Source organism: Akebia trifoliata, chromosome 5, assembly GCF_017979445.1.
Source record: "Akebia trifoliata isolate Shusen 1 chromosome 5, ASM1797944v1, whole genome shotgun sequence".
Lineage (NCBI taxonomy): Eukaryota > Viridiplantae > Streptophyta > Magnoliopsida > Ranunculales > Lardizabalaceae > Akebia > Akebia trifoliata.
Window position 1 is genome coordinate 22,068,165 of NC_141379.1, and position 260,107 is coordinate 22,328,271.

The 260,107-nt window shown below is 35.3% G+C and overlaps 5 protein-coding genes across 14 annotated transcripts; 1 reads left to right on the forward strand and 4 right to left on the reverse strand.

Moving 5' to 3' along the window:
• Positions 1-39,593: 39,593 nt before the first annotated feature.
• Positions 39,594-86,526, forward strand: LOC147401653 (uncharacterized). 10 transcript variants are annotated; one of them, XM_086443015.1, is made up of 13 exons: positions 40,365-40,447; positions 49,709-49,807; positions 50,828-50,944; positions 51,033-51,225; positions 51,564-51,718; positions 51,862-52,036; positions 72,142-72,203; positions 81,654-81,735; positions 83,591-83,648; positions 83,729-83,901; positions 84,815-84,907; positions 85,023-85,093; positions 86,047-86,526. In XM_086443015.1, exons 3-13 carry the CDS (start codon positions 50,862-50,864, stop codon positions 86,174-86,176), a joined length of 1,275 nt encoding a protein of 424 aa, XP_086299141.1. In that variant the 5' UTR covers positions 40,365-40,447; positions 49,709-49,807; positions 50,828-50,861; the 3' UTR covers positions 86,177-86,526. The 10 variants fall into 10 exon arrangements, with proteins under 10 accessions (XP_086299131.1, XP_086299135.1, XP_086299137.1 ...); XM_086443005.1 differs by lacking the exon at positions 49,709-49,807 and having other exon boundaries at positions 39,594-40,447; positions 83,744-83,901; XM_086443009.1 differs by lacking the exon at positions 49,709-49,807 and having other exon boundaries at positions 39,594-40,447; positions 51,862-52,009.
• A 2,169-nt stretch (positions 86,527-88,695) lies between these two features.
• On the reverse strand, positions 88,696-111,867 carry CLP2 (CLP protease proteolytic subunit 2). Its single transcript, XM_086443016.1, has 8 exons — positions 111,633-111,867; positions 111,486-111,558; positions 103,127-103,244; positions 100,740-100,877; positions 100,545-100,661; positions 100,016-100,084; positions 90,559-90,654; positions 88,696-89,049 (listed from the first exon to the last, which is right to left on the reverse strand). Exons 1-8 carry the CDS (start codon positions 111,754-111,756, stop codon positions 88,912-88,914), a joined length of 873 nt encoding a protein of 290 aa, XP_086299142.1. The 5' UTR covers positions 111,757-111,867; the 3' UTR covers positions 88,696-88,911.
• An 8,328-nt stretch (positions 111,868-120,195) lies between these two features.
• LOC147401655 (small ribosomal subunit protein eS24z) lies at positions 120,196-126,216 on the reverse strand. The gene is made up of 5 exons (XM_086443017.1): positions 126,017-126,216; positions 125,885-125,926; positions 125,598-125,768; positions 120,641-120,727; positions 120,196-120,532 (listed from the first exon to the last, which is right to left on the reverse strand). The coding sequence occupies exons 1-5, from the start codon at positions 126,089-126,091 to the stop codon at positions 120,491-120,493; spliced, it is 417 nt and encodes a 138-aa protein (XP_086299143.1). The 5' UTR covers positions 126,092-126,216; the 3' UTR covers positions 120,196-120,490.
• A 10,255-nt stretch (positions 126,217-136,471) lies between these two features.
• On the reverse strand, positions 136,472-183,889 carry THO1 (nuclear matrix protein-like protein). Its single transcript, XM_086443019.1, has 21 exons — positions 183,731-183,889; positions 183,434-183,517; positions 174,385-174,459; positions 171,329-171,422; positions 170,595-170,740; positions 170,404-170,475; positions 168,598-168,670; positions 168,431-168,496; positions 168,247-168,293; positions 164,064-164,135; positions 163,796-163,924; positions 163,618-163,683; positions 155,922-155,963; positions 150,112-150,228; positions 149,918-150,000; positions 147,333-147,399; positions 139,705-139,776; positions 139,521-139,571; positions 138,922-138,981; positions 138,681-138,833; positions 136,472-137,297 (listed from the first exon to the last, which is right to left on the reverse strand). Exons 1-21 carry the CDS (start codon positions 183,830-183,832, stop codon positions 137,034-137,036), a joined length of 1,935 nt encoding a protein of 644 aa, XP_086299145.1. The 5' UTR covers positions 183,833-183,889; the 3' UTR covers positions 136,472-137,033.
• A 60,024-nt stretch (positions 183,890-243,913) lies between these two features.
• LOC147401657 (uncharacterized) lies at positions 243,914-244,321 on the reverse strand. Its single transcript, XM_086444428.1, has one exon. The coding sequence runs from the start codon at positions 244,319-244,321 to the stop codon at positions 243,914-243,916; it is 408 nt and encodes a 135-aa protein (XP_086300554.1).
• Positions 244,322-260,107: the final 15,786 nt, after the last annotated feature.

Here is a 260,107-nt window from a genome sequence, read left to right on the forward strand (position 1 = left end):
AGAGTTTGAGTTGGAAAAGAGTCAAAATGAAGTAAATTTAAACTGAGCGTAAACTGAGCATAAATCCAAGAAAACCCTTGGCGGCAACTGAGCAAAATCCAAGATAACCCTTAGCGGAAACTGAGCAAAGTCCAAGATAACCCTTGGCGGCATCTGAGCAAAATCCAAGATAACCCTTGGCGGAGACTAAGCAAAATCCAAGATAACCCTTGGCGGCATCTGAGCAAAATCCAAGATAACCCTTGGCGGAAACTGAGCAAAATCCAAGATAACCCTTGGCGGCATCTGAGCAAAATCCAAGATAACCCTTGGCGGAGACTGAGCAAAATCCAAGATAACCCTTGGCGGAAACTGAGCAAAATCCAAGATAACCCTTGGCGGCATCTGAGCAAAATCCAAGATAACCCTTGGCGGAGACTGAGCAAAATCCAAGATAACCCTTGGCGGCAACTGAGCAAAATCCAAGATAACCCTTGGCGGCAACTGAGCAAAATCCAAGATAACCCTTGGCGGAGATTGAGCAAAATCCAAGATAACCCTTGGCGGAGACTGAGCAAAATCCAAGATAACCCTTGGCGGCAACTGAGTAAAATCCAAGATAACCCTTGGCGGAAACTGAGCAAAATCCAAGATAACCCTTGGCGGCAACTGAGCAAAATCCAAGATAACCCTTGGCGGCAACTGAGCAAAATCCAAGATAACCCTTGGTAGAGACTGACTGAGTAAAACTGAGAACAAAGAAATAAATTTGGGAGAGAAACGATCGAAAATGAGTCTGGAGAAAAGTGGTTGAATCTGGGCATGAATAGATTTGGGACAGAATGGATGTCCTATCTCCTATGTGAGATTCAGAATGCATTTGTTTGAACCTCAAGGTTTTATCAAAAAAGTTTTGTAAATTTAAAACCTGAGTTTGAACCTTAAGAATTTTTTGAAAAACTGCTATCAAGAGGGTAACCTTAGGTTTGGAGTTCTCATTTTAGGATTAACATTACTCAAAAACAAAATGTCCCTAGTTTGACAATAAACATGGCATTGAAAATAATTGAACACATCATTAAAAAATGTCCCTAGTATAAAGGGGGAAAATTACATATCTAGAGGAGAAAGAAAAAAATGCCCCTTGTATGAAGGTTTGAAATATTTGATTACCACAAGCGCAATAAAGATCCATCTTTTAATTTTATTAAAGATTTTGAGTCAACCTCAGGAGAACAAAATATTTCCTTTTGAGACTCATCATAGAATTCACCATTCTCTCCATTGGTTCACTTGGGGAAGTAAGAATTTTCAGATCGATCGTAGACAAGATACTTGTGGCTTCTGAATCTATGTCTGGTTTAAGCTGAGTATTGAACTTGATTATTCGGATTTCTGATGTTTCAGCTCGAACTGCTCTCAGCTTGGGGATTTTTTTTTTTTTTTTTTTTATTGCTCTAACTTTTGCCTAGATCGCCTTTCCAGGTTTTCAATCTATCGAGCTTGCTCTAACTTTTGCCTAGATTACCTTTTCAGGTTTTCAATCTAGCGAGCTTTTTCTTTTTTTTCTTGGCTCTGATTGTTGCCAAAGTTGTCCTTTCAGATTTTCAACTTTGCAAGCTTGCCTTAATTTTTGCCTAAGTCGCCCTTTTCGGGTTTTCAACTTAGCAGGCTTCATCATCATTTTTTTTTTATCTTTTTTTCTTTTCCTCTGACCTTCTAGAATTACTGTCTGATCATGTTCTACTACCCTCCTTAACCTTTTCACACGGTACTTAGGAGGACTTTTATAGGTAGGCTTGGGACTAGGCGTAAAATGAAGGGATTTTGAGGCTCAAAAACCCAAATGCCCCTTGTGTGGCATTTCATTTAAACTTTTTCTTGAATTTTCTTCCCCATTCTTTTTTCTTTTTAGATTTTTTCTTCATCGGGGAATCTATTTTTTATTTTGGTGTGGTCGGGCCTGAAGTAACTTCTCAGGTTGCCTACGTACCCCAAATTTTTGGGATCAGACCAAAACGTAGTTCGGATTTTTCCCTCCCCTAGGTTAGGTGATCAGGCTAAGAAATAAAAGGCACAATTTTTCTCTTTTTGAACAGGCTGCAAAGGGGTTGAGAAATGAGATAAAGAATTAGGTAATAGGAAAATTGATTCGGTCAAAAATGGCCTCCTTAAATGTAGTACCGTTTGATTTGGTCAAGGTTGGTTGGTTCTGGTAACTCGATTCCATCATGATCTTGAAGCCTGACAGCTTTTCCTGGTAGTATCTCCTTGATGATGTACGGACCTCTCCAATTTGGTTTGAACTTCCCTCTAGGGTCAAAGATAGGTGCCCGATTCTCTTTGAGTACTAAATCCCTGACCTGTAAGTGACGAACCTTGATCTTTTTATCAAATGCACGGGCAACTCTTCTTTGATAAGCTTGCACGTGATACAAAGCTCTCAGTCGTTTTTCTTCAATCAAATTCAATTCTTCATACAGCTGGCGAACCCAATCTGTTTCTGACAACTGAGTTTCCAACAAGACCCTCAGAGATGGAATTTCCATTTCAACTGGCAAGACTGCTTCCATGCCATACACTAAGGAGTAGGGAGTAGCTCCAGTAGAGGATCGAATTGAAGTTCGATATGCCCATAGTGCAAATGGTAGTTTTTCAGACCAATCTCGATGTGATTGACACATTTTCCTAATGATAGTCTTAAGATTCTTATTAGCTGCTTCGACTGCTCCATTAGTCTGAGGGCGGTAAGGAGATGATTTGTGGTGTGAGATTTTGAACTTTGAACACAAAGTAATAACCTCAGCTTTGAAATGTGACCCGTTATCAAAAATCAGTTCCGAAGGTACCCTGTATCGGCTGATGATGTTCGTTTGGATAAATTTTGCAACTCGAGACGCAGTGAGAACAGCATAAGAGGCAGCTTCGACCCACTTAGTAAAATAATCGATAGCAACCAAAATGTATTCATGCCCATTTGATGCTTTAGGCGATATTTTACCAATAATGTCAATTCCCCAAACTGAGAATGGCCATGGTGAAGTTAGACCAACTAATCGAGAAGGTGGTACATGTATGAGATTTGCATGTATTTGGCATTTGTGGCAGGTCTTGACCATGTGATGACAATCTGTTTCCATCGTAGGCCAGTAGTACCCTTGTCTCATAATTTTCTTAGCTAACATTTTCCCACTCATGTGAGGGCCGCATTCTCCTGAATGTAGTTCAACCATTATCTGTTCAGCTTGATCTTCATCGACGCACGACAAATGAATCCCATCATAAGACCTTTTGTACAAACTTCCAGCGCACAGGATGAATTGAGATGCTAATCTTAGAAGGGTTTGCCGCTCCTTTCTCGATGCTTCTTCTGAAAATTCTTGTTTTTCCAACACCTTTGTAATATCTGTGTACCACGGCTTTCCATCGGGTAGTCGAGTAGCAATATCGATCTGACAGCAATATGCAGGTTTGTCTTTGACTTCAACAGTGATCGGCCTCAATTCCATGCCAGGGGGCAAATGGATCATTGAAGATAGAGTGGCTAACGAGTCAGCAAATCTATTATCTTCCCTTGACACGTGTTGAAACAGAATAGCTTCAAACTTACTCACTAAGTTTAACAAATATTCATGATAAGGCTTCAGCTTTTCGTCCCTAGTCTTCCATTCTTCCAATGACTGGTGTATGACCAAGGCTGAATCCCCAAAAACTTCGATCTCTGTAATGCCCAGATTCAAAGCAGCTTCAAGTCCAGCGATGCATGCCTCATATTCGGCTGTGTTATTGGTATTAGAGAAGGCTAACTTAATAGCGATCGGAATGTGGCATCCTTCCGGAGAAAACAGGACTGCCCCTATTCCATACCCATTCTGATTGGCAGCTCCATCGAAATACAACTGCCATGCTTGGTTCTGAGGCTCTTCTTCAACATGTAAGATGTTCTCATCTGGGAACTGATCAATAGGCCTTAATCCTTCTGCTATTGGGTGATCTGCCAAGTATTCTGCTACAACTCTCCCCTTGATAGATTTCTGCGTAACGTGCGTGATGTCAAACTCTGATAATAACAATAACCATCGTGCAGTTCTCCCTGTTAGTGCCGGTTTCTCGAAAAAATACTTGAGAGGATTCATCCGAGATAACAAGATAATTGAATGAGATAGCATATAGTGTCGAAGTCTCTGAGTAGACCATACTAGTGCCAAGCAAGTTTTTTCCAGGGCTGAATACTTTCGTTCATACTCTAACATCTTCTTACTGATGTAGTAGATAGCCCTTTCTTTGCGAGTATCTTTGTCATACTGTGCCAGCATGCATCCCATAGCTTCTTCTGTGACTGACAGATAAACAAGAAGTGGTTCACCCGGTGTGGGTGGAACCAAAATAGGTGGGTTCAAGAGATACTCCTTGACTTGGTCGAAGGCCTTTTGACATTGCTCATTCCAAACTGTTGGTTCATTCTTCTTGAGAAGCTTGAAAATAGGTTCGCAGACGTTGGTGAGTTGAGCAATAAATCTGCTGACATACTGGATTCTGCCTAAAAAACCTCGAATTTGCTTTTCGGTTTCTGGCGGTGGCATCTCTTGGATAGCTTTAATCTTCACAGGGTCTACTTCGATCCCTCTTTGACTGACCACAAATCCCAACAATTTTCCAGAAGTTACTCCAAACACACATTTTTGCGGGTTGAGACGGAGTTTATACTTTTGAATCCTTGTGAGAAATTTTTCTAAAGCAGCAACATGCCCCATTCGTTCTTTGGACTTGACTATCATATCGTCTACATAGACTTCAACTTCCTTGTGTATCATGTCATGTAGTAGAGTGGTGGCTGCTCTTTGATAAGTGGCTCCAGCATTTTTCAGACCAAAAGGCATAACCTTGTAGCAAAAGGTTCCCCACTGTGTGATAAACGACGTCTTTTGCATATCCCGAGGATCCATTTTTATCTGATTGTACCCCGAAAAACCATCCATGAAGGACAATAAAGCGTGTCCTGCCGTACTATCTACTAGAACGTCTATGTGTGGTAAAGGAAAACTATCCTTTGGGCTTGCTTTGTTTAGATCTCTAAAGTCCACACACATCCTGACTTTTCCATCCTTCTTCGGCACCGGGACGACATTGGCAATCCACTCAGGGTATTCTACTACTTCCAAGAATCCAGCGTTAATCTGCTTCGTAACTTCTTCTTTTATTTTCAGAGTCCATTCCGGCTTCATACGTCGAAGTTTCTGTTTAATGGGTCGAGCATCTGGATATAACGGAATCCGATGTTGAACAATGTCTGTGCTTATTCCCGGCATATCCTCATAAGACCACGCGAACACGTCTTTGAACTTTCTGAGCAACTCTACTATCCCTTTGCGTTCATCAGGGGATAATGTGATCCCAATCCGAATCTCTTGAGGATTTTCTTTTGTTCCAAGATTGATAACCTCTACTTCCTCCATTGGAGGTTGAGCCCGACGTTCATTTTCTTGTTCAAGTAATTTGATTATTTCAGGGGGAGGTTCTTCATCAGAAGATTCTCCCTCCGAAGTCAGATTATTAGTTAAATTATTATTGCGCTCGGGGTAATCAAGAATTTCTTTCATTTCATTAAAAGAAGATGGGGTAACAGGACTCATTGCCAACTTGACAGACTCACTTAACTTAGCAGCGATAGTGGACTTACTTGACTCATCAGAAACAAATGACTCATCTGGCATGTCAGACTGAACAGGACTAAGGGGACTGACAGACCCAGTCTTGACATGCAATACAAGGACTAATTACATGATAGCTAGAGAGATACCCTACAGCAGGTTTGATTGTAGACTGAGGATTTGGGATCCCCTTCTCAGTTGACAACACCAAGACACTGTGATCTTCAATGAATAACTGGTCGATGTTGAGGGAATCGATGTTGAACTGCCAGTCTTCAATTTCCTTCTCTTCAGCTTCTGTGCTTGCTTCATCTTCAGGCCAATCCATACCAAAGAAGATCTCAAATCCCGGCAAACGAGTACCTGTGATATGGTCGATGAATGGCTCGGGGAACCCACAGTAACGGAAATCTTCTCCTTCCTTCACAAAATAGCCATTAAGGGTCCTACGATAAGGCTTCATTTTGATAAGATCCGTGGTGCGTCTTTGTCTTTTCGCAATTGCCTTGTCTCGCTTTGTCTTCCAGTACTGGGCCCAATCTTCATTAGTAGGCTTATATCCTAGCCCAAATGTGCCAATGACCTCTTTAATCACTGGTGCCTCTTTTATACCTTGATGCTTGCGGCTTAAGCCCATACCAGGGAAAAATCTCATTTTCTTGAATATATTGGCCATGTTGCAGTTAGAAGTATTTTCCATTGGAAAATATTCTTTCATGGCTTGATCCCATTGGACTGAGCATATTTTCTCGAACTCGAACCCACTGAGCTCTACTCCCTGTTGTTCTGGCTGAATCTCAAGCAGCGGCTCATCCTTAGCTTCAGTACTATTTATGATCCCTACAATTTCAGCATCTCCATGGAGAGTGATCACTAGCCCATCCTTGATAAATTTGACCTTCTGGTGCAGCGTGGAAGGTATAGCTTTGATTTGGTGTAGCCACGGTCTTCCTAATAACAGATTAAAAGAGGACTGGATGTCTATGACTTGAAATTCTACCAGAAATTCAGCTATGCCCGTGGACAATCGAAGGTGCAGAATTCCCAGTACGTCCCTTTTAGTGTTATCATAGGCCCGAACCCCTTGATTAGTGGGCTTGAGATCTTCAGTTTTAAACCCAAGGCAAGTGGCGGTCTTCAAAGGGCAAACATTCAATGCACTCCCATTATCGATCAATACCAGAGGTACTCTCATCCCGTTACAGTCAACTGTGATGTGCAATGGCTTAGTGTGGTTTGCTCCTTCCTTTGGGAGATCGGAGTCCGAAAATGACAAGATATTTTCCACATAGGTCACCCCTACTATGTTGGCTAGCTGATCTGGAGAAGTGTCAAGGGAGACTTGGGCTGTACTTAATGCTTTGAGAACAGCCTCCCTATGGGCAGTGGAAGCCATAAGTAATCCCCAAATCGAGATATCGGCTCCTGATTTCTTCAATTGCTTAATCACGGAGTTATCTTCTTCAATGTTTTCTTTGATAGGATCTTCTCTTTCTTTTCTTGCCAAGGTTGCCGGATTATCAACACAAAGTTCTTGTGGCTTAAAAACTCTTCCCCCTCGAGTCATATGTCTAACTTCATCACAGGAGAGAGGATAAGGTTCATCTTCTTCAAATAGCACGTATGGATCTTCATCTGTTAAAGGTACCGGGCTTTTTAAGTTCATCTGGGCCAACAGGTAACTGGTGAATGTGGGGCTACTGTATCGAGGCGGGGACAAACAATACGTATCATCTGAGGTTAAATCGAATGGTTCGTAATTTGTAGTGAAAACCTCATCAGTGAAGGCTATCCCGGCAAGGGGGTAACTTGGTGGTTTGACTTGAATGGGATGGATGAGAGAGACAGGATCGAATGGTAATGGTGTATGAGACATCATGTTCAAAGTTGGTGGAGGTTGATAGGTAGGCAGTGGATTAGTGGTGACATTCGGTGGGCTAGGGATTGTGACCTTTTTGTTGTCGATCAGGTTTTGAATGGCATGACGTAAGGTAATACATCGATCCGTGTGATGGCCAGGATTTTGATGAAATTCACAGAATAAGTTGGGATTGTGTCCGACTGGCAAGGGATTTGGTAAAGGCCGGGGTTGAATCGGGGTAAGCAACCCTTTTTTCAATAGTTTTTGCAAAGCTACAGTAAGGGTCATCCCTAAATTGGTAAATTGACGTGGAGTTCGAGGTTGACTTGGGTGAGCTTGGTTATTAGTTCGGACTGGGGGTTGAGCTGGGGTAGCTGATGTGTTGGCTATGTAGACATGGTTGGTGCTAGGTTTAGAAACATAGGGTTTCTTAAGCTTGTTATCTGAAGAGTTAGAAAGAATCCCTGAGGCAAATGCATCTTCGAGTTGGCTTCCAGCTTGTAACAATGACTCGAAAGTAGGGAGATATTGGGCCACTAAGTGTTGAGCATATCCTTGCGAGAGGTTCTTTAGGATAATCGCTACTTGTTCCTTCTCTGACGGTCTATCCCACATTTGGGCAGCCTTGGCCCTCCAACGACCAATGAAATCAGTAAATGTCTCTCCATTTCTCGCTTAGTCGCCTCCAAATCTCTTCTTGAAGTCTCAATCTCGGTACTGTACTTATATTGATGCCAGAAAGCCTTTGACATATTCTCCCATGTGCCCACAGTAACTGGATCTTGAGACATTAGCCAGCGTAGTGCTGACCCTGATAAAGTCCTCTGAAACAACAACGTCATATGTTCGTCACTGAGCCCCATAGTGCGCATGTTAGTAACATATACCTTAAGATGTGTATTTTTGCGCACCCTATACCACTAAACTTGTCCATTTCTGGCATCACGAACTTCTCGGGCAGATGGATTCTAGGGATGCGGTTCAGAGCCTCAATACCTGCTGCAATTTCATCGATGCCTTTTATACTTTTCATAGCCGACTCTAACTGAGACATTCTGTTAGCTAACATCGGATTTTCATTGACATATTCTTCATCTCCATCGAGTTCGAAGACTTCATGTGGACGTCTCTCTTCTACTTTCTTTCCTTTTGGATCATTTAAAGGATTGCCTGTTGATTCCGAGGTCTGTTCTAGCACTTCTACTTTACCCTTTATACTGGTGATATCATTGGCAAAGGCTGCCAAGATCTTACGGATCTCTGTCAGTTCAGATTTGAAGCCATCTCTGCTTGTTGACTTGGTACTGTAGCTCGTTCTAACCGACTGGACTTACGACTCCAACTAGGAGGTGGACGCTTGAGTTTGGGCGCAATGATAATCCTATATGACCCCATCAAAGGTAAATTTAGTCAATTTCAGTATTACCCTCTTGATAACATTTTAAAGAATCATTTCATTGAGGTTTGTGCACCAATCCATTAATTAATCCATTCACATAATGAACATTCAAAGAAGAAATCAATATTCATTTGAAAGAAAAAGAGCTTTATTGAAAATAATTGACAAATAAATGTTCTCATTAAAAACATATTTCAACAAATTTGACTTGAACTATTTTTACATGGACGCTTGGCTTTGTCTTGACGGTCATCAGGATTGCTGTCAGGCTTGACCCTCTTGGCTCTAACAACTGGCTCTTTGAATTCTGCTGATCCATCTGGATACCCTAAGGTGCGCTTGTTCCAAGCTTTCTCAATGAGGTGTACTAACTTTTCAGTCAGAGGCTCGGGGGGAAAGAAAGCTTTGTGCTGAGGTAAGGATAATTCTATAGGTACATCGTACTGCTCTGGGATTAGATTAGGATGGTAAAAAGATGTTTCTTCTAAACCAATCAGACGGACATAGTATGATCCTTTGGTTCCTAGAACAGGGGGATCAGTCATCCACCAAGGGCACCTAAAACCAATATGACGGGCAAGGCGAGAGTCTAACCATTTGCTCCAAGCTTTGACTGAGTTGTGACGCACTAATAGGTTTCTCTTGGAAAAGTGTTCTGGCCCATATTCGAGGTTCGAGGGAACCTCTACGATTTTAAGACGGTCACAAAGCCACATATAGAGTAAGTAGGGGCTTCCTTCGAAGCTTTCCCGCTCACCATTTTTTATGGCATCTAAACCTGAGAAAGTTTCAGCTAGGATGAGAGGTACTGGGTTGGCTTTCCTTAAGAGTTGTGAGGCTATATCTATGAAGGACTCAGGGATAGTTTGGCCATCACTATTGGAAATCAGCATGTATTGGGCTAGGATTCCTAGGCACAATCGATAATCTCTAGTAGCTCGCCAGGCTTCGGGTTTTACATTGATAGGGTGACTGCGAGAGCGATACGGGCCCAGTAGGGGTACTAAATTCAATCTCCCGTCATTGACTAAGACTTTGGCTTCTTCCTTGGAAATGTTTAGTCCTGTGGCGAGTTCACCAGAATATCCGGTCTTCAATGAGGGCCTGACTAAAGGTCCTGAAGTGGATATCCTCATGATGCCGCAATAATCCTCGTGAGTGGGGCACAAATGCATATACCCCATATGGAATATATGAAGGTGGGGATTCCATCGCTTAGCCATATCATGTAGGAGATTCCAGTCTATTTCAAACTCATGGAAGTAAAGAGCACTCCTCAACATAAATTTCCCAAAATTGATCTTCTCTACAGGGTGCATCCCTACAACGGTCGTTTTGACTAACTGTTCGATTGGATTGTCGCCTGCGACTAGCATCCTGGTTTGACACAAAAGGGTATTTTAGTACTTTTTCAAAGTCCATGTAAAAATATCAATTTTTTATTTTCTTTTGGAAATCTTATTCTTATGGAAAAATTTTTCTGGAAAATTTTTTTTTTCTGAAAAACATTTCTGGAAAAAAAAAATTTCTGGAAAAACTTCTTCTAAAGAACACTTCTTTTTGGAAAATAATTTTTTCTGGAAAACATTTCTTCTAAAGAACACTTCTTTTGGAAAATAATCTTTTTTGGAAAAGATTTTCTTTCTATAAATTATTTGAAAATTTGATTTCCATTTTCAATTTAAATGACTCGGCCCACCATGATTGTTAGATCGGGATGGACTGAGTCATTATTGTAAAAGAATGGATTCTTTATTGGGTCGGTGCACCCATTTTAATTTTCAAAAACATTATTTGATGCTTGAGGACAATCATACACTCTGATCTACACCATTCACATATATTCATCAATCAACAAGTTCCAATCAACAAACAACCCGGGAACACCCACAATAAGTTCGAGTCGTGACCTATTGGGAAGGTTTCTAGACTCTAAGCTTACTACGTGCAATGCATTTTTATCTGGCCACCCTTGCCCAAGCACACCTATATACCTTTCGATACGTGGTGACTTGGTTTGATATACCATATAGGTGATAATCTAAAACCTCAATTCACTTCTCTGAAGCCAAAAACAGCCCGTTTGATCTCCAGTTGAGAGGTGGCGCACAATGCTGAGCAAGGGCCCACTTAAATACCTCTCGTCTAGAATAGACGTAGTCTATCCCCCTCGTACAGTAGGGTACAGCGGGGCAAGATCTGCTTAGGCACCGGTTTTGACCAAGAAGTGCAATTGATATACTTAGATTACTTTTTATACCCACGGGTACGAGTCAAGAGTTGTAGCTTTCATAAATGGTTTGGCATCCCACGAGGGGACCGACCACGTACTAGTACTACGTTGGCAATCGGGACATGTGACTGTGTGGCTTACAATAGGTCAAAGGCTCAGGTCGCTCCAGCCTGGGTGCATCAACATACTTCTCAGAATCACCTGATCAGATGGTATTGATGCCCCCAGTTTGATATACCCTAAGGTACGTGACTGGAGTTGTGGGTTTCATGAATGACGTCGCGTCTCCGAAGAGACCGGGCCACGCACTAGTGCCACGTTGGCTAAATGGGACGTGTAAGTGAGTAAAGCGGTAAACGTGCATGTGGTGTGTGCAAAACAGGGTGGGGTGTGCCCGGGGCTTTTTCAAACAAATGGGCCCATGGATCCTATCAAACCAATCATTACAAAATGGATCGCAATAAAACACTATCCCAATCACATGAATATTTATTCGAGATCAACACTATTCGAATCACATGATTGATCCCAATCACATGAATATTTAATCGAGATCAACACTATTCGAATCACATGATTGAAAATACACATATCAAGCATATATCCATGTTAAAAGCAAACATTTAATCCGAAATATTTATTCATGTATTTCAATCAAGGGTCATTTTGGATGGTCCAAGATAATTCCGAATTTTAAGGCACATTGGATCGAAGATAAATGGATGATCGCTAGCATGGAGATCTAAAATCAAATAACCCCCTGCCCTTTTTTTTTTTTTTTTTTAAATCCTGAAGTTTAACCCACAAGTGGATTGTTATTGACACATCATCTTTTGCTAGTATCACCCAAATTTCCATGTAAATCAGTAAATAATTACTATGATCAAAGTAACATTAAAAGGAATTGGTGTGTCAATAACAACTCACATAGAAATCAGAATCTTTCTCTTTTAAACCATAGAGCGGATTGCTAATTAATCATCTTATTTTTGCTACATTTGCCAGACATCCATGATCTTGTGGGTAAATCATATAAAACAAATGTGCGAGATTTCATCTACCCATAACACGTGAGATCACATTTCTGTTTTGTTTTTTTTTTTTTTTTTTTTTAAATGGAAACGAATAGAAAACGAAGTGGCCGGTCCACTCAAACAATTATCAATCTTATCAAGATTGATTTAAACCAACTAGCTCAAAATTCAACTCCAAGTAAGATTGCTTTTGGAACGTGAACCAAACAACTAAATCGGGACTCACAAAACTGATTTCAGAAATTTGATTCCATTAAAATCTGTAATTTTCTCTCAATCTTCAATATTGTAAGATCTGAAATTTCGAAAAAACTGATCAGATAAACGCATTAAAACTTAAACTTTCTGAATCAAACAACCATGAAAACCGAAAATCATTTTTCAAAACATGCTCCAATCGAACCAAAAATCGGAAGTGTGGCGATGAAACTCGGTTGCAAAGAAAAACTCAACCGCTGGAAGATGGAAAAGTAGAGGGAACTCAATTGCATTCCCCTTATGAATCCTCCTCTCGTGATTTCCAAAATCGGATTTAAAAAAAAAAAAAAAAAATTACACTGCTGCCATTAACGTCTCATTACAGCTCAAGATTGCAGTGGAAACTCTCCACAAACTCTAATGGCCACGGTTTCATTACCTTTGTTCGTTGAATACAACTTCTTGCTTCCATTTTGAATACCCAAGAACAGAGGAAGAATCCATGAGTTTTCTGTAAAAAAATTGTCTTTTTTTCGATGGTCCAAGCGATAGATCAATTAGTTCTATGATCTAAACCGATCTGGTAGAGTTGTTTCTTCAACAAAATGAGACAAGATACAGATTTTTTAAAAAAATCTCTTCGTTGGGGACGATAAAATAAGATGTAAAAAAAAATCTGCGAAAGAAACTCACCTTTGAGGACGCTGAAATCGTGTTTAAATCACTTGGGAAGATGATGTGTGAATAGAAACAAAAACAGTTTCGTTATTACACACCATTCCACACACACAAACGCTGTTATTGAGTTTGGTGTGTAAACCGAAAGTTAATGTCATTGTTCATGACACACCAACCCAATTTTGTTGACAGAACCTCAAACCGAAGCATTTTCCTCTCTTTTTTTTTTTTAATTTTTATTTACAAAATTCCTCCTTTGCTGTCAATGCACAGCGCCACTTTCCCAAACTCCAAAAAAATTATTTTATTTTAAAAAAAACTAATAACACATGTTTTTTTTTTTTTAAATTTTTAAAACACAAAACTGTCCAATGATTAATGGCACTCACCCTTAAATCAAAATAAAAAATAAAAAAAATAAAAAATAACAGAAAAAATAAAACTACACACGTAAAATTAAATGCCAATGGTCCACCAATCATCATATTATTTTCCATACAACCAACCATTCTGAAATCCTTCATTATTTAGGACCACGTTCGATAACCCTTGATTGACTCACAATAATAGTATGTCGAGGCCGGATATTTAAAATCAAAACACATGCTCAATAATCGGGAAAAAAAAACAAATACGCAAATAATGAATAAACAAATATACAAAGAACAAATAAATAAAAAGAAACTAGGTTATTTTAGCGATACTCTCATACTTGGGGTTTTTCAAGTTTGATCCTCAATGTCCCCAGAGGAGTCGCCACTGAAAGCGCCCTCGATCCGCAGGGTGCGCAGATCCGCTTTTGACCCTTGAGGTTTGGGAGTCGCCACCTAGTTTAAGTCTAGGAACCATAAATGACTCTACAATGGATAAAAAAGAACTAATCTACATAGAAATCTGAATCCGGGGATCATGTTACGGGGTTGGAAGGTGTTAGGCACCAACCCCGCCCGGCCAATGCCGGTCTCTACTTATCCCAAATAGATCTACATCGCTAATGATAAACTAGATTTAAAAATAATAAAAATTTACGTTTGATCTGCAAAGGTGCTATTCCCTCAGATCTGAAAATAAACAGTTCCTTGTACCGTACTCCTTGCTTCGTTTTGTCTCCGGATCTGATTCCTGATCTCCGAGGCAAGGTGTCTCTTACTTGGATCTGGATGCTTTGAATTTGTGGTGGATTTTTGGGATATTTTTGAGAGGTTTTTGGGTGTTTTTTAAGCTAAAATCGGAGTAGGGGTCTTAGGGAAGGAGTTGGGGCTCCAAAATTAGGGTTTTGGGGAGGTTATGGAGGCTTCTTCACCTACTTTTCCTAGGGTTTTTTCTTTGATACGAAAATAGGGTGTGGAGGCTCCTATTTATAAAGTTTTTAGAAGCATTAGGGTTTGATTAGGGTTTCTTTTAGGGTTTCAATTAGGGTTTTGACTTAGTCTTTAGGGTTTTAGGGTTTTGACTTTAGTCTTATGAGATTGACTTGATTAGTTTTAGATTAGGGTTTGGATTTAGGGTTTTGACCTTAGTCTTATGAGATTGACTTGATTAGTTTAGATTAGGGTTTTAATTTAGGGTTTTGACTTTAGTCTTATGAGATTGATTTTAATTTTGACTTCAGTCTTGCTTGATTGACTTTAATTTTGACTTCAATCTCACTTGATTGACCTTGACTTCAGTCTTGCTTGATTTACTTTTATTTTGACTTTGGTCTTATTTGATTGACTTTAATATCTTAACTTTAGTCTTGCTTGATTGATTTTAAATTTTTGGAGAACCCCTTTCTATTATATCTTTAATTCTTTGGACCCCCAAATGGAGGGGTCCTTAAAGAAATATCCCACGAACCCTCAACAATTTTGCCTGAGAGTCCAATTAATCGATTTTTTAGGTTCAACTTTTTAAATTAATTTCATTAATGTTTCACTTTAATTATTTAATGTTTTATTTATTAATTTCGAAATTTTTAATTATGAAAATTGTGAAATTACCGTTTTGCCCTCGGAGAGGATTTTTTACGTTTTAAGTCATTTTTCAATGTTCCAAGATGTTTTGGAATCAGTTTTTCGTAAGGAATTCAATGGGAATGTTGGTTTTTATCATTTATGAAGTTTTTTGTATGAAATGATCGTGAACTTTATGAGGGGTATTTTCGTAATTTTGTCAAAATTTGTAAAAATTAGCGAAGTGGTTTACTTGGTTTCGATTTATTGTTTTATGTGTTTGAGTGGGTTTTCCTAAGCGTAATGCAAGCTCTAGAGTTGTTTTGATGTTAGGGGTATTTTTGTAATTTAGTGATTTTTATCGTGAAGCTTCTTTTTTATTTGCAAGATGATGATTTCTATGTTTCTGGGGTCATATTTTCCTAGCGTAGCGTGGTTTCTAAGCTTTTGTCAGTTCGAGATACCTCATCCGGATTTCTGAAACATATCTGGTAACAAAATAAAGCATTGGAATAGACATCCATCATTGGGAACCTTTGCGATTGGGTTGACGACTTGATTAATCAGGCGGATGCAAAAATGGGGTGTCTACAAGAAGTAGGTCTAGAAGCTCCCCTAGCCCCCCATAAACCCTAGTTTTGGAGCCCCAACTCCTTACCTAACATCCCCCCTTCAATTTTAGTCTAGTAAACGCCTAAAAGCCCTCCAAAAACACCCCCAAATCCGTAACAAACTTGAAGAGTTCAGATTCAGAAACAAGGAGATACCTTGATCTAGGAGATCCGAAGTCAAATCCGGAGACAGAACGAAGTAAGGGAGCACGGTACAAGGAGCTCTTTTGTCAGATCTGAGGGAACCAAGTCCTTGCCATCAGAAAGGTGAATTTTTATTCTTATTTATTTTTATCTAGGTTTTAGCAATGTGATATTTGGGAAGTTAGTAGATACCGACTTTGGCCGGGCGGGGTTGGTGCCTAACACCTTCCAACCCCGTAACTTGATCCCCGAATTCAAATTTTTTATGGTAGATTAGTTCTTTTTATCCATGTTAGAGTCAGTTTGGTTCCTAGACCATAATAACTAGGTGGCGACTCCCAAACCTCAAGGGTCAAAAGTGGATCCGCGCACCCCGCGGATCGAGGGCGCTTTCAGCGAGACACTATTTACTTTTTCGTTCTATTATTTAGTTTAGGTTGGATGGCTAAAATTGCATGGTAGAAAACTGGTTATCCATTATCAACCTTGTATTCTTAATTTCTCTTTTGTTTCAAATGAAAATAATATATATATATATATATATAAAAGTTTGCGAATGTTTGAAGGGATAGTGCGTCATATCATCCAGAGTGATGTACTATCCTGGGATGTACGGTAGGGACCACAAAACTCATACGTGATATGGGACGCGTATGAGAGTGGACTATCTTTATTAGTTAACTTGTAATGTAAAGGTGGTTGTATACAAATGGTTTGTATATTTGAGAATCACATGCATGCCTAATAGGTATAGACGAAGATGATTAGTCAATGATCACTAACAATTTATAGTAGTCGAACATTTTGACATATTGTAAAGAAATCCATTGCTTACTGTCACATCAAACGGTCAGCTTGAGTTGGATAAATGGTCCCGCAAATGTGATAAACAACGACAAGCCACAAAATCAAGAACTAATACTTTATTATAAAACATCATGTCCCAACTGAGAGCAATCCAGTTGTGAATTCCAACTCTCTAATTCCACTACTCCACCATTGTGTATTATGTATCTGTTGCCTTATTTTGATATATAAAATGAAATGCATGTTTAATATTTTCATTTGATCAATTAGATTTGTATAAAAAGAGAATGTTATAGTGAGTACTGCTGATCGATGTAATGTGAGTTTTAAAACATTTAATTGCTCATCCCTTACTATATGTACCAGTTAATCGTAGTTTTCTTATGTAAATTTTGCATGTGTATGTTTATTCGTTAATGTTAGGAGAGGTTATTGACAGAAATTGTTTGCTTCCCTACTGGGTAACCATTGTTACTTATCCTTTCCTTATCAATTTTTTAGTTTCAGATTCAGAGCTTGGCGAGGCAAATATAGAACACGAGTGAGGATCATCTAATGAGTCAGATAGACAACCAGAGTCTATTACTTGGTTAGTATTGGGGCTGTACCCCCTAGTGGTATCAATTCATCAAAGTAGTCTAATTGCCTTTGTCTTGAGTGTTAGGACTTCTGTTAGAGTGAGAAGTTTTATATAATTTTGTATTTTGTTTATCCTTCCGCACTCTGATCTATCGTACGTTATTAGATGTATATAGGTGAAAGTGCCCTCGATCCGCGGGGTGCGCGGATCCGCTTCTGACCCTTAAGGTTTGGGAGTCGCCACCTAGTTATTGTGGTCTAGGAACCAAACTGACTCTAACATGAATAAAAAGAACTAATCTACCATAAAAAATCCGAATTCGGGGATCAAGTTTCGGGGTTGGAAGGTGTTAGGCACCAACCCCGCCCGGCCAAAGCCGGTCTCTACTAACTTCCCAAGTAAATTACATTGCTAAAACCTAGATAAAAATAAATAAAAATAAAAATTTACCTTTCCGAAAGCAAGGACTTTGTTCCCTCAGATCTGACAAAAAGAGCTCCTTGTACCGTGCTCCCTTGCTTCGTTCTATCTCTGGATTTGACTTCGGATCTCCTAGATCAAGGTATCTCCTTGTTTCTGAATCTGAACTCTTCAAGTTTGTTGTGAATTTAGGAGTGTTTTTGGAGGGATTTTATGTGTTTTCTAGACTAAAATTGAAGGGGGGATGTTAGGTAAGGAGTTGGGACTCCAAAACTAGGGTTTATGGGGGGCTAGGGGAGCTTCTAGACTTACTTCTCTTAGGGTTTATGATTTTATACGAAAATAGGGTGTGAGCACCTCTATTTATAGATGTTTTTAGGGGTTGATTTGGATAGAGTTAGTGTTTAATTAGAGATCTTTTAATTAGAGTTGTGTTTTAATTTGACTTGTTTTAGGTAGAATTGTGTTTTAATTAGAATTGTTTTAGGTAGAATTATTTTTAATAGATAGAGTTATTAATCAATTATAATTCTATTATGACTTTTGGTCTTATTTGATTGACTTTTAATGTTTTGACTTTAGTCTTAATTGATTGACTTTTAATATTTTGACTTCAGTCTTGCTTAATTGACTTTAATTTTGACTTCAGTGTCACTTGATTGACTTTAATACCTTGACTTCAGTCTTGCTTGATTTACTTTTAATTTTGGAGAACCCCCTTCCATTATTTCTTTAATTCTTTGGATCCCCAAATGGAGGGGTCCTTAAAGAAATATCCCACGAACCCTCAACAATTTTACCCGAAAGTCCGATTGATCGATTTTTTAGGTTCAAATTTTAAATTAATTTCATCAATGTTTCACTTTAATTATTTAATATTTTATTTATTAATTTCGAATTTTTTAATTATAAAAATTGTGAAATTACCGTTTTGCCCCCAGAGAGGACTTTTCACGTTTTAAGTCGGTTTTTAATGTTCTAGGATGTTTTAGAATCGATTTTTCGTAAGGAATTCAATGGAAATATTATTTTGTGTCATTTATGAAGTTTTTTGTGTGAAATGATTGTGAACTTTATGAGGGGCATTTTCGTAATTTTGTCGAATTCTTTTAAAATTGGTGAAATAATTTATTTGGTTTCGATTTATTATTTTATGTGTTCGAGAGAGTTTTCCTAAGCGTAATGTAGGCTCTAGGGTTGTTTTGAGGTTAGGGATATTTTGGTAATTTGGTAATTTTTAGTGGTTTTTATCGTGAAGTTTCTTTTTGGTTTGCAAGATGATGATTTTTATGTTTCTGGGGTTGTGTTTTCCTAGCGTAGCGTGGTTTCTAAGGTTTTGTCAGTTCGAGATACCTCATCCGGATTTCTGAAACATATCTGGTAACAAAATAAAGCATTGGAATACACATCCATCATTGGGAATCATTGCAATCGGGTTGACGAGTTGATCAATCAGGCGGATGCAAAAATGGGGTGTCTACAATAGGCTTCCGCTAGTATTATATTTTATATGTATATATGCATGTTAATATATGTCGTTTATCAGGTGCATGTTGAACGCCTTGGAATACTAACATAAACAGAGGAAATCATGCCGAAATTTCAAGACGTCACCTTGTGCCTCGAGATTTGACATGGGGCTTTGTGTTAACGTTTGGCGTTGTGCCACAAAATGTATGCAATAATACAATGATATAGTGAAATAATGAATTGTATTATTTTACATATTCAGGATGAAAGAGTAGTAGACTAAGAAAAGGTGGTCCCACCTTACCTACTCAAGGCAAGAAAAGTGATGGACTAAAAAAGAGTTACATTAGCACAAGGTTGGCATTAGTACAAAGTTAAGAATGTATTTGAAAGAAGATTTTGTAAAATGGTTCATTAGCATAGAATTAGCATCAGCACGAAGTTGAAAAAAATTTGAAAAAGGGATTACTTCAACAACATATAGTTGGAGGTTCATCGGTATGAAGCAGGTAGAAAATAAGATACAAAAAGGTCGTAGGACAGGACATACCTATGATAGTAGAAGAAGATGGTTTGTTTAAGATCGATGATCTATCTTAATTTCAATCATTTGATAAACTTGATTTCAAAATATATGGACTTATTAATACAATCAATTTTTATGAGGTTGAGATTGTTCGTTTAGACAACTTAAACACCACGGAACTTTGGTGACATAACGAAGACTTCTGCGACTAAGGTGAAATGAACTTTACCTTGAAAATTCTCTTAGTATGAGGCAAAACTTTGATTAACTTAAAATGATAGATAACTACATTTGACTCAAGAGATGACATCCTTTGAAATTTTGAAACTCTCAAGAGCATCATATGTACAACTTCGATTAGAAAAAAAATATATTTTCTTTTCAAAAAACTCAAGATAGTTTTAAATTTTGATAAACATTAGAATTTTGAATTTTTCTTTCGAGGTTCAAAATTAATCCGTCTTTTTTTTCTCTTGGATCATTAGGTCAAATGGACCTTCCTTCGAAAGTCGGAGACGATTTTGATGTATTATGAGTTTTTGCTAGCTTAGGCTCCAATACCGTCTTCTGTCTTGATTTTTCTACTTTGGTATGAACATTAAAGAAAGTTGTTTAGATTTTCCTTTTAAATTTTCTTTTGGTGGTGTTTTGATTTTTGCCTAGACTGTTCTTTCGGGCTTTTAATCCAACAAAATTTTATTTTCTTAATGCTCTTCCTTTTGTTTAGATTATTCCTTCGAGTTTTCAGCATAACGAACTTTGAATTTTTTTTGCTTGACTTGAATTTTTCCTAGGCCTTCCTTCTCAATTTTCAACCTAACAAGCCTTAATTTTTTTTGCTTATTTTGACTTTTGCCTAGGTTGTCCTTTTAGATTTTTAACCTAGCAGACCTTTAATTTTTTTTGGAAACTCTCCTTGGCGATAGCGTGAACTTTTCTTGATCATTTTGTGTGATACCTAAGAGGACTTTTTAGGTGGGCTTAAGAAGAGATTTAGAAGAAAAAAAAAAAGGATATAAGGTTCAAGATCCCAAAAAATGCCCTTAGTCTGGTATGCTTTCCATTTCTTATTAATTCTTCTGATTCTCCAATTTCTTTTCAAAATGACCATAGTTTGGCATTTTGTTTTTATTTCTCATACCTTTTGGATTAGAGTTTTTTTTTTTTTTTTTTGCTTTCCTCTTGGAGAATGTAATGATCCTTTTTTATTTTTTTTAGAAGGTTTTTCTTTATTTGTTTGTGAGACCATGTCTAAAGTTATTTCTCAGGTTGCCTACATACCCTACTTAAGTTTGGGATCAAGTTTAAACAAAGTTTAAATACCCTCCCCTAGGTTGGTTGGAGTGGTTTATAAAAAAAAAACTCTTTCTATGTAGGATACGAGGGGCTAACAAAGGATAAATTTTGAAAAGAATAAGATTGAGAAAATAAATCGATCAAATCAAGACCCCCTTAAATGAGATATTGCATAATCTAATCTAAGTTGATTGATTGCTTTGCCTTGTAAAATCTCTTTGATTATGAATGATCTTACCATGTTGGGCTCGAATTTATCCTAGTGACACTTGACTGGATTTCAATGTATAAAAACATGATTTTACCTTCACCATCAGGTGCTTGAGCTGATTTTCGCTTACAACATTGATCTCAATTCTTATTCTCAGAGAAAATATTCTTTTTAAAATTTTGTGTTTTGTCGTGTCTTAACAATTTTCCTTTGATATCCATCGTATAACAGTTCTTTTCTTGATGTATATGATAACAGATTCTAGACATTGTGCCTTACGTCTAAGGTAAGATGATAAATTCTATGTCTCAAAGCGCATGATCTGATTTGATGGCTTTGCTCTAGGTGCTTAAACTCATTAGTGATGCTTAATTCTTTTTAGTGCAATTGACACGTTCTAGTTTTTCTATCTTTTGTCCATGGTCCACTCAAAGTTATTTTTCATAAGATGTCATTTTGAATTGACAGGGGAACCTTTGATTCTAGGGATTTTTGTTGTACCCAAATGTGAAATTCCTTTCTTAACTAATCAATCATTTAAATGACAGAATTCAATGTCAGAAAGTATTGACACTTACACTTAGATATCCTCATAAGATCATGCGAAAACATCTATGAACTTCTTGAATAAGTTCACTATTTTCTTATGTTCCTCTGGAGATTAGGCAGTTCTGATTCGCACCATTCAAGAATTATCCTTAATTTCAATGTTAGTCAAATTTTCTTTTAGATTTGAGAGTTTGAAAGAAAATTTGTTACGCACATGATAATCAAAAGACTCATTCATTTCATTAGAAAAAAATAAAGAAAAAAAAACTCAATTTATAAACTAGAACAAATACTTTTGCAAACAAAACTACTCTTGAAACTTAACACAACCTAGAGACTGACTTGATTCAGACTAGATGGACCAAACGTGACAAGATAAGAAATAACAAAAAGAAACATCGACAAATGAACTGGTTTTCTACTTTCTTTCCTAGAAAACTCAATATTTTATTTGAACATTATCTTCCTCTTATCAATGAGGTTCTGAATGACGTGGCAAAGAGATATACATTTGTCGGTGTGATGACCTATAATCTACTAAACCTTGCAGAATTGGTTCTCTATGTGATTGTTTCGAATGGGATTGATTATGAATATAGGCTGTAACGGTGAAATTAGCCATTTATCTGTTAATATCTTCAGAACACTACTTAAAGTCATCCCGAGATGGTCAAACTTCTTTTTAAGCTTGGGTAGAGCAACAACATGAGCTTCCCAAGTGTAAAGGCGAGACTGTATCAAAGATATAATCCATTTAAGAGTCGATCCTTTAAGGGTGGTACAAAATAGTTGTGTTATTTGTTCAACTCCAAACATCAAAAATACATGTTTTCGACGTATTCGCATAGGTGAATACTTGGGCAAGAAGTTTCATCGTATTTGGGTATGCTTAATGATCTATTTTTCTTCTGAGAATCAATCCTTATAACTAAATCCCATCAATATCTAACTCTACTATCTTGATTAGTCATAACCAGATGATATTAGTAATCGGGGTTCATCTAGTTCGTGAAACCTTGCATGAGTTCATGTAGATTAGCCATGTCAAAAATTGGTGATCTGAAGACATAAATGGGAGATTATGATAATAAAAAAATAAGTAGAGGATTTGACTGAATAACCACAACAGAGGACTATGTTAGACGACCAGTTGGATGACTTAAGAAAGTAACTGGGTAGAGGTTTATTAAATAGACTCGACGTATAGGAAATAAGGGGATGATTCAAAATGCTTTAGAGAAATTTTGACCAACTTGAATAAGATATTTTCCTCATTACTGAGTTCAGAGGCATCCACATGTTTAACAAAAGAATATATTAATAGAATGACCAAAGTGCATTGGTTGGTTCAATTCATCTAATCAGACTGGCCTGAATGAAATATCAAGAATCTATTGACTTGATTAGTTCCATAAATGAATCCATGCACCCAATCAAGTTACTGGTTCAATTCAGGTTGGCCTGATCTAATGGAATAAACTAGTCATCTCTTTGTTCGTAATCAATCAGTCTATTTGGGTTTACAAGTATATCAAAATATTTGTCCAATATGGGCCAACTAATTAGCTATGGACTATTAAATTGAGCTAGACAGTATGAAGTGATTGGGATTACATACCTAATTAAGTTGAGTTTGGGTCGGTTTAACCTAATGGATCAAAATAATTCACTTGGATCAATCCTTCTACTACAACTTAAGCCAATTGGTCCAACTAGTTTATGTGTTGATCTATGAGATTCATATACCAATTGGGCCAACAAGTTCAAATAGTATTGTTTATAATGTCTCGTCAATTAAGTCTATTGGGTCGGACTGGTATTATGGGTTTAATTTGAATGATGTGGATCGGTTCACCCACTTACCTTTTGGTTAGGTTGAAGAAGCAATCCAAAAACACATATAGTCGATTCGAGTCGTATCTTAATAGGACCGCACCTAGATATAGGTCTTTAAGTTCACTATATGATTGAGGCTAGTTAGGACAAAGCTTTACTTACTTTAGCCTGAAATACCGATATACCTCCCAATTTCACCTGGTTAAACAATACGTGGTGTTCCAGTTTAATACACGTGAAGGTACTGGATAGAAATTGTAATGTTTGCATTCGTTACTTGTATCCCAAGGGACCAGGTTGCTATGACTACGAAGCTATCAAAGGACAAAGAATGATACAAACTCAAATATGCATGCTTGTGAGTGTGTGCAAAGAACATGGTGCACCCAGGGCATTTTCGTGAATCATAATTATACAATCATAGTTATCACAAAAAGAAACAATTAAAGAAAGAAAAAATAAATAAAGGTTAGTCTAGACTAAGGTATTTTTGGGTTGACCCAAGGAAAAGTCAACCACAAAGAAGTCTCGGATCGGGTTAAGCTTGACCCTAATTTTCCTAGTGGAGTCGCCATTAATCTGCATGCGGATTCGTCTTGGGAGTTTCCACCTAGTTTAGGTATAGGAATCATAAATTTGACTTTGAATGAAATTCAGTTTGGTCTATGATAAAGACAATGGGTAAATGATCAGATTACGGGTATTGAAAAGTGTTAGGTACTGAACTCGCCCGATCGAGATAATCGATCTCTACTATGATCCAAGACTATCTTACGATCAACGGGAAGAAACTAAAGTCCAATTCAAATCTAAAGTAAACTAGGAGGAACTACGGTCAAAGTCAAGGTCAAATTAAGAAAATCTAAGTCAAAACTAAGGTAAAAATCATAAGTCAGTTATCATTAAAATTATGCCGAGTTAAAAAAACAAATTAATGAATAAGAGAGAAAAATTAATTTTTTATTTTATTGTGGGGCCTAAAGTGACTTCTCAGCTTTCCTACATACCCCAGATATCTTTTGGGATTCAATTGAGCGTAGTTCAAAAAATGAGCGTTAAATCTTGAAAAACTTGCCAAAATCAACGAGTTGACTCAGTGATTTAAAATCTGGCGAAAATCAATTTAGCCTATTAAAATAATTTTTTTAAAACCTAAAAACATGGATTTTCGAAAAAGTGAGTTGACTCATTGAATAAAAGAAAAACATTTTTATGTTTCGAGTTGACTTAACGAAAACTATAAATAAATTAAAAAAATTAGACTAACTTCAAGGAAGTGATGATTCGATTGTTGGGATCCCTTTAAAAAAATCATGATAGATTTGAGCATGAGACCGAGAGCTAGATGGGTATGTTATGAGTGTAAAATTGTGAACTTGAGTTGCCAATGACTAATGTTAAGGGGTGTTAATAATGGTCGGTAGACGGATAAGTATTGTGAATGGGCCTGTGATGCGAGAAAAGTGATGGAGATCAGGTATTTGAAATCGTGAAAGTGGGGAGACATTGAATAAGAGATAGAGAGGAAAAAAAGATATGGAAAGAAGAACCGAATGAGATTGTGATGGAGGGAGTTTAAGAGGGAATGAAAGAGAAAAAGAAAGAGGTTGGGTTGGTCTATGGATTAGTTCAGGGTGTAAAACTGAAATGAGTGGGGGATGTTAATAAAGAAGAAAGAAAAAGGAGAAACGAAAAAGGGGAAGGCTATTTTTGATGGAAGAGGAATCGAGAGAGGAAGAAGGCTGTTGTTGGTTCGATTGAAGAAGAAAAAAAAAAGGCTACTACTATAGGCTTGCTGTTTAGACGTGATAGTTAAATCCTTGACCTGTAAATGATGAGCTTTGACCTTTTTGTCAAATGCACGGGTGACTCTTCTTAGATAAGCTTGCACATGGTACAGGGCTTTAACTCGTTTTCTTCGATCATGTTTAATTCTTCATACTGCTGACGAACCCAATCTGTTTCTAGCAAATGATTTTCCAACAAGACCCTGAGAGACGAAATTTCCATTTCAACTAGCAAGACTGCTTCCATGCTATACACTAAGGAGTAGGAAGTAGCTCTAGTAGATGATCGAATTGAAGTTCGATATGTCCATAGCGTGAATGATAATTTTTCTAACCAATATTGATGTGATTGACACATTTTCCTGATGATAATCTTGAGACTCTTACTAACTGCTTCAACCGTTCCATTGATCTGAGGACGGTAGGGGGATGATTTGTGCTTCTAGATCTTCAACTTTAAACATAGAATAATGATTATGCTTTGAAGTACGACCCATTATCAGAGATCAATTCAAAAGGTACCCCCATATCGACTGATAATATGTGATTTGAAACTCAAAATGTAGTAAGGATAGTGCTGATACATTTTATAACTTCTTCTTTAATTCCATCGATACAGACGAGTATCTATTTCGTGTTGAACAACACCCAAGCTTGTACCTAACATACCCTCATATGATCACACGAACAAATCTTTTGAAATTTCTGAGTAAATTCATTATCCCCTCGTGTTCCTTTCGGGATAAGATGGTTTCTATTTGAATCTCTTTAGGAATTATTTTTTTGTTTCGAGGTCAAAGACCTTTCCTTTCTCGATTAAAGGTTGAGCCCGACTCTTATCTTCTTGTTCAGAAACGAAATCTATCAAATTATTAGTTAATTCGTTAATGTGCTCGAGGTATTAAAATTTTTTTTTATCCTATCAATTTTAGATGGGACAACAGACACCTCTATAGACTCGATGAACTAACTTGACTCAATAGGAAAGAGTAGACTCAATCTAAGGAAGACATGACCTTGCTGGAAAAAAGGACTCGAGCTAACCCAAATGACTCATGAAAAATCAAGACAAGTACCCACACGAGTTTGATTAGGACTGAGGACTGAGATATTGCTTATAATCGGTAGGATTGAAGCACTATGATCTTCAAAGAACAACTAGACGATGTTGAGAAATTTTGAGGTCATTTCTGACTATTGATTTGATATTGACGTTTACTTTAACTGACCGGATTTACAACCCTAGCTAGACGATGGACGATTTAGCTTAGACATAATGATAACCCTTAAACCTCTTTGAAGGTGAATTTAACCAATTTCAGTGTCACCCCCTTGATAACATTTTAAATGAACCCTGAGATTTTATTGAATTTTGTGCACCAATCCATTAAACAATTCATTAATGTAATGATTATTCAGAAAAATAATTTTATTGCACTCTTTAAAAATATTGACAAATAATGTTTTCATTGAATAACAACTTCCACAAACATATTTCAATAATTTTTCATGCAAAAATAGATTTTTTGTACATCATTTTTTTCTGAAAAATATTTTTTTTCCTTTTCTTTTTTTTAGAAAACATTTTCTTTTAGAAAAATTTTTGGGAAAGCATTTTCTTATGGAAAATCTTATTCTTTCAGAAAATATTTCACTTTTGAAAAGCATTTCTCTTCTGAAAAATATTTTTCTTCTTTTAAAATAGGTTTAAAATCCGAATCAGGAAAAAGTTTGAATTTCATTTTGATTCAAATGGCTCGGCCCATAATGATCGTTGGATCGAGATGGACTGGGTCATTATTGTAAAAGAATGGATTCTTTATTGGGTCGGTACACCCATTTTAATTTTCAAAAACAACATTTGATCCTTGAGGACAATCATACACTTTGATCTACACCATTCACATCACTCACATACATTCATCAATCAACAGGCTCCATTTAATAAACAACCCGGGAACACCCACGATAAGTTCGAGTCGTGACATACTAGGAAGGTTTCTAGACTCTAAGCTTACTACGTGCAATGCATTTTTATCTGGCCACTTTTGCCCAAGCACACCTATATACCTTTCGATACGTGGTGACTTTGGTTTGATATACCATATAGGTGATAATCTAAAATCTTAATTCACTTCTCTGAAGTCAAAAACAGCCAGTTTGATCTCCAGTTGAGAGGTGGCGCACAATGCTGAGCAAGGGCCCACTTAAATACCTCTTATCTAGAATAGACGTAGTCTATCCCCCTCGTACAGTAGGGTACAGCGAGGCAAGATCTTGCTTAGGCACCGGTTTTGACCAAGAAATGCAATTGATATACTTAGATTATGTTTTATACCTACAGGGTACAAGTCAAGAGTTGTAGCTTTCATAAATGGTTTGGCATCCCACAAGGGGACCGACCACGTACTAGTACTACGTTGGTAATCGGGACATGTGACTGTGTGGCTCACAATAGGTCAAAGGCTCAGGTCACTCCAGCTTGGGTGCATCAATACATCTCTCAGAATCACCTGATTAGATGGTATTGATGCCCCAGTTTGATATACCCTAAGGTACGTGACTGGAGTTGTGGTTTTCATGAATGACGTCGCATCTCCGAAGAGATCGGGCCACGCACTAGTGCCACGTTGGCTATATAGGACGTGTAAGTGTGCAAAACAGTAAACGTGCATGTGGTGTGTGCAAAACAGGATGGGGTATGCCCGGGGCCTTTTTCAAACACATGGGCCCATGGGCCAGATTATGTCATCACATATGGATATCAAATGAATATTGATCAAGAAAATAATACAAAACCCATCACATCGAAATTAAGATGAAAGCAAACACATCACAAATATATCTGTAGAGATCATGGCACATTATATGGGCATATAACACAAATAATAATTAATCTGATCCAACATTAAAAAAGCCCATAAATTTGTTGTCTATGGTCTAATCAAGGGTTATTTTTGGGTGATCCAAAATAAATCGAAATTCCAATAGATGTTACATTGATGATAGAATGACAATGGTTGAGATGAGCTCACTCTCAGGAACATTAATTGTGCTAACATTAGATAAATTCGAATTTTCTGTGAATTTGGAAAATATAATCCGAACTTACATCGATGATATCTAAGGCTGCCGATAACGAAATTGAGTGAACTCAAGTTTTAAATTAATCTACTCGATGAGATCTACATTTTATTAACAGGTGCCTAGACTTAATTCTCAACAGAATGTTCTGTAAAAACGTTTTAACGTTGCTGTCCCAACCTTCATTCAGAAACAATTTCAGATTTACAGATTGAACTTGCATCGATGATATCTAAGGCTTCTGATAACGAAATCGAGTGAACTCAGGTTTTAAATTAATCTACTCGATGAGATCTACGTTTTATTAAAGGTTCCCAGACTTAATTCTCACTAGAATATTCTGTGAAAACGTTTTAACATTGCTGTCCCAACCTTCATTCAGCAACAATTTCAGATTTACAGATTGAACTTGCATCGATGATATCTAAGGCTTTCGATAACGAAATTGAGTAAACTCAAGTTCTAAATTAATCTACTCGATAAGATCTACGTTTTATTAAGAGGTTCCCAGACTTAATTCTTACTAGAATATTTTGTAAAAATATTTTAACATTACTGTCCCAACCTTTATCATTCCATCATTTTCATATGTCAATTTGAATCTTTCACTATTTAGGTGTCATAAAAAAGTGATCCTTAATTGGAAAAAAAAATGCAATACCCAAAATCATCTACAATCAAAACAAAAAAAATAAATAAACAGAAAAAATAAATAAAATAAATCCAACTAAATAAAAAAAAACTAGGTCATCTTGGCAATGCTCCCATACTTGGGGTTTTTCAAGTTTGATCCTCAATAGTCCCCAGTGGAGTCGCCACTGAAAGCGTCCTCGATCCGCGGAGTGTGCGGATCCGCTTTTGACCCTTGAGGTTTGGGAGTCGCCACCTAGTTATTATGGTCTAGAAACCAAACTGACTCTAAAACGGATAATGAAATAATCTACTATAGAAAATCTAAATCCGGGGATCATGTTACGGGGTTGGAAGGTGTTAGGCACCAACCCTGCCCGGCCATTGCCGGTCTCTACTTATCCCAAATAAATCTACATCGCTAATGAAAAACCTAGATTAAAAAATAATGAAAAATCTTACCTTCGATCTGCAAAAGTGATATTCCCTCAGATCTGGTGAAAACGACTCCTTGTACCGTATTCCTCACTTCGTTCTATCTCCGGATTTGATTTCTGATCTCCGAGGTAAGGTATCTTCTTCTTGGATCTGAGTGCTTCGAATTTGTTGTGGATTTTTGAGATGTTTTTGAGAGGTTTTTGGGTGTTTTTTTAGGCTAAAATCGGTGTAGGGGTGTTAGGGAAGGAGTTGGGACTCCAAAATTAGGGTTTTGGGGAGGTTGGGGAGGCTTCTTCACCTACTTTTTTTAGGGTTTTTTCTTTGATACGAAAATAGGGTGTGGAGGCTCCTATTTATAAAGTTTTTAGAAGCATTAGGGTTTGATTTGGGTTTTGACTTAGTCTTTAGGATTTTAGGGTTTTGACTTTAGTCTTATGAGATTGACTTGATTAGTTTAGATTAGGGTTTTGATTTAGGGTTTTGACCTTAGTCTTATGAGATTTACTTGATTAGTTTAGATTAGGGTTTTGATTTAGGGTTTTGACCTTAGTCTTATGAGATTGACTTTAATACTTGACTCTAGTCTTACTTAATTGACTTTAATTTTGACTTTAGCCTTATTTGATTGACTTTAATATCTTGACTTTAGTCTTGCTTGATTGACTTTAAATTTTTGGAGAACCCCCCTCTATTATATCTTTGATTCTTTGGACCCCCAAATGGAGGGGTCCTTAAAGAAATATCTTGCGAACCATCAACAATTTTTCTTGAAAGCCTGATTGATCAATTTTTGGGTTAAATTTTATAATTAATTTTATTAATGTTTCACTTTACATTATTTAATGATTTATTTAATGTTTCACTAAGCGTAATGTAGGCTCTAGGGTTGTTTTGATGTTAGGGGTATTTTGGTAATTTGATCATTTTTAGTGATTTTTATCGTGAAGCTTCTTTTTGGTTTGCAAGATGATGATTTCTATGTTTCTGGGGTCGTATTTACCTAGCGTAGCGTGGTTTCTAAGTTTTGTCAATTCAAGATACCTCCTCCAGATTTCTGAAACATATCTGGTAACAAAATGAAGCATTGGAATAAACATCCATCATTGGGAACCTTTGCGATCGGGTTGACGAGTTGATTAATCAAGAGAGTGCAAAAATGGGGTGTCTACAATTTGTAAGCTATAGAGAGATGCAAAAAAAAGAATTTGTGGGTCAGAAACTATTGTTTGGCGTGGATGTAAATAGGAAGATGATAAAGAGGTGGTTCGAATTAGTAAGGATAGAAGAAGATGGCAAAGATCGTGAATGGTTGTAAGGTGACTTTCCCTTTCCCTTTCCCTTTCCCTTTCCCTTTCCTATTTTTTTCTTTTTCTTCTTCGAAATCCTCCCCTCTTGCTGTATTTTTCTTTGATTTTAGTTTTTTTTTTATTTCAGAATTTTCCTTCGTCAATTGTTTTTGGATTTCAGATTTTATTTATTTTTTGGCTTGGCCTACCTTTTCCTTTTATTAATTGTGAAGGGGATCTTGCCCTATTAGAGAAAAAAAGAAAAGAAGTTAGAGTCCTTTAAGGACTCTTTCTCTCTCTCTCTCTCTCTCTCTCTCTCTCTCTCTATTACTTTATCAATTTATGTGGGAGATTGAGTCCTTAAAGGACTATCTCTCTCTCTCTTGGCCGAACCACCCACAACGAATGAGAGTTCCTCTCAATGGAGAAGACATAGGTGATGATCCCACATATCTCGGTCATACCTTGCAGTGTATTCCTTATATTTTAATTAGTTAAAAATAAATGGTTTATTTGTTATGAGTTATTTAGGTATTGATTGTTCGAAAAAGATTGGTGATTTAATTATTGATTGGTTATTTGATTAAAAAAAATTGGTTGAAATTAAGTCGTTATTCAATCGAAATTTTATGATCACAGAGAATTAATTGACTATTTAATTAAGGTTTAATTTATCAAAATCAATTTAATTTTTTCAATCGGATTAATTTGACAATGAACTTGAATGGTTTGATTGACCGATTTTATTTCCAAGTTTAAATTATTTCAAAGTTTTTAATGTGTCAACTTTAAGTTAAAATATTTTGTATTTTTGAATTTTAATTTTTTTGATTTATGGCTTAATGGTTTGACATTTTAGATTGTGGATTAAATTCTATAATTTTATGTGATTGACGAGTATCATTTTATGTAAAAATTCTGTCATTTCATGTGAAGAATTCTTGTGATAAAAATTATCATTTTATATGAGATTTTTCGTTATTTCATGTAAATTTTTTCATTTTTAAGTTCAAAATTTCTACATTTTTTTTATTTACATGAATATTGGCAAAAGATTTAGTTTTAGTCACAAAGTTACATTTTTCCTAGGGATTGATGTTTCTAAATAAGAGTTGAACGTTTTAAGGCATTTTTGTTATTTTCATAATTCTTTGTAAATTTGTCCATTTTCACTAATTTTAGTCTTGTTAGACTTGAAATTTTATTCAAATAACAATGAAAGTATTTTTAAGACATTTAAGAGATGTGGAACTCATGAGGGGTATTTTCATCATTTTATCAATCTTTCTAAATTTTGGTGATAAACTTCATTAGGTCATAATATGATTATTTCTAAGTTTCAATGTTGCGAAACCTCCAAGTTATCAAAATTTGCAGCGATCCTAAGCATGTGTAAATTCTAAGTTGCGCGTACAAAAAATAGAGAATGAAAGTACTAGAAAAGAAAATAGGAAAGGGTCTTTTATAAACTTTCGACTCTTAGTATATATTATGCGCTCATCAATAGAAATCCACAGCAATCGAGTCACGGATTGTTAGATCAAGCGGATGCAAAATGATGTATCTATAAGGAGCCATCTATTTGTTATTGCTATGATCTGTTTTCCTCAACTATAAGTCTTTTGTTAGTTGTCGGGATATATTTTGTATGTAGGGAATGCTAACGTCCAATACTTCATGGAGACGTTAGTATTGTCCAACAATTTTTTTCAATAATACCCTTTTCATTTTATATTTTAGTGAAAAAGACAAGGATGTATTGGACTTTTACAAAATAAATGCTTATTTGCATAATAAATGTTATTAACATTCAGGTATTTTGAATTAAAGATTTTTGTTGTTGTAAATGCTTTGACAATCAATGCCAACATAATAAATACACTTATTAATGACATAATAAATGCATTTATTATGTAATAGACTTATATGCCATTGTCTTTTTCACTGAATGACAAAATAATGAGGATTATTTATTATGTAATCTTTTTTATTTTAATTGCTTTTTAACTTTATATTTTATTTTATTTCAAGTTATTGTTTGTTTATCAATTAAATTTATTGATTCAAAATGATTTTGAGTATTCCATTGAACACAATCTATTAAATATATTGATTCATACGCTTCCACTACGTTAAGTAGTATCAGAGCGCTTAATACGATTCACAAAAGATGGTTAGTGAAGGTAATTTTATCACAAAATCTTATCTAGCAGCTCAATTGAAAGCCAAATTCGAGAAGATTGAAGAACGAATCATCAAAAAAATTATGACTATGTTGGAGTCCCATATTCAATGCATGATTCTCAATACCATTAAGAAGGAGAAAGGTAAAAAAAAAATTTGGAGATAAAGACCCAAAGAATTCCCACCATCCCCCTACAATTTCCCTCATAATTTAGCCCCTAGAAACTCTTATAGAGAGAGGTCGAGTTCCTTCAAAAACCAGAACCTTAACTATAATTTTGGTTTTGCTCAACCCGCACAACTTCCCACACCTCATACCATCTTCCCTCAACCTTTTTATCATAATGAATGTAAAACCCTGAATTTCTGATTCGTATCTCGAGAAAAAATAAATAGTAAAATTTTGAGAAAATATTGAAAGTGAGACTTAAGGGTAAAACTTTAGGATGTTTTTAATCATTTTTAATAGAATCTGACCTCACCATTGGATTCAAAATGATCGAAAACATACTTTAACTTGTAAGCACGCTCAAATGCGAGTCCGAATATAAAAGTTACAAAATCCTCGATTATCGGGTCGAACCAGACTAAAATAGTGATTTTTTGTTAGAGTAAGAATTATTAAGATTTGATTACACCATTGGATTCGTAACAAAAAATTATTGAACATGGATTATTTATTTGTCATTTTTGGAGACCAGAAAGTCGAATTATCGTCAAAAACGAAAACGATATCAAGTTTAGGTGTCACCTCAGGCCAAAAATGTAAATTTTTGATAGAGACATAATTTGTAGAAATTGACTATACCATGAGTTCCAGAACGAAAAATTAGGCGAAATAGAGTATTCATTTGTCAGTTTTGGAGTCTGGATAACCAAGTTATCATCGATCAAAATAATAGGCGAAATACCGATTTCGTCCCAACTTTTATAAAAATAAAAAATAAAAAATAAAAAAAAATTAATTTTTTTTATATATCTCATCTTCTCCAACTCGTCAAAACACAGCCAACGAAAACTTTTAACGAAAATTTTATTTTTTCTTAAAAATTTCAACATCGAATTCGCCGCAAATGGTCAACCTTTGACTATCGCCGTAGAAGGAAAAAAGATCCGCAGCTTCGACATCTATAAAACCCACCCAAGATTCCTTCATTTCATCTTCTTTTTCACCCGATATCGTCGAAAATCAGTCGTACGTATATACGAAGATTTCGTAACTTTGACCTCAAATTTCATCCGTTTCGGGGTCAAACCGTCATCCGTCGCAGAAGGGAGAAGGGACGAGCACATTGAGATCTTCGAAACCACCAGACCGGTTTCGAAAATCAACCGCTTTGAAATTTGATCCATCTCAATTTCCGCGCACACACTTCGATCCTTTTGCCTAGATATTGTAAGGAACTCTCAATTTCTATTAGTAATCGTAAATTGTGAAAATTGCATTTAGAATTTTATCGAAAAAATTTCGATGTATTTCTAAAATATAGAATTCTTTTGTTATTTAAAAATTCACGCTAGAAATTACATGTTTGATATGTTTAATTGTATTTTTTAACAAATTTTACGTGGGTAGGGTATTTTAACGGGTTATTTCCATCAATTGGGCCTTGTGCATTGCTCGGACCCCGTTTTGATAAAAAATTTATATTTTTTCTAATATTATTGATAAAAATAAATTCTTCAGTTGGAAAATGTGATTTAATATTCAATGAACTCATATTGAGTTGTTGAATATCAGAAAATTGATATTTTATTGAAGAGATTGAAAACAGTAAAAATCGAAAAAAGGAAAAAAGGGTATGAAACTGTAAAATGTTAGAGTCACATCCGAGGGGTGATATCTGCATTTTACGTTGTTGTGTTGTGTGTAGGTTGGTGAACAGATATCCAGGGATAATATTACTGGTTGCATGTTTATTTATTTTCTGTTAGCGTGATGCGCTGTTTACGTTTTCGTTTTATTATTTATTTTAGGCCGGGTGGCCACACTTGCATGGTAGGAAACTGGATATCCATTCTCAACCTTGTATTGTTAATTTTTCTTTTGTTTTCAAATGAAAGTAATATATATATATATATATATATATATATATATATATAACTATTTTGTGATCTGTTAAAGAGTCTGTGAATGTTAGAAGGGATATTGCGTCATATCATCCGGAATGGTGTACTATCTTGGGATATATGGTAGGGACCACCAAGCTCATATGTGGTATGTGATGCGTATAAAAGCGGAGTTACAACTGGAATCCGGGATATTCCTCTCTATCTTTACCAGTGAACTTATAATGTAAAGGTGGTCGTATACGAATGATTTGTATATTTGGGAATCACATGTACGCCTGATAGGCATAGACGAAGATGATTAGTCAGTGATCACTAACAATCTATAGTAGTCGAACGTTTTGACACATCGAAAAGAGACCCATTGTTTACGGTCACGTCAAACGGCCAGCCTGAGTCAGATAAATGGTCAACCAAGCGTGGTAAACAGCGACCAGCCACAAAATCAAGAACTAAAAGTCAGAGAAGAATTGTAACATCATGTCCCGACTGGGAACGATCCAGTCGTGAATCCCAACTCTCTAATTCCAATACTCCACCATTCTGTATTATGTATCTGTTGTCTTATTTTGATATATAAAATGAAATGCATGTTTAATGTTTCCATTTGATCAATTAGATTTGTATAAAAAGAGAATGTTATAGTGAGTACTGTTGATTGATATAATGTCAGTTTTAAAATATTTAGTTGCTCATCCCTGGTTATATGTACCAGTGTAGTTTCTTTTGTAAAATTTTACAGATTTTTAAATGATTTAGTATACTTATTCGTTCTGTTAGAAAAAGTTATTGGCAGAAATTGTGTTTTTCCTTACTGGGTAACCATTGTTACTCACCCTTTCCGTCTCCATTTTTTTTAGTTTCATATCTGGAGCTTGGCGAAGCAGGTGTAGAACACGAGTGAGGACTATCTGGTAAGTCAGATAGACGACCAGAGTCCGTTACCTGGTGAGTACTAAGGCTATACTCCCCTAGTGGTGTCAGTTCATCCAGGTAGTCTTATTGATTTTGTACTGAACGTTATGACTTTTGTTACAGTGAAAAGTTTTGTATAATCTTGTATATTAATTCCTTCTTCCGCATTCTGATCTATCGTACGATATTAGATGTATATAAGCTTCCGCTAGTATTCTATTTTATGTGAATATATGCAGGATTGTATGTCGTTTATCAGGTGCAGGTTATACGTCTTGGAATGCTAACATAAACAGAGGAGACCATGCCGAAATTTCGAGGTGTCACTTAGTACCTCGAGATCTGACATGGGGATTTGTGTTAGCGTTTGACGGGGCGCCACATTGCATCACTTTTAAATCCTCAAAATAAAATCCCTTACCCTCCAACAATCATATATCCACTCTCACAAAGCATTTATCCTAATCTTATTCCTCAAAATACACTTCAAAATCCATCAAATAACTTTAATGACCATAACAATCCCATATATGGATTACATAGATGAATTAAATCTTTATACTACCCCTCATCCAACTAAACATCCCTATTTTGACCATAATAGACTTTTCTTTAACCTTCTCCATACTCAGTCACCTCCATATTATGAAACCAATGCAAGACAGGGCCATTATCCCCCATCTACAAATCAGGCCTTTCATGATTTTGAGGAGGTTGAACGAGTGTTCATGCATAACGTACCCCCACATCATCGCAACAATAAGCAACAATATCGACCTTTTGACTATAAGCTTAAGGCAGGTATTCCTACCTTCAATAAGCTTTTGCACATTGAAGACTTTCTTGATTGGATCTCCAATATTAAATGATTCCTCGAGTATATGGAAATTTGGGAGGATAAAAAGGTCAAACTTGTGGCTTTTAAGCTAATCGGGGCAACCTTCTTTTAGTGGGACTATCTCCAACAAGATTGACTACGTTAAGGTTTACGACAGGTGCAATCATGGCCAGCCATAAAATAATTACTTAAGCAACGATACTTACCACCAAATTACATCAAAACCTTGTTTACCAACTTACAAAATTGTAGGTAATGGTCTCAAAGTGTACAAGAATATGTTCATAACTTTTCTCGCATTCTCTCAAGGAACGAATTTCAAGAGAATGAAGACCAAACTATTGAGCGTTTCATCAATGGATGAATAAAAGAATTCAAGAGAAATTGGTCACGCATTAATACACAAGCTTGCACGCAGTCATAAACAATACCCTAAAGGTAAAATCATTTATGTTTGATTTTCATACTTTTTATTATCCTTCTTATACCAACAGTCAGAGGTATAATTATCCACAATCTGCCTCCCATCTCATCAACCTTATACATCCTACAACCAGTCTCCTTATGACAAAAACAACCATGCTTCCACCTCTCAAGCTCCACATTCACATCCTTAAACCCCATCAACCTAATCCATATGCACACTCAAAGCAAAATAAGTGTTTTAAGTGTGGAAAAGTGGGTCGTACCTCCGAAGTGTGCTGGAGGACTCCTATGTTGATAAGGCTGATTATGACAATGATGAAGATGACCCCTATGTTGATAATGATGCGACTGTCATCTTGAGGCTTATGAGGAGGACATAGGTAAACATCTCAGTTATATTATTTGTACCTTAATGTTAATACAACATGTTGATCCTTCAAGTCGACATAGTCTTTTTCGAACTACATGCAAGGCGCAAGACAAGTTGTGTTAATTAATTATATATTATAAAAGTTCAAAAATTATATTTTCAAGTTACATGGTTGATGCATTCAAGTTACCCATTATGCAATACTATATACCTTATTTTATAGGTTGGGTGAACGATGAATGTAAGAAGAATGTGACAAGTCAATGCTCTCATTCTTGAAGTATTGGACAATATAATGATGATGTTATTTGTGACATCGTCCCAATGAGAGCATGTCACATCCTCTTGGGAAGGCCTTGGTTTCATGATAATGATGTCACATACCGAGACAAAGCCAACATCTATTCTTTCATGCATAATGGTGTCAGAGTGATCTTATATACCCTTCCCATTCAAAACCAATGTGACCCAATCAGCCATGGAGAATGAACATATTTTGTTACTACCATCATCAATAAGGATTTAAAGAAAACAAGCCAAGTGTTCCTAATGGTAGTGCAACCTTCCAATCGAGACCCTCCTACTCCAGTTTCTTATCAAGTACAACTCCTCATTGAGGAATTTTCTCGTGTTCTTCATTCAGAATTATCGGATTCATTATCTCAAATGAAAAATATCCAACACCACATTGATTTGATATCTAGTGCGAGTCTCCCAAAATTGCACCATTATATGATGAGTCCGAAAAAGCATGACATATTGAAGGAACAAGTGAAAAAGAACCTTGAAGCTTTTAACAAAAAAAATATAAAGCAAATGCCGATAAGTAGAGAAGATTCAAGAGCCATGAAAAAGTAAACTTGGTCATAATTTATCTTAGTAAAGATCACTTTCCCGTCAGAACTTACAACAAGACTAAGTTAAAGAAAATTGAATCTCTTATTCTCTTGAAGAAGATAAACAATAATATTTATGTAAAGAATTTGTTTGATCATAAGCTATGGTCAATTATATTCTCTAATATAAGTTTAAAGAACGGATATCATTGAAAATGGTTTAGAACGAGGGATTAATGGAAAAACAAGAAAAAAAAGTCCTTCAAGAACAACTTGAGGACGAGTTTTTTTTTTATAAAGAGGGTCTGATGTAAGATATCTACAATTCTAAATAATTTTTTAAATTTATTAGGTTTTATTTCTATTTCTAATTTTAGTAGGATTTCTATTTCATAGTTAAGTTAGGAGTTTAATTCTTTGTTAGTTTCTAATTGATTTTAAATTTATTTTTAGGATTAGAAAGTTAATATTATGTCATAGATAGGTCATAAATGTTCATTTTTTATATTTTAGTATGATTACAAGTTGTTATGATTGAGTTATCTATATAAGGAGCTCAAAATCCGAAAATCAATAATCAATCAACCAATAATTAATTCAATTATCTTTTCTATTTTAATTATTTTTTAATTTTATGTTTTATTTTTTTTTAAGTTATTGTTTGTTTATCAATTGAATCTATTGATTCAAATTGGTTTTGAGTATTCTATTGAACACAATTTATCAAATCTATTGATTCACACGTTTCTGCTACATCAGTTTCTTCCTTCTGTTATATCCTATGTACTAGCTATAATATGTTATGCCACGAAACATTTTTATATGATAATATCACCTATGTTTCAGATAAAATAATGGTGTTATGAGTTGTTAACTTGTAAAATCGTTTATTCTTTTTATTATTAAGTAAATAAAATCTTTATGGATATTAAGTTCCTTGAGTTACAACAACTCTTGATCCATACATTGAGAATCACAAGAGTCCCAAAACGATATATAAATTGATATGTTTTAAGTGTTGAAAGATCTTTCCCTCGCATATTCTTTAGGTTTATGATCAAGTTTTGAGTTTAAGGACGGAGTCAAGCGTCAAGCGTCAAGCGTCCGCTAGTATAATGTTGACTCAACGTGTTATCGAATTTTGGGGCGTGACAGCCCACTAGCATGATTTATCTACGCTCTGAAAGAAAATACCAAGTTGGGTAAACTTAAATGAATTTCCATGTGCAATCTCACATACCCTTATTTTACTTACGAAGTAGTGGATTTACACTCCTGTAATAAGATAGAACATGAAGGGTATTTCGGGCAATAAAAAATGTTGAAACCTCAAATTTCTCAGGTGACAACGAATTTGTCCTCTCTCTCTCTTTGGTCTGAGCAGCTTCTCCTCTCCAGTCTCCGTTATTTCTCCAATTTTATCAAATCTAAATCCCTATAAACCCTAAGATGATCTATGCTTGCAATGGCGTCTGTTCTAAATTTCCCCTCAACAATAATTAGCAAAAATGCTCCAAATTCACCATTTTCAGTTCCAGTAGTAGAAACAGAAACCCTAAAATGACCCTTTGTTCATGTTCTTTGAATCGGGATGCAGATTTCTTCTGCCATGGCTCCCTCTCCTCTAACATCTCATCCCTCCAACTCCAACACCAACACCAACTCCAACAACAACAACAGATCCCCAACTACACCTCTCATCTCCTCACTCTCACTCGGCCTCCTCTCTCTCCCTCCTCAATCTTCTACACCAGCTTCTCATCATCGTCAGCATCACCAACGTTTGACACAATTGGTGCCTTCAGATCATCACCACACCAATCACCACGTGATTGAGTTAGAGCCAATCGCAGCCGCACATCCATCTATGGTGGATCATTCTATTCCGGTGGCTGCTCCATCTGTCGCTAGGGTGCGGCTTTCGGATATCATGCCATACGATGGAGCACCTGGCGGGACTTATGTTAGGTCAGTAGAAGCACTTTCGGGTTCTCTGAGGAGACATAATGCAGCGGTGATAGAGTTGGGGCATGAAGAAACTGCATTGATGCGATGCGCATTGGAGTCGGCGAGGTTTTATTTCAGGACAAGAGGGCAGAGCGGTGGCAGTGGTGGAGGGACTTGGGGGAAGCCGAGTAGAGGGGTTTATATGTATAGGGCAGGAAGGTACGAGCTCAATTATCTGAACATTTTTTTGGGCTAAGCAGAGTCCTTATTTATTTATTTATTTATTATAAGTGTTTTTTGGTGTTTCTTTTAATTATGTGATATTTTTTATGTCTCCAAATGATGGCATTTTATTGCAAATCATAGTTCTTGAGATGGATGAGTGGAAAGAACAATAAGGTAAAATTAGAAATTACCATATTTATGAACTAGGGAGTAGCTTTGGTATGTGATTAACTAAGGAAAATTGATTAGAATAGGAAGGAACATGCAATTTGAAGCTTCTATACAAACAAGAAGAAGCCCAATGAGGACTTGAAACGAGATAGTGAGAGCGGATATGAACGCATTGGAATTGACATAAGACATGACTTTAGACAGGATTGAAAGGATTAATTTGATGACACACAACTTAGCAAAAGATTTCTTGCTAGAATTGAATGATGGAACATAATTGTCGTTATCTTCACCAAGTTAACTAGAATTGAATGGTGGAATGGAATCTTCATCATCTTCACCAAGTTGTTGGTTAAGGCATTGTTCGTGATGTGGCGATGGTCATTAATTCCCCAGTGATTGAGCTACTCACCCTAAGTGCATAGATCTATATTCTTATACATATGACATGACCTGCTTGAGCTATTAAACGGTTGTGTCGATCTTGTTGGATACACCGTGAAAACAATGTACTATCTTGGGGACACCAATACTACACATGAAGTTGTAATCATGGTGGTACACGGTGTCTACATGCTTCTATAATAAACTTTGATGCTATACTTTACAATTACAAAACAAGGACTGTATTGTTCCTTGTAGATCGAGAGTGGAAATACATTTTTTTGGGTTTTATGCAAATATGTGTGTTCTCTCGCGTATTCAAATACATATGTCCTCGGTGTCGACTGTCAAGTATGTTTCCAGTGATTCCCATGGATGGTGCCCCTTTTTAGGTTAGTTAATCTCGACTCTTGATTTAACAAACTCAATAAATCAAACCAAATAAAAACAAGACAAAAACGAAGAACACAAAGAAGTATTGAAGGGGTTCATTGCATAATTTTGGCTACATCCTTGGGTACTACAATGATCCATTATCTTCAAAGATTACAATCTTTTTTTATTTATTACATTTGCGTAAGAGTTCTTCATTCTATGAATCAAGGAGTCCCTCATGACATGAGTTTAAGTTCTATTTATAATACATGAAGTAAGTGGTGGTTGGCATTACATCACTGATATTTATAATACATGAAGTGGGTGGTTGTAGACATTACATCACTTCAGTATGCCTTCTTATCATCTTTACAAGCAAGCAGTCAAATTGGGGAGTTGGTAGACTATTACTTCACTTTGTCACATCATGTTAGATCTTTCTTGAAATTCGCATCATACTCGAGGTCCTCTTAGCTTTCAGGATTCCTGTGAAGTAGACTCAGGAGAGGTACTATCTTCCAGAACCAATATTGTTGGACCTAAGACTTGGTTATGGATCATCTATAGTCACGGGATTGGGTATCTAATGCTTCTGATGTTGGTACCAAGTATTGAGTTGGCTACTTTTATGAATTTTAAGAATGATCGAGTTGGCTTGAGACTTTTGTTAGTGCGTTTGGATTAGATTGCGTAAATCGAGGTTCTACGTGTTTGGCTTAGATTCACTTTTTCAGGGTTGGTTAGTAGTTTCAAGGCTCTAGGGGAAGTGAACCCCCCTTTCACCTTTCTCTTCATCATCAAAGTCAGCTTTTGGGAGGATGCTGGTGAGGGCTATGGCTAACGTGGATTTATCAAGGTTTGCTATTGCATTAGGAGGTCCGGTGATGTTACCTATTTGCAAATGATACCCTCATCTTTCAGATGACTCAAGGGAACAAATGAGTTAAGTGGGCTCCTTTGTTGCTTTGAGGCTATAACGAGGATTTATATGAATCTCCAAAAGAGTAAGGTAGTTGAAAGTTTCTCCATTGTGGGGGTTGGAACTACGTCGTTGGGTTGTCAAGTGGGGTTTTCCCTGTTTTCCTTTCTAATGATAGAGCCAGTGGGAATGAAGTTTAGTCCTTGAAATATCTTGAAAGGAGGTAAAATAACCCTCTTTAAGAGTACTCTAACAAGCATTCATGTCTATTTTCTATCATTGTTCTCAATTCCAAGATGTGTAAAAGCAAAAATTGGATAAGTTTTCTCAGGATTTCCTTTGGCATGATAAGAAGGGTAAGAGGAAGTTTCACTAGGTCAAGTAGAAGTGCATTTGCTCCTCCAAGAAACATGGGGTCTTCAGTCTTGGATTCCAAAATCTGAAGTTGATAAATTTTACCCTGTTGGGCAAGTAGTTGTGGAGGTTTGGTACAAACCAGAATAGTCATTTGGTTTAGAAGAGCCTTCAATGATTGGGGGGTGGATTCTATCGTCGATATAGTGAGATACATCTCTTTTTTTTTTTTTTGATGGATAACAAAATTTATTAATAAAGTGGTCAAGAAGACCAATTGGAAGGGAACAAAGAAAATTTAAGAACAAGCAATACTACAAACCCAATCCCAACGAGCAACCAAATCCGCAAAAAACCTTTTAAACTCTCAAAAAGCCTTGGACCAAAAGAAAAGACATGAAAGAATCGACAAAATCACCTCCGATGCATCTACTTCTTTGTCTACAAGGCACCTATTGTTCCGCTCTTTCCAAATTACCCACGAGATGGCAAACGGAAGGAGCCTCCACAACACCCTCTTGCCCCCCCAGAACGAGCTACCCCACTCTTGCCATGTCACACCCCAAAAACTCAACCCGAATCCCCATGATTCCCAAGTTGAATCCCGAGGCATGATATAAAATTCATATCATGATAATCAATATATAAGGGTAAACGACAAATAAATAACTATATGTCATACCTGATCATTGCTCAACAGAATAGATACGTATCCTCAAACATTAGTACACTTGACATATATACATAAAATAGTAGTGACATAATACGGTGTTCGTAATTACATAACAAAAAAAACGACAGTTAAAGACTTAAACCTAACTCTAGTTTAAGACTCATTATTAGTAGTACCCATGCTCCACTCCTGGAAGTTTGGACTGATTATCTATAAGGCCATGGTATTGAACTTCCTTGGAAGGATCATCTAAACCAGGTGCGCCTGAAATTTGTGATGTCGTAGGGGTGAGTAATAGGGAAATTACCCAGTAGGGGAATCTTACAATTCTAAAGAACATCTTATATGTAGTTTAAACATTCTAAGAATTCATAAATCATGCATATTTGATATTCAACACATAATTGAAAATAATTGAACATCGATATCATAAAACCTAATAGGAAATTGAAATACCTAAAAATTTGGAGAAACAATTGTTCATAATATAACATCAAATAATAGAGTACTATAATAGAGAGTTGAGGGTCACGACTGATGTGAACATCTCAGTCAACATACAATTATTCCACTACTTTACCAGTGTGGAACCTCACTGTTTGTTCCTGATTCCATGGCTAGTCTCTGTTACAATTTGGGTAACTGTTTTCTAACTCAGGTTGGTCGTTAACCAAGGCCTTAAGAAACGGGCCAAATTAAGTAGATCATTCTTTCTTGACTACTCTAGACTATTAATGACCATTAACTAGTCATCTTCATCTATGCCAATCTGGCGTACATTGGATCCTCGATAATCTCTATCAATCATACAACTATTTACATCTAGTTCTCTATTAAAGATAGAAAGGAAATTCCCAGATTTCTGTTGTGATGTTGTGTTCTTATGCATCCCATAATACATAAGAACTCAAACAACGCAACTGTTATCCTAGAATAACACATCGTTCCAGAAATGTCATAACATGTTATTCTTTATAGGTTTTCACAATTTCTTTAATAAATCACTAAATACTACATATAAGTATTTATTTTATTTTTAAAACGTATTAAAAGTAAAACATACACGTGTTTTAAATACCCAGACCACTCTTAAATGTACAGTCTCATCTATTTTTTTCTTTTCTTTCGTGTCTTACACGACCAATAGTCAAAGCATTTCTCTCAATCACGTCTTACACAGTCTTTGACTGAAGCATCACCTCATCTTTTCTCTCTTTCTTGTCTTATATGGCATACGCCGAAGCATCTCACTAAGTGGGTATTTTAAAAAACACAACAATCAATGGAGAACTCGTTCTCATACTTTATTTTAATAAATTACTTTTCTTACTCAACTTTTTAATTAGAAACATTTTTTGGAAATCCATCACCAAAACGATTAAAGTAACTTGTCCGCTAGTTTAACTTATTCAAAATCATGCATGTTTATAAAATATGAATAAAATATATGAATTGTGTATAAAAACAACAACTTATATGGTTGTTGTATTTTCTTTTTTTGATAAGTACAAAATACGTATAAAGTATAAAGTAACAAATGTTTTAAGCATTCAATCTAAGTAGACATAGTAAAATATTATACAAAAACAGCAACTTTTATAGTTGCTGTATTTTATTTTTTTTAACAAGTATAAATACGTATAAAACATGTATAACGTACGTATAAAACAACAAATTTTGATCATTCTATTTAGCATATATGTTATGTCAATTTTATACAAAAACAACTTTCATAGTTGCGGTATTTTATTTTTAGCATGTATAAATATGTATAAAACATGTATAAACCAATTATAAGCATGTAATAAATTCTTTTTAAACAAAACAACTATTAGTATGCTTTAAACTCATAAAAACAATAATATAAATATATATAAAGTATATTGCATGTTGTTGAAAATAATTACAAAACAACTTTTGATTTAAAATTACTAAATTAGAAATGTTTTAAAAACAAAATAAATTCTGTTTACAACTATAAAATCAATAATATTTTTCTTAAATTTTTACTAAAAGTATCATAAAGAGTTGCAAGGGCCTACATCTTTGCTTCTATTTCTTTTCCTTTCCTTTATCTTCCTTCTTTCTTTTCTCTTCATTTTTCCTTCTTACTTTTCCCTTTCTTTTTTGTGTAGAAAGTGAAACAAACAAAAAAAATCAGCTAATACCATATTTAGATATTATCAAATAATATTTAGATATTGTTATATATATAAAAAAAAATTCTAATTCTTTTAGAATTTCCTAGAAAGTTGAACTTTAGTCAATTTGACTTAGTCAAAGTTGTTTGATTAGAATTGACTTGACTTGAGTTAATAATAGTTGACTTGACTTAAGTCAACAATGGTTGACCCAATCAACCTTAGTTGACTTGGTCATATATATATATATATATATATATATATATATATATATATATATATATATATATATATATATATTTGGACATTACATGCCAAAATTGGAAAAGGCCCATCATCGAAGAAGGAAGGGCAACCAACCTTGCCAAATCTCCCAAGGAAGGAGCTCCAAACTTGACTTGAGAAGACGCAATGCATAAGAATGTGATCAATAGACTCTTTGGTGCTAAGGTAGAGCAAACAAATGTTAGGCTCATAGACTCCTCTACTCATCAATTGATCCATTGTTAGATTCTTATGAAGCACAACACACCAAATAAAGAAACCTTGGTGGGAATATTTTTGTCACCACACCTCTTTAACTAGGAACTACAACTCCAAGGCCGGCAGGGATTCATAAAAAGAAGAAACTGAGAAGGTCCTTGACCGACTACAAACTCGACGCTGACCATCACACATCTCCGCTACTAGACTCATGCCATCAAGACCATGAAGAAGTAAAGTCACCCCTCTAACTCCCAATTGTTGATGTTCCTTCTAAAACCAAAATCCCAACCTCAAACCCCCATCCTGTTGAAAAAAAGAATTCACTGGTAACCCCTTTTTAGATGAAATCAAAGCCAATTGTGGAAACCTCGACATTACAGTAGCCTCGCCACACCAAATATCTTCCCAAAACTGCACTCTTTCCCTTGACCCAATCACAAATAAGACTCTCATACAAAATTCTGGTAGGACTTTAAGAATCCTTTTCCACATGGCACAACCAAAAGAAAGTCTCATACCCCTACTCACCCAATCAAATGCCAACACACCAAACTTTGTGGCAACCACCTTCCTCCAAAGGCTATCAATCTCCTCCCCAAACCACCACAACCATTTCCCAAGCAAGGCTTGATTCATGATCTTCAACCTTCTAATACCCAATCCCCCATGCACTTTTACCCTACAAACGTTTTTCCAACTCACCAAGTGGAATTTCCTCGTCCCTAATTTATCATGCCACAAAAAATCACGAAAAGGATTCTCCAACCTATCTTCCACATTTTTGGACATAGTAAAGAGTGAAAGAAAATAGACTGGGAAACTAGCAAGCACACTCTTGATTAGAGTTAATTTACCCCTTTCGACAAATACCTTGATTTCCACGAAAGTAACCTCCTACTCACTTTTTTTACCACCAGATCCCATAAAGCTTTACTTCTGTACTCTGCACCCAAAGGCATCCCCAAATAGGTAGATGGGAGACTACCTAATTGGCAACCCAAGCATGTTGCCAACAATTGAGGTCTAGGAACTTCCCCAACTATGAACACCTTGCTCTTGTTCAGATTAATGGCTAACCCCAAGGCCACCTCAAAACAACACAATAAACCCCATAGAAAGCCAATCTGAGTCTCTGACGTCTCCTCAAAGACTAAAAGGTTATCTGCTAAGTGAAGATGAGATATCACCGGACCACCTAAGCCCTAGGGGAACCCAACAATTTCGCCATTCTCACTCGTCTTACTAAGGATCCTACCAAGGGCTTTGCAATAATGAGAAATAGGTACGACGAAAGTAGATCCCCTTGTCTTAATCCCCTTGAGCTCCTAAAGAAGCCTTCAAGTAAACCATTCACCAAAATAGAGAATGTAGCCGATGAGATACACAACATAACCCACCAGATCCACCTATTCCCAAACCCTAAACGGCCAAGAAGGTACTTGAGGAAGCTCCAGCTAACATGATTGTATGCCTTCTCCGAGTCAATTTTACACATCAACCTCGGGACCCCTGATTTCGTCCTGGAATTGATATACTCATTAGCCACCAAAACCATCCATGGTTTGTCTTCCTTTCAAGAAAGCACTTCTGGCCGAATTAATAACTTCTGGTAACATCGTTTCTAGTCTCGAAGCCAACAACTTGGAAATAATCTTGTACACCGGCCCAACCAAACTAATATGTCTAAGGTTCGCTATATCCTCCGCACCCTCTTTCTTGGGAACAAGAGTGAGGAAAGTGCCATTAGACCCAAACTCCAACTATCCGTTAGCGTAAAAATCATTGATCACCTCCATCAAGTCCCTTTTCACCACCTCCCAACACACCTTAAAGCATGCCATTAAGAACCCGTTCGGACCCGGAGCTTTATCCCCTCGCAGCCGCCCCACACTTTTTCTTCTTCAAAGGGTCTTTCCAACCAAACCTTCTGAGCATATGAAATTTGATCAAATCCAAGGCCATCAAGCCTTAGCTGCCTATGATGCACTTCCGTGTATAGCTTCTTATAGAAGCCCACCACTGTCGTTGCCATGTCTTCAACCCCTTCCATCGAACTACCTTCACACCGAAGCTTGGAAATTTGGTTAACACGACTATGTTAGTTTGCAACCTTGTGGAAGAACTTAGTGTTGTTATCCCCTTCTTGAGCCACTTAATAGTATACTTTTGCTTCCAATTGACCTCTTCCAAAAGGGCAACGCTTTGGAAGGAGGCCTTCAAATCCACTCTGTGAGCCCTTTCTTCCATAGACAAGACTTCATTTTCTTCCTTCAAGTCAAGAACCTCCACCTCCCTAAGAATCTCTTTCTTTATCAATTTTACCCTCCCAAAGACTTCAACATTCCAAATCTTTAGTCCCTCCTTTAACTCCTTTAGTCTAAAAATTACCTTTGGCCTTCCAACATAATCCATCTCATTCCACCGAACTTGAATCATCCCCTTAAAGTTGTGATGCTGGAGCCACGTGTTCTCAAAACGGAATGGCCTTGGACCTCCCTTAAACAATCCTGCTTTCAAAACAATAGGACAATAGTCAGAAGCAAGGTTTGGAATGGAAATTTGATTAAGATCTTTGAAGATATCTTCCTAATTCTCGGAGACCAAAAATCTATCCAACCTGTTCATAACAGGCCCTCCTGATGATTAGACCAAGTATATTTAGCCCCACAAAGAGGAATATCCAACAACTCATTACGGTTGATAAAGTCTGCAAACTCCTTCATCTTTTTTTAGTTAACCTTGAGTCCCCCAACTTCTCGAAAGAGAACCTAATAACATTGAAGGCACCCCTAATGCACCACAACTTACCCCAATACTCCTAGACATCGTCCAGTTCTTCCTAGAAGATCCTCCTTTCACCTTCCACAATGGGCCCATACACCCCTATGAACACCCAATTGAAGTTCTCCAACACTCCTTTGCACAAGATTGAGATAGAGTAAGCCCCAACCAGCTCATCTTCCATCACGAGGACCCTCTTATCCCACATAACCACCACCCCCCTGATGACCTTAACGCCATCAAAGAACACCAATCGGTATGAGTGGAGTGCCACAGTTCCCCAATCAGTACATTAGAAAAAGAACATACTTTAGTCCCTTGCAGCACCACTAGGTTTGGTTTCTCAGTAGCAATTATCGCTTTCACCAAAACACGCTTCCTTCTATTGTTAAGACCTCTAAAATGCCAAGAAAAGATTTTACACGACATTAAAGTACGGTTAGTTTTGGTTTGTATCGGCTGAACAATATAGTTTTCAACTTTTCGAGATGAAACGCCTATGAAATCGAAATAATGAATGGAGCATTGATTTTTCGGTTGAAAATTTTTGATTTCTTTTATAAATCTAAGAGATCCAGAAAGAGGGTTCGAAAGATCTAAATGTGTGGGAGAGGATCACCGACGCCAGAGTTTGAGGTGAGTCACTCGGTCTCCTTTTTTCTCTTTTTTTTCTTGATCTAGATCGTGTTTTCAACTGATGACATGCCCTTGATCACAGTCTCCTCTCAAAGACTCAAGTATTTAGGTAAACCCCCTCCATAGTTAGGTAATATTTGAAAAACACCTATATTTTCAAACTGATGACATGTACCTTGAACTGGGTATCCTATGAAAGACCCATTTTTTATGTTTCGAATTTATAGTATATTTTGGTATAGTTTCCTAATATTTTAGTATTATTTCTGTTTTAGAGAAACCCGAAACATTGAGACAAAACGATATATTAAACCTTGCTTGTTATTGTGTCTTAGATAACAATGGCCTTTGGTGGAAAGAATCTTCACGTGGGATCCTCATAGATTATGTGATCTTTGCTTGCTCGAGAAGGATTCCTTTTCATCTCTTTGTTTGTATGTTTTCCTTTTTTTCTTGTAGACCCATTTGTCTTCATGTTAAGTATTATTATTTTATTTGGATATTGCAACCTCCTGATAGCCCTTGAGCAGAAGAAACTTTCTGATGTATCATTTGCCAAAGTTTGAAATTCTTCCTTCTAAGTCAATTGTTGTGGGCTAACTGATCATTAAAGTGGATTATTAAACATGGAAAGCAACTTTGAGGTCGTGGGTTCAAGTCCAGCTTAGCCCTGCCCCCTCCCCCCCCAACACACACACACCCCACCACCACCACCAAAAAAAAAAAAGTGGATTGTTAAACATAAATCCTCTAGCTTGCAGTCTTTGCAGCTTTGAATTCTCCCAACTAGACCTTGAATATCTGAAACAATCCATTTTTTCTTCTGCGAAGATCCTCGAACTTTTTTATGCTTAAGGAAACAAAAATCTCCATATAGGCCTTTTGCTGTTTGAATCAGGAGAGATGATGAAGGGAATTTTCCCCTAATTGCTCACTAATATGATCCTCGAGATCTGATATTCATTGCTTGAGTGAGTATTCCTTAAATAATCTTAATGTAAGGAAAGCATCGTTGACTGCATACGTGACATCATGAAGATGAAGTAATGTAAGTTCAATAAGGCAGAGAGGAGTGCTAAACCTTTTCTGCAAAGCAAATGCTGGAAATAAAACACTTTTTGCTAATCTTTTCTTTCATTATTTCCTTGTAAGTAATGATTAAAGAAATACAACAAAAGTAACCCTGATGTTTATATTGGAAAGACGTTGACATTTTGTGTTTAAAGAATGCAACAAAAGGCATGGCATTTTTTCTTATGTTTTAGAACTATAAATGTTATGCTTGAACACTTATTTTTTATCCTCCTGGTAATATTAGCAATGATGTAATGGATTACCTATTTCTTTTTTTTGTTTTGGTTTTTGTTGTTGTTGTTGTGATCTTCAAACACACTCTTTTCCTCTAGAATTGTAACTATTACAATTTATTTGATATTTTTATTCATCTCGTGCAGGGCTTTGGAAGATGGTGACTCGTCTCCCCCATGCATGGCTGATGTTTTTAGATGCATGGGAAAGTCTGCTCGTGCTGCTTTGTGTGCGATAGCTAGGCATCTTCGTTTACGCAGCGAGTAAGGATGTTTATGTTTGAACAATGAATGAATATGCACAACTCATTTGCACATATTTGTTTTCTGATTATTTTCTTCTATTCGGCAGTGTTTTTAACCATTTGCTTGATGATAACCCATTGCCTGCCAATGAGGCATCCTCATCGGTGCTGGTTGCATCCTATTCAAATGCATCCTTACAAAACGGGAAGGGGAGTACTGGGGGAGGGAAGCCGTCTATCAATGGTGAAGTTGAGAAGGGATTATTGACATTAGTTGCTTCAGACAGTCCCGGTCTTCAGGTATCTTGGCTTTACCTCTTGACAACTTTGATCTTTTTATGTGTGGAATTTTTCAATAAGAGATATTAGTACAGGTATCTGGTATAAAGTTTTGTATCGTCCCAGAATGTTTCAGCCAACACTGGAATGAAACATTGAATGTTCCGGATTGTCTCGAAATATTTTGGTCAAGATGATCTTTGTTTTTCTTCTGACCAATACATTGCCTTGAGACAAGATATTAAACCTTGATCAGCGGTGCTAGTAACTGCTCGTTCATCTTTTTAATTTTCAAAATAATTTGTGATATTTGGTAGTTGTGATCCTCAAATCATTCTTTTCAGTTGTTTCCTGCATAGGTTTGTGACCCCAATAATCGATGGTACCTAGCAGATTGTGGGTCGGGTCCCGGGGATCTCTTGCTTCTTACAGGAAAGGCTCTGAGTCATGCTACTGCTGGTCTTCTCCCTGCTGCCTCATACAAGGCTGCTTCTTCAGGAAACATTAGTGGAAGGTTTATTTTTATTTTTGTAATTCTCCATTTTGATGTAGCTATCTTGATACATGTGGTCTATGTATGATTGAAGGTTGTTCAGTTATAGCAATCCCATACAAGTAATAAAAACCAATCTGCTTGCATGTGACTTTGTGCTTTAGGACATCACTGGCATTCAGACTCATGCCACTGGGCAATGCTATATTAGATTGTTCTCCAATTGCGGCTGCTGGTCATGTAATTTCCCAAAGCTATGTACCAATCTCAGTGAGCCAGTTCATGGATGACCTTTCTGCTGAGGAAGATTTGGTATGCAACCGTCCTGATCAGACTTACGTAAGTTCTTATTTTCGAGACACAGACACTGAATGCAAACACAAATACATGCACACACATAAAGAAGGTTGGGCCAGGAGAAGGCATCAACTAATGTCCGTCTGAATATGTACCTGTCTTTTATACTTGTCCTCCAAATGTAGCAGAACCATTTTTGTTTTTATTTAGAGATGCCAATTCTTTTCAGTCTAGACTTGAACTGCTCTTAAAAATTTTGATTATGGAAATATCTACATTTTGAGAAACATCATGCTTATATGAATGCTGTACTGCAATTAAGATGTATCAGTAAGAAACCAAAAAACCTAGAGCAACTAGTAGAGGAGGAGAAAGAGAGGAGAAGAAGAAGATTAGCGAGAGAGAGAGAGAGAGAGAGAGCAGCAGCAGCTATATGGTACAGCCTCTCTTCTCTATATATTAAATTCAACTATAAAGTATTTGGGCACATAAGGGGGCCCCATTACATAAAATCCCACTACGACTTAAGAAAATCCCTAGGGGCTGTTGCACAATATACACGAACAGCTCTAGGGCTGTTTTGTACAAACAAAATCTTAACACTCCCTTTCAAGCTAGAGCATACATATCAAAGATGCCCAACTTGGTACATAAAAAAGAAAAAGGTACACAAGATAATGATTAGTGAGAAAATCAGCCAACTGATCACTCGAATTCACATAGGGGTTGACAATCTATTTACGCATGAGTAAATCCCAAACAAAGCGACAATCAACTTTGATATGTTTGGTGCGCTCATGAAAGACAAGGTTGCTAGCAATAAAAATGACAGCCTGGTTGTCACAAAACATCTGCATAGGTTATGGAGCATCAACACCCATGTCGTTAAGAAGAGAATGAACTTACAACATCTCAGAAGCAGTGAGGCGCATTGCACGATATTCAACCTCAACATTAGAGCAAACCGCAACGTTTTTCTTTTTATTATGCCAAGTAACAAGATTTTCACCAAGAAGTGTGCAATAACCAGAGATAAATCGACGATCAGAATGACTTCCGGTCCAGGTAACATCAAAGTATCTAAAAATAGTCAAGGAAGATGAAGGATGATAAAAGAGACCCATTCTAGATAGCGTAGAATATGGAAGATAGCTTCCCAATGAGACTATCGAAGGGCATGCATAAACTGATTGACCAGTCCCCCACATAAGCAATGTTAGGACAAGTAACTATGAGATATATGAGCGTGCCAATTGTTATTGGTATGTATAGGATGTGTGGGGGCAAACTGATCTTTTCCAGTTCCACACGTCCCACTTAGTGTAGTCCTAATTCTCATATATAACTAAAAGAGAGGAGGCTCATAGAATATGATTTTTATTCTATAGAGTCTCTCTCAATGCTTCTTCTTTAAATCTCTTTTTTTTTTTTAAACAATAACATGGTATCAGAGTAAGTTTTAGACCTTGAAGTTTGAGAACATACTCATCTCTCTTCTCTTCTTATTTTCCTTTCTTTTTTTTCTTCTTCTCCGATCTACTTGGTATTAAAATCTTGATTGGTATTTCAGAATTGCTTTAGTTGGTGCAATCTGTTTACTATGGAGTGATTTCTGATGGATATGAAGTCCAATGTTCTATCTCCTGAGTTCTTTAATCTTCAGATGACCTCGATCAAATTAAATGGAGATAATTTTATCCCTAGGTCGAAATCTATTGAGGTATTCCTTACTACCAACGGAAAGTTGAAGTATCTGAAAGATGATCCTCTTAAGATTGACGATCCTCACTACTCTAAATGGGTTCAGGAAAATGCTCAGATTATGGAGTGGTTGTGGAATTGTATGGATTCCACTATTGGTGTCAACTTGATGTTCCTATCTTTTGCCAAGGAGATCTAGATTCAGGTTGGTAAGATGTATTCTGGAGTGAATAATATTTATCAGATTTATCAGTTGACTGAAGAATTCTTTTCCGTTCAGTAAGATGATCAAAGTTTACCAGCATATTACTCTCACCTTCAAAATATACGAAACGAGTTCAGTGTATATCAACCCCTTACTACTAATTTGCTCGTACTACGTCAACAACGGGAAGAGATGGATGTTCGTTTTCTTTCTGGTTTAAAATCTGAGTATAATTTTGTTAAATCTCAGATTTTGACTAGTAAAGTTGCCTTCACTTACTAAATTTTTTTCTCATTTTCAAAGAGCTTCTGTTGGTGGTTCTGGTGCTACATCATTGGTGTTTGAATCTGACCGATCAACATCGACTGTTTCTAAAAGTTCAGATCGTGGTCGTGGGTATTGTGGTAATCGTGGTGGAGACTGTGGAAAGAGTCATGATTCTAGTGGAGGTTGTGGTGCACCCAGGAAGTGTATCAAGTGTGGATTTAATGGTCACTTTGTGGATTTTTGTCGGGATTTACATGGTCAGTTCACAAACTGGGCCAATCAGGTTATTTCTAGTGACATTAATGGTGGTAGTTTTATTGATCCTACTCATCAGGTGGCTTCCCATGCAGATATGGTTACTATATCTCGTGATGAGTATTCCAAGTTAGTTTATCCTCTTCAGCCTACTGCCTCGCCTTTCAACACTGTGACTCTAGCTCACTCAGGTATATCTTGTCTTACTTCATCTTCATCCCCTTGGGTCATTGATTCAAGGGCGCCAGATCACATAACTGGGTCATCATGTATGTTTTCATCCATTCAACATTCTTCCTCTTCGTCTTAGTTTGTCACTCTTGTTGATGGTACTACTTATAGGATTTCTGGTATTGGAACCGTCGTTCTTTGTTCTACACTTTCTTTATCTTCTGTATTATATGTTCTTAAATTTCCTTTCAGTTTAATGTCCATCAATAAGTTAAACTCAATCTCTTCATTGTTCCGTGACGTTTTACCTCTCATATTGTGTTTTTTAGAATCTAAAGACGAAGATGATGATTGGTAGGGGGTATGAATCTGGAGGTTTCTACTATTTGGATGGTTGGTGGAGGTTCGCCTGCTCTTTATGCCACAATCACTCCGCAAAAATGGCATTGTCAACTTGGTCATTCTTCACTCCGCTCTTTAAAAAAGATGGTTCCCAGTTTGAGTCATTTTTGTTTTAGATTGCGAGTCATGTCAGTTAGCTAAACATCATTGTGTTTCTTATCCATCTAGATCTGTTATTAGAGTATCGAGTCAGTTTAATCTAGTTCATTTTGATATTTGGGGTCCTTATAGGATTATTTCCCGTTATGGGTTTTATTATTTTGTTACTTTTGTAGATGATTTTTCACAAATGAGATGGTTTTATTTAATAAAAGATCGTTCTGAGTTATTTTCTATTGTTAAATTATTTCATACTGAAATTCAAACTCAGTTTGGTGTGCAAATCAATTTGTTTCATAGTGATAATGCTAAAGAATATGATTTTGGACCTTTGAATGATTATCTTTCATCCTTTGATATTATTTATCTAACTTCTTGTACACGCACCCCTCAACAAAATGGTGTTGCTGAACGTAAAAATTCGCACTTTCTTGAAGTTGCACGTTCTCTGATGTTTTAAATGCAAGTTCCTAAATTTTATTGGGGGGATGCGATTCTTGCAGTATGTTATTTGATTAATCGTATGCCTATGTCTGTTCTTGATGATCAGTCTCCTCATTATGTTCTGTTTCCTTCGAGTAATTTATTTTCTTTACCTCTATGTACTTTTGGTTGTGTCTCGTTTGTTCAACAGTCGTCTCCTGATTTTGATAAATTTGATCCCCGTTCGGTGAAGTGTGTATTTCTGGGTTACTCTCGTACCTAAAAAGGTTATCGTTACTATGATCCTTCAACCCGTCGTGTTTATGTCAGTGCAGATATTGCATTTTTTTGATTCTATGTCATATTTTATAGATCCAGTACGTTATGATGATCTTTTGTTTGCTCTTCCTCTTCTCGTGGTTAATTTATCTCCCACTATTTCATTTCCACTAAGTTATGTTCGTAGAAAGCAACTGACAACTTCAAATCCTCATCCTCTTCTAGATGCCAACACTTTACCATTGTCTTCATAATCTACAGATCAGGTATCTAGTAGTTCTTTTGATTTTGATCTTCCTATTGCACAAAGGAAAGGCACTCGTCATTGTTCTAAGCACCCCATTTCTAAGTTTGTTTCTTTATGTCATCTGTCTGCTTTGTATCGTGGTTTCGTTTCTGCTCTTTTTTCTATGTCTATTAGTAGAAGTATACAGGATGTTTTGTCTCATTCAAGTTGGAGACAGGCTATGGAGGTTGAGATGGATACTCTTCATCACAATGGTACTTGGGAGTTAGTGTCCTTACTTGCTGGTATACGCACTGTTAGTAGTTGTTGGGTGTATGTGGTGAAGTATTTGCCTGATGGGTCTGTTGAGCGATTGAAGGCCCGCCTTGTGGCCAAAGGCTATACTCAGACTTATAGTGTGGACTACTTAGAAATTTTTTCTCCTGTGGTAAAAATGACTTCTATTCGTATTGTCATCTCCCTTGCTGTCCACTTTCAGTGGCCCTTATGTCAATTGGATGTTAAGAATGCATTTTTGAATGGTGATTTGGAGGAGGACGTGTACATGGAGCAACCTCCTAGTTTTGTTGTTTAGGGGGAGTCTAACATGGTGTGTAAGTTGAAAATGGCCATTTATGGCCTAAAACAGTCTCTACGAGCTTAGTTGGGGAGATTCAGTGAGGTAGTAGTTCAATTTGGGTTGAAAAAGTGTCAGACAAATTATTCGCTTAAGTTCTTCAGGGACTATCATTCTGGTAATTTACGTTGATGATATAGTCATCATAGGTGATGACACTAATGGAATAGAGGAGCTGAAAGTTTTTCTTTAGACATAGTTTCTGACAAAAGATCTTGGCAAGTTGCGTTATTTCTTAGGGATAGAAATTGTGAGATCTAGGAAAAGTATTAACTTGACTCAAAGAAAGTATGTTCTTGATTTGCTTGATGGGGCAGGTATGTTGAGAAGTAAACCTATGAACACTCCAATGGACCCTAATTCAAAGTTGATAGTAAACAGTGGAGAGTTGTTTGATGATCTAGGGAAATACAGAAGACTAATTGGTAAACTCAATTATTTGACTATCATTTGTTCAGAAATTTCTTTTGCAGTAAGTGTAGTGAATCAATTTATGGAAAAGCCAAGGGTTCCACATTGGGAAGCTATTATTCGGATATAGATATCTGTATCATAATCCCAATAAGTATAGGGAATTTGTTGATTGGTGGGAGATTTGACATATTTGCATGTCCAGAAAGAGTCTCCCCAATCTTGGTCTACTATTATTTTTTGGATTTTGATCTTTGAATAGGCAATTTGTCCATCTTGATCAAAATTGTGAGAAATAATGGCGTTTTGAGTTTGGGAGAGAATGGCTTCGTAAAATTTTGATGAAAGATTGGGTTTGGGATTAAAAAGGTTATTTCCGAGAAATAGTTGCTTTTGAATATGTCCTCTTCATCCAAAATATCAAAGGTTCCCACTCATGGTTTATCCAATTTTGTCAAAATTTTAATAAATAAATTCCTTATTTGTTCTTTAATCAATGGTGGCAAAATTATGGCTCAATTTCAGAAATCCTCCCTTTCGAACAAGTCACTCTCCTTGAAGAATTTGTTAACGATAACAAATTCAAAATTGAAGATTTGCACTACCAAAATATGCTATTCTTCGCTCATACTAAATATCCATGGATACTTAGATGGAATCATTCAAAAGAAATTCTTGATAGCTTTCCAACCTTTTTCAAAAATGTTTATGTCAAATAGTAGGATAAATATGACCAAACCAAAGCAGCAGAATCATCTTCTCAAAAAAACTCGCCTTTGAAGATTTCACAATCAAATTTCCCAACTTTACCAAAAGCTCATACTAAATCATCTTCGAGAACTTATGCTCATGCAGCTGCTTCAACAACGGCTACTCCAACAACTTCTCCAGCAAAAGTTTCAGCTCAAGATTTCTTAATAGTAATAGAACAGATGCAAAAGATTTCAAAAGAACTCAAAAGCCTCAAAGATACTATGTCAAATTGCGGGTCTGTTCCTGCAAAATCTTCTTCCTCCAACAGTCCCTTTGAAAACGATGATGGAGATGTAGAACAATTTTTGTTCTAAATCAAAATTTGTACAAAATAATATTATACAGGTGTGCTACTATAATATGTATAATACAGGTGTGCTACAAATATAATATAGGCGTGCTACTATCAAAAGTCTTCTCAAAAGCAGTCAACAGGTCAAAAGAAGAATGAATTATTATGTACTAGCAAAAGTAATGTCGGTATGTCGGTTTGTCTGTACATGGTCAGTCTGTCGGTCAAATCAGTCTGATCCATGTGTAATCCTCACATGACTCCATTTTGTAAGATTCTATCTTATCTCCTTGTTGAGAAATTCGATCTTATCCATCTATCCACCTTTTTCCCTGATCCTAATCCAACTCTCATAGGACAAACATCAAAAGTATTAACCAAAGAACCAGAGAAATTCACAAAAATAAAAAATCCTTTTCATTTACAAGAAGGTTTAACCCCAATAGAGACTTCTGCTTCATTTATTGATGAGATAACAAAGAGAATTCAAGGAAATTTAAAAATAAACGTATTAACAGAATCAAAAGAAAACATTTCTGAAACCCTCTCAAATAATAATGATTCGTCTAAATCTGAATCACAACTATCTAGTAACAATGAAAAAACCCTTTAAATAAACAAACTAAAAAAATCAAAAAATCCTAGAACATCATACTCTAGGCCAAATTACTATAATAAACAAAGAAATTATTATAGAAGACCAACACCTGTTGATCTTCAATTTGAAGAAAAAATAAACCCAACCAAACACTACAATGGAAATGAAATATATGAATGGAATATAGATGGACAAACAGACTATCAAATAAGGAACACCATATCTCAAATGATAGTCTTCGGAAATGCTTGTCAAAAATATAATTTAGGAATAGAACATATGACTCTAGTTGTTGCAGGAGGATTTACAGGTCAATTATACGGATGGTGGAATAATATGCTAAGCCAAACAGAAAGAGATGAAATTATAAAACACGTCAAATTAAATGAAAATGGAGAACCAGAACTAGACGATAAGGGAAAAGAACAACCTGATGGGTTCTTAACCCTTATATCAACAAATTTTCTTCATTTTAATGGGAGGTTAGACGAAATGGGACAAAAGGATAGAGAAATTCTAATGAATCTAAAATGCCCAACCTTAACAGATTTCAGATGGTATAAAGATGTTTATTTATCTAAATTATACTCTCTAAGTACGGGTTGTGATGATGTGTTTTGGAAAGAGAAATTTCTATCAGGCTTACCCAAATTATTTGCAGACAAAGTAAGAAAAAGCCTAAAATATAATGATACAGATACCATAGATTATCGATATTATTCATTCGGAATGTTAATACAAAGGATTAATATGGTTGGACTAAAGCTCTGTTCAGAATTAAAACTCAAAAAACAAATAGAAAAACAAAAATCTCGAAGAGAATTAGGAGATTTCTGCTATCAATTTGGAAAAGAAATGTTTAGGGCACCTTCACAAAAAATAAGTAAAAGTCCAACAAAATCTACCAGATTTAAAAGAAATCTGACACAAAATACCCAATCATTCTATAAGAAATTTCTGAAAAGAAGTTCATAAACAAAAGAAAAAATCGAGAAAGACTCTAAACCCATTATTTGCTACAAATGTGGAAAACCTGGTCATAAAGCCAACAGGTGTCATCTAAAAACCTTTAAGAAAAAAGTAAATGAATTAAAAATATCTCTCTCCTTTGAAGAAGAAGAAATTTGCTCCTCTTCAGAAAATGAGTGTGAATGCCCATGGCATCTAGATTCTATCTCATCCAACTCCTCTTCCATAAATATGCTTCAAATTAATGTCCTAACGGAAAACGAAAAACTAATGCTAAAACTATTAGATGAGATCCCTGATAAAAACCAAAGAAATCAACATTTGATTCAAATAATGGAAAATATAAAAAATCAAGGGTCAAAAGATAAGCCAGAATTAGAGAAAAGACCAAATGTTTTTACCTCATTCCAGGCTTACTCCTTAAAAGATGTTTTCTCAAAGGTAAACAAAATAGGAACAAAAGAATCTAACTCAAACCTTACTCTCTCTAATCTACAACATCAGATTAATCAATTAAAAAAAGAAATTAACTTTTTAAGAGAACAAATATCTTTTGACATTCCACCCGAACCAGAAAAACAATCAGATACAGAAGAACAAACCAATGAATTCCTTAATACAATTACTCATTATAAATACCAAAAATGGTACACCACAATAACTATAAAAAATAAAAAAATTTCAAAAAAATTCATTGCCTTAATAGACTCTGGTGCAGATTTAAACTGCATCCAAGAAGGACTAATTCCCATATCGTATTGTGAACCTACAAACATATCCTTAATAACAGCAAATGGAAAGCAAATGACCATCAAATACAAAGTAACAGACGCTTACGTCTGTAAAAAAAAAATTTGTATACCAGTACCCTTTCTTATTGTTCCTAACCTACAACAAGAAGCAATCTTAGGAAATCCTTTTTTAAATCAAATACAATCTTTTATAATGACTCTTGAAGGAATACTCTGTAAAATCGAAGATACTGAATTACTTTTTAATTTTGTAACACCTCCTACTTATGGGCAGGTTGATCTATTAATAAACCTTATAAAATCCAAAGAAAAACAGCTTGTTTTAATAAATAAAGAAAAAGAACTTCAAAAAATAAAACAAGACATTACTAGTAACAAATTACAAACAAAAATAAAACATTTTGAACAAACTTTAATAAGAAATTGCTGCTCTGATGTACCTAATGCATTTTGGTACAGAAAATCTCATCAAGTATCACTACAATATATTCCAAATTTTAATGAAAAAGATATTCCTACAAAAGCTAGACTCATCCAAATGAATTCCAGATATTTGGAATTATGTAAAGAAGAAATCCAAGATCTCCTCAATAAAAAATTAATAAGAAAATCAAAATCACCCTGGAGCTGTGCTGCCTTTTATGTTGAAAACGCAGCAGAATTAAAAAGAGGAGCTCCTAGACTTGTAATAAACTATAAACCTCTTAACAAAGTATTACAATCAATAAGATATCCTGGTCCAAATAAACAAGACCTTATTGATCGTCTAATAGAAGCCAATATCTTTTCAAAATTTGACTTAAAATCAGGTTTTTGGCAAATACAAATAAAAAATGATGATAAGTACAAAACAACATTCACTGTTCCTTTCGGACATTACGAATGGAACGTAATGCCATTTGGATAAAAAAACGCTCCAGTGAATTTCAAAATATGATGAACGATATATTCTCAAAATTTTCAAAATTTGTCTTAGTTTATACAGATGATATATTAATATTTTCTCAAAACATAGATTCTCATTGGAAACATCTCTATATATTTAAGAAAGCAATCCTACAAAATGGACTAGTCCTTTCCCAAAGAAAAATTTAACTATTTCAAACGAAAATCCAATTTCTAGGATTCTCTTTAGAAAATAAAACTTACACCCCAGTAAATCGTGTCATTCAATTTGCTGAGAAATTTCCTGATGAAATAACAGATAGAAAACAATTGCAGAGATTTTTAGGATGTCTTAATTATGTTCTCAATTTTATACAAAATCTAAAAGCAGAACGCAAAATTCTTTTCGATTTCTTAAAAACACCAAAGAAAAATAATCCCAAAAAGGTATGGACTACCACTCATACTCAAGCAGTTTAAAAAATTAAACAAACTGTAAAAGTACTACCTTGTCTACATATTCAGAATCCTAAACTACCCAAAATAATTCAAACTGATGCATCCGAAGTAGGATATGGGGGAATATTATTACAAAAAACAGAAAAAGAAGAACAAATAGTATGACATACAACACGAATTTGGAATCCCTGCCAACAAAATTATTCTACAATAAAAAAAGAAATTCTAGCCATTGTTTTGACAATTTTAAAATTTCAAAGTGATATATTAAATCAGAAGTTTTTATTAAAAATAGACTGCAAATCAGCAAAAGATGTTTTAGAAAAGGACGTTAAAAACCTTGCCTTAAAATAGATTTTTGCTAGATGGCAAGCTTTATTTTCAATCTTTGAATTTGATATTGAGTTTATTCCTGGTTCTCAAAACAGTTTTCCTGATTTTTTAACCAGAGAATTCCTTCAAAAGCCACAATGAGCTCTTCCAAAGGTCAACAAAAGTCTAAAGGAAAAGAAAAAATCCCTATAGAAATATCTCCTTTTCATTTTTCTCCAATATCTCCCAAATCCGAATATCTTCACAAGATAAGCCAGGCTTTGTTCTTCTTATCCCAAAAACAATATGAAACTTTATCAATCTCCTACCTTCATCTCCGACCAATCTCGGACCTTCATCTCCGACCTTCACCTTTGACCAATCTCCGACCTTCTTTTCCTACATTTGTCTAGGCTTTGTTCTTCACAAGAGAAGATCAAATTTCTCAACAAGGAGATAAGATAGAATCTTAAAAAATGGAGTCATGTGAGGATTACACATGGATCAGGCTGATTCGACTGATAGACTGACCATGTACAGACAAACCGACATACCGACATTACTTTTGCTAGTACATAATAATTCATTCTTCTTTTGACCTGTTGACTGCTTTTGAGAAGGCTTTTGATAGTAGCACGCCTGTATTATATTTGTAGCACACCTGTGTTATACATATTATAGTAGCACACCTGTATTATACATATTATAGTAGCACACCTGTATAATATTATTTTGTACAGATTTTGATTTAGAACAAAAATTGTTCTGCATCTTCATCATAGTTTTCAAAGGGGCTGTTGGAGGAAGAAGATCTTGCAGTAACAAACCCGCGGCTTGACATAATATCTTTGAGGCTTTTGAGTTCTTTGGAAATCTTTTGCATCTGTTCTATTGCTATTAAGAAATCTTGAGCTGAAACTTTTGCTGGAGAAGTTGTTGGAGTAGCCGTTGTTGAAGCAGCTGCATGAGCATAAGTTCTCGAAGATGATTTAGTATGAGCTTTTGGTAAAGTTGGGAAATTTGATTGTGAAATCTTCAAAGGCGAGTTTTTTTGAGAAGATGATTCTGCTGCTTTGGTTTGGTCATATTTATCCCACTATTTGACATAAACATTTTTGAAAAAGGTTGGAAAGCTATCAAGAATTTCTTTTGAATGATTCCATCTAAGTATCCATGGATATTTAGTATGAGCGAAGAATAGCATATTTTGGTAGTGCAAATCTTCAATTTTGAATTTGTTATCGTTAACAAATTCTTCAAGGAGAGTGACTTGTTCGAAAGGGAGGATTTCTGAAATTGAGCCATAATTTTGCCACCATTGATTAAAGAACAAATAAGGAATTTATTTATTAAAATTTTGACAAAATTGGATAAACCATGGGTGGGAACGTTTGATATTTTGGATGAGGAGGACATATTCCCAAGCATTTTGATAATCCCAATAAAGTATAGGGAATTTGTTGATTGGTGGGAGATTTGACATATTTGCATATCCAGAAAGAGTCTCCCCAATCTTGGTTTGCTATTATTTTTTGGATTTTGATCTTCGAATAGGCAATTTGTCCATCTTGATCAAAATTGTGAGAAATAATGGCGCTTTGACTATCATTTGTCCAGAAATTTCTTTTGCAGTAAGTGTAGTGAATCAATTTATGGAAAAGCCAAGTGTTCCACATTGGGAAGTTGTTATTCGGATCTTTCGATTTCTTAAACGATCTCCAAGATGTGGTTTGTGGTATAAGTCCAAATATCATTTGGACTTGTAGGGTTATTGTGGTGCTGACTAGGCAGGTTCTCCATCTAATAGGAGGTCTACATCTAGGTGTTGCACTTTCTTGGGAGGAAACTTGATTTCCTGGAGAAGCAAAAAAGCAAAATGTGGTTGCAAGGTCTAGTGCAGAGGCAAAATATAAAGCAATGACTCTTATGACATGTGAACTAACATGGGTTAAGAATTTTCTCGGAGAATTGGGTGTTAAGATAGCTACTCCTATGTGATTATATTGTAATAATGTGGTTGCAAGGTACAGTGTTTCATGAGCGGACAAAGCATATTGAGATATATTGTCACTTTATCAGAGACAAGGTTTTGTGTGGGGAAATTAGTACACTGTTAGTAAAGTATGAAGATCAGTTGGCAGATATGTTCACTAAGGCACTTAACTGTAGTCGCCTCAGTCTTATTTGCTCCAAGCTAGATTTACTTGATATTTATGCTCCAGCTTGAGGGGGAGTGTTATTTTTTCTTTAGTTTCTTTTATTTTTGTAGTTTATTTAGTTTATTTTCTTCAGTTTTTTGTTCCAAGTTGGACTTTCCAACTTGAGGGGGAGTGTTATTGGTATGTATAGGATGTGTGGGAACAAATTGGTCTTTTCTAGTTCCACACGTCCCACTTAGTGTAGCCTTAATTCTCTTATATAAAATAAGAGAAGAGGCTCATAGAATATGATTTTGATTTTATTGAGTCTCTTTCAATGCTTCTCCTCTAAATCTCTCTTTCTCTTCTAGACAATAACACCAACCAACTGCTTGTACCTCCCAGTGTCCTAAAAATCTTCTCCCTGTTCAACATCAAGTTTGATAGAAGGATCCACGAGAGTATCAATTAGACGAGACCCCAAAGTGGCTGTCTAAAAAGTCCAACACATACTTGCGTTGACACAGAGTCAGTCCATCCTTGGAACTTGCAACCTTAATCCCAAGGAAATAGCGAAGAAGGCCATAGTAAATATAGTCACTACCAGTGACAATAAAGTCATCCACATATGCAATACGTACAATAGTACTTGAGGTGGAATCCCGAGTAAATATAGAATGATTAGAGGTAGAACATTGAAACCCATACCAAAGCAACGGCATGTCAAACCAAGCACGTGGAGACTATTTCAGTCCATACAATGTTTTCTTCAGTCTACTCACAAGATGTTATTTTCCTCAACTACATAACTTGGGGGTTGATCCATATACACTTCCTCTTGTAAATCTCCATGAATAAATGCATTTTTTATGCCTAGTTGGTAAAGTGGCCAGTTAGAACTTACTACGACAGATAACAAAATTCTAACAGAGTTGAGGCAAGCAACAAGTGAAAATGTTTCACAATAATCTACACCATAAGTCTGAGTATACTCTTTAGCCACCAATCGAGCCTTAAGGCGAACAATCGAGCCATCAAATTGATATTTTACCGTGTACACCAAACGACAACCAACAGTGGTCTTCTTGAAAGGAAGAGTGGTGAGGTCCCAAGTCTGATTCTGATAAAGGACATGCATCTGGTTATCCATAGCTAGTTATCATTCAAAATAAGTTAGAGCCCTACGATAAGTACTAGGAACAAAAATAGTGGACAATGAAAATGTGAAGGAGCAGAAATTAGATGAAAGGTGCTGGAAAGATAAAAAATTAGAAATATGAGGGTGTGGGTGTTGTGGGAGGGGGTGGAATGTCTTCAGGAGAGTTGGGTGATGGTTCGGTTGTGATTAGATCATAGCATACAATTGGGCGATGCTGAGAGGGTTGATAAACCTGCAAACGAGGAGGATAAGACACTAGAAGAGTAACAGTAGGCAAAACTAACTCCCCTGATGAATAAACCAGATCAAAATTGAACTGACGACCCAAGGTGTAGAAAAAATGAGGACAACTAAAAAATGGTGACATCAACACTAGTATAATACTGACGCCTTATAGGATCATAGCAACGATAGTGTTTTTGAGTCCTAAAATAACACAAGAAGATACTTAACAGAACGATGAGACAACTTATCATGGCCAATCTTAAGAATGTGGACGAATGAAACGCACCCAAAGACGCACGGAATAAGAATAAAGGGCTTGACCTTAGGATATAACAAAGAAAAGGGTGCTTGATTACCTAAAATAGGCTTATGAACTCGATTAATGAGGTAACAAGCAATAAGATTGCCATCGGTCCAATAAAGTTTAAGAACAAACATGTTAAACAATATGGTGCGAGTAACATCCAAAAGATGACGAAATTTACGTTTAATGATGCCATTCTGTTGGGAGGTATGTGGACAAGTAGTTTGATGGATAATACCATGGTCTCTGTAGAAATTAGACAAACAATTTTGGGTATATTCAAGGGTATTGTCAGAACAATTTTTTTTAACATTAACGTTCAAACTGAACAAATAACTCATTATAAAAAACTAAGAAAATTTTGGATAATTCTAAATAATCTTTCATTAAAACAAACAAAGTCATTCTAGAATAATCATCCACAAAAATGACAAAATAATAAAAATTAGAAGTACTTTTTATTCTTACCGGACCTCAAATGTCCGAATGGACTACATAAAAAGACAGACTCAATTGATGACTTTCTAGACTAAGAGGAAAATTACTACAATGATGCTTGCCTAACTGACAAGCCTTACATTCTAATTCTCAATGTGTAAACAACTTGACGCAACTTTTGCAACAACGGGTGACCCAAGTGATAATATCACTGTAGAAGAGAGGCGAAAACACTCAAAGCATGAATCGGTTCATCACAGTCCAAAAAATAGAGCCCATTCTGTTCATGCCCTGAACCAATCACTTCGTCCTGAGGTCTTAAAAAACACAAGACGTAGGAGAAAAGGTTGTATAACAATTTAGTGATTTTGTTAGCTGACTTACTTATAGAGGATTAAAAGAAAATTCTGGAACAAATAAAATAGAAGTGATTCATGGAATTAGTAGGGTAAAGATCACCAATAACAGGGTGAGGAGAATCATCAGCTAAAACAATGAGATCTTAATGAGTGATAATTAGAAAAATGGAGATACTAGACGTGTGAGTACTAGCACCAGTGTCAATAACAAGGAAGATGAATGGATCGAGTAATTACACAAGCAGAATTACCTGTACTGTGACCATAGTGGTTGTGGGAGCAGATGAAGGTGAGGGTAGACCTGACAACTTCTGAAAGATTTGGCTAAGTTGAGCAGTAAAATTGTCCTGAGACTCAGAATCAATAATCGGGGGTTTAGAAGCAGATGGTTGAGTGAAAGATGCGGAGGATGTATCAACAGATACATTGTGGGCATAGTCAAGATGTTTCCATTCATCCCAACAATAATCCTCGTTATGCCCTGTCTTACCATAATAGTTGCATTTCCAATTTAACCTATTAGTACCACAGCCAGAAACAATACCACCACCACGATTACCACTACGACCACCATTGTGAGTACTACCGCATCCATTACGAGGAGTTTCACGAGTACCATCACTGGTGATTAAGGCAAATGACTCCTTAAGAGGAGTTGAGTGCATAGGGGAGACTCTCTGAAGGCGAGAATATGCATTCGCTGCAGTGGGAAGCCGTTCAACAAAAATTTGATCCTTGAAGACATTGTACTCTTGAGTTAAGATTGTAAAACAATATGCAACTTGAAACTCTTCCCGTTGGCATTGTTGAACTTTCAAATCAGTGCTCAGAGGTTGATAGAGCAATAGTTCTTCCCACATACCTTTCAGATTGTTATAATGTCCATTCAGGGGTTTATCACCCTATTTTGTAGTGAACATGCGTTCAAACAACTCAAACGCCCTAGTCACATTACTATCTTGAGAGTACATCTTTGCAAGAGAGCTCTAGATCTTCTTTGCAATATCAAGGAATTGGACATTGGAAGCCATAGATGGTTCCATGTTTAACCAAAGTCAGGTTATAACCAATGAATTCTCAATCCATCCATCTTCATAGTTCTTTGAATCCTCAGGAGGAGGATCTTCGACAAGGTAATTTGCTTTCTTGGCTCATAAGAACACCTTTATAGCATGGGACCAAGAATGGTAGTTATTTACATTCAATCCTATCGAAGTAATTTGCTTAGTTGAAGAAGAACTGCGTTCATCCATTAGAACAACGACGAAGAGGAGCAAACGAACAACGAGGGAGGCAACAACTGGTGTAAAGGACACATAAGAGAAGGGCCAAAACAATTGACCTGGATACCACCCACCCCAATTAAACCCTCTAAAATGTATGGAAAAACAACACCACGCGGCCCCAAAACTCAGTCGCAACCAATCACAAGCACACAATCATGCCGCCCTAGATACACATCTAGGGTTTATCTTGCAACACCACAATGAACCGAAGTTCTTTTAACCACAAAACTGTAGAAATAAGGGTTTAAAACCCCAAAAAAAGGAAGAGAAAAAAAAAGCTAGTAAGAAAACAAAAAACCTAGAGAAAGTAGTAGAGGAGGAGAAAGAGAGAAGAAGAAAATTAGAGAGAGCGCCAAACATAGCAACAACTATATGGTATGACCTCTCTTCTCTATATATTATATTCAACTAATAAAAAGTATGTGGGGCCCACATACATAACGTAAGGTGGGCCCTATTACATAAATGCCCACCATGAGTTTAGAAAAGCACTAGGGGCTGTTGACAACACACACGAACAGAATTCTAATAGTATTTACATGGATCAAAATGCGAAGTCCCATCCAAGATTCTTATTTCTTAAATACATGGGACTTGTTAGAATCTAAAAATCAAGTCAGCTACTTGAGCTCTGCAAAGCTTTCATATGCTAGATCCACACATGGTGATGGTTATTGAGACATTGAACTAGTACGAAGCTTTAACATGGTTGATGTATGATCGTGCTTCTGATTCTTCACAGTGATTTATGTTTGATCACTTTAGAAAACGATGATCGTGTCTTTGATCAAACTCTTTGCGTGCCCCTTTTCAACACTCAGTTTTCAAATCCCAAAACCTTCTCTTTGTTAGCTTGAAATTTCATCATGCTGTTTACTAAGGTTCTCTTTTTCAGTTTGTTTTGATATGTAATAAATTGATATTGAAGTACAAAAGGGAAGAGGAATACAAGTTAGTGAGCAAGGCCCATTATCAACTTGAAAACCCGAATAAACTAGTGATTCCAACAAAAATCTCTTTCCACCTAAGCACATAATTTTCAAATGATGTGCCTTGATCAAGATAGGACCAGTAGTAGATCACAGATTAACTTTTATTTCATATAACTTAATCAAGGTCCTGATCTTGTCAGGAAATATTCTATTGTTCTTTTTTTTTTTCAAATGACCCAACAAGTTTTGAGAGAAGCATTCTTCAAAGATTTCGATGAGAGAGCCTCTGAAAAACCACTTTGGAAAAGGCCACTGATCCAACATTATATAGAATGCTTGGACATGTGTAAAGCGAGTGGAGAGTCCGTTCACCATCTTCTTATTCATTGTGATTTGCCTTTTGGTGTTTGGTCTCACTTCTTTTCGTTGTTTAAGGTCTTTTAGTGTCTCCCCAACTTGATTACTTCTCTTCTTTTTAGTTGGAAGTCTCCTTTTTCTGGCCGATTAAAGGTTTTGTGGAAGGTCACTCCCTTTGCAATTTGTCGGGGCTTGTGGAAAGAAAGGAATGGCGCCCTTTTGATGGCAAGGGGGAGTTTGTAATTTGTGCTTGTTTCTTTGAGGACTCCTCGTCCTCTTTTCAATAAATTTTCACTTACCAAAAACAAAAGTCAACCCGCAAAAAAAAGTTTAAGGGATTCGCCAACTCATCAATGTACTTCAAAATGAAGCAAATGTTGTTAACGATCTTCTTCCTATTTTTCGAACGACTCAGCTATTAAAATTTTATTGACCTATGTCCATACGAAAACTATGACCTTAGATGTAGCTGTGAACACAACACCCCCCCTCCTCCGATATGGAAAAGAACAATTCCCCAAGGAAGCACTCACTGAATATAAATATTTCACTTCGCATCGCGTCCAAAAGAATCCACCTTCGATTCATTATTCAATGTGTTTTTTGGACATATTAAAATCTTAGAATTTTATTTATTTGTGATGTAGGACCCTTAGAGGAAACAAGGGTTTTCTAAGGTTTGCGGTTAGGACTTCTAAGGTAAGGGTTAAAGAAATACTAAATGGCTTAAAAATTATTATAATTTCGAAAGAAATTAGAAATAGATATTTTGTTGTTTTAAACAAGTAAAAGGGGAAATAATAAAAAGGTTTTTAGGGTTTCAGGTACACAGTGAAGAATCTAGGGTTTGATAAGAGTAATAACAGTGAAGAATAAGAAGAAGAGATAGATCTACTGGTATCACATCGATATTATCCTGGGAATCACACCTAGGATTTCTAAAGCAAGTTGCATTTTTTTTTTAAATTTATCATATCTACTTAAAAAAATATGAAATAAAGCTCATATAGTGTCACATAATCCAACCCTACCCGTTGCCCTATAAGAAAATAGAAATAATTGAACCACCCATTATGCATAAAAAAAGAAAAAAATAATAGTTAGATATATTAAATATTGCAACTGCATACTATTATTTGCAATACCTAAACTACACATGTGGATCTTCCCACTTCATTATGATCCCACCAAATCAAGGTTTGGGCTTTGATTGTTCAAACTCTTCCTTCACCTCTTGTAAATTTTAAAGGGTTGTGATTGATGCCTATCATTACTTCTCAGCTTGAGAGAACTCGACCCTGAAGAGGGAAAGGAATGAAATGTTTCATAAAAGTTTGGATTGAGGCGTTGGAACTTGTCTGGTTGGATATCACTTAAGTTTCCTCTAAAAATTCTACCTCTATGAGTGGACATAGCTAAACTTGGGCTTGAATACCAAAGTTGATCTAGGACAACTTAGGTTTTATCGATTCTAGGTTTGTTCTTTAGGAAGAGTGGGGGAAGGCTAATTGGGTGAAAAATAAGAAAAAATATAGAAAGTGTATTTGAGAGAAATAGAAGAGTGGGCGTAAAAGTAGGTTTTAATTGAGGATTGGGAAGGTTGAGATCGATTTCAATCAAGGGGTTTGACTGAAATTTAATTCGGTTAGTGTGGAAGTTCAGATCTAGGGTTTGGCAGGGTTTTGAATCAGTTTTACGGTTATGAGCATGTTCAACTAGAATTAGATCAGAAAGTTGCTGATTTAAGATTCTGACAAAATGTAAAACAGATTTGTGAGGAATAGAGACCATACCTTGGATTCACACTAAGAGTTTGGTTTCAAATCACACCAAACAATGGAGAACTCAAAGAAATATGTAAATCTTGTTCAATAAAATTGAGAGAAATCAATTGCAATAGCCATATATATAGGTCCTCACATTTTAGACTCTCTAATCCTAGCAGGATTTAAACTTTGACCTTTATTACCTTAAGATACAAATCCCTTCACAAAGTGATACCCACAATATTTTGGCGATAACTCAAAACACATTGGATTCACAAAATCTTGGGACTCGTTGGAAAGATAATTGAATAACCTTTCAAATGACATACAAATCAACCTAATAAGATAAGTTTTGACCCTCTAAAAGTAAGGGCTAAATAAAAGTGAGAAATAATAAACTTATACTCAAATTGGACTCCTAAAATAATTAAAAAATTACTCAAAACTAGAATGTAATGAACTTAACTAATTTAGAACTAAACCCAACAAAAATATAAATGATAAAAAAAAAAAAATCTGGACCCAAACAAGTTAAAACCAAAATAATTACAAAATTAACATCGGAGCCTGTGACTGTTGGCTTGAATTTGCTTCCTGCATTAATTTATTTATTGTTTTAACTTTTACTTATTCACGAGTCTTACCTAATATACCAAAATGGGTTTAAGATATTGCATCCAGTAATGGGTAGCTTGGCATTAAAAGATAGCCATTGAACAAACTGTTTTTTTTTTTTTTTTCGTATATACTTATTTTTAAATACAATTTTAATGTTGAAAAAGAGACTAAGATTATCTCATGTTCAGAAATGTCAATTCCTGTTACAATTGTTTGATGTTTTTTTCCTTGAAAAGTTGTTTTTTGAACATTTCATAATGTGCTTCTTACTAAGTTGTCCCCAATGCCAAATATGCACGTGGAGCCTATTCCTTTTCATCACTGTTAAGTTTTCCTTATATGCAATTCTTTGTCGTGCATTTTGGAAGTGAGAATTTTGATTATTTATGCAGATTATCTCTAAAAACATATTTAGTATGCATGTCTCAGCTTAATTTTTGTAACAATTATTATGAATTTTCGTTCACAGGAAGCTCAAAGTAATTTGAATAGGGAACCATCATTGAGAAGTGTCCTCTCAGATCCCATATCGTAAGCTGAATTTCACCCCCTTCTGCTATTGTTTCTGTTTTTTTTTCAAAACCTTTCAGGTCGAGGTTTCAGCTTGCTATGCTCGTTGAAGACTTAAGAATGTGAATGTTGATACCACCAGCAGGGCTCAAAAACCTCCTTCACTATCTAATTACTAACTGCTAACTTGTTTGCTTAGCAAAATATATTTCATGAGTTTCTGCAAATGGATTTCATATTCGCTATTTCTTAACATGAGATACTGATGGTAATTACTTCTGAAGAATCTTGGATCTATGTCCAATTGGAGTTTTTGGGAAGGGGAAAAAGACAAGTTTTGAACTTTAGTTATCAATATTCTTTTTATACCAGGGCACAGCTTGCTGAGGAATTTACAAGTAGATTTTCATTTAGGCAGTCAGCCTACAATGTTCATGTGACCCATTTGTGTGAGGGAAAACACATGCATAGGTTAAAGATGATAGGAAGGGGAAATAAACAGGGAAAATTCATAAGTTGACACCCACAAATTCCTTTTTTCAGCATATGTTTACAAGTTCAGGAAGCTTAGAAGAAGAATACGAAATAATTTGGGAAAATTAGAGCACAAGTGGTCAAAATTGAGGTTTAAAATCTTGTTTTGAGGCAATGTTTCTGTCAGGAGAAAATTCGAGACTATTCGACCAAAGCATTCTGAGACATTTTGAGACAAACTAAAACATTCCCGAAACATTCAATCTTTTGGGGTGATTGTGTCATTCCGGTTTTCGTTGAGACATTCCAAGATGGTGCATCTTAAATCATGGTCACAACTTCCCTTAGTTGTTCCACAAACTTTTTACGAAGGAACTTCATTTACTTAAAAAAAAAAGGTGTCCATGTAGAGCACCCATGTTGAACACAAATCGGCATCCTAAAATTCATTAATAATATGCTTTAAGCTATTATTTATTTATCTATTATGTGTATAAGTTTCATATGGTATTAGCTTATCTAAAATTATTCCTATCATGTATTGTATTCTTGCGTTAACTAAACTCTTTTAAAAGATATCTCATAATAGGGAACACATGGATGTCCTGGTTCCACTATACTGTCAAGTTTCAATGATATTTTGGATGAATTATTTTTAATGGTGCTGATGCTAGACTGCTAGGTCTCACCATACAAAATGTGCTCACTCTTATCAATCTCAAGGTCTGAATTTGTAATCCTATCTAGATGAGTTGCTTGATTGAAACTTATCCTATCTGGTTGGCTGGAAATAAAAGGTAGGCTAGAAACAAATCTATTATTGGATAGTTAAACAATCTGATCAACCTGGTTTTGTTTTAAGGTCACTAAATGGTATCTGCTCGTTTACTGGTTCTGGCTTGGCATTTGTCCTTTGCTTGATATAGACTAGATACAGAAGAATTTGAGAATAATTGTGTCAAGTCTCATTGTGAGAGCTTGGCAGGAATTTATATTAATTACCGAGGTCAAATTACAGAAAAGTCCTTATAAATAAGGATTAAATAAAAGACTAGAAAATGACTATATCAACAAACTAAATTATTTCCAATACTCCCCCTCAAGCTGGGGAGAATATATCAACTAAACCCAGCTTGACAAGATGAGAATTAGTGATAGACGGACCAACAGACTTCGTAAGCATATCGGCAAGCTGATCTGAGGAAGGAACGAAGATTGTCTGAAGGTCACCAGATCGAACTTTCTCTCTGAGAAAGTGAATATCAACCTCAATGTGCTTAGTTCTTTCATGAAGAATAGAGTCAGAAGCAAGCATAATAGCAGACTTGTTGTCACATAGTAGAGTAGAAGGACCAGAAACAGGAAAATCCAACTCTGTCAGCAAAGACCGAAGCCAAGTTATTTCACATGTACCAAGGGTCATAGCACGATACTCAGCTTCAGCAAAAAAACGAGATACCACATTCTGTTTCTTACTTTTCCACGAGATAAGATTATTGGCATAAAAGGTAAAAAAACCAGAGGTAGATCTCCTATCTGTAAGAGAGTCAACATAATCAACATCTGTAAAACAAGATAAATGCGGCGAAGCAGTGAAAGAGCAGAAAAGGCCAAGACCAGGACGTGACTTCAGGTAGCGAAGAATACGATAAACTGCATCAAGGTGAGATGTACGCGAAGTATGCATGAATTGGCTGACCACACTAACCGCAAAGGACAAATCCGGTCTAGTATTAGTTAGATAAATCAGACGACCTACAAGTCTCTGATAAGAGGAGGGGTCTGATAAAAGATCACCAGAATCAGTATGAAGACGATGATTCTGATCCATAAGGGAGGAAGTTGGACGACAACCAAGCATCCCAGTGTCTTGAAGAAGATCCAATGTGTATATACGCTGAGACAATGATATACCACGACTAGAGCGAGCCACTTCTATCCCCAAGAAGTACTTGAGTGGACATAAGTCTTTAACTTCAAAAACACGACCTAATAGCGTCTTAACCTTATCGATCCACTGTGCATCATCTCTAGTCACAATGATATCATCTACATAGACCAAAACAATGGTGCAACAACCATCTACTCCTCGACGAACAAAGCAAGTATGATCTGAGTGACATTTAGAAAACTCCAGAGAAAGAATAACCTCAGAAAAACACTGAAACCAAGCTCGCGGGGACTGTTTCGGATAATACAGAGACTTAAGAAGACGGCATACCTTCCCAGAATACTCCCCGTGAAGATGAAACCCTGGAGGAGGGTCCATATAAATAACCTCAGTCAAATCACCATTCAGAAAGGCATTTTTTACATCAAGTTGGTGAAGTGGCCAAGAGTTACACGCAGCGAGGGATATAAGAAGACGAACAGTGGAGAGTTTGGCGACAGGAGCAAAAGTGGCACCAAAATCTTTCCCTGGGGTTTGTGTAAATCCCTTAGCAACAAGTCGCACCTTATACCGATCAACCGTACCATCTGCGAGATATTTCACTGTGAAGACCCATTTACAACCAACAGTCCGCGCCCCAGACAGAAGAAAAACAAGTTCCCAGGTATTATTGGTTTGCAAAGCATCCATTTCCGCAGTTATAGCTTTTGTCCACTGTAGGTCTCTTAATGCCTCTGAGACAGATCGAGGAACTCGAATAGAATCGGTTGCGGTAAGGTAGGCCTGATAAGAGGAAGAAAGATCCTGATAGGAAACAAACTGGACAATAAGATGATCAGTAACACACTGTCGCTTACCTTTGTGTAGGGCAATAGGTAAGTGAGTCAGAAATAGACGGAAGAAGAACAGGTATATGTGTGGAGGTAGAAGAAGGTATACCTGAATCCAAGGAGGAGGTTGGCAAAGGTGTAGAGGGGTGAGTGTGACTGCAACGAGTGTAGACCTGAAGCTGCGGCGAAGGCGGAGGAAAAATTGGGAAAGGTAGCACAATAGGAAAGGAATCTTGCAAAGTAGAAATAGCATGATATAATGGAACATTTTCAAAGAAGGTAACATCAAGAGTGTGGATGATACGACGAGAAACTAGATCATAACATTGATACCCCTTTGACATAGAAGAATAACCCAAAAAGATGCATCGAATGGCTTTGTCATCCAATTTTGTACGATTGGGGGTCTTGTCCTGAACAAAACACGTGCACCCAAAGACACGAGGTGTAATAGGAAAAAGAATGCTATCAGGTTGAAGGACATGAAGGGGCACCTGCCCTCCCAAGGTGCGACTTGGAACACGATTAAGCAGAAAAGCCGCAGTAAGGACTGCCATATTCCAAAATGACTTTAGAACATGCATTCCGCGAATAAGACAACGGACAATATTCATGAGGTGGCGATTCTTGCGTTCCGCCACCCCGTTCTGTTCAGGAGTATAAGGGCAAGTCAACTGGTGAAGCATACCATGCTCATGAAGATGGGAACGAATCCCATCAGATATATATTCACCCCCATTATCAGACCGAAGTGATTTAACAGTGATATTGTATTGAGTCTGAATCATTTTAAGAAAGTTAACAAAAATTGGAAGCACCTCAGAGCGTGAACGCATCAAATAAACCCATGTGCAATGAGAGTAATCATCTATAAAGGTAATATAATAGCGATGACCATTAAAAGCAGTAACAGGGGAAGGTCTCCACACATCAGAATGAACTAAATCAAATATTGCATTAGATCGATGCATACGTGGAATATAAGATGTACGTGTGTGTTTAGAAAGTTCACACACAGAACATTGAAATTTATGTCCACTACAAGCAATTTTTAAAGTAGGAAATAAAGAACACAAATGTTGAAAATTGGCATGTCCTAAGCGAGCATGCCATAAATCTAGAGTATGTGATGTAAAAATGTGACTGCCAGACGATGGAAGTACAGAAGCCGGAGCAGCACTAGGCTGAGATCCAAACACGTACAGTCCATCCCTCTCATACCCCTTGCCAAAAATCCTCTTCGAAGTCAAGTCATGAAAAATGCAATGAGTAGGAAAAAATGTTATTGAGCAATTATGAGATTTAGTAATACTGCTAACAGACAAAAGATTAAGAGATAGGTTAGGGACATGAAGTACAGAATCAAGGGAAAGCCCAGAGAATAAAGAAATGGTACCCTTACTGTGGATAGGTGTAAGAGATCCATCAGCAAGGCGAACTTCTCTATGGGTGGTGAAAAAAGTAGAAGAAGTAAAGTGGCTAGACTCACCGGTCATGTGATCAGAGGCACCAGAATCAATAACCCATGTTAGAGGAGCAAGGCTAGACTGAGTGACATTGAATGCAGAAGATGTACCTGGAGGTGTAATACCCGAGGCCGCCGTCGAAGAAGGTTTAGTGTGAGCTTGAAACTGATCCCGGACAATAGTGGCAATCTGAGTCTGTAACTGTTGCAAGTCAATCGTGCTAAGTGAAGATGGATCAGTAGATGAAGACTCCACTGTAGCAGCACGAGGAGCAGTCTGTCCCAAAGATGAAATGGAGGAAGATCGTGGTATCAGATGAGGATAGAGCTGAAAGCAACGAGCCTTCTCATGACCAGTCTTCCCACAATGACTACAAGTAAGGTCACTCCCCTTACCACGACCACGGCTACCACGGCCACAATTCCATGATCCAGGGGTACGGTGGTCAGAGAAACTCGAGTTGGCAACTAAAGCCATCTGATCTGTAGCTAGAGCAGAAAGAATGCCAGGGGTCTGAGTCTGAGGAGGAATACGGCGGCGACGTTCATCACTGTCAATGGTCACAAATATCTCAAACAAAGACGGTAAAGGAGTGGTGTTGAGGATCTGTGTGCGAAGTGCCTCAAATTCTGGACGGAGACCCATAAGAAATTGATATGTTTGATGGCGAGTAATCCGCTTGACAACATAATCAGCTGTCTCGAAAGACAATTCAGCCATAGACTCATAGTGAGAAAGTTCTTCCCAACGTGACTGAAGGTAGCCAAAGTAATCAGCTACACTCTGAGTCCCTTGGGTAGCCTGGGCAATGTCTCGATAAAGTTCATAAATCCTCAAGTCATTCCGAGAATGTGCGTATGTCCGAGTAAGCGCTAACCATAAAGATGAAACTGTTTCACGGTACATGAACATGATATAAATACGCTGCTCCATGGAATTGACCAGCTACCCAAGGATAGTGCAATTGTCGATCTCCCATGATTCAAATTTAGGATCAGTTAGGGGTGGTTTAGGAACAGTCCCAGAGAGCCAACCAGATTTTCCTCTACTTTCGAGAAAGAGTCGTACAGATCGAGACCACGATTGGAAGTTCCGATCATCAAGAAGAGCAGTAGTAATACGTTGAGCAGAAGAGGTAGATCCAAGGACTGAAGTTGTAATTCCTTGTTCCAAAGACATTATTTGGTTTGAAGGGAGATCTGAAGGAACAGTTATGTAAAAAGTTCGTAAAGGAGAGTCCAACTAGTGTAGTACTCGCGCCACGAGGTCTAACAAACCAATCAATAACTACTCCAACTACTCCAAAAGACCAATCTCAGGTAAGTCTGAAGGTATTAGGGCTGTCACAAGGTAAACCACAGTCATTGACCAACAAACGAGATCAGAAATTGTTGGTGTGAAGTCGTAGGCCAAACCGATGGCAAATCTACAGCCACTGACCCAAAAATGAAGCCAAAAAACACCTGGTTGGAAGTCGTAGCTCCAAAACAACGTCAAAGCTTTAGCCACTGACCAAAAACGAAGCCAAAAACCACCTGGTTTGAAGTCGTAAGTCCAAAACGACACCCAATCTACTTTCGCCTAACCAAAACGAAGCCAAAAACACCTGTGCTGAAATCGTAGGTCCAAAACGACACCAAATCTACTGTCGTCTGACCAAAACGACGCCAAATCTATAGCCACAGATAAAAAACGAAGCAAAACCAACTGTTCTGAAGTCGTGGGTCCAAAACGATACCAAATCAACTGTCACCTGACCAAAACGACGCCAAACCTACAACTACTAACCAAAAACTAACCCAGAAACTGCTGTTGTGAAGTCGTAGGTCCAAGACGAAGCAGCTGTGATTATCACAGAACTGAAACGAAAGTGATAGGGCTGTCGTAAGACCAAAAACTGAGGTCCTAGGACTGCTGTAGAATTATCGGGACCAAAACAAAGTCGAGTTCGGCTTGTTCCAAGTTATCGCAAGATCCAAAAAAAAATTGTATTCCTTTTACAAATAAACAAACCCTAACATAGGGTAAACTCACAGTGCATTATTGCAGCATGTGATAAAACGAAAAATAAAAAAAATGAAAGACCCCCGAAACGGAAAAGGTCGAATGAGGTTGACTCTTGGTTTAGATGAGTAAAGAAAAACTGAAGAGAAGAAAGGGAGAAAGGAGAAAATTCCTTGGCTCTGATACCAAGAAGAATTTGAGAATAATTGTGTCAAGTCTCATTGTGAGAGTTTGGCAGGAATTTATATTAATTACCAAGGTCAAATTATAGAAAAGTCCTTATAAATAAGGATTAAATAAAAAACTAGAAAATAACTATATCAACAAACTAAATTATTTCCAATAGATACAATCTCCATTATAAGGAATTAAGGTCTATCTAATGTTTCTCCCTCATATGGCATGGAATATAGTGTAACATGTAGGTGTCTCAGATTTACTGGGGCTAGTTCGTGTGATACTTTGTGCAATGTCTTACATAAACACATTGGCACAGGCCTCGTCCCGCGTGCAGATTGTTAGCCTCCTGACATCGAATTAAGCCAATTCAACCCTGTGTGAAACTAATCACTACCTCGTAAGGGCATTGAGACCATAGCATGTTACACAAAAGCGCCGCTTTCTCTGAAGTGTTGTCACATAGCTGCCCACCTAGAAGAGCCACTTGGAGTTAGGGCAGCTGGGTCAGCTAGCTCTTCAGCCAAACCAACCCTGCTCTTGCAGTTAGGCTCGTTTAGGCAGCTGGTCGTCTTTCGTCTTCTGCTTGAAGACAAGAGTAGTAGCGTCGTCGGTTAGTTAATGTTCAAAAAGACAAGTAGCTCGAGTAGCTCTAGTTGTCTAAATACCTCTTCCGTCGCAGCCTTGCCTGAGCCTTCCTAAAAGCAGTGATCAATCTGTCCCCTTCGGGACTCTACGCTACGGCAACATTGTCTTCCTGTTCTGCACTTATTGGACCAGGCTTTGGGCTTGAGCACCTAACATCCAGTGTTATTCTGTCAAACCCCTTTGTAATGTAAACTCTTTAAAGATCCTGCATCTCCAGACCCAGTTGTCCCTGCTTTAAGAAAAGGGCCAAGTTTTACTGCTCATGACTCCCAAGTTATTAGGATTTTTTAATAGAGAGCTATAAAATACAAAAATTGAACAATTACACAATTCTTTCTACTACATACTTTAATGTCTTAACATCTTTCAACCTTAGTAAGAATGTTAACATTGTAAACTAATTCCTCCAAGCTAGTGTAGATTTCAATGGTGCCATAGGTCACTCTGGTCCATGCCCAGTGATTTTAGTATGGGTTTATGTAACTGGTTTGCTAATATTATAGATAGAATAAGATTTTATTTATTTTTATGTTTTATTTTTAATTTTCTCTTGAACAAAATGATATGAAACCTCCGTTTTGTTCGTCTGTGGAAGATTTCGTTTAGGGCAATGTGATGGCTACCTAATTATTGTAGAAATTCTTCATCTATATTTTTTAGTGTCCTACACCAATCTCTTTTAAGAATCATGTACCAAACTCTTTGACACATATGTATACTAACTTATTGTTCAAAGCTTATAGGAGAATTTCGTATTTGATGGTACACAAATTTTTCTGATGGCAGACCGATAGTACATTTGGAAATATGTTCCCATGCAAAGCTATTTAACTTTCTTTTCCTTGACATTCATATTTAAGATTGCATTAGATGTCATGGGGTAGTTTTGTTGTTTTCATGACATGAAATGAGATCCATAAGGTACATAACTCAGGGTTGTTTATGGGGAGAACCTGTTTGTCCAATTCCTTGAAACCTGAAACTGTCACTGCTGAGGATGAGGCTTAGCATCTCATTTTATATGGCTTACACATGCAGAGTTCCTATAGGATAGGATGGCCTTGTTTCGGTCATTAAAGTAGTTGACTTCAAACTTGCATGTGCATGTATGATTAATACTTCAAACTTGCATGTCCATCTCCTTTTATAGAATGCCTTATATTTTAAAGGAATTGTGATTAGTAATGGATTAGGTGGTTCTTAATCCTTTAGGGAGTGATGTTCTTTTGTATCTTTGCGTTCTTATGTCTGCCCCATGTTTGTATTGTTCACTGGAGATATCCTTCATTTTGTTTGGATATTTTTCTATGCAAGACAAAGTTTTAGTTATCTATCAATAAATATGAATCCAATTTGGTAAGTTGGTCAATTCTGTGAATCTTAATACCAGTCCTGGGACCAGAACCCACTTTCACACATACATACATATACATATACATGTATATGGGTAGCGTTCGGCAGACTTAGGGGGACAATGTTGGGAGACAAAATTTGACCTATATGGCTTAAAAGTTTTGGATGGCACTGATTTTTGTGAGGAGATCATCCTCACAAAAAATCAGCCCAATCTAAAACTTCTAACCCCATCAAAAGTGGTTTACAAAGTTGAAGAATTGTGTGCCGTTGATTTTTATCGTTAATTTGTAAATCACTTTTGATGTGGTTAGAAGCTTCAGATTGGGCTGATTTTTTGTGAGGATGATCTCCTCACCATAGATCATCCTCACAAAAAATCAGCCCAATCCAAAACTTTTAAGCCATATAGGACAAATGTTTTCTCCCAATGTTGTCCCCCTAAGATTGTCTGTCGAACACCGCCCCCTCCCCCACCATATATATAGAAGAGTCCAATTTTCTTTAAATGTTTAGTTTAGTTTTGTTTTTTCCCCTATTTTGTCATATGGTAAGATAAATTGATAATACAAGCCAACAACAATTTTATGATGTTACTAATCGCCTTTTGTATTTACTGATATTCTAGTGGAGCATTTCTTGAAGATGCTATGGTTGTTTCATGTGGACATTCATTTGGTGGTCACGTGTTGAGAAAGGTCATTGAAGAGGTAAGACAAGCTATTATCCATTTTTTCTTTTAGAAAATGTCAATAGAGCTTTACCAATATAACAGTGCTATTTGACAATTGTTTAGATTTGAAGAAATCTAGGTAACTGCACTTGTATATTAACAGTTATATGTGTATGTATAATTGATGATTAAAATGTATTTGAAGGTGTCAACTTGCTAAGTAGGTTATAGTTTGTAAGTTCTAATCATCTACGCCATATCCCAAAATTTTGTGGTAAGCTGAATGATTCATGTTCCCCCATTCCATGGTCTAAAATTTTGTGTGAGTAAACAAATGCAAAATAACAATAACAAATTAAAATAATGTGTTGCTTTTGGATGTCAGAGTTTGAAGGTCAATAATGGAATAGCTAGCAATTTGAAATCGTTTGTATGATTGGGATAATGTCTTACGAGTGCCAGAAATGGGTGTGCCATACAAAATGAGATTTTGGGGAACATAGTCTTGGACAGTGTGAATGCACGAGGATATGAAAACATACTTGCGACGGGTGTTAGTCTATGATGGAAAAAATAATCTATCCACATTTTTCTAACATGGATGCATCATTTACCCATCAATACTTCTGAACAATTAATAGAAATATCCTAATTCTAAAAATTTTAAAATCAGCACCAACATATGGCATTTTCCCTATCAGCAGCTGCATATTGATGGAATCGGTTGTATGTGGTCTATACTAGTTTTTGTGTTTGATTTATAGCCTTTTGAGGGATGTCTTTTCCATCTAGGTAGTTTCTTTGTTTGGTTTGTCCCCTTGTAAAGAAACCATTTACTTACAACAAATAGTTGTTCTGCCTCGTCGGGAGAAATCCTGCCATAATGTGGGGTTGATCTCATAGATGGCTTGGGCAGAAATCTCAGAGAATGAAACTAGGGAAGAACTTTTGGAATTTAGGACCAGTTGCTTAAGAGACAATAAAGAGGGAAGAGGAAAGAAAAAAATATGGGAACTTGTAGTTTACTATTTCATAATACCACTGATGAGATTGAGAGCCGTTGAAGGGGCAAAAGGCTATGCCATACTGACACCAAAAATCCTATCATGTAATATGTAGAGAATGGGAAACATGGATTGAAAAATAACCACGAAGAAGTTGATAAGAAAATTGAAAAACATACTTTTGGGTATTACATGAACCAAAGTTGGAATTTATTGATAGAGGTTTAGTTTGGAATGTATGAGACTCATGAGTTTTGGTTGATACTGTTGTATTGGCCTTTTCTGGTGGGATCTTAAATATTTGGGACAAAGAGGTGACCACCTAACCATTACAGAGGACTGTTTGATCAATTTTTATTTATATGAATGGATCCGTGGATCTTCCTCTGATGGGAGCTAAATTCATATAGTCTAAGAATTTGGACAACTATTCGCTGTCTAAAAATTCATATAAAAGTGGCCATCTAGATGAAAGCCGCTTTCCCCTGGGGGACCTATCAAACATTGGGTCTGACTCCATCTTCCATGTGTCCTCCATCCAGTATGAAAATATCATGTGTTCGCAGATGTTTCTTTGGATTTCATCATAGTTATTTACATAAATGTTTTACATCTGACAAGTCATACTTGTTCTTTGTTATGCTAGTGATGTAAACATGTAGAGTTGAAGTAATGATATGTGTATGCCCAATAATTTACATAAATGTATTAGAAGTCCTTGGTGCCGGGTTTGTGAAAAATAGAATGTAGCCTCTTAATTGTGTTTCTTGAATCATTGCTATGGCCTTGCTAATCCATTGTACCTCCTTGATTTCTTTCGATTAGCAAATTTAGTACTTCTAAAAGAACAAAGAGAAAAATCAAAGCTTAAATTTTTTTGCGGTGCAGTCCAGATGTAACCTTTGCAATGCCGAAATTGAGAGCGGGTCTTTGATACCTAACCTTGGTACATGCCAATTATTTTTTTGCTTATAATAATACCTCCAATTATTTTCCATTCCCCACTGAAACTGATTATCTGCTCAGCTTTGAGAGCTGCAGCTGCAGCTGTGAAGCATGAGGATGACCGGAGACTCTTCCATAATGCAACTATTCGGAAGCGCAGGAAAGAAGTGGGTGAACACTTGGATACTATGAAGAAATTAAACAGGGTATCTTGCTTCAAAGTACCTGAAAAGGTTGATGGATTGTCTCACAATGTGAGAGAATCAAATATTTGTGTACATAAATAAATACATACATACATGCATCTATACATACATATATGTGCATGTTGTACTTGGTGGAAAAAATTTCCATGTAGCCGGTAGGGCTGTCAATGAGCTGGTTCTTAAAACGGGCTGGTCTAATCGGTCCTCAAAAATCCTAGCCTGAACCAGCTCGTTTAATGGTTGGGAAGGCCCCCAACGGGCCTAGCTCCCGAGCTCAAACCTGGCCCTAAACATGAACCAAGCCTAATTACACTGCCCAGACCCAGTCCATGCTAGACAGGCCTAACAGCTGGCAACCACCATATATGCATGCATGTAAATTTTATGAATTTATGCATATATGTAAGCATGTTGTATGTGGTAAGATCTTGTGGAGGTTGTTCCCAAGGTCTTAGGTTCAAACCCCTTGAACCCCTTCTTAAAATAGTGTTAACTGTTAACCACTAACCCCAAGAAGCAAAAACAAATGTAAGCATGTTGTATTACATTGCTCGTCCTAGTGAACATTGTGAACTTCACCAGACATTTTTGACAGTTTATTAAAAGTGAAAAGAAGATTAAGAGGTGTAATTTGCTAAAATTTTAGCAATAGGAGGAAATGGTGTGAGGAATCTTGCAAGATTCTTTCCCTTTTTTCTATTCTACAGTGAAGTGATTAACCTGGTAAAATTTTCCAGTTTATGGCACCATTAATAGTTCACTTGCCATTTTTCTTTTTCAAGATTCACTCCCCTGCATATTAGGATTTTTTTCTTCCATACATGGAGTAGAAAAATAGTTGAAGAACTTGAAAAAGAAAAATTGCAAGAAAACTATGAGCACAATCCCCTGTACAACGACGATACCTTGATAGCATGGAAATTTCATTTAAATTTGATGTATTATCTTGGATTCTCTTCAGGAAAATGGAGAGATTGCTGTGGATGGTGACAGCCCAATGCAACAAAGAGGGGTGCAATATCCTTTTTCGGTTAATGAAAAGGTGGTGATAAAGGTGAATTCTTTCACTAGCTTTTTTCACAACAAAAACATCTGAACAGGATTGTGTTCCCAGTTACATTGTTACATCAAACATCAAAACGGATTTAATGGAGGATTGTGCTGTGCAGGGAAACAGGAGGACTCCAGATAAATTTGTCGGAAGGGAAGCAGTCATCACATCCCAGTGCCTCAATGGCTGGTAAGTTGGCAGACCTTTTTGGTTCTCTATGCCCTTTTAAACTTAAAGATAGAGGTAAAAGGTTTAAAGGAATTATTCCAAATGGAAAATCTTGGTTTGTTTCATTCTTGGACATGCAGCCTACTTGTTCAGTCACTCCTGCATATTTTTTAGAACTTTTATTTTTCTTTATAGTTTATTTTAGAAAGCTTGTATTGGCAACTTTTTTTTTTCTTTTCTTTTTATCTTGCCCAATAATGAAATTATGTTATAAAACACCAAGTAAAGATACTAATGCACAAAAATAGGGATTGTGAAACAATTTTTTTTATAAAAAAAGAAAAAGATAGAAGGGTGGAAGAAGGGAGTTGCTGCAACTGCAATCCAACAAAACAGCCAACCTTCAATTTCTTCCTTGATCACTCCTCACCTCAACCTGTTCCTTTCGAGCTTGAAAAGTTTCATTGTCCGAAGTAGAAACCCAAATTAGAGAGCTTCGTTGGTGAGAGCTGCTATTGGCACCCCAACTTTTGCTTATTACACCCCAATTAAAAATAAAGAAAATAAGTGAGTGGTTGAGAATAAGTAAAAGTTGGGGTGCCAATATAAGCTATCATTTTTTTGCTAGATTTCTATATTTTGGGTTTTTATTTTGAAGAGCTTAATCATAATTGTAAATAGCTACTGTAATTGTTTGAATGATTGTTATAATGTTGAGATTATAATTTGAGCCAAACCTTTGTAATGTTTGAAAAGTATATTTTAATCTTTAATTGGGTCTGAAATAATATAAGAAATTGGGGCGTAATAAGTAAAAGTTGGTGTGCCAATAGCATCTCTCTGAGAAAACAGAATGGTCATCCACTCCAAACACTAAATTTAATTTTCTTTGTTGTATGTTATACAAAAGTTGGTGTGGAAAATTTTCTTATTTGATGGTAAGGTTGGATGATCACCTTCTGGTCTTTTTCTAGGTACCTCCTTAAGATCCTTGGAAGTGGAGAGAGTGTTCGCTTACAATACCGTTCTCTTCAGAAGATCTCAAGCTCTCAGGCCTCTGAAGACAGGCGATCATTGCAACCAATCATTCAGAATAGTGGTTGATTGAATTCCTTCCCTATGAACCTTACATGGTCCGTATAGATTCTCACTAACATCGGGCTCTTGTAAAAATGCATATTTGGTATCATACAAGTGATTGTACTAAAATATGTTAAAAAGCAAGAAGGAGAAATTTTGAAACCCAGAGCAGGAAACAAGGTTGTAAAAGGAACAGGAAAGGTATGATTTAAGGTTGATAATGTTGTGTATTATGTTGCTTACATCAATCGAGGAATTTGAGAAACATTGGTAGATGAGGAAATGGGAGAACTATGGTATGTTATATCAGTGTTTGTCTGAAAGAAAAAAAACAAAAAATTGCCAAATGAGGGAGAATCCACGAAATTCTGATCTGTCTTCTTTCATTTCAAGGACTATTGGTCTTTTTAGCATTCTTTATTTTTTTCAAAGAAGTCCATGGTCAAACCTACATTTTTTTTCTTCAAAGTCTTATTAAACGTTGGGTTATTTGTCTTTCCAAAATATAACCTTGGTTTTTTTTTTTTTTCCCTCTAGAAATACACTATATTGTTCTTGAGGTTTGAAGGTTAAAGAAAATAGAATCTTGATGTTGAAGAGAAAATGTTTTAGCCTAAGAGGTCGAAGATAATGGATTTTTGGGAAGAAATCCCATACATCTTCGGTATGATCTCCAAATTTCTCTGAAACTCTTTTGGAATTGTTCAAATTGATCCCTATGAAATCCAATCGTGGTTATTACCATTTGTAGGATACCTTGCCTTATGATTGGCATGTATTTGGTCTCATTATTACATTTTAGTGGACTTTGGTACCAAAACTCGTTGGAGACTTTTGAACAAAACGATTGAACTGGGATTATTTATATATATATATATATAAAGTAAATACAATTAGTAATTTTGAAATTAAAAAAAAAATAATAATAATAAATAATTGAAAATTGAATAATATTTATTTTAGAAATGTAGTCACTGGAGAGGGCTTGTGATTCGTTGAGTTGACTCTACATCTCAGATATCTTGAGTCAAGTCGAGTATTTAAAACATGGGTTTGATGCCAACAAATAACCACCCATCATCGGCCAAAGTCAAAAGTCTTCTACTAATTACAAAGCGGAGCTCCATTGCTGTTTTGCCTCTTTATCTCAGATAGATAGATAGAAGACCTGTGAAGGTGACAGGTAGTTTAGTTGGTATTATAGTCTATTATTCTACCGTCACATATTTTGAATTCAACGAATGGAACAGATTTTGATGTGATTTGTGAACCCAAAAAAGAAAGAAAAGATTTCTAGACTATATATATATAGCATATCATTCATCGGCTCGGATATCATGTTTGTCATCCAAATCATGATATGATTGTCTTGTTTAACAGTAAGTGCCTTTTGACATTACCTACAGACGGTTCAATGGACAATTTTTTTAATTTCAAGGCTGACTTTTCTCCTTTTGATGACCAAAGAAAAACAAAGAGAACATCAGATTTTGAAAAAAAATAATAATAATAATAATAAAGTGTAATGATTTTGTAACTCAGCCTAACAGGGGACTCAAAAACAAACTGACTGACGTAACTGTAGTTTTTCCTCGGGATACACAATTGCACATTAGTATTAAATATTTATCATATTTATGAAAGGATAATTATGATATAATCCTTGTAATCCAAGGTTGTAGAAATGATAACATCCAAGAAGACAAGAATTCCCAATGAGAGAGCAGCGACTCAAGTCCTCTGGCCTGGCCATTACACCCAACACTTGGTTGGTTGACATTGGAGATGACAATTTCCAAGAGAAAAATCAATGAATTTTTGGCTGAATTAGGTCATTAATGATTTTTTTTTGTAAGTCTTAATTTATTAATGAGAAAGGGAATACAAAGCAGGCAAAGACGGTCAAGATGACCGGCCATAACGCAAGCACACACTAACTAATACACACTGTGTCCCATTTAAAAACAAAATCCTCAAAGAACACACCTTTAAAATCAATCCACAGCTTACACACACACACACACACACAAAAAAGGGGTTATTTATGTTTAAGTCTCTCAGATAATACCCAAGGTAAAGGGGGGCATGCAATCAGTATAAAAACATCGGGGGAATTTCTAATATTAACCAAGAGGTGGAGGGGTTCATCTAAATCACGCTAAAATAAAAATAAAAAGATGCCTTTCAAAGTTAACATTACCAAAGTACTTGGAAGTAGAAGTTACTATTGGCATCATCATCCACATTCTTCCTTCAGTTTCAAACTAGACTCGAACTCCACTGGGATGTCCATTGAAACCCGAATGAGTCAAACAAATGTATTAATTTATGATAAAAATAGTTTAAAAATGGTTTTGATCTTTTAAGAGTTAGAATAGAATTATATTTATATCTATTTTCTGTATCCCACAAAAGTAATAAATATCACACACAACTCTGGACAAGTTTCTAAACATGGGGCTAGACGATCTTCTGCACTGTACCAAAAAAATTGAGCCTGTTGAATAATTTAGAGCCATTAAATTAAAGATACACACACTCAGTTGAACATTGGCAATTATCTCTGCAATAATAAATAACAATAACGCCAATCATTTCTGATAAAATAACTCATCCACTCTTGAATTTCACAACTATGCCCTTTTCATGCATGAACCAACAGCTACAATTCTGGGAAAAAATATATATATAAATAAGCATTTGGAACTCACAGATTTTACAACTGCTGTGGCCAGTTTAGGCACCAAGCAGTAAATCAGCTAACCATGGCCTGTTCCCACCTTCTTGGGTGGTGCATCGGCCTTAATACGTGGTGGCCTGATAATACGATCAATGAGCCCATATTCAAGAGCCTCCTGTGCATTGAAGCGCTTCATTCTACTTAGATCCTTGTTTATCTGCATTGCCCGCACATATATTCAAATATGCAAGATCAGCTATGTTGCACTATAGAGTTAACCACATCTAAAAATTTTATTTATTTATTTATTTTGGTGTGGGTAGGCATCGAGTATATTGTTTTATTTTATTTATGAACAGATTTATCTTATTTTACTTGGAAAAAAAGAGAGAAAAACATATCCAACATTGTAAAAGAGAACTTAAATTGCACTAATTAACTAAATTATATATAACACACTAAATAAAAATAAAAATAAAAAGTGGTGCAGAAACAAAGGGAAAAATAAGAGGAAGAAGGGACAAACTAGGATGGCAAACCAGACAACAGACAATCCTTAATTTCTTCCTTGATCACTCTCACTCTTGTACCCAATCCCTTCAAAGCTCAAAGAGCATTTCTCACTGATTAGAAATCCAAATTAAAGAGCCTTTTAAGAGAAGAAATAGAAATTGGGTGTGGTCGTTAAAAAAAATATAATGGTTATCTGCACCTCAGACACCATATTCAACTACATTGTTTGGTGTGGTAAAAAAAAAAGGTGTGGCAGCTTTAAGTACCCAAGTATCATAGTTCAATTCATTAGGGGTAGGAGATGTCTTACTTATCGTTATTTAGCTGTAATAGTTTATAATTATTTTATTACGGATTAGAGGAAGCAAAAATTATTAAATAAAATTGGGCATTTTAGGCTTATTACAACCTGCCACCACCAACATATTCACATAAGGTGCACAACTTTGAAATAGGAATATGTGTTTACCATAATGAACAAGTGTGGTGTACTTCATTGTCTGCAATGGATGTGTATTGGATACTGTCTTATTCAGTATTGGATATCTTCAGTGGTTGATCCACCTTTGCATTCTCCTCTAGAGGGCCGAGTTTTATGGAGGTTGTCACCATTCACAATGTTTTGGGGTCTTTAAAAGAGAGAAATAGATAAGTGTTTGATGAGGAGGAAGCTGCATAGGCTATTGTACTAAGCATTAAGGCCTCCTTGTATGTTCGGGGTAAGTCGATTAGAAGGGTAGGGGGCTTATTTTTGAAGACCTTGTATTTAGATTTTAATGTGAAAGAGGAAGGGTAACTAAAGTTATTTTTGTTTTATGCTTTTGTTATTGCTTGTTGACGTAGGTATTCTCAATCTCTCCTTAATATATTATTCGACCGTCACAGATCAAATAAGAAAAAAGAGGAAAAACATTCGACATCACACCACTATACAACAAAACCCTTATGTACCTTCATTATCTCTCGTATATGAGGAAGGTATATCCAATATTTTTGAATAGATGATTTCAGCACGTGCGATGAGCATGAAGTTTTGTTGCTCCTCGTAGTTAATTCTCTAAATTGTTTTTTTTTCCCTCACTCCAAGCTAAAAATTAAAATGAATAATAATGTGATAGTCATTGTAAGAGACTGATAACTAACCAAGAAAACAGCCATGTTGGATTCTTGCAGATGATTAATGCTACAAAAAGTTGAGATGCAAATCACATACCTTCTCAACAGGTTGACCGGTCTTCTTAGCCAACTCCTCGAAGAGGTAATCTCTGATTCTAAGAAGCTCGTTTGCTTCATTACAAATATCATCAGCCTGTCGGAACAATTTTAAATATAAATTGTGATAATCAAAAAAAAAAGAGAGGAAAAGGGAACATTTCCTAGAGATCTAATTTACAACAAAAATAACTTCGATCATTCACAAGATTTTAGACAAATTTGTGACATTTTCCAAAGTAATAAGAACACACTCATGAGGTGTTTGACACAGGTCAAAAGGTCCAAATACCAACATGCCTGTACACATGTATTATAATATATTATTTTATCTATATCAAACCCATAATTTATTTTAAGTAGAAACATGGAGATATATGACAAGCAAACGAACAAATATATTTACACCCTTACTTAACAAAAGTACATTTTCTAACATAAAAAATCATGGTTGTATTTCCTATGTGGAGTGCAACTTTACTGTGATGATCTCCTTACATAGGAAGGACCAAGGATTAGAATGTAGCACCATTCCATTGTTTCAACCTTTGCAAAACTCGAAATGAAACCAAATCGGTCTCTAATCAGTATTTTTGTGTATTTTGCGAATACTTCTCATCCTTTTTTTTTTTTTTGTGTGGAAAAATATGACCGTCTAGATAATTAAGTTAGCTTTCCATAGATATATGATACAATCGAAATGGAGTCAAATCAAGTTACCTAAGGGCAGGGGCCCGGGGGAGCAATTGCCACTCCTCAACTTTTTGTTAATTTTGTTATATACCATGTGTTTTTGTGATAATTTGAGATACTCCATGGATTTCAATTGTTTAGATGCCCCTATGACCCTATAGCCCCTCCCCCCCCCCCCCCCCCCCAACCCCGCCCTGAAATTTTTGGGTAATTAGATACCCACTACATTTGTTGAATTTTAAGATACTCGCCTTTGTTTCAAACAGATAACATACCCCCTTTGACCTTATTCCTCCCTCACCCCCCCCCCCCCCACACACACCCACCCGCCTTTGTTTCAAACAGATAACATACCCCCTTTGACCTTATTCCTCCCTCACCCCCCCCCCCCCACACACACACACCCACCCACCCACCACACCACCACCAGATTTTTGGCCGATTTAGAATTCCCTTCTATCAAATTTGGATATCGTGTGCTTTTAAACTGATGACATTCTCACCCTCATTTTAAACTAGTAACCAAAAAACCTTAAGAAGTGCCACCTAGCTAAGTGGTAAGATGTGTGAAAGTTGTTCTAGAAGAATCATAGAAAAGTGATTGTTTAGTCTCATAATGAGAGCTTGACAGATATTTATATTAACTAATGTGTGAACATAAATGCCTTTACATAGAAATAAACAGAAATAATAGAAAACTAATAATAAACTACATTATTTCTAATATTCCCCCTCAAGCTAGGACAAATATATCAACTAAGCCTAACTTGACAAGATGAGAGTTAGTGACAGAAAAACCAATAGACTTCATAAGCATGTCGGCAAGTTGATTTAAAGAAGAACAAAGACTGTCTGAAGAGCACCTGATCGAACTTTCTCCTTGAGAAAGTGAACATCAACCTCTATATGTTTGGTTCTTTCGTGAAGAACTGAATTAGAAGCAAACATGATAGCAGAATTGTGGTCACAAAACAAAGTGGAAAAACCAAAGATAGAAAATCCCATCTCTGTCAGTAAGGATCGAAGCCAAATAAACTCACATGTGCCAAGAGCCATAGCACGATATTCAGCTTTAGTAGAAGAATAGGAAATCACACTCTGTTTCTTACTTTTCTACAAGATCAAGTTACTACCATGGAAAGTACAGAAACCAAAGGTAGATCTCTTATCTTAAGAGAACCAGCATAATCGACATCAGTAAAACAGGATAAATGAGATTGGGTAGTGGACGTGTAGGAAAACCCAAGACTAGGACGTGACCTCTGGTAGCAAAGAATACGATAAACAACATCAAGATGAGAAGTGCGCAGCACATGCATGAACTGACTAACCACAAAGGTCAAATCTAGTTTAGTGTTAGTCATATAGATCAAACGACCTATGAGTCTCTCATAAGAAGGATTAGATAATAGATCACCAGATTCGGCATGAAAACGATGATTATGATCCATAGGAGAGGAAGCAAGACGACAATTAAGCATACCAATGTCCTGAAAAAAAATCCAATGCGTATTTGTGTTAAGAAAATGAAATATCACGATGAAAGAGGATCACTTCTTTCCCCAAGAAGTACTTGAGGGGACCCAGGTCCTTAACTTTAAAAGCACAACCCAATAACATTTTTACCCTGTCAATCCACTGTGCATCATCGTCAATTAGGATAATATCATCCACAGAAACCAGAATAATGGTGCAATGGTCATCCAATCCTCGATGAACAAAACAAGTATGATCTGAGTGACATTTAGAAATCCCATAGATAAAATAACCTCAGAGAAACGCTGAAACCAAGCTTGTAAAGACTACTTCAGGCCATACAGAGATTTGAGGAGGCGACATACCATCCCAGAATACTCCCCCTGAAGACGAAACCTGAGAGGGGGATCCATATAGATAACTTCTGTCAGATCACCATTTAGAAAGACGTTCTTCACATCGAGTTGGTGGTGAAGAGGCCATGAATGACAAACACCTAAAGAATTAATGAGGCAAATAGTGGAAAGTTTAGCTACAGGGACAAATATAACATCAAAATCCTTTCCTAAAATCTGCGTAAATCCCTTATCAGCTAGGCATGCCTTATATGGGTCAACAATGCCATCCGCAAGATATTGGATAGTGAAAACTCATTTACAACCAATTGTCCGCTCCCCAGAAGAAATAAAAACAAGCTCCCATGTGTGATTCTTTTGTGAAGCATCTATCTCAACAATCATGACTCCAATCCACTGAGGATCTCGCAAAACCTTTAATACAGATTGAGGAACTCGAATAGAATCAATAACGGCAAGGTGACCTTGATAAGAAGAAGAGAATCCCTGATAGAAACCAAACTGGGTAATAAAATGATCAATAACACAACTCCACTTACCTTTGCGAATTGCAATAGGCAAGTGAGAGTTAGAAATAAAAGAGATAGGAATAGGTGTAGAAAAGGATATACTTAAGTTCAAAGAGGAGGTGGACAAGGTTGGACAGGGACGAGAGCGACGAGAGTAAAACCGAAGCGACGGCAAAGATGGAGAAAAGACTGGAGATGGTAACACTATAAGAGAAAGATCCTGCAAAGAAGATGTGGCACAAAAGTAGGGAACATTTAAAAAAAAGTGACATCTAAAAAGTATGACATGATGCTAAACGGGGTCATAACATCAATTCCCCTTTGACATAGACGAGTAACCCAAGAAAACAGATTGAATGGCTTTGTCATCTAATTTAGTGCGATCTGTCCTTAACAAAACAAGTGCACCAAAAGACTCTAATTGTAATAGGGAAGACGGTGTTTTTAGGGCGAAGAACATGAAGAGGCACTTGTCCCCCTAAGGTGCGACTCCGAACCTGATTAAGCAGGAAGGCCCTAGTTAGGAGTGTCATATTCCAGTATCACTTAGGAACATGCATTCCTCGAAAAAGACAGCGAACAATGTTATCAGGTGATGATTCTTAAATTCCGCCACCCCGTTCTGCTCACGAGTGTAAAGACAAGTCAATTGGTGAAGCATACCATACTTATTAAGGTGAGAACAAATCCCATCAGAAATATATTCCCCACCATTGTCAGACCTAAGAGATTTAACAATGATGTTGTACTGAGTCCGAATCATTTTTAGAAAATTAACAAAAATATGAAATACATCAAAACGAGAACGCATCAGATAAACCCAAGTACAACGAGAATAATCATTTATAAATGTAACATAATATCGATGACCAGTAAAATCAATAACAGGTGAAGGTTCCCACACATCAGAGTGGACTAAATCAAACATTGCATTAAATCGATGCATACGAGGAATATATAAAGTAGGTGTGTGTTTAGAAAACTCACACATAGAGCACTGAAATTTGTGTCCACTACAATAATTTTCAAAACAGGAAATAAAGAACATAAATGCTAAAAATTAGCATGTCCTAAGCGAGCATGCTACAAATATAAGGTCTGAAAAGAAAAAGTATAGCTCCCAAAGAGTGAAAGCACAGAAGCCAGAGCAACAGTAGGTTGAGATCCAAACAAGTATAGTCCATCTTGCATATCCCTTGTCAAAAATCCTCATCGAAGTCAGGTCTTGAAAAATACAATGAGTAAGAAAAAAGGTAACTGAGCAATTTAGAGATTTGGTAATATTACTCATAGACAAAAAGTTAAGAAATAGGTTAGGAACACGAAGCACAAAATCAAAGAAAAAATCAAAGAATAAATGGATGGTGTCCTTGATGTAAATAGGTGTAACGGATCCGTCAGTAAGGCGAACCTCCTTGAGTAGCAGGAAAAATAGAAGTAAAATGCCTAGACTCATCGGTCATGTGATCAGAGGCACCAGAATCAATTACCCAACTCAGGGGAGTAGAGCCAGACTGAGAAACATGAAATGCAGAAGATGTACCTAGAGGCATGGTAACTGAGGCCACAGTCGAAGATGAGTGAATATGAGACTGGACCTGATCTCGTACAATAGTGGGAATCTGAGTCTGGAGTTGTTGTAGATCAATAGTGCCAAGAGAAATAGGGGGATCAGGGGGAGGAACTGATGATGACTCCACAGCCACAGCACGGGGAGCAGAATGCCCCAAAAAAGAAGTGGCAGAAGATCTCAACAGATGAGGATAAAGTTGAAAATAGCGGGCCTTCTCATGACCAATCTTCCCACAATGACTGCAAGTAAGACCACTTCATTTACCACAACACAACCACGACTCCCAAATCCCTGAGCACGAGAGTGAAAAACTCAAATTAGCTGCTAGAGCCATCTGATCTGTAGTTGGAGCAGAAAGAATACCAAGGACCCGAGAGGAAATGACACGACAACTACGATCATCACTATCAATGGTCGCAAATGTCTCAAATAAAGAAGGTAAATGAGACATGTTAAGGACATACCCATGAGAAATTATTATGTCGAGTAATCCTCGTAATCACACACCGTTGCATCTACAGATAACTGAGACTCATAATGAGAGCTCCTCCCAAAGGGACTAAAGAAACCCAAAGTAATCTACTACACTCTTAGTCCCTTGAATAGCCTGGGCAATGTCCCTATAAAACTCATAAATCTTCGAGTCATTCCTAGCATGTGCATGTCTAAGTGAGGGCAAACCACAAGGATGAGACAATCTTATGGTACATAAACATGATATAGATGAGCTGCTCCATAGAATCAAATAGTCATCGAATAATAGAGTAGTTGTCGATCTCCCATTGTTCAAATTTGGGATCAGTGAGAAGTGACTTATTATTGGTGCCCAAAAGCCATTCAGCATCTAGATTTACCTCTACTACCCAAATAAAGTCTCACAAACCGAGACCATGACTGAAAATTCCGACCATCTCGTAAGGCATTGGTAATGCGTTAGACCGAGGAATTTGCCCCAAGAATAATGTTTGAATCATTAGTCTCTTGATGTGATGACATTGCTTACTATAAACCAGAAAGTTGAAACTTTGGTTTGAAGGGAGGTCTTTTGTAATCTCAACCCAATAAACAACGAGGTGAAGAGTAGCCTTCTAGACCAGAAAATCAGAGAAGACAGCTCTGTTGCAGGTCACCAACTCCACTCTAGTTGCTGTTGAAAGAAAAAAAACACCACTCTAGATGTTGTCGTAGGGCTTCGCACAACTCTTAGGTGTTGTCGCAGGCTCCACACAGCCCTAATTGCTATCGCAAGCCACCAAGTATTACCCTAAGTGCTGTCGCAAACCATAAGCACACCCTATTTGCTGTTGCAAGTCACCAAATAACACCTAGGTTGCTGTTGCAAGCCGCAAGGACCACCCAGGTTGCTGTTGCAGGCCGTGAAAAACTCCCTAGTTGCTGTCGCAAGCCACACAGACCACCCAGGTGCTGTTGCAAGGCAGAAAGAGAGTCTCTAGTGGCTGCCATAAGCCACAGAACTCAACCTGGCTGCTGCCGCAGGTCAAACCAACCACAAAAAGCCACCTTAGTTGTTGCCGCAAGGTACAAAACAGCATTTGTTGTCGTCGCAGGGCTTCACAAAGCCAAAAAACCACCTAAGCTGCTACCGCAGGATACAAAACAGCACTTGTTGCTGTTGCAGGGCTTCACAAAGCCAAACAGATTTGTTGCACCACCTAGCAACACACTCGTACAAACCCTATTGCAGAGCAGAAACAAAACAGCCTATGAAAGGCAGAAAACCTATCGTAGGGGGAAAAAAAAAAACAAAACGCAAAACATTATTGAAGCATATGAAGAACAAATAAAATCCCTATCACAACATGCAATAAAGGGAATAAGAATCGAAAAAAACGGCCCCGAAGGGGAGACCTTCTAACGAAGCTGCTACTAGGTTATTAGGTCTAAAAATCGAGAGGTATTGAATAAGAAAGAAAGTGGAAGAGAAGTGAAGGGAAGAAACTTCAAGATCCCAAGAACCGAAGAGGGGAACCCAAGAGGGGGTCGAGGGGTCCTCTAGGACTCTGATACCAAGAAGAATTGTAGAAAAGTAATTGTCAAGTCTCATAATAAGAGCTTGGCATATATTTATATTAACTAATGTGTGAATGGACATACATGCCCTTACATAGAAATAAACAGAAATAATAGAAAGTTAATAATAAACTACATAATTTCCAATAGTTCCCACATCCTAAGGTTCAAACCCCTACTTCACCTATCAAAAAAACAGAAAAATTCAACAAAATATTAATTTTAATTTATTTAATTTTATCTTCAATCCATCCTTTCGAGCATTGTCATAATACCACGTATAATACTTTAGAACTTTCTATAAAAAATGTCATCATTTTTTAGTTCAAAAAGCTGATCTTGTTCTTTAGATTTAAAGGTGGAAGTAAATAAATTTAATGTCTCAAATTAGGGTAAAAAATTATCTAAGAGATTGACGCTGATTAATTTTGGGAAGAGATTTCAAAGGGCTTTGGGTTTCAAGTTAAAGACGAGGGTAATGAGGTCATTTTGCATTTGTCTATTGGAGAAAACCGAGGTCGAGGGGATATGTAGGCCTTTTAAAAAATTGTTGAGATATACTGCCTTTTAAACTGATGGCATTGCATCATTTGACTTTGGGTCTTCTCACAAAGACTAATAAAAATGACTTACATGTCCTTTTCTTCAACCTCTAACCAAAAGTACTTGAATTTTCTTTCCAAAATCAATGATATTGAACATCTTCAATGTTACCATTAACTATGGTTTGCCCCCCTAGAAGGAAATCCTTGCTCTGACCCTGCCTAAGGGGTCTCAAGAAAGTGAAAATCAAGTTGCCTTTAGTTAATAGTTGTCTTGACTAAGGTCAATAATGTAAAATTGGCTTTTTAGAATCCATTAAGTGATGATTCCATGTATTCTAATATAAAAAAATTCCCTTACAAAAAGTTCTCATCTCAGCCTTAAATTTGGGACTGGACTCGAACCATTAGGTTTCAGGCCCAGAATTTGGGGAGTGACAAGGGGTATGTCATTAGTTTGAAAATGAAAGGATGCCATCTAGATACCTAATCTTCAAGAAGAGACTGAGGTGAGCGAAAGTCAAATTGTCTCTAGTTACTAGTTGTCTTGAGTCTTGACTAAGGTCAGTAATGAAAGATTTGACTATTTAGAACCCATTAATTGATGGTTCCATGTACTCTAACATAAAAATGCCCCAGACAAAAATTCCCATCTCACCCTAGATTTGGAACTAGGCTCGAACCATTGGGTTTCCGGTCCGGAATTTGGGGCGTGACAAGGGGTATTGGAAGGATTATGTCTAATACCCAATCTTCGAGAGGAGACCGAGGTCAAAGGAATGTCCTTAGTTTGGAAACATGAGTATCTCTCACTATTCTAGAAAACGATGACAAGAAGAATTTGATGAAGTGAAAGAAAAAGAAGAGGAACTGACCTGAAGTGACCTTGAACTCCGACAAAGATCCGACAATCCAACCATCAAGGTACATCTCTCTTTCTCTCTCTCTAGATTTTTCACCTTGTCACCGGTAAAATTGAAACCATGAATGTTTCAATTCTTTGTTCGTATTGTACCGATACATATCGATTGATACATCATGATACACACCATATTTGGCACCATGGCTGGTATAGATGAGTGAAAAGACTAAGGGTGTGTTTGATAACTGCATGTTCTTGCAAAAGTTGCTGATTTGTAGGTGTTTGGAAGACTCAACTAGCACGAGTTGCAAACATGCGGATAGTCAACCTCTCTGTTTTTCAAGTATTTCAACATTCACCCAAACTCTCGTGAAAGACAGTAATCTCTCTCTCTCTCTCTCTCTCTGCTGTTAGGGTTATGTAGGGTTTATGTGTTCCTTCTTCTGTAATTTGGGAAAGAAGCATAGGATGTAAATTGGGGATCTGATCTTCTACCCCTTTAACCCTAATGGGTTTTTAGGATAAACCCTCATTCAAATTTGATTTTGCAATTTGGGGAAGATGTATGGGATGTAAGTTGAGGATCTGATCTTCTACCCTTTTAAACCTTTTAAACCTAATGGTTTTTAAGGATAACCCTCATTCAAATCTGATTTTGCGATTTGGGGAAGAAGTATGGGATGTAAGTTGGGGGTCTGATCTTCTAGCCTTTTAACCCTAATGGTTTTTTAGGACAAACCCTAATTCAAATCTGATTTTGCAATTTGGGGAACAAACATAGGATGTAAGTAGAACTCTTAGAACAACCAAACAATAAAGCTGTAATAAACTCTCACCCTCAACATCCGAGAGTTACTTTGAGAGTTGAACTCTTGAATGTTCAACTCTCTCAATGAACCTTCCTTTTTCCAACACACCTTAAGAAATATCAAATAAAAAAATGAAAGTACTTGCAAAAATGGAGGAGGACCCCAATAAGTGAGGAATTAAGGAAAGTCGATTGAGATTTGGTCAAGTGCAGCAAAGGCCGACCCCTAGTAAGAACAAATGCGCATCTTGAAGGTTCTAAAAGAACATTAGGAAGACCAAAAGAATGTGGATTGAGGTAGTGAGAGCAGGGGATATGGACACACGTGAACAACAAAAGGCATGACCTAGACAATTGGAATAGAGAAACAAAATTCATTCTCAATCCAAAATCTTGAGATAAGGTTTCGTTGAGGATGGATTACACCAAGACTTTTACACTTTTTTTTTTTTGAAGATCATAATAATTAAGGGACATTACACGTTAAGATGTGAATTAGGGTGCGGCATGGTATGTGCGTGTGTCGAAACATGTCAACATGGAAAAAATCCTACAATTGTTGTGTCCTTATTACAGAGATATAATGATAATATAGTCTTTAGTCATACCTGCCCACGAGCAGCGCCAGCTGGGGATTCCAGTGCGACTCTTGCAAGAGGCATTGCAACGCGGTAACCCTTAACAAGGCAGAAAACATGTAAAATGTATGAGGTACCAAAAAATAAATAATAGATAAATATTGAGGTAGAACTTTTGCTATCGTAATCAACCAGAGTGAAGTTATTCAGACTGAGAAATCTAAGGTACCATGCGTAGACCATAACGTACAAGCAATGGGATACAGATATCACAGTTGATGCTTGCACAAAAGCATAACAATTTCTATCAAACCACTCAATAATGTTGTGTCCACAGGCTTCAGGGAAAATATGAGGGAGTCCTGAAAGATGTCTATGATTGGATAATTGCGATCACCTGATTGGTCACTCTTTGGCACAAAACATCTCTTAGATGGGAAGTGGGTCCAACCATTATGTCATTGCCGTAGCTTTGCATTGAAATTTACCAGGTAGCATAGGTTTCATGATTCTGAATTCTGATGTAACAGAATACTAGAATGTTTAAAAGAATGCAGACCTTTTCTCCAGCAGCAAGAATAAAGCCTGCCAGGTTATAAGCATGACCCACACAATGAGTGGCAACAGGACTTTTCAAGCTCTGCATCGTGTCGTATATAGATAAGCTTGGAGTAAGCTGCAAGCCATGAAAGTTTTCATTAAAATAGAAAAAATAAGAAACAAGTAAAAGGCTCTAATTAAAAAAAGAACTCACATCACCGCCTTCACTATTGATGTAAAGGAAAATCCTTTTAGAAGAATCGATGCTATCAAGGTACAGCATTGTTGCCAGTAATTGGTTGCTGAACTCTTCATCTATATGTTGTCCAACAAAGATAACACGTTCCCGGTACTGCAACTCAAAAATCCTAGTCAGATTTTAGATTAAACAAATGTGAAGGCACATCTGTACAATTAATAGTTTCATTTGAGCAGAAAAAACTGGCAAAACCAAAAAAGAGGCACACATGCTCCGAGGGGTGCCACCTCAAAGATCTCCTAGGCCAAAGGTATGGATGGATGGATGTATAATCACAATTCAATAACCCATCTACTGCAATCTTTCGCAAGGTTAGAAAACAGAGACTTCATAGAAGAAGTTGGACACGTTGACTGATTAGGATGATCTAATCTGGTTAATTTCCAGCAGAGAGATCACCAAGGATGCAATCCACACAAATGTGGGTCCCACCCCCAGCATGTTTCATGTAAACTGCTATTTTGTTACTAGACATAGACATTAGCTACAACCAACCTATAGGTACTTCAGATCAGTGTTTTTTTAAGGCACCTCTAGGCTCGCCTCAGAGTAAGGCTCATTAGAAATGCCCTGAGGCATAAAGAGAAAACTTACCATAGTTGGGACTTATGCTTAAGACCAAAATGCGTCCACAACGCAAGCACATATTGGTCGAAGCGTACACTTCACATGAATTTTCTATTAATTTTCAATTTTTTAAACTATATTTAACTGTAGTTTCTATTTTCTTTCTCTCTCTTCTTTTCTTTCTTCTCTTATTCTGTTTCTTTCTTGCTGCTAGCATGCACCATGATTAGAGAAAGTTATTGAATAAATTAAAATATGAAATAGTAATATATGCTAAGTAAGTTGTTGAATTGATTCGATTCACAAATAATTTTGAAGTATTTAGTATTATATAGAGAAAGTTATTGAAAAAAAGTATTTAGTTGTATTTTTTTTTAATAAATATAAAGTAATTATTTATTGAAGAAACTTTCAATTATTTAAATATAAAATATTTTGTATTGATAAATAAAATGGAAATAGTTTATCATAAAAAAGGGCAATATTTTATACTATTATTAATGTAGGGAAGAAAAACTTAGAATTCAATTATGTGAAGTTGAAAATTGAAATTCAAAAAATATGTTATCGCTACCCTAATTTTTTTATTTTTGTATATGAGCTATTTATATATGTTATAGTATATCTTTAATTCCAAGAGATCAGCTTATGCCGGGAGGCACTGATCGGCCAAGCACTTCACCTCATGCCTCAACATTTGAAAATCAGTGTTTTAAAAACCGGACCAGACTGATGGTCCAACCGAATTCTTCAACATTATCAGTCCGGTACATTGATAACCGGAAATCAATTTGGAACCGTCGGGGTCTTATAAATTAACGATCCAACCGATAAGACCGGCGCTTTTATGGAAGCTCCGGCTCTTGAAATTGGAAGAGAAGTCTTTAGAGTAAAAGTCAAAACATGTTATTTTATATTAGGAATAAACTACAGATGTTTAAAGAGTCACTCTAGCGTGATAAGATTTAAACTCTTACTAAGGGCTGTGAGCTCACATGCTAGCATCCCAGCACATGATCCGATGCCACTGGATTATAAAGGACGAAATTCTAGGAATTTTGATAAAATAAATTTCTAAAAAAAACTATTTTTCACCATTACATTTTATTTGTATGTTTTGGGAGTTCAGTAGCCGTCCATTTTCAACACCTAGGATCAAGCTAAAAAAATATTTTTTATATATATTTTTCTTTCGAATCTGAATTTTCCATGATATCTAGAAGACTGTTGTGTTGGATTGCCAATGCGGCAATCCATCTTATTAAGTTAATAGGGAAAATGTGTTTCTTTTTCAAATCATCCCCTTTTTCTAGGATTTTTTTTTTTTTGTTGTTGTTGTTGAAATCTTAAAAGTATTTACAATGGTAGAATCCCTAAATCATTCATTTCTTAAAAGAATAACAAAAATCTTCTTAAATTAAAACTCAAAAATCATTTTCGTTAGCATAAAGTAAAGTACATTAATTTATTTTAGGAGTTTTAACTAAAGTAATGTTTTGAATGTCAAACAGAAAATTAAACATTAACTTTTCTAATGTTTAGTGGATGTTTGTTTGTTATTTATAACCAAATTATCATTTTTTATTAATTTATTATATTTTAATGTTCTGAGTTCTCTTTTATTTTGCTGTTTTTTCAGTTCGAACAAATTGGACCCCGGTTCAACCAAATAAGAAAATTTTCGGTTGGATCATCGGTTCGGTTTTTAAAACATAGTTGAAAATGTTCCTTTAAGACTTCTTTTTCATTCTATAGTAGGGTAGAAAGGAACTTACAAGAGCATTCCACAAATCAACCCACTGCCAAGTTCCTTCACCAGGTGTTCTGTAGGGAACTCTTGGTGTACCTATGGGCATCATTCCAAAACGTGCTCGTGTTGGTTTGTTACAAGTCCTGCAAGCAATAAAACCATCATGCATGTAACATCAAATGCAAGCAACTAATCAAAGAATAGTAAAGATAAAAATTTATTGACAAGGACATATTATTAATCCAGAAAGCCATGTCAGATTGATCTGAAAAAAAAGAAGTTACAATAAAGATTACTACAGCAGTACCATAGACATCTATGAGAAGTCCATCCACAAGGACTACTCAAAAATGGTTTACCAACTTATTCCAACATAATAAGTTGTTGATATCTTCAGTGTGAATCTTAGGTTAACTATAACACACACCAAGGAAACCAATCATCAGACAAAATATACCAAAAGAAAGTGTTGAAGATCGAGGTCGAAGGTCAAGCGTAGTGCACGGGGACTATTCAAACTACTCAATTCCATGATTAAGATGGTAAGTGACCTAGAGACCAATATACCTTAGTTGAGTTAGAAATGAATTTAATTAATGGAAGGTTCAAATTGAAAAATAAATTCGATTTTTTTATCAGAATTTCGATTGATCAACGGTATTGATCCGACCGAACTTAAAACCGATCGATCAAAATGAGGTAAAATCCAATCGATCAATGCATTCTTCTAATCAATCGGTGAACAATGCTTAAATTTTTTTTAAACTCCAAATTTTGACCTATAAATTAGGCTTTTCATATCTAGGGTATACAAAACTCAACAGAACAGAGAGGCACAAAATTTATTGAGTATTGAGTCTTTGAAAACCCTTACAACCTCTCTCAAACCCCAGAATTCCATTCTCTATTCCTGAGTGTTTGAGAGATTAGATCAGGCAACCATAAACTGAATATTTATTCAAGTTTGCTTTGTGGAATCGAGTGTTGTTGTAGATACATGGTTTTTTAGATTGATCGTTGGGTTGCTCGTGGAACTATGTGTTGATGTTGATCTATGGATTCGGATTGTTCGTTGTTTGCTCACGGATTTGAGTGTTGCAGTCGCGATTTGTGGATTTGAATCATGAAGTGATCGAGGCTATAGTTTCGATTCGTGGAGTTACAGAGGGCATGTTGAATCAAGAAAGTGGTAGGTCATGGATTCAAGTATGTCAGTCGTCTTGTGCGTAGTTAACTTTTGTAATCTCATTAATTGTTGTAGTGGATCGTTCTAGACAAGGTCCTATGATTTTATCTCTGAAAGGCTTTCCACGTAAAAATCTAGTGTGTTGTAGTTGCATCATTTTTTGTAATTGCCATCCATCGAGTAGGTTAGATTAACAAATTAAAAATGAATCCTAAAATCAGAGTTAGGAGAGAAATTTTTTACATGTTATCATGTCCCACTTTATGATTATGGAATCTAGAGAAGGTGATATTTTGCGACCTCCATTACTAGCTTGATCTAATTTTGCCTATTGGAAAGCTGAAAAGAGAGCCTTCCTTCAATTTCTTGATGAAAGGGTTTGGAAGACCGTAGAAGACAAAGAAATTAAAAAAAACTAAACTTCAATAGACTAGAGAAGAATTTGAGGCATGTAAATGTAATAACAAGGGTTTCAATGTCATATTTAACAGTGTTAACTCCGATGAGTTGCACCATATTTCTACATGTAAAACTGCTAAGTAGGCTTGAGACATACTTATAATGACACATGAAGGAACCTCTACTGTAAAAATTTCAAAACTTCAAGTATTGACTTCTAGGTTTGAATCAATTAGAATGGAAGACAATGAAACCTGTTTTGAATTTTATGCTAAAATGAAGGACATTTGTCAACTCTAGCTACAACTTAGAAGAAATTATTCCAGAATCCAAGGTGGTCAGGAAGGTATTGAGATCTCTACAAGAGAGATTTCTCCCTAAAATCACAACCATAGAAGAGAGCAAGAATGTTGACTCTCTCATCTTAGAAGGGCTTGTGGGTTCTCTAATGACTTTTGAACTCAACCTTCATGATCCCAACAAAACGAAAAGCGTGACTTTTTAAGAGTTTAATGAATGAGTCTAAGAAGTTTGAAGAGTCAGATGAAGATGACTTCGTTGATGACAAGGAGTTGGACTACCTTTGCAAAAAGTTCAAGAAAACAGTCATGTCAAAAAGAGGAAAATCGTACAGAAACGATCAAACCCCAAAAGAAAAGCCAAGTCCCACGTTAAGTCTAGAAAAGTGGATAAGAAAGACAAGATTTCACAATGCTGAAGAATTTTTAGAAAGGTATTGCCAAAATAATGACTGCGTATCCGTTTTACTCAGGATTAGCTTATTAAGGTCAAAAACACCAATATCTATATAATATTAGGATTAGGGTTTTGAATCTAGCTTATATATATATAAGCTTGTAATTGATTTTTAACAGCTTATGGAATAAAATAAATTTTGCAGCTCTCTTATTGAGCTTTATCCAGTGATTGGATCATGTGAGACTAATGTACCATCTATCTTCTTCTTCCTCAAATCCTATATATTTCCTATCTTTTTTATGTTTCCTTGATTTTCAAGAAATCTTGAATTCATGATTCTTGAATCCATCAAGAACCCATCAAATCATTTCTAAACCATCAACACCTCATGCCATTAACCTCTTCCCAAATCTACCCTATACTCAATTACCTAACCCCAACCAAATACCCTAAACATTCGTCAAACCCCGATTGCAAAATACCATAATTACAAAATTTTGCATTTATTCTTTCAACATATAGCCATTTGAGAAATCAGAAACCTTTAAAAAAAAAAAAAAAAAAATCTTTCAATAAACTTGATGTAGGACAAGATTTATCGGATTCTAAGGTTGTTTTGCTTGGGAAGCGTAGTGGAAAGGTTAATTAGGTGGTGATGAAGAAGAAAAAATTGAAAGAAAAGAAAAAGTTTCCAATATCTCAAATGGCTATTTGTTGAAAGAATAAATGCAATTTTTTTACACTTAGGGTTTGAAAAAGGTTTAGGGTATTTGGTTGCAGTTAGGTAATAGAGTATAAGTATATAGTAGATTTGGGGAAGAGGTTAATGGTATAGGTGTTTATGGTTTAGGAAGGATTTGATGGATTCAAGAATTCTTGAAAATCAAGAAAACTTAAAAGGACGAGAAAGATACAAGATTCAAGAAGAAGGTAAAAGAGAAGAAGATAGATGATATCTTCGTCTCACGCCAAGAATGGTTTCATACCCCAATCATTGGAGAAATCTCAATAAGAGAGTTGTAAAAAAAAAATTATTCCATAAACTGTTAAAAACTAATTACAATGCCATATATATATAAGCTAGACTCAAAATCTTAATCCTAAAATTACATAAATATTGATGTCTTGACCTTAATAAGCTAATCCCGAGTAAAATCGATACACCATCAGTATTTTGGCCATAACATGCTCAAAACATTTCAGAATCACAAAATATTTGGTCTATTGGATACGTAACTCAATAACCTTTTAAATGACACAAAAATCAACCTAATAAGATAAGTTTTGACCCCTCAAAATAATACCTAAAAAATGAAGTGAACAGTACCTAGACTTGAATCAAACTCCTAAAATAAAAAATAAATAAATTTAGTCTCAAAAAAGTGGAAACCTAAATAATTAAAAAATTCCCATTGGAACTCGTGACTTTTGGCTTGATTTGTATCCCGCATTATTCTCCTTTGATTCCTCTTATTGGAGAAAAGAAGTCCCTGGGTTTTGAAATGCTTGAGAATAGTCATAAGATGTGTCAGTGCCTATGTTAAATGGATTCTAACCATATTATATAAATGATCTATGAAATTAAATGTGCAATGGCCCAAAAGGATGTAACATTTATCACTAATTTGAGAGTTAAAATTTAAGAACATCTAGGGTGTGTTTGAAAACCGCTCGTTCATCGTAGTAGTTGCCAACTCGCACTAATTGCCAAGTTGTGCATGTTTGGAAGACCCAAGTAATGCCAATTGTCAACTCTCCAACCCATTCTAAGGTATTTCAACATTTCACCTGTTAAGGTGAATATTGAGAACACTCGTGTGTGAAACATACGTTCGCAAATACTTCTCTCCCCAACAAGCTCTCTCTCATGGCTCTCTGCAACTCTCTACTATGTTCCCATCATCACTTTTCTCACACTCTCAACGCAAGAAAATCTAAACCCTTTTGATCACCACATCTTTCTCTTTCTCCATTACCAAAATCATCTTCCTATCTCCATTTTTAGATACCCAAAATTGACTTTATTACAACCATTTAGAGAAATCAATCAAAAATTTCATATTAGAGAGAAGGGATGTGAGAGAATGAACATGAAAAAAAATATTGAGAAAAATAGTAAGAGGGCATTGAGTCATTTACAGTAGAAAATAGTCCCTTTTATAGAAATTTTGGGATTAAAGCTTTTCTTCTTCCTAAAAATTGGTGAAAAAGTTTCATGGATGATGAAAATTATGTAAATTGAAAATTTCAGATCAGAGAGAGGTTGTTTGTAACAGAGATAACATAAAAATTAAAAAATCAGAAGAAAAAAAATAGTATGAAAGCTTTAATGGCACTTAAATCAGAAAATAACAATTTTTTAGGCCTTTTGAGGTTAAATTTTTTTTTTTTCTCTATCAAAAACTGTTGAAGAACTTTCATTGTACATGATGAGAGAAACCTAGCCTATGTGTGGTTGATTTTTGTCTTTTTGGATTTTATTTTTTCCATTGCGATTTGGGGAAGAAATATAAGATATAAGTTGAACTCTCACAATAGCCAAATACCAAAGTTATAATAAAATCTCACCTTCAACTTTCAATAGTTGAACTCTTGAAATTTCAACTCTCAAGATGAATTGTCCCTCTTCAAACACACCCCTAGTAGGCACAGTTTTAAAAATCATCCAAGATCAAGACGACTCGCCCGATATCATTCGTGAATGGGCAAGATATTCAATGTGAATGACCTTCACATTGACTTGTTTGAGATCCAATGCTGGTGGAGGCAAGGGAGCGGACATCATCCAATGTAACTTATCCAATGTTTTAAAAAATTTAAATCATTAACAAATTATTTAATTTAGCAAAAATACAAAAAAGACTCCGCTGAATTTTATTGACTGAGAATCTTCTAATCCACCTTGTTATTATACACACACACCCACACACGCATGTGTGCATATATATATATAATTGTTTAAATATAAATAGTTTAAGAGAAATTCTATTGTCACCCCAACTTTTACTTATTCACCCCATATAATTAAATTATTTATCACTTCCCAACTAAAATATAGCGTACGCCATTTAAAAGAGAAATTAACATTTCCACATCAAAATTTATTCCTAATACTTGCACGAGATATTTAAAAAAAGGCACAAATTGCCAATATCGACAATAACCCGTCAAAAAGAACAAGTTAGACATCAACGACGATCTTCTACTCTAACCTTTTGATGGTGATCTTGTGTTCTTCGCTCTTCAACATCTCTCCATGGTCTAAGGCAAGGAGGCGACCCTCCCTCCCCTCTTTTGTTTGTGTCGGTTGTGGAAGTGTTGGGCCGCATTTTGAAAAGGGTAAATATTCTTGGGGAGATTCCTGGTTTTACAATGGGAGCAGATGCTTTTAATGTGTCTTTTCTACAATTTGTGGATGACGATGGTTTTTTCAGATGCGTCTAATGATCAAGTGAGGTACTTCAGGGGGATGTTTTGCTACTTTAAGGGAGTTTCGGGGTTAAGGATAAGTTTTAGGAAAAGCAAATTGTTTGGGGTTGGGGATGATGTGGGGGTGTCTAGATGGACAGCAACGTTGGGGTGTCAGAAATAAGTTATCCTAACATCGTATTACGATTGCTTGTAAGAGCAGAGTATAGGAACAAGTCAATTTGGGATTCAGTGGTCAAGCAGATGGAGAGGAAACTAAGTTCTTGGAAAGCTAGGTATTTTTCCAAAGGTGGGAGGATCACTCTAATCAAGAGTACGCTAGCTAGCATCCCGGTTTATCACCTTTCTCTGTTTACCATTCCTAGGAATGTGGAGGAGAGACTAGAAAAATTGATAAGGGCTCGAAAAAATATCATTGGGTAAGTTGGAAAGTGGTTTGCCAATTGAAAAATGATGGGGGTTTAAGTATAAGGGGTTTTAAAGTTTTCAATAGGACGTTGTTAGGAAAGTAGTTGTGGAGATTTAGAGAAGAAACATCCAGTCTTTGGAGGAAGATAGTTAAATCCAAATATGGAGAATTTTGGAATGGTTGGGAGAAAGAGGTAAAAGTGTTCAATGGGTGTAGTATGTGGAAAGGGATAATGGAAGTTGGGTCGTAGTTTAAGAAGTGTGTGAAGTTCAAAGTGGGTAAGGGTGACAGGATCAGATTTTGGGAGGATTGGTGGTGCGGCAACTCTTCTCTCCATTCTCGTTTTCCTTGTCTATACAAGATTTCTTTGAGAAAAGGATTGCTATGTGCTGCATTCTTGAGCTTTGAGGAAATCAAACCTGTGTGAGACCTTGGTTTCCAAAGGGGCTTCAATAATTGAGAGATTCAAGACCTTACAGCTCATTGGGTGGTCATGGAAGAAGATGGAAGGGAGTGGAATCATATTAAGGGCTCTAACTTCACTGTTAGTTCCTTCACCTTGGGTTTGTCTTTATCTACCACTCCTTTGTATTTTCCTTTTAAGTTCATATGGGGTTCAAAGACCTCCTCAAAAATACGCTTTTTCATTTGGCAAGCTACACGTAATAAACTCCCAACTCTTGATTATCTAATTAAGCGGGGATTCATAACTCCAATTTTTTGCCACATTTGTAAGTTGAATGAGGAGTCAATGGACCATATTTTGATTCATTTCCACTTAGTTCATCTATTTCATCTCATTTCTTTAGTCTTTTTAAAATCTTTTGGGTGAATCCTATCCCGATGCTTTCCTTATAACAAAGTTGGGATTCATCCCTGTTTTCAGGGAGAAAGAAAATCCTTTGGAGGTTTCTTTCTTTTGCTATTACTTGGGGGGACTTGGTTGGAAAGGAATAAGAGGATATTCAAAGGTGTTTTGGCTTCCTGTCGGGATGTTATTTTGAACATATTGGGTTTGAGTTTATATATATGGGGTCAGGTTCAAAGGACAACCATTTCTACACACATATAGACAACGTGTTTTGTCTTATATGGGCAAAAATGTTTGGAATGGACTGATTTTTTGTGAGGATGATCTCTGTGATGAGGGGATCATCCTGGCAAAAAATCATCCCATTCCAAAACTTGTAACCCCATCAAAATTGATTTACAAAAATTGGACGGTCTATAATTGTTCAACAAAAATTGGATGGTCTAGAAGTTTCATAATGAGCTGATTTTTGGCAAGGATGATCTCCTCATCACAGAGATCATCCTCACAAAAAATCAGCCCATTCCAAACATTTTTGCCCATATAAGACAAAACACGTTGTCTATATGTGTGTTGAAATGGTTGTCCTTTGAACCTGACCCATATATATATATATATATATCCATTAGAAAGAAGAAAATATCCAGAGTTGACCTTCTTTTCTAAAGTGAAAGAATAATACTCACCCCATTAATTATTGATTTTTTTGTTAATTTAGTCAAGGTGTAGTGAGTAAATGTTGGTGTGACAATAGAAGTTCTATATTTTAAGTGAAGTAAAATGGTTTATCTTGTCCAGTGAGGGACGAGACCATGGTTTTAAACTCACCTGAGTCATCTCGGTATCGTTCAACAACAAGACAGATATACACTATGTATCAGCCTTCACACCATTTTGCAAGATAAATGAGATGACGTGGACAATATTTTGAAATTCTTGGCCGAGTTAGTAAAACTCGGCTGAGTCAACCAGGATTTAGTAGATTTTCATTAAAATAATTTTTTTTTAAATTAAAATATTTATTATATAAATAAAACATGATTTTATGACTACACAACTTCTAATCTCCCTTATGTTATTAAAAATAATAATTATTATTTTCATTTATATATATATATAAACCAAGTTAAATAATTTATCTAGTCCAAGACGAGTTGACTCGTCCTAGACAACTCGGTCTCGTCCATGGACTATTCGAGACTCCAAACCAAGTTTTGAAACCATAGAAGAGACAAGAGATACGGGTTTTAAAACCATGCTAGTAGGTTAACAATACGTCTGAAAGACAAGGACTTAAACCCTAAATTTCATCAAAAACCCAAAATGAATAAGCTTTAAATTTCATATATGGCAAGAAACTCTCAATGATTCTAGGGTTCTAGCTAGTTAAACAAATAATTAAAAAAAACATACATACACACAAAACACAAATTAAAATTAAAGGGGTTTACCTGTAATTGAGGCTCTTGTGAACTTTATCATGGAATTCAACTGTCACATTAGGTCTTCTAGATCCAAAAGCACCTGAAACGGTAAATAAATTATATTAAAAAAAATGGAGACAAACTAAAACTAAAATTTATTGTTTAAGAGCTTACTCGTGGATTGTGGTTTCAACCCTACAAAAACCTTGGTCGAACAATTAAGGGAAGGTTGAGAAACAACAACTCCATTCTGAGATTGGAAACACGAAAAAACAGTCGATTGCAGCGCGACTGCCATTTCGAGAGATCGAGGAATAGTTTTGAAGAAATTTAATCTAACTAAATTTAGCGGTGAGACGCTAAATCTAGAGATGAAATATACATAAGATGGAACAAATAGGAACTCCAACTTAGATAACTAAAGAGGAACACGAGTTTGATGCGGACTCCTCTGCTGAGGAACCTATACGAAGCGCCTAGAGGTTGACACGTCTCATAAGTGCAAATTTGCTGTTCTCATGACTACAATATGCTTATTTTGGAAATGCTGTGATAAAAATCTTTATAAAAAAAATAAAAAATAAAAAGTGCCTGACTATCCTTACTAACCTCGTAAGACTTCAAATCTTACTAATGGTCGTTGATCTCACCTTGCGGCATCCAAAAACATGATCCCCGATTCCACTGGGTTGTAGAGGAAAACAATCTATGAACTTTGAAGGAAAAAGAATCTTAAACAAAAATATTTTTCACCGTTAGAACTTTAATTTTAAATTGAGAGTTCCATGAAAGTTTAGTAGCTGTCAATTTTCAAAACCTTAGACCATGTTCAAAAAAATTATCTAAGTTTCACAATGAAATCTTGAGGTTTATGATATTGGATTGCCAATGTGGTAATCCATTTCAGCAAAACGACCTTTAATAAGACTTAAAATCTTACTTGGTATGGAAAATGGGTTAGAAGTTTTGGAATTGGTGAATTTTTTGTGAGGATGATCTCTATGGTAAAAAGATCATCCTCACAAAAAATCAGATACAAGTTGAGGAATAATGAATAGTCCTTTTTTGTAAGGCACTTTTGATGGGGTTAGAAATTTCGTCCTCACTAAAATCAACTCATTCCAAAACTTCTAACCCATGTAGGAAAATGTAGGGCAAATAATAGGGTGTCAAACATGACCTATGAAAAATAGTTCTCAAAAAGAAAAATCATAGAGTGGTTTAAAAACTCCTTCAAGTTCGAGATGACTTTGGTGTATGGGATAAAAACGGGCAGACTTGACCTGAAATACGAGTGATTTAAAACTCAACTTTAAAGGGTTTGGATCTTACAAGTGAATCCCAATAAAAATTGGTCAAATATGATTTTAATATCCCTTGACCTAACATTATTTGACTTGACCCAACCAAAATCTACAGATTATTTTTCCGAGTCTAAGGATGTGTTCTAATATGAAACGCAAATCAATCTGACCCAAATAGTTGATTCGATGGGTTTGTATGTGCTTTTTGTTAGTATGATCTGAGTCGGATTTGAATTTGGGTGTAGATAGATCTTACTTGGATATAGAGATTATTTTACCAAATATATGGATGTGTTCTAATGTGAAACACAAATCAACCTGACCCAAATAATTGATCTAATGGGTTTGGATATGCTTTTTGTTAGTATGATCTGAGTTGGATTCGAATTTGGGTGTAGATCAAAATTTCTTATTTGGATTTGAATATGGATACATGGATCTTAATTGGATCCATCCCATTTGTGCCCTACTCATACGAATCATAACGATTACCGAAATTACAAGGCAAGAAATTTGATATAAACCATCAATCATATTGACTAGTTCGAGATGACCTCGTCTGATCTTTTGAAAGTATCGGTTGAGTTAATGAAAAATCAATCGGTCCAATTGGAGTTTATGTTTTTTTAAATTAAAAAATAATTATTTTTAATAATAAATAATCACATATATATAGTTTGACAACCAACGTTGGAGCCCAAAATTTATCCTATATTACTTAAAAGCTTTGGATTGGCTATTTTTTGTGAGGATGATCTCTATGGTGAGGAGATCATCCTCACAAAAAATCAATTTTATCTGAAACTTTTAATCCTATTAAAAGTGGTTCATCCTCACAAAATATTAGGTCATTCCAAAACTTCTAACCCATATAGGACAAAGGTGTTGGTTGTCGAATGGGACTTATGCAAATAGGTGGCCAACGTTAAGAATCAATAATAGAAGTCAAAATTTGTCTTATATGGTTTAAAAGTTTTGTATTGGGCTGATTTTTTTGTGAGGGTGATCTCCTCACCCTAAAAATCAATCTCATAGGAAATCAACCCATTCTGAGACTTTTATCCCATACAGGACAAAGGTGTTGGCTATTGAACAGTTTGAGTCATAAGACGGGATTGTTCAAATAGTATGAGCCTATGAGATGTGATATCAAATTTTAAAATCATGCTTTATAGAAGTAAAATTTAAGTAAAGAAAAATAAGTAATTCGATAATTTATTTATTTTTTGACAAGTGGAAAAAAAAATCAATAATTCAGAATCAGCTGTCTAAGTTATGATTCTAGTAAATAGATGTATTAAATCGAGTTAGGTAATTATTTATGAGTCGTGCTAGTGTAACATTGAAACGTACATCGTGGGGGACATTTCTGATGTGGATGTGTGTCAGAACCATAGATGATTTCATCGAGATACGAGCAAGAACTCGATGAAAGCATATATGGTTCTGACACACATCCACGTCAGAAATGGCTCCCACAATGTACATTTTAATCTTACTTCAGCATTATCCATTATTTATAGGTTCATGAAAATATATCCTCTACCAAAAAAAGAGTCCCGAATTCCAGAGACCCACAACTAGGCATGTACATTCGGGTAGAACCAAACCGAATTTTTGGGTTCGATTCGAGTATAGTTAAAACTGAAATCGAACAAAATTATTTCGGGTTCAGATTTTCATCAAACCCAATACCCTAAACCGAATCAAACCGAGAATTTTGGGATTAAACTCGATTCCGGGTAACCAAAAAATTCAAAATTTTAAGTTTTAAATTATTTTGGGTTTAATTTACATTCGATTTTGGTTTTGGTTCTGGGTTCGAGTAAACTTATATAAAATTATAAAATATATATTATACATATGTAACCTTATATAATTTATATAAACTATATAAATAACTTGTATAGATTAAATATTTAAACTATATAACTTATATAAATAATAAATTTATATAGTTTATATTTATACAATTTATATCAACTATATAAATAACTTGTCTAAATTACACATTTTAACCATATAACTTATATAATAAACCCTTAAAAAGACAACATAAAATGAATAAAAAACTCCAACCATATTTTTATTAATAAAATATAAAAGCAAAATAAGACTAAGTGCATTACATTGATTGCATTACATTTTTTGCAAAACTAAATTGTAAAAAGGGGAGGTACTGCATTACGATAGTATGAGCATATCCCTAAAGGTTGGCACTCACTTATCAATCTATCATATGCACAACTCAACCCAAAAAAGAAAAATAAATAAATAAATAAATAAATTTGCTCAAATGTTTCTTTTAATTGTGCTTATTCTTCTCTTCTTTGTTTTCCACTCTTGGTCTCCCACCAATATTTTAAACAAATTAGAGCCTCTGCCGTATTTGAAATTAGACAACTTATATATGGAATTAAAATTCTTCCTCCAATACTAAAAATCGATTCAGAAATAACTATAAAGACAAAAATGATTAGTAGATCACATATATCATGCGATATTGCGAATTATAGCCCTTCCACCAATCTAATACATTATATGTACTCTCATCTCAATTTTATCCAGGATTAGAGTCCACATAACATTATAATTCCAATATTATAATATTTTGAAAAAGGATTATAGGTATGTTTGCTAATAATCTTTGAAAAGTGAGTTTAAAATCATTAGTTGATGATGATGGTAAATTATTTACACCTAATTTGATTTTATAAAGTCATAAAGATTTAAATAATTATTTTTTTAATTTTAACCAATTCTATTTCAGTATCGATTTCAGGATTTAAATTCCAAATAATTTATAAAACTTAATTTTATACCTAGGATCTATAATTGAAACAAATGCCAAATTTGTAGGAATTGTCCCTAATATTTATTAAAATTTTCAATCAATTTAAATACATTTGAATTGTTAGAATTATGATTTAAAATATATTTAATTAAAATTACTTGTAAATAAAATTCGATGGATATAATGTATTTTACTTCCGAAAAAGTAACGGTGGCTCGGGCAAACAATTGAAATTTTTTTATGCATTTTCTCAATCTTCATTATTTATTTGTATTTCACTATGTAATTTAAATAATAAAGTATCTATTGAATTTTTTAAGAAATTACATTTTTTTAAAACATAATATAGGTGGCATTCCACCTAAGTGGCACATGTAATGTTAATTTAGTAATTTTTTAAATAGCTTAAGTACAAAATCCATTAAATCTTTGTTATTTAACATGTGAAAATCTAATAAGACTAATAATAACTTTCTTAATATTATCAATTATTTTATCTATATATAAAATATTAGATTGTACATTATTTTTTGCATTATCGAAAGTAATTGTAAAAAAATTATTAGAAATTTTATAATCTCTTATAATATTACTTATAAGTTTCACCAATTACAGCCCAATTATGTTTTGAAGATAATAATGCAAAAGATATTTTTCTTTTTTTAAGAATCCAATCGTGATCAATAGAATGTGCCGTAACAACTATATATGGTACATTTTGATCGAAAGACCACAATTTGAAAGTTGAATAAATTTTACCGAGCACATTTTGTAAAATACTTTTTATTTAAATATTTTTATTACATCTCTTTTGAAAGTGTTTTTTAGAAATACCTTCATGATTCAGAACATAAACTTTTTGAATGTATTCTTTAAAATAATCTTTTTCAACAATTAAAAATAGTATTTTTGCCATAATAAAAAAAATTTATCGTTTCAAATCGCTTTATATTTTCTGAATAAAACCATGTGCTTACATTACTTGCACTTAATTGACTAAGATCGGGTTGATTCCTTTTTAAACACGTTTTTTCAAAATATTTTTTCATTAAACTAGTTCCAGTTCCGATACTTGAATAAACTAAAGATTTTTTGTAATAATTATATTTAACATTCTCAAATTTAGATCTATCGAGATTTAAATTCTCTATTAACGTAAAATGGTTTAAATTCGGGTTCATTACTAGTTGTCTCTCTAATATTTGCGAAATAATCATTTGGAGTTTAGATAGGGACAATGTAATTATTTAGATTATAATCATTTAAATTGTAATTGTTGAAATTTTCCATTATCTACTAAAATGGTGGATGAAAAAATATGAAAAGGTTTAGAAGCGAATGTGACAAGTATTTAAATAGAATTAGAAAGACTACACTTCTAGAAATCCGAATTTAAAAAATGCCACGTGCTAAATTTGGTCGGTTGCCACGTGAACTTGATGATGATAATTTGATCTTGATGAACTCAATGCCTCAATCTAAAAAAATTGAGACACTAATTTGATGAACTTACTTGGGAGAAATTAAATAATGTAAGGGTAATATGAGAAATTATAACCAATTTCAGAACTAATGTGAGAATTAATTTGCAATTAAGAGAGTTGTATGATTTTGATTCATTCTTGAAAGTATTTATAAAAAAAAAATACTTACAAAAATGATATATTTAATTAAATAAGTGTTACATATAAAAAAAAAACAATTCCACCCCCCCCCCCCCAATAGTCATAAGATTGGTGGGGTGGGGGAGTGGGAGAAAATTTCGAAAAATCAGTCCAATTTCGGTTCAGTTCTTAAGGCGCACATTCGGTTCGGTTAGGACCGATTCTCAAAGGTAGAAACTGATCCCAGATTGAAACTTTTCAGACCGGACTCAGTTCAGTCCATTTCGATTGTAGTCTGATTTCGGTTCAGATTGGGTTTTGGGTAATGGGTAATTTGTACGTGCCTACCTACAACACAATATCCATGGTGACATGGTCTGACACACAACTGTAACTCAAAAATTGAGGGTGGAATACTATAATTTTAATAAAAGAAGGTTTACATACATTTGGGTTCATTAATCCAATTGCATATGGAGCAAAACAATTATTTTTGAGAACTTTTATTGCCACACCAACTTTTGCTAACGTCACCTCAAGATATGTGTTAATTTTAAGGGTGGCAATCTCAACAAGATTTGAAAACGACACGAAGTTAGTGGGTTTGGGTTAAGCATAGTTGGATTTGGGTTATAATAGTGTCAACACGTCTAACATGATTATTAAATGGGTTGGGTTTGGGTTCTGGGCATCAACCCACCTAACCTATTTAGACACATTTAGTTATCTTATCATTAACGTGTAATTTTAAATACATAAACAATTATTTAAGAAAATTTTAAACCAGTCATTTTTTCTAGAATTTCCTAGAACTTTTTCATAATATATTTTTTTATATCGAATTCTGTAAAATATAAAAGGGTGTTTTAAGATATTTTTAAATTAATAAATGGTTAAGCGTTAGATTGGGAAAAAAAAAAACACTTTTCTTAATAAGTTATTTATTTATATTTATATTTTTTTACTCCATTTTTCATTAAAATCTAGTGATATGTAATGTTTGATTATTAATATTGGCAAAATGACCCTCAATTAAGTTTTAAGATCTTACCAAATAAGACTATTAAGAATGTGATAATGAAATACACTTTGCTTATCCAATAATAATAATAATAACAATAATAATATTAAGAATTCTTAATAGATATGGGTTGAGTCAGGTATACCTATTTATAAATGGGTTGGGTTTGGATTTGGTAAATTTGTATAATACTCTTACCTCTACATCACACAAACACAACCTGACCTGACCCATTGCCACCCATAGTTAATTCTTTGGTGATTTACATATGAATTGGGGTAGAGTTAGCAAAAGTTGGTGTGGCAATAGAATCTCTTATTTTTTGGGAAGATTTAACTTATTGCCCTCTGAAAATTTGACTTACTAAATTTATAAAAACAATACAAAATTATAACTCCAGATATACTTCATAAAAATTAGTGAGTCGTGATGATCTGCAAACTAGACTTATTAAGTCTATAAAAAAAAAATACAAAATTATATTTTTAACAAAGTGATCTTTAAAAAAAATACTGGATAACAAAATTATATTTTTTGGTTGACTCTTGTATTAGGCCTTCGTCATTTTCAGACACTCCTCTTGAAATCCGTTGCTATCAAAAGTATTATCCATGATTTAAGGTAGATACTCAACCGACATGATTATTGTCTCTTTATCTTAATTTTTTAGTGACACATGTATTTGTCATTTTCTTTTAAGGATTGTATCGGTGCAATAGATGGTTCACATATTAAAGCCACGAATAATGATTTATGCTCGCGGTAAATCATACGCAATATGTACACAGCTGATGTGGCAAGGGCACAGAATCTTTTTCCTTGTGTCCCGAAGAAAAAGATATATGGGTTATATGCCCTTGCACGTCAACCACGTATAGACCGCATATGATTTACCATGTGCACTCATCACGACTCTAAAGCCATAGTGCCATCCGATCGACAACTAACATTATTCAATAGGAAAGGATTTATCACATAAATATTATGTTGTTGATGTTGAGAATCCTAGGCTTCCTCACACCATATTGAAAAAGTGCAATATCATCTACAAGATTATAGAAATGGTAGTAACCAGAGATTGGAACCTAAAACGTTATTCAATTATTCTATCTTCCCCCTTTCGGTGTATTGAAGACACGATCTCCAATACTAAAAGAGCTAGATCCTTATCCTTTTCCTACACAAAGGTATATTGTAATGGCAGTATGCACGATCCACAACTTTATTCAAGTACAAAGGTGAGAAGATGATTTGTTATTAGTCTATGAGAATGAGGTTTATGCAATAAAACAAGATGAGCAAGAGACTGATCATCTATCAACGACAAAATCAAATGAATGCCTTTAAAAATGAAATTGCAGAAGTAATATATATGTTCTGTAAGCAGCAATGGAGCATGAGCTTGGATGTTGCCCTTTAAACTTTGAAAAAGAATGAACAGGTGTTACTTGGACCATTTTGTGTTGATATCTTATTTTGAAGTAGTAAGAGTGAACTATATTGAAAAAATTCCCTCTTCCAATATAAAATGATAAGTGTACATGTAATAAGAAACAATTTTGTAAAAATATAACCAAATATAACATTTCTCATAAGCATTTTTTTTTATTGGGAATCACTTTTACTGTTTGGTGGTTTCTTTTATAATAATTTTTACCAATCATTTCTAAAAGTTGAATGGATTTTAATTAGAATGGTTACCAAACCGGGCCCTAGTAAAATAAAATGAGCAATTAATGCACTTTTATGTAACCTTGACTAGTACTATGCTAAATTGTTATCCGAGAATAATGTCTCTGACATTGGGTTACATGTAGCATGCAGGCACACACATTTGCGCAATGTAGGCATAGTCTGTTGCGTAATGGGGCCAAGGGTTGAGTCCTGATTGTGGCAACTCCAATTAATACCAACCAACAAGAGACAGCACTGTTGAACATATGCCCCATTCTCCATCTTGGAAGGGAACTAAAATTTCACAGTTATAATAAACATCATCAGATTTGTTGGGCCGCAGACATCATGCAGACTTCCATAAAAGAATTAAGTACACCATTTTACCGCATTTGCACTATCTTTCCCGTAGAAAGTTATAACGTAAGATTCCACCAAAAATAAGTTTCAACAAACTGTGCTGGCGAATGCATTCACGCCAAAATCCACCAAAGTCTTGCATCATTTGTTAAATTCAAAAATCAACAGGGCATCGGTGTTCCCTTCTCTATCCTATCCATGACAAAATAAAACTCTAAACGGAAAAAAAAATAACAAACTACTATTATAGGGCACGAGCACCTCCCCATTTCTCTTCATTTCTTCTTCCCGGCCTTGGCAGCATCTCCAGCCTTAGTCTGCATATAAGAAATGGGCGTAGTACATAAGAATGACATCACAAAATAATGCAAAACGAGTAAGAAACACAAACACAATAAAAAAAAAAGATATGCTTCTCCACCCACCTTCTTCACACCACGGATCTTCTTAGCCCTGTTCTTTCTTTCCTTCATTTGCTTCCTTGATTTCTCTACCTTGGTATCAAGTCCATTCTGCCAATACCATAATCAAACAAAAGGTGAAGATTCGATCAACTAAATAAGAATCCCATTGGGTATGTATAACCTATAACATTCTCTTCTCACATTCAAAACTCATGATGAGTACAAAGCACACGTGTATCCACGAGGTCAGTATAAAAAAATAGCACAAACACACACCCTTCTGAGGCACTTGGTACTAAACAGATGAACTATTTAAAGGAACAAGATCAATAGATGATGAATAAAGTGAAAGAAAATATCTCATTCATTAGTAACTTTAGTAATGTACACTCCTCCACCAAATACAAAACATCCAGTTGAAGATGCCAACTTAGCTGCTAAGTTGGTAAGGCACGTGGAGTGTTGATCCCATGACCTCAGTTCAAATCTGGACAACTAACCACCTTGCTTGATTAGCAAAAATAAAAAATAAAAAAACATTTCGATTCTTCCTGAACCGTTTGTTCATGGAAACCTTCATTGCATATATTAAAACGATGAAAGAAATGCATATCACACCACATTTCCACTAATAAAAATGGAATATAACTGAAGTTTACAAGCAGTTTTGGATAGTGATCTATAAATTTTCAGATAAGGCCACACTTTTACAACCAGAGGGCTGCAATCACCATTTCTTTTCCCCTTTTTTTGGTCAAATATCAAACTTTGCCTGAATATTAGTGCATAAAGTCGAAGAGGTCAAATTAACCAGATCAACATTCCCTAAACCAACCACAAACCTGCATGAGAGGCTGGAGTCTAACCCCTGATAAAAACGCAATAATGTGTTGTCTATAGATAAGTTCTACGTTACCTAAACAAATACCAAGCATAGGCATACGTGGTTTGAGGGGTAGTAAGTAGGTCTGAGACAAAAGCTCAAATCCCCACCTAAACACCATAATATATTCCCAATAATAAGTTCTACTTCACTCGATGTTTTTAGTTAATATTGATGTTCATGTGCAATATCCGTGTGCAAATTATGTCATACATAATTAATAATAGGAGTTAGAATACGCCCTGGATTGTTAAGCTTTACTGGAATCCAGGGAGTATATTTCAAGGATTTTGTTTTTAGATAGATGAGAGCTTCTGCTACATGGGGCATGGCAGGATTGGATCATTACTAGAGGCTTTCTAGGTCCCAACATGTGCTATTTTTACAAAGAAGCTGAAGAGTCCGTTAATCAGTTGCTTCTTCATTTTGCAATTGCACAAGGGGTGTTGATAAAGGTTGGACGTTGAGAAAGGTTTTGGATTTGTTCGGGTGAGTAGGCTACTTGTCAAGGTCCATCCATCTGCTATTCAGCTCGTGGAGTGGGTGAGGTTGCAGGTTTTGAGGTTCAAAGCGAATACTTTGGAGTATCTTCCCGTTGGTTGTGTTGGTGCCTTTGGAGGGACCAATGGGTGTTTTGAGGGGAAATCTGTGCCTATGGAAAAAAAAACCTTGTTTGTAGACATTTTTTCCCTAGTAATTTGTTTTTGGTGCAAGTTGTTTAAAGAGTTTAAAGGAGTCTTCTTTGAAGATTTCATAGGAAGGTGGGGTGGGTCTGCCAGCTGGATTCTTTGTAATTGTACTAGGGGTTAGTTGTTTGTTTTTTGTTGGTCAACTTGACCTCCATCTAATATAAAAAAATTGCTAGAGAAAAAACTAACAACTAACACCTAGTATAATTATTAAAAAAAGGATGGGGATGGAGGCAGAGAAAGAGAGGGGCATGGCTGATGGTAGTTGACAATTGCAATGGTGGAAGTGTTAACTTAGCTAAGTGGTAAGACGTGTAGAGTATTGTTCTCACATCCTAAGTTTAGAGCCCCTTGAACCCAACTTCATTTGCTAACCACTAACCCATTACTTATATAAAAAAAAATGGTGGCTATGGTCAACGGTCATGGAATTGGTGGGAAAAAAGGAAGAGAGGAGATTAGGGCTTTGATTTGGGGATAAAAATTGGGAGTCCCATGGGAAAATGAACTCCACTCCCAAAATCCCACCCCCAAATCAAAACCCTAATCTCCTCTCTTCTTCCCCGTCACTACCACCATCATCATCGGCCATCCTTCTCACCTTCACTTTTGTCTTTTTTTTTTCTTCTTCCTCATCCTCCCTCCACCATCATCACCATTCCTCCCCTCCCCTCCCCTTCGAATCCACTTTCCTTTCTGGTAATACGACCCAGGGCTCCCTCTGATCGAAATTTGGGCTCACTAAAACTCGCATTTCAATAGTGTGAAAAGAAAACCACATTTGAAATGACACCAATTATCCACTCCCTTCTTCTTCCTCTTCTTTTACTCCTCCCTCCACCCCTTGCTCCGTTGATGGGGATATGAACACTTGAAGAGTAGATTTTATGTTTATTTAATTTTCTATTTTTGACTTATTTTCATGTTTTATTTGCCCATGGTCTTAGTGTAATGTTTTGGGGTAGTTTGGTAACTTTAGCATGTATTTTATTTTAGTTTATAGGATTGAAATTTAAGAGAGATAAAATTACAAAATTATAGTATTATTGTAATTTATCTTTTAAGTTAAGAGTAGCTTAGGCATGTTTCTCTTTAGGATTTCATTTTAGTAGTCTATTCTCGTGAGGACTCTAGGATTAGGTTCTGTATTTGGTATTTTATATATATAGAGATATAAATTGTGTTAGGATTTTTTTATGAAGAATTTGGTGAATAAAGAACTAGTTTTTTTCAATGGAATTTCTTGATGTGACTCCATTTTCTTGATTTTTTTTATTCTAGAATTCTTGAAACACCTTTCCCTCAACTCTTAATCATTCTCTTAACCCTTAATCTAAAAACATCAACCCCTAGCCCTTTTCCTTTACCCTATAAACCTAAATCCCTAACCATAATTGTAAAATACTATAATTAAATCACCACTAAACCATTTTGAGTTTACCTTAAACTTTTAAGGTAATCCTATTGTAGCCCAAATCCTTAACTCAATCACAAACCAAATTCACCTTCTTCTCCTCAAATTCACCTTCAAATTCTTTTTCTCCTCCCTCCACCCCACCACGCTCTATTTCCCTCTTCTTCTCCTCCTCCACCTCATCCTTTTTTTTTTCCGTAAATGTTTTCTAAATACAAGCAAACAATGGAATTTGATTTTTCCACTCTACCCATTTCCCAATTCATTTTTTTTTTCATGTATTTCAAATTCGATGGAAATGACTTCCCATGCAACAAGCAAACACACCTTTAATGTTGCTATGGATCTTTGCTTACTTTTTGGGGATGAATGAGTCTTATAGTGACGAGCAAGAGGGGTATGTCATCAATTTCTGAGTGCGATTTTGGAGACCGCAAGAGACCTCACATTCCTATTGGTCCACATGTATATATTGAGATCCTCGATGTGGGTATTTTTGTAAATTACGGAGCCCTCAATACATGTGGACCAATACGAATATGAGGTTTCTTGATGTCTCCAAAATCACACTCCTCTAATATTCACCAAAGCATGGGGTAAAATGCATAAATCACCCTTCATTTAAAGAAAAACATTTTTTTTTTTTGTAACTTTAATTTATTGAAAAAGGCCAAGAAGTCCTCCAGGAAAATACAAGAAAAACACTTTCCTTACTTAGTAAGAAAGGTTTCCTAATGACATCATGTTGTCTGGCATCTAAAACATGATCCGATCCCATAGGGACTTGAGATGACAATTTTAAAAACTTAAGAAAAAAATCCAAAAAGAAGTTATTTTTCATCATTGAATTTTAATTTTACATTTGGGAGTTTTGTAGCTGTCCATTTTTTAACAAGAGTCTCAACTAGCCTTACTTAGTAAGATTTCAACTCTTACTAAGGGTCGTTGATCTAGCCTTGTGACATCCAAAAACATGAATTAGAGATGTAGAGAATAACATTTTATTAACTAAGAAAAAAATTCAAAAATGTTATTTTTCACCATTGAATTTTAATTTTAAATGTGAGATTCTGTGGAAGTTTGGTATCCATCCATTTTCAAAACCTTGGATCAAGCACAAAAATAATAGTTTTTTTAAACATTTTTTTTTTTTTGGATTCTAGTTTTTTTGTGAAATCTAGAGGGCTGTGATGTTGGATTGCCACTATCGTAATTCATTGAGCTTGAGGGCCCTTAGTAAGAGTTAAAATCTTACTAAGTTAGCAAGGAAAGTGTTTTTGTTTTAACAAATGGATCAGGCTCTAAAAACATTTTTTTTTAAATTTTGTTTTTTTTCTTGTTCTTGTTTTTATTATTATTATTTTTTAATCTAAGTTTGTTCATGAAATCTAGAAGGCTGTGGTATTAGATTGCCAATGTGGTAATCTATGTGGACCCAATGACACTTAATAAAATTTGAAATCCTACTAAGTTAGTCAAGCTAGCCTGATTGTCTTTTAAAATTTCTATTTTTAAACTTCATGTGCATAAAAAATTCAGGGGTATCTCTCACATTTACCAAAATCTTTGAGGGTATACATCAAATTTTCCCTCTCCCAATTTAATCCCGAACCTTGAATCAGTACCGATGGTGGCAAAAAGAGTATCAAAGCTTAATTTACAATATTTCACCTATAAGAATTTTCATGATGATGTAATTGCTTATTGTATATACCCAAGCCGCAACATTCAAATGCCTCTTGAACAATTATTGAAAAAGGGATCATCCCCTATAGAAGAACAGATAGTGTACAAAAATCATCATATTCAATATCAACCCAAAGGGAGATCTATTTTATAATTTATTCTAATATTAATCTTACCAAATACACAAAATATGATATTTATATTTGTTAACAAGAAGCCAACATCATAAAAACCAAACAATGTTATAATTGAAATGCCATATGAGTGCAGTAAAAACAATGGAGATCAGAAGATTAGATTAATTACCCTGATGAGCCTATACTTGGGCTCGTACTTCTTTGCATTATCAACAGAATCATAAATCAGACCAAATCCAGTTGATTTTCCGCCACCAAAGTGGGTCCGAAACTTGAACACAAATATCGAATTCGGGTCTTTCACTTCGTACATCCTCGACAGCTTCTCCTTCAGCTCCGCCTTCAAAACAAGATAATAAAAAAAATGCACAATTTGATAAATAAAATCCTCCAAAAATACAATACAGCATAGATCTGAGGCAGAAACAAACAGAAAAAGGAGAGAAAATCAAATACCTTAGAAACATTAGGTCTTCCAGGATGAAGAACATCGATGACCTAATAACACCAGATCGTACGAGAAAATTAGGGTTTTATGCTTTCTATCTCATTACTTCAGAAGATCGAACAAGAAGAAGAAGTACTTACGAATTGCTTCCTGGAAAGAAGCCTGTTTGTCATGAACTTTCTGGTTCGGATCGTTACGGCCTTACTGTCTGCCATGGCTGATTTCTCAAAACCCTAATTCCGCTGCTGCTGCTGCTTCGAAGAGGAATGTGGGAACTCAAAACCCTAATTCCGCTGCTGCTGCTACGAAGAGGAATGTGGGAACTAGCAAGAACACAAAGTAGAGAGAACCATAATTATAATAAAACCCTAATAGGCTCGTGGGCTTGAAAGGATAAATCTATTCGTAAGCCCAATTGACGGAGATTATTTTTGCTATATCCTTAGATTTTAATGTAGCCAATCTGGATTGGCCACGTGGATATATGAGATGTAATCTAGCATTTTAGTTTTACTTCCAAGTAATTTGAGAAAATTATGAAGTTTTTTTTTTCTTTTCTTGGATAAGCGGCTACCTGGTAGACAGCAGACCGGGTTGGAGACTTTGCCCAGTCCATAAACCATGGTTTGTCCAAGGACTAGTCTCGGGGCACGTGCAACAGCCGCACATCACATGCACTAGGTAAGTGGGGTGTGCTCTTGCTGGTGAGAAAATTATGAAATCTTTTTTATTTTTTTGATAACTAGGTATGTCTATAGATAATGGACTGGGTCTGGGCTTTGCCTAGTCCACATGATCTTGTCCAAGGATTAGTCTCGGGACACGTGCAACACCCGCACACACACGCACCACGTAAGTAGGTAAGTGGCGGTGTGCCCTCGTGGGTGGCCCCTGAGGAATTAATACTTATACTGGGTATCGAACTTATGACCTACGGGCATTAATCACTTAACGGTCCGAAATTGCCATTGAGTTTGTAGACACCCCAATTTGAACGGGCTCCTACTCGGAAGGGCCCAAAAATACCAATTTTTTAACAAACTTGCTAATGGGCCTCAAAGGCCCGAATTAATGAAAAATAGCATTTTGGTCGAGTCGAGGCCCCTAAGACCTCCTAATGGTCTAATGAGCCCACCTGAAAAGACTTGGTATACTCCTATCTACCCCGCTCCACTCTCAAAATCCAAAAATATCAATTTTCCAACAAATTTGTCAATGGGCTTCAAGGGCACAAAATATTGAAAAACGACATTTTGATCGAACCGAGGCCTCTAAGACCTCCTAATGGTTTAGTAGGCCCATCAAAGGGATTTAACTTACCCTACACCTTCCCAACCTTCACCGCTCCACTCTTGTATCCCGAAATACCCGATTTTCAATAAAATTCTCCAACGGGCCTAAAAAGTCCGATTTGCTAACACGTGACATTTTGATCGATCCAATAATTTCAAAAAATCTAAAAAAAAAAATGGATAAAATTAAAAAATGAGACTTGACACACCTATCCCTTCACCGCTCCATCTCCAAATCTACAAACACCCTAAACTCATTCAAAGCCCACAAGCCCTCGACTATTTCCTAAAATAATTTATCACCTTATCCTCAACCTAAAATCGATCCATATCACTTAAACCCTAAAATGAACCTAGCCTCAAAAATCCAACCAAAAAATAAACCCCATCAAAGTCAAAATAACCTACAACCCTCCTAAAACCCAAGCCCAATACACTAAAAGCCCACAAACTACTATCCATACCCCATTCATTATCCAACCAACAACCCTAACTCATTAACCACTACCCACATCAACCAATCACCCTCTCAACATCAAAAGATGATACATGTCATCATCCCCTTTCACCTCCCTCATCTAATCACTTACCCCCATCATCATTCTTTAAACAATTCATCTCATTTCCCTCCAAAATCACCTCAACCCATACCCTACCCTAACCTAACCTATCCCCATTCTCTAATATCATCAACCACCCACATCACAACTCATACCCTACACCTCCTAACCTATCATCATTCTCTAATATCATCAACCACCCACATCACAACTCATGTCTACACTCATCACTTTCCTTAAAGCACTCCAACAAAATCATCTCCACCCATACCCCTTCATCATCAACTAACCAACCCATACTCTTCTCTCTAATCAAACAATCACCATCAACCAGTCAATCAATCTCATCACCTCACCCTCTCATCATGATTGTCACATGTCTTCATCCTCTTAATCATCCCAAAAATCAATCTACCAACCTCTTACATAACCTATTCTCCTAAATCTACACACCTCACCTCTTCAACCAATCCAACATTCATTCTCAAAACAACTCCCTTACACCCCCACTCATTTCATCAACCACCACTCATCTCACCCTACCAAACACTCTACCCAAATGGATTTGGGTAGAATCTAAACCATCTAAATCAAAACTTAACCCATTTCCATTCATTACAAAATTACCCTCACTCTCATTTTAAATTTCATACCCTTCCCTTCTAAAACCAATGTCATTATCCATTCTCCTAACCTTTCACTCCATTATACCCCTAAACATTCTCCAAGTATTTATAAATACCCCTCCCCTCCTTCCAAAAATGGTTACCAAGTTTCACTAAGAAAAAATCTATCTTCTCTACTTATCTCCACTACTTTCTCATATTATCTTCTAAAAGGGAAATTTCACTCTCATAATTCATCAAGGACCTAAGAAGCATAGAAGAAGAAGAGGAAGGAAAAAAAACAAAGTGACTTTGAAGCTTCAAGGTGGGTTCATAGTACACTCCCCCTCCTTCTCTCTACCTTCTCCTCCTCCTCCCTCTTTTATTATCCCCCTCCTCTTCATTTTATTTTGGATGACTTAGGATGCATGGACCTCAGGGTTAAGGACCTATAAGGATCATCTTCATCAATGGGATGACCCTATGATCAAGCCAAAAATAAATCCCTACTTAGGGTTCAAATGCACGACACGTGGCACTTCGATTTTCATTTAAAAAAAAAAAATCAAAATGACCGAGTTCTTTGAGGTTACCGCCACGTGGTGGGGAGAAAAGGGTGTCTAACACCTTCCATTTTCTCCAACCGAGCCGCTTACCTCGAATCTCAATGTTTGGTTGACCTTTATCCATCGCGAGTCACTATGTGCCAAAAAAATGTCATTTTTTAGAAAATGTATATCGGGTGACCATTCACACTCACTTACAACATGAATGGTGGCGACTCCAAACTTTAGTAGATGTGGTCATCGTAATGATGAAATCCACGTACCTACAGAGTCAACCCCTCAAGGGTTAAAAATTATGAAGTCTTCTTGATTAGTAAGAAAGATTTGAAAGAAAAATTATATAAAATCAACATAATTAGTGATTTCTAGCTGTTAGATGTTGTATGTGATTCACTGGGATGATGTGTTGATGTGAGAGGCAAAATCATGATTATAAAACTTGAATGAATCCGAGACTTCGAGTTGACTTGGTCGAGTCACCTTGTATTCCTCCATAGAGCGAAATACTCCCATGTGAATTACACCTCTAATGACTTGTCAAATAAATTAAATCAAAGCAAGTTTTGAAAAGTTCATTTGATTGTTTGAAAACTCAAACAAGTTGACATGTTTGGATTGGATTAAGAATGGGAAGGAAGAAAGTGCCCTTAAAGATGGAATTAGAGCATGGGAAAGCACGATCAAGACCCATGTGATTAAGGGATAATATAAAAAGAAGTTCTTTTATAAGGATAACAAAAATTTCAAGCCGAGAAATTCAAAGAAAGTATAATGGAAATTCTTTGGTTTCTATGTTCTCTTTTCTTAATGTATAGACAGCTTTTAAGTTTTTAAACTCAACTAAGAGTATAGGATTTGTCGCACAAACTTGAATATGTGATCAACTACCAAAACTAGCTAGCAATAAGGAAAGAGATAATAAACATGATCAGGTCTTGTTCACCTTTAGTTGGATTAAGTGATGAAAATGTTATGAGATAATTCTAAGAAGATATGTATGAACTCATTCAAATAATTTTAGATGAAAAGAGGATATGTATTGGAGGAGACTTATATGGTCATATAGGGGGAAAAAAATTAGAAGGTATAAGAGAGTTTGTAGGGGACTTGTGTTTGGAAAAAGAAATGAGACAAGAGCTACATTACTGGAGTACATAATTATATATGGGTAGCGTTTGATTGACAAATTTAGGACAACAATGTTGGTTAAGAAAATTTGTCCTATATAGCTTAAAAGTTTCGGATTTGACTGATTTTTTGTGATGATGATCTCTATGGTGAGAAGATCATACTTACAAAAAATCAGCCTAATCTAAAACTTTTAATCCCATCAAAAGTGGTTTACAAATTTACAATAAAAATCGACAGTCCACAATTCTTCAACTTTGTAAATCACTTTTGATGGGGTTACAAGTTTTAGATTGGGCTGATTTTTTGTGAGAATGATCTACTCACCATAGAGATCATCCTTACAAAAAATCAATTCAATCCGAAAATTTTAAGTCGTTTAGGACAAATTTTCTCAATCAACATTGTCGTCCTAAGATTGTCAACCGAATGCTCCCATTATATCAGGTCGAAATACCAGTGAGATAGAAGACCATGAGAAGGAAATAGTGATGCTTTGAGTGTTAAGGACCTATAAAATGTGAGGTATAAGGTTTAAAGAAAACTTACAAACTACCCTAACAACTGGTACAATTAGACAACCAAAATTTAGTGGGTTAGGATAGTTTCTAGAGATTGGGAAAAAGTTATATTTATAATGAATTCCTTGAGTTAACCTAATTAAGTTCTATACGAAGAAGAGCCTGCAGGGACCATTGCACCCGAATCTTTCTGTGACGACTATACTGAGGATTGAAGCCGTTGAAAGACACATTCCCGTCCAATATAGAATAACATTTTAGTATCGACTGTTTATTAAATTGAATGATAGCTTATATATATATATATATATATATATATATATATATATATCTAATGATTTAAGTGAGAATAAATATAAAAAGGTTTTTCAACGATCATAAACCATAAACATAGGAACCATATTTTCATATTTGTAACATGGTTGCCTTTAATGCAATTCTCATTTTCATTATAATTGATATGATTTAAATAAATATGTTTTGAAGGTAATCAATATTCAAATTATTTGATTCATTATTTATGTTAGAAATATTTTCTTAGCAATTTTATTGAAATGGTGCTTTTAAACAACCAACCTATGATTTCTACTTAAAAACTCTATGTATAAGTTAGATTTATTTGTTAGACTTTTTCCAAAGTTCAAACCCCCTATATATTCCCTTGCAGAAAAAGTTGATTTTGGATGACAAAGTCGATGTTTGAGTTTGTTGGACAAAAGCTCTTTTTGGTGTGTAAAGTAATGTGTATAAGTTTCAGAATTTTGTGCAATGTAAGTGGAATTGGATGTAAATATAGTGTCAATTACTTTGAAGTTATAATTTTGATTGTGAATATTGAAGAATGAAACAAGTGGTGTTTACTTGTTAAAAAAAAATCAAGTACAAACATATAGAGGAAACTCTGTCGATTTTTTCTGAAATACCTCTTTAAGAAGTTATCAAAGATCACTCCTGATCTAGAAATTTAGGATAATTAGAATTCCATATATCTTGGCCGTGACGATGAGATCCTTGTTTATTTTATCTTAGCACCTTTTGTAGAATGCCATCCTAAACTCATTTGGGCCTAATGTTTTCTCCCCACACATTGAAGACATTGTAGCAAATATTTCTTCTACCTTAATTGCTCTCTCCAACCACATCTATTTCTCTAGGGAAATAACATTAAGGCAGATTTATCAAAACATGCACAACATTTAGAATATTTACCAAAACGGTATACTGTAGCAATTAATTCCGAAAACGGTTATGGATTTGAGAGATGGAGAATATGAAGTTCAGATTTTCCCCAATTTTTACCGTCTACCAACAGAGTGAATGCTAAAATTTTGTTGGATTTTGAGTTATTGTGAAGGTTATAATTGTAAATGTATACTTAAAACAAAAAAGGGTATTTTCGATATGCAAATTTACCTTTATATTGTTTTGATAAAAAAAATTAATTTCAAAAACGATAAATTTACCGTTTTCGAAATTAATTGCTACAGTATACCGTTTTGATAATTAATTTAAAAAATTGTGCTATTTTAATAAATTATTCTAACATTAAACTCCAAATTGTCAAGGCATGACCTACAAAATTATTTTTCCAAATAAACATTTTTGTAGAACTCCGCAATTCCTTCTAATTTTCTCACCCCCTTCTATGAATTCCCCATTGATTACTATCCTAGTAATGATTGATCCTCCTATGATTATTTGCCATTTTGGGAAAAAATCTTGTGTTATTGTCTCATTCTTTCAACCACTTGACCCTTGTCTTTTGCTTCCAATCGGCCTCCTCCAACTGACCTCAAATTGATCTTCAAATCACTAAGATTCCGATAAGTATATATTGGTTTATTTTAAATTATTCATCAAACTATCTACAATGTTGGCAGACTGACATGTGTTTAACTTAGGGATGTCAACGGGTCGATTCCACACATACCCAGAACCGGACCCTAAATAAAGTTTCGGTTCCGGTTCTTATAAAATTTGGTTCTCGGTGTGAGATCTTTGGAATCAAACCTGACCCCTCAGGTACCCATTAAGATAGATGATAATTTTTAATGAGAAAAAAATAAAAACGATTATAAATGTAACATTTAACTTCTAATTCCTCAATTGAAAATAAAGATTAATAACGCATTCTTCAAGAAAATCAAACTTTTGAGAATAAAATTGTAGAAAATTATGTTAAGGACCATTTATTTGTTGTTAAATTGTATAAAAAAGTAAAATGAATGGACGTTCATGTAGAAAAAATTAAAAAAGAATTCACATTCTCCTTATTTCTTAATTTAGTTCAAGTATGAATACTTCATAATATTGCTTTATTAGTATTTAATTAGATTACTAATTTTATTATAAATGTTATAAATAAAATAAATTTACTAATTGGGTACCCAAAGTTGATCCAATTCTTATCGGGTCTTTAAGATAGCTACCCAGTACCGGACCTGAAAATAATTGGGTGCATAATGGTAGACCCAAAACCCACAAATCAGTTTCAGGTACATTGGGTAATTAGGTGCCCATTGACACCTTAGTTTAAATTTGATTGTTGCCCAAGATCCAATTAGAATCCAATACATTTTGTTCAGATTACCAAAACGATACGCTCAGAATTATTTATAATCAAAATCGGTTAAAATAAGAAACAAAGACAGACCTATTTCTTGTGTTTTCTATACTAAAGAGAATTTTTTTTTGTGCTTATTTGTACAATATTTCACAATTGCAGAAGTAGGGTCAATAAAAGGAGAGTCTGATTCTCTATTCTGAAATCAGTTTTCAAAAATAGAGTAGCCAAACAAGATTCTGATGTTTTGAAATCAAATTTCATAATCTAATCCCAATAATCTAAAATTAAAATCTAACCATCCGAAACAAATACCGCCAAGGACTCATGCAATTATGGAAGGTTTAAATACCATATTACTTTGGAATGCATAGGCCGATACATACCATTTTTTTATAAGTATAAATTTATTAAGAAGAGAAGATACAAATGACGGTCGAGATGACCAACCAAAAAGCAAAAAAGAGACTAACTAACAATCATAGTATCTCATCTACAAACAAAATCCTCAAAGAAAACTCCCTTAAAGTCGGGGTGCAACTAGCAACAAAAATAGCAACCCGGGTATGATAAGCGTAATGTTTGTGAAAGACGATTCTTTCTGGATGAAAACTCTCTTATTCCTTTCCAACCATATCCCCCAAGTGATAGCAAAAGGAAGGAACTTCTATAGATTTCTCTCCCCGAAAATAAAGGAATAGCAACTTTGGAAGAGGACTAAAACCGAAAGTGGGGTAACCTATGGAATTTTTAAAGTATCCAAAAAGTAGGACCAAATGGAATGAGATAGCGCGCAATGAATCAAAATGTGGTTTGCAAACTCACCGTTCGATTTACAAAAATAACAAAAGTTTTGAGTCACGAATCCCCTTTTGATTAAAATATCAAGAGTAGTAAACAAGTTCAGAGTTGCTAGCAAAGTGAAAAAGTGCACCTTTAAGGGAGCCTTCGAACCTCAAGTGATTGTTGACGGATAATGAGAAGTAAGACTAGTGGGAGCAGACAAACCTGATGCGAACTAACGATAAAGATGGATCCTTTAGTACGAGTTCACACCCTTCCTCATCTTCCGTGGTCACCCAACGAGTGTGATTAAGCTGAGTCGTTAGATCTACGAGGTCCTGAAATTCCTAGTCATTGAAATCCCTCTTGAAACCCAAATCTCATCTAGGCTCATTTCCCTCAAGATTCAAGAAAGCAGCACAAGCAACTCTTTTTTCATGGAGAGATTGTATAGGCAAGGAAATTGAAGACAAAGGGCTGAATCACCACACCATCAATCCTCCTAGAATTTGACCTTGTCTCCCTTTCCCACTTTGAACTTCACCTACTTTCTAAACTTTGCCCTAACTTTCATTATTCCTTTCCACACACTACACCCAAATGAGGATTTCACTTCCCCACTCTCCCACTTATTTCATCTTTCCCTGTATTTTTCCGTTATTAAACCTTCTCTAAAACCTTGAATCTTCTACACCGAACCTCCACAACTACTTCCCAAGAAATACCCTATTGGACACCTTAAAACCTCTGAATTCTAAACCCCTATTCCTTTTTTAATCGCAAACCACCTTTCACTTCACTAAATGCAATTTCTCCACCACATTCTTATCGTGCACAAGAAATCCCTAACCAATTTGTTTAATCTCTCCACCATGCTTCTAAGGATATTAAACAAAGAAAGATGTTACATCAAGATACTCTCTAACATGCTCTTGATCAAAGTGAGCTTTCCTCCATTTGATAAGTATTTTGCTTTCTAGAAGTTAAATTTTTTTTTTCCATACGTTCAATCACTGAATCCCAAATCACATGACTCATATACTCTGCATCTAGAGGCAAACCTAGATACGAAGTCGAAAGAACCTCCCTTTGGCAACCAAACATCGCGGCCCATCTTGAAACCCCCGTTTCATCTCCAACCCCAAAGAACTTGCTCTTCTTGAAATTAATTCTCAACCTCGAAACTACCACAAAACAACAAAGAAATCCCTTAAGAAACCTCATTCTTATCAAACGCATCCAGGAAGACAAGGGTATCGTTTGCGAATTGAAGAAACATCAACTTTGACCATCCGAACCTACAAAAAAAATCCGAAATCTCCCCTAGACTGGACACCCTTATAAGGAAACGAACCAAAACTTCAACCACTAGAACGAACAACAAAGGCGATAAGGGGTCCCCTTGCTTTAAACCACGCGAACTTCTGAAGCATGGCTACCATTCATTAAAATCGAAAATAAGCCAAGGTCACACATTTCATTGCCCACTCATCCAATTGTCCCCAAAACCCATGTGTTTTGTCAAATACTGCAGGAAGGCCCAATTGACGTGGTCAAAAGTTTTATACATGTCAATTTTGCAAAACTGAACCTAGCTTCTTTGACCTTCTCTTAGAATCAATACACTCATTTGCCATGAGTACACGTCCAAAATTTGTCTATCTTTCACAAAAACCCCTTCCTCCAGCCCAGTTTTAAAAGTCTATCACTTCCTTTAGCATGTTAGCCAACACTTTGGCAACTATCTTCTACGTTGATCCCAAAAGACTAATAGGTCTTAAGTCCGCCAAACCTTCACTTCCTTCAATGGATGTTTTGGTCTTAGCCAATTTGTTTCTGAATATTTCGGTTGATGAATTTCAATATTTTGGTCTGCCACTTCGTCTCAGAATATTTTTGAATGTTGTTTCAGTTGACATATTTTGATATGAACAGGAAGATTATTCCCAGGGGAACAATACATTTTAATGGTTCCCCTCATTTTCAACCTGATGACTATCCCTTGATCTCGGTCCTCTCTGAAAGACTGATCAAAATGACCTAAATGTTATCATTTACAACCTTCGACAAAAAATCCTTGTTTTTCCTGCAAAACCCATCATATGCACAACCTAGGGTCATTTTCTAACTCATCTTTGACCTTGAGATTCCATCTCCAAACTTCAAATACGAATTTTGGGAGAAAATAAGATAAAAATTAGATGCATATTGACATAAAAAAGTGTGATATATTATTTGATAAAAAAAAAAAGTGGTAGTAAGAATCATTTCCCTTGCACTGTCTACAACTTCAAAAACCGCTCAAAAGTCAAATTTTGATACCTAAAAATCACAGATCAAACTGTTCATATCATGGAAGGCGAAAGTGAACTCAAACTCAAGATGGATACAAAAACCTATTTCAATTTTTTTCCTTCCAATTTCATTGGATTGTGAATGGCAATCTATGTGCCATATCATCATCCTCAAAACCTCATCCCCCATATTTAGTTCAGCTAAATGAATTATGTGCGAAGCCACTAAAACAAACTAAGTAACATTCTCTTTTTAAATGCAAGCAATTGCTTTATCCAACACTAGACCAAACAAGAATTTTTCAACTTAATTTTAAATCACTCTTTCCCATAATTTCATAACTTGGCAATCCATGTGCCAAAATAAAATCTCAAATAAGTTACCCAAATCTAAAAGATACTCAAGTTGTCCCTAACATGTAAAAATTGGGTTCTCTAACTTCTTGATTATTCAGAATGGGTGTTCTGAATGCAACTTTATCAGGAATCAGTTGCAACACTTATCCTTAACCAAGAATGGTATCTAGTATAACTCTATAAATTATGTTCAATTACTTAAATTCAAATCGTCATCAAGAAGCACCGACCAATCTCAATGTCAGCGATCAGCCAATTCTTCTGTTTCTTGACCCAACAAGACATTTACAGTCTTATAGTAATGCGAAGCAGCATTCAATATTGCAAAGTATGGAAAGCTTGTTTCTTCTTCGCCCATTCCTTCTCTGGTGCAGATGTTCACCATCGCCCGCTTTCGAGAGTAGAGGCTTCTATGCACTCTTGTTTTTCTTTCTTCTGATTCATATGTTTCTCAGTCTTCTATATGGAGAGACCCAAAATCGTGAGTCTCAGATTGTTGCATCTGGTTCCACCTCGGGATCCGTCTCTCCATCTATAATCCCTGTCTCCACTTCTGCTTCAACCTCTGCTTCCGACTGCCCTGCCTCCTGACCCAATTCTGCATTGGGAGACAGCTTCTGATTCTCATCGGGTGTTGGAGCCCCACTATGGGAGATGTTGACAGTCACCGCATCAGTGTCCATTGGAGCTGCCAAATCTTCAAGTTCAGCACTACTACCTCCACCATCAACGTCAGTTGCAGGGGTTGTGATCTTGTGCAGCCAATGAAACAAAAATAAGTAAATATGACACACAATAATAGAAACATTATTATCTTTGAATAAAACAAAAATTAGTAAATGTGACATACAATATTAAAAACATTCTAATCTTTGAAGATAAAACTTTAATATGATGAACATCCAAAACCGAATCTAAAACATACCATAACATACAATCTCCACAGAGAATACAAGAAGGAAATTGTATACTTCAAAATACTTGCCATTTAGACGTACCAACACCAGAACAAATCTTGAATTTCTTTTTCTTTTTCTTTTCTTTCATGGGAGTCAAATGGGGACATTTGTTACCAGAATAATCACCAAATTCTGTGACTTACTTGAACAATCACGAATAAATCGTGACATTTTTTTTCACGATTAATTACAAATTTTCAATAAGTTGCGAGTTTTATGAACTTTGCGATTAAATAAAAACAAAAAACAAAAAAACAACAACGAAAAATGACCTTGATGCACTAGTGAGAGGAAATAACCTTGATGAAGAGGATGGTGACCATTTTATTGATAAATGTCAGTCAGATAATGAGGATGAAATTGAATTTGATAATTTTCACCGATTGATGAAACATAACTTGAACTCATGATTTTCCCCATTTTTTTCTGATAATTTTCTGATTCTACCGAATTTTCCTTTTACCAACTTATTCCCGAACCCAACTTCGTGACTATGATTACCACCACTCCTTCGTGATAGATAAAGGTTTCTGCCATAATTTAGGTGTATTTTGAGACAATCAACTATTGTATCTATATCAAATGATAGCAATAAGTGTAGTTTCCAAATGATTCCTTTTAGGCTTGATCAAAATGGCAGAATGTTGGCCACCTTATTAGTGTTTCCCTTATTTGAAGGTCCCCTTTTCCAAGTTTAGGAATTCCTTAATAAACCTGGCGGCAACGCTAATGACAATATTCTCTTCTCTGTGCTTTTCCAAAGACTCTTTCTGTTGTTTACCCTTTATTATGTTTCGTTGAGTTTTCTGAAGATTCATAACAGGGAAGATGATCAAACTGGAGGTGAGTTTTCATAAGGGAGATCATGGAGGATGGAACATGTCAGCCACTTTTAGAGATCCCATTTTACAAACAAAGATTAACACTGCAGTGCATGTCAAGCTGTCTTGACGAGTCAACATGTATTTCCATGTTGACAAAACAAAAAACCCTAAAAGTCCAGTGTCTTTGCTACATAGGGAATCTTCCAAAGTTTAGAGACAATCCTTATTGTATATAAAATCAACTATGCCCAGTTCAAAATTCCCGCTTTATGGGGCTAACAACGCTTCTTCCACCAGAGATACGGTGGTTCAATTTTTTTACTTTGGAAAAAAAAAGAATGCTAATTTCTACCTGGTTATCTTCTGCTTGTGGTGTAGCTTCTTTCAATTCTTCTTCCTTTTTAGCTCGTTTGGATCTCTCACTAGGTTTGGAGTGATATTTGGAACGAACTTCCGCGGGCAGGAGTTCAGGGGGAACGACCCCTTCTATGCCATTGTCAGTAAACTGCATTGAGGCTCACATCAGTTTTAAGGAAAAATATAGTTTATTCTATTTCAGGCATTAAATGTCCCAGTTATACAAGATATCATACTCGAGAAAATCCTTCCAAGTCTTGTCGAGCTGAAAATCGAAGGCCTTTCCAGCAGTAGACCTGCACCTCAAAGAATATACTATATATTGGGATAAAATAAACATACAAGTTTGTGAATGAGAAATATAGTGCAAGCTATACTATACACATGGTGCACATTCGAATTTGTGAATGAGAAATACGAGTTTCTCATTATCATAGAAAAATTGAGTCCCATCCAGGAGATCTTCTAAGCCAAATATCATTGATGACCAAATGATTCAGCTAGTCTGCCAGTTTTTTTCAATATTCATGAAAATACAACTGAAGGACAGAAAGGGCCGTCAGTTCTCCTTTTTCAGCCTTAAAGATTACTCATGTGAGAGCCATCAAATGATGTATCCCAACCCCTGAACATTTGAACAGACATCTGCCTAATCAATTTCCTCATTAAACATTTTCACCATATTGTTCTGCCTGTCTGAGAACATGTAACAGATGGTCGGATAGTCAAAGTAGATAAATTTGTGGTCCCCTATTGAATGTGTGCCATGTAAAATGCAATCTAATCAAAAGACCCATCTTTTGATGTAAAGGACTTTGCTTTTCATACAACTTACACGGTTATTTTTGTGGTGATATTCAGCTTCGATTCCAGCAGATGCATCCATCTGCGATTTTGAGAGATTTCATTTAGATAGTTAGCATGATCAGGTAAAAAGTATTCTGAAAAAGGATAAGGATATCTTATTGCAATAGTAATAGGCCATACAACCACAAGAAGAGGTGATTGAGGGTGCTCACATCTTCAGCCAACGGTTTCCAGTACTCGGTGACAGAAGGGGTGCGGACACGCTGAGGATCAGTTAAAGCATTCTGGACTTGCAGTTAAAAATCAAAGTGTCATCAACAGTAGAAATATCATTCAAAGTTGACAGAAATTCTATTACAATGACATTAAATTAAATAAATAAATAAGTATATAGTTAATCAAGAAACGGAACTACAAAGAACCCACAGAATAGTTTTGAAATGTTAGTTTCTCTCCATGACAGAAGGGATGTGGACACACTGAGGATATCAAAGCGTTATGGTCTTGCAATTAAAAATCAAAGCACCGTGAACGCTATTAAAAAAGATCATTCAATATTAACTGAACCTCATTTGTTGATAATATATATGTGGATCAGGATGAAGAAAAGGAGCCAAAAGAATGCATTGAATCATCACCATTCTCATTGTCATCACCTTGTCCAAATTACTTGGATTGGCAACAATAATCCTATTTCACCATTTAATTCTATCACGAATCATAGAAAAACTTGATGTGCTTGGCCTTACCACCATGTATATAATGAAACCTAACGTACTTCGGCCCACCAAGCTCCAATCGACATGACTGAACTTCTTCATGAAGAATCCCAAGATTGATCGACAGACCAATCAATTTATAAAATTGGTGGGCAGCAAGTTGACTTTTGGAAGAAGGAATAAAACAGACCTTCCACCCGTTGAATACTCGAGGACTCTGGGATGTAAAATGCAGACTGGATGAAGTCCAAGTCTATGCGACTCTTGGAAGAATCCGAGGAATCCATGAACAGACAAGAAAATCAAGGGTAGTCCATTTCCAAGATAGTTCTGTTACCTCTGGCTTAGTATGCCACCCGAACAGGAAAGAAGGTGATGGACTTCTCCCATCGGGCGTGGAAAAAATGATGGGAAGATGAGATTTTCATTTCACCATTAGAACTATCATGAACCATATCTTCAGCCAAGACATATTTTCTTATTATCTTCATCCATGTCATTTTCATCCTTCTTCTTGCTCTTTTAGAGGCCCCACTTTCACCAAAGTGCTCATAAGTGTTGTTTTTGGTTTTCTTTGAATATGATAAAACCATCTAAAATGTCCTCTTTTTTTTTATCTCCTATTGGAGCTGTTCTTAAATTCCCCATGTATAGTTTTACAATTTTGTCTTTATTAGCCTTATACCATTTATCCATCTCAACATAACTGTATTTGCTATGCTAATTCTGTGAGCATTTTGTTTCTTGATAGCCAATGTTTGGCCCCATAAAGCATGGTTATATTATTGTTGTCTAGTGAAAATTTCCCTTCAGTTTTTTTATCAATATACATTAATCACAAAACAATCCATAAGCACTCTTTATCCACCGATAACTAGTTCTATGGGTCATATCCTCACCCATTTCCCATAGTTTTTATAATTGAACCTAAATAAGTGAAGTGGTTTGCGAGGGATTTGCAAAGAACCAATTTGAAAATTTCATGCTTCCCCTTCTCAAATAGATGAGCTCAACAAATTTGCATGCCTAGGGTGGGTGAAGAAGGAAAGACCTACTTCCAAAGCTCAAATGCAGGAAAGTTTCAGACCTCCCTCCTCATGATAAAGAATAGAAACTCTCACGCATAATTTGGATTTGGATAATAACTTTGGGTTGTGAATTTTTGAATGGTCATAATTTTTCTTTTTCTTTTCCTTCTCTTTCAGAGATTTTTCCTAGATTTTCTGTTTTACTAGAATTGTGAGTATTTATTATTTAGTAGTATATTTAATCATTTATTTGAAAAATGATTACATAATGAATATCAGGAAGGATTTTCTGGTGAGACTTACACCTTATTGCTTGAGGCTTACACCCTCAAGGATTTGGCAAGAGATTATGTCTCATCTCATGCCTTAGGGTTTAAAAACAATAACAGTGTTAGAACAATAGTCCTACATCGGTCCTGGGTGCTTGATTTGAGATGATGGCAAACCTCACCTTACAAGCCGGTTTTGTAAGGTTGAGTTAGGCCCATGGACCTTAATATAGTACAAGAGCTGGGTCACCGTTTCTGTATGCGCGGAGATGTTTCCCAGGCCTTGAACGTGGAGGTCTCACATGACGGAGGGTGTTAGAACAACAGTCCCACATCGGTCCTGGGTGCTTGATTTGTGCTGTATTTGAGGTGATGGCAACCCTCACCTTACAAACCGGTTTTGTAAGGTTGAGGTAGGCCCATGGACCTTAATAAACAGGAATGGACATAACCACGGATAAGGAATGAAATCCCAACTATAATGCATCAAAGGAGCACCAGCAGAAATACTCCACAAAAAAGGGCTTGTGTAATATCTGAGAGAAAAAGGAGAATGGTATAATCAATAATAGGCCTCATTATTTGGAAGAGTTTGATGTATCAGGCTTTAACGTTTCCATTAAACAGAACCAGAACTATCACTCTTTTATTTATAATTTTATATATATTTTTTTCAAGGTAAGAGAGTGAAGCTGGGTTCTGATCCTAGGCCTCTAGTCATTTAGACTATAAGCAATGCCATTGCATACAAATGCAAATGCAGCAGGTTGAAAGTTAGATTTCCTTACTGACTACAGAAAACAAATGAAATGAAATTTTATTTATGACATGTGAACGATTCCAATATGTCACAAGGCAAAAGACTCACTACCATAACAAGATACAGAAACAGGAGATTATTTAACTATAAGTAGGAGCACTAAAAACTCATAAGGTGGCAGTATTTAACAATGTAGAACAGCAAGAAACTTCATGCTTTGGTACTCATCAGCCAAGGAAATGCCATGAGTTTGGAAAAATCAATCACTATGAGATCAATCTCCTAAATCCAATTTGAGCTAAATCTGAAAATCCTCCTGAAAATGTATGCTTCCCCTAATTGTTCATCATAACCCTCACGGGCTGATTGGTTAAAAATCAACCGATCACATTATGACTAGAATGGTTTTGATCCTTTCATGTGCACCATTCCTGAAAACTAAATTACCTTGATGGACAATTGTTAAGTAACATACTATTGGAAATAATCTAGCTATTTTAGCTCTAGTTGTTATTTAGATATAGCTTTTATTAATTTCTGATTTGTAAAGGCACTTTTGTCTTTTTACTATTTTATTAATATAAATTCCTGCCAAGCTCTCACAAAAAGACTTAATATATTTTTATCTTTTATTTATCTCTGAGCCGAGGAATTTCGTCCCCCTCCTTGATTCCCCTCCCTCTTCTTCTTCGTCCCTTTCTTCTCCTCTTTATTCACTAAACCCAAACCTCGAGAAACTTTCTTAGACCTTCTCCCCTCCAGGGGTTTTTTATTTCTCTTTTTCTTATTCCCTTTATCGCATGTTGCGAAAGGAATTTAATCACATGATGCGATAACTTTTCTGTGTTGTGATACTACCCTACGCTAAGGTTTGCTAATTCAATTGGATAGATTTCTGTGCTGCCGACAGCCCTATTAGCCGATTTTTGCCCCACGACAACTCCTATTATCAGATTTGTGCCCCACGACAACAGCAGTTGCTGTGTTTGGTGGATTTTTGCCCCACTACAACTCCTAATAACAGATTGGTGCCCCATGACCGCAACAGTTGCTGTGTTTGGTTCGTTTGGGACTCTCGTGTGACCTGCGATAGAGTATGGCAGCTGTGTTTGGTGCTGCCGACAGTGTTTGGAGCCTTCTTGTGATCTGTGACAGAGTTTGGGGTGTGTTTGTTGCTGCTGACAGCAACTAGGTGATTTGTTGGGGTTGCCATACCCTTGCAACAGCAGCGAAGTGGCTCTTTGGTGATATACGACAACAACAGAGGTGCTGCCATTGTTTCTGCCTCTCGACAGTATTACTTCAAAAGATCTCCCTTAGATCCAAAGTTTTATTGTTTATAGTGTGCCATGACGACAACTCACGAAACCAAGGATTCCAACACAACTCTTGGGGCAAATTCCTCAGTCCAACATATAACCAACGGCCTACTAGATAGTCAGAATTTTTAGTCCTAGTCTCGATCTGTGTGACTTTATTTGGGTAATAGAGGTAAATCTAGATGGCTTTTGGGCACTGTTACTAAACCACCTCTCACTGATTCCAAATTTGAATAATGGGAGATCGATAACTGCGCTATTCTCGAATGACTATTTAATTCAATAGAGTTGCGGATCTATACAATGTTTATGTATCATGAAACTGTTTCGTCTTTGTGGTTAGCCCTCACTTAGACATATACTCACGCTAGGAATGATTCGAGGATTAATGAGCTTTACTAAAACATTGCCTAGGCTACCAAAGGAGTACAAAGTGTAGCTGATTCTTTTGGGTTTCTTCAGTCCCGTTGGGAGGAGCTCTCTCATTATGAGTCTATGGTTGAATTATTTACAGAAGCAACCGGATTTGTGGTTAAGAGGATTGCTCGATAGCAGACATATCAGTTTCGCATGGGTTTACGTCCTAAGTTTGAAGCACTTCGAACCCAGTTCCTTAATACCATTCCTTTATTTGAGATATTTGCAACCATTGACAGTGATGAGCGTCGTCGTCTTATTGTTCCATCTCAAATTCAGGCACCTGGTATTCTTTCTGCTCCCGCTACATATCAGATGGATCTAGCAGTTAACACGAGTTTCTCTGACTTTCGGATCCCAGGATCAGGGAGTCGTGCACATGGTAAAGGGAATGGCCTTGCTTGTAGTCATTGTGGAAAGACTGATCATGAGAAGGCTTGCTGCTTTCAACTTTATCCGTATCTGATACCACGATCTTCATCCATTTCAACTTTAGGATAGTTTGCTCCTCGTGCCGCTATAGTGGAGTCATCATCCATTCCTCTCATTGATCATCCTTCTTCACCTGGCACAATTGATTTGCAACAACTACAGACTCAGATTGCCACTATCATTCGGGATCAGATCCACGCTCACACTCACCCCTCCTCGACAGTGACCTCAATTACTACACTTCCAAGTATGTCCTTTACTTTCCATATGACTCAGTCTGATTCTACTTCACTGACATAAGTTATTGATTCTGGTGCCTCTGATCACATGACCGGTGAGTCTAGTCATTTTACATCTTCTATTTTTCCTACCACTCATAGGGAGGTTCGCATTGCTGATGGATCTCTTACACCTATCCACAGCAAGGGTATCATCCCCTTATCTTTTAGGATTTCACTAGACTCTGTGCTTCATGTCCCTCATTTATCTTTTAATCTTATGTTTGTAAGTAGTATTACTAGATCACTAAACTGCTTAATTACCTTTTTTCCTACTTGCTACATTTTTCAGGACCTGATTTCGAGGAGGATTTTTGGCAAAGGGTATGAGAGGGATGGACTGTACTTGTTTGGATCTCAATCTACGGCCGTTCCGACTTCTATGCTTCCTTCCTCTAGGAGTCAAACGTTTTCCTCTTAGACTCTAAATTTATGGTATGCTTGCTTAGGACATGTCAATTTTGAAAACTTCTGTAATTTATTTCCTACTTTAAGAACTACTTGTAGTGGACACAAATTTCAGTGCTCTGTGTGTAAACTTTATAAATAATATATTTCTTATATTCCTCATATGCATCGAGTTAATAAAATATTTGACTTAGTGCATTCTAATGTATGAGGGCCTTCCCCTATTACTATTTTTAATGGTCATAAATATTATGTTACATTTATTAATAATTATTCTCGTTGTACTTGGGTTTATCTGATGCATTCTCGTTCTGAGGTGCTTTCTATTTTTATGAACTTTCTTAAAATGATTAAAACTCAGTACAATATTACTATTAAATCTCTTCGATTTGATAATGGGGGGGGGGGGGGAATATATATCTGATGGGATTCACTCTCATCTTCACTTATCTTTATACTCTTGAGCAGAACGGGGTGGCTAAACGTAAGAATCGCCATCTCATGAACATTGTTTGATGTCTTCTCCGAAAAATGCATGTTCCTAAGGCATATTGGAATATGGCAGTTCTAAATGTAGCTTATTTTATTAACCGTGTCCCTAATCGCACCTTAGAAAGATAAGTGCCTGTTCATATCCTTCAACCTGATAGTATACTTTTTCCCATTATACCTCGAGACTTTGAGTGCACGTGCTTTGTTCAGGACAGGACACCCAATCGTACAAAATAGGATTACAAAGCCATTCAATGCGTTTTCTTGGATTACTCCTTTATGTCCAAGGGGTATTAGTGTTATGATCCAATTTCTCATCGTGTCATACATTCTTTTGATGTTACTTTCCTTGAAAATATGCCATACATTCATGCTACATCTACTTTGTAGGACTCGTCTCCTATAGTGCTATCATCTCCCATTTTTCCTCCATCTTCACTGACGCTTAAGGTCTACTTTCGTCGTCCTCGCCCCCCACACCCTTGCCAACCTCTTCTTTAGATTCAGGTATATCATCTCCTACCTCCACACATATACCTGTTCTTATCCTTTTTATTTCTGATTATCACTTACCTATTGCCCTTCGCAAAGGTAAGGAGTGTGTTATTGATCATCCTACTGCTATTGAGTTGTGTCTTTGAAGTTAAGGATTTGAGTCCACTTAAGTACTTGGGGATAAAAGTGGCTCACTCTCGCCGTGGTATTTCGCTATCTCAACGTAAATACACATGAATCTTCTTCAGGATACTGGGATGTTTGGTTGTCATCCTGCTTCCTCACTAATGGATCATAATCATCGTTTTAATGCTAACTCTGATGATCTTTTATTAGATCCTTCTTCTTATCATAGACTTATAGGTCGTTTGATTTATTTAACTAATACTAGACCAGACTTGCTCTTTGCGGTTAGTGTGGTCAGTTGGTTCATACATACTCCGCGTACTTCTCACCTTGATGTCGTTTATTGTATCCTTCACTACCTGAAGTCGCATCCTGGTCTTAGGCTTTTCTACTCTTTTACTACTCAGCCACATTTGTCTTGTTTTACAAATGCTGATTATGTTGGTTCTCTCACAGATGGAAGATCTACCTCTGGTTTCTATACTTTTTATTGTGATAACCTTATCTCGTGGAAAAGTAAGAAATAAAATGTGGCTTTTTGCTCTTTTACTGAAGCTGAGTATTGTGTTATGGCTCTTGGCACATGTGAACTAACTTGGCTTCGTTCTTTACTGGCAGAGTTGGGATTTCCTGTCTCTGGTTCTTCTACTTTGTTCTATGACAACAAGTTTGCTATTATGCTGACTTTTGACTCAATCCTTCACAAAAGAACTACGCATATTGAGGTTGATATTCATTTTCTCAAGGAGAAAGTTCGATCTGGAGATCTTCAGATCAGCTTGCCGAAATGCTTACGAAGTTTGTTGGTCTGTCTATCACTAATTCTTATCTTGTTAAGCTGGGTTTAGTGGATATATTTGCTCCAGCTTGAGGGGGAGTATTGAAAATAATCTAGTTATTTTAGTTCTAGTTGTTATGTAGATATAGTTTTTTTATTTAGCTTTTATTTATTTCTGATTTGTAAGGGCACGTTTGTCTTTTTACTATTTTATTAATATAAATTTCTACCAAGTTCTCACAGAGATTTGACAATAATTTTTTCAAATTCTTCTCATACCACCAATGGAGAACAAAACATGCAGTAATAAAAAACGTACTGGATTTAGATCTGCCCACTTCCACAACTGAGAGAGTTCTTTGTTTCCCAATCTCCAACGAGGCTTACTGTAGAAAAGCACAACTTGCAATTCAGAAGAATTTAAATGGAAGCAGGAATCAAATACAAGACTCTTTGATAATACTCATTGACCTTCACAACTTGGATGCAATAAACTTAGTTAAAGTTAAAGAACAAATCACAACCTATTGGAAAAGAACAATCTTTAAGCCACATAACTAATTATGAGCATTAAAATATGGAAATAGCAGATAGAAAGAAAAGGAAAAGAAAAGCTTTAGAGGATGATCTCCTTGCATCTCCCCTATACACAAGACACAGATGTAATGGTCCAGAATCCACCACTAAATGGGTCTGATTCACATCCTTGAGGCAGCTATGATAGCTGTCTAATTACCCACTAATGCAAGTAATGCTCAAGTACTAAAAGGGTGACCATAAATTCCAAATCAAATAAAGAAAGACAATGTAGAATAAGTAAATGTTGCATTCCATTAATGAAGACTTTAAATTACAGTCATAGATTTGCACTCGGGATTTTCTCAGCAAGCAAAATTTTATAAATTTGATGTTTCTTAACAGGGTTTCGAAGAAAACCTAAGGAATAAAAAAAGTTAAAATGAAATTTTTTTTTACCCCCCAACGGCTTCATTCAATAAAGTTTAAACATCAAAATCTTGTTATAATTTCACCACTAAAGAAAATCAATTTCTTTTGAGGTATCTAATTTCTTATTAAAAAAACAAGATCTCCAAAGCAGTTTTTTCTAGGAGCTTTATAATTTTCTGAAGATCTAACAAATATTATGGGATAGAACAAATGTAAGAGATATTTATTACAAAAATACAAGATCTACAGAAGTTGGTGCTGACTTGAGTTCACAAAATGCCATCATGAAGACTTTCTATTCAGATGTGACTCCTTGATTGGAGGTTTAACTTTTGTATTTTGTTTGTCTTGTTTACTATCTCAAATGAGGTCCTCACTCATTAGAGACAAGCATAGTCACCAAGTTGGAGTACACGATTAAAATAGAGGGAAAACCTTAGGGAAAAAAATAGGAAAAAAAAAAAATCTATGAAAAAGGTGAAAAATATATACGATACCAGTAGACATCTATTCTAAGTTGTTCGAGGGAAAAAAAACACTATTGAATATTTATACATGATAACATGTTTTCACTCATAATTATGCATGCTATTATGATGCAGTCCAAGTGAGTGAGTTAGTTAGTATTGTTATATTGTAAGTTTCTCTTTAGTTTTCTTTAGTTTTCATTTGTTACTTTAAGTGTTCATGTAAGGGTAATGTAGTCATTTCACTTGGGCTGTTATGTTTCTGTTTTGCCTATAAATAGGTCATTGAATGTAGTTGTAAATCAGTTTTTAGTTGAATGAAATAGATTCAAGAGTTATAGTTTTCTCTTCCAACTTAACTTCTCAACTTCTTTTGAAGTTTTCACACAAATTAGTCTAAATTCCAGATCTGATTGCATCATATTATGCCTTTAAAAAAAAATGTAACCAACCATCAACATTTCTTTCAAGCAAAATGATACACTATTGAAAAAATTAAAAACCATAACATCAAATCTCACATTAACTACATTAATGAATCACCAAATCCCGAATTAAACAACATTCATGAATTAAATCACAAACAACCATAATGCCCCAAAAGTTAACCATAGGCGAACAAAACGTCCAATTTTTTTAATGTGTTTTTTGCATGTCAAATTAAAAAAAAAAAAAAAAAAAAAAAAAAAAAGAAGAAGAAAAAACGTGCTTAAAACATAAAAAAATTATCTTCTACTTGTTTATTCACTATAAAGGGACAATACGTGTTTTAAACGAGACTTTCAAAAAGAAAATGTTGTTTTATTTTGTAACTATGCAGGCATGTTGTATCATTATTGTTTGATTTTGCCATTCTTTTAAATAAATTACCTGTTATGGATTGAAAAAAAGAAAGAATTTAGAGTTGTTTCTGAACAGTTCTAATAACTGAAAGAGGAACAAATCTATACTGTAATAACATATGTTGTCAAGCATTTATGTAGTATGTTTTCCATTGTACAACCCAGTAAAGGAGGCTCAACTGAACCGATGGGTGAACCGTCCTTTCTGTGAAATACACCCACTATAGACAAGTAACGGGGACTAAATGAACCTTTCAACAGATCCTACCAAGGAAATCTACTGTGCCAGAAAATGACTAGATTGGATGGTCCCACTGTCTAATCTATCATAAACTAGTTTGCATGGTAAAAATGTAATATTGAAAACAACCCAAAGAAAATGTCAATAGAAGGGATGATTAAGATCATTCGTTCTGGGAATCTTTTGGTCTAAAATATCTCCTTGGTATACCATCAAATATTTGGCCTTGAAGTTTGCAGGTGTGCCATTGCAATGGAATACATGTGGGAAAAGGATTCTTCCAATCCCATGATCATAACACGCACCCCTCTATTACATATTGTATGCACATACACTCTGTGTGCGGAAGCATCAAATTTCATAAGAGTAAGAGTGGCCTAAATAGAAGAATAAAACAACTGCACACCGTTTTCTCGTTCCATCCTGACTTGTTTTCCTCTCCGTAGGCTGTTTCTCAAATGGAGGGCAACCATCACGTTTCCACCAAACCTAAAAAAATACACATGTTGGGAATCATAAATTATTGAAATTCCCAATAGGTAAACCAAATCAATAACAGAAAAGGGAAAATAAAATTAGAAAATGAAAAGAATTATTCACCCAATTTTTCTCTCGTTCTAATATATGCTCAATGTTATTAAGGAATTCCTTCCCTTTAGGTGGAATCATTTCAAGAAGCTTCTTTACACGTTCTTCACAAGACTTAATTTCCTCTTTCTGGAATCACCAAAAAACAAAAAAACAAAAATCAAACAATGGATATATGGATCTAAGCTTGTGTGTGTACACATACACATAAATAGCAGTGTCTAATTGTAGGAAATGAAGTACATCAATATATATTGGTTATTTGTTCATCTCTAGATCGGTAGAAAAGAAACCATGTGTTTCACACAAGCAAACAAAACAAGCAAGAAATGCAGGGGAAGTCATAACTACTGAAATGGAGTTTTTTATTGCATAAGATCTTGAACTAGTAACTTAAGGCACTCATATTCCAGGTATAAGATGGATGCTCAAGAACACACCCAAGCTAGGCAGGAAGCAGTAGGATAGGGAGCGATGAAAGAAATAAAAGAAGAGACTAGAAGGGAGAGCGAGGTTCATCATCAATTTCTATATTTATTTATACAATTTATAACACAACACATCACATGCTAATATTCATACCATACTTATCAGTTCTCATCAATCAACTACATTCACTAAACTACTACCTGGTCAATATGTAAGCACCCAATCATCACAATTGCCATCACACAATGATTCACATTAACTCATTGCGATGGAACATCAGATCATCACCCCTTAAGTATTATCATAGGAGGAAACCAAAAGTTTCCTTGTGCAAGATCTTTTGAAGACTCCTCATTGGAAAGTGCATGTGGGCCCAAGCATAATTTTACTTTTTTTGTAAGTGCAACAGTTACCCTCAAGTGTTGTGGGCCCCACAAAGGAGTTTGGCCAACCTTATTAGGCTTGGTTGAACAACTTTTAAAATTAGATTTTTTTTAGGAATCCTTTTTGCTCTAGGCTTCTAGGTTTATGTAAAAATATGTTTCAGGTTTTTATGGAGAACATTGCTACAAACAATTAAAATTTGCAGAAATTTTTGTTTCTTTGCTTGAATGTTGGGCATTCAACTTGGTGAACAAGGTACATCAATCTCCTCCATCACTTCTTGGTTTACAGGTACAATTCACAACTAACCTTTAGAATCCCTGCACTAAGTGAAACCTACCAAATCCTCTCCCAAATCATATCATCTTTCTGCCCAGCCAAAACCAGTCCCAGAAACGTAGCTGAATCTACCTCAACCACTACTAAACTTTCCCACCTTACTATCAGGCCCAAATAATTCCTAATTGAATCCCTAATGATCCTTCGCTACATTATTCTTTCTGCCCAGCCCAAACCAGTCCCATATGGAACACTTCCAATTACATTATTCTTGCAGCCTAGTAATTTATAGCTACCCTAGTTAACCGAAGCTACTTTAAACCCATCCTAAATGCTATTCTTTACTAATCTAACCCTATTACAACCCTAAACTTAACTTTAGAAACCCTAATTTTCATATCTAAGAGTCCTAGTGTGGTGTGTAAGATCAATCTAAAGAGGGCTTATGACCATGTCAATTGAAGATTCTTAGAATATTTGCTAGGTCGGATGGGTTTTGGGAAAAATGGGTTCATTGGATTATGAAGTGCGTCTCATTGCCATCCTAATGTCAATTGAAGATTATCTACCTTAGTGAATGGCTCTCCCCATGGATTCTTTAAAAGCTCTGGGATTGAGGCAACGGGACCCACTTTCTCCCTTTTTCTTCATTGTAGTGGTTGAAGCTCTGGGTATAATGTTGGGGAAAGTAGTAGCAAATGGGGATTCTTTTCTGGTTTTAGAGCGGGTGGTGTTGGGCCAGATTAGCCAATAGTGACTCACTTGCAGGTTGCAGATGATAACCTTGCTTAGTCAGCTTCAGGTTCTTAGAGTGGTGTTATGCTATTTTCAGGTTGTTTTCGCCGTGGGATAAATTCAAAAGTGGGAGTGGCTTGTGGCACCTCTTGGGTTCAAGGTTAGCCAATTTTCTACTTCCCATTTGGATTTTCTCTTGGGTGCGTCTTACAACTCTAAGGGTAGTTTGATTGCATGGAAAAATGGTGGTGGAAAATGTGTAGGGTTGGTAAATCAATTTCCATTGTTTGATTGCATCTAGACAAAACCAAGTGGGGAAAATCTGAGGAAGAAGGAAAAAAAGAAGAAGAAAAAGAAGAGAGAGAAGAGAGATGGGGTGGAGGAAGAGGAGGAGAAGAAGAAGAAGAAGAGAGAGAGGCGGAGAACGTTGGGGCAGAGGAGGAGGAGAAGAAGAAGAAGAGATTGGAGGCGATGATAGTGACAATGGAGGTAGAGAGAGAGGATGATGGGGAGGGTGACGATCATGGGTATGGTGGCGGTGGGAAAAAAGATGGAAAATTAGGATTTTGATTTGGGACTGAATATTGGTGGGGTTTCCTTTTCCCATGGGTATAGGTGAGAAAATGAAATTCACACTTTGCTGGATTTTTTGGAGAGTAAAAAAATCATTTTCCATGCCAAAAACCAAATGCATGAAAAAAGGTATTTTCCATGAAAAATTATTTTATACCCTATTTTCCATGTTCAATGAAACATACCCTAAAGGTGTTTGGGATTCAATGATGGAAAGGGAGGGGAAGAGGATGAGTACTTGGCAAACAAGGTATTTATCAACAGGTGGGCAAATAATGCTTATAAAGAGCACGTTTTCTTTTATTCTGATTTATTTCCTATGTGTTTCATTTGCCTAGAAGAATTCAATTAATGTTGGATAAGATGTTTCGTGACTTCTTAACCCCAAAGGGGTTGGCCTAGTGGCTAGCCGAGCCTTGATAAGCTCCTCAGGAAGGGTAGGCCAAGTGTTCGAAACCCCACGAAGCAATGAATTCCTTGGGGCCACCCTCTAGGGTTCAATTGACCCTCGACTCTATTGGAAATAATCTAGTTGTTATTTTAGTCATAGTTGTTTTCTAGTAATAGTTCTTTATTTATTTCTTATATGTAAGGGCAGTTTTGTCTTTTGACTCTTTTTATTATTATAAATTCTTGCCAAGCTCTCAGATTGAGACCTGACTTTTATTCTTCTCAAATTCTTCTTGGTATCAGAGCCAAGGAATTTCACCCCCCTGGTTCCTCTCCTTTTTCTTCTCTTTATTCACTAAACCCTAACCTAGAGCAACCTCATTCGGTCTTCTCCCCTTCGAGGGTCTTTTAATTTTCTTTACTTCCTTTATCGCATGTTGCGATAGGGATTTAATCACATGCTGCGATAATCTTTCTGCGTTGTGTTTTTACCCTATGTTAGGGTTTGTTCATTCAAAGCAATTTTTTTTTCTGCGATAATCACTACGATAACAGCAGTGGCTGTTTTTGGGGTGTGCGGCTACTATTAGCAACCTTTTTGCCCTTTTCATCTTACAATAGTAGTAACGGCTGCTTAGGTGTATGCGACATCAACTAGGACTAAAATAACAACTATATTATTTCCAACAGACTCAACCAGTTGCACGTAAGACTTTCCGAGGGGGTGGTGCGTGTGACTGTGGGATTAGTCTGACCTGAAGAGTGGGGATACCCATCATAAACACATTAAAAATAAAAAGATATTTCGTGAGTTCTTGTAGCACGGAAAAGATCAAAGGAAAATCCACTTAGTGAAGTGGAGTCCGGTCTACATTCCTAAGAAACATAGGGGGCCTTGGGCTTTGAAATTTGGGTTTGATGAATGATTTATTGGGAAAGTGGATGTGGAGGTGTGAAGACTGATAGTCCGCGGAAGAAAGTTATTGTGGACATGTTGGGAACAACGCATCTTGGGTGGGAGAGCGAGTCGAATCGTGGACCATATGACTATTGGGTTTGGAAAGGAATCATCAAGGTGTTACTGCTAGTTCGAGCAAGGATCTGATATAGGGTTGAAAGAGGTAGTAGGTACATTTTTGGGAGGACTAGTGGCTCGAGTCTCAGTCTCTTAAAGAGCAGTTCTCTCTTTTTTATGACTTTTCTATGAAGAAAGGATATTGCCAGTTGCAAATTTTGTGGTCACCTCAAATATTTAGCACGGGATTACGAGTTTGGGAGATCACCTAGTGACTGGGAAGTAGAGGAGTTGAGCAGATTGATGGAGTACATGGCAGAGGCATCGATATCCCCGGACTCAGATGATGTGTGGGTGTGGGAAGGGGTAAAGGATGGATGGTTCAGTTTTTCCAGATGCGGGTATTTGGGTCCAAAAGTGCTATCAAAGGTCTATTTCTTCATTTGGACAACGACATTGGGGAGAGTGCTAAAATCGGATCAACTGATCCGTAAAGGGTTCTGTAGCCAAATATTTGCTACCTGTGTAAGGATGAGGAATCGGTAAACTATCTTCTTATACATTTTCATTTTGCAAGAGAAGTGTGGTGCTGTTTCATGAAGTTATTTGAAATTTCCACGTGTCTTTTCGAGTCAGTAGTTTGTTTGTTTGAGTCATGGAGGTTCTTGGGATATGCTTTCTCATTGTCAAAGAGAATTTGGTGGTTCTTAATTCTGTTTTCCATTTGTTGGGGACTGTGGTAAGAAAGGAATCGTAGAATCTTTTAGGGCAAGGACTTTCCATTAAGGATGTGAATTGTCTCTATTTTGGGCTTCTTATTTTTTGGTGTAAAGTGTTTAGAGAGCTTAGGGGGAGTCTTTTTTATGATTTTATGGGAAGATGGGAGTGGGTGTGCAGTTTGTTTGATGTGTAGTTTTGGGCCCTTGACTCTTGTTGTTTTCTTGGGGTCACCTTGACCACTTTTAATGTAATTGGCAGCATTACCTATAAAAAAAAAAAACCTAGGCAAATTGGCAGTTCTATCTTCCATAAGATCTCTCAATTTAATATTTTAGTTTCAGTCCAGTGGCACTAAAGTATTGCTTAGAATTATTTGTTAAGAGTTTTCTTATTTTCCCTGGTAGAATCTAGCTATTTATGATATTCATATTCCTTGGTTATTCCATCGCAATCTCAGAACCAACATCTTAGTTAGTTTCATAATCTTGCATCACATTGCTAGCTCGTCTATCTAGACTTAATTCTCAAATCCTAGAAATCTAAAACCTAGAGCCCTGATAATCAGCTTATCACACAAGTTGTTTGGGTGCCATGTGTTATGCTTGCATGCATTTAGTGTATGAGAAAAATAAAGTACCTCAGATATGGACCCCATATACCAGATTGGTTCTACCCCAGTTCAAACTACGACTCTACAAGTTGATTCAATAGATTACTTGATGACTTTTGGGTAATTTTTCAACTAATCTCATGGGGAATGCAGCAAATCATGATGTGCCTCTTTTAATAGCAAACAGACTGTGTATTAGGTAACAGGTCTAACTACACTACAGACATATCTGTTTTTTGACGAAGTCACAATTCTTAGAAATGGCAGGCTGGAAACCACAACACCAACAATACAACACATCTTCACAGTTGGGACGGGTAATAAAGCATATAGATGTCAATAGAGCTAAAAATAGCCACTTGTAACTTAGTCTTCTAAAACCCAGTTGCAATGTGATCAGTCACATGGCTTGTGCTGATGTCACAAAGGTAATACTTGTCAACAGCTTCTTTTGGGCCAATCATGTTACAGCTATGTTTCAGAGCCTTGATCACAACTCACAAATAGTACCATAATCTTTCAAATGTAGAATAATGTACATTAAAAAATTGTAATACAAATGAAACAGTTTAATAAACATTAAGGGAGGGGGAGAGAAACTTAGATTCATTTGATCATAAATACAAAGTGTAGTGTTCACAAGTGTAACCAAATTAACTCATACTGAATACTGGAAGAAGCACTGACCATGCTTTCAGAGGGTCCATCTTTATCATTTTTCCCAGGAGCCTACAAGCAAAGAAAATTGAGACTATCATCTGCCTAATTAAGATAAAAATAATGAAAGAAAGTAAGAGTAATGAGTAGACCCAATAACCCTGATAAAAATCTTCAATAAAGTATTCCATGGCATAACACACAGAATGTGAACTTCCATCTTTTAAAAAAGATACTGCATATTTCTTTTGATATGTATAAACTCCCTATAAAAGAGAAAGGAAAGAGCTACAATGGGGGAAGTCAAGAAGAGCTGCCTGCATAGGCAAAACAAACAAAATGAAAAAGAGAAAAACAATAGGAAGAAAACAATAAAACACCACACCAGCATTAAATCTCAATACGAGTCACAAGCTCTCTCCTTGAAAAACAAAGTTCTCAAAGAAGAGTCCACGAAATTCTTCGAAAAGTTAGACCAATAGAATGAGAGCCTTAATAACGAATTCAGGCATATCGAACTCCTTTTATTTTTTGGAACTGAGGTATCCGGGCCTCTTAGAGCACCCGACTAATCACTAGGGCACGTGTAGTCCCTCCCCCCACATGTTGTTAACAATAGTTAGTTTAGTTTAGTTATTTTAGTCTTTTCATGTTCATGTCATTTTTCGTCTTGTCCTATTTATTTGTGTAAGTATATAAACAATACACAAGGAGAAATAATCAATCTAATTTTTTCCAGAATTCTTTCTCTTCTCTAAAACCCTAGATCAATTTCTACATGGTATCAAAACGCTGGTTCGTGTAGGTCATAGGTTTGAATCTTTCCATCCTTCTGGGTGAGGGGGAGAGTTGAGTGTATATTTTCCTCCACTCTCAGGTGAGTCATACCCCAATTAAACCCCATGACCCTCTTATATTCATAGTTCTCCCATTTTCCAAAAGATCATTTCCATTCAAATAGCTTGCCTTCCGTCTTCCATGGATGGCTAGCTTCGCAGATTGAGCCCACTCTAGTTAATTCATGCCATCGAGTTTGATTGTGGTGATATGGAGGTTTGGATTTTCATCTCTAACTTGCAAGGATCCAAACCCAGTTATTGGTAGACTGTCTTGAAGTTACTTCTGACATGACTTTGAAGAGTCCAAAACACACTAAAAATTACTCGGAAACACTACCAAATTACTTAGAACCTAAGAGGGGCCCTATTGTCACATTCCGGATGAAAGAAGGAGCCTAGATGGCTGGAGGTAACCCTAGGAGACCTGTGGAAGCACCTAAGGTAACCCTAAGAACCTATGGTAGCCCCTAGGGTGGCTGTTGTGGGTTGCGGCAGCACCTAAGGTGTGTTCGGGGCTCTCTTCGACCTTCTTGGTCGTCATCAAAGCTCTGATACCATGTCAACCAACCAACTACTCCAAAAGACCGATCTGTTGGAGAAAGGGAAAACTATGAATATAAGAGGGTCACGAGGCTTAATTGGGGTATGACCCACCCGAGAGTGAAGGAAAATATACACTCAACACATGCACCATGTAATTTCTGGGATAAATCCCCGAGGGTGGCCCCTAAGGGGGGATTCGAACTCAAGACCTCCGCTTCTTGAGGCATAGTGTTGACTTTCAAAGTTTCTCTTACTCCTTTCCTTCATCAGCCACAACAAATCACAAAAGAAATCAATTACCAAAGGATCCTTCCCTTGGAATATGAAAACTATTAAATAAAGATAATATTGACAAATTGCATATTTTTCCGTTTGCATCTTTTGGTATCAAAACAAGTTCCTTCCTAGGGAACGTGTACCGATCAATAAATTGAAATAACCGTGACCAACACAAAGAAATGGATCTAATATGGAATGTTGTATGGAGATCCCAAATATGATGCCTATGACAATAAAGAGTTGATCAAATCATCACCCCATCAAATAACACATCATCTATTATCTTGCCAATCATCCACAAATTTCATCACACATTGATTATGAGAAACCAAGATGAATCTATAGGAAAATAACTTGGATAAATCATCCAATCTTTAGACTATTCGAGGTCGAACTTTTTTCAAGATGGGCTGGCTGATACAGTAGAAAAATGGTTTTCATGTGAATATAAAAGATAAATAGTTGTGTTCAGTCACTACCAACAAATGTTGGGAAAATTGGTATATGTTCACAAATTTCATTGTTCCTAGATGTTCAAGTGCTAATAGAAACTTTTTAATCAGATATAGGAATACGTTATACGAGTTGGAAAGCTCACTCAAAGATCTATAACATCTACTTTTAAGGAGATTATCCTGTTTTGGGCATCAAAAATATCTTAAAAGCTTGGATACATTAGAAGTGATTAAAATTAGGATATTTTAGTTATTATGAAGAAAATATTTATGTCACTTTAGATGGATGGCTAGCATTTATAATTGGGGCCTTATAGGTTTTAGAAATTTGATTCTTATAAATAAATGTTATGAGAACATGCAAAGAAACTTTGTTAGATTAATAAAATTTTGATAGTTTTTGAAGCTTTGCTTAAGTTTCTTTTTCTTTGATAAGTAAAGATAATATTACTCGGAGCTTTGCTTAAGTTTCTTAGCCTTGGTGTTCTTTAGGATTCCTTTGTGGAGGGATTTGGTGGGTTCTCTCTTATTTCAACCACATTGGAAGACTATTTCAATCTTACAACACGCTTTCTAGGATTTTTAACAAAATCAATTTATTTCTATTTTTTTTATAAGTTAAAATTTTATTGAAAGGAAAGATGGGGATGAGAAAATCAATTTATTTATCTTAACGGGCATAGCTTTCCATTTGCATTATTCCAACTGACATGTGTAGCAAAGGAACAGTTCAAGGGACAACAATGATGACAACGGTTTTTGTTTAATACGGGTTCAAAGTTTCGGAATGAGCTGGTTTTTGGTGAGGATGATCTCCTCACCGTAGAGATCATCCTCACGAAAAATCAGCCCATTAAAAAACTTCTAATCCCATCAAAAGTGGTTTACAAAAAAGTTGACGGTCCTGCAATTCTTCAATTTGTAAACTGGGGTTAGAAGTTTCAGAATGAGATGATTTTTGGTACGGATGATCTCCTCACCAAAAATCAGCCAATTCCGAAACTTCTAACCCCATCAAGAGTGATTTACAAAAAACCATTGTTGTCCCTTGAACCAGCCCGATGTAGAAAACTATGAGTCGTCGAATGAAAGATGGATTTGTTAATAGATATTGGTGTACTTGTTTAATTAGTAGACAAAATAAATGATGTTAAGTTGACATAACTAAGTTTTTATCTCACATAATTAATGAGTGTCATGTGGCATCTTACTATTGGGCAAATCAATCATCTGGGACCCACCTTGAACATCAAAATTTGATACACAAAAGAGGAGGGGGATGAATCGCATTTGGATTCATTGTGAACATATTTTCGTAGTCACGCCTGCATACATGTGTATTCAATCTAAGTAATGTACCTAGAAGTTAACCATTTTTAAGACTTGTATGCATTTAAAGATTATACATTGATCAAGGTCCATCTAAAATCTTATAAATACCTCCATTCTTTTTTTTTTTTATTGGTAAAGATGATTTATTGATAAGAAACAGGAGGTCGAGGTGACCAACCGAAAACAAGAAGACCAACCAAACTATAAAGAAAAGAAAAGCGAAACAATCAGAGCTCGACCGACGAGTTAGACTCGTTGTAATGAGCACACCCTGTCCCAATGCACAACAAAGTCTTCAAAAAAGACCCCATTGAAATCCTTAAAGAGTTTACTCCAAGAAAACATGATCTCCAAAACAGAAAGAATAACTCCTTCCATCGTGGAAACTTTCCCCTCAAAGATGCAACGATTACGAACTTTCCAGATACCCCAATAAATTGCGGATGGTGTCGAGAACCAAAGAATCCGTTTAGAAAGTGAGAATGAAGCTCCCCACGCCAACCAAGACTCCAAAACCGACTTGACTGAACGAGGAAAGCAGCTCTTTATCCCAAATAACGAAATAAAGTGCGACCAAATGTGATGAGCCACCCGTCAGTGGATGAATAAGTGATCCACCGATTACGCTTGAGACCTACACATGCAACACTGGTTTGGCGAGATGGACTCTCTTCTAATCAACTGGTCTAGAGTTGGAAATCTTCCTAAAGCCGCCAACCAAAGGAAAACCGAAATCTTCGGAGGTATCTTGCCACCCGGGCTATGCTGGCATACAAAGATTTGATCGTGAACTTGCCATCCCGAGTGCCAACCCACAATCTCTTTCATATCTATCAAGGAATTCTGCACATAGCTATCCTCCACCATGGCTATAAACCTCCCTAGCATGTCCATCTCCCAGTCATTGAAAGTTCTTCTAACCCAAAATCCCAATTTATCATGCCGTTATCCACTCTCTTGAAGATGGAAATGACTTGATTCTTCATCAAGGATAACTCAAAAAGATCCGGGAAGGTGTCCTTAAGAGGGCCATTTTCACACCACCAGTCCTCCCAGAATCTCACCTTAGTTCCACTCCCAATCTGGCATTTCACTCTACACTTAACTGCCGGAAGTCTTTTAAGGATGCCCTTCCACACTCCACACCCCATAGCACCTCTCGCTGGGCTGCTCTCCCATCCGTTCCCACTTACACCATATTTATCCACGATTATCTTCCTCCAAAGACTATCCTCCTCCTCGCCGAATCTCCAAAGCCACTTCCCCAACAGAGCCGAATTCATATATCCAAATTTGCGAATACCCAATCCCCCATTTTTCTTAGGCAAACATAACTCACTCCAACGCATCCAATAATGTCTTCTCAAACCGTCCTTACCATGCCATAGAAAATTTCGGCAGATTCTTTCTAACTGAACTTCCACAAATCTAGGCAATGAGAAAAGAGACAAAGTATAGATGGGAATGCTCGCCAAAGCATTTTTGATCAGGGTAATCTTCTCTCCTTTAGTTAGGAACTTCGTTTTCCAAATGCTAAGTCTCTTTCTTATCCTTTCTACCACCGGCTCTCAAATTTCCTTGCTAGTGTAACCCATCCCTAACGGGAGTCCTAGGTAAGTAGATGGGAGGGCTCTTGTCTGAAAACTAATCGAGGCCGCCGCTACTTCCAATCCTTCCTCCTCACCTACCGCAAACAACTTGCTTTTGTGAAGATTCACTCATCATTCCAAACCTCTTTCAAGCCATCATTTTCATGTGTTTTCTCTCTTTCAAGTTCAAGTACCACTATTGAAGGTACTGAATTTGCGAAGCTGAAGCCCATATCTCTCTCACCCAACATCTAAACTTATCAATATTATATATCAAATCGAAGATCTTTTCGAGATCTACAACTCTTTAGAAAAAACTGAGAGCTAATTCTCAACATATTTTATCCAATATTCATTGCAAGCTTACTGCCACAATTATATTTGTAGAAAAAGCTGGATTGACTTATTATCTTAAAATAGGTGTAACTTAGCTATTCAATTTCAGATTTTTATGAATCAAAACCCTTAAACCAATCTCAAGATCTATCTTCCTAAAAAAGCACCGAGACCCAAATCCCGAGATATTATTCTTAGATTTAATTACAAGTTTGCTACACCATTCTATTGTTGCATAGAGTTCAAGAAGAACAATCAATAAGGATTTAAGACAAGTATATTGACCCTGCTTTCATTGGATTAAAATAATAATTAATGTAATAGTGCAGGTGGATTTGGCAAAAATCTTCATTTAACATTTCTAGTTTACGTATGGGGCCTTGGGACACACTCTCTCTTTTTCTATTGCATTCCTTGAATTTATATTTTTATCATGTCAATTCTCTCAAAGTCTATTCTTTGGCTTGACAATAGGAGTTCATCCAAAATCCGCCTTATAGTAGTCGCCATCATGTATGGAATGGGTCCATGAAGGAAGAGATTGTCGAGAGAACAAGACATTGTTGATTCAAATAGTATGACGATAGGTCCTATGGACCAATACTTGATTCTAACCAATACATGATTGCATACTTGTGTATTGCATTTTGTTTTGTGTTAAAAAATCCCATGCTAGGTTGAATTATGTGATGAGGGCATAATACATGTGATGGACAAAAACAACGTTTTAAACATGAATACGAAGAGTAATTTCTATTTCTGAAAGATTATTTTCTTTGAAAATAAAAAAGAAGAAACATTTACCAGAACTTGTTATAAAAAAGGCAAAGTAAAATACACCATGGTTGGTGGGACTTGACATATGAATCAAATAAATTAAAAAATGTGGAAAGTAAAGATCGATTTCAAAATCTACTTGAGGGATGAACTTATTCGGGAGGGTTACTCCAAGAAGGTAGGACTGTCAACTAACACACACTCCGTGAAGAAATAAGCGTCTCCGTTGAGGGATAGGCATTCCAACAATCGGATGAGTCAAGAAAAGAATATTGGCGACACACCATGAAGAAATAAGCGTCTCCTTTGAGGTATAGACGTTCCAATAGTCGGTTAAGTCAGGGTATTCTCCGAGTTCTAAGGATAGTAGGAGGTTTTGCCTGGGTGTAAAATATATTTCAATGTTGGTTATCATTATCAGTAATGAAAATATATTTATCGCTTTCGTTTGTGAGTCAAGGATCACAATCCAACCAAATAAAAAAGTCGGATTGTGACAAATATCATAATTTCTAATAAATTCTTTGTATCCATTACTAATTGTTCTCCATATACCAAAGGATTTCAACTTACCCTAGGCTGAAAGGAAAATTTTACAATTGGAAGCAAGACTGTGTATGCATTATGGAGAAGAATGTTTGGAAATCAAGAAAAAAAAAATGCTTACAGATTATGCATAATAGAGATGGCCATGTTGAGATGGAAAAATGGAAAAAATAAGAAAGACAAAATTAGTAGTAAACATACTAGTAAAATGCAGTGGCTCAATACGTAATCAACTATGAGAGTCATGTCAAACATATTTGTCATAGATAGAAGGAAGTACACGTCTAATGTTCTAAAAGAGTGCAAGGAAGACCAAAAAGGATGTGGATCGGGGTAGTGAGAGCAAATGTGAGGAAACTTGAATTACATAGACATGACTTCAGATAAAATTGAATAGAGGAACAAGATTATTTTTAGGATATAAGGTTTTGATGACGATGAGAGAAATTCCAATACAAGATGGTAAGCCACAAATAAAGCTAAGCTCCCATAAAATCAAACATGAACTCCAAAACAGGGTAATCTTTCTTAGAAGAAATACAGAAAGAGCTAGGAAATCCTCGTTCTCCATACCTTTGCACATGGAGTTCTTCCCAAACCTTTAGGCACCTCTAATGTAGGAAGCAAATTGAGTGAACAGTCCCTGACGAGGAACTGGAACTGTGGCTCCGTATGGACCCTGAGGCCGTGCACATGCACCAAGTGAAGCCTTTTCCATCCACGAGGATGCACCAAATAAGATGGTCATTGAATCAAATTTTGGCATAAGATATCCTATTGCTGGAACCTATAGAACGGTAGGTCCCAACCCCACGGATATGCATCACAATTACGGAAAATGCAAGGAAAAACTCTTACAATCCCCCACCACAGGTAAGCATTCCTCCTTTGTATACAGCAGCATATTCTCAATGCAGATGGTAACATCTCTGATTTACTCGAGTTTGTAATATAAACACCCAGAGAAACATAATAGACATATGCAGCCTATAATTTCAAAGAAGGAACCATTATGTATGAGGATTATTACCTTAAGGTAATCAAACATTATGAGGCATTGAACAAGAATATGGCGTCGGAAACTTGGATCTTTCAGCTGCCAGTAAAAGAAAATAATTGAATAAAAAATGATAGACAAGCAAATTAAAAAAAGAAAAAGGTCTATTGCTGTAGAAGTCCATTTCATCAACCCTTTTAAGCCCGTTTACCTCTAACCCCATTAATTTACTGCTTGTCAGATATTTTATGCTGAAAGCTGCAGCCTCTTCTTCGTCAAGATTATTTGCATTACCGTCGTCATCACTCAAAGGCTGAGCCTCGAAAGTATCCAAGACGACCTAAAAATTTCATAATTAAAGAAAAGCATTCAATACGGTCAATGACAAAGCCAAACTATTATCTTACCACAAGGAAGGAATGCAGCAAAACAAAAGACTGATAAAAATAAAGAAAAATTTCAAGTGGAAATGGATATACCATTAAGTTGGATGAGAATTTCTGCCATTTGGGTGGAGCAACTGTTGTGGCGGGAGGGTTACAGAAATGCTCCTGAAAAATAAAATAATCAACATAAAGGGACAGAGATTTAGATTTTTCGAATCATGAGAGATAAGCTGTTAAAAAGAGTATCATTTGCTGAACCGTTTTGTTTTCTAAGCTTTTCCACATCAATCCATGCCATTTAACTGATGGCTCACCTCTAAGATGGATTGGAAGATCCTAACCAACTTATTAGTTACATAATTTTGGACGATCATTAAAATTTTGATTCAGGGGTCATGACCTATCCAAAGGGTGGAACACCATTTGAAAGTTCTTGATAGGTGATGCAATATTTTTTTATGAATAAAAACAGCCTTTTATTTTTATTTTTTTATAAGAGAAAGATTTTTCTTGAGAAGAGAGAAAGCAAAACAAAAAGAAGGGTGTCGAGGAGACCTGACAAGAAAGAGAAAAAATAAATCACCCATTGACCAAGAGGTCCCTTCTAAAACCGAAATCCTCCAAGAAAAACCCCCTTGCTCTCTTTTCTTTTCTTTTTTGATAAATCAAAGGTCTTTATTAATGCCATGGTCGAGAAGCCCATGAATCAAAGTACAAGGAAAGAAATGAAACCAAGAACAAGCTATCTATCTATCAATACTACACACCCAATCCACTTAGCTATGAAATCTTCAAAGAAGACCCTCTTAGATTCTACAAAGATTTTACTCCGTAAGAAGATAGACACAAATATTTTTTGGATCGAGGATTCTTTTCCCCCAAAGGCCCTTAGGTTCCTTTCCTTCCAAATTTCCCAACAAATTGCGAAGGGAGTAATGCTCCAAAGCTTTCTCTTAATGCCGCAAATCCTGATCCTATGACCAACCATTCCTCCACTAGATTTCGGAAAGAACCCAGAGCGCACCATGACACCCCTAACATCCTTAGAAAGTGATACCAAATCTCCGAGGCCATCTACAAACCCCTTGCTCTCTACAAAAAATTTAGACCACATATATAAAGCGGCAATATGGAGAATAATGTTTTGGATCCCATCTTCCTTTTGAACACACTCATGTTCCTTTTCTCCCTAACGTTTAGTATAACGGCAAACCATAACAACATGGGTGTGACAACCTATAAAGATCCCCAAAACTGACCTGTGAAGAACCCAACAAATCCAAGAAGTGGAAAAGAAAGAACACCAAATATAATAGAAAAGTTGGCAAACATGGAGTCGGAATCCACAATAGTGTGTATGAGATTAATCAAAGGTAGAGAGTTAGAATAGTGTCTGGTGAAGCAGTTCAAGAAGGCAATTATAGATGGAACTTTAGATCTCCACACAAAAGCAGTAGGAAAAATAGAAGAGGGACAACAGAGAACGAACCAAAAGAGAGATGAAAGGAAAATTAGGGGAGAGTTCCTAGTGCACAAGGTGTATGTACACTGTATTTGGCAACTGAGTCAGCTAACTTGTTCGTGCTTTTGTGTCGTATAAACAGTTGACTCAGGAGCTTTTGTTGCCAACTCTGTGACCAAAAGTTGTGAGAGTTTGAACTATGCTTATCGATCATCTCGTGACCATCATCTTGTACTTGAAAGATAAATGTAAGGTTGTGTCATTTCCACCTTACCCCAAGACCTCCTTGGAAGTTAGGAACCCCTCCTTACGTTAGAAAAGACTTGAGGAATGTGACTTTAATTTTGATTTGTTTTGTTCCTTTGGTTACCTTCTAGGTTAGCCTTGACTAGCCGAAGGCTGCCTTGGGCTCAATTTCCAAAGACAGTATTAACTTCTAAATATCCTCGGTTAGCTTGGCTACCCTAAGGATGGCTCAGTTTGATTTCCAGAAATGATATTTTTTTTTGCCTTCTGAAGCTTCAGTCAACTTCAGCTAACCGAAAATATCCTTCAAAAATCTATAAATATAAACCTTACTCCATTAAGATTTTTGCTCGAGCCATTGGAAAGTTTTGAACCCCCACTTGCACACACAAGTCACACTCACCTTCAACCCTAGGACCTTAGGAAAACCTACCCAAATCCTAAAGCCTAGACCAGAAGCTTCACCTTCATCCTTGGCACAACATTCATATTCTTCTTGGAACATCTTATGGGGTGCTAGATGGAGCTAAATAGATGCTTTGAAGACTCAAGTCATATGGTGTTACATTGCTAAATCTTCTAATCAAGATAAAGGTATTCAAACTTGGTCACTTTCTTTCTCATAGTTTCTGGTTTCTTGGTTTCCCTCTTGTAAAAATCAAGCTCTTAATTGGTAGAGAACAAATCGAGAGTGTGAGGTGGGTTTACTAGACTTTCCTAGGTAAAACCTAGGAATTTAGGGAACATCTCCCTAGTTTGGGTTCTTGGTTAGCCTTGTTTAAAACCATGGTATGAGTTGGTGTGCGTACCAACTCTTGAGTTAGGTTTAGTGATTTGCGCTACAGAAAAATCAGCTGTAAAAGGTTTGAGGTGAACCATAAACCTCTAGATAGTGGAAAGCCAAGACCCTAAGCAAGGGGCCCTTGGGAGTGGATGTAGGCATTTAGCCAAAACACTATAAATCTCGTGTGCTTTAAGTGTTTGATTAAATTCTTGTTTAAGCTTACTTTGCTTAATTGATTTTCTGTTGTATGTGCTAACGTGCTTCTTTGCTTAATTTGATCTATCAATCAATTAGCTTCCTTAATTAAAGAGACCATGTGCTGAAATTGGTTTAGGAGGCTAGAAGTAGGAGGTAGCACATCAACACAGCCCTACCTAGGACTTAGATTAATCCCTATTGCAAGAAGATTTTAAAAAGTCCTATTCACACCCCCCCCCCCCCTCTCCCCTCCCCTCTCTCTGTAGGACTAGATTGCTATTCAAAGGTGCAATTTCATAAATGTAAATAATTCTAAATGCCCTACAATGATACCAAATATGACGCAGTTACAAGACAAATGTCAAAGTGTCCCTATCTTAACCAAAGGCCTAACCTACAGGATTGGAGGAACTCACTTCCACAGCTAGTAGATCTGAGAACTCTGAGAACAAGTCATAATGCATAACGAAGCATGAGGCAACACTCCCATTTTGCTAATTGGAGTTTATAGAACAGATTGTCCCACCAAATTTTTTTAAGGATTTCTCATTAGGAAACATCGGAAAAAGAAAAAGCCAAATATAGTTACATACTGGGATTCCCAAGTGAGAAAAACTCACAAATTAATAGATCCAATCATGGCACAAGTTTCATTTTGGTTTCATTTTTTTTCACTTTTTGTTACAATTTGGTGTTGCAAATTCGGCCTTCTCTTTACTGCAGAGGTGGGGTCAAACAAGTTTTTGTGGTAGGAAAAAAATTCCGTTGAAACTCCTTCCATTCGCACTATGCTAGGAGATCTGGTTGGAGAGGAACGAGAGAGTTTTCCAAGAATGGCAAAATTCAACATGGTGTGGCAGCTGATTCTAGTCGATTGAACGGGATCCAACTCCCACAAGGCATTGCTAGCCTCGAGAGCCTTTCTAACCAATCCTCCATAAACCGCCTTGAATTCATCTACCCCTCCCTTGATCCTACATTACAACATCAGGAGCAGGAACTACATCTCTCCGACCACACTGGTAAAAGACAAGTGTGGGTTCAGAAACCCTCATCCAGAAAGAGGATGGAGAAATAGGTTTCTGATGATAGTCCCTTGAATGAACATAATCCAAGCAACGTACCATAGTAGCAAAACTAAGTGATACTTTGAACCTTAGTTCCTACCACTACAGAAATGGCATGAGTGCAAGCATATTAGCAAAAATTGGTTGCTAATAGCCAGCTACACCATTTTTAAAATGGTGTAAGACTCTCATCTGGACCATTTTTAAAATGGTGAAAATAACTAATTACAGCTTTCATGATATTTTGTTTATACGCAAGTGGGATTAGTGGTTGGTATTAGTAGGTGACAGTGGATTTTGAACACAGAGATTTAAACCAATTTAGCAAGCTGGCAACTTCTACAGCTTTCATGATTTAGTCTTCAAAAGGAGGTCAACTTTAGCATATCTGGAGAAGAACAATTTCCTGTCAATCAAACCACCAAAAAGCACTACAGAATATTTGGGGATAGATAAAAATAGAATTTTTTCCTCATACAAAGTTCCAATCTTTTTAGGAACAGAAGGAATATAATTGACCTGTAAACTCCAGAAGGTCTTGTAGAAATTGAAATCAACAGAAATGCCTGAAAAAGCAATTCAAAGGACTATCAGAAGCATTATAGATATGGAAACCAATTCTGCACTTGAAATTTCATCTTTTAAAAGTTTAAACTGGACAAGAAACAGAAGTAGATTGAAGTTATTCAAAGCTTGGATGTACCATCAGGGGCCTCCTTCTCATACTTTGTTTCATTGGAAGTGTTGAAAACTCCCTTAATATTCACAGCTGTAAGCGTTGATAGTTGACAAGAGCAACATTATTATCTACCACAAATCAATGAACAGAAAAATAAAATAAGGGTAGGACAAAAAGTGAAAGGCAATTACCTGAACGTTCTGACAGTGGGAAGAAATGAGCCAGAAACGTAAGAATACGTCCACAAAAGACCACATCATTTGCCTAGAAGATACAAGGTTTTAGACAGTTTGAGTGACAGAAGGATTCAGAAAACTATATAAAGCTGATTACAAATTATAAAAAGACACAAATATATTCTGATTAACAACTATACTCACATCTCCCAATCAAAAATTTCTCAACAAGGTACCCCAGGAATTTCTCAACAGGGTTTTAGACAGTTGAGTGACAGAATTCAGAAGACTATAATGCTGATTACAAATTATAAGATGACACGTAGATAATCTGACTAACAACCATCCTCACATCTCCCAATCAGCAATTTCTCAACAAGGTACCCCAGTAAAATTTTAAAGTGGTTTCTTCTTAGTACCTTGTAAACTCTCATGAAAGTTCAAAAGCCAAGACATTATACTGTTTGCCATTGAGATCAAGCTTTAATGGTTTTGAAAGACAAGGAAGCTTGGTCATTTTCTCTTTCCACTGACACTGAGATTATTTTTTGAGCTAGATTTCAGAACAGGCCTGCTCTGATGGAAAAAAATGGAGACCTGGTCACCATGTCAGACCCCTTGAAATTCTTAACCAGAAGGTGAGCCTAAAAAACGTTGATGAGATACATACTCAGATCCACCACCATTAACCTAAACCCCATACTTCCAAGTAACTAGAGAGTAAGCAAGGAACCCTAATTTATGTGATTGCATGCTTTTTCTTTATCAATCTTACAAACTATCCCCAATATCTGGATCTGAACTCAGAGTTGGTGCATTTGGCAGTAATAAAAATCCCATCAAGGATTTGGTCCTCTAAAAAATTCACCTTGAGAATGAGAAAACATTTGAGCCAACCTCTCTTGTAAGCAGTGTCTTGAGTATAATCTCACAAACAATTCCTACCAAACTAATGGGTTTGAAGTTGCTTCAATATTATGCCACTTGCTTCTTGGGGACAAGGGACAAAAAACTGATGTTCAAAAAATGGCCCAAATACCCTTCTTCGTATAACTCCTTTGCAACAGTCCATTAAAGATGAGTGTTTACATATTGTAATCTTCCAAATTGACTACACTTATTTGATGGTTCATATTAGTAAACAATGTGAACCATTAGTATGCGTGACAACTGCGCTATTATAATTTATAAACATAGTAATGCTAGGACCATGTCACATTTCCAATTTAGAATTTTCCCCGTGGAAAGCAACTGTTAAATACTGAGTTTCTGATATCAGTTATGGAATTTAAGCAGTTGCCAGTTGTACGCGGATGTTGCATATGTTCTTTTTTATCTAACTCTTGTAGACGTCGATGAGTTACCCAACTTTTCAGCATGCCTAGAGCCTTGCATATTTTTGTTTATTTATGTTTGGATAATTTAATTCTGTATAGCATATAAGAAACCCAGATTACTGCAATGTACTTAATATTACTGTATAGTAATATTCATGTTTTACATAAATAATGATTTCAATAACAAAAGAAGAAAACACTATCGAAATTTATAAGCAATCAACAAAAATGCAAAAGCAACTACTCTTTTTTTTTTCTTCTCTCATGGAAGATTTTAGAAAAGCATAACGGTTGTCAAATACTGAAACTCCCAAATAATTATAAAAGAATTACTTAGTCTCTGTACTTTTTAGCTTCAAATAGTTCCCTTCAATTAGTTTTTTTTTTAAGCCCCCCACCCACCCACCCCGCTACACTTGCATTCCAGCCACTGCTCATTCAACATATTTGAAGTATATTTACTTTAATTATACGATATTATCACCTTTGAAAGGCGCCGTAGAAGCTGATTGCACGTCCTCAACATCACAAGCTTCCCTCGACCAAAAAGCTCTTGCTGCAGATAAAGCAACCACATAGTTTACTTGAGTATTAGTGAAGATTTGACCATACTTTGGAAGATTTGGCACAATAACAAACGCACAGTAGCACTGCAACAATCAACAAGGTACACACCTTCCCTAAGATATCTTGTTTACTCTCTATATAACCAAAGACTTCCTTGCAGTCTCTCATAGTAGACATTTCCGTCAAATCTTCTAACAGCTGGAATATCATACCACCCTCAACATGGCCTCTCTCACAAAGATACAACACAATGTCTAGAACAGAAACAAAAAAGTCAAGATACAATAAATTGCAAATTACTCGGGATGTTCGGAAAAGAGTGTGCATAAAGGGAAAACAAAGGAAAGGATATATGAAAGCCAACATTCAAAGATCATGTGAGTCCATAAGAGTTATAATCTGAGTAATTATACTGTACTTAACTATGAAAACAAAAACTATCAGGCCATGTTGTGCACAACGATAATGCAACAACAAGTTGAAGGGTCCCACATAGGAAATTACACTAAACATCCAAGCTATATTGCTCCCAAACAGGAATCACATTCAACATCCAATCTATATTGCTCTTTTGGACAATAAAAATGATTTAGTGAGAGCTCCACAAAAGAGAACACTAATTTGGTGGTTGCAATCATCTGAACATGTTGCTTAGGCTAAGATCTTCCCTAGGTTAAATCCATTGTTTATCAAAAAAATATTCTCTCACCAAATCATTTTGAGTTAAGCATCTGGATCCACTTATAGATGCATAATTACTGTCTAGTATTCTCAGAATATAGGATTACCTTTATGCAAATGGAATAAAAGTGCCAAACTACTGAAAGATAGTATTTACTGACCAAGAAGGCGTGGTATTTGACCATGGCAACTTTCCCTAGCATCAATTGATTGCCCATACTGCATGATTTGTTCCCCGGACTGAACTGCAGATGACTGTACATCAAGTGAAGGAATGTAACTCAAAGTCATGAACATGCAGAGTAGGAAGAGACAAAATGTTTAAGTCAGAAACAGATATAGCCCAAAATGAAATAGTGAACAATAAAACAAAAAAGAGAAGAAATACAGCACATTCTTCATGCTTTTGGAGAAAAGTTTTCCATAGCCTACTTCAGTTGCAACATACTTGTTGAGATAATCAGAGAAGGGTTTCAATCATAGTATGATACCATTTCACATTGGTTCTTAAGCTTACCTTCGATGAACTATACTTTCTCAGCTTCTTTCGTTTGGGATGTGAGGGTCCCTTCTAAGGTCTCAGTCTTTGCAAGGCTAGCAGCGATGGAGAGAGTAACCACAATGGATCAGTTAATCAAGAGAGGTTTTCAAACTCCTAATTGTTGCTTGATGTGCTATAGCAATGGGGAGACAACGAATCATTTGTTCCTTCATTGTGTTACCGCCCAAGAAGTTTGGTCCCATTTCCTCGGTCTTTTTGGTGTAGCGGGCTGCCTTCCAAGCTCTATCAAAGGGTTGGTTGAGTCTTGGTGTTCGTGGGGTAACTCTTTCAAATCCTCAAAACAGATTATGTGGAATCTAGTTCTCTTCGCCATTTGTTGGGGCTTGTGGAAAGAGAGGAACAAGCGTACTTTCGAGGGCAAGGCGCTTCCGATGCATGATCTTTTGTTGTCTATTCTGGGGCTGTTATTTATTTATTTATTTTTATTATTTTTTTTCTTTTTTTTTTTATTTGGGGGGGGGGGGAAGCTTACAAAGAGTTTAAGGGGATTTTCTTTAAGGATTTTGTTGTTAGGTGGGATTTGGTTTCTAACTTAGAGGTAGCCTAAGGGGCTTTCCTCACTTCTTTTTGATAAGTTTGTACTATAGGGCCATCTTGCCCCCTTCGTTTGTTTTTTAAATAAACCTTTAACTTATCAAAAATAAATGAAAATAAAGGATGGAGACATAAAGTGAATGAGCAAGCTAGAAAGAGTACTCTTGATACACACATCCTTACCTCATTTGGAGAGATAATATTTCTATGAAGGTAATTTTCTTCCAAATCCCTGCTAGAATGTCAATATTGGAAACTGGCTCAACTACAAAAACCTTACTCTTTTGAAAGCCAGTGGCCAGATCCACCTCAAAACAATACAAAAGTCTTTAGGAAACCAGACTTGGTCAATGGACGCCTCGAGAAAGACAAGTTTATCATATGCAAATCAGAAATAAGTTATCGATAAACCAAGGCTTGAAGCTTTGAAACAAAATATATTCTCAATTGACACAGCCTTCCCCATGAATTTGCCCAAAGCTCCAACCATAATGACAAAAAGGAATGGAGTTGCGAGACTTCCATTGACTAGAATTGAAAAGGATGGCAACGTTATGCATTTCATAATCCTAATGGTCCATTTTTCCCCAAACCCGAATTGGTTAAGGATATACCTCAAGAATTCCAAGGCAAATTGGTCATATGCTTTTTTCTAATAAATCTTGCCAATAACCCCTAGCATACCCTCCTAAATTCTCAAATCAGTGCACTTGCTGGCAATCAACAAGATCAAGGATTTGGCGACCTTTGACAAAAACTCCTTGTTTCGGACACATCATTGATGGATGACTTCCTTTATATGCAAAGCTAGCATTTTAGAAACGATCTTATATTAATAACACAACCAATCTAAAGGGACAATAAAATCTGAAATGTCTTCCCCTCCTAGCATTTTTACAGCAAATACCAAAAAATTGCTATTAGAGCAAAATCGAGATAGGTTATCATCCTAGCAATATTTTAGCACTTTCATTAAGTCCTTCTCAATCATATCCTAACAAGATTTTAAGAGAAAACGCATCAGGTCAGGTGCTTTTCATCTTCCATACTACCTATAGTAGACACAATCCCCTCTTTCTCAAAAGATCTCTCCAATAAAAAATGATCCTCTATGTTGATAGTATCAACGTGGATGTTACCCAATCCTAAAAGAAAGAGGTTGTTTAGAGCCATGGAAAGCCACAATTCCTCCCTCACGTTGTCCTCTCCTTCCACGAAAGTACCTCTTTTGTTTTCTTTTGGTCTCCTCAACCTCCATTTGTATCTTTTCTTAGCTTTCTCAGTGAAAGTTATTTTTATTTATTTTTGAGGGTGAGGGGAGGGGGTGAAATTGGAGATGAAGTGCTTCAAGAAGAATATGACAACGCTGACGAACAGTTTTGGAATTCTTGCCCAAATAGCAGCATAAGTTTTAGCTTTTTGTAGGATGATCGTCTCCCAATGGAAAAAAGATTAAATACACGATGGCACTCGTGTTAAATCCCTAAACTTATTTCAGTTTGATGAGAATTTTGTTCTAAAACACAGCTCACATGGAACCACTTGACCAAAAGATTGTATCATGTTGCCCAAACATATCACTAACACAATCTCAAATAGTTATACATCGAAAAACGAAAAATAAATAAATGATGACCATGTAATTTTAGTCAAGGCATTAAATTTTGATTTCAATTTATATTCTGGTCAGCTTGGAAATGGAAATATTTTGACCTATGTGGAAATAATTGCATTTTTTCATGGAAATGATGAAATATTTCAATTTTTAATACTTTGGTATTAGCTAAAGCCTAAGATATATTGTAGGGAAAAAGTATTAGAGAACATTTACATTGATCATGCGCATTCAAAGCACAACATCTAGAATATCATATCATATTCCTCGATTTAAAAGAAAAAATTGGGGTTTAGACCCATAGTTCAGTTGGTTTTACACACTGCAAAACAAACTTTGAGGTCATGGGTTCAAGTCCAGCTTACCCATATAAAAAATGTTTCCAAAGAGATAAATCAATTTTTTCCCCTTCCTCTACCACAAAGAAAAATGTGCAAACATTTAAAGACACAAGGACAGCTAGACAAAATAATAAAAATCATTCAATCAGTACCATAGTAACTTACCACCAGCTCTTGGAGTAACGTTCGGAGAGCATTTTCCAGTGATTGATTCTCATCTTGGACTAATACCGTTTGCCTCTGTCAAGTAATTGGCCAAGCACCTAGTTGGTCAATCAATACAAAATATTTTGTATAGGTAATCTAACCTAAAATATGGACTACAGATTAAGATAAACCATCATTAAAGGATTATTATAGGCAAGAATTAAAATCTCGTCTCAAGGAAATGTTTCAGGCAGGGAAAAAACTGAGAAGATCTCGACCAAATCATTCTAAGACATTCTAAGACAATCCTAAACATCCTGAAACATTCAATGGTTCATTCCAACCGAAATTAGAATGTCCCACTGAAACATTGTGAAACTGAATGAAACTTTGAACCATGATTACAATCACAACTTATCATAATATAGAGGGACCCCATCAATATGATCAATATGTCGTGAAACTCTACATTTCTTGGACTTTAATGTAAGAACTAAATTTGATACATAATGGGACGAGGACTAGATCAATAGTGATCACAAGAATGTGATAAAGTAATATGAGTTATTTGATTATATGGCCATTAGTAGTTGATATACAATGTTTTCTATATGAATTAAATCCTCTTAGTGTATAAGATATGTGTACCTAGATATAAAGTGATATGAATGTATCTAGATGCAAAAAAGAAAGTTTCCATTGTAACCTAAGGTAGATCCAAACAAAATAATAAACGCACTGATATGCAATGATATGACATGGGGGTCACTGAAGAGAGATTAAATCATATCAATCAATTGAAATTGTTACATAAATATCACTACTCATACAAATGTGCACCAATATTCACCAATACCAATTAACATGTATGACTATGATCAAATTTTCTGTTCCAAAATGCAACCTTTATCTTATGTTAATTTTGGTTAGATAACTTCTGTTTGTATTTCATTGTAAGGGATTCCCACATAGGGTTCATGTACGCAAAATTGGTATTCCATCTCATATTTAAAGTAAGGAATCATGACTACTTCAAGTTGAAGAATTCACTCATGAAATAAAATTTCTAATTCACTCGAACTATAAGTAGAAAACGCCCAATACACCACTAGGAGAATTTGACATATTCCAACTGTGTGCAATGCAAGTGTTGAATCAGTAACCATCTTATCTTACATTGCAACTTGGCCAAAGAAGCATGTTTGTGATATTTGTTAAAGCATACCCAAGACTTGGTTCATTAGTGCATTCTCGTGTAGAGATGGAGTAGTTTGGAGGCGGGAAGGAAATGAATATAAAGGTTTACAACAATACAGAAGATGTGCTAAATATTTTCTTTAAAATTAAAGCTCTCGTATTCAGATGGCCTAGTATTCAAGGATTATTTGATGATTTTTCAATAAAAATGGGGCTCCACCATAAATGGGGAAGGACAATATCTTGTATTTTGTTTTCTAATCCTACATAGATTTTCTCAGCCACTTAGGATTGTATATTTTCTTGGGATCTTTTCCTTCCCAATGTATTCATCTTAACCTATCCAGAGGAGAGAGAAAAAGAGAGAGAAGAGGGGGCTGCAATTTAGGTGAGCCAAACCCAAACCCGTTGGGTTGAAGCCGACCATGGGTCAGGTTTGGGCTCATTTAGCTTGGGTTCAAGGTAAAAAATGATCGAATCAAATCGGGTTGGGTTCAAGCATAGGCATCTGATTGCCAGATTTGCCCGAGAACCTGAACTTATTATGGTTATAATTTAAAATTATTTTCTTATATCTTTGTTTCTTTCTCATTCATAATTCATATTTTTTTTTTATTATCTATATTCATAATTCATAATTCATATTTCAGTATGTATACTTTTGTTCATCTATATATGAAAACTAATATGTGATTATTTTCATTATAATCAATTGTTTTGTTATTAATGCATTTGTTTATGTAACTCTATACTGTCGTACAATGATTATATTGTGACTTTAAATGTTTGCCATGTTAGATATTGCAAACAACAATAAACCAAGGTGGTTACTTTAGTTAATTATCTTCTTCTTCTTTAAATTTGCTAATAATTTCAAAAATGTAAACTTTAAACCGCACTTTTAGGATAGATAATTATAAATTTTACTTTCTTTTACATACCACTTATCTTTGAGTAAGCCCTTATCATTACTAAAGTATCTAGTATCAATGAGGAATGAACCAACTTGACTTGGGTTGGGCCCAAGTTGATCATTTCACACACAAGGTCGAATTGGGAACAGGTGCAAGTGCAGGTTGGTGTACGTTAAATAATCAATCGCTTTGTTATTAACGCTTTTTTATGTAATTCTATGCCATACAATGATTATATTGCAAATTTAAATGTTTGACTTGTTAGCAACAGTAAACAGAGGTGTTTACTTTAGTTAATAATCATCATCATCTTCTTTAAATTTGCTTATAATTTCATGTATACAAACTTTGAAATGCATTTTTAGGATAAATAATTGTAAATTTTATACTCTTTTACATACCACTTTTTTATAGGCAAATAAAAGATTAATTGATAAAGAAGAACGCAGCAAGCGACCAAGCTTTTACATAACACTTATCTTTATGTAACCCTTATCCTTACTAAATTATCTAGTATTAATGAGGAATGAACCAACCCTTCTTTGGTTGGGCTTGAGTCCAGCATTTCACATCGGAGGTCGGATTGGGAGCGGGTATAGGTGCAAGTTGGTGTCTGTCAAGTTTGGGTTGGGTTCAAGTTGATCCCCCAACCCACCCAAGTTGCAGCCCTAGAGAGAGAATAATCCCGGTCACACAAAAATAAAAGATCAATTAGAAGTGTTGATAAATGGACCCTTGGCATTTCTCTTTTTTCTGTACATACATATACGTTTTGGCAGTCCAAAAGAATGCAATCTATAGAATGGACCATAGGCCTTATCAATTTGAGTTTGCGTCACTGTTGATCATATGGTGGAGAAGACAAGGAAATGGGTACCACATCTATATCAACCATTTCATTTTCAAGTGTAAATGGCAATAATAGTATTCACAGTGGATGTCAATGGGGCGAAACCTGTATCCAAATCCAACCCAGTTAGTTGAAAGGTCCAATCCAACCAAATTAGTTGAAAGGTTTACTAAGTGGAAGCAATACCAACCAAATCAGGTCAGATCTGATGAGTATTTAGTGGTTGTGCTGGGAAGTGACCAAGAAATTTGTGTAACAATATAACTATGGGTTCCAAAAAGATGGACCCAACCCCAATAATTCAGGTTTGCATATATCAATAATTGGGCACCTACTACACTCCCAAGATGCCCATGTTACACCAAGGTAAAGAAATTTATGGATCATCATCATCATTTTACCATCCTCAAAGCCTTATCCTCCTAAATCATGATACAAACACACTTAAATTAACATCAGACATGTTCTTAGGTAGAATTGAATAGAGGAACAATATTCAATCAACTCAACCCAAAAATTTTAACATTGCATTTTGTTGAATAACTCTATTTTATTAGTTTTTTATGTCTTTTGTCCTTTTTAATCTTTTCCACTTATTAGACTATGTAATCACCTTTAAAGTCTAATTAGGACTTAGTAATTAATCTAATTATTAGAATTCTTTCAATTCAACTTGGTATCAGAGCCCCCCCCCCCCCCCCCCCCCCCTCCTTCTTGTTACAAATCCCATTGTCCCCCTCCTCTCTTAAATCCGTCTTCCACACCTCGTAGCATCAGCTTCCTTGGTGGTTTCCCCTTAGGGTTTTTATTTTTTATTTATATATATATATATATATATATATATATATATATATATATTATCCTTTAGATCTGTGATGACCTAATCACAAGATGCAATTGGACTCTTTTGTGGGATAGGGCCAGGCTACGCAATATGGCCGTTGGCTGTGGTGTGTGATAGTTCTATTGTTGGCTATTGACTGCTGATTGTTGGTTGATGGCTGGTTGCTCCTGCTCTATGCGACAGAACTGCTGACTAGACTATGCGATAGGGCAGCCCATGTTCTGTGTAATAAGACTGTTGGTTGGACTATGCAACAAGACTGCCCCTACTATTTTTCTAGGCTGCGATAAGCTTCTTCTTTTTTTTGTTGGTCTTGCGATGGTGTCGATTAGGGCAGTGTGAGAGTGTTGTGGGGGTTTTGTGCGGCTGTTCTACGAGTGTAACTTCCTTGTGATAGGGCTTAGGGCTGGCTGGTGTGGCTGCCCCCCCTTTTTCTGTCCGTTTTTTTTTTTTTTTTCTGGTTCATATAGGCCTACTATTTGGACTGGCAGCACTGTTGTGATTGCTACTGTGACTGGACTACAAGGGTTTGGCTAGGTTGGCTATTATATGAAAACCCATAATTATTCAATACAACAGTGTTGTTTGGGGGTTGCGATCACAGCAGGTGTGTTGTTTGGGGGTTGTGCTCACAGCAGTGTAGTTATTTGAAGGTAACAACAACAGCAAGTTGATGTTTAAAGCTTACGGCAATGGCAGAACTATCCCTTGGTGCCCTACGATTGAGTTAATGACTACTCTAGTCACCTACAACAGTGTTTGATCACCTTCCACATCTCTTACGATAGTGTATTGCCACCTTTAGGGTGTTGCGATCAGTTTCTTATTTGAACTCCCTTCAAATCAAAGCACATCGACTCTTTGATGGCCTCCGAGACGTCTTCTTCCTCGATCACCGGTAATAGTGATGGATCGGGTGGTCTTCCCTCTCATTCGACCGACTTTCCAGGCATCCAAATTACCACCTTGAAATTGGATGGTCCTAATTATCTTCTTTGCGCACGATTGATTGAAATGTTTATTAGTAGAAAAGCAAAGATCGGTTACCTCATGGGGACGAATAAACAACCTGCACCTACTGACACTATTTACCCCCAATGATTTGCTAATGACTCTATAATCCGTTCTTGGTTAGTTACATCTATGCAACCACACATTGTGGCTGGTTTTATGTTCTACAAGACCGCAAACCAGATATGGGATTCTGCGGAGAGTATCTACTCACAAACGTTAAAACAATATCTGGATCTTTAACTTAGAACGTGAGATTTCCCGCCTTTCACATGGTGACTCTTCAGTCACCACCTATATATCACAACTATGTACTCAATGGGAAGAATTGACCTTCTATTCCTTGTCCTATGCTTGGAGGGACCCTCTTGATGAGGCATTATGTGTGTCAATTCTTGATAAGAATCAAGTCTTTCAATTTCTAGCCGATCTCTGGGATGAGTTTGAGTATGCGAGAGTTCATTTATTGGGAATAAAGAAGGTGTAATAGAAAAATGACATTGACCATTGATAGTAGATAAAGAACCATTAGCAAAGTGAACCTTGCGATGACTAGAACAATTTAGTGTAATCTTTTATCCCTTGCATCTACATATTCCTCAACTAATACACTACATATTCCTCAACTTATTATTAATCTTATCTCTGTTAGTAGCATTACCAAACATTTGAATTACAGTGTAATCCTTTATCCCTCTCATTGTGTTTTTCAGGATATAGAGTCGAAGAGGACGATTGGCACTAGACATGAAATGAATGACTTGTATCTCTTGAATGCACCTATTTTACCTAGCACTCATTCTGTTTCTCAACTTAGTAGTAGTAGTCAGTTTAATAAGGCACTTACGCTTAGGCCATATTTCCTTTGGATATTTGAAACACATGTTCTCTTCTTATTTAATAATGCCAATTTGCTTAATTTTTCTTGTGAAACTTGTCAATTAGCTAAACATGTTCGTTCTCATTATCCTATTAGTATGAATACTACTGCACTTACTCTGTTTAACCTAATACATTATGATGTGTAGGGTTCTTCCCTCGTTACATCCACTCTTAGTTTTCATTATTTTGTCATGTTCATCGATGACCACAGTCGTACCACTTTGGTCTATCTTATGAAACACAAGAGTGAAGTATATGGGATCTTCAAGCAATTTCTTACTATGGTCCATGCCTAGTTTGGTCGTACCGTCAAAACTTTCCATTCTAATCATGGTACCGAATACACCTATAGTGAAGTATTGAAGCTTTGTTTAGAGTCTAACATTGAGCAACAAATGTTCAATGTTAAAACTCCTCAGTAGAATGGTCGATCAGAAAGAAAAAATTGTCATATTCTGAAATTAGCATGTGCCCTCTCTATTGGCATGAACGTGCCACAATCCTTTTGGACCGATGCATTTCTTACTATTGTTTACCTTATTAATCGGACCCCCTCCCAGGTCCTTCAGTTTGTCATTCCCTTCCTTCAACTCCATCCGAATCGTCCCTTGTTTCCACTTCCTCCGCGTGTGTTTGGGTGCGTTTGTTTTATTCAAATTCTTGACCAAACTCGCACTAACTTGACCCTAAGACCATTTTTTTTTTTTTGTTCTTTCTCTATCCAGAAAGGATATCGTTGTTATCATCCTTCCTCTCGAAGGCGTTTCATTTCTCGGGATGTCTTTCTTTAAGCATGCCCCATACTACACTGGGACAATTGGTATTTAGTCTGAGTGGTTTCCTCTAGATTCCCCTAATAATGACACCTCTCCTTTGTTATTTCATCTTCCCATGCATGTTCTTCCTTTTACATTTCCTATATTCGTCACCTCCTCGATTGTAGGTTTACTCTCGGCGGTCACGCAATACTACCATCACTTCTATGCTAGACCAACTCACTTCCTCGCCTTCTATTGTTCCTTATGATGATCGTACTATTGTCACTCGCAAGAGTAAGCGCACTTGTACTTATCCTATTTCTAATTATGTATCCGATTCCACTCTCTCACCCTCCTATTGGAGTTTTCTTACTTCTGTTTCCGTTGTTTCTCTTCTTAATACTATTGCAGAGGCTATTGTTTATCCTGAGTGGCGAGCAACTATGATTGATGAATTGAATGCTCTTAAAAAACTCAGATTTGGGAACTAGTTCCTCTTCTGCCAAGGAGGAAAATTGTGGGATGTCGCTAGGTGTTCGCCATTAAGCATAATCATAATGGTTCTATTACTCGTTATAAGGCCCGTCTTATGGCTAAAGATTATACTCAAACTTATGGAAGTGATTACCAAGAGACATTTGCTCTCGTTGCCAAGATGACCACCGTTCGAGTTCTCTTTTTTGTTGATGCTATCAGAGGGTGGCTCCTCTTTCAGTTAGATGTCAAGAATCCATTTCTTAATGATGATCTTCAGGAAGAAATCTATATGGTCCTACTTCCTGATTTTCTTGCAGCTGCTTCCTCTGGACATGTCTGTTGTCTTCATTGTTTTCTCTATGGACTGAAGCAGTCTTCTCGCATATGGTCTAAGCGTTTTATTTAGGCAATACATCAATTTGATTTCCATCAGAATTCTGTTGATCATAGTCTTTTCTTGCGTCACTTCCAAGGTAAAATTATCGCTATGATTGTTTATGTAGATGATATTGTCCTCACTAGAGATGATTGTGACGGCATTACAGAGGTAAAATCTTACTTAGAACGTCAATTTGAGATTAAGGACCTCGAGCATCTTTATTATTTTTTAGGCATTGAGGTTGCGCGGTCCCATTCTAGTATATTTATCTCTTATAAATATGTCCTTGATTTACTCAGTGACAACTTGGTTCTCGTCCCACCGATACTCCTATTGAGTAAAATCACAAGTTGACTGATTCTGAGGGGGAGTATTTGCTGGATATTGGCTAGTATCAACGTCTTGTGGGAAAATTGATATACTTGTCTATGACTCATCCCGATATTACCTATGTTGTTAGTTTTGTAAGTCAGTTTATACACTCTCCTCGCACATCTCATCTTACTGTTGTCTATCATATTTTAAAATATCTTAAGGGATATCTTGATCGAGGTATTTTGTTCAGTAATCATGGTCATCTTCGCGTTGAGGCATGGACTGATGCAGATTATACTAGTTCAGTGATTGATAGACGGTCCACTTTTGATACTGTATTAAGTTAACAGCAACTTGGTAACTTGACGCAGTAAGAAGCAGGATGTGGTTTCTCGGTCCAGTGTTGAGTCAAAGTACAGAGAGTGTGTGAGTTGTTGTCGCTCAAGACCTTACTAGATTATTTATGGCTTCCCATGACAGTCTCATTTTCACTATATTGTGATAATAAATCAATTATTAACATAGCAACAAATCCGGTTCAACATAACAGAACAAAGTATATCAAAGTTAATCGACATTTCATTAGAAAGAAGATTGTTTCTAGGTAAATTTATACTCCCTTTGTTCCTATATCTCAACAACTTGTCGATATTCTTACTAAAGGTGTTAGCAAAAACACCTTTAAAGGTGTCTTGTCCAAGTTGGGCGTTGCCGATATCCACGCACCAACTTGAGGAGAAGTTTGAACAACTCTATTTTATTAGTTTTTTTTGTCTTTTGTCCCTTTTAATCTTTTCCACTTATTAGGCTATGTAATCACATTTAAAGCCTAATTAAGGCTTAGTAATTAATCTAATTATTAGAGTTATCTCAATTCAACTCATTTCTTTTTCACAAAATTTCAATATTTCAATTGTTTCACCTAAGTCTTACACAAACTTTTGTCCCTTTTAAACTTGAGGAGAAGTTTGAACAACTCTATTTTATTAGTTTTTTTTATCTTTTGTCCCTTTTAATCTTTTCCACTTATTAGGCTATGTAATCACATTTAAAGCCTAATTAGGGCTTAGTAATTAATCTAATTATTAGAGTTCTCTCAATTCAACTCATTTATTTTTCACAAAATTTCGATATTTCAATTGTTTCACCTAAGTCTTACACAAACTTTACACCATTTTTTCACAAATTTCAAATAAATTTCAGGGTCTCATTTTCCTTTCAGCCATGATAGAAAACTGATTTCAGAAATGAGATTTTAAACTGTGTTCTAGATAACCCACATCAGCCACAAATGAATTAGCATGAGAAAGTTCTAGGCAAAAACAATCATAGAGGATTTTGACCCATGTGTATATTCTACATGAATTTTTTGACTCCGAATAGCAAAGCTTCGAAATTTTCATTCAAAATGACAAGAGTTCTAATTAAGAATGCTCAGACCTGAGGTTTAATAGCATCTTGCACCGTCTGGAGCGCAAAAATTGAAGGCGATCCAGGTTGCAATATTGCATTTTTGAATATTTCCTGAGGAGAAGAAACGAAATCAAAAAAGAAATCAAACTTTTGAAACTCTAAACACACTATGTATAATGTATGGGTGATAAATCGATACGAACATCAATCAGTGATGTAATTAGCTTTATAGTCAGATTTTGACCTAATTAGTGAAAGAATTTGCATACGGAGTGAGGAATCAAAAACAAAAGTTGGAGAGAGAGAGAGAGAGAGGTTCCTTACAAGAACTCGGTCTCTGTCAGCGTGGCAAGAAATGTGAACTGGCGCACGTTCTTTCTGATGCTGATGAAGAAGAATTCGAAGACCTGAAGGAGCTTCCGCCATCACAGAGACTATTTTTCCGAATTTCGATTCAAACTAGTTAACCCAGACAAAAGGTGGCATGTGCAAACGCACATGTATCAAACGGACTTATTTGTAATTTTAAAAGATAACAATCGAGCGATTGTAATTTGGAAAAATTACATAATAATCCCTGATGCTAATTTTTATTTCAATTTAATCCTTAATTGTTGCAGGTTATCAAAATAGTCCATTTAGTAAATCCCTCTTTTCAAAACAGTCCCTGAACCTCATTCGAGATATTTCTCACTATTGAAATGTGGATATTGCCCTAACCATTCAAACTCACCATTTTCATCCAGCAGCATCTTAGTCAAGTTTTGGAAACTCCATTATGATGAAAATGATTTGAGAAGGAAGAAGAAGTCATATTCAAGGGATTTTTTGCAAACATTTTAAAGATATATATAAAAAATTAGGGTTTTTCAATTGTTTTACTTCCTTTTTAGATGAAAATAAATACATGATGGTTCTTTTAGTTTGAAATCATCTACACAAGTCATTATGTCAAGTTTTAAGTCAATCTTTCCATGTATTTTGATTGCAAAAACTCGAAGAAAAACAAAATCGGGTAGAATTTACAACGTCGAGGTCAACAATTTCTTTAAAAAAAATTATTGTTGAGGTTATCAAATTTTTTCAAAAATTATTGTCGACCTCACCAATAATTTTTTTTTAAATGACCTCAACCCAATTTCATTTTTTCAAGTTTTTTCAACTAAAATACATGGAAAAATCGACTTGTGTAGATGATTTCAAGTCAAAAGAACAATCCTTAATTGATTTTCATTTAAAAAGAAAGCAAAACGATTGAAAAAATCATAAATTTTTACATACATCCTCAAAATACTTGAAAATGACCTTTTCTTCCTTCGCAAATCATTTTCATTGAAATGGAGTCTAAAACACTCGATCGGGATGTCGAAAATCCAATTTTTTAGGATAAAAATGATTAATTTGAATGGTTAGGAAAATTTCAACATTTTAATCTTAAGAAATGTGTAGAGTGGAGTTCAGGGACTGTATTAAAAATAGGGATATACTAAATGGACAATTTTGATAACTCACGAAAGTCAATGACTAAATTGAAAGAAAGTTAGCGCCAAAGATTATTAAGTAATTTCCCTTTGTAATTTTCTATGTTTTTTATAGAAATGACTCTGATTATATTAAGTATAAATGTTAAGGTGGGTGCCTTTTCAGAATCCAAATTTTAGTGTCAAATCACTTCTACTTTTTATAATTTTGAAAACTAACTCAACACGATTTTAGGGACGTACGATTGCAATTTTTTTGATTCATGACTAGATTGAATTTAATTATATTAAGTCTAAACGTTAAGGTGGGGGCACTTCTACTCAACCTTCTCTCATTAAGTAGCAGTGTGTTTGGATTGAGAGAATTGAAAATAAAAGAAAAAAGTGAGTTTATCTCTACTTCTTTTACTTAGATTGTTAAGTAAGAACAGGAAAAAAATAGAGAGAATTGAAGAGAAAAAATAGTCTAATTTTTCTTCTATTTCTTTTTATTCAAATTGAAGAAATTTTGAAAGAAAAGATCTCATGAATGATAAAGCATTTAAAATTACAACTCTGCAATTTTTCTTTATAAAACTTATACGTTTTCTTTTGTTAAACTAAATAGGATGTAGATTTTTTTTTTTTTTTTAAATTCTCTTATTTCTAAATACTCATTAGGATGGTAAGTGTCTATAACTCGTTAGGGTCTTCTGAACAAATAAAAATTTATAAAACTTTAAGATGATAGGACAAGGGTTTTTCCATAGGGAAAAGAGGACAATCTTAATCTAACCCTAAAAATTTATCCATACCTTTTTAAAAGAACTAATCTTATTAAAAAGATGATAAAAATTAAGATATTGAAAAATTAAATTAAAACTAAATTAATTGAAAAACTTTGAAATTGAAAATTTCTAAGGAAATTGAATCCACCAAAATATTTAATTAAAATCAATTTATTTTTAAGTTTTTTTTATTATTATTATTATTATAACTCAAATCAAGAAATTAATGAAGATTCTTGATTCGAAAAGTTTAACTTTAAAATTTTAATTTTTTTAGAAATTTAGTACTTGACTAAGATTTCTTTCCTTTCAAAAGTATTATCACCCAATAATCATATATCATAACGAGTATCCGATATAATGGATTTCTCCAATAATATCGGATCACGCCCAAGGTTTGGATAAGGATAAATAAATAAAATATTACTAAAAAAACTAATGTTTACAAAGAGAAATCTGCTAAAAACATTATAAAACATTCAAAAAGTAAAGTAAAATTAACTAATTGTTTTGATTTCATCAATCTCCCTAGATTGGGAGATTAACTAAAAGATATTATAGAAAATAATAAATAAACAGAATTGAAAATACTTATCTTTTATTGCTTCTTGAAATAAATCTTGAACAATTATTGTCTTCCAATTGCAGAAAAATGAAATAAAACCTAAACTAAAAAAAATGGAGAAAGGGAAGAAAACAGAGAATGATAGATGATCAGTGAGAGATATTCTTGGGAATCGTCTCTATTTATAGACTCGGAGATTCTTTGGATGATTGGATAATGTTCAGACTTTGTTCTACCACGACTCTTCTTGATATAAGAAAAAATGTGCGCAAAATTTTTTCTGTTAATTCCCTACTTTCACCATGCCATAATCAACCTTATGCTTTTGACATTGATCTTTTGTAGTTGAATCCAATTTTTTATATATTTACTTTGACTCTTCGTCTTTGACTTGGTCTCCTCCAATATCTGCAAAACAGATATTACACAAAAATTAGTTATTAAAAATAAAATTAAAAATATGCAAAACTAACCTAATTATTCAAAAATCATTAAATTAAACTAAAAACCTACTTTAAGGATTTTTTTACTAAAAACAATACTTTTAGGTTTGAAATCTTGAGAAGTGCCTTATTAATTGACATTAAATTATAGTTTCTCTGGCACTTATCAATAAGTTAATAACTTAATCTATATAATAGAAGGAAAATGTTGGAGTGACATTAAATTTAACATCATTCCACACATTGGTGACGTGGATGTGCATTCGAAATCATAGATGATTTTCAATGATTCAATTTCATCGTGACTCCAACACAAGTTATAGTAAAACCCAATGAGTCACTTCATAATGTTTATCAACCCCATCAATAGGGGTTGAGATTTAATCTCACCACCAATCTCAAGAAACAATTTCAATTTTATCCCTTTATTTCTCTTCACTTTTCCAACAAAACCCTTAGTTTTATTACCTTTTAAGAATACCCTTCAACTCTTTTATATTTTCTCTTTAACCCATTTCTATCAATACCCTATTCTCCCCATTTTTCAATAATATCCCCATAGACACCCTAATTTGCACGTGCCCTTTTCGAGAAGATGCACAAAAATGAACTTTTTATCAAATTATCAATCAAAGGCCTAATAGCTCAATCATTGAAATTTATCACCTTTTATTACAATAAAATAAGTCAAGGCTTTTAGTTAGCCCATGGACTTATAAATAAATTTTATACAGATCAGGGCCTAGAAAGTCGAATTTAAGGCCTAATTACAGAGACTTTAAAGATAAAACACATGTTAAATCCCCTAATTAGAGATAATGCATTTATAGTCCATGTTATTTGTTATTTTCAAATTTATTTTAATTTCTAACTTAATTTTGATTGATTATTTGTGATAGGTCAAAGGCACGTGGAATAAAGAAATAAATCAAGAAAACTGCACTCCTGAACCCAAAATAAAGACCCAGACCAAAAATCAAGCCCATGGGCCCACCATAGCCACGATGCGAGCATAAGTTATGACAGCACAGTGAAAGAAGCTTCTTTTGTCTTGAGATTCATGTTGTGCATTGACAATATAACTTTACACGAAATCGATTAGGGTTGGACTTATTTAGATTTACACAAAATTTTCGATTTAACAAAATCCTAATTTGATCTCTATAAATAGATACCAGACCAGAGCCAAAAGAAATCTATCTATCTTCTTTCTCTACCTCTCTCTTTACTTTTATTTTTCTGTTTTAGGTTTTTAGTTCCAATTTTAGCTTTGTAATCAAAGGAAGTACTTCCCAGCTTCACATCAATATCAATAAAGAAGAATAATTTTCTCATATCTCATCTCATCTTTTTATTTTATATTTAAAATATCTTATTTTATGATACTTGCAATGATCCTCGGCTTGACCTCCATTAAAGAGGTCGATGAAGCCAGAACAAGATTTCTTGTTTGATTATCTGTGTTTATGGTTTGTGCTTTAATATTTCATAGGACAATATTTAGTAACTAATCAATAAATTCATCTTAAACTATTCTGATTTCGATAATCTAGACTTAGATCAGTTCAAGATGAATCATGCTTTATCAAGATGCTTTAAGTGATTCTAGTAATTTTTGTCTATTTAATATTTAACATATCTTCTTAATCTAGTTTTTAGTGAGTAAAAGACTCATCTTCCAATCCAACATCATTAGATTGTTGATTGGATCGAGATAATAATCAAAACATAGATACTTGAATAAGACTGATTGCCTTTGGTGGATTCGACTAATCTAAGTTTTTTATACTACGATCTTGTTTTATATTCTTTTTACTATTTTTAATTAGTTTAAATCTCTACAAATCTGTTTTCAATTGGTTGCTTCAAATGTTACTTGTTTTTAGTTAAAAGTTAGCAACAATGTTATCTCTATGGATCGACCATTGCTTGCCAAGGTTTTATTATTCGATCTGTATTTATTTTTCATGATAATCTACGATGAACACATACTTTTCATTTTGATCCATGCCCTAAACTACCTCTAACTCACTACTATTTTTTTCAAAATCCTTAAACCAATCTAACTTCTAAAAATGCCTCAACCTAAACTAATCCAAGCTAAAGCTCAAATCAAGTTCTAACTTACACCAAGCCAATCTTAAGTCCAAAACCCTACCTATGACCAAATCCAAGCCCAATGCTATCTCAAAACTCAATTCAAGGTTTATTAACCAAGGTCAATGTCCACAAACCCTCAAAACCCCATGCTCACAAAATATTTCCACATGTCACCTCCACAATTAATTTTCCAAATCCAATTTACCCAACCACATCATTATCCTAAAAAATTACACAATTCATACATCAACCAACACCACATGTCATCACCAAACACCATCATTTTTTTAAATTTTTTATCATAAGTCATCCTCACACCCTTTTTCCTTAATCAACTCACCTAACTCAGACATCTCCATACCTCTTGCCACATGTCCACCATACTCACTCTCTCAAAATCTACTCACCTAACTTTTTAGATTAATTATGTTTTCAACTAAACACCCGTACCCCGTAACTTAACATCACTCAACCTAAGTATAGGTTGTCTAATCAATCCATTTGATTTTTACTCATGAATATGTGTCAAAAGCAATCAATTTAACCCTTTTACCACATTTACCCCTCCTTAACTTCAAAATTCAAATCTTTTGTGCCTAAAAACTTAAGTCATTTCCCGTCATCTTTTATCTTTGATATTTTTAACTCTAAAAACAATTCTCAACACCTATAAACTCACCTCTCTTTGAAAAAATCACATGCTATCAAGCCATTTTCTCACTCTAAAATTCTGCATAAATCCCTAATAATCTTTCTACTATCTCTCTTATTCTTTTATCTTAAAAAAAGAGTCAACATAACTATTTTACGAAAGACCTAAAAAGAAGAATGAAAGTTCAAGCTTCAAGAAGGGTGTATAATACGATTTTTAAATTACATAAATTTTCCATCTTACCCGTTCCCTTATTTAATTTTGGTTTAGAAAATCCCACGATGCAATGAATACCCTCCCCTAGTCCTGATAGGTTGGACTTCGATTCAACCAAAAGTGTACAGGTTGTAGCCATTTAAAAAAAAATATTATTTTAAACTTCAAACACTCTGTGCACTCACTACTAAAACCTATTTTGAAGCTAAAGATAATTGGGCTCATAACCACAAAAGCAAAAAACTTGTAATACCCTGAGTTTTTTATTTATATCTCAAAGAAAATAAATAGTGGAATTTTGAGAAAATTTTGAAAGTGGGACATACGATAAAATTTTAGGATCTTTTTATGATTATTTTTAATGAAATCTAACCTCACCATTGGATTCAAAATGGCTGGTAAACATACTTTAACCTATAACATGCTCAAATGCGACTCCGAACGAAAAAGTTGTAAAATCCTTGATTTTTAAATCGGATCGAGTTAAAAAATGAATTTTTGCTAAATTAAGAATTTTGAAAATTTAATCACACCATTACGTCCATAACAAAAACTTATAAAAAATGCATTATCGAAGCATAGGTAGTCGAATTATTATAAAAAATGAAAACAACTTCAATTTTTTCGGATCGGACTGGACTGAAAAAATGAATTTTTGTTATGCCAAGAATTTGTAGAATTAGATTTGTAACAAAAAAAATTATAAAAAATGGAGTATTCATTCATTATTTTTGAAATTCGAAAAGTCGAGTTATCGTCAAACGAAATAATGTCAAAAATATCGATTTCGTCCCGCCAACTTATATAAAGAATTATTAAATAAAATTTACAATTCATTGTCTTTAAACCCATACAAAAACTAGCGAGAGATAATTTTTTTGAATCGTTGGTTTCAACCAACTTTCAACTCGAGATTCGTTGTGAATAGGTCTTCATCGACCCTCGGGGAAGAAAGAAAAAACGTTTGTAATGTCGAACTCTATAAATTTTACCTATTTTTTTCTCTTCCCTTTTTCCATATTTCCTCAAAAATTAGTTGTAGGGTACATAGGGATTTCGACCATTCGACTTCCAATTTCAATTACTTAGAGTCCAAACCGTCCTTCACCGTAGAAGGAAAATATGACCCCATGATCGAGATCTTCGAAACCACCAGATTTAATTCAAAAATCAACCATCTTCATGTTAGATTCATCTCGATTTCCATCTCAATCACCTTGATTTATGTGTATATTCTTCAATTCAAATGCCTAGAGAATAGTAATGGCTTATGATTCTTACCAGTAACTATAGATTGTAAAAAATGTATTCAAGATTTTAACTAAAATTTGTGAAGTGTTTCAAAAATATAAAATTCTTTTCATTATTTCAAATTCACGTCAAGGCCTTCATATTTGATGTCTTTAATTATATTTTATAACAAATTATACATGGATGAGACATTTCATTGGGTTATTTTCGTTAGTTTGGTCCTATGTACTATTTGAACCTCGTTTTGATTAAAATTTTGTAGTTTTTCAATTAAAATGATAAAAATATATTTCAAAGTTTGAAAAATAATTTAATATTCAATAAACTTATATTGAGTGGATAAATATCGAAAAATGAATGTTGTGTTCGAAAAATTAAAAAGTGCAAAAACTATAAAAATGATAAAGGAGATGAAACGGTAAAATATAAGAATCACGCTCGAGGGGTGATGTCTCTGCATTTTACATTGTGATACTATGTGTAGGTTGATGAATGGATATCTAGGGTTAATTTACTTTCTATTGTCACAAGGTGACTTACATGTTTATTTACGGTTATGCGTTGTGTATTGTTATTTAATTTAGGCTTGTTGGTCACAATTGCATGGTAAGAAACTGGATATCCATTATCAACTCTGTAATGTTAATTTCTTATTGATTTTTAAATAAATAAATATATATATATTTGTGAACTGTTAAAGAGTTTGTGAATACTTAAAGGGATAGTCTATTATATCATCCGGAGTGATATACTATCTTGGAATGTACGGTAGAGACAACTAAACTCATACGTGGTATGGGATTTATATTAGAGTAGAGTCACGATTGGAATCTGAGTTTATTTCTTTTTATCTTTACTAATGAACTTGTAATGTAAAGATGATCGTATACGAATGAGGTTGTATAATGAGAATCACATGCACGCCTGATAGACATAAACGAAGATGATTAGTTAGTGATCATTAACAATCTATAGTAGTCAAATGTTTTGACACATCGAAAAGAGACCTATTACTTATGATCACATCAATAACCAGTCTGAACTGAATAAATGGTCAACAAAGTATGGTACGTTGCATCGATCGATCACAAAATCAAGAACTAAAAATCAATAAAGTATTATAACATCATGTCCCGACTAGGAGCTATCCAGTCGTGAATCTCAACTCTCTAATTCCATTACTTCACCATTGTGTATTATGTATCTCTTGCCTTATGTTAAATTATAATATGAAAAATATGTTTATTATTTCAATTTTGTCAATTAGATTTGTATAAAAAGAAAATGTTATAGTGAGTACTATTGATTAATGTAATGTGAGTTTTGAAATGTTTAGTTACTCATCCCTAGCTATATGTACTAGTTAATCGTAGTTTATTCTATAAAACTTTGCATGCATTGAAATGATTCAGAATTCTTACTCGTTCTTACTTATATATTGGGTAACCATTATTACTCACATTTTCCTTATCATTTTAGCTTCAAAACCAACAATTGGCAAGACGGGCGTAGAACCGACGAGTGAGGACTATCTGATGGGTCAGATAAACGATCAAAGTCCTTTACTTGGTGAGTATTGGAGCTATAGCCACTAGTAGTGTCAGTTTCGTCCAGGTTATATTCTAGATTTTTGGTTGAGTATTAGGATTTTGTTAGATATAGGAGTTTCTGTATAATCTTATATATTAATTACTTCTTTTACACTTTGATCTATCATACATTATTAGATGTATATAGACTTCTAATATTATTTTGTTTATATATATATATATATATATATATATAGGATATCATGTGTATGGTTTATTAAGTGTTTGAGTGATTTGGAATGCTAACATAAATAGAGGAAACTATGCTGAAATTTTGAAGTGCCACCTAGTACCTTGAGATTTGACATGAGACTTTGTGTTAGTGTTTTAGAGGCACCACAAAACTTTTCAAAATTGTGTGATTTTGAGGAAAGATATGGTTAGGATTTCTTATCTCAATGAAATAGGCCAACAACAAATCCCTTTACATTTAATGATACAAAATTGTATTTTCTCAAATTTTATTTTTTTTTATTTTTTTTTTCTAAAATGTCATATTTTTAAGATTACCACTTAAGGTGGAAAGAGATGAGTACCTAACACCTTCTCTAATCTCTAACAGAACTACTTATCTAGATCTTAGGTAGATCGACGTCATATCCGCTGAGAGTTACTACAATGTAAAAATCATATTTCAAAACTAATCTCCGGATGATCATTCACACCTTTTTTCTAAAAAAGAATTATGGGGACTCCAAATCCACGTAGTATCGATATTCGGACTCAAAAAATTGCATTGCTACAACCCTTCCAATTTTATTGTTTTACTTTCTACTCTTTTTCTAACAACAATCCTCCTAGCCTTACTAAGTTAATAAGGATTCACCTTTATTAAGGTTCCTTGAGCTCACTTTGTGACATCCAAAAAACATGGTTCGATGGTTCAAGGTTGTAGAAGATAAAATTCTGTGAATTTTCAAACAAAAAATACTTTTCATAGTTGAATTTTAATTTTAAATTTAGGAGTTCTGGGAAAATCTATTTTGAAAACTTTGGATGAAGCCCAAAAGAATAATTTTTTTTTATTTGAATTTTTCCATGAAATCTAGAGGGTTTTGGTGTTGGATTTCCAATATGACAATCCATTTTAACAAACTGACCCATAGTAAGGCTTAAAATCTTACTAAGTAATAAGGAAAGTGTTTTTCTTTTCAACAATATCCCTATAACTTTAGAGAACTGTTATTGGCATCCCAACTTTTACTTATTACACTCCAATTTTTTTAATTATTTATACATACCCCAATTAATGATTACATACTATTCAAACATTACAAAGGTTTGGCTCAAATTGTTATCTCAACATTATAAGTTATAACACTTGTTGAAACAATTTCAATTGTTGTTTCTATTTGAGGTTAGGCTCATCTAAAATCCTAAACCCGAAATATAGAAATCAAACGAAAAAAATGAAAGAGATTCTATTGGCACTCCAACTTTTACGCATTCTCAACTATTCATTTTTTAAATTGGGGTGCTAATAACAACTCTATGGTTTTATTTTCTTTTCTTTTTTACCCCCTTAACCCAAAGAGGATGACCATGTGGGCAAACTCTAGTTTTATGTAATAAAACACAATGGTGGATCCCATTTGTCTCAAGATTTTTATCCCATGAGACCGTAGGGGTGTCAATGGGTACCCATTTATCCAGAATCGAAATCGAAAACCCTATTTTAGATCCTTATTTTGAATACCCGATTAGAATCGGGTCTAAAAGAAATCAAATTGAATCGGAACCAAGATCGATTGGTTCTACCTGATGGGTACCTATCACCGATTTATTTTACCAATCTTTTTTTCCTTATTATAAAGGGTTGAAGGTTTTCGTACCTATAAAGTTAATCGATTACATAAATCTTTTCATATTTTCATATAAATTATGTATTATAATCTAAAATGTCTATCTATATTTCTTGTAATAGTTAAAAAAAAAAGAATTTTAGTTTTTGAGAAAAAAGTTAACATGTATGTATTTGTTAGAAAATTTGTAATTTTGCTATTAGGATTCTTATTGATGATGTGTTGTATTCTTGAAAGGAATTTTTCATGATTATAACTTGTAAATAATATTTTTTTTTTGGTATTTTATAGTAAAAACACTTGCATATAAACAAAATAGAATAATATTATTACTCAATATTTTTTTAGGCTTAAACGTTTATTAAGAACAAAAAAATGATGTGTAGTTGCGATTTTTGGCGGTCTTGGTTCTAAATTTTAGAATCAAAATTGACAAGAATCATAATCAAAGAAGAAAAATGATGATTCCTGGTTCTACTAGGAACTGAGCTGGAACCGACCCATTGGCACCCCTACATTAGAGGACATGTTTTATCATTTTTCTTCTTCCTCTTTACAAAAATACCACTAACTTTATCCTCTTTCTTCTTTACCCATTTTTCAATAGAGTCGAGACCCAGTACAAGTCCCTTTGCTATACATAGGAAAGGTGTTTACGTGGCACATTTGGATTGGAGAACATTCACATTGGACTGCGTGCACGACTTGGTTAGGAGCCCAAGGTTATTTAACATCTAATAGAAACGTGCCACATAGGCACATTTCCTATATTATAGGAATGAGACACCGTATTGCATTCTGAGTCTTTCCAATATTACCCATCTAACTTTATCATCTTTCCTTTTTTTTCTCTCCAACTTTATTATTTCACCTCCTTAGCCCCAAAGATTTTTTAATATCGCCCCTCCAACTTTATTAATTTTATTTTTTACCTCATTACCCGAAAGAGGATGCTTGTGAAGTAGGCATGGGCATACTCTAGTTAATTGATAAACTATTTCTTTTTAAATGCTTCACAGTCCTCACCTTAACAAAAGTTTAAAGTATCAAAAATACCCTTTGACGTCTCTTTAACTTTCTTACCCAAATCTTTCAAACATAATTATGATCTATTCGAGCAAATTATGATAATTGAATGATGGAATATGACATTCTCGTAAGTTCGAAGATTTAAAAAGAATTTTCAATCTATTCTTACAGTTTGTAACAACAAATAGAAAATGATATACTCATAATTTCAAAGATTTGACGTAATTTTTTATTGGAGTATTGATTTCAATATTATAATATATACCTTTTGAGTATCAACAACTAGCTAGTCATTGGATAGATCTTTATAAAATATCTAAAATACATGTATAATAATAATGAAACAGATATCAAATAAAAAATTACTCCTAATTAAGGTTGGAGTTGGATAATCTTATTTAGAGTATAAATTTTGAACTAAGCTGTTTGTTTTGTTCTACTGATAAATTCATTTTAGCTATTTCGTGAAAATCTACCAAGTGGAGAGTTTATCACTTAAAAATGAAGAACAAGCAAGTGATGAAGTTGTCATTGGATACATTTTCATGAATATATACTTTGTCAAAAGTTATGTTGTGATTTAAAATATCCAACTCCAATATTAATTTGAATATACTTTTTTTTATCTAAGTGTCTATTTTTTTGTTATTATTACGTATGTATTTTGTGTAGCTTAAAGATCCATCTAGTGGCGAGCTTGTCGCTTTAAAAATTAGCAAGTGAGTAGTTGATAAAGCAATGAGCTAATAGATTTTAAAGTGATGAGCTTGTTATTGGATATATATGTACAAAAAATGTGTACATAAGGTGTTGTGATATAATGCCAAAAATTCAGAGATTATAGATTATAAAATCTAAAATTGAGAAATAATATTTAAGATAATACTTGGACCGTAAATCTCAATTCTCAAATTTATGTAACCCTATTCTGACCTATACTGAAATAATTCTAACTTGATATTGAGTTGAGACGCGTACAATGTTTGTTCTCTTTAAGACATTTCACATCCCTACAACAATCAGAAATTTGTGCAAGTAGAATTGTAGCACGTCGCCCACAGGATACAACAACTCGATCTCAATCTGTATCGTCTAACTTTTGCACAAAGGTAGGTATCTCCTGATTCACAATTTACCTTTGCCCATAAATAAAAATATATAAAGTATTTTTGCAAAAAACAGATAATGAAATAATAAACTTTTTTTTTTTGTAATTGAGAGTTCTTTGTTTTCGTACTATATATTGTTCTTAGAAGACAAAATAAAATTTATAGAAGTAAATTCAAAGTGTATATATTATTATTATTATTACTATCAATTAAAATATTAAAATATAATAATATAATATATTCGTTATATACACGTTACAATAGCATACCAACAGTTGGATGACTAATTAAATTTATTTTGACTAAATAATGTAAATAAATTTTGTTTAAAAAGAAACTAATAATCATTAGACACCTCATCTCACTACCTACCCACCCATCTAACTTGACCTGAACCAATTCAGCTAGGTGCGCGTGTGTGTGTTCATCGAGTTGTAGAGTTCCCCCCCTTAGGTGAAAAAGTTGTGTACCCCTTAAGGCCCAACCCAAATTCTAAAACCACCCTTCAAAATGATGAGACAACTTCTATTTCTAAGCAATGTGGGACTAAATAATATAAGAACATAAACATATAGAGACAGTTCTATAAAGACAAGTCACTATCAATCTTTTTCTCTCAGGTACAAAAGTACTTTTGCTTTTTGACCAACAATAAATAGAGAGAGAGAGAGAAACTCAATTAAAATACACAAATAAAATTATAAATAATTTTATTTATTTATTTAAATAAATAATGATCCTCACTTATTTTAATAAAATAAAAATAAATAGGTAATCTAGGAAAAAGATAAAATATCATGTTTAAATGAACGCGTATTACAACTTGAGCCTTTATGTAGTAATGATGTGTTTAGAGTATAAGAATCAGAGTGACTACGTCTTGAACTTAGATTCTTGTTGTTACAAAAACACATCACATACATAACATAGCTCATTATGATCCTTATTAGTCAACACATTATCACATACATAACACTACTCATTATGAACCTTCTTAGTCAACACATTACAACCTTGTGCTTTATCCCACAAATAATGAGTTCTCTAGAGAATTTATCCCAATTCTCATAAGAAATGATCCCACTTCTATACTCATATATGTGAATCTAACAGAGGGGCTCTTGTAGCTACACACCTTACTCAAATAGAGCTATATAACTCATTAAGAGTTTAAAAAATTCATCTTGATCAACGTTATAAGATATACTCGGTAAGAATATCAAGAGTGGTCTTGCAACTCGTCATTCTACTCTATAGTGAGTTATAGTCATCATTTAGATTTAAATAACTCAACCTAATCATGGCTACAAGACAACATGTAAAATAAACATTATTAAGATGAGTTAATTATATGCATGAAATGCTACTAATTACTCTATAATTCATTTTTTCCTTTGAACCTAGTTATTAGGATCTCCAATCACTAGGTAAGGTGTTCATTATTAGTAATTTTATCAACCCCCTTACAAATATGTAACAAAAGGAATGAAAGTAAATAGATATTACAATCTTGATCAAGTAAAGAAAACAACTAACACATAAGCAACCAACAAATAATGTTAGTGAATAATAAAAATAAAAATCTATTTATATATATTTTTTTTAACAACCGAGTTGTCACGAGGGATGAACCAAAGTCCCCAGTAGAGTCGTCAGCTGTAGCTACGTGATTTTCGTCGTTATGACGGTCACAACTACTAAATATTGGAGTCGCCACCATTCAAGTTGGAAGTGGGTGTGAATGGTCACCCGTGAGGCATTTTTCAAGAAATGACATTTCGACATCTTTAGTGACTCACGATGGATAAAGGGGTGGTCAAACCTTGAGATTTGGGTAAGCGACTCGATTGGAGAAAAGGGAAGGTGTTAGGCACCCTTTTCTCCCCGCCACGTGGCGGTAACCTCTACACAACTCGGCTACTTTGATTTTTTAAAGAAAGTAAAAATTGTACCACGTGGGTGCATTTGTTTCCTAAGTAGGGATTTAATTTTGGCTTGATCATAGGGTCATTTCATTAACGGAAATGACCCTTATGAACCTTGGCCTTGGGGTCCAATCATCAAAAGGGGTAAAATAAAATAGAAGAAGGGGGTGTTAGAAGAGGGAAGAGTAGAAGGTTAGAGAGAGAGAAGGGGGGGGGGTTTAAGACCCACCTTGTAGCTTCAAGGTTCTCCTTTCTTTTCTTCCCTTCCTTCTTCTTCTATGCTTCTTAAACCCTTAGTGTAATATGAGAAGGGAATTTCCTTTTTTAGAAGATAGTATGAGAGAGTGGTAGAGAGGAGTAGAGAAAATATTTTTCTTGTGAGACTTGGTGTAACCATTTTTGGGATGAGAGGAGAGATATTTATAGGTGTTTGGAGGGGGTTTGGGGGTATAATGGGGTTAAAATGTGAGAGAAGGGGTAATGACATAGGATTGAGGAGTGAAAGTTGTGAAATTTAAGGTGAAATAGAGGGTAAATGTGTAATGAGTGAAAATGGGTGAGATTTAGATCTAAATGGGTTGGATCCTACCCAAATCCATTTGGGTAGAGTGTTTGATGGGTTGACATGAGTGATTGTTGGTGGTGGAGTGGGGGTGTAAGGGGGTGGTTTTAGAGAATGAGTGTTAGGTTGGTTGATGAGGTGAGATGTGTAGATTTAGGAGGATGGGTTGTGTAAGAGGTTGTTAAGTTGGTTTTTGGGAGGAGAAAGGAGATGATGCCATGTGACAATCATGATGAGGGGGTGAGGAATGAGATTGGTTGATTGGTTGATTGGTTGGTGGGGGTTGTTTGATTAGAGAGAGAGAAATGGGTTAGTTGATTGATGATGAATGAAGTATGGGTTGAGTTGATTTTATTGGAGTGTTTTAGGGAAGGTGATGGGTAGGGGTATGGGTGGTGATGTGGGTGGTTGATGATGTTAGATAATGGTGATAGATTAGGGTATGGGTGGAGGTGTGGGTGGTGGTTGACGTTAGAGGATGGGGATAGGTTAGGTTAGGGTAGGGTATGGGTTGAGGTGATTTTGGAGAGAGGTGAGATGGGTTAGATAAGTTGTTTAGAGCATGGTGATGAGAGTGGGTGATTGGATGAGGGAGGTGAAGGATGGTAATGACAAGTGTCATCTTTTGATGTTGAGGGGTTGATTGGTTGATGTGGGTAAGGGTTGATGGGTATGGGTTGGATAGTGAATTGGGTATGGATAGTGGTTTTTGGGCTTTTAATGAATTGGGCTTGGGTTTAGAAGGGTTGTGGGTTGTTTTGGATTGGATATTGGATTTGGAGATGGAACGGTGAAGGTTGGATGAAGGGGTAGACATCCCAAGTCTCACATTTTATTATTTTGAATTTTTTTGTTTGAAATCATTGATTTAATAAAAAATGCCACGTGTTGGCGAATCGGGCTTTTGGGCCCGTTGGGGAATTTATCGATTTTTGTATGTAAGTGCGGGGCGATGATGTTGAACAGCTGTAGGATGGGCCACAACCCTTCTTTTCGGGTCCTCGAGACCACGGGGTGGTCTTAGGGGTGTTGATTTAATCGTAGTTTCCACTTTTGATGTTTTGGGCCTTAGTGGCCCGTTGGCCCCCTTTTGTTGGGAAATCGGTATTTCGCATGGAGCGGGGTAGATGGGAGTGTGCCGAACCCTTTTGATGGGCCTACTAACCCATTGAGAGGTGTTAGGGCTTGGGTTTCAGAAACAATATCATTTTTCGATGATTCGGGCCATTGAGGCCCGTGGGTCGAATTTATTGAAACATTATTGTTTTTGGGCCCTTTAAAGTGAGGGCCCGTTCAAATTGAGGTGTCTACAAGTATCATCTAGGATTAATTCTCTCACAGTATTGTGTTTACAACGTATTTGCCATGATTTACCATTATAGTATCCCAGATGGGAATATCTAACAGAAGTCCCTGAAGCCAACTTGTTTTTTCACTTGCTGCAGTTAGTGTTATTAACTTGGATTCCATTGTTGATTAGGTTATATTAGTCTGTTTCTTAAACCTTCAAGAAACATCCATACCTTTAATGTTAAACACATATTCTGTGGCACCCCGCCGAACACTAACACAAATCCCCATGTCAGATCTCAAGGTACTAGGTGGCATCTCGAAATTTCGACATGGTCTCCTCTGTTTATGTTAGCATTCCAAGGCGTTCAACCTGTACCTGATAAACAATATACAATCCTGCATATACATATATAATATAATAACTAGCGGAAGCCTATACACATATAATATCGTACGATAGATTAGAGTGCGAAAAAAGAAAATTTATATACAGGATTATACAGAGATTTTCTCACTCTAATAAAAGTCCTGACACTCAAGACAAATCTATAATACTCCTAGAAAAATGGAGTATAACCCCAATACTTACCAGGTGACGGACTCTGGTTGTCTATCTGACCCACCAGATGATCCTCACTCGTGACCTACACCTGCTTCACCAAGCTCCGGATCTGAAACTAAAAAATGGATAAGGAAATGGTGAATAACAATGGTTACCCAGTAAGGAAGAACACAATTTCTGCCAATAACCTCTTCTAACATGAACGAATAAGCATACTAAATCATTTTAAAGTCTGTAAAATTTTACAAAAGAAACTACGATTAACTGGTACATATAGCCAGGGATGAGCAACTAAACATTTTAAAATTCACATTACATCAATCAACAGTACTTACTATAACATTCTCTTTTTATACAAATCTAATTGATCAAATAGAAACATTAAACATGGATTTCATTTTATATATCAAAATAAGCAACAGATACATAATACATAATGGTGGAGTATTAGAATTAGAGAGTTGGGATTCACGACTGAATCGCTCCTAGTTAGGACATGATGTTACAATTCTTCTCTGACTTTTAGTTCCTGATTTTGTGGCTGGTCGCTGTTTACCACGTTTGGTTGACCATTTATCTAGCTTAGGCTGGCCATTTGACGTGACCGTAAGCAATGGGTTTCTTTTCGATGTGTCTGAACGTTCGACTACTATAGATTGTTAGTGATCACTGACTAATCATCTTCGTCTATGCCTATCAGACATGCATATGATTCCCAAATATACAAACCATTTTTATACGACCACCTTTACATTACAAGTTCACTGGTAAAGATAGAGAGGAATAAATCCGGATTCCAGTTGTGACTCCACTCTCATATGCGTCCCATACCACGTATGAGCTTGGTGGTCCCTACCGTATATCCCGGGATAGTACACTACTCCGGATGATATGACGCACTATCCCTTCAGGCATTTACAAACTCTTTAACAGCTCACAAAATAGCTACATATATATATTAGTTTCATTTGAAAACAAAAGAGAAATTAACAATACAAGGTTGAGAATAGATATCCAGTTTCCTACCATGCAAGTGTGGCCACCCGGCCTAAAATAAATAACAAAACGGAAACGTAAACAGCGCCTCGCGCTAACAGAAATTTAAATAAACATGCAACCAACAATATTATCCCTGGATATCTGTTCACCAACCTGCACACAACACAACAACGTAAAATGCAGACATCACCCCTCGGGTGTGACTCTGACATTTTACCGTTTCATACCCTTTTTCTCTTTTTTCAATTTTTTTACAGTTTTCAATCTCTTCATAAAATATCCATTTTCTGATATTCATCAACTCAATATGAGTTCATTGAATATTAAATCACATTTTTCAACTATAGAATTTATTTCTATCAATAATATTGAAAAAAAATACAAATTTCATATCAAAACAGGGTCCGAGCAATGCACAAGACCCAATTTATGGAAATAACCCGTTAAAATATTCTACCCACGTATAATTTGTTATAAATACAATTAAACATATAAATCATGCAATTTCTAGCGTGAAATTTTGAAATAACAAAAGAATTCTACATTTCGAAAATACATCCAATTTTTTTTAATAAAATCCTAAATGCAATTTTCACAATCTACAATTACTAATAGAAATTGAGAGTTCCTTACAATGTCTAGGCAAAAGGATCGAAAGCGTGTACACGAAAATCGAGGCGATCGGCGTGGAAATCGAGACGGATTGAATTTCGAAACGGCTAATTTTTGAAATCGACTTGGTGATTTCGAAGATTTCGATGTGGTCGTCCTTTCTCCCTTCTACGGCGGAGGACGGTTTGACCCCAAAACGGATGAAAACCGAGGTCGAAGTTACGAAATCTCCGTATAAAAATACTGCTGATTTTTTACTATACGGGGTGAAAAAGACGAGATACGAATTGAAACATCCTAAAATTTTACCCCTAAGTCCCACTTTCAAGATTTTCTTAAAATTCTAATATTTATTTTTTCCTCGAGATACGAATTGAAAATTCAGGGTTTTACATATTCACTTATAACTTTAGAGTCATCAGATAATGTGTTCCAATCAGCATCATTGTATCCTTCTAGAACATTGAAAACCCTTTGGATAATGAATACCTAACTTTATAGTTCTTTTTAGATATTTCATTATCCTATTAACTTCATTTCAATGTTTTATACTAGGATTACTAGTATATCTTTATAGAATCCCTACAACATAAGTTATATTAGGTCTACTACAATTTGTAGTATACCTTAGACTCCCTATTATGTTAACATACTCCTTTTGGTTTACACTATCACCTGGATTAAGATATAACTTAATACTAGGATCAAAAGGAGTAGAGACTAGCTTATAATCATAATGATCATACATTTTTAGAATCTTCTTAATATAATGAGATTGATTTAGAGAAATACCATCTAAAGTTCTAGTTACTTTGGGCCTATTGGATACCAGAAGTAGAAGTACACTATCAAAGAGTAGGAGTTTGAGTATTATGTGAAGGAGCTAGAGAAGTACTTCTGTGTTGAAAGGGTATTTGGGAATCAACTATGTGAAGTATTGGCATAAGTACTTTTATGATAGAAGTGTGTTTGAGAATCATACTGACTTCTCGTGATTTCTGAAAAAGATCAAAATACCCTTATATTCTACCTGTTACTGTAGTTTGTCTTTTAAGTATCATAATATGTCTTTAAACTGTACTGTTTTTGACATTTTAACTATGAATAGTAATATAATGTGTATTTAAACCCAAGTATACTCAAAAATTTTAAAAAAATTAACAGTACCTCCTTTAAAAATTGGATGTTTTCACATATCATCTGTTGAATTACCATATATATAAAATAATATTGTTTCAAACATACCAAGTCTTGATATATATCCATACTTAAACAAATCTCATACATGCAATCTACATATATCTATTTAAGAAATAACATCATACCTAACACAATTATTAAAGTTAAAATTGTTATGAATTACAATATATTGCATCTTATTGATGCATAAAAAATAAATCATTGGTGTTCTTTTATTGTTCATCTTTCTTCCCATGCTTATCAGTTACATCAACTTCGTCAATAGTTTCAACTTCATCAACCCATAAAAATCTCCCAATATGATTCTAGAATTAAAGAAGAGATGAACTTCGTCAGACTATAATATAAATAGATATATTGTAAAGAAAATATAATAAGTTTATGTTTGTCTTAAGATCAATTATTACTTTTCAAGACGAACAACTATAAAATTTTTTGGTTTTGTTTTCTTTGGTTTTATCAATAGTAATAACCAGTTCTTAATCACATGAACAACAAAGTGTCATCAAAACTATATTCAATGATTTACAACCAAACGTATGTACTTAAATTAAAATGCATGAAAAATCAAAATAGATAAATCTAAAATATTTCAAAAGAATAACAAATCAAAATGTTATAACATTTAAATTAAAATATTTAATTTAATTCAAGTCATCCTCATACATTAATATCATGTCGATCATAAACCTATTTTTATAACTTGTGTTATAACTTCTTTTTTTTGTTCCATAACCCTATTTGCTTGACGATGTAAAAACACGGATAAATTTCTATGATGTGAAATCTTTTTTTACAAAATTATCTTGATCATATTGAACAAATTCCAAATCTATTATGCCTTCTTTCCAAATAAAATTGTGTAATCCCATATAAGCAATCACAATATCCCATTGTGTATCAAACGAATATGAATGTATGTCACATAAAGATCGCCCATCACGTTTTCAAAACACTGAAATAGTATTCAATCACATTACGTAGGGAAGAATGAAGATGATTGAATACTTTTTTTTTCTTTTTCCTAAACACCCATTTCAAAATCTTGTAGATGATAACAAACACCTTTATATGATGTCAAATAACCTTCCATCAATGGAGAGTCAATTATGTAGTACTTACCTATCAACCAAAATAAACAAGTACGATTATTATAAAATATTCAAGCAAATAAAATATTGTCTCAGTTAATACTTTAAATCCAACCTTTTGGTGGATGTGAAAATCTTGAATTGGGATTAATGATGGTGTTCAACAATACATTTGAGTCATTTGTTTATCCTTCCCAACCAGCCATAACATATGTAAAAAAGATGTCGAAAGAACATATAGTTAATACATTTTGTGTTATGCCCTTCCGACCTAATAAGCGAAGTTGGTCTACTGCGAGAACACGTGCTTTTATATGCGTACCATCCATAACTCTCATAAAATCCTTTATATTAAAATAATAATAAGACAATGCATGCATTATAAAATAAATATTCATGTTAATAACCAATTTTTTTTATAAGATACCTTGAAGAAAGGCCAATATCTTTGATTAATTCAAATTTCAAGAGGAATCTCATTCGTGTATCAGGGCACGATGAGAAACCTATATAAATGTAAAACTACCTCTAAAATTGTATGAAAATATCTACTTACAGTCTCTTCAGAATGTTGAAATCGATTGGCAATCAATCTCATACTCTCATTTTATCCGAATATCATTAGGAACATAGTCAAATAAACTGCTAAAAAAATACGTCTCGTACATTTTAGGCTTGTCTTATTGCAAAGAAATAACAATAGTCGATGGAAAACATATTTTTTCATCTTTAATTGTTGTTGACATATAGAATTATTTCTTAAGAAAACATATTTCATATAATCTTCTCTAGTAAACTCATACTGTATCTTAGATTGTTTATTTAAACTAAGTCTGCGTTAAGATAATATTTGATTTGCTACAATACCAATTACTAACATTTCAAGACCACTATCCGATAATGAACCTGTTAAGTTTTCATCCGACGATGAAGACATCAAGTATGCAGTAGATGATGAATCCATCAAGTCTGTTTGTTTTCAAATATGTAATAAAATATCAAAATTCAAACTTATGACTAACCATAATACTATGATCTAATGATAGTAAATAACATTTTGTCAAAGCTTAAATATAAAATAAACATCAACATTGCAAGATTAAGCATCCAACATGAATAAACACAAAAACATCTAACAAAAATACAAGGCTAACAAAAACATCCAATAAAAAATCCCAACAAATATTCAGACAAAAAGTTTCCTAACATAAAAAGGAATCACGACATATCCTACACATCACTAAGATCATTAGAACTACTATCACCTGACAATTGTCTCTTATTTATCAATCACTATTGATGTATCTTCTTCATCTTAAAATAATATAATATATCTCTGAATCCTAACTTTGTTTCAAAGTTATAACATGCCCAAACATATAATTCATTCATAAATGGGATATCAAATCATAATTCATACAATAACACAACACAGTCTTCGATGTTAGTTCTCTTGACACCCCTTTCCTTAATAACTTCAATAAGATAACAAAATTGATCTTGAAATATATTATTTTTAATTCATTTCTTACATCGTGACTGAAGCTCCTCCCTAGATGGCATCCTTCTTAAAGGTACACGAATTGAGATCTTACCATCAAGATCATCTACATTTTGAGACATATTTGGTTGATGTTGATTTTCAAACTGTATTTTTGGTTGACTCTCAAAGACCAAATTAGGATTATTATCATTTAGATATTCTTCAACATATTTGTAACTCATTGTAAGAAATCGAACATAAGAACCATTGGATGCGGTCCCATCGAATATAAGGTCTAACTCACGCCCATATTTAAGTTCCTTAGTTTAAGATTTATTTATAGTCAAATGGGTCTATAAAAAAGAAAAAAAGAAGAATATTAATATAAAATACTAGATTAAATAAATGCAATTGGATAACAATTACATTCCTCATTCTGTCATATCCAATCCCACTCATATTCATTAAACCATTCCAACTCTTCATATCACCCTTGACTTTATCCCAATGGTTCTTAAGTTGTTTATATTCTATGTGTATATTTATTTTCTTCATAAGTTCTAATTAAAGGTCTTTTCAGCTTGGCTTATCCAAAGTAGAACCATTTATATGATCTTATTGAACCAATTTAAGACATATATCTATAAATGTCTTGTGAATTTCTCGTGTTTCAAAATTTTTTTTTGATTGAGAAGCCATTTCTTTTCCCTTAGATTGGGTTATAGACATTTCTATTACTAATAAAAAAATAAGCTATCTGTTAAGCAATGAATTAAAACATATTATACAAAACATACTTAACAAAGCTTGAATGTATTAGGTTGTCAAATAATTTCTAAGATAACTAGTGTTATCTTAAATGAGTGAATAATAAATATACCTAGTTTAACCCAAATGATAAATTTAGGTGATATTGATAAGTTCACATTATTCAATAAAATTCAAAGTACTTATTAGATTATTGTCCTTATTTTAGTTTAATTTTTGATTGATTGCGCTCTCATGCATCCACCATCCCAATTCTAATCGGATCAAATTTTTTAGAATGGTATGAGCACATCTAATTCATTTTAAGTGTTCAGGATCTTGACCTAGCACTTATATCTATAAAACCTATAAACCTAACTGAGAACAGTATGGTAAAATATGAGAACTTGCTCCTCATTTGGGAAAGATCGAATAAATTTAGTTTGATGTTCATGAGGATGGCAATTACTAACAACATTAAGACCTCCATCTCTCTGACTAATAGTACACAGGAGTATTCGAAGAACATGGAAGAAAAGTTTAAGTCTGTTGATAAATTGTTTGCGGGCATTCTAATAGTTGAGTTGACAACTATAAAGTACAATAGGGCGCAAAGAATACAAGACCATATCCTTAACCTAACAGAAAAGACTATAAAACTTAGGATATTATGATTGAGCGTAGATGATTATTTTCTAGTATAATTCATCATCAACTCTCTTTCAACTCAGATCGGTTCCTTGAAGATCCACCACAATATTAATAAAGACAAGTGGAGTATGAACGAACTAAATAACATGTGCATTTAAGAGAAGACAAAATTGATACATAAAGGGAAATAATCTTCTTTTGTGATGACTCAAGGAACAATAATTTTCAAAGTTTAATGTTTCAACACTATCAACGAGTAAGTTAAATAAGGGATTTTAAGTCGTGGGGATTGTTGGTTTCCAAATCTGTACTTGCTTAGTTAGTTTGCTTCAGTAATGCTGTACAATAATATTTCAAAAAAATATAACATAATAATACTGTCAGAACTATAAAAAAATATAAATACTAAAAAATTAGAAAATTTTCAATCATAACCAATTCCAAAAAATTTATATCCAAATGTAGACACCCCATTTTTGCATCCGCCTGATTAATCAACTCGTCAACCTGATCGCAATGATTCCCAATGATAGATGTGTATTCCATTGCTTTATTTTATTACCCGATATGTTTCAGAAATCCGGATGAGCTATCTCGAATTGACAAAACCTTAGAAACCACACTACGTTAGGAAAATACGACCCCAGAAATATAAAAATCATCATCTTGCAAACCAAAAAGAAGTTTCACGATAAAAATCATTAAAAATTGATCAAATTACCAAAATACCCCTAACCTCAAAATAATCCTAGAGCCTACGTTACGCTTAGGAAAACTCTCTCGAACACATAAAATAACAAATCGGAACCAACTAAATCATTTCACCAATTTTAACAGAATTCGACAAAATTACGAAAATGCCCCTCATAAAGTTCATGACCATTTCACACAAAAAATTTCATAAATGACATAAAATAATACTTCCATTGAATTCCTTATGAAAAATTAATTCTAAAACATCTTAGAACATTAAAAACCGATTTAAAACGTGAAAAGTCCTTTCCGGGGGCAAAACGATAATTTCACAATTTTTATAATTAAAAAATTCAAAATTAATAAATAAAACATTAAATAATTAAAGTGAAATATTAATGAAATTAATTTAAAATTTTGAACCGAAGAAATCGATCAATCGGGTTTTCAAGTAAAATTGTTGAGGGTTCGTGAGATATTTCTTTAAGGACCCCTCCATTTGGGGGTCCAAAGAATTAAAGATATTTTAGAGGGGGGTTCTCCCAAAATTAAAATTCAATCAAGCAAGACTAAGGTCAAGGTATTAAAGTTAATCAAGTGAGACTAAAGTCAAAATTAAAGTCAATTAAGCAAGACTGAAGTCAAGATATTAAAAGTCAATCAATTAAGACTAAAATCAAAATATTAAAAGTCAATCAAATAAGACCAAAAGTCATAATAGAGTTCTAATTAAATAATAACTCAATCTAATAGAGTTCTAACTTAAAAACAATTCTATCTAAAATAATTCTAATTAAAACACAATTCTACCTAAAACAAGTCTAACTAAAACACAACTCTAATTAAAAGAACTCTAATTAAATACTAACTCTATCCAAATCAACCCCTAAAAATATCTATAAATAGAGGTGCTCACACCCTATTTTCGTATCAAATCAAAAATCCTATGAGAAGTAGGTTTAGAAGCCCCCATAGCCTCCTATAAACCCTAGTTTTGGAGCCCCAACTCCTTACCTAACATCTCTCCTTTAATTTTAGCCTAGAAAACACCTAAAAGCCCTCTAAAAACACCCCCAAATCCGTAACAAACTTGAAGAGTTCAGATCTAAAAATAAGGAGATACCTTGATCTCAGAGATCCGAAATCAAATTCGGAGACAGAACGAATCAAGGGAGTACGGTACAAGGAGCTATTTTTGTCAGATCTGAAGGAACAAAATCCTTGCAATCGGAAATGTATGAAATTTTTTATTTTTATTTTTATCTAGGTTTTTAGCAATGTGATTTATTTGGAAAGTTAGTAGAGACCGGCTTTGGCCGGGCGGGGTTGGTGCCTAACACCTTCCAACCTCGTAACGTGATCCTCGGACTCTTTTTCTCTTTCGTAGATTGGTTTGTCTTTTTTAGAGTCAGTTTGGTTCCTAGACCTTAATAACTAGGTGGCGATTCCCAAACCTTAAAGGTCAAAAGCGGATCCGCGCACCCCGCGGATCGAGGGCATTTTCAGTGGCGACTCTACAAATTTGAAAAACCCCAAGTATAGGAGCATTGCCAAGATGACCTAGTTTTTTTTAGTTGGATTTATTTTATTTAGTTTTTCTGTTTATTTATTTTTTTGTCTTGATTATAGATGATTTTGGGTATTTCATTTTTTTTTCCAATTAAGGATCACTTTTTGATGACCCCTAAATAATGAAAGATTCAAATTGACATATGAAAATGATGGAATGATGAAGGTTAGAACAGTAATGTTCAAACGTTTTTACAAAACATTCGAGTGAGAATTAAGTCTTGGAACCTCTTAATAAAACGTAGATCTCATCGAGTAGATTAATTTAGAACTTGAGTTCACTCAATTTCGTTATCGGAAGCCTTAGATATCATCGATGCAAGTTAAATTTGTAAATCTGGAATTGTTGTTGAATGAAAGTTGGGACAACAATGTTAAAACTTTTTTACAAAATATTCTAGTGAGAATTAAGTCTGGGAACATATTAATAAAACGTAGATCTAATCGAGTAAATTAATTTAGAATCTGAGTTCACTCAATTTCATTATCGGAAGCCTTAGATATCATCGATGGAAATTCAATCTGTAAATCTGGAATTGTTGCTGAATGAAGGTTGGGACAGCAATGTTAAAACGTTTTCACAGAATATTCTAGTGAGAATTAAGTCTGGGAACCTCTTAGTAAAATGTAGATCTCATTGAGTAGATTAATTTAGAACTTGAGTTCACTCAATTTCGTTATCAGAAGCCTTATATATCATCGATGCAAGTTCAATCTGTAAATCTGGAATTGTTTCTGAATGAAGGTTGGGACAACAACGTTAAAACGTTTTTACAGAACATTCTGGTGAGAATTAAGTCTAGACACCTTTAATAAAATGTAGATCTCATCGATTAGATTAATTTAGAACTTGATTTCACTGGATTTCATTATCGGGAGTCTTAGATATCATCGATTTAAGTTCGGATTGTATTTTTCAAATTCACAGAAAATCCGAATTTATCTAATGTTAGCACAATTAATGTTCCTGAGAGTGAGCTCATCTCAACCATTGTCATTCTATCATCAATGCAACATATATTGGAATCTCGATTTATTTTGGATCCCCCAAAAGTAACCCTTGATTAGACCATAGTTAACAAATTTGTGGGCCTTTTTAATGTTGGATCAGATTAATTATTCTTCGAGTTATATGCCCACATAATGTGCCATGATCTTTACGGATATTTGCGATATGTTTGCTTTCAATGTGATGGATTTTTTGTGTTATTTTCTTAATCAATATTCATACAATATCCATATTTTGTAATGATTTTGATCGGGCCATGGGCCCATTTGTTTGAAAAAGGCCCCGGGCACACCCCACCCTGTTTTGAACACACCACATGCACGTTTACTGCTTTACTCACTTACACGTCCCATTTAGCCAACGTGGCACTAGTGCGTGGCCTGGTCTCTTCGGAGATGCGACGTCATTCATGAAACCCACAACTCCAGTCACGTACCTTAGGGTATGTCAAACTGGGGGCATTAATACCGTCTGATCAGGTGATTCTGAGAGATATATTGATGCACTCAGGCTGGAGTGACCTGAGCCTTTGACCTATTGTAAGCCACACAGTCACATGTCTCGATTGCCAACGTAATACTAGTACGTGGTCGGTCCCCTCGTGGGATGCCAAATCATTTATGAAAGCTACAACTCTTGACTCGTACTCATAGGTATGTAAAAGATAATCTAAGTATATCAATTGCATTTCTTGGTCAAAATCGGTGCCTAAACGAGATCTTGCCCCGCTATACCCTACTGTACGAGGGGGATAGACTACGTCTATTCTAGACGAGAGGTATTTAAGTGGGCCCTTGCTTAGCATTGTGCGCCACCTCTCAACTGGAGATCAAACTGGCTATTTTTGGCTTCAAAGAAGTGAGTTGAGGTTTTAGATTATCACCTATACGGTATATCAAACCAAGTCACCACGTATCGAGAGGTATATAAGTGTATTTGGGCAAGGGTGGCCAGATAAAATGCATTGCACGTAGTAAGCTTAGAGTCTAGAAACCTTCCTTGTAGGTCACGACCCGAACTGACTATGGGTGTTCCCGGGTTGCTTTATTCAATCCAACCAACAGGTAAGTAGGTGGACCGATCCAGATCATTCAAACTATACCTGCAATATCGGTCCGACCCAATCAGTGAAATGTACCGATTAATTTGAACCACTTAAACCAGTTGGCCCAATTGACAAATGGATCAAACTAATCAATACCAAATCAGTTGGACTAATTGGTTCACTTTTAAAGATCTAGACCACTTTGTATAGAAAGATTCGATCTTAGGATCAAATTAATTTGTCTGATCAAAGGTTCAATCCCAATCAGGGGTAGACCCGCGTCTAACCTTTCTCACTTTCTTGGTCACTATAGACTTATAGTGCATTTGGATTCGATATTTTCTGCCAGACTTGGGCTTTTTTATGTCAAAACTTTAATCATGTGGTTAAGAGTCAAACCTTTAGAGTCAATGGTTAACCTTGGTTTACTTCCAATCAGGTGATAATTGGTCCTAAACGTTCTAAACCTCCATCTGTACCACTTTGGGTCCGTGAAAATAGTCGTCTTTCCAGAGTTCCATTGCCAAGTAGTCAGTCTTTGCCATGAGAAGAAACGAGTACCATGGATGAAGCTGCACTCCGTCAGATTTTAGAATCTTTTCAAGCACAGATTATTGCTTCTTTCCAAACACAAATTGAATCCCTGAAAATTGAAAAGGGAAAAGATAAAGCTATAAAACCTCAGGATGTGTTTGACCTCGTTGAAAACCAAGAAGATGATCAGTTACACGTCGACCCTGTCCTAGCTCATCGAATAACTCAGATTGAAACTGCTTTAAAGAATATTAAAGACCCTGACGATCTTACTCTTGGATTAGGGGCAATGACCTTGTTTCCCACGGTCCGTCTGTCAGAGAAGTTCACAATGCCAGATATGGAGAAGTTTGACGGTATTGGATGCCCTAGGACTCACTTAAAAGTATATGTCGGCATAATGCAATCTCAGGGTTTGAGTGAAGAACAGATAGCACAACTTTTTCAAAGAACCCTTACAGGTCCTGCTTTACGCTGGTTAATGTCATTGGATTCATCTCGTGTAAGAACATGGCATGAATTGATGAAGGAGTTTATCGGTCGGTACTAATTCAACACAGATATTGAACTTACAAGAAGAGACCTGGAAACTACTAAACAGAAACCCGGAGAAACTTTCACTGAGTTCATTGCTCGATGGAGAGCTAAAGTCACTCAGCTGTGGGACCGACCTCAAGAGAAGGAACAAGTCAAGATTATCCTCAGGAATCTCACTCCAAATTATGCCAAGTACTTGATGCCTCAATACCTTCCTACTTTTCAATCCCTCCTTGAGGCAGGAAATCAAGTTGAGGATGCCTATTCTTCGGGACTTTTTGGTAACTCGTCTGAGTCAAAATCCAAACATTTCAAACCTAATGTCAATTCCTTATAAGTGGCCAACACCTCCTTCGCACTATCTCCTCAAGCTACTCAACCTTCACAAGCCAAGCCTAGAAGACAGTTTGCCAATCTTGGAATGTCCCTTAGTGTTGCTTATCAAAAATTGATGAAAAGGGGATTGCTGACGCCTTTACAACCTAAGCATTTGCCTAATCCTCTTCCTCCAAACATGGATAATGGGCAATTCTGTGAATTCCATCAGATGCCTGGTCATGTTCTTGACAGGTGTATTACTCTCCGACATGCTATCCAAGACCTTATTGAGCAAGGAAAAGTCACCATACCCACTCCTACTACTCCCAATGTTAAGACTAACCCTTTGCCTACTTTTCAAAATCAACCCCCTCCTACTCTAAACCTAATATCAATATCCAAACCCGAATCAGTTGACCCAGTTTCCTTTATTCACCCAATCGGTCTTAACAGTACATTCGCTCCATGCTAGAATGAGCTCAACTACCCTAAGGCAATGGCAGAACTAAAGAACATAAAGATTATTGAAGCAACGGGTTGTCCCGTATATGACAGGCTTGAATCAGAATACGAAGAGATAGTAAAAGCAGGCAAGTTCAAGTCATCCATCGAAGATAACTGAAGTGGCATAGACTCTAGAATTGCGTCCCTCCATTCATAATGATGTCGTCTTAGTGTTTTTAGCTTCAGTTGCGTCAATCTTTGAATTCAGTTAGTCATCTTTATTTTTGGGTTTTAGTTAGGTTTGTCAGTCTATGTTCTTTTCAATTCCAATAAATAAAGAAGCTTTTGATTATCCTGTGTGCAATAATGATGTGAACATAAAATCTAAAATGAGAAATGACTTAAAGCTCACTAATCAAATTTGATAAATATTGGAATTAAAGAGTACACTCAAGAGGTGCAAATTGGTGATACATTATCCTCAGGAGAACATGAGAGAATAGTAAACTTACCTGAGAAATTTAAACAATGTTCTTGCATGGTCTCATAAAGATATATGGATGAATTACACAAAAACATAGATCAAGTCAAGAGTGATTTCAAAGTCAAAGAGTATCGGTAAAAAATGATATAGCTGAAAACATCAACAAAGATGCTAAGACTTACAAGTGGATCTACCATGTTTCTCACTCAAAATAAGAGAATTCTCTTTCACAAAAGAATAAAAGATTTTCTTGAAGTTCTAGAAGAGTTGAATAATCAGAAAACTCGATCATACTCGATTTCACAGAAGAAGACTAAAGAATATTCATTCTTCAAAAGGAAACCTTACTCGACAGAGCAATCCAAATATCGAATTCCTGAAACTTTGACCAAGTCAAGCAGCATTCACCAAATGAGGCATTCTTTGGTCGAACAATTATCCTATCTTACCAAAAAAGAAAAAAAAACCTTCTTTAGCCCCTCGCAGCCTTTTAAAAGAAAAATAAAATAGCCTCTTCTTTCTAAATCATACCGACCAACCTTGGGAGGGAATCTTAGTATGAACTACGTTTTGACCTGATCCTAAAAGAGAAAAGAAATATTTAGGGTACGTAGGCAACTTGAGAAGTTACTTCAGGCCCGGTCATGTAAAAAAAAAATTATTCTCTTAGAAAAAGTGTCATCCAAAAGGAAAATCCCCTATTAAAAGGTTCAAAAGAAGAGAATGCCAAACTAGGGGCATTTAAAAAAAAAAGGAAAAGAATGTCAAACTAGGGGCTTTAGAAAAAAGAGTCAAAAGAATTTATAAAAAAATAATATTAGACTAGGGGCATTTTGGGAAGTCGAGCCTTTTACCTTTTCTTTCTAAACCATGTCCTAAGCCCACCTATTAAGTCCTCCTGAATGCTAATTGACTTGGTTAACGTGCAAGGAACCAAGAAGTTGTCGAGTTGGTCATTCAAGATCATCAAGAAAAAAGAGAATCCCGCTAAGTCGAAAACCCGAAAATGCGACTTAGGCAAAATTTAGGGCATAACCATAAAAAAAGAAAGCCTGCTAGGTTGAAAACCTGAAAAGGTGACCTAGGTAAAAATCAAGGCATCATCAGAAAAAGAAAAACAAAGCCCGCTAAATTGAAAACTTGAAGAGGCGATCTAGGCAAAAATTAGGGCATCATCAAATGGGAGGAAATGTCTCATCAAGAAAAAAAATTCAGAAGGAAGCTTTTGTGCAGAAGCTAGAAAATGCAGAACCATTCAAGCCATAATATTCATTTTTCAGCCAAGAGCTCACATCCGACGAAGACAATGTTGAAGTCAAAATAATCAAAAGTCATCTTGAACATTGTAGGATCTTCAAAAGTATGTTTACTTGTTCAAGTGTTCGCTAATGGAAGATGTAAAATCATCAACCACTTTGAAGATAAAGATTTTCTATTCTAATATTTATCAAGATTTTTTAAGTCCAGCTCAAGCATTTCTCAAAAATAATGATCAATTCTTTATTGCATATATGATAATATTAAGAGTCTTAAATTTAAGAGAATGTCAGTTCTTCTATCTGTCATACATCAGAGTCCATATTTTTCAAGCGTAATCCATTCCATCAGTCTCGTAGTCAAGTCCTAGTTAAAGCCAACCTTGAAACTAGGGGCATTTTTGAAGGTCATTTAATTCCAAAGTTTTTGTTCTTGATTACATGATAAAAATAAAATCATATAAAAGCTTAAAAGTCTGGCGAAGTCCAATGATAATTATGAATCCAGATGCATGATAAGCCAATAAAGGCCTGATCTTTCAAACTTTGAGCTCGATTTTGAATCATAGAATGAATTAATAGGATTGTTTAAATTCCTATAAATCTAAGTCCGAGAAATGTGGCTTAGTAAGTTCGAGTCCGAGAAACGAGACTCCAATTTTTTGAATCATAGAATGAGTGGGCTTTTTGAAGTGCCTATAAACCTAAGTTCGAGTCCGAGAAACGAGACTCCAACTTTTTGAATCATAGAATGAGTAGGTTTTTTGAAGTGCCTGCAAACCTAAGTGCGAGTCCGAGAAACGAGACTCCAACTTTTTGAATCATAGAATTAGTAGGTTTTTTGAAGTGCCTACAAACCTAGGTTCGAGTCCGAGAAGCGAGACTCCAACTTTTTGAATCATAGAATGAATAGGCTTTTTGAAGTGCCTACAAACCTAAGTTCGAGTCTGAGAAATGAGACTCCAACTTCTTGAATCATAGAATGAATAGGCTTTTTGAAGTGCCTACAAACTTAAGTTCGAGTCCGAGAAACGAGACTCCAACTTTTTGAATCATATAATGAATAGGCTTTTTGAAGTGCCTATAAACTTAAGTTTGAGTCCGAGAAACGAGACTCTAACTTTTTGAATTATAGAATGAATAGACTTTTCGAAGTGCCTACAAACCTTAGTTCGAGTCCGAGAAACGAGACTCCAACTTTTTGAATCATAGAATGAATAGGCTTTTTGAAGTGCCTACAAACCTAAATTCGAGTCCGAGAAACTCCAACTTTTTGAATCATAGAATGAATAGGCTTTTTGAAGTGCCCATAAACCTAAGTTCGAGTCCGAGAAACGAGACTCCAACTTTTTGAATCATAGAATGAATAGGCTTTTTGAAGTGCTTACAAACCTAAGTTCGAGTCCGAGAAACGAGACTCCAACTTTTTGAATCATAGAATGAATAGGCTTTTTGAAGTGCCTACAAACCTAAGTTCGAGTCCGAGAAACGAGACTTCAACTTTTTGAATCATAGAATGAATAGGCTTTTTGAAGTGCCTATAAACCTAAGTTTGAGTCCGAGAAACGAGACTCCAACTTTTTGAATCATAGAATGAATAGGCTTTTTAAAGTGCCTACAAACTTAAGTTCGAGTTCGAGAAACGAGACTCCAACTTTTTGAATCATATAATGAATAGGCTTTTTGAAGTGCCCATAAACCTAAGTTCGAGTCCGAGAAACGAGACTCCAACATTTTGAATCATAGGCTTTTTGAAGTGCCTACAAACCTTAGTTCGAGTCCGAGAAACAAGACTCCATGTTTAATATGATTGTTTAAGTTCCTCTAAACCTTAGTCAGAGTCCAAGAAACGAGACTCCAGCTTTGTTTGAATCATATTGAATTAATAGGATTGTTTAAGTTATTTAGCCTGAGAAGCGTGGCTACAATAGGTTCGAGTCCGATAAATGAGATTCAAACTTTTTCGAATTCTAAAAAGAATTTCAAATAGGATTTAACGAAGTTCTTTCAATATTATGACTTAAATTACCTCATTATTCAACCTTGCCATGACTGTTTTCGTTGCATAAGCACATTTCAATTTTGAATCATTATTGTCAGTGAGAGAAGATCTCTAGGACCTGACACAGTTTTATTCAGTAAGTATCACACTTTTGCACACACGTGCACTTTTACATTAGTCAGGGAGAATTTTCTAAAATTCGAGGATCTGACATCGTCAGTGAGAGTTCAAGCTCAACCTTTTAGTTCGAGGAGAGTTTTACGCTCAAGGATCCGAACACCCTGACGAATTGCTAAATCAGGCTGCAAAATGAACTGTCACTAGCTTTGACATTCGGATATCGCACTATCTACCGAAATAGATTTGCTATCTAGTTTGCTTCAACCCTCTGCCAAAGAGGGGCATTTGTAGACACCCCATTTTTGCATCCGCCTGATTAATCCACTCGTCAACCCGATCGCAATGATTCCCAATGATGGATGTGTATTCCATTGCTTTATTTTGTTATCCGATATGTTTCAGAAATCCGGATGAGGTATCTCGAATTGACAAAACCTTAGAAACCACGCTACGTTAGGAAAATACGACCCCAAAAATATAGAAATCATCATCTTGCAGACCAAAAAGAAGTTTCACGATAAAAATCACTAAAAATTGATCAAATTACCAAAATACCCCTAACCTCAAAACAATTCTAGAGCCTACGTTACGCTTAGGAAAACTCTCTCGAACACATAAAATAACAAATCGGAACCAAATAAATCATTTCACAAATTTTAACAGAATTTGACAAAATTACGAAAATGCCCCTCATAAAGTTCATGATCATTTCACACAAAAAATTTCATAAATGACACAAACTAATACTTCCATTGAATTTCTTACGAAAAATTCATTCTAAAACATCCTAGAACATTAAAAACCGACTTAAAACGTGAAAAGTCCTCTCCGGGGGCAAAACGGTAATTTCACAATTTTCATAATTAAAAAATTCAAAATTAATAAATAAAACATTAAATAATTAAAGTGAAACATTAATGAAATTAATTTAAAATTTTGAACCGAAGAAATCGATCAATCGGGTTTTCAAGTAAAATTATTGAGGGTTCGTGAGATATTTCTTTAAGGACCCCTCCATTTGGGGGTCCAAAGAATTAAAGATATTTTAGAGGGGGGTTCTCCCAAAATTAAAAGTCAATCAAGCAAGAATAAGGTCAAGGTATTAAAGTTAATCAAGTGAGACTAAAGTCAAAATTAAAGTCAATTAAGCAAGACTGAAGTCAAGATATTAAAAGTCAATCAATTAAGACTAAAGTCAAAACATTAAAAGTCAATCAAATAAGACCAAAAGTCATAATAGAGTTCTAATTAAATAATAACTCAATCTAATAGAGTTCTAACTTAAAAATAATTCTACCTAAAACAATTCTAATTAAAACACAATTCTACCTAAAACAAGTTTAACTAAAACACAACTCTAATTAAAAGAACTCTAATTAAATACTAACTCTATCCAAATCAACCCTTAAAAACATCTATAAATAGAGGTGCTCACACCCTATTTTCGTATCAAATCAAAAATCCTATGAGAAATAGGTTTAGAAGCCCTCATAGCCTCCAATAAACCCTAGTTTTGGAGCCCCAACTCCTTACCTAACATCTCTCCTTTAATTTTAGCCTAGAAAACACCTAAAAGCCCTCCAAAAACACCCCCAAATCCGCAACAAACTTGAAGAGTTCAGATCCAAAAACAAGGAGATACTTTGATCTCGGAGATCCGAAATCAAATTCGGAGACAGAACGAATCAAGAGAGTACGGTACAAGGAGCTATTTTTGTCAGATCTGAGGGAACAAAATCCTTGCAATAATAAATGTGTGAAATTTTTTATTTTTATTTTTATATAGGTTTTTAGCAATGTGATTTATTTGGGAAGTTAGTAGAGACCGGCTTTGACCGGGCGGGGTTGGTGCCTAACACCTTCCAACCTCGTAACGTGATCCCCGGACTCTTTTTCTCTTTCGTAGATTGGTTTGTCTTTTTTAGAGTCAGTTTGGTTCCTAGACCTTAACAACTATGTGGCGACTCCCAAACCTCAAAGGTCAAAAGCGGATCCGCGTACCCCGCGGATCGATGGCGTTTTCACCAAACATGACTTAAATTTCTTTGAATTAGAACATATTTTTTTTTACATAAATTTGAGATATACTAGTCTAAAATTTAATTTAAAACGATTGAAGCTATAAAAGAACTTACAACTGAATTTAATCAATTTGTTTATGTGAATCTTTAACTCTAATTCTTTGATAATATTTTTAATTTATACTTAGATCACCTGTTGATTTTGAGAAGAAAATAGAAAAAAGAAAAGAAAAAGAGAAAAAACAAATAATGAAAAGAAATATAGCAGATCTTGTAACAAAAAATGGTTACAAGTGAAGCAACACATATAATGGGGGAAATTTTATTCGTTAACACTCTTCATAGACCTCATCTACTTTCGGATTCCTCAAATGAGACAAAAACATGTAATTTTAGGGGTGGGATTGGATGCATTTTCGTAATTAGATCAACCTGAACGAAATTGGAGTGGAGGTCGGTCTTCCACTCTAAATTTTTCTCTATTTTTTTCATGAATGGAAGACATGAACAGTGATTCCTAAGAATTAAAGAAAAAAAATTTAATATTCTTTGTGAAGATCTCAAATTGATTTAATCTTCATTGAGACATTTACACTCGAGAAACAAACACGATCACACTAATAGAACGTCAATGCAAATCAATACCTTGAAATCCTTCAATATTTGGAGTTTTTCATTTTTAAAATCGGATATAGTTCATTAATCTAAAGTAGAGAAGAAGAAAATCAACGAAAGATCAACAGATTATATGGTAAATGTAAAACCCCAAAATTTTAATTCGTATCTCGAGAAAAAAATAAATAGTAGAATTTTAAGAAAATCTTGAAAGTGGGACTTAGGGATAAAACTTTAGGATGTTTCTGATAATTTTTAATGGAATCTGACCTCACCATTAGATTCAATATGATCAAAAAACATAGTTTAGCCTTTAAGCACGCTCAAGTGCGAGTTCGAATAAAAAAGTTGCGAATCTTCGATTACCAAGTCGGATCAAGTTAAAATAGTGACTTTTTACTAGAGAAAGAATTATTAAGATTCAATTATACCATTAGATTCATAACGAAAAATTATTGAACATGAACTATTTATTTGTCATTTTTGGAGATCAGGAAGTTGAATTATCGTCAAAAACGAAAACGACATCAAGTTTAGGGGTCACCTCAGGCCAAAAATGTAAATTTTTGTTAGAGACAGAATTTTTAGAAATTGACTATACCATTAGATCCGGAATGAAAAATTAGGCGAAATAGAGTTTCATTTGTCAGTTTTGGAGTTCAAATAGTCAAATTATCGTCGATCAAAATAATTGGCAAAATACCGATTTTGTCCCAAATTTTATATAAATAAAATTTTAATATTTTTTTTATATAACTTTGTCTTCCCCAACTCGTCCAACAACCAACGATTTTAATTTCTTTTTATATTATTTTCTTCGATCTTCCACCTCAGATCTCTCGCAAACGGCTCGCCGTCGACGACTGACGCAGAAGGGAGAAATGTCCGCAACTAAGTTCTCTACAAAACCTACCTAACCACTTTCCATTTCACTTTCTTTTTCATACAATATCGTCAAAAATCAGTCGTATTTAGATACGAAAATTTTGAAACTTTGACCTCGAATTTCGTCCGTTTTTTGGTCAAACTGTTTTCCGACGCAGAAGGGAGAAACGTTCGTAGCCTCGACATCTACAAAACCCACCCAACCTTTTTTCGTTTCACTTTCTATTTCACCCGATATCGTCAAAAATCAGTCGTATTTATATACGAGAATTTTGAAAACTTCGACCTCGAATTTCATTGGTTTCGGGGTCAAATCGTCCTCTATCGCAGAATGGAGAAATGACGACGGCATCAAGATCTTCAGAACCACCAGGCCAGATTCAAAATCAACCACTTCAAAGTTCGGTCCATCTCAATTTTCGTGCCGATCGCCTCGATTTTCACGCACGTGCTTCGATTATTTCGCCTAGAGATTATAAGGAACTTTCAATTTCTATTAGTAATCGTAGATTGTGAAAATTGTATTTAGGATTTTATTGAATTTTTTTTGATGTATTTCCAAAATATAGAATTCTTTTATTATTTAAAAATTCACGCTAGAAATTACATATTTGATATGTTTAATTATATTTTTTAACAAATTATACGTGGATAGGATATTTTAACGGGTTATTTCCATCAATTGGGTCTTGTGCATTGCTCGGACCTCGTTTTGATGTAAAATTTATATTATTTTTTAATATTATTGATAGAAATAAATTTTATAGTTGGAAAATATGATTTAATATTCAATGAACTCATATTGAGTTGATGAATATCAGAAAATGGATATTTTATTGAAGAGATTGAAAGTTGTAAAAATCGAAAAAAGAGAAAAATGGTATGAAACGGTAAAATGTCAGAATCACACCCGATGGGTGATGTCTGCATTTTACGTTGTTGTGTTGTGTGTAGGTTGGTGAACAGATATCTAGGGATAAAATTACTGGCTGCATGTTTATTACTTTCTGTTAGCGCGAGGCGCTGTTTACGATTCCGTTTTGTTATTTATTTTAGGCCGGGTGGCCACACTTGTATGGTAGGAAACTGGATATCCATTCTCAACCTTGTATTGTTAATTTCTCTTTGATTTTCAAATGAAAATAATATATATATATATATATATATATATATATATATGTAGCTATTTTGTGAGCTGTTAAAGAGTTTGTGAATGCCTGAAGGGATAGTGCGTCATATCATCCGGAGTGGTGTACTATATTGGGATGTACGGTAGGGATTACGAAGCTCATACGTGGTATGGGACGCGTATGAAAGTGGAGTCACAACTGGAATTCGGGATATTCCTCTCTATCTTTACCAGTGAACTTGTAATGTAAAGGTGGTCGTATACGAATGGTTTATATATTTGAGAATCACATGCACGCCTGATAGGCATAAACGAAGATGATTAGTCAGTGATCACTAACAATCTATAGTAGTCGAACGTTCTGACACATCAAAAATAGACCTATTGCTTACGGTCACGTCAAACGACCAACCTAAGCCGGATAAATGGTCAACCAAGCGTGGTAAGTGCAGTGACCGGCTACAAAATCAGGAATTAAAAGTCAGAGAAGAATTGTAACATCATGTCCCGACTGGGAGCGATCCATTGTGTATTATGTATTTGTTGTCTTACTTTGATATATAAAATGAAATGCATGTTTAATGTTTTCATTTGATCAGTTAGATTTGTACATAAAGAAAATGCTATAGTGAGTACTGTTGATTGATGTAATGTCAGTTTTAAAATGTTTAGTTGCTCATCCCTGGCTATATGTACCAGTTAATCGTAGTTTATTCTGTAAAATTTTGTAGTGTTAAAATGATTTAGTATGCTTATTCATTCATGTTAGGAGGGATTATTGGAAGAACTTGTTTGTTTCCCTACTGGTAACCATTGTTACTCACCCTTTCCTTCTCCTTTTTTTTAGTTTCAGATCCGAAGCTTGATGAGGCAGGTATAGAGCACGAGTGAGAATCATTTGGTGGGTTAGATAGACAACCAGAGTTCGTCACCTGGTAAGTACTAGGGCTATACCCCCTAGTGGTGTCAGTTCCCCCAAGTAGTCTAATGGATTCTATCTTGAGTATTAGGATTTCTGTTAGGGTGAGAAATTTTGTATAATCCTGTATTCTGGTTATTCTTCTATACTCTGATCTTTCGTACGTTATTAGACGTATATAAACTTCCACTAGTATTATATTTTGTATATGTATGAAGGATTGTATGTCGTTTATCAGGTGCAGGTTGAACGCCTTGGAATGCTAACATAAACAGAGGAGACTATGCCGAAATTTCGATGTACCACCTAGTACCTCGAGTTTTGACATGAGGATTTGTGTTAGCATTTGGCGGGACGCCACAGTAAATGGGGCAAAAAGTTCAAATTGACTACGAGCAATTGTTCAAAAATGGTAAGATTAACCGAAAAAACACAAAAAAAAAGATGAGAAACAACTTCTAAAAGAAATCCTTCAAAAAGACTACCCATGAGATTAATGGCAGATTATGAGGAAACAATGACAGATAGTAGGAGGATAACAACTCTTTTTGTTAACTAGGTATGAAAAGAGAAGGGGTTAAGGCAGACGTGTTTTGAGGGACATGAGTCGTGGGATTTGTTTAATTTGTGAGGGGTAGCATTGTCTTTTCACTCTATTTTTAATGACAAAAATTGCTCTGTGCTAGAAAGAATTTTTGAAGCACTTATTTTGGATTTTTCATCAGGGAACAATTTTTGCTCTTACATGGAGTAAAAGTCAAGAACTTGTTCTAATCCAAAAAATAGTCCTCCTAGCTTCTGCCTCCGTGTAAGAGAAAAAACCATTAAAAGTTGTATCCAAACACATACTTTGATTCCTAATATCACATTGACCTCTCCAAGATCTTTCATAACAAAATTCTGAGACAAAAAACTTTAGTCTCTTGAGTTACTTCTAAATTTGAACAAAAAAAATTAGAAGATACGAACAAATCAAAACACACAAATTGTCTTCAAATTTAAAGTACATACATTTATCACTTTCGTTAATTTTAAAATCATTTGATAGGACTACCCGATCAAAATTCTCATGCCATTTTTTTGGAGCTTGTTTTAACCCATACAATGACTTTACGAGTTTACACACTTTGTGTTCTTGACTGGATATTTTGTACCCTTTGGGTTGGTTCATATAATTTTTTTTTAAAAAATCCCCATTCAAAAAGGTTGTTTAACATTTATTAGGTGTATAACCAAATCATGAATGTCAATTAAGCAATCAAGACTCTAATAGATGTAATCCTAGAAACTAGAGAATACGTATTAAAGAAATCATCATTCTTGCTACGTAAAATATTTAACCATCAATCTAGCTTTAAATTTATCTATAGACCCTTTAGGTTTTAATTTCCTTTTAAGAACCCATGTACATCTTGAAGGTAAATCAATTAACACCCATGTCTTATTGGACATTAAAGATTCCATCTTATCATTGATGGCTTCTCTCTAGAAATCAACATCTGAAGAGGACAAGGCTTCTTGTATTGTTGAAGGATGTCATTCTAAAGTAAAAACATAAAAATTTGGATCGAAGTCCTTAGATATTATTGCTTTTTTGCTCCTCTTACGTTCTATCTTAGAATCTCTAGGATTTTCGATCCTAGATTCTTCTATCCTATGTTGAGATGGTTATTCAAATTTAAGAGATTGAGAACCCTTACTATTTCTATACTTAAAAGGAAACCTATCTTCAAAGCAGTCAGCATCTAAGGATTCAATTATAACATTGTTGGATCAATCAAGAAATTTGTATGCCTTGTTAGTAAGTGTGGCGCCCCGCCAAAAGCTAACACAAATCCCAAGGCCAAATCCCAAGGTACTAGGTGGCACATCGAAATTTTGGCATGGTCTCCTCTATTTATGTTAGCGTTTCACGGAACTCAAACCTGATAAACCAATTTATAACAAAACCTGTATATAAAAATGTAGATACAGGAAAATAACAGCGGAAGACTAATTACATCTAACATGTAAGTAGATCAGAGTGCGGAAGATTTATCAATATACAGGCTTACCAAAACACTCTCACTCTAACAGAGGCCTAAACTCTCAAATCCAAAAACTACATACATCCTGGATGAAACTGACAACACTAAGGGATGTGGCCCTAGTGCTCACCAGGCAATAAAATCTGATCGTCGATCTGATCGACCAGATACTCCTCAATTACTGCCTCTACGCCTGCCTCGACAGCTGCAAGTGCTGAAACTAAAAAAAATAGGAAGGAAAGGGTGAGTAACAATGGTTACCCAGTAAGTCCACAGTCAATTCCTACTAATAACCCTTCCTAAGCATGATCGAATAAAGCATACTGAACATTTTAATACATACAAAGTTTTACAAGATAAAATACGATCAACTGGTACATATAGCCAGGGATGAGCAACTAAACAGTTCTAAAAATTTCACATAACATCAATCATCCATACTCATTATACATTTTCCATTTTATGCAAATACCGTTGGCAACATTAAAATAATAGACATGCTTCTCAGTTTGTAATTCGAAATATAACGACATATACATAATACAAATGGTGGAGTATTGGAATTAAAGTGTTGGGATTCACGACTGGATCGCTCTCAGTCAGGACATGATATTCCCCAATAACATCGTAGTTCCTGATTTTGTGGCTGGTCGTGTCTACCACGCTTGCGGGACCATTTATCCGGCTCAGGTTGGCCGTTTGACGTGACCGTAAGCAATGGGTCTCTTTTCGATGTGTTAGAACGTTCGACTACTACTAGATTGTTAGTGATCACTGACTAATCATCTTCGTCTATGCCTATCAGGCGTGCATGTGATTCCCAAAGACACTCCACTCGTATACGACCACCTTTACAATACACGTTCACTGATAAAGATAAGAGAGGAATGAACCCGGATTCCAGTTGTGACTCCACTCTCAAACGCGTCCCATACCACGTATGAGTTTGATGGTCCCTACCGTACATCCCAGGATAGTGCACCCCTCCGGATGATGTGACACACTATCCCTTCAGGCATTCACAAACCCTTTAACAACTCACAAAATAGTTACGTATATATATAGTTTTTCATTTAAAGCAAAAGAGAAATTAACAAAACAGGGTTGAGAATGGATATCCAGTTCCTACCTTGCAACTGTGGCCACCCGGCCTAAAATAAACAACAGTACTCAGCGTACGCGCTAACATAATCGGAAATAAACATGCAACCCTTTCATTAATAACCTGGATATCCTTTCACCAACCTGCACACAACATACAATGTAAAATGTAGACATCACCCCTCGTGTGTGATTCTGACATTTTACCGTTCATTCCCTTTTCCCATTCTCTCGACATTCTCACTTTTCATCCTTTCAAATCAACCATTCATTTTCAATCTTTCAAAGTCATTCTTTTGGTCTTTCCATTGAAAACTACCGAAGTTTATTAAAAAATAAGGTCCCAGCGATGCTCGAGACCAAAGCTGTTAAAAATAGAGAAAGCTAGTGAAAATTTGGCTAAGTGTCAGAAACTCAATTTTTCAAAGTTCTCGAAATTAAAAACGGGTTTTTCGAAATAAAAGTCTTGATCATGAGATTCGACACCATATAGTTTTTGTAATCTAATTCAAAGGAACGCGAAAGTTATTTCATTTTGAAAACTTGCCGAAAACGTCAAAAATTACGTTTTGTTCTTGAAACCAAAATTCGGATTTTGATCCTTTCAGATTTGGATCTTAAAACCATTCCCATTGTTCCGAAATGGGGGGTAAAACCTTAATTTCATTATAGAACTTAAAGTAAATGGAAAGTAAAAATTAAAGAGGACATTTACTTAAATATTTTTAATGAAATAAAGGGTGAGAAATAGTGTATAAGGTGTGAGGAGGTCAAGCCAAGAGTCAGAACACTATTCTGATCGAAATTGTGTCTGTCGGTGGCTGTCGGCGGCAGAATCAGGATTCTGTCGGTGGAACCGACAGTTTACTCATCGACAGATGTCGGTGGGACCGACGGTCCTGCCGACAGAACAAAATTTTCTCGTGTTATTTTTTTTCGTCGGTGGCAAAAGCTTCAGTCTGTCGGTGGGACCGACAGAATGCCTTCGGTAGGTGCTGGTGGCAACGACCCTACCCACATACAACCTGAACCTCACTCGAACTTTCGAGTTTTCGATCCCCTTTTCGATTTCTTCTTCCATTCTTCGAACCATTCGACCCACCCACGATTTTCTTATCAAAATTCGATAAAACGTAAACAAAACACCTACTTCTACCATGAATTTGAAATCAAACACCAATTTCTACCATTTAAATGCAAACAATAAGTTTTGTTTCAAAATCCTAAATGCACATTTGAGAAATCTAAAGTTACCAATAGGAATTGAAAGTCCCCTACTTGGTTGTGAATGCCAAGGGTATAAGCTAGCACTACAACTCAAGGTTGGATGGCTCAAGAGTCGAGGTTGGGCTGACTTGGATGCGAAACGAGCGAGGGTTTGCAAGGTATCCGACAATGACGTTTTCCTTCTCCTCTAAAATGAAGTATAAACCTAGCTCATAACTTGATGAAGCCCTCGGACGGAAGATGTGGAGGTTTACTCGAGCTACCCGGCTGGTTTTTGATGGAGGATGGAGAAAACAAACAAGAATGAACAACCAAAGGTGGTGAAGTTGTAGCCCTCGTCGTGGTCGACAACTTTGCCTTCTTCGTTGAGGTTCAACTCGACTTCGTTCGCGCACAAACTTGACGGAAATGGGTCGAAACCCTAGGGTGGAGAAGTGGCTGTCGTTTGGGGTTTTCTTAGAGAAGAAGAGGAAAGAATGAAATAAAAGAAATCAGATTCCTTTTTATAATAAAGCTGAGGGGCATACTTGTAATTTCCCCCTTATTTCTAGTTTCGATCGTAACTTAACTATTCGGACTCGGAAAACGACAAACGAATATACCATTTCGAATAATTTTTCGATTCGAATCTAATGGTATCATCAAATCTTTTCGATTCTCACTTTAACGAAATTCCACTATTTTGGGTCCCACTTAACACGAAATTCGAGGATTCTATAACTTCTCTATCCGAATTCGAATTCGGACTTGCTTACAGGCTAATGTATATATTTCGATCCTTTTGAATCTAATGGTGAAGTTGATTTTTCTCAAAATTAATCATAACAAGATCCGAGTATTTTACTCTAAGTCTCTCCTTCGATATTTTCTTCCAAATCTCACTATTTAATTTTCTCGAGATATGAGTTGAAAATCCGGGGTGTTACAGTAAGAGCATATCTTATAAATATACACTCAGAGGCTTTTCTTCCAAGTTAGGCCTCTTTGGGTGAGTCAACCTTAGATAGGCTAAACACCCCCAAATTCTAAAATAACCTATATTCAGTTTTCTGCATTTCCAAAATTCAAAAGGAATTATTTTAGTCTTGGATTGTGGAACTTTATTAAGAATATAACAAACTGTTAAAAGTTCTTCCCCCCAAAAGTTATTAGGAGCTCTTGAACTTATAAGCATGTCATTTACAAATTATGTACAAGTTAAATTTTTACGTTGAACAACTCCATTCATATCGGGGGAATACGGAGTTGATTTCATGTATGAATCCTCAAGACTCTAAAAACTTTCTAAATCCCATGGAATCATATTCCATACTTCTATCAATTCTAAGTCTTTTAATTCTTGCGTCCTTTTGATTTTCTATTTCTAAGAGAAATAATTTCATAATTTCAAATGCATCACTTTTGTGTTTCATTAACTATGCATAAGTGTATTTAGAATGATCACATACAAAAGTTATGAAATACCTTTTATCTCCTCTAGTAATAACTCCTTCCAACTCACAAATATTTGAGTGTATTAATTCAAATAGTTTAGACTCACTTTGGACACTCTTATGAGATGTTCTAGTAATTTTAGATTGACTACAAGATTCACATTTATCAAAACTATCATTGCCTAAATATGGAATTAAACCTAGTGTGCTCATATTTTTAACATGTTTTTTTGTTAACATGACAAAGGCTAGCATGCCCCACATTAATGGAAGACAAGGTATAAACAGAAGAAGTAGATACTTTATTACGATTTTCTTCATTCAACTTAAACATACTATCACAAGCATATCCCTTCCTTACAAAGATCCCGTTCTTAGTGATTACATATTGATAAGCCCCAATGGTTTGTTCAAAATCAACTTTATTAAGTAAAAAATCTGAAACTAGGTTCTTTTTCATCTCTGGGGTATAGAGAACAACTTTTAGAATGATAGTCTTCCAAGTGGTAAACTTCAGTTCAACGTCTCCAATACCTTATACCTAGGTGGTGTGTAAATCACCCAAGAGTACCTTCTTATCATCGGCTAGGTTATAGGACTTGAACCAATCCAGATCAAAGCAAATGTGATGAAAAGCTCCAATGTCTGCCCACCACCCTTTGGACTGAGCATATGCACTTCAATAATCATAGCTACTAGAGGCTCTTTGAACATGTTTATCTGTTTTTACATGTTCGACAGTTTTAGGCTAGATGTCCGGGCTTGTTACAAGCATAACAAACAACATCACTATAGTTATTTGCTTGTCTTGAAGGGTTCTTGTTCTTGTAATGAACTTGGGTAGACCTCTTGTTATTAATCTTTTTATTCCTCATGTTTTTCTTAACGCGTTTAAGATAAACCTTAGATTTAATCTACTTCTCTGACACTTGGTTAATCTTCACAAACGAACCATTATCTTCTTTTTGATCTTGACGACGTACCTCTTCTTTAATTTGAAGACGAATTATAAGACTCTCTATGGAAAATTCTTTCAACTTATGATGAAGAATATTCCTAAAGTCTTTCCAAGAAGGTGGTAATTTATCGATGAGCACACCAACTTGAAATTGTTCATCGATAACCATCCCGTCTAACAAAAATTCACTGGTAATTGTCTATAGCTCAAGGGATTGTGAAATTACAGATTTTTCATCCACCATCTGAAATTTCTGATAGCTACTTACAACATATTTATTTGATCCGGCCTCTTCCATGTCATAGTTTTTATGTAGAATGTCCCATATATCCCTGGCAGTCTGGTGAATCATAATAATCATAAAGATCATCATCTAACCCATTCAAAAGGTAATTCTTGCACAAAAAATCATCCTTTCTCCAACGTCGAGAGATTGACGATCTAGCAAGTTCATCTTGTACAACATAGGCTATTCTCATGGTTGTCAAATAAAAGAACATTTTTTTGTTTCCACCTTTTTTAATGAACTCCTTCAAACCGAAAGGGTTTTTTGCTGTTAGAGGAATTATTTTATTCAGTTGAGTTTATTGTTTTAGATTCTCAAGAAACCATTTTAAAATTATTTTGATATAATGCTAAAAACTCAGAGATTATAAATTATAGAATATGTTGGTTATTTGGGTGTCCATGTGGACCCAACCCATGATTGTCACGTATTAAGACTCCTCTTGGAGCCAGAGTCTTAATAAGATTGAGTCCTTATTATTTAAGGAGACTGCAATCTCTTTTCCTAATTTTATCTCTATAAATAGATATGGATAAGTGACGTGAGATAACAATAACAGAATAAAAGATTTTCTCTCAATATTTTTTCTTCTTTTTAGGTAGGCAGTTTTCTAGGTTTCTATTGAAGACCCTATGATTTAAGACGTGAAAATAATGACTGCTCTAGAAGCGTCGATGTGGCAGGTATTTGGATTTTCAATTTTTGACGATCGGCTTAATGTGACTGTAAAACCCCAAGTTTTTAATTCGTATCTCGAAAAAAATAAATAATTGAATTTAGAGAAAATCTTGAAAGTGGGACTTAGGGGTAAAATTTTAGGATATTTCTGATCATTTTTAATGAAATCCGATCTCACCATTGGATTCAAAATGATTAAAAAATATACTTTAGTTGTAAGAACACTCAAATGCAAGTCCGAACATAAAAGTTATAAAATCCTTGATTACCGAGTTAGACTAGGCTAAAATAGTGACTTCTTGTTAGAATAAGAATTATTAAGATTCGATTATACCATTGGATTTGTAATAAAAATTATTGAATATGGACTACTTATTTGTCATTTTTAGAGATCAGAAAGTTGAATTATCGTCAAAAACGAAAATGACGTCAATTTTATGGTCACCTTAGGCCAAAAATGTAAATTTTTGTTAGAGATAAAATTTGTAGAAATTGACCATACCATTAGATCCTGAATGAAAAATTAGGCGAAATAGAGTATCCATTTGTCATTTTTGGAGTCCGGATGGTCAAGTTATTGTCGATCGAAACAATAAATAAAATATCAATTTTGTCCCAAGATATATATATAAATAATTTTTTTTTTAATTTTTTCACTATTCACTTTCATTTTAAAAGACCCAAAATCAGCCAACCCATTTAAAAAAAAATTCATTTTTTCTTCGATCTTCCACCTTAGATCCCTCGCAAACAGCTCGCCATCGACGATCGACGCTGAAGGGAGAAACGTCCACAACCGCATTTTCTACAAAACCTACCCAATCTTTTTCCATTTCACATTTTATTTCACCCCGTATAGTCAAAAATCAGACGTATATATATATATACGAGGGTTTTGAAACTTTGATCTCGGACTTCACCTGTTTCGAGGTCAAACTGTCTTCCGCCGCAGAAGGGAGAAAAGACGACCGTATCGAGATCTTTGAAACCACTGGATTAGATTTAAAACTCAGTCGTCTCAAACTTCGAACCATCTCGATTTTCGTACCGTTCACCTTGATTTCAGCGTATGCACTTCGATTCTTTCGTATAGAGATTGTAAGGAACTTTCAATTTCTATTAATAATCGTAGATAATGAAAATTGCATTTATAATTTTATTAAAAATTCGTGGTAAGTTTCAAAAAATATAGAATTCAATTGGTTATTTCAAATTCACGTCAGAACTTGTATATTTGATATGTTTAATTGTATTTTATAACAAATTACACGTGAGTAGGATGTTTCATCGGGCTATTTCTGTCAGTTGGGTCTTGTGCACTGTTCGGACCCCGTTTTGATATAAAGTTTTGTATTTTTTCAAGGATTTTATAAATATGAACTTCATAGTTAGAAAAATGATTTATCATTCAATTAACTCATATTGAGTTGATGAATATCAGAAAGTGGATATTTTATTTGAGAGATTGAAAATTGTAAAATTCGAAAAAAGGGAAAAAGGATATGAAAACGGTAAAATGTCAGAGTCACACCCGAGGGGTGATGTCTACATTTTACATTGTTGTGTTGTGTGTAGGTTGGTGAACGGATATCCAGGGATAATATTACTAGTTGCATGTTTATTTACTTTCTGGTAGCGCGAGGCGCTGTTTACTTTTTCGTTCTGTTATTTATTTTAGGTCAGCTGGCCATACTTGTATGGTAGGAAACTGGATATCCATTCTCAACCTTGTACTTTTAATTTCTCTTTTGTTTTCAAATGAAAATAATATATATGCAGCTATTTTGTGAGCTATTAAAGAGTCTGTGAATACCTGAAAGGATAGTGCGTCATATCATCCGGAGTGGTGTACTATCTTGGGATGTACGGTAGGGCCCACCAAGCTCATACGTGGTATGGGACGCGTATGAGAGTGGAGTCACAACGGAAATCCGGGTTTATTCCTCTCTAATTTTTACCGGTGAACTTGTAATGTAAAGGTGGTCTTATACGAATGGTTTGTATATTTGGGAATCACATGTACGCCTGATAGGCATAGACGAAGATGATTAGTCAGTGATCACTAACAATCTATAGTAGTCGAACATTTTGACACATCGAAAATAGACCTATTGCTTATGGTCACGTCAAACGGCCAGCCTGAGCCGGATAAATGGTCAGCCAAACGTGGTAAATGCCGCCCAGCCACAAAATCAAGAACTAAAAGCCAGTACAAAATTGTAACATCAGGTCCCAACTGGGAGCGATCCAGTCGTGAATCCCAACTTTCTAATTCCACTACTCTACCATGTGTATTATGTATATGTTGCCTTATTTTAATATATAAAATGAAATGCAAGTTTAATGTTTTCATTTGATCAATTAGATTTATATAAAAAGAAAATGCTATATTGAGTATTGTTGATTGATGTAATATCAATTTTAAAATGTTTAGTTGCTCATCCCTGACTATATGTACCAGTTAATCGTAATTTTTTTAATAAAATTTTACAGATTTTAAAATGATTTAATATGCTTATTCGTTCATGTTAGAAGAGGTTATTGACAGAAATTGTGTTTTCTTCCTTACTGGGTAACCATTGTTACTCACCCTTTCCTTCTTCATTTTTTTAAGTTTCAAATCTGAAGCTTGGCAAAACAGGTGTAGAAAATGAGTGAGAATCATCTGGTGGGTCAGATAGACAGTCAGAGTTCGTCACTTGGTGAGTATCGGGGTTATACCCCCTAATGGTGCCAATTTGTCAAGGATTATTATGAATTTTTTCTTGAGTGTTAGGATTTCTATTAGAGTGAGGATGTTTGTATAATTCTATGTTTTGTTATCCTTCCGTACTCTGATCTATCGTTTGTTATTAGATGTATGTAGGCTTCCGCTATTGTTATATTTTTATATGTATATATGCAGGATTGTATGTCGTTTATTAGGTGCAGGTTGAACGCTTTGGAATGCTAACATAAACAGAGGAAACTATGCCGAAATTTTGAGATATCATCTAGTACCTCGGGATCTGACATGGGGATTTGTGTTAGCGTTTGGCGGGGTACCACAGTGACACAACTCTAGGTTTGGATCTCCGTTTTGACTAAAAAGTACGCTCCTTAAAAACCTAACAATGGTATCAGAACTCATCTGTTTCGTGCTTCATTGTTCGAAGAAAAACATAAATTGAACAAAAACCTAAGATTTCATCTACAAGAATTTTTTTTTATTTAAATAGATTTTGGACAAAAATTTGAGATTTTTCTAAATTGATTTTTGGGATAGAAATTTGGAGGTTTTCTTCCCACCCTCGTCGGACTCTTTGAAAACCCTACTTTTTATTTTCTGTTACTTCTTGATGAAGTTCATAATAAAAAAAATATAAAAAATAATATTTGAAAAGGGGGTAGAATCAGAAGAACGAAATATATAAAAAAAGGGGTAGAAGATGAGATCTGAAGGAACTCACCCGATTTGTCTCTCTGATCGAAGCATAAGAATTTCCATGGCTACTACTTCATCATGAAGCTCTCTTCCGTTTGGGATTTGAACGACCGTGGCTTCATCTAGGTAGAGAGGATGGGATGGTGAGGTTGAAGGTTGTTGGCCATGGATGCTGCTTTGCTAGGTAGCTTTCCGATCCATAGCTGAGGCTTCGTCGAGTAGCTATCTTCCTTTTTTTTCCTTCCATTGGTCCCCTTCCCTTGGATATCATGGATCCAAAAACTAAACAGAGAATAACAACATGTTTGATCTCGTTTAAGTGAGGAAGAGTTTGAAGTTTGATATCAAACATTCTTCTCCGTTTAAGTTCAGAAAGAACGAAATGTATTGTTGAAAGTTTATGAAATAAAGGGATTTAGTTTACTACATCCATATACATCATGTTTTGACGTGAATTCTTTTGACACATTGACACATATAATTTGTACATCTTTAATTGTGTGGTTGGAATTTATCTAAGCACCAAATTTTTTTTTTGTATTTTAAGACACCATGTGACATTGCTATGTTATTTTTTTTCCTTCAAGACATGTCACTGTTATACAACAGTGAGTGGGAGTCCTTTAATGTACTTTTTTCGTTTGATATAAAATAAAATTACAACATACTATCCTAGGTAATAGGATAAGTGTTGACCAAGGTTATTATTTGCTTTGTCTTTATGTTAATGGCTTTTGTAAACTTTAATATAAATGTTGACATAGCCACCATTGTTAATCTATTATTTTAGTTTTCCTTTTTTTGTATGGATATTGAGGTCATTTAAAAAAAAAAAAAATCCAATCTTATGTAACACAATTATATCTTTTTTTGATAATACATTTTCTTTTATGATAAATCACATTTTAAATAGTCAATTTTTTTTGGCATATCAATGGATGAGCCTAATAATAAAGTTTATAATTAGGTGACTCTACTATATTCATAAATATTTCATACTTTATGTCATTTGTCGATGATTAATTAATTGATTGTAGTTGTTGGAATAACATGATATTAATGATTAAATTATGTGACCAAATGATAATATTTATTTATTTTTATCTCAATTTGTAATAAATTAATTGAAATATTTATTAGTTTATTACTATTAAGAGTGGTAACCTTTTGAGTTCCTCTTTAAAATTTGCGCTTCACGAATTTAACAATTAAGATCAAAAGAGATGATTGCTGACTTTGACAATCGTCAATGTTTAATTTTTCGATCCGATGTTATAACATGAATTTTAATTGGTTGATTTGAGGGATTGAGAAAATTTTGGTGTGGCATAAATGATAGATATAACAATATATATTTTAAATTTGTATATATGTATATTTGAATATAGTAAAAAACATTGTAGCGAATTTAAATAAGGGAGAAAAACTGGATGAAAATAATTATGACATTTGGCATCGTAAGATCCAATATCTCCTAGATGAGAAATGGGTTCTAAATATTTTGACTATAGTTATGGATAGACCAAAAGAATGGACTTCTGCATAACACCATCGTAGCATGGACACATACTTGAATTGGTAGAAATAAGATATGTGCACTCGATTTACAATGTTGAATAACATGCACAATAATCTAATTGGCAAATTGAAGGATTATCAGACAACCAAAGAAATGTGGGATGCTTTAGAGTTCTTTTTTTTGTGGATACCTCAGCAACCAGATTGCGCGCATTGACGTTGAAGTTTGACTCATATAAAAGGCTCCTAAAGACATCATGGTCGAGCATATTAGGAAAATGTCTCCAATTATACACGATCTGAAAGCTATTGGAAATGTTCTAATAGATGCGCAACAAATCCTTGTTGTCTTGAAATTTTTACTTGATTCTTGGGAGTAGATAAAGCTCAATATGACCCATAATGAGAGTATTATAAACTTTTCTTAGGTGTCGTGATATCTTGAATTAGAAACTAAACACAGTCCGCAATGATTAATAGTGTCACTTTCACTGTTGAATCTGGTAAGTACTTCAGACCCAAGCGCAAGTCAATGACTAATGATCTTGAGCTTAAGAAGAACCAAAATTTCATATGCCATAAATGAAAATGTAGTGGAAAGAAACACAAATCTAAGATGACATGTTACAACTGTAAGAACTGGGTCATTTCGCTCGTGAATGCATTGAGCCGAAGAAGGTAAAAACCAACTTTAATCCCCCCTTTCATTGTTTTGTTTGCACAGAGGTATTTATTGCTAATTTTTTTGATCCTGATTGGATTGTAGATTTTGGAGTAACCAAACATATATCAAATGATAGAGTAGAATTCATAACGTTTTGTCGAGTCACGCATGATAGCATGAAGATATTTATAGGAAACAATTTTAGTGAAGAAGTAATGGGAGTGGGAACATAACAAATACGGATGCGCATAGGACGTACATTGTTACTTTACGATGTTTTTTATGCGCTAAGAGTTCAACGTATTTTGCTTTCAGTTATATCACTATTAGATTTAGGTCTTGATTTCCATTTTTCGTTAAAAACAATTAGGATTTCTTTGTAATCGATTATTTATGGATATACTTTTATTTCAAATGGTTTGTTTAAATTAGATGTTAATTTTAGTAATTTAAACCCTAATGCTTATTCGATTTCCAATATGATTGTTTCTGATTCTATGAGATGGTATGCTAGATCAGGTTATATTGGACAAGATAGGATGAAAATATTAGCGAATAATGAATTATTAAGTCTACTTTCTGAAAGCGCCCTCGATCCGCGGGGTACGCGGATTCTCTTTTGATCCTTGAGGTTTGGGAGTCGCCACCTAGTTATTACGGTCTAGGAACCGATCAATGACTTTAAACGGATAAAAAACTAATCTAGAATAAAAAAAACTGAATTCGGGGATCATATTACGGAGTTGGAAGGTGTTAGGCACCAACCTCGCCCGGCCAAAGCCGGTCTCTACTAATTTCCCAAATAAGTTACATTGCTAAAAAAACCTATATAATAAAAAAAAGTAAGAAATTATACCTTTCCGATAGCAAAAATCTTGTTCCCTCAGATACGACAAAAAATGCTTCTTGTACCGTACTCCTTGCTTCGTTTTGTCTCCAGATTTGATTTCTAATCTCCGAGGCAAGGTATCACTTTTTTATTGGATCTGGATTCTTTGAGTTTGTTATGGATTTTGGGGTGTTTTTGAAGGACTTTTAGGTGTTTTTTAGGCTAAAATCGAAGAAGGGATGTTAGGTAAGGAGTTGGGGCTCCAAAACTAGGGTTTATGGGAGGCTATGGGGGCTTTTTGACCTACTTCTCTTAGGATTTATGATTTGATACGAAAATAGGGTGTGAGGACCTCTATTTATAGATTTTTTTAGGGGTTGATTTAAATAGAATTAGTGTTTGATTGTAATTCTTTTAGTTAGAGTTGTGTTTTAGTTAGAATTATTTTAGGTAGAATTGTATTTTAATTAGAATTATTTTAGGTAGAGTTGTATTTTAGTTAGAATTATTTTAGATAGAGTTATTATTTAATTAGAACTCTATTAGGGTTTTGACTTTTGGTCTTATTTGATTGACTTCAGGATTTTGACTTTAGTCTTAATTGATTGACTTTAAGATTTTGACTTTAGTCTTGCTTAATTGACTTTAATTTTGACTTTAGTCTTACTTGATTGACTTTAATATCTTGATTTTAGTCTTGCTTGATTGACTTTAATTTTTTGGAGAACCCCCCTCTATTATATCTGTAATTCTTTGGACCCCCAAATGGAGGGGTCCTTAAAGAAATATCTTAGGAACCCTCAACAATTTTGCCTAAGAGCCCGATTGATCGATTGTTTTAATTCAAAATTTTAAATTAATTTTATTAATGTCTCACTTTAATTATTTAATATTTTATTTATTAATTTCAAAAATTTTAATTATAAAAATTGTGAAATTACCGTTTTGCCCCTAGAGAGGACTTTTCGCGTTTTAAGTCGGTTTTTAATGTTTGAAGATGTTTTAGAATCGATTTTTCGTAAGGAATTCAATGGAAATATTGGTTTTTTTCATTTATGAAATTTTTTGTATGAAATGGTCGTGAACTTTATGAGGGGCATTTTCGTAATTTTGTCAAATTCTGTGAAAATTGGCGAAATGATTTATTTGATTTCGATTTGTTGTTTTATGTGTTTGAATGAGTTTTCCTAATCGTAACGTAGGCTCTAGGGTTGTTTTGATGTTAGGGGTATTTTGGTAATTTGATCAATTATTAGTGATTTTTATCGTGAAGCTTTTTTTTTTTTGAAAGATGATAATTTCTATGTTTCTGGGATTGTATTTTTCTAGCGTAGCATGATTTCTATGGTTTTGTCAGTTCGAGATACCTCATCCAGATTTCTGAAACATATCTGGTAACAAAATAAAGCATTGGAATAAACATCCATTATTGGGAATCGTTGCGATCGGGTTGACGAGTTGATTAATCAGGCGGATGCAAAAATGGGGTGTCTACACTTTCAAAAATCAATCATCTGGTGTATGAATATTGCTTAGTCAAAAAGTCGAGTAAGAAATTGTTCAAGCTGTAAATGATGATAAAATAAATAACAAAAGAAAACCTTAACAAGCAAGGATCGAACCACTGAGGCAACGTTAATCCAAATAATTTTTTACTTCTAATCTAATTCAAGTTTATGGAAACGATTACAAATAATTTTTGAGAAAGATTTATTTAAAATAATCTACTAAAATAAAAGAAACTTAAGAATATGTGAGAGAAGTGTATATCAATTGGATACACCTTCATAAGCTTTATCAGTGATTTCTGATTTTCTATTTATCTCGATCCTCTAAACAAAGCTAATGTTTGTGGATCAAAAAATCAAACAATTAAAATATAAATAAGAATAAAAAGTATGCAATAGTTTAGGTCGAGATTATTATGTAAATATTACCTATTCTCTGTAGAGTATGGTTCTTGTTGAATTTATCAAAAAAAAGAGACCATCAAAATTTTAAAAACATTTAATATTCAACCTAATAATAAATACCTATGCTATCACAATAAAACTATTAAATCATTATAAGAACAGTAAAATACTAACAAATCATGCTCAGGCTTCCTCAATAGATCTACCAGAGGTTTAGCCAATAGTTATCACAAAAACAATAAAACAATAATAAAATAAGAAAAGCATGGAAAGAAAAAGAGATAAAAGAAAGAAATTATCTTTATTATTTCTTGACTTGAAACCAGCAGAGCCTCCTTACAACTTTCGTAAAACTAAGAAAGAAGAAAATAAAAACTAAATTAATTCTCTAAAAATCTAGATTCCTCAACTTTTGGTCTGGTTTTCTATTTATAGAAAGACTAGATTTGGGTTTCATGTGGAAATTAGGATCTTGGAGCCATTCCTTGTTTACAAAAAATATTAAAAATAATCTATTACGGATGGTGTTCAACTGCCAAGTTTCAATATGAAATTCGAGGCTTGACCTTCTTCGCTGACCCTAGCGTTGCGGTAAACTTTTGGTCAATTGACTTGACTTTTGGTTCACAGTCTTATTTTGGATCCTAAATCATAGTAGTAACTTCAAATTTTTTCTTTTCACCTTGAAACTTTGTGAAGAATTTCTGTTACACGTAAATAACAGTAATTAGTTTCAAATTACATAATTAAATTGAAAATAAGAATTATTATGGGCTAACCATGCATTATGTCTAATGAGGGAATTTAATTTGTAATTTACTGATAAAGTCTATGTAATTAGGACTCTAGAAATGACTTTCTAGATCCTGATCACACCCCCAAACCTAAATTTTGCTAGTTCTGAGCAAAAATAAAATAAAACTAAATTATAAACCACTTTCGAAGGTTACACAACTGCATTTAAAGCATGCAACAAGCCCTTAAACCCCTAGGTTACCCCTAGTGGACGAGTTTGACTCATGAGGATTTGTAGTGAATATACCCACAAATTTTAAATACTATACAAAAATATAAAAATCAAACTCAATGGATGTAAGGCAAACATAACGATATTTCACAAATTAGTTAATGGTTCATACGTTTAAGCAAAGTTATAGTTTTCATTCCTCAGTTTAGAAAATTTTAAAAGTAACTTAAGTGCTTGTGCAATTTTTTTTATTTTTCTTTTAAAAGTAACATCTTTTTATGAACAAAATTTCACCTTCTAACTACTAATAATGATCGATTCCTCTCCAGTTCTAACTCGAAACTAAGCATACTATCTAGGATCATGAGATATGTGGATGTTCACTTTAATATCTCTAAGGGACTTTATCTGTGATATTCCAGCTTACTCACGTTTTTACCATTGACGGCTTTCACCTTACTGAAACTACTTTCTTTGGCTACATTGGACTATTTTCTTTTTGCACTTTTTCGACTCAAGCATTTTTTTTATTTAATTTGATCTTTTTCACATATTTCTATCTTTTTTCTTTTATCAACTTTACAACTTTTTTGATTTATTTTTCAACTTCTGCACACATCAAAATTTTTCTGGTGTTCTTTTTACAAAAAACATGTAGTCCTTTTCGATGTACCTAGTCTAATCCTATGGTTGCTGTCCAAGTCATATTATCTCCAATTCTATTTTTCTTCTAACCAGACAATCAAAGGACAATGAAATCATAGTTCACTAGATTCAGTGTCCCCTAACACTCTAAATAGAGAAGAGGGTCAATATTTGTTCCATAAAATCTTATTTTTAACTAATTAGAAGTGTCATGAATTTTCAAAGTATTCTTTTAATTTTCTTTATGAGTGATACCAAAAAGAACTTATGATAAAAAATTAGGACATGAGCTTGAGATTTGAAATTCATATGTAAACAATACATAGAAAGAGTTTGAAGAAAATATTTTACAAGTGTTAAAAATTTTTATGATTTTTTTCTAAAAACATGAAACTAACTAGCAATGAAATGCAATGCAATTGTGAGCTAACCTAATACCTCTAAACCTAAATGAAATATTATCCTCAATATGAACGTAGTGAGAAAATAAAGAGAAGGGTTAGATCACACCTGAATTGATTTTGGCATTAATTGGCAAACTCTTGTTACAAGTAATCTGAAAAGGGTTAGAGTTATAACAATGATAATTTCTGAAGTAATTTTTGCATAAAAGAAATCCTACCTAATAATTGAAAAATAACCTAACTAAGAATTTAAAAACATCATATTCTAGAATTAAAACTCAATTTGAGAAAAGAAAGAAAAATTGATCCTGCGTTGCATGCCTTCTAATCAAAGATTGCCTCTTGAAAAATGCTAAGTTTATTGTCTTCAGCCAAACAACGACATGAGGCTAATCTTGATACATAGGATCCCTTAGATAGGAATCTTTTTCTTGGGGTGGGAGTGTGAGAAATGGCTTGAGCCATTGACCATTGACTTGGAAAATACTATTGTTTGTTGTATTGAGTATCTCAATGTTGCCATGTGAATTAATTTTATGGACCACAAAGGGTCCTGTCCATAGAGATTTCAATTTTTCAAGAAATAGGTGGAGGTGAGAATTATAGAGTAATACTTGCTGACCTATATGAAAGGACTTTCTTTGAATGTATTTGTCATACCAGGTCTATGTATGATCCTTGTATTGTCAAGTACTATCGTATGCATCGTTAGACAAATTTTCCAACTCAGAGAGTTGACATTTTTTGTACTCTCCTACTTTGACAAGATTAAATTTGAGATATTTTATAGCCTAATATACGTGGTGTTCGATTTCTACTGGGATGAGACGATAGGGGGACATGCCAATCGGAGTTTTGAAAACAGTACGATATGCTTATAAGGCGTTATTTAATCGCAAAGCCTAATCCTTTTGTGAAGGATTTACTATTTTTGCAAGAATGATTTTAACTTTGCGATTTAGTATTTTGACCTGTCCACTTGTTTGAGGGTGATATAGAATGACGACCTTGTGAGTAATAGCGTATTTACGCATGAGGTTTTCAAAAATTTGATTGCAGAAGTGCTTACTTCCGTCGCTAATGACCGCTCTTGGAGTACCAAAGCGAACAAATATAATATTTTTAAGGAAGTTCATAATGATTTTGTGGTCGTTGGTTCAACACGTTGTTGCTTCTACCCATTTTGAGATCAAATTCTTATGGTAAAAGAATCCATTAGATTAACCTTGCTTTTGCATCCTTCTTGGAAAGAAGGTATTTCAGTATTGCATGATTAGTGAAGATTATAACCTTAGATCTTACTAAGTAGGAGCAAAAATTTTCCAGAGCAAAGACTACAGTTAGTAATTCTTTATCAGTTGTTGAGTAGTTGAGTTGGCATCGTTTAGCGTTTTGCTCACATACTGGATGACATGGGAGAGTTTGGCAACTCGTTGCCCTAGTACTACACCTATTACGTAGTCTGAAGCATCACAAATCACCTCAAAGGGTAAATTTCAGTTTGGTGGTTAGATGATAGGTATTGTCGTTAACTTAGTTTTGATTTTGTCAAATGCATTTAAACAGGCGGTAGAGAGTTCAAAGTTTGCGTCTTTAGATAAAAAGTCGCACAAAGGTTTGAAAAATTTTCTAAAATTCTTAATAAAACACCAGTAAAAGCCTAAATGCCCTAGGAAAGAACGAACTTCTTTCACAGTTTTAGGGGGAGGCAGATTAACGATAAGGTCAATTTTTACCTTATTTACCTCAATTCCCTTGTGAGATATGATGTGTCCCAACACAATCTCGGAAGTAACCATGAAATGACACTTTTCCCAATTTAACATCAGATTCTTTTCACGGCATCTAGTTAAGACTAATTTTAAGTGATGTAGGCAATTGTCAAAGATAGATCCGAAGACTGAAATGTCATCCATGAAGACTTCAAGAAAATTTTCTATCATATCGGAGAAAATGCTCAACATACATCGTTGAAAGGTTGCATAAGCATTATACAGCCCAAAATGGCATGCGTCGATAGGCAAAAATCTCGAAGGGACACGTGAAAGTTATTTTTTCTTGATCTTCAAGGGCAATCGGGATCTGTATCTAACAATTGAGGAATTTTCCTCGAACAACCTCTTGTAAGATTGGATTCAGTCTCCTTTGTGGTTCTTTCAATGGTTTGTAGTTGTCCTCGAGGTGTATTTGATGCATAACCATAGAGGGACTAATGCCCTTGAGATCAACTTTGGTCAACCAATTGCTTCCTTATGTTCACGTAGGACCTCTAATAACTGCTATTCTTGAGACTTTTCTAAGTCAGGTGATATGATTATAGGAAAGGTTTTGATTTTTCCTAAGAACGCATATTTCAGCGTGTTAGGCAACTGTTTGAGTTCAGGTTTAGGAGTCTCTTCAACTGAAGGTGGGGATGAAAATGTGGGCAGACTCTCTTGATGAACTATTCTAGGGGGAGATTTTCTATTTTACGTTGTCAATTTGCAAAGTCCATCTTAGGGACGGATTCTAGGAAGGCATTTACCTCCTTGATGGACTGTTTTCATCAAACTCGAGGTCAAATTTACCTAAGTACTCTTTGAGCGGTCAATGTTCTCACTTTTTGGAATGTTTTTCTGACCAATGTATCAATCATATTGACCTCCTCCATATCATCCATGTCAGTGGATTGTCACTTGTTGTGAAAGACATTCAAGTTTACCTTCACGTCTCCAAAGGCTAAGGTCATGATCCTATTTCTACATCTGATAACAGCGTCAGTGTGACTAAGAACGGTCGACCCAAGATGACCGAAATATGATTGTCTGGGTTCATGATGGGTTTATTGTCAAGTACCACAAAATCAACGGGAAAATAGAAGTCTTTAACCTTGATTATTATAACCTCCACTATCCCTTTGGGAATCTTAATTGATCTGTCTGCCAAGCTGATAGTGATATCTGTAGGTTTGAGTTCCTCTAAATCTAGTTGTTTGTAGACAGAAAATGACACAAGATTCATTCTGGCCCTTTGATCTAGCAGACATTTCTCAATCATTATTTCCCTTATATGCACAGAGATTGTTGGATAGCTTGGATCCTTGAATTTAGGTGCAATTGTCTGTTGAATCAGACAAGATGATTGGGCTATCATTGTAGCCTCTCTAGGCACAATGATTTTTCTTTTCATTGTAGTGAGATCTTTAAGGAACTTAGCATATGAAGGGATTTGACGGATAACGTCCAGAAAAGGTATGTTAATCTGAATATTTTTGAAGACTTCAAAAATACCTTCTAATTACTTTCCCTTTTTATTTTCTGTTAATCTTTGTGAAAATGGGGCCTTGGGAATAGTAATTTCTTTTTTTATTTGTAGAGAAGTTTGTTGAAGGTGTACTTTGGTATCCTCTTGTGTTGGGACCTCATTGGGCATGTGCATTTGGTTATCCATTAGCTTACCAGAACGTAGTGTGTTGACTGCTTGAATATAGTCATTAGAGGAACCAGGTTGACTTACTATTTCATATTGTTTTTTTGGGGCAGTTCCTTTTTGGTTAGGCACAGTTTGGTTTGGGAATTCCCTTTTATTTTTTCCCCTAAAGAGATGGCTAACTAGTTTAGTCGAACCTCAAGATTGTTAATTGATTGTGTATTACTTTGAGTCAATTGTGTTTGGTCCTGTATGAATTTCTATAATTGCTGTTGTTGTTTAAACATCTTTGTCACCATTGTTTCTAATGCAGAGTTTGTTTGTGCAACTGGGGGAGAATAGTTGGTCATAGGGTTAACAACAATCGTCCTTTGATCAGACATATGAGGTGAAGAGTAAGATGCTTGTGAAACCAAAGAAAGGTTTGCATTTGATTGAGATCCTATTATAGCCTTTTTGAAAATCAGGAGCACCACCCTGTTGGATAGGTTTGTTCTGACGATAGGAGAAGTTGGGATGAAACCTATTGTCAGGGTGGTAAGTCTGATTATACAAGTTTGGAGTGGGTTTCCTAAAAGTGCTATATGACCAAATGACATTGGCTTGCTCTATAGTGGCCATATGATAGTTCTTTATGAGGTGGTCAAAAGTTTTGCATATGTTACATGTAAAAGGTATCTCTGAATTGATTTGGAGTGTAGGATGTATATAATGTTGGTTAGTTTTTATATTGAAAGCATCAAATTTCTTATTTAAGTTTTGCATAGTACTAACCAAAGTAATCATTACATTTTTGAGATCAGGATCACTTTTGATCTCGTACATTCTTAGTTTATTGATTCCAAAGTCACTCTGAAAGCGCCCTCGATCCGCGAGGTGTGCGGATCTGCTTTTGACCCTTGAGGTTTGGGAGTTACCACCTAGTTATTACGGTCTAGGAACCAAACTGACTCTAAAAAAGGTAAACATTACTAATCTACGAAAGAAAAAAGGGTCCGGGGATCACGTTACGGGGTTGGAAGGTGTTAGGCACCAACTCCGCCCGGCAAAAGCCGGTCTCTACTAATTTCCCAAATAAATTACATTGCTAAAAAAAATCTAGATAATAAAAAAAATTAAGAAATTATACCTTTCCGAAAATAACTTTATCGTTCCCTTAGATCTAATTGAGTAATTCCTTGTATAATACTCCTCGTTTCGTTCTGTCTCCGGATCTGATTTCTGATCTCCGAGGTAAGGTATCTCTTTCTTAGATCTGGGTTCTTCGAATTTTTTCTATGGATTTTGGGATGTTTTTGAAGGGCTTCTAGGTGTTTTTCAAGCTAAAATCGAAGTGTGGGTGTTAGGTACGGAGTTGAGGCTTCAAAACTAGGGTTTATGGGAGGCTAGGGGGCTTTTTGACATACTTCTCTTAGGGTTTTTGATTTTATACGAAAATAGGGTGTGAGGACCTCTATTTATAGATTTTTTTAAGGGTTGATTTAGGTAGAATTAATGTTTAATTAGAGTTCTTTTATTTAGAGTTGTATTTTAGTTAGAATTGTTTTAAGTAGAGTTGTATTTTAATTAGAATTATTTTAGGTAGAGTTGTATTTTAGTTAGAACTCTATTAAATAGAGTTATTATTTAATTAGAACTCTATTAGGCTTTTGACTTTTGGTCTTATTTGATTGACTTTAAGATTTTGACTTTAATCTCATTTGATTAACTTTAATATCTTGACTTTGGTCTTGCTTAATTGACTTTAATTTTGACTTTAGTCTTATTTAATTAACTTTAATATCTTGACTTTAGTCTTGCTTGATTGACTTTAAATTTTTGGAGAACCCCCTTCTATTATATCTTTAATTCTTTGGACCCCCAAATGGAGGGGTCCTTAAAGAAATATCTTGCGAACCTTCAACAATTTTGCCTGAGAGTCCGATTGATCGATTTTTTTAGTTCAAAATTTTAAATTAATTTCATTAATGTCTCACTTTAATTATTTAATGTTTTATTTATTAATTTCAAAATTTTTAATTATGAAAATTGTGAAATTACAGTTTTACCCCTGAAGAGGACTTTTCGCTTTTTAAATCAGTTTTTTATGTTCCAGGATGTTTTAGAATCGATTTTTCATAAGGAATTCAACGGAAATATTGGTTTGTGTCATTTATGAAGTTTTTTTTGTGTGAAATGATCGTGAGCTTTATTAGGGGCATTTTCGTAATTTTGTTAAATTCTGTTAAAATTGACGAAATGATTTATTTGATTTCGATTTGTTGTTTTATGTATTTGAATGAGTTTTCCTAATCGTAACGTAGGCTCTAGAGTTGTTTTGATGTTAGGGGTATTTTGGTAATTTGATCATTTTAGTGATTTTTATCGTGAAGCTTATTTTTGATCTGCAAGATGATGATTTCTATGTTTTTGGGGTCGTATTTTCCTAGCCTAGCGTGGTTTCTAAAGTTTTGTCAGTTCGAGATACCTCATCCAGATTTATGAAACATATCTGGTAACAAAATAACGTAATGGAAATAACATCCATCATTGGGAATCATTGCGATTGGGTTGACGAGTTGATTAATTAGGCGCATGCAAAAATGGGGTGTCTACACACTCCTATCAAAGTTTCATAAATTGGTTCTCCAGTTCGAGCATTTTTAAAGAATTCTACGAGAAACTCAAAAGTTTGATTTGGAGTCTGATTCATGAATTTTCCTTTGTGTATAGATACCAAAAGGATACGTTAGGCTGTCGTAAGACCATGATAGAAGAAATTGATTAGTTAGGCTTTATCAATCCCATGATGTGGGTATTTTACAAGTAGGTCATTAAATCTTTCCCAGGAATAGGAAAATTATTTATCGAATTTGCCCTTGAAGTTCACAATGGCATTTTTGATTTGATTTGTTTTATTTTTTTTCATTGGAAAAAATTTGATCATGAATTTTCGGGATAACTCGTCCCAAGTAGTGATCGAGTTGGAGGGCATCGAGTTCATGCATGCTGCTACATGATCTTCTAGAGATAGAGGAAACAACCTCAACTTGACATTTTCATCATCGAGGTGATCATTTTGAAAGGTTTGACATATGGTCAGAAATTTGTTCAAATGGTTATAGGGTTATTCACTATTGAAACCATGAAACTTAGGGAGCATATTGATGGTGGCTGCCCTAATTTTGAATTGTGCCACTTTGATTGCTAGCAAGGTAATACATGAAGGGGGAGTGCTGTAGTGGGTGCGAATAACTCGTTAAGAGTTTGTTGATATTCTTGGATCATTTGATGTGGGGCAATTGGTTGAGCCATGTTAGGTGGGTGAGAGTTAGGTAAGGAATCGAATTCTCTTCTAATCCCTTGAAGTGGATAAGATCTTGTGATCTCGGGGTCGAATGGTTCAAGTAGATTCTTTTGAGATCTCTTACCTAACATGCACTAATGATGAACACAGATAGTAGGGATGAATTTCACATGTGCTTGATGGGTTCCTATTAGACTAAATAGCTCCTAACTATTTCAAAGAGATAACTTGAGCCTCCAACACAGTTATCTGAAATCAAAATCAGCCAGTTTAATCCCCAGATGAGAGGTGGTGCATGATGCTAAGCAAAGACACTTTTAAATCACCTATTCATCTAGAATAGACGTAGTTTATCCCCTTAGTACTGTAGGGTACAACAGGGCAGGATTAAGCTTAGGCACTGACTTCAATCAAGAAGTGCAATTGGTGCAACGTAGGCCAGCTTTGTTATTGAGTTCGGTGAGACCTATAGTTAAGTCTAATAAGATTTTAATTAAATTTGGACTTGTGTGAATTAATTTCCTAATAGGGTAAGAATGCAGTAATGAAATCTGATTATTATGTTAGTGCCATCCTCATAAGGGTGCCTTTTTTACTAATGTGCAATCAGAAGTATGCAGTTAAATCACTAAAATTCAATACAGAAACCCACTTGCAAGGGATGCGTGGGGATTTTAAGTTTTACGTCCCATTCTAGACGGGCGATGATCGAGTTGAGTCGACTCGGGCTATCGACACCAAACTCGGTGTACGAACTCGAGGAGCTGAGACAGTTACGTCCCATTATCGTCCTCCCTTAATTTTATTACAGTCTGAGCCTTCTCAAAATAATTAAAATTAAATTCTAAAAATAAATTAAAAACTTCTAAATAAACAAAAAAAATCTGACTGTAGTTCTACTTTAAACAAAAATAAATAAATTCATGTTTCTTCGTCAAAGAATCTTTCGATTGAAAACAAAAGACAAATCAAAGTTAGAATTCCAGAAAAATTATTTGTTCATTGAAATCGAGAAGTCTAAAGAAATATTCTGCAAAAATTGAAGTGCGAATCTCGAGGTTTGACCGTGGCGCAATAGTTGACCTAGGTGGTGCGAAATTTTTTTTATGAAATTGACTCAAATTTTAGGGATTTATTCGTGCTGATTTCATAAATAAAAATTTTTATCGACATAAAACTGAATCAAATTTTCGGATAAAAATAAAAATAGATTACACTGTTGTCCCCGACAACTACACCAATTTGTTCGAACTGTAGATGATGATAAAATAAAGAACAAAAAAAACCTTGGCAAGTAATGGTCGAACCATAGAGATAACATTAATCCAAAGAATTTTTACTTCTAATCCAATTCAATTTATGGAAACGATTAAATATAATTTTCTTGAAAGATTTATCTAAAATAAACTACTAAAATAAAAAAAACTTAAGAATATGTGAGAGAAATGTACATCAATTGGATCCACCTTCACAAGTTTTATCAGTGATTTCTGATTTTCTATTTATCTCGATCCACTAAACAAAGCTAATGTTTGTGGATCTAAAAATCAAATAATTAAAATATAAATAAGATTAAAAGTATGCAATAGTTTAGGCCAAGATTATTATGTAAACATTAATTATTCTATGTAGAGCATAGTTCTTCTTAAACTTAACAAGAAAGAGACCATCAAAAGTTTGAAAATATTTAATATTCAACATAATAATAAAGACCTATACTATCATAATAAAACTATTAAATCATTATGAGAATAGTAAAACACTGACAAATCTTGCTTAAACTTCCTCAACCGATCTACTGGAGGTTTAGCTAATAGTCATCGCAAGAACAATAAAGTAAGAATAAAATAAAGAAAACATGAAAAGGACAAGAGATGGGAGAAAGAAATTATCTTTATTGTTTTTGACTTGATACCAGCAGAACCTCCTTACAACTTTCATAAAACTAAAAAAGAAAGAAAATAAAAACTAAACTAATTCTTTAAAAATCTAGATTCCTCAACTTTTGGTCTGGTCTTCTATATATAGAGATACTAGATTAGGGTTTCCTGTGAAAATTAAGGTTTTAGAGCCATTCCGTGTTTATAAAAATACTAAAAATAATCTATTACGAATGGTATTCAACCACCAAGCTTCAGTATGAAATTTGAGGTTGGAACTTCTTCGTTGACCGCGCCGTCGCCGTTAACCTTGACGCGGTGGTAAAATTTTGGTCAATTGATTTGACTTTTGGTCCACGGTTTTATTTTGGATCTTGGATCACAGTAGTAATTTCGGATTTTTTCGATTCGTCTTGAAACTTCACGAATAATTCTTGTTACATGTAAATAACAGTAATTAGTTTCGAATTACATAATTAAATTGAAAATAAGAATTATTATGGGCTAACCATGCATTATATCTAATGAGGGGATTTAATGTGTAATTTACTGATAAAGTCTATGTAATTAGAACTCTAGAAATGGCTTTTTAGATCCTGATCAGAAATCATTTGGAAAGACAGTACGTGCATCAATTCCTTTAAAGTTAGTCCATTCTGACATATGCAGACCACTTAATGTGAGGGCACGTCATGGAATGGCCTATTTCATCACATTTATTGATGATTATTCGTGATTTGGATATATTTATTTGATTTCACATAAATCTGAAGCATCAGATTGCTTTAAGAAATGTATGTTGGAAGTTAAAAATCACTTAGAAAGGAAAATTAAGACTCTCAGAATTGGTCGATGATGCGAATATTTATCAGAGACTATGAAGAGGCTCTATGAAAAAAAAAGTATCTGTGGGCAATTAACAATTCCTTCTACTCCGCAATAAAATGACATAGTAGAAAGAAGGAATATAACCCTTTTAGACATGGTGAGATCTATGATGGCGCAAACAAACCTTCCTATTTCTTTATGAAGAGATGCTCTATTGACTACAACCTACATCTTTAATAGGGTACCCTCTAAATCTATTACATTCACCCCTTATGAGTTATGGACAGGTTAAAAACCCAACTTGGATCATCTACATCCATGGGAATCATTTGGTTTTGTTCATATTTCTTTCCATCAGATTGGAAAATTAAACATAAGAGCTAAGAAATGCACGTTTATAAGACATTATGAGTATTCTAAGGGGTTTGTATTTATTTATAAACGAGACAATGGTGAAATGGTAGAGATTGAGTCACGAGATGCAAATTTCATTGAGAATGATTTCCCAAGTAAGAAGAAAACTCAGACATCACATGAGGTTTATGAGATGAAAGAACCAAATCTGAAATTAGAAGATGAACCTCCACCTATTCTTGATGAAGGTGGGGTAACTAAACCTTCTGATGATCCGATGATCGTCGAAGATAGTGGAAGTGCACCACTAGGCGTTATTGATGATGATCTTGAGCTACGTATGAGTAAATGTGGAATAATACCCCGTCGTCGATTTGAGATTGAAGGGGAATTATTCATGTCTATCCTAATTGATGATAATGAACCTAAGAATTATTAGGAGGCATTGTCATCACCTATTTCTAAATAATGAATGACTACTATGCAAAAAGAATATAGTTCTATGTTGAAGGACCAAGTTTGGGAACTTGTTGATCTTCCGCCTAGATGCAAAACTGTTGGAAACAAATGAATTTTAAAAGTTAAGTGAAAGACTGATGGAACTATTGATAAGTATAAAGCCCATCTGGTTGTGAAAGGATATACCCAAATGGAGGGTATTGACTATGATGAGATTTTCTCACCAGTAGTGAGACATACATCCGTTCGCCTTATTTTAACCATTGTCGCACATTTACACTTAGAACTCTTCCAGATGGACATTAAGATAGCATTTCTCAATGGAGATTTGGATGAGGAGATTTATATGGATCAACTTATAAGCTTCAAAGTAGAAGGACATGAGCGCAAAGTCTACAAGCTTAAAAAATTCATCTATGGTTTGAAGTAATCATCTGAGCAATGGTATTTTTGATTTCATTGAGCCATTACTTCAAATGGGTTTACGAAGATGGAAGAAGACCATTGTATGTACGTTAAATAGAGTAGAAAGAGTTTCTTAATGTTGTCTTTGTATGTTGATGACATTCTATTGGTTGGAAATGATATGGAGTTAATAGTCGCCACTTAGAAGTGGTTATCTTCAAATTTTGAGATAAAAGATATGGGTGAAATAAATTTTGAACTTGGAATTAAGATCACTCGTGATCTCTCCAAGAGACTTCTTCATTTGTCTCAAGAGACTTACATTAAAAAAGTGCTCAAACATTTCCATATGCACAGTTGTCTAGTCCAGAAAGGACATTCTTTATATCTTGGTCTTTGCTTCTGTGATGAATGCAGAGAAGGAAAAGATGGCACAAGGGCCTTATGCAAATGCAATTGGAAGTCTGATGTATGATATGATCTGTACTCGATCAAATATTTGCTTTGTAATAAGTTTGGTCAGTCGTTATCAAAGTAATCCATGAATTGCTCATTGGAAGGTAGTAAAAAGAATTTTCCGATACTTGCGTGGGACTATAGATTACACATTATGTTACCATAGATAAAATTTGTGATTATAAGACTATAGTGATGTAGATTGGGCTAATGATCTAGATGAGTGTAAATCTACATCAGGTTAAGCATTCTTGCTTGGAGGTGGTGTTGTTTCTTGGTCTAGTAAAAAAAATCTTATATTATATTATTTTCGATGGAGTCGGAATATATTGCATGTAGTGCTGCTGTTCTAGAAGCTGTGTGGTTGAGAAGGTTCCTTATTCAACTAAGTATAGTGCATAGTGCTAGACATCCTGTATCATTGTATTGTGATAGCATGGCAACACTAACATATGCAAATGATCCTAAATACCATGGAAAATCAAAGCACATCGACACTTGCTACCATTACATTCAAGACATGATTGCACAAAAGAAGGTAGTCTTATCACATATTTTTTCAGGTCAGATGGTGAAAGCGCCCTCGATCCGCGTGGTGCGCGGATCCGCTTTTGACCCTTGAGGTTTGGGAGTCGCCACCTAGTTATTACGGTCTAGGAACCGATCAATGACTCTAAACGGATAAAAACTAATCTAAAACCAAAAAAACCGAATTCGGGGATCATGTTACGGGATTGGAAGGTGTTAGGCACCAATCCCGCCCGGCCAAAGCCGGTCTCTACTAAATTCCCAAGTAAATTATATTGCTAAAACCTAGATAAAAATAAAAATTTACCTTTCCGATAGCAAGGACTTTGTTCCCTCAGATCTGACAAAAAGAGCTCATTGTACCGTGCTCCCTTGCTTCGTTCTGTCTCTGGATTTGACTTCGGATCTCCTAGACCGAGGTATCTCCTTGCTTTTGGATCTGAACTCTTCAAATTTGTTGCGGATTTGGGGGTGTTTTTGGAGGGCTTTTAGGCATTTTCTAGACTAAAATTGAAGGGGGGGATGTTAGGTAAGGAGTTGGGGTTTCAAAACCAGGGTTTATGGGAGGCTAGGGGAGCTTCTAGACCTACTTCTCTTAGGGTTTATTATTTGATACGAAAATAGGGTGTGAGCACCTCTATTTATAGAATTTTTTTAAAGGTTGATTTGGATAGAGTTAGTGTTTAATTAGAGATCTTTTAATTAGAGTTGTGTTTTAGTTAAAATTATTTTAGGTAGAATTGTGTTTTAATTAGAATTATTTTTAAGTTAGAACTCTATTAAATAGAGTTATTATTTAATTAGAATTCTATTATGACTTTTGGTCTTATTTGATTGACTTTTAATGTTTTGACTTTAGTCTTAATTGATTGACTTTTAATATTTTGACTTCAGTCTTGCTTAATTGACTTTAATTTTGACTTCAGTCTCACTTGATTGACTTTAATACCTTGACTTCAGTCTTGCTTGATTTACTTTTAATTTTGGAGAACCCCCTTCCATTATTTCTTTAATACTTTGGACCCCCAAATGGAGGGGTCCTTAAAGAAATATCCCACGAACCCTCAACAATTTTACCCGAAAGTCATATTGATCGATTTTTTAGGTTCAAAATTTTAAATTAATTTCATCAATGTTTCACTTTAATTATTTAATGTTTTATTTATTAATTTCGAATTTTTTAATTATAAAAATTGTGAAATTACCGTTTTGCCCCCGGAGAGGACTTTTCACGTTTTAAGTCGGTTTTTAATGTTCTAGGATGTTTTAGAATCGATTTTTCGTAAGGAATTCAATGGAAATATTATTTTGTGTCATTTATGAAGTTTTTTGTGTGAAATGATTGTGAACTTTATGAGGGGTATTTTCGTAATTTTGTCGAATTCTTTTAAAATTGGTGAAATGATTTATTTGGTTTCGATTTGTTATTTTATGTGTTCGAGAGAGTTTTCCTAAGCGTAACGTAGGCTCTAGGATTGTTTTGATGTTAGGGGTATTTTGGTAATTTGATAATTTTTAGTGATTTTTATCGTGAAGTTTCTTTCTGGTCTGTAAGATGATGATTTCTATGTTTCTGGGATCGTATTTTCCTAGCGTAGCGTAGTTTCTAAGGTTTTGTCAGTTCGAGATACCTCATCCGGATATCTGAAACATATCTGGTAACAAAATAAAGCATTGGAATACACATTCATTATTGGGAATCATTGCAATCGGGTTGACGAGTTGATCAATTAGGCGGATGCGAAAATGGGGTGTTTACAGATGCCCCTCTTTGGCAGAGGGTTGAAGCAAACTAGATAGCAAATCTATTTTGGTAGATAGTGCGATATCTGAATGCCAAAGCTAGTGACATTTCATTTTGCAGCCTGATTTAGCAATTCGTCGGGGTGTTCGGATCCTTGAGGGTAAAGCTCTCCCCGAATTAAAAGATTGTCAGGTCCTTGAGCGAGAGCTCTCACTGACAGTGTCAGATCCTTGAATTTTAGAGAATTCTCCCTGACTAAAAAGTGCAAATGTGCAAGTGTGTGCACTGTGTGAAACTGAGTAAAACCTGAGCATAAATTGAGCATAGTCTGAGTATAAACTGAGCATAATTTGAATATAAATAGAGCATAATTTGAATATAATATGAGCATAAACTGAGCATAATTCCGAGAAAACCCTCGGCGGCATCTGAGCATAGTTCCAAGAAAACCCTTGGCGGTAACTGAGCATAATTTCGAGAAAACCCTCGGTGGCATCTGAGCAGAGTTCCGAGAAAACCCTCGGCGGTAACTGAGCATAGTTCCAAGAAAACCCTTGGCGGTAACTGAGCATAGTTCCGAGAAAACCCTCGACCCTCGGCGGTAACTGAGCATAGTTCCGAGAAAACCCTCGGCGGTATCTGAGCATAGTTCCGAGAAAACCCTCGGCGACATCTGAGCATAGTTCTGAGAAAACCCTCGGCGGTAACTGAGCATAGTTCCGAGAAAACCCTCGGCGGCATCTGAGCATAGTTCCGAGAAAACCCTCGGCGGTAACTGAGCATAGTTTCGAGAAAACCCTCGGCGGTATCTGAGCATAGTTCCGAGAAAACCCTCGGCGGTATCTAAGCATAGTTCCGAGAAAACCCTCGGCGGTAACTGAGCATAGTTCCGAGAAAACCCTCGGCGGTATCTGAGCAAAATCCAAGATAACCCTTGGCGGAAACTGAGCAAAATCCAAGATAACCCTTGGCGGAGACTGAGCAAAATCCAAGATAACCCTTGGCGGAGACTGAGCAAAATCCAAGATAACCCTTGGCGGAAACTGAGCAAGATCCAAGATAACCCTTGGTGGCAACTGAGCAAGATCCAAGCTAACCCTTGGCGGAGACTGAGCAAGATCCAAGATAACCCTTGGCGGAGACTGAGCAAAATCCAAGATAACCCTTGGCGGCAACTGAGCAAAATCCAAGATAACCCTTGGCGGAGACTGAGCAAAATCCAAGATAACCTTTGGCGGCAACTGAGCAAAATCCAAGATAACCCTTGGCGGCAATTGAGCAAAATCTAAGATAACCCTTGGCGGAGACTGAGCAAAATCCAAGATAACCCTTGGCGGAGACTGAGCAAAATCCAAGATAACCCTTGGCGGCAACTGAGCAAAATCCAAGATAACCCTTGGCAGAAACTGAGCAAAATCCAAGTTAACCCTTGGCGGCAACTGAGCAAAATCCAAGATAACCCTTGGTGGCAACTGAGCAAAACTGGTAGAGGAATGAATAAATTTTGGAGAAAACTGATTAGAACGAACCGGAGAACGAATAAATCTGGAAGATAATGAATCTGGAAGAGAAATGATTGATTCCAAGAATGATTGAATCTGGAAAAGAATCTAGAGACTGAAAGAATGTTATATCTCCTATGTGAGATCCGAAATGCTTTTGTTTGAACCTCAAGGATTTATCAAAAAGTTTTAAAACCTGAATTTTTATTTCTTTCGAACCTCAAGAGTTTTTTTGAGAAACTGTTATCAAGAGGGTTACCTTAAATTTGGGGTTCTCATTATCTCTTAGGATTAACACTGCTAAAAAATAAAATGCCTCTAGTTTGACAATGACCATGGCCTTGAAAATAATTGAACACATCGTGTAATATAAAAAATGCCCCTAGTGTAAGGGGGAACAGAAGAAAGAAAATGCCCTTTGTATGAAGGTTTGAAATAATTGATTACCACAAGCGCAATAAAGACTCAACTTTTAATTTTGATTAATTTTATTGAAGGTTTTGAGTCAGGCTCAAGAGTACAAAATTATTTCCTTTCAAGACTCATCATAGAATTCACCCTTATCTCCCTTGGTTCACTTGGGAAAGTAAGAATTTTCAGATCGATCGTAGACAAGATACTTGTGGCTTCTGAGTCTATGCCTGATTTAAGCTAGGTATTGAACTCGATTATTCGGACTTCTGATGTTTCAGCTTGGACCGCTCTCAGCTTGGGATTTTCTTCTGTTTTTTTTTTTTTTAACTTTTGCCTAGATCGCTTTTTCAGGTTTTCAATCTAGCAAGCTTGCTCTAACTTTTGCCTAGATCGCCTTTTCAGGTTTTCGATCTAGTGAGCTTCTCTTTTTTTTTCTTGGCTCTAATTGTTGCCAAAGTTGTCCTTTCAGATTTTCAACCTTGCGAGCTTGCCTTAATGTTTGCCTAAGTCGCCCTTTTCGGGTTTTCAACTTGGCAGGCTTCATCATTTTTTTATCTTCTTTTTCTTTTCTGAACTTCTGGAGTTGCTGTCTGATCATGCTTTTGCTACCTTCCTTAACTTTTCGTACGGTACTTAGGAGGACTTTTATAGGTAGGCTTAGGATTGGGTATAAAAAGAAAGGGATTTTGAGGCTCAAAAACCCAAATGCCCCTTGTGTGGCATTTCCTTTTAAATTATTTTTTTTTCTTGAATTTTCTTTCCCGCTTTGAATGATATTTCTTTTCTTTTGAATTTTTTTCTTGATTTTTTTTATATTGTGTGGGAAATACATTTTTTTATTTTGATGTGGTCGGGCCTGAAGTAACTTCTCAGGTTGCCTATGTACCCCAAAATTTTGGGATCAGACCAAAACGTAGTTCGAATCTTCCCTCCCCTAGGTTAGGTGATCGGGTTAAGAAAGAAAAAGGCATAATTTTTCTTTTTGAAAAAGATTGCAAAGGGGCTGAGAAAGGATATATTGAACTGGGTAACAAGAGAATTGATTCGGTCAAAGATGGCCTCCTTAAATGTAGTACCGTTTGATTTGGTCAATGTTGGTTGGTTCTGGTAGTTCACCTCCATCATGATCTTGAAGTCTGACGACTTTTCCAGACAGTATTTCCTTAATGAATGAATTTTTCCAATTTAGACTTTCTCCTATAATCGAGGAGGAGTGTTCAATTTTCTTTGAAGTCTGATAGTTAAATCTTTGACTTGTAAATGATGAGCTTTGAACTTTTTGTCAAATGCACGGGTGACTCTTCTTAGATAAGCTTGCACGTGGTACAGGGCTTTAACTCGTTTTCTTCGATCAAGTTTAATTCTTCATACTGCTGACGAACCCAATCTGTTTCTAACAAATGATTTTCCAACAAGACCTTGAGAGACGGAATTCACATTTCAACTGGTAAGATTGTTTCCATATCCTACACTAGAAAATAGGGAATAGCTCCAGTGGAAGACTGTATTGAAGTATGATGTGCCCCTAGTGTGAATGGTAACTTCTCTAACTAATCCTGGTGTGATTGACGCATTATCTTGATGATTGTTTTGAGATTTTTTACTAGCTGCTTCAACCTTTTCATTAATCTGAGGACGGTAGAGAGATAATGTGTGATGCCGGATCTTCAACTTTGATCACAGAGTAATGATTTATGCTTTGAAGTACGACCCATTATCAGAAATCAATTCAAAAGGTATCCCCATATCGATTGATAATATGTGATTTGCAACTCAAGATGTAGTGAGGATAGCACTGGTACATTTTATAACATCTTCTTTGATTCCATTGATATAGACGAGTATCTAGTCCATGTTGAACAACACTCAAGCTTGTACCTAACATACCCTCATATGATCACACGAACAAGTCTTTTGAAATTTCTGAAAAAATTCATTATCCCCTTGTGTTCCTCTAGAGATAAGATGGTTTCTATTTGAATCTCTTTAGGAATTTATTTCCGTTCCGAGGTCAATAACTTTTGCTTTCTTGAGCCCGACTCTTATCTTCTTGTCTTTGAAGCTAGATTATTAGTTAATTCGTTAATTAGCTCGAGATATTCAAAAATTTCTTTTGTACGATCAATTCTGAAGGGGCGACAGACACCTCTATAAACTCGACGAACTAACTTGACTTAATAGGAAAGAGTAGATTCAATCTAAGGAAGACATGACCTTGCTGGAAAAAAGGACTCGAGTTAACCCAAATGACTCATGAAAACTCAAGACAAGTACCCACACGAGTTTGATTTGGACTGAGGACTGAGATATTGCTTATAACCGGTAGGATTGAAGCACTATGATCTTCAAAGAACAACTAGACGATGTTGAGAAATTTTGAGGTCATTTCTGACTGTTGATTTGATATTGACGTTTACTCTAACTAACCGGATTTACAACCCTAGTTAGACGATGGATGATTGAGCTTAGACACAATGATAATCCTTAACCTCTTTGAAGGTGAATTTAACCAATTTCAGTGTCACCCCCTTGATAACATTTTAAATGAATCCTGAGATTTTATTGAATTCTGTGCACCAATCCATTAAAAAGTTTATCCATTTAATGATTATTCAGAAGAAAAATAATTTTACTGCACTCTTGAAAAATATTGACAAATAATGTTTTCATTGAATAACAACTTCAAACATATTTCAATAATTTTTCATGCAAATGTATATCTTTTGTAAATCATTTTTCCTTCTTTTTCTTTTCTTTTGGAAAACATTTTCTTCTGGAAAATATTTTTTCTCTGAAAAATAATTTTTTATTTGGAAAGTATCTTCTCTTGAAAAATATTTTTTGGAAAACGTTTTTTTCTTAGAAAACATTTTTTTTAGAGAATAACACTTTTTTTGGAAAACACTTCTTTTGGAAAATATTTTTTCTGGAAAATACTTTCCCTTTGTAAACTATTTTTCTTCTTTGAAAATTTGATTTCTATTTCGATTTAAATGGCCCGGTCCATCATAATTGTTGGATCGGGATGGACTGGATCATTATTGTAAAAGAATGGATTTTTTTATTAGATCGGTGCACCCATTTTACTTTTCAAAAGCAACATTTTTATCCTAGAGATCAATTATGCACTCGGATCTCATCATTCACATCACTTACATACATTCATCCAACAACAGGCATTCATTCAATAAACAACCCGGGAACACCCACGATAAGTTCGAGTCGTGACCTATGGGGAAGGTTTCTAGACTCTAGGCTTACTACATGCAATGCATTTTTATCTGGCCACCCTTGCCCAAGCACACCTATATACCTTTCGATACGTGGTGACTTGATTTGATATACCGTATAGGTGATGATCTAAAACCTCAATTCACTTCTCTGAAGCCAAAAACAGCCAGTTTGATCTCCAGTTGAGAGGTGGCGCACAATGCAGAGCAAGGGCCCACTTAAATACCTCTCGTCTAGAATAGACGTAGTCTATCGCCCTCGTACAGTAGGGTACAGCGGGGCAAGATCTTGCTTAGGCACCAGTTTTGACCAAGAAGTGCAATTGATATACTTAGATTACCTTTCATACCTACGGGTACGAGTCAAGAGTTGTAGCTTTCATAAATGGTTTGGCATCCCACGAGGGGACCGGCCACGTACTAG

Coding starts and splice junctions, on each gene's coding strand:
- LOC147401655 (XM_086443017.1), bottom strand. CDS start 126,091: ATGGCAGACAGTAAGGCCGTAACGATCCGAACCAGAAAGTTCATGACA. Junction 125,927..126,016: donor TTCTTTCCAGGAAGCAATTC/GTAAGTACTTCT, acceptor TGGTGTTATTAG/GTCATCGATGTTCTTCATCC. Junction 120,533..120,640: donor AGATCCGTGGTGTGAAGAAG/GTGGGTGGAGAA, acceptor TCTTATATGCAG/ACTAAGGCTGGAGATGCTGC.
- LOC147401657 (XM_086444428.1), bottom strand. CDS start 244,321: ATGATAGCCCAATCATCTTGTCTGATTCAACAGACAATTGCACCTAAA.
- LOC147401653 (XM_086443004.1), top strand. CDS start 39,873: ATGCAGATTTCTTCTGCCATGGCTCCCTCTCCTCTAACATCTCATCCC. Junction 51,226..51,563: donor CAGACAGTCCCGGTCTTCAG/GTATCTTGGCTT, acceptor TTTCCTGCATAG/GTTTGTGACCCCAATAATCG. Junction 83,649..83,728: donor GTCTTTGATACCTAACCTTG/GTACATGCCAAT, acceptor TTATCTGCTCAG/CTTTGAGAGCTGCAGCTGCA.
- THO1 (XM_086443019.1), bottom strand. CDS start 183,832: ATGGCGGAAGCTCCTTCAGGTCTTCGAATTCTTCTTCATCAGCATCAG. Junction 170,476..170,594: donor AACAAGATATCTTAGGGAAG/GTGTGTACCTTG, acceptor CTTTATCTGCAG/CAAGAGCTTTTTGGTCGAGG. Junction 147,400..149,917: donor CAGGATGGAACGAGAAAACG/GTGTGCAGTTGT, acceptor GCTTTTCTACAG/TAAGCCTCGTTGGAGATTGG.
- CLP2 (XM_086443016.1), bottom strand. CDS start 111,756: ATGGCAGTCGCGCTGCAATCGACTGTTTTTTCGTGTTTCCAATCTCAG. Junction 100,662..100,739: donor TCAATAGTGAAGGCGGTGAT/GTGAGTTCTTTT, acceptor CATGGCTTGCAG/CTTACTCCAAGCTTATCTAT. Junction 89,050..90,558: donor CCGGTCAACCTGTTGAGAAG/GTATGTGATTTG, acceptor CGGGCAATGCAG/ATAAACAAGGATCTAAGTAG.